Source organism: Leuciscus leuciscus (genome assembly GCF_965113295.1).
Source record: "Leuciscus leuciscus genome assembly, chromosome: 21".
Classification (NCBI taxonomy): domain Eukaryota; kingdom Metazoa; phylum Chordata; class Actinopteri; order Cypriniformes; family Leuciscidae; genus Leuciscus; species Leuciscus leuciscus.
Genome location: NC_138745.1, coordinates 8566071 through 8854428, shown reverse-complemented (window position 1 = coordinate 8854428; position 288358 = coordinate 8566071). Strand labels below are relative to the sequence as shown.

At 36.9% G+C, this 288358-nt stretch overlaps 9 protein-coding genes and 3 long non-coding RNA genes across 17 annotated transcripts in view; 5 read left to right on the top strand and 7 right to left on the bottom strand.

Annotated features, from left to right (window-relative positions):
• Positions 1 to 10395, top strand: part of jmjd1cb (jumonji domain containing 1Cb) — a 128831-nt gene extending 118436 nt beyond the window's left edge. For all 4 annotated transcript variants that reach the window (XM_082151468.1, XM_082151470.1, XM_082151469.1 and 1 more), the window contains 11 exons: positions 593 to 806; positions 1635 to 1834; positions 2121 to 2399; positions 4812 to 4980; positions 5066 to 5156; positions 5329 to 5459; positions 5914 to 6036; positions 7375 to 7514; positions 7704 to 7880; positions 9071 to 9202; positions 9501 to 10395. In XM_082151468.1, the coding sequence (XP_082007594.1) occupies positions 593 to 806; positions 1635 to 1834; positions 2121 to 2399; positions 4812 to 4980; positions 5066 to 5156; positions 5329 to 5459; positions 5914 to 6036; positions 7375 to 7514; positions 7704 to 7880; positions 9071 to 9202; positions 9501 to 9596 (1752 nt within the window). In that variant the 3' untranslated portion in view covers positions 9597 to 10395. The remainder of the gene's footprint in view (positions 1 to 592; positions 807 to 1634; positions 1835 to 2120; positions 2400 to 4811; positions 4981 to 5065; positions 5157 to 5328; positions 5460 to 5913; positions 6037 to 7374; positions 7515 to 7703; positions 7881 to 9070; positions 9203 to 9500) is intronic.
• Positions 6043 to 6638, top strand: LOC309485005. The gene is made up of 2 exons (XR_014201017.1): positions 6043 to 6390; positions 6467 to 6638. It is a non-coding gene; the product is annotated as an uncharacterized lncRNA (long non-coding RNA).
• Positions 10396 to 11545: 1150 nt separating the features above from the next.
• On the bottom strand, positions 11546 to 17590 carry nrbf2b (nuclear receptor binding factor 2b). Its single transcript, XM_082151566.1, has 4 exons — positions 17390 to 17590; positions 15809 to 15893; positions 13630 to 13670; positions 11546 to 13519 (listed from the first exon to the last, which is right to left on the bottom strand). The coding sequence occupies exons 1-4, from the start codon at positions 17417 to 17419 to the stop codon at positions 12917 to 12919; spliced, it is 759 nt and encodes a 252-aa protein (XP_082007692.1). The 5' UTR covers positions 17420 to 17590; the 3' UTR covers positions 11546 to 12916.
• Positions 17591 to 56617: 39027 nt separating this feature from the next.
• egr2b (early growth response 2b) lies at positions 56618 to 59077 on the top strand. Its single transcript, XM_082151550.1, has 2 exons — positions 56618 to 56964; positions 57326 to 59077. The coding sequence occupies exons 1-2, from the start codon at positions 56793 to 56795 to the stop codon at positions 58396 to 58398; spliced, it is 1245 nt and encodes a 414-aa protein (XP_082007676.1). The 5' UTR covers positions 56618 to 56792; the 3' UTR covers positions 58399 to 59077.
• Positions 59078 to 60716: 1639 nt separating this feature from the next.
• On the bottom strand, positions 60717 to 62058 carry adoa (2-aminoethanethiol (cysteamine) dioxygenase a). The gene has a single exon (XM_082151567.1). The coding sequence runs from the start codon at positions 61812 to 61814 to the stop codon at positions 61068 to 61070; it is 747 nt and encodes a 248-aa protein (XP_082007693.1). The 5' UTR covers positions 61815 to 62058; the 3' UTR covers positions 60717 to 61067.
• A 7551-nt stretch (positions 62059 to 69609) lies between these two features.
• LOC309485069 lies at positions 69610 to 81613 on the top strand. Its single transcript, XR_014201041.1, has 3 exons — positions 69610 to 69765; positions 80864 to 80993; positions 81569 to 81613. It is a non-coding gene; the product is annotated as an uncharacterized lncRNA (long non-coding RNA).
• Positions 81614 to 83120: 1507 nt separating this feature from the next.
• Positions 83121 to 84847, bottom strand: LOC309485663 (uncharacterized protein; the record flags this gene model as incomplete). Its single annotated transcript, XM_082152595.1, has 3 exons — positions 83794 to 84847; positions 83551 to 83711; positions 83121 to 83200 (listed from the first exon to the last, which is right to left on the bottom strand). Exons 1-3 carry the CDS (start codon positions 84351 to 84353, stop codon positions 83121 to 83123), a joined length of 801 nt encoding a protein of 266 aa, XP_082008721.1. The 5' UTR covers positions 84354 to 84847.
• A 21468-nt stretch (positions 84848 to 106315) lies between these two features.
• Positions 106316 to 217879, bottom strand: arid5b (AT-rich interaction domain 5B). Its single transcript, XM_082151483.1, has 10 exons — positions 217795 to 217879; positions 217292 to 217546; positions 203875 to 204109; positions 180203 to 180433; positions 141068 to 141189; positions 137668 to 137878; positions 134009 to 134061; positions 132279 to 132376; positions 114410 to 114605; positions 106316 to 109626 (listed from the first exon to the last, which is right to left on the bottom strand). The coding sequence occupies exons 1-10, from the start codon at positions 217813 to 217815 to the stop codon at positions 107557 to 107559; spliced, it is 3492 nt and encodes a 1163-aa protein (XP_082007609.1). The 5' UTR covers positions 217816 to 217879; the 3' UTR covers positions 106316 to 107556.
• Positions 198469 to 203866, bottom strand: LOC309485010. The gene is made up of 2 exons (XR_014201022.1): positions 203708 to 203866; positions 198469 to 203446 (listed from the first exon to the last, which is right to left on the bottom strand). It is a non-coding gene; the product is annotated as an uncharacterized lncRNA (long non-coding RNA).
• A 16826-nt stretch (positions 217880 to 234705) lies between the features above and the next one.
• cabcoco1 (ciliary associated calcium binding coiled-coil 1) lies at positions 234706 to 248691 on the bottom strand. Of its 2 annotated transcripts, none has more exons than XM_082151585.1 (8): positions 248573 to 248691; positions 247765 to 247853; positions 247384 to 247553; positions 247028 to 247172; positions 246232 to 246304; positions 239900 to 240013; positions 237493 to 237639; positions 234706 to 234996 (listed from the first exon to the last, which is right to left on the bottom strand). In XM_082151585.1, exons 1-8 carry the CDS (start codon positions 248672 to 248674, stop codon positions 234973 to 234975), a joined length of 864 nt encoding a protein of 287 aa, XP_082007711.1. In that variant the 5' UTR covers positions 248675 to 248691; the 3' UTR covers positions 234706 to 234972. The 2 variants fall into 2 exon arrangements, with proteins under 2 accessions (XP_082007711.1, XP_082007710.1); XM_082151584.1 differs by lacking the exon at positions 234706 to 234996 and adding an exon at positions 235978 to 236371.
• Positions 248692 to 249533: 842 nt separating this feature from the next.
• Positions 249534 to 252905, top strand: tmem26b (transmembrane protein 26b). 2 transcript variants are annotated; one of them, XM_082151354.1, is made up of 6 exons: positions 249534 to 249803; positions 249970 to 250066; positions 250270 to 250353; positions 250729 to 250937; positions 251909 to 251988; positions 252141 to 252905. In XM_082151354.1, exons 1-6 carry the CDS (start codon positions 249616 to 249618, stop codon positions 252392 to 252394), a joined length of 912 nt encoding a protein of 303 aa, XP_082007480.1. In that variant the 5' UTR covers positions 249534 to 249615; the 3' UTR covers positions 252395 to 252905. The 2 variants fall into 2 exon arrangements, with proteins under 2 accessions (XP_082007480.1, XP_082007479.1); XM_082151353.1 differs by having other exon boundaries at positions 250729 to 250941; positions 251913 to 251988.
• A 13156-nt stretch (positions 252906 to 266061) lies between these two features.
• rhobtb1 (Rho related BTB domain containing 1) lies at positions 266062 to 284921 on the bottom strand. The gene is made up of 10 exons (XM_082151507.1): positions 284648 to 284921; positions 282493 to 282688; positions 282155 to 282258; positions 276598 to 276783; positions 275487 to 276445; positions 274747 to 274865; positions 272302 to 272452; positions 271719 to 271807; positions 269382 to 269487; positions 266062 to 268625 (listed from the first exon to the last, which is right to left on the bottom strand). The coding sequence occupies exons 2-10, from the start codon at positions 282670 to 282672 to the stop codon at positions 268456 to 268458; spliced, it is 2064 nt and encodes a 687-aa protein (XP_082007633.1). The 5' UTR covers positions 282673 to 282688; positions 284648 to 284921; the 3' UTR covers positions 266062 to 268455.
• Positions 284922 to 288358: the final 3437 nt, after the last annotated feature.

Sequence of the window (288358 nt, the reverse complement as noted above, 5' to 3'; positions counted from 1 at the left end):
TCCTTTCACTATTATAATCATTTAAATCTGTTAATTTCAAGGAATGGTATCGGACATACAAATGGAAATCTGCCTCAGCAATTTCTGTAAAATGATTCAGTTAAATGCCAAATCCAGTAATCACATGATAGGTTCATTCTGACCAGCGTGAGAAAAGTAATGGACACCATGTTACAACACTGTATGTTTGCTACTTCAGCAGTGACCTGGTGTGACTCAACTCAATTCTGTTCAATAGATTGCACTGTTGATTGTTCAGCCAGTAAAACATTAATACATTTGGACAAAACGATCAGATGTGATTTAAGGCCATACATCCCATTGAGCAAACCATACATCTATCCCTCTCAGCCACATTTCCGTTCACATGAAATGAAATTGGGCATCAAGCCTGGAGTACGCCTCATGAAAGTGCGTGCTCTCAGTGTAAACACAAACTCTCACACTCTCTCAATCACGCACATATTTTCACATTCTGTTCTGCGTTGGAATGTTGAATTCAGTCCTGGTTCATCTCTCAACCACTAAAAGTATTTCCCCTCACTCTCCTCGAACTGCTGAGCTGTCTCTGACACACTCTTTCTTTTCACAGGTGTTACAGAACGTGCTAAATCACAGCAACAAAATCTCTCTGTGTAAGCCTGAGGGCGGCCAGCAGAACTCCTCTCTGAAGGTGGAGGCCAATGGAGGGAGCAGTCCCGTCAGTGACACCAGCACCGACAGCAAGTTCACCCCGCCCGAGTCCCAATCGCCTCTGCACTTCCTGGCCGATCTGGCCGAGCAGAAGTCCCGCGAAGAAAAGAAGGGTGGGTACAAAACAATAAAACTACAATAAAAAAAAGGTACGATTGAAGTTATTGGTAGCCAGGTGCCGGAGGTCTGCCAGCTGCCCCGTGTTTTTCCTTTCTCTGCAAGCGTGTGCGTGCTTGACAGGCCGCCAACATTCCACAATCCTCACATTTAGTGGTGTACGTTACAGGCCTTCTCAGTTGTGAGCTCCCACAGTCTAAAGAGCTCACTTAACCACATGTTTATCCAGTTCTTCAGCTGCTCTCACATGCCGAACACGCTGCTCTCTCCAAATGAACTGCACTTAAAAGACCATCAGCCCTGTGGTCGTTGGCACACGTTCAGTTCAGTTTGTTGCCCAGTGCAGCATATAGAAGTTTCTTCATTTAGCAGCTGTGCTTAAGTTAAATTTTTTGATAAGTCTACATTTTTTGCGTTTTATGTCAGCTCTTAAAATATAGTCATATATTTTGCTTTGCTAGTTTTTTGAGCAGTATATTGTTCTCGGTACTTAAAAAAGAGCCTACCCTCAAGTCTGTGATATTCTCTGCTGTTCTCTAGATATGTCTCATATCTCTTTTCCACCAGCAGCATGATTTGAGGCATTTGATCTGGTAAATCTAATACAAAAGGTTATGGGTTTCGCTACTTAGATTTCATTGCAGCTTTAAATCATAGTAAAAAGTCCCACTAAATCAGTTTCCTTACAAAATATTTTGGAAATGTTTTGGTGAAATGTTTTACCAAAAGTCTTACTATTTCTTTTGCTTTTGACTTTCATGTGATGTGAAAGAGATTGAAATCTGAGGTTTGAACAGTTGTGCACCTGTGCTTCTCTCCTGCAGAAAATAAGGAGTCACTTGTTGGGAAGATAAAAGAGGAGAAGGATCAGTCAGATCCTTTGGAGTCTCTGCACAGTAAAGCATCATCCCTGGAGCAGGGATCAACCCTACGAGACCTCCTCACCACCACCGCAGGCAAGCTTCGCCTGGGCTCCACTGATGCTGGCATCGCATTCGCTCCTGTGTATTCCACTGCCTCGCAGGTCAGAAAAGAAACATCTACTGATCTCACTCAAACAGAGACTGTATTAGCATACAGATATGGCAACATGTACACACCCAATCAAAAGTATGCACATGCTTGACTTTAAAAAGCTTTTTATCTATAGGTTTATGATTAAAATGAGTTTTTTAATAATTATTAGTAGTAGTTATAATAAGGAATGACTTGGCGTTTCCATACTTTTGACTGGTGGACAATATAAATATACAAAAACTAATGTTCATTGTCCTAAAATAGCTTATAGTTTCTTTTGTTGTCTTCCACAGATTGTCAAGAGTGGTCGCAGCATGCCCAACATCCTGGATGACATCATCGCCTCTGTGGTGGAGAACAAGATCCCGGCGGGCCGTGGCACCAAGCTGAACCTGAAGCACGAGCCTCTGGAGGAGCCCAAAGCAGAGAAAAAGAAAGCAGTGGAAGAAACGCCCAAACTGTACACTGACATCTCTCACTGCTGGCTCTACGAACGCAGGCTGCTCTGGCTCAAAGACCACCGCAATAGCAGCAACTGGAAACTTTTCAGGGAGTGCTGGAGACAAGGACAGGTCTGTGAAACAAACCCACAAAAATACAGAATCTTACATTACGTTCTGTTCTGCTGGAGCGGTGGTTCTTTTGAAGCCAAAAAATTGGCAAAACTGCAAACAAATCCCAATTCTCATGTAGTGTTTTGGGTCACTCCTCTTGAGGCTTTTCCACTGATATTCTTGCTGCCAGGATAATCCTAATAATTTTGTGTACCTCTCAGTGTTACAGAGAATCATTATCCATCTATACTTGATTTTGTTTCCTTGATTATAAACATGGATGACCGTGTTCCAGTGAATTTCCATATTTTGTGTCCTGAGGACTATATGGAAAATGAACCAAGCATCAAATATAAATTGGCACTGGCGAGTATATGAAACTGTTGAGGTGCGGTCACATCAGTTTCAGTGACATTTGGCATGAAAAAAGCGTTGATGTATTAAGCACTGCTCACACAGAAGTCACTTTCAAACCAAGCAGCTTTCTGTTGTTCAGTGCCGTGAACTGTGTGGGGTATTCCAAAATTTGTAATGAGGAATCTGTTATAGACAAGTTTTAAGGTCTCCCTGTCGAAATTTTCACCAAAATAAAAGTTCTGTGGTTTAACATTTGAAATCAAAGAAAGTACTTTTTGCTTTTGTTTGGAAAAATAATAATAATTATTATTATTATATTAAATATACAATAAGAAAAAATGATAATATCACTATTTATGTAAAATTTGGTAAATGATGCAAAATTTTGGTTAACCCAATCTCTGTTACCGCTGGCTAGTTTCTCTTTAGCTCAGCAGACAGTTGTTGTCTGGTTTGTCTTACTTCAGTCTGCACTATATGTGCAGTGTGTGTCCAGAGAGAAAGGCGGCATACATTAGAGACCATTTATTCAGTGTCTACTTCACAAAGGCAATTATAGACATTAAGTGCTTTGATGCTTTTATAAGATGTAATGCCTCTTCACATGTGCTGCTCTAATGCAGAACATTTCAAGTGGGCATATAGGTACTTTACAATGAAATCTGTTTTTCTCTAATGGACAGAAGGATACAGAAGAGGTGTGAGGTTGAAATCTTGAGGCATACATCCTTTTTCTCTTGTCACACGCAAACCGAGGTCTCTGGCTGCATCCTGAAATCATCCCCTATAGCCATTACTCCACTTTTTGCACCAAAAGTGCTGTGGATGCCATCTTATGGCGAGATTCAGTAATTAATTTGGCACAGCACTTACAGTGCATGGACATTAGTGTGCATTACATGTGCATTGGCTGTACACTCATTATTGGGGTGCATTAAAGGATTGAATGAATGCACTCAATATTGCCCACTACGGTGTTGTACATCACTTCAAATGACTGTATAGTACACTAGGTAAGGGTATAGAGGGAGATTTTGGACACAGCCTCTGTCTCTGCCCCTCTGGGTTTGAGCTGCACTTCCTTTTCCAAGATGACATTTATTGACTTCTGCTCAGTGGACCATGACTTTACAGCTCTGCAGGAAGTAAACTGACATTATGAAATGTTGGTCTCCCAACACATAGGCTTTCTTGGAAAACCTAGTAAGCTGCCTATGTTTCTTTCTAAAAATTTCTGAAATAGTCAGACAGTATTGCAAATATTCATCCCAGAGAAGGCAGTTCTAGAATAAATAGCACTGATCTCAGTAGACAAATCCAAGATAAGAGAAGGCATGAAAAAAGTCAGTTTTATGTTACTGTAGATTCGTATAAGACTCTTTGTCTGTGTATATTTAGCTGCCTATGTAGTGCACGCATTTTTGAGGATGTGCACTACTTAGCCTTGCATGTGGATGTGTTTAGGCTGATCTGTTGTCGGTTTTTAGAATTTTCAGGACTTTTGAGAAAAAACTAATAATATTAAATGCTTTTTCAGTTTGCACAGTCAGGCCAGCAGTTTCAGTTTTACCTACTTTACCACAAATGACTGATACATTTTTATTTTAACCGATATAACTTCTTTCTTCACAAAATATTTTTACAAAAAAAATATTTGGAAATAGAGAAAAAAAATGAAAAGATAGAAATAAAGCCGCTATAATGTACAATCATATTTATACTGTAAATTCATATTTATGAAACACAAAGCTCGCCCAAAAGGGAAGGTGACTGATCCATCGACTCGCCCGAAACACTCACACTGGCCTCAGGCCTCAGGCCAGTGTGCCATGCTTATTATTGAGCTCCGCAATTTTGCAGATGCTTGTTTGGCACTCAGTTTATAATAAACTCACAGATTAAGGCTTTTCAACAAATGTAAATAGCAACTTTAGTCTTTAGAGTAATCCATCTTGCAATGTCCCTTTTTAACCAGACCTCATATTTTTTTCCACTGTTCAAAAAGTAAGTCTTGGTAGTGTTTGTGATCTCAGCTGTCATTAAAAGGCCATTTCCTGTGTGCTGTTTTTGCAGCCTGTGCTGGTCTCTGGGGTGCACAAGAAACTCAACGCCAGCTTGTGGAAGGCAGAATCCTTCAACCAAGAGTTTGCGGATCACCAGGGAGACCTCATGAACTGCAAGGATGGAGTAATGTCCAACTCAGGAGTCAAAGAGTTCTGGGACGGGTTTGAAGATCTCACGAGTGAGTGCCACCTGAAGTAGACAAATAAGCATTTATCAAATTAATCGGTCTGTTTCTATTTATGCTGATCACGCTCTCTCTACAGAACGTCCCAAGTCTAAAGATGGAGAAAGCGTGGTGTATCGACTGAAAGACTGGCCCTCAGGCGAGGAGTTTATGGCTTTGATGCCCTCCAGGTAACTCATTAACTTAGGAACACAAGAAGTAGATTTGCCAAGTAGCCATTTAAAAATTGGTTTAGGGGTTGTGAATGCTGTTTCACGACACTAAACATTTCATTCGTACATTCTGATCGGATATAGCTCTGTTTTAGTCTTGTTTTAGCATGTGCGTCATCTCATTGTGTAGGTATGATGATCTCATGAAGAACCTCCCCATGCCTGAGTATTCAGACCCCGAGGGAAACCTCAACCTGGCCTCCCATCTGCCCTCCTTCTTTGTGCGGCCGGACCTTGGCCCACGCCTCTGCTGCGCTTACGGTACTGTCTCTCTCACATTCTCACAGGCAGATTTATTAGTAGCATGCTATGTTTACTGCATTGTTTTACTGTGGAAAAACTAATAATTTCATCAAAAACTATATTAAATTACTGGAAGGATCTCATCAAACCTGTTATATTTCACCCCAAAAGAAAATAAAGAACTTTTGCAAAAAGAAAATGGGGCCTATTTTAGGACTGTTTAGATTGTTTGAATTGTGGCATGATAATTAAGAATATTTTCCTCTAAATTGTGACATGAAAAAAATCTGCCGTTACTGTAATGCAAAAATGCTGTACTATTTACAAAGTATTTGTATATCATGGTAGTAATTGTTGTATTGCCTAATTATACTTAGTTTAAATGGGATTGAAATTAAATGAAATGGGAATGAAAAACTGAAGCCTGTTTTGAAAACATGCTGACTTGAATGATGTATGATCCATGTCACAGGTGTAGCGGCATCTCAGGAGCAGGACTTTGGCACAGCTAGCCTGCACATGGAGGTGTCTGACATCGTCAGCGTGCTGGTTTATGTTGGAGTGGCTAAAGGGAATGGTGTCCTTTCCAAAACGGGTAAGCCTGAGACCAGCTCGCCACGCAACTGTCAACAGCCTGTCCGTTAACTTGGTCAGCCGTGTTAGAGAAAGAGACGGCGGGGGAAAAGCCTCTGCTAGAGCTGAATTGTTCCATAAACCCCTGAGCTCAGAGGAAAAAAACCAAAACACAGAACATGGTTTCCACCCTGGAAACAATGAAATGTGAGAGATGCATCTGGAATGAGTTTTCCCTGCCTGTACATGGCCATAGCAGCATTGCAAAGCTTTTCTCTGCACTCATCAGATTAAATCAGTAAAAACTCAATCCAAACCATGGAGAAGTTTCACATTAAAAGGGCCGTATTACTATGGTATCAACTGAAAACCATTTGTAGTTTTACATGACATCATCTGCGCTCTCTCTGATCGTCTACAGTTAATTATCCGATGGGTGTCCACTACAGTAGACAGTTCTCTAAAAGCCATTTTAACTATTCAGGGTATGATGTTACATCTGAAGCACCATAGGTCAGTGGTTCTCAACCTTTTTGACTCCAAGGCCCATGTTCAAAGGCCCCATGACTATTCCATTTGTTCTTGATTTATTGGATAAGCATTTAGGATAAGGATTTAATGAAACCGAAGGGGTGACCTGAGTTCAGGGACCGGCTCCTGGTCCACTTTGATCACTTTCCTCACTGTCCTGCTCCGCTTTCTGTCTAATCTAACTAATTTTAGTCGTTTTTAGCTATTTTAATGCTTGTTTTGTCTTAAATAATTTAAGTCACCTTGAATGTTTGCTGAGGTCACGGCCCACAGATTGAGAACCACTGCCATTGATGATCACCTTTGACCCTAAGCAAAAAATGTCTTCATAAATCATGACAACAAGCATTTATCAAAGAGATGCAGCAAGACCTTATCGTCTGTTGTGTAAAAAAGCAAGCAGTTTTCCCCCCCGTCATTCCATGGTGTGTAAATGACTTATTTTATGATTGTACTGGCATAGTTCACACAGACGTTCATCGGTGTGATCGTGGTTGTGATTTCTAAACGACTCATTTTTTTGTCTTACTTTCCGGTCATAAGTTTTAAGTAATTGTGCAATTCTTGCTTTGTGTCTCATGCCAACAGCTGCTCCCTCTCCCTTCTCTCTTTCCTTCTGCGATGGCCGTTCTATTTTTAGACCACTGTCTCAGACACGAGGAGTATATATATAAGCCAGATGCGCACACACACACACTTCTCCATTAATTTTTAAACATCGCTCCATCTTCAAAGGGGGAAGGCGCTCCCTGCCTTTGTAAAAAATTAAGCTGACTGTGTGATGTGTTTGCTGTGTAACCGCATGAATGTGTTTGTGCCAAACACACAGGAGTGCTGAAGAGGCTGGAGGAGGAAGATCTGGATGACAACGTAAAGAAAAGATTAAAGGACTCGAGCGAGACTCCCGGAGCCTTGTGGCACATCTACACGAGCAAAGACGGCGAGAAGATTAAAGAGTTCCTGCACAAGGTTATTTTGATTTGATTTTGAAATAATACAGTGGATCACTGAGGCGACGCTCACTCCCTCTCTCTGAGCGAGAGTCCTCGTAAAACCTTGCGTCCTTCTAGCACTAGGGAGTTTATAGGATTCATTTCATATGTTTGCAGGTATGTTGTGCGTGTGCTTTTGGTTTGACTCAAAGTTTGTGCGTGACAGGTGGCGAAAGAGCAGGGCGTGGAGATCCCAGCGGATCACGACCCCATCCGTGAGCCGGGCTGGTACTTGAGCCGGAAGCTGCGTCAGCGTCTGCTAGATGAACACGCCGTTCAGGGCTGGACTGTGGTGCAGTTTCTGGGTGATTCAGTCCTGATCCCTGCCGGAGCTCTGCACCAGGTCTCGTTGCACTCCTTCCTCTTCTGCAATGAGCAGATCATGATATGTTCTTGATTCTGAACTATATATTGTGTTATTGATTATTCAGACCAAAAAAAGCCCACTTGATTGACATGGAAAGCAACAAAGCTTAAAGATGTCTTGTTTACAGAGTTGCTAACAAGTGTTCAGACACTTAATTATTTAAAACAAAATAATACAAATCTTTACTCTACTCCTGTAAAGCCTGAGACATGAAATCATATCTATAATTTGTTTTAAATGGAACCGTTTATTGAACCTTTAGACAAAAGGTATATATATGTTGCATATATGTTTTTTTGTTGAGTATCATATTTGATAGATCTGGCTTTTATGGCTCATATAGAATGATGTAGGAGAATATGGAGCTCATACAGGGAAAAATACACTATTTAATGCAGTTGCTGATATTTATATGGCCAAAAAGGAAGATAGCTGATAGCTGTAATGTAAATCAATGAGATTAGAAGACCACTTGCATAAAATACATACAAATATCAGTTGTCATGCTATATCCCCCAATAATATGTCTTCAGTAAGATGATATTTTAAATGCTTAGTTTAATGATCAATATCCTGTAGTTTTTATTGTGGAGGCAAAACATTTAATGCAATGCAATGTAATATAATGATGATAGAGAGATGAACAAATAAATGTTCCTCTAAAGCCTAATGTATCATTTGATACTCACATTTTAACATGATTTTTCTGAAAATAATGTATGGATCATCAAGCAAACCTAAGTCGCTTCACTCCAGTATGTGCTCATCTTAAAATATTATGCACAATATAGAAGTTATTCTTACGTCTACTTTATAAAAATGAGTAAATAAAAAAGTCACGTGTAACATTACCTGGAGGACAGTTTTAGAATTATAATAAAAATGCCTTTGACTTGCTAAAAATGTATGATCTATCAGTCAAACAACAGAAGGCATGTAGGTTTGATTGTAGATTGCTAGTAGGTTGTGTACAACAAAATGTAGTTATTATTTACATTTTATTTATTTACAATTACACATACTGTATGTTATTAAGGGAAGATGAGCATATATAATGAACCAATCACAGGCACACTTCCTCTTTCTGTACTAGCTAAAGTTCCCGAGTCTTTATGATATAGTCCCATCAGCGCACACTCACGTTTGTGTGTGTCTCATCCGTACAGGTGCAGAACCTTCACAGCTGTGTCCAGGTGATCAATGACTTCGTCTCTCCGGAGCATGTGGTGCATTCGTTCCACTTAACCCAGGAACTCAGATCCTCCAAAGAGGAAATCAACTATGAAGATAAGCTACAGGTAGAGTTCAAACGCACTGGAAAAATCTTCAGATGCATTTTACGACATGAGTTGCAAATATCGACGTTCCTCGGGTCCTTAAAAAGTGTTAAAAATGTGTTGAACTTCATTTTGATCAAATTTAAGGTCATAAATATCTTTTTAAGGTCTTATATTTGTGGGGCCAAAAAAACAGGAATAGCATTTCAAAATAAGAGTCCCAGTGGGCTTTTTCATTCATCAGTCTCCACTCTCTCGGCTCTCGTCTTTAGCCGTGCGAGTCAGTCGCGTGATTCTAACAGCCTGCCGTTTCTCTCAGGTCAAGAACATCTTTTACCACTGCGTGAAGAATGCCGTGGGAACATTAAAGAGGTGCTGCGCAGAGGAGGAGGAGGAAGAGGAGACCAACTCATGACACCCGTCGACACGTTCCCCCAAATATGCACACTAACGCTCACACCGCAAACCTCCAGTGCCAAGCAGAGAAAAAACACACACCAGGAAACTGTATTTATTTGTTACCGACACCATAGCAGTATAGCCCATCAGGATGACTGTGATTGACACGCCACACATCTGAAGATAATCCGGCGGCGCCGCTGTCACAACTAGTGTTTGTTCGTCTGTTTGCTTTCGTTCCCCTTTTGTTCTTTCCTACTGTATAGTTTCAGTGGAGAATCGTATTTATTTTCAGGAGTTCTGCTCTGTTCTCGATCAAATGTAAATGTGACTTGTACAGTTTGCTAATGGATTTCTGATGCCGCTCACTACTTTGGAGACTTGGAGTTACTGTGAGAGAGATCCGCTGTCTCGTGTCCTCATGCCATATCTTTTGAGAAAAAGAACTGCCAAACAATTGTAAACATTGTAAAGTTCTATTATGTAAAGAAAGACTTAATAAATAACACTTCAGCATTTTATTAAGAAGTATTCACTGTAAAATGGAGACATTTACAAAAAAAAAAGTTGTAATTTATTTAAGAAAACTCTCATTTCTCCTTTTTATGTTCAGATTTACTATGGTGAACTTTTGAAGTTCAATGGAAAAAGGAAATCGTACTATGCTGTGTAAATATATACATATATACATTCACTGATGTATTTTTTTAAACATGGCTTGCTTCAATTTCAAATTTTAAAGTGCAAGTGTTACATGCTTTGTACATTGAAGTTCAAAAGGGTTTTACATTTTCCATTAAAATGGATTTATCAAATATATGCCTGCCTTTTGCCTTATTGACAAGCTGAAAGAGAAATTCACACACACGCGCACACACACTCACACAGAGTAGTGTCCGAAAGTCCAGAGGGGATGTTGGTTTTTAATGACCCTACAAGTTCCATTAATCCATCAAAATGAGGAATATATATATATTTTAAATATAAGGGAAGAACAAAATAAACTTGGTTATGGTATTTATCTAATAAAAGTATATGACAAAAAAGGCTAAATACAGCTACAGGTTTTATTTCACTGTGGAAAAAAATGCATAGAAAAACAAAAGCATGCATTGGAAAAAGCATACATTGACCACAACATAAGTTATAAAAAATGTATTGATTCTCTCTTGTTTTGCATGTGTTCATAATTTCTGTGTATGACAGCTTGGCCAAAAATTGTCTGCACTATTTGGCAAGTTTCATTGCGTCATGACAAAGAAAAGAATTGACTCCAAGCATATGATTACAAAATCTTAAACAAGTTTTTAATTATATTTAAATAGAGGGCGAAGTCACTTTTGGCCACTACTGTATATTTGTGTTTATTTACAGTATGTATCTAATGTATCACACTCAGCAATGTAATCGTGCTGCATACATTACTGTAGCTTATTTCATCTAAAACGAGCCTCGCTGCGCAGTTCACACGAGTTTGTTCCCACGTTGTTTCTTCAGATTCACATAATCTTTCATCGGAATGAAACAAATTGCTCCATAAATTGCTGATGTCTCCAAAAGCGAGAGAAAATAATGTTAACCACTGGCCAAATTTTGCCCGCTTTTAAACACGTGCTGTCATTCACGGATTGGGCACAAGAGGACGCTATTGAGCAGTTGTGGAAATTTAGAAATGATGACCTCATATTTAATAGAGACAGCCTGGAATATTTGAACTATTAATTAAACATGAAGAATTTATGTTGAAGTTAAACAATTCAATATCCTCCAACTGTGTACAGTTGCCAGTCAGCATAGAAAGGAGTGCATTAACACAGAATTCATCAGATGTGCAGTCACAAATGTGTACCACTTTGTTGTTTTACAATAGCTTTGAATGTTACTCATCTAATAGACCTTTGTTACTTGACTGTATTGAGTATAAGAGTATAACAGCAAAACTAGCAGGTGGACAAACAACTCAGATTAATGCTTCCACTTGTTAAAATCTTTAATGCTTGTCAGAACAAGTAAACTCACAAAAGAATTATACATAAATTCTTGTTTTCAATATCTTAATCATGTACGTACAGCTACTGTAGAACAGCCATTCATGCATCAAAACACTTTCGTCGTATGATTTTCATTGATTTTTACATCATAAAACAAAATGTAAAATAACAAAACAATCTGACGCACCCTGATTACTGTGGTAAACCAGTAATTAAACATTGAATTAAAAATAATAATAATAATAATAAAAAGAGCAAAATGTGGATTTGGTTCCCTCTTCATGACACAAATATGAGCCATACATTCATCTCTTCCCAGGCGCGTCTGGCACATGTTGGTACGCTTTTGATTAGTGTGAGGAGTGAACCTGGTTTATTGTTAGACAATGTATGATTGTGCAATCAGTAACCTGAAAATATTAGCATCGTGATCCAGACGATCCTTGATTGATGAGTACAATGCAAAATGAAGCTTCAAAAGAACCAATAACAACGTCAGTTCATCCAGAGTTCCTGATGTGGACAAAGAGTGAAGGTTTCGGGACAACTCCATTCCTATGCTGAAGAATGACACAGCTGAGCGGGAAACAGCAGAGATGAGAAACAAAGAAGTGATACTGGAGCACATGACATGATTATTGCTTATAGTTCTGAATGCAATCGTTTCACATTCATGTTCAGTCCCAAAGTCCCTTCTCCTATAGAAATAATCCACGGTTATTAGCACGGCTGTTGGCGATCTGGCGGAGACGATTCGTTCTAGTCTACAGGACTTCTGCAATAAGGCGAAACAAGAGCTGCTGCCGCAAAGCTGCTTATCTGTGTGTGGAAACAGAATGCAGAACTAATTGCATTGATGCCTCTTGGCTTCCTCTATGCCCTAAATCTGCGCTGTTGATAGACGACTGAAACTGCATGAACACAGGTACTGCACAAAACCCTCACACACACACACACACACACACTCACACACATTATAGATGTAATTCACAGTGTCTGTGTAGGAAATAGTTTTCAATTCCAAGTGGGATTTTGCTGATAAAAACTCTGATAGCATAGTGTCCGACAGAATCTGTTCGTCTCCAATGTCCCTTTTCACTTGTACTTCATAACAAAAAAAAAAATGCGTTAGAAATGTTCAAAAAGGCACACGTACTTCAAATAGAGTTGTTTTCTTTCTTCGTATATCCAATCGCTACGGGCGCCGCTGAGAAAAGTCGTGAACCAAACCTGCTGACGGCCGAGTGAACCATCGTTTAAGCCACCGAGCGCGTTTCCAGATCTTTCTAATGCGCTTCCTCTGGCACTCGATGGCGATGGAAGTCTCCCTTTGGTGCGTGAGTGTTCACAGCTTCTCTCCGTCCAGCAGCTCCTGCAGGATGTCCTCAGGAAGCTCCAGCCCGGGCAGGTCTTCCAGAGGGATCTCCTGAGTGGGCATCTCCAGTGGAGGGAGCTGTGGGATGGGAATGTCCTTGGCCTTGCGCTCCTCGGCCGTCTGCGGAAGCACCCAGAGCTCAGACTTCTCCACGAAGTCTGCATCAGCGTAGTGTTCCTTCTTCAGCCGCACGTTCTCCGCCAGTATCCGCTCGTTCTCCTGTTTCAGCCGCTCATTGTCAGACACCAGGCGGTCCACCAGCTTGCGTAGGTCATTGATGGTGGTCTGCTGCTCTTCCAGACGGGTTTTGTCGTCTTTCTGGGCTTTGCTGCCGGTGCAGGGCTCTGGGACGGTGCCTTTGTTCTTCAGGAGGTACAGCCAGGTGTCGTACTCGCGTTCGGAGGGTTGGGCCGTTCCTCCTGGCTGTAGGTAACGGCGTGGCGTCTGGTCTGAGGAGGAGACATGCTGGAGCGTTCTGGGCTTGTCCTCTCGCTTAGCTCGCTTCCATCGCTCCTCGATCAGTCTCTGCTGTTTGATGTGACTGTCCCTCTGAAGCTCCAGAGACAAGCGTGCCTGCGGAGGGAAAAACATCTGAACATCTCAAGAACTGATCTATCCGCTATCCACACAGCAAAATAATCATAAAAAAACAATACCGGACTTTGATGAGCATCTAGGCGTACCTGTTCACACTCCGTGAGCTTCATAGCCTCCTTGAGAAGTTCTGTGGAGAAACGACAGGTTATTTAAGCACATGCTTCCAGAGCTGGTTTCTCAATCACAGATCGAGCCCAATGATAGATTTAAGCATTTGTGAGACAACCTCAAGGAGACTGAAGCACTATTCGTTTTTTTGACGGTAATCGTTTCTCATGGGGATGTAAGGTCATTTCAACATTTACATGGGCTGGTCTCAGACTTCGGTACCAAGTCGGTACTAAAATTAAAAAAATGTGACGATACCAGCATTTCGAGTGCTGTTGAACGGATTCTCAACCACCTCTGATTGGCCATTGTGTTGACGTGCTCAACATATACTGTATGTCTGTGATTGGCTACAATGTCTTCAAAAACATGTTGTCTTTGACGCTCTTCATCGAACGCTTACACAGATACACACGGGAGTATTTGAGAGCGCTGTCTATCAGCGGATATGGATCGCCTGCTTTTAAATGCTCACGTGTGCATCTGTGTAAAGCGCTTGGTGAAGAGCGTCAAAGATATAATTGTTGATCATCTTTGTTGATCATTGTAGCCAATCACAGACATATATGTTGAGCACGTCAACAAAATGGCCAATCAGAGGTGTTCAAGAATCCGTTCAACAGCGCTCAAAATGCTAGAGGGAAATGCTGGTATCGTCACATATTTACATTTCAGTACCGACTTCGTATTGCTGCATGAAGCTGCATTTTCACTGGCCACAATTTTGACGTCGATACCATGGGGAAAAACTGCCATATAGATATTTTTAATATTATCTCATAATTTGTCAGCAGGTATATTAGGCTGCTGTTACTTTAAGACCTGACACACGGAGCCATTATATTTTTACTTATGAATTTTCCTTCTCAACTGAATTTTATGTTACGTTCACTTAGAACATAACTGACTGTGTTTACGTGAATACTCACCAAGACCGGCATTTTGACATTATTTTGTGTGTATTTGACTGTTTAAGTGCAATAAGCAGCGGAAAATAACTAAATTTAGTACTGAATGAGTAAAATTATGCGTAATCCCACACCTAAATTCAAGCCCTGTAACAACAACATTGATCCGGAGTAAATGAAACGAGTGAGTGAGGAGAGGCGGGTTTGTGTGTAACTCGCTGTCGGAGAGAGGAGAGAGCGGGAAAGAGCAGCTGGTATTGTGTATCTTTTCTGTGGAAAATGAGCATTGGAAGTGTTTCAGATATTTCAGTATCGATATGTTATCGAAAAATCTATATTTTCCACAACACTACATTGGATGTGGTGACTTTTTAAAAGTCTACAATTGAAAAATTTATATTTATATTATATATAAAATTAAACCCACCAAAGTGGCTAGTAGGAGTGACTGTGTTACATGCCACTGCTGAAATAATTATTTTTAATGTCAAGCCCTGGCTAGTCTGTGAATATATTTCCATCCAAATCCAGAAAGTCGTGTTTTTCTGCCACCACACGAACAATGACTAACTGCTTTTTGAGAAACACCGAGGTTGTATGGTACTTTAATTACCATCCGCATTTACATCTGTAAATTTACAAGAAGGGATCAATCCAAAAATCTTTTTGCAAATCATTTTTCACCACTATGGATATAAACCACAAATATGGAGACTTTTATTACTGAAATGCTGGAAACTGTTTCCAAGAATAATATTCCGCTCCACTATAGCGAATGGGAGCTGTCAAGAAGGAAAAGAAAATCTAAATCATGTAAACTTTTTAAACAGGCCATTATTATAGTACGCAATCATTAAAAAAATATATTTATTATCTACATTTATGTAAATTACGGCTTGCAAAACTAAATGAGTCAAATGTATAGCCTACCTTGTAAAAAAAAGTACTTATTACTGCTAATTTCCATTTTTTTTTATTATATCCACCATTTTGAGAAATGAAATGTAAGACAGAAAACAATTCAAACTAAAGTGTGCCAATTTTCATATTTTAAATAGGATATTTAAATAATTAAATAATACATTTTATTATTTTCCTATTATTAAATTAATGTGAATTACAATACCAGACATTTTGTTTACCACTGTGAATAATCTGCTATCCGAAAGCACGAGTTGTTTCACTAAGGTGCCACGCAGATGTATTTTTATAGACGTCCCCATGAGAATCACTTAAAACAGAACCCCACCTGCAGCTTTTCTGTGGCAGGAGATGGCATCTTCAAATTTCCCAGCAGCCACCAAGCGATCTGCTTTCCTGCACTGTTGATGGGCCTGAAAGAGATGATATAACATATTACATTATTTCATCATGTGACTGATAACAGTACAGATAATCAATGACAGCTTTCCTGCTTCTAAACTCGGTCCTGGAGGGCCACTGTCCCGCAGAGTTTAGCAACACACCGGGCTGGAAGTTTCCAGTGCCTAGTAAGACCTTGATTAGCTGGTTCAGGTGTTTAATTGGGGTCGGAGCTGAACTTTGTTGAACTTTGCAGGACAGTTCCCTCCAGCAGCAGGATTGGACACCCCTGTTCTAGAGGATTTCCCCTGAAAAACTCTCAACCTACATGAAGTTTTAATGAAAGTTCATCTAAACCTTTCAATCACAGCAGAAGGGCATCCAAACTGATGTGACTGCTTCTGTCATCCCTCCATCACTCCAGGTCCAGCTTTATTTAGATCTGAATCTATTGTTCTGTAGTTCTCCAAGCAGTCTGGAGGAATTACTGGGAACTAGTCTTTTGCTCAAACTCTCCATCGTCAACCTCATTGCACAAGGACTATATGAAATATGAAGTCAAGTTTCTTATATAGCTTTAGGGTGTGTTCACACTTCTACTTCGGTTTGCTTGGTTCGGACCACAACAATTTTTTTTTGTCCTGGTATTAAAATCATGCTGGAGACTATGATTATCAGGTTTTCTTCATGGTCGTGTCATTGAAGCAGAAGGGGAGAATACCAAAGGCTTGGCTTGCGGTCTATGATGAAGGGCTCGTCCTCTACTACATACGCTCTGGACTTCTTAAACTAAATTAGTAATACAATAAAGGTGTAGATGATGTGATGATGGAGAGATGCCGGAAGAATTGTCACTGGAGCCATGTAATATATGTCTAGACCGCAAAACTTACTCAATACACTCTTCTATATATCATTATATATGTATTTATATAATATCTGCATTTTCTTAAGTAAATAACTTAACATTTATTAAGTTATTTAAATATCACAAAATAGCTAGCAGAGGGAGAAAGATGTGTTAAAAAAAACACAAAAAAACACAGATCCAATGATTTGCTTTTATCTTTTGTTATGTGGATAATATAATCTACAATGAAAAACTAATAATCTAACCAAGCTTTCAATAACGTACTGGCATAAACGTCAAAAGACTTTAAATAATAAACCACACATTTAGAGTCACATGTTAATAAAGTAGCCTACTTGTGTGTTTGTTTGTTCAAAGGTGATCAGCTGTCAGCAGTAAACAAACACACACACACACACACACACACACACACACACACACACACACACACACATTTAGAGGCTAACTCCGACAGACTAACTTACATAAAAACCTGAACACGGTTTATACGAAGCCTTCACATCACGTGTATCGTAATTAAAAACCCGGGTAAATGGCTGCACGTGTTTCCGGACAGGTGAAACTCTTCACAGCTGTATTTTTTTATTTGTTCAGTGATTAAATGCGGCTAAGCTAACACAGCTAGCATGCTAATGTGGCTTGTAAACAAACACTTACGACATTGAGAGGACTGTCCAGCACCTCCATTCCTTCATCGACTACAGCCTCAACTACACGAGGGACTCATTGGCACATTATTGTGTTTTTACCGGGACCAGAGACTCTGGTTTCACCGGTTACTCATCCACTGCTACAATAGACGAGCAAAAACACCAACTTCCCCCTCCGCGACGTCACCGCCGCGTCACATTACGACCTGCGTGTCGTGAGAACGCTATCCTCTCGTCATTTCTACTTCCACAATTGCTAAAAACACATTTCTAGAAACCTTCACCGATTTTCTCACAACATTAAACACAAAACTAAGTCTTCAAACTACATTCACAAAACCACCGAATCTTCAGGCAAAATCAAACAATCGCCTCAAAACCATTTCACCTGTTCTCAAAGTCGAACAATGCGTTCAGGTCATACATCAGGCTATACCTATTCCACCAGGGACTACAGGTGGAAATTAGCACAAGTGCTACAACCTGGTATAATGCATCTCTCCTTTTTTAAGGTTAATGTATATTTTACATTGTCCCTGTTCAAAAAAATTATAATATATATATATATATATATATATATATATATATATATATATATATATATATATATATATATATATATATATATATATAAACAATACAGAGCATTCATCAGACACTACATCAAAAACTGGAGAACACAGCTTCCAGAGCATGAGTTTACAGTAAAAAACAAAAAAGTAGGCCTATATTGCATGTACAGCAAACTCATTTACGTTAAGTAGGCCTACAGTAACCACAACTTAGTAAGGTTGTGTTGTATACTGTACTGAAAGTAGCTATATTGTATTGAATATTGCATGTACCCTATTATAGATAACTGTAAACACTAAAAGAAAACCGGATGTTTATATCATGTGAATAAACGTCTAAATAATGTTTTTTCATCCTATAAAGCGATCGAGTCAATTCATATCGATCCGTTTTCCGATCTCTTTATGAACTTTTTGTCAATGGAGGCACAGAAAGCTCTCAGATTTCATTAAAAATATCTTCATTTGTGTTCCGAAGATGAACGAAAGTCTTACGGGTTTGGAACGACATGGGTGAGTAAATTATGAACTATCATTTTGACTTTTTCTGCTTGTAATACCTTCTTGCAACACAAGTGCGTCACAGTGCAAAAATGTGTTTTAGTGAGTGAGAATGCTGTTAGAATTTTGCAAAAAGTTGCAAATGGTGTCTCACTGCCTGAAGGTGTTTAAGGTTTTGCAGAAAGAGTGATTTATTCGACAAATTTAGGCCTTTGGTATAGAGAATGGGGTTTAGCGTCTTAGCAATTGTGAAGGCTGTTAAAAAATCGAAATCATATCACAATAACATGTTTTATCCTCAAAACGCGTCTCGTTATATGATGGTCAAACTCTGTTCTGGAGTTCTGTGATGTTACTTCACCACTAGAGGACGCTTCTGTCCTACTAATTACTTTCTTTTTTTCTTCTTCTTCCTCTTCTTCTTCTTCTTCTTCTTCTTCTTCTTCTTTGTTTTTTTTTTGTTTTTTTTACATGTAGGCCTACCATGTTTCCTTTTTTGACCTGTACAAGCACTCTGAAATCCCAAAATATATATGATATATAAACGCAAAATATTTCTTTCTGATTTTTGTAGCTTACAGGATGGGTACTTTGAATCAACAACATAACAACAAAGCAACATAATATTATTTGGGTATAAATATTAAGATAATTAAACAAATATTCATAAATAAACATAAAATATAGGCCTAATACAAATTCACTATAAATGTATATAATATATAAAATGGTATATTTAGTAAATAATGCAGCACAATAGATTGCACCGCTCCAGTCACAATTATTCCGGTTTCCCTCATCAGCCCATCTTCACCTTTATGTCAACTTTATTACTAATTCATCTAAGTTCAGGGGTTATTCAAAGGTCAAGCCCTCCATCATAGACAGCAAGCAAAGTATGTTACATTTATCCAAATACAGTAGTGGCCAAAAGTGATGTCTGGAGGGGATGTTTGTTTTTAATGGTCCTACAAATGTAATTAAACCATCAAAATATAAGGAAAATATTTTAAATATGAGGGAAGAACAAAACACTAAACTTGTTTAAGGTATTTCTCTGACAAAATTATTTGGCAATAAAGAGCAAACTACAGATACAGGTTTTATTTCACTATGCAAAATAAAAATGCATATTAACACAAAAAGCCCACTGGAAAAAACATACATACAACATAATCAGTTATTAATATTTAATTGATTCTCTCTTGTTTTTTCATGTGTTCATAATTTATTTGTATGACAGCCTGGACAAAAAATGATGCGTAAGTCCGCACTTTCATTGCGTTATCACAAATAAAAGAATTGACTCCAAACACAACAAAGCAATATGCTTACAAAATCTTCAACGCATTTTCAACAGGCTATCATTTGAATAAATGGTGAAGATGTCGGTTTTCCTAGGCCGAACATCACTTTTGGCCACTACTGAATGTTTTCTTTTTTTCACTAAATAATCAGATTAATGTAGTAAATGTAAATGCAATATAAGGTTCCGCTTTATGTTATGTGTCTTAAGTATTTCAGGAAAAAAATTGTTAGGTAAAATGTAGTTAATGTGTTCATGTTGTATTGCAAAATACTTTTGCTTCTATTGAGGTGGAATACGGGTAATGTTAGGGACAGGTATCTCTTATCCCTGGATGTTGTGTGTCACTCGGACACTTTGGCCAATGTAACAATGTAGAAGCACTGAATCTATATATGATATATGTCCATCAAAGACACAGGCAGCATCACATGCTCTGTTTCTCTCTCCAGCGGTTGGAGATTCTTCCTTGCACAGCATATTTTGTTCATTCAAAGAGTGCACTTATTGGTCAGTGACATCATCAGCTCAAGTACTTTGTTTTTGTTGTCAATTGCCACTTGCTTTATCCAAATGCTCTTCAATTACTACTAATAGAGAGCAGAACGGGAACTGATACCGCCTCATGAATCACAGTCTAAACACGGTTCTCAGGGCCAATGTACATTTCATATAATAACCTTTGATCAGCCCTATATGCAGCTTTTGTTTGATTGAGTTCAAATGACATTCAAATGATATTACAATACCGGTACATTTCAAATATATTGCTCAGAAGGGACTCTTTCATGAGACCAAACAGTTGACGACATTTTTTCCTTCTATGCAAGTCAATGGCTGTCAACTGTTTGGTTCCTCTTCTGTATTTGGCAGAAGAATGAAATTCATACAGGTTTGAAACAACTAAATATAAAGAGTAAAGATGGCAGAAGTTTCATTGGTGGGTGAACTATCCCTTTAATAGACTTCTTAGTTGTGTTTAATTAAAGTGTCAGCTTAGTCAAGGTCATGTCACAGTTATTTATAGAGCGCTTTATACAATACAGATTGTTTCAAGGCAGCTTCACAGTAATAAACAGAAAAATATGAGTTAATGTTGCAAAATTAATCAGTTATGAAACAACTTCAATTTTAACTGTAAAGCAGCTCTACAGAAGACAATAGTACCATTATTGAGCTCAATTTAATTCAATGTTAATTCATTGTCTCACCTGGTTCTCAAAAAAATTAAAAATAATTATAATAATCCTCAGGAGAAATACAATAAAGACACAAATGAGTCAATTAATGCTGATAGCACAGCTTAGACCATTTGGTCTGGCATGAATTTGATGGAAAATGTTTGTCCATTTTGAAATCTTGTTGCAGATACAGTAGTGGCCAAAAGTGATGTCCGGCCTATAGGAAAAATTACCTCTTCACACTTTATTCAAATGATATCTAAAATTTGTTAAAGAGAATATTACGATGTTGTGCTTAGAGTCAATCATTTTATTTGTGATAACACAATGAACCATGCCAAATCTTTGGCTGGTTGTCATACAAATAAATTCTGAACACATGCATGCAAAAACAAGAGAACCAATGAAATATGTTTTATATTTATTTATAAATAAATAAAACCATTAAACCACACACAGACACACACACACACACACACACACACACACACACACACACACACACACACACACACACACACACACACACACACACACACACACACACACACACACACACACACACACACACACACACACACACACACACACACACACACACACACACACACACACACACACACACACACACACATATATAAAAACAAATATCCCCTCCGGCCACTATACTATATATATTCTGAATATAATATTTGTGATTCATAACTCAGTCATGTTGCTTATAAGTGTAAACAACCCATATTTAGCAGGGACACTGCAAAGCTCTCTGTGTTTTGTGTACTGTATCAGAAGGCCGTCGCTGGAACGCTGTGGGTGTCCATCGAGACAACGGACAAATGTGAATCGAGTCATAACTCATTGAAAAAAAGTCTGTCCGTTCATACGACAGGCCACTGGAACAGACTCTCCTTTGTTTCTGCCTCAGAGGTGCAAAGTTAGCCTGCTTTTCTCCTTCAAAGCCATCCTAACTGCTGTGCTTCAGTGTGGGCTTCATTGTAAACCTGTTTCATGCTGCTGTACATTTGTGTGACTGATCCTTTATTTAGCGCATGAATAATGTCTTCTGAGCTGTGATGTTCTGAAGTATCATAGGCTAGGTTTTTCATGTTCGGAAAAGCATTCAACCATTCTACTCTTATAAGTGCTGCAGGATACTATATATACACACGTATATTCTGTATGCACTTTTTCTGAATGTGTAGACCTATTACATTTTTCAAAAATATGTAACACCGTGCTTTCTCCCACAATGTAATGCGTTTACTTCACTTTCCATTTCCTGTGAGAAGTACAGTGTGAACCTGATATTACTGTTCAAAGGTTTGGGGTCAGGGTTTTTCTTTAAAGGAAATTATTACTGCATTTAATTGCTCTAAACAGTAACAGTAAAGACAGTTATCATGTTACACACACACAAAAAACACATTATATTTCAAATAAATGCTCTTTTAAACTTTCTATTCATCAACGAATCCTGAACACAAATTCAGAAATAAATAAAAATTAAGCAGCACAATTGTTTTCAACATTGATAATAAGAAATGTTTCTTGAGAAGAATGATTTCTGAAAGGTCCTTGTGACACTCAAGACGAGAGCAATGATGCGGAAAATTCACAAAAATAAACTACATTTTAAAATATATTAAACTATAAAACAATATATAATTATATGCTGTATTATATATTATATTCAAAACATAAAATCTTAGTAATAATATTGATAACACTTTACAATAAGGTTCATTAGTTAACATTAGTTAATGTGTTAACTAACATGAACTAACAATGAGCAATACATTTGTTACTGTATTTGTTCATCTTTCTTAACGTTAGTTAATAAAAATACAGCTGTTCATTGTTTGTCCATGTTAGTTCAGTGTATTAACTAATGTTAATAAGATTTTAACAAAGTATTAGTAAATGTTGAAATTAACAAAGATTAATAAATGCTGTATAAGTGCAGTTCAATATCACTTCATGTTAACTAATGTTAATTAATGAACCTTATTGTAAAGTGTTACCATAATATTTCAAAATATGACTTTTTACTGTATTTTTTTTATCAAATAAGTACAGCCTTGATGAGCATATAAGACTTCTTTCAAAAAAATCAAACAGATCTCAAACTCTTGAACTTGTGCTGCAATTTAAACATCCCTTTCCTAACATATTGTCTGATCACTGCCAAATGTTCAGACATTTTTGGATAAAAAAACAAACAAAATAACTACTTTCCTGGCAAGATAACTTATATCAGCATAACTTACTGTATGTGACAACACTGTTTAAAACATTTATTATGGAACAATGTCAAAAAATTGTAGACGATATACTATAGTGCAGTATGTACGCTACACTGTAAAAGTGATCAGTTGACTTCACTTAAAAAAAGTGAGGAAACCCGTTGCCTTAAAATTATTAAGTAAATAAGCCTCATGCGTAATGGAGTTCACATAACTTAATTTTTTCATCTACGCATGAAGTTTATTACTTAATAATTTTAAGGCAACGGGTTTCCTGACTTTTTTTCGAAGTGAAGTCAGCTGATCACTTTTACAGTGTGTGGCACTTCCTGTCGCTCTTCTTCTGTCAGCATGTCACCAGAGCTGACAGCTGTGAGAGAGCGTGCCCAGTGTCCACTGGAATCCGCGTGTAGGAGGACGGCCCGTCACCTCTTTCACCTGGCTGAAGTCTGGCCTGAAAAGTAATGATGAGCCAGCCAAGCTATAGAAGACCCCCGGCTACTCCGGAGCAGAATGTGTCAGCCCACACTCTGACTGCGCTCCTCAGCCGCTCTCTTTGTCCTCTGTCCCGTCACGAAGGATTCTGCTTAGAGCGGGTCTTCTGTCGACGAGCAGAGGCTGGTTCCTATGTGCTTTTTGGAGCTGTTTGTATGGGGAATCCCACATAGCCTCCTACACAGAGCGCCCTAAAAGACAGAAAGGGAATGTGATGGGGGTTTTGAAGGCCGCCCCCTTACACACAATGGGAACCCCACAGTGAGCTAATGTGCCTGACAAATATTCTTACACATGTTAAACTAGTAGACAGCTCTCACCACTGTCAGGTGTTCAGCTTTCTCACAAGTGTCTCAAAGGGTTATACACCGGATGAGGAGCACGTGTTGAAACGCCACTCGATTTAGACTTCGGTTTTAGGTTTCAGGGAAACGTTTTTCACACATTCATTGTTCATAATTCTAGTTATGGTCACGAAAATAGAGACAAAAGCCAACTAATGATGTCTGAACTAATCTATTTTTATCATAGTACTACATGTGACTGCTGTGTGATGGTGATGATGTCAGAGGTCACCGGGGTGATGACAGACAGACAGACAGTTATGAATGACCTGACAACTGAGCAGCAATTATTAAAGAATAAATGACGTGTTATGTTGTGGTTTTAGGCTGAAGGTTTAATTGATTTTATTACAAAAAAATAAATAAAAAATGAAGGACCCACATATTCATTACAACAGTATTTTATTAAAGGGATAGTTCACGGAAATATTAAAATTCTGCCGTCATTTACTCATCCTCATGTTGTTCCAAACCCAAAAGACTTTCGTTCATCTTCGGAACACAAATGAAGATCTTTTGAGTGAAATCTGAGAGCTTTCTGTCCCTCCATTGACAGCAACACAACTGACACTTTGACGCTTCTAAAAGTTCATAAAGAGATCGTTTAGATCGGTTAGTTTAGTCTAAATTTTCTGAAGACACTCAATGGCTTTATATGATGAACAGATTGAACTGAGGCTTTTAATCACATATAAGCATTGATCATCGAACAGAAGCTCAACCGAACCTGCTTGACAAGCGATAACAAACCTCATTGGTTTTTCAGATGGATTCGTTTTATGATCCCTTTATGAACTTTTTGAAGCATCAAAGTGTCAATGGAGGCACAGAAAGCTCTCAGATTTCATCAAAAAAGATCTTCATTTGTGTTCCGAAGATGAACGAAAGTCTCACAGGTTTGGAACGACATGAGGGTGAGTAATTAATGACAGAATTTTCATTTTGTGGTGAACTATCCCTTTAAAGGACAAGTTCGGTATTTTACACTTAAAGCCCTGTTTACAGATCGTATCTGATGAAATAGAACGGTTAAGATTAAAATTTGGACACATGCTGCTGTCCCGAGAATTTTAGGTTTATTTCGCTTCCCCCCCCCCCCCACCCCACCCCCACCCCCACAATGGTTGTCTATATGCACTGGAAGATTCCGTCCAAAAAACACATTAAACTTTCGTTTACAAAGACGTGAAACTCACCGAGTGGGCAGGGGTGTTCACTGATATGTTCCATCAAAAATCGCTGAAAAAGATGCATTCCAACAGGTTTTATCGTAGTTTTTGTCCAACTCCATTGACTTAATAGGACGTGCTGTGAGACCGCAGCACCTTTACGGTATTACTCCGCCGCTTCTTCTTCTGCTTCTTCTGTGTATTCAATGAAATGCCCGTGGTTTGCTTGCAATTGGCAAAGGTGCATTATCGCCACCAACTGGGCTGGAGTGTCTATTATTCAAGCTCTCAACGGAAGAATCACGGGTGTGACGCGTTTGGCAAAATAGGTCCACAAAAGCGAAATAAACCTAAAATTCTCGGGACAGGAGCATGTGTCCAAATTTTAATCTTAACCGTTCTATCAGATACGATCTGTAAACAGGGCTTTAAGTGTAAAATACCGAACTTGTCCTTTAAGCAAATTCATGCAATCATTTTTGATCAATATAATTCAATCATCACATTTTAGTCAGTGTTTAAGAATGTTAACAATGTTCTGAACGCTGCACCCCCATCAATGGCTTTTAAAAATGAAATATAGGATTCTTTCCACAGAACTGTTATTTCTTTCCAAACAAGGGCATAAAAAAAATGACGAAATCCAAACAATGGAAACATCTAGTGTTTGTCACAACCGCTCTGATTGGCTAACCTAACTGACTTGTGAGTTATTTGGCAATATGAGATAATCAACCAAGATGAATCATTTAGTTCTCCTCTGGGTCTGAGAGTCTGAAATCTGACAAATTGCGATTTTCACAAATCTCAACCCAGCAAATTAATAATATCATTATATTTAAAGTCTGTCAGTCTAAGTTATCGTTCTTCCTTTTTGTAGAGGGAAAAATCTTCCTGTACTTAATATCACTTATAAGGTTAATGACTCCATAAACAGCTTTTTCATATTGCACTTGAAAAAGATTCATTCACAGAGCTATTGGTATTATTGCAGTCATAACTCTACTGACTAGCGGTGATAATGAAATATTATGAATATGAAAATTTTCCCCAGGATCCAAAATAAATCTGATTGACTGAATAGATGGATGTGTTTCGTTTAAGCTTTGTCTTAGCATTAGGAAGAGTGAAGTAAAACGTGGCTTTGACTCTTGGATTGAGGATTTTCAGTGCTTTATAGAGCAGCTCATGTACTGTGTTTGTCCACACTGTAGCATCAACAATATTATGATCATGTGGACATTTACAATACAAGCCAAATGAAGTATCAAAGAAAGGCTTAGTTATTCTTAGAAATAAATTCATACAGCCAAGTCCACATTGGAACAATTTCAGGTTTTTTCTCCTTGCGTATCCTATCTGCAATTTAAAAGAGTAAAGATAATCATCATTTTACAGTTAGGTATCACTCTAAATTTTTATCCTTTGTGTTGTGGCCCTTGAATGGTTTGAACATAACCCATTGACTTCAAGACATTGTGTAACGTTTCTAATAATAGAGGCGGGCAAGTTTCTAAAATCAGTTTCCTGACACAGTTGACCTAATTTCAAGAAACGTGTCCATTTCTACGCCCGTGATAGCAATACAGTCGCAATCAGATGAAATAACAGGCGGAAAAAGCTTTGTTGTGGCTCACAGCGAGCAGGATGGGGAGAAGCAGGCCATATATATATATATAGAGAGAGAGAGAGAGAGAGAGAGAGAGACAGACAGACAGACAGAGCGAGGTGCTGGTCGAGTGGGAGACAGGAGGAAATCCCCACACTAGCCGGCCTCCCACAGTCACTGCTGAGAAGTCTGCCAGTGGACCATCAGCAAACACTACTGATGGGATTTTCCTGATTCTGCCATAGATTACTGAATAAAAGCTGCACTGCACAACATAGCTTTCGTTTTTCATTCATACTAATATAAAAAATAATAATAATTGTGAAATATCAGCGAACAACAGATACTTAATATACAACCTGTAAAATGTTTGGAATAATTAAGATTTATTATTATAAATGTTGGAAACAGTTTTTGCTTCTTAATACTGTTCTGGAAACTGTCTGTCTAACACGATCATTCCAAAGTTTGTGGTAAGTAAAATAAAAAAATTAGTAAAGTGAATGAATGCTTTTATTCAGCAAGGAATTCAGCAAGGATGCATTCTGTTGAAAAGACATTTATAATGTTTCAAAAGATTTCTATTTCATATAAACTTTTTAAATTTCTGCTTAGAATCCTAAAGAATCCTTAAAGGGATAGTTCACTTTGAAATTAAATTTTGGTATGTTTTAGCTTACCTCAAGGGCATCCAAGATCTAGGTGTCTTTTTTTCCGCAGTAGTTTCAATTTTGATATTTTTAGGTCAAACCGTTCTTGTCTGTCAGTCATATAATGCAGGTCGATGGTCACTGTCTCAAAGAGCATGCACAGAGTCCAAATTAAAACAATTCCCCATCGTCCAAATTAAACAATTCCAAGTTCAAACAATGCAGTTCATTGGAACGAAACCGTAGCCAATGCGACATCTAGTGTATATATCTATACCTGCCCGCGCTCTCAGATCACTTGGACGTGGCTGTGTACAAGAGGTAAAAACGATATAAATACTGTTCGTTTTCACACACAAACCGCTCGTTTCGTGTCTTAGGCCATCAATGTGTACTTACGATGGGGAATTGTTTAATTTGGACGATGGGGAATTGTTTTAATTTGGACTCTGTGCATGCTCTTTGAGACAGTGACCATCGACCTGCATTATATGACTGACAGACAAGAACGGTTTGACCTAAAAATATCAAAATTGAAACTACTGCGGAAAAAAAGACACCTACATCTTGGATGCCCTTGAGGTAAGCTAAAACATACCAAAATTTAATTTCAAAGTGAACTATCCCTTTAAAAGAGTTAGTTCACTGATAAATGAATTACTCGCCCCCTAGTCCTTCCAAATCCTTAAGACTTTCGTTCATCTTTGGAACACAAACTGACACTTTCAAGCCCCAGAAAGGTAATAAAGACATCATTAAAGTAATCTATGTGACTCCAGTGGTTTAACCTCAATTTTATGAAGTGATGCAAGTGTTTTTTTTGCGCCAAAAACATAATTTACCACTTTATTAAAGGGCCCCTATTATGGATTTTTGAAAATGACCTTTCATGTAGTGTGTAACATAGCTCTAAGTGAATGAAAACATCCTGCAAAGTTTTAAATCTGAAAGTTCACCGTATATAAAGTTATTGTCTTTCAAAAGTAAGAGTCGACTCTGAGTCCAAAAAATTCATCGTTTTTTGGCGCAGATGGCCCCGTGCTCAGTGCGCCGACATGTAGCGCCGTTGCGCTTGTGCGGCCCGAGTTCGAGTCCCGGCTCATGGACCTTTCCCGATCCCAACCCCGGGTTTTTTTAGCCTGGCAAGCCAGACCTACATCAAGATGTTAGGTCTGGCAACTCACCATTGGCACGGCTCAATCCGATGGGCGGGATAAACGGTTGTCTCTCAAAATCCCTCTGCAAGCAACAGGATAGCGCTACAACCAATCAGAGCAACGAAGAAGGCTAGTTGGTATATTAAACTTTTGCCATATCCAGTCGGCAAAACTCCAGACACATCTTCCTTTTTTTAAAATGACTTAAAAAGTTATTCACAGAGTATATGAAGTATGTGAAGAACTTCACAGTTCTTTGCTCTTTTCTCAAAGAAAAGCTTAACTCCAAGTCCTCCAGAGTCGCGGCCAAAGCCGATTCGAAAGACCGCTGTTCGCCAGCAGCAGCAGCCATTCTTTGTTTTCAAGTAGCAGGGAACCGTCGCAACTCTGTCGTCATTATGTTAAGCCCGCCCCGCCTACTCTATACATGATGTGATTGGCCTGACCTGAGTTTGGTTTTTCCAGCTCGAAAGTCAACGGAGAGTTGCTAGACCACACTGGCTGCAAAATAAAAATTTCTGCCACTAGGGTGCATCTAGATTTCTAAGCTAAGTTTTTTTTTCACTGCCCAAGGACGAGCATGTGAAGAATCAGTGGTTAAAATTAATCTTTACCATGATACCACAGCAGTATAATCCTAAACTTTTGCTGTGTTCCCTTTATTTCACTGACGACTGCTTCTCAAATCTCGGAGTTCAATGCAGGATTCGCCAACCTCTTGCTCTTGATGGTGTTCAAAATACTTCGTTTTTAGTTTTATAATGTGTAGGTCTCCTGCTAACTGGTTAACTCACATTATTACTGTCTTACTGAAATGCTTCTGCTTGTGGGCCACTATTACCTATAACTGTGTCTATTAATGCAGACTGTCTGTCATTCTCACTACTTTGAGGAAAGATTAAGCATGGAGCAAAATTTGTTTTTACCGACGTTTATGTTACATCATTCATTCATACATCTCGCCTCATGTATGCACTGTTATTGATACAGTTTCCACATGTTCACTGCAATAAATTCGAAAAATACTTGGTAAATAAATAAGTAGGTCTATAAGTAAAATAATCGGTTTGTTGATGGACCTGCACTTGTTAATGCTGATGGTGAGGAATTAGAGTTGCAACATCTCATACAATCAGAGGTGGAAAGAGTACTAAAATATTCTACTCAAGTAAAAGTACTATTACTTCAATGAAATTTTACTTACCGGTAAGTACAAGTCAAATTACAGGTCTAAATATCTACTCAAGTAAAAGTAAAAAGTAGCTCATTTAAAATTTACTCCGAGTAAAAGTTACTGAGTTACTTTTAAACCGCGGGGGCGGGGCGGGGGTAGGGGACTCTCCCAGGTTATAGATTTTCACAGTATGATAACCATCTCAGAAATGATCACGGTTTACAGTATTAATCAATTATTAAATAAATAAATAAACGGTATTATTAAATTATGGTTATTATTATTATCATCAGATAAAATGACAGTTAAATGAATGAAAACAGGTTTTTTTTTTTGGTTGAACAAATGCTTTTATTATAACAAACTCGAAAACCATTTGTTTTGTTTATTAAAATTTCAATAAAACTTGTCTAATCAACTAAATTCAATAATTGTTAATGAATCAGATTGTTGTTGTTATTATTCTGAGAAGTGCTTTCTATTTTAGGTCTACAATAATATATTTCTTTCATAATTTCTCCTATTTAAACAGAACTTTTATTTTGACGGGTTGTAGTGAAGACCTGTTCCAGAGTGTATTTGACAATGGTTTTTCTCAAATAAAATGATGAAAATGGTCATTAGGCGTTCTCTCAGAGCAGCTCTGGAAATGTCCATGTATTCATGTCCTCGTATTGTTTGTGAGACATTGAAAACACCTTGAGCTTGAAGCGGCGCAGCTCATTCCCACAGAGACACGCAGATCAAGCGAGTATATAGCAGTCTTTTTGTGCTTTAATATTCACAGACCATGTCGCGATGTGATTTAATGCACAGTTCTACTTTCGATTTATTTATCCATCCATCAGTTTGCGTCTTTTACGTGACATCTGCGTAAGGTCCTTGGAAACTGAGTCCGAAATTCGCGTTCGAAATTTTCGCATGTTAAAAAATAAATACGACCTCACGTCTTGATTTTCTGCGTTTTTCGCATCCGTAGCAAGCATTTTCAATGGTGTTTTGACAATTCATAGCCGTAAAAAAGCATAATTTTTTTTCCCGAGATTCCCTCGTGACGTTTTCGTTTTGGTTTTCGACGCGCGCGCTGGTACGCGGTAAACCAATCACAACAGACTGAGCTGTCTGGCCAATCAGAGCAGAGTAGCTCGAGGAAAGGAGGGATTTAGAGAGATTGATTCATCTGATGTTGAATCAATGAATCAATGAGTCGTTTGAGAATCATTGAAAATGTGGTGATGTGCAAATGTATATTCTGAGAAAATGAAACAGTTTTTTGACCTTTGATGCATGTAAACCTGTCGTAGGATACTCCAAAACAACAATTTAAAATAGGATAATAGGGGCATTTTAACAAAATATGAATCACCAACAAAAATATTAAGCAGTTTTCAGCATTGATAACAATAAGAACCATTATTAATAATTGAGCACCAATAATGACTAATAATTAAGCACCAATTAGCATATTAGAATGATTTCTGAAGGATCATGTGAAACTGAAGACTGGAGTAATGATGCTGATAATTCAGCTTTGCATCACAGGAATGAATGACTTAATAAATAAAAAAATATACTAACATAGAATACTGTTATTTTAGATTGTAAGAATACAATATTATTGTTTTTACTGTATTTTTGATCAAATAAATGCAGCCTTTGTGAGCATAAGAGACTTCTTTCAAAAACGTAATAATAAACGTAATAATAAAATAATTCCATGACTGGAATTTCATGAAATTTTGACTGGTTGTGTATGTAGGCTAATTATTTGATGGAGCTGCCTTCAAAATGCACTTCATTATTATTATTTATTAGATATAATTCGGTATTAGGTGTCATTACTTAAATATGCATGTCATATGTGTAGTATGAACACTGTAGTATCAAATAGCATGAAAATATTGAGAAAAACTCGATTTTGGACAAAAGGTTGTGCAAAACATGTGACCACTATGGATGGTTGTCAGGGCGTTCTGGGTGGTTTCTATGGTGTTGCTAAGCGGTTACTCTGGTGTTCAGGGTTGTTGCTGGGGTGTTGTTTACTGGCCCAAATCAATGATGGTTTCTAGATATGACTGGGGTCCCTCCTTCAGTATGTCTATGGGATTTTAAAAAAAAATCTGTTTTAATGTTGCCAGGTAAAAGTTCACTTCAAGTCTGATGACTTAGAAAAGTAAAAGTACAACCTCTTCAACAGTCAGAGGTTGATTCATATCTGCAGTACAGATGTGTGAGATACGTTAAGTTTCAAAGTTTAATGGGTAAAGGGATCCGAATGAGCATTAATAATAGTGATACTGGCCTTAATAAACACCAATAATGAAACTCAAGATTTATCCCAATGTTCTTAAAAAATATTCCAGCATTTTAGGTCATATGAGCATGTTACGTTTAAAACACCCCATAGCTATAATGTAAAAAATAAATAATTTTGTGTTCATTGGCATGTTTGCTTTGCAAATTGCATTAGCGCTCCATTTCCATAAGCATGCAAGCAAAGCTGTGACCTTTGACCCGTCTGCTCAGCGACTGTCATCTGATTCACCGGTGACAGAAGCTACGGTGTCGGTCCTGCTCGGAAAGCCTCTAGGCAAGTTCACTTTTAATAAGCTGCACGATTACCCTTTCCTGAGAATCCTGCATACATAAACACCTTGTATGATTTTATTAGCTGCCTCATAACGATGCTTGTGAGCTCGCGTTTCGTTTGAATAGAATTGATAGGAAACAATATCTGCCCTAAAGTACATCTAATGATGTTAGACTTGAGTGGGAGGAACTTGGGGGAAATTTAGCCACAGAAGCCTTTCATTTAGCTGTACAGGAGTGGGAGGTGAAGACATTACCAGGTCCAATCTAAAAAAAGAGAAGAGTTGCTAATGTTTGTACATCAGAGTAGGAGTAAATTAGTCAACTCTGGTCCCTGGCTGCTAATATCGGTTAAATTGAATGCCGATCAGTTGTTTTGGTTAAAAACAAGCCCTGCTCAGCAGTGAGGTGTGTTTGTCGCAGAAGTTTACTGAGAAATGCTAACTGTCGCTGGCTCGCGTAGACTTTGAGTAATCTTGTGAGAGTCAAAACAAATCATTGCACTTTGTCAGGGAAATAAGGCAGTTTGATTTTTCCATGATCTGACAGGCTACAAAAATGACATCAAACCTGAAAAATAATAATGTGAACGGTGGTGTTTAACTTGGCACCACAATGCTAAGGAATTGCTACTAGTGATTGATAGGCTGTTCTGGATAGGGTGTTCTGGATGGTTGCTAGGGCATTGCTTGGTGGTTATTTGCTGTCCAAATTTAAAAGAGCCCACACTCAAGTCTTTATGATATTCTGGTCTCTAGATTTGACTCAGGTTCCTCCTTCAGTGTAAGGGTGCGTCTCAATCTGCTCCCTAGCTTCTTAGGTTGTGAATATGTATATCGTATACACAGATTCGGTCACTGGTAAGGACCCTGGCTCACTATACATTGGGACACTGATGACCTTATTTCCGGCGACATAACATGCTCATTGTACAACATCACTCCTGATATTTGTGAAAAACAGCAGAACTGATATCTTTCTGACCATTTAAATTTTTTTTTTTTTAAAGTACATTATGATAAATAATTTGCTTGTTACATATGCATGCAACATGTCAGCCGTAAATAAATTATACATGTTAGCGAGATTGTTCGTTACCTGTCTAGCGATGTATGTTTATGCTGAAATATAATGAAATAATGGTTTGTATTTTGACTATAAGTAACTTTGCAACTACATGTCAACTAACTCTGATTAGAGTATTAGTAGACTGTCTAATATCATCTCTTTATTGTGATGCTCCAACAGACATTCTACTGACTAAGTAACTTTGTTTGCAACTTTGTTGCAATGTCAACTTATTCTAACCCTACCAGTCTACTACTCGACTAACACTCTAATGAGAGGTAGACATGTAGGTGTAATGTTACTTATAGTCAACAGAATGTGTTAAAGGGACCATCAAAATAAAGTGAAACCATATCTTTCACTTCTTTGTGTATAGTGAGTAAGCTCACGCGATTTATGTTTCCCGCTTCAGAACTTCTGTTAAAGGAACATAGTGAGCACTGATGCTCCCTGTTTTTCACGGTGCATTGTGGGATTCATATGTTTCAGTGCACAGGAAGGATTTTTTCAATTGAAAAAAAGATGTCCGACTCCCTGATTAGTGGCCTGGCTACTGAAGGGAGCTGATTGAGACGCACCATATGCTTCTTTTTTTCCAACCCATTTTATCATTTACCATGTGAAACCCGCAAGTCTGATGTCTTAGAAAAGTCACAGAACATTTCTCCTCAACTAACCACATGGTTTAAGGTTATGTGTATAGCACGATGTGAGATCGTACATTAGGGTTCATTTAGGTTTAAATCTGAGTTTTAGGTGCTGTTTATATTGTAAAACAATACAATATAACAATACAATACGTTTTTTTTCCGGTGGATATAAGGTGCACTATATATACAATACACTACCATTTAAAAGTTTAGGGTCAGACTCAGAAATATATATATTTTTTAAAGAAAGTAATTTTAATTAGTTTTAATCTGGACTCGACAGGATGCATTAAATCAAAAGTCACAAAGACATTTAAAATGTGTATTTCAAATAAGTGCTGTTCTTTTGAACTTTCTATTCATCAAAATCCTGAAATCCTGAAAACAAATGTATCACAGTTCTACCAGAAAGACTCGGGAGAATAAATACTGTGACAATTATCCATTTATTAGCAACCCAGCAAGCAATAAAGTTCTTTGGCGTAGGCCCCGTCCGTAGCTCGCAATCTGAGGGTCCGGACTCTGCATATCCTGCCTGAAGATCAAGGCAGGGGCGCAGCCGACCCCCGTGAGGTATGGAAGGGACCATCCTGGTGGTGGTGGTGAGGAGGATGGAGGGAAGGATTCAATTTGGAGGAGGTGGGGAGGATGGTGGTGAATTGAAGCGTCAGCATCTGCGAACTCAAACATGAGTAAGTACCGAACTTTTATACCACAAGTGTTGGAATGTGATTGGATAGATGAAAAGGTAGAGTGACGTAACAATTAAGTCTTCCTGGCAGAACTTAATGCTAAAGCTTTCATTTTCCACAAAAACAAAAACTTACTTAACCCAAAACATTTGAATGATAGTGTAATTATTTGATAATAAATATTTACAATTAAAGAACGAAAATGTGACGTGAACTTATTACTATTCTACCTCATGCAACCCTTAAAGGGATAGTTCACCCAAAAATGAAAATGATGTCTTGAATTACATACCCTCATGTCGTTCCAAACCCGTAAGACCTTCGTTCCTATTCGGAACACAAATTCACAAACTTTGATTTCACTAATTCACTAATTTTTTTGAGCTTTTAATATGAATATGTTAGCCTTCAGGTTATTAATAAGCTGATGTGTTCTAAAACAATGACAAAATTCGCATTTTGGAGATGTAAGAATTAAAATGTACAGTTTCTCACTTCCGCTGAAATGGATCACATATTTTTATGACATCACCGCAGACTTCAGCTTCTCATCACATCTTCTGTCCAATCAAATGCTCTCTATAATCTAAAGCCTCCCACCCCTATGCTATAGATCCCACCTGGCCAAAGCAACCATTGACACGTCACGTAACTATATGGGTTGGAGATTTGTGTTCTGTTGCTCAAACACACAAACGCTCGAGTTTTATTCCGTTTTCCAACTGTACGTTGGTTAAGAATGAAATGGCTAGAATTTATTCACACCTCTACTATTGAATCCAACGTATCATCAGCGCTCGGATTCGCTTCCATGGTGCTGTCAAGTACCACTTGCAGTCTGTGAGGTAAACTAAACGCTATTGGCTATTTGAAAAGGGGGAGGAGCCATTCAACATGTCCCACCTTAGCGTCCTGTTTCAGTGGAAATTACAAAGCTGCGCTTTCCAAGGCACTTCAGTGGGCCTTTAAGTTATCTTTCTGATCCATAAACAGCAACATTATTGCAACTTTCAAGGCCCAGAAAGGTAAAGGCATCGTTAAAATAGTCCATGTGACTACAATGGTTCAAATGTAATGTTATGAAGCGATGAGAATTCTTTTTGTGCGCAAAAAACAAACAAAAATAACGACTTTATTCAACAATTTCTTCTCTTCTGTGTCAGATCTCCTATGCTATTCGCATAGTAAACAGAGTACAGCGCTTCCTGGCTCTATGTCAGAATGCCGGCTCACCATTGGCCAGCTCCTGCATCAGCATCACACGCATGTGTCGTGCTGCTCATGTGAACAGCGTCGGCCGGCATTCTGGCGTAGAACCCGGAAGCGCTGTGCTGTGTTTACTACGCGAATAGTGTAGGAGATCTGACACAGAAGAGAAGAAAGTTGGGCCTCGAAAGTTGCAATGATGTTGCTGTCTATGGAGGGATCAAAAAGCTCTCGGATTTCTTCAAAAATATCTTAATTTGTGTTCCGAAGATGAACAAAGGTCTTACAGGTTTGGATCGACATGAGGGTGAGTAATTAATGACAGTACTGCTGGTGGTCAGACAAATTACAGCCGCTCAGGCTGTAAAAAAAACCAACAACAAAAAACATAACATGCTTAAAAATCCAACTTTAACAAGTTAACTTAAACTAAACCAAAGCAATAAGTACTATATGTAACAGGAGACACTCTATCGGTCTAGAAAAGGTTGAAGACACTAATAGCCTGGTTAATATTTTTTGCCTTAAATAAATAAAACCAGTTAATATAGATGTTACCATAGGCGGAGGGTGAACCAACTCCAGAGTAAGGCTTGATGCACTTCCTCCTTAAAAACACATTTAACAACCTACACATCCCAATATATAAACACTACAGATCAATTATTTGTTATTAGAGCGACTATGTTCGCAAACCAATATGAACAGAAAAGCAAGCATGCTGTATGCGTGATTTGTCATGGCAGCAAATTTGAATAATAAGTAACCATTGCCTTACCTAATGCAGCAAACAGGTTTTATTCAAATTTTGTCTATATATGCAAAGAGCGCTCCCTTTATAATCACTCAAAAGCTGTCACTCATCTCAATTCATAGCGATCTCACAAAGTTCTGCTATAATCAATGAAGCTGACTGCACAATGAATCTCTTATTTAGCCTACATAATGTCTACAGTTTGTTTGTTATAAGTTAACTCATAACGAGAGGATTTGTGAGCGTGCAGAACTCCGCACTGGACAAAAACAGCCGTTTTGAGTGGTGATCGGATTCTAACTTAAACACGTCTGATTGGCCACTGCGTTCAAGAAATCAACTGATATGTTTGTGATTGGCTACAGTGCTCAACGCTGCAAAACACATTGTAAATAGAAACCTTTGACGTGCTCAAATGCGCAAACACCTCTTTCATCTTTGAACAATATACTATTCTTATGGAGAAAACTGATCCTAGACCAGCAGTTATGGGCAACTCTTCTCTATAAAATCAGAAGCAGCAGTCTTTTCTCAAGTCCATGGCAATGGCAAGGCTAAAGCTGTGTCCGAAATTGCATACTATATAGTAGTTACTACATTTGGTTTAAAACTTACTTTGCGGTCCCTTGGCCTTCAGAATCCGCCAGAAGTAGAAGGTCATCCGGGTATTCTCTACTGTTTTTCAAATGCTATGACTGCGCCTGAAATATTACACTCTCTTGAGTAGGTACTTACTTCACGACCACTGATAAAATAATTTGAATATAGTATGAATGTAATCCGGACGTACTACATTCGTCATGTTGTCATTATCATGTGACCTACCAGCAGTTGCGTCGCTTCACTTCCATTCATAAATTCTCTCCCGTGGCCTAATGGGATTGTAAAGTGTCCATCGTATGAACACTTAAGAATCTCGCAAGAAGAAGTTGGTCATCCGGGTACTTTTTGACTATACTCTTTTATGAGTACTGTGAATTCGGACATACTACTTTTGTCACATACTGTTTTTCGCCTACAATATAGTAGGGGAGTGTTTGATTTCGGACGCAGGGTTAGCCTTGCCAAGCCTTACACACACTCAGCCTATGGTTGTTACAGTGTTGACAAAAACAGTGTACTTGTGCTTCATTCACACCCTCAGAATAGTTCTGCAGTTAAGGCACCCTTAAAATAGTAGTTCTCAATCTCATCCTTTTTGATTTTAAGACCCCCCCTATTGTCCACAACAATATTCAAAGGCCCCATGACTTTGCTAGTTGGTTTACTGGATAAGGATTAAGGACAAAGATTTTTAAAAGAAAGATTTTACGTTACTTTTCCTTGTCTGGAAGGTCTACTTATCCAGGTTTTTGTAGACAATGGGAATCTTGGTTCTTCTATAATTTTGTTATAGACATTTTTGATTTTTAGTTGTTTTAGCGTATTTAAAAGCTTGTTTTTGTAATTTCTTTATTCTGTCCAATCTGCTGATCGCACAACAATTATTTCACAAAATTAGACAAACTAGATTTCACCACATCCAAAATTTCACATGGATTCTTTCCAGCGAGTCGATCTATACATCTCACATATCAGGCCGTCTCTGATCACCAGGTTTCATCAGCCTTATTTCCTTCACTCCGTCTCTCTCTCTCTTCAGACATATCACTTCCTCAAGGATAAATACACCAATTACTCCGCACCTGCATTTCATCATTTAGGAAAAAAGAGAGAGAATCGTGGTATTTATTAGATTTTCTGTCACTGGAGAACAAACCAAATTCCCATCATTTGCATGGAGAAATATGATGCAGCTGGGTGAGCTCATTTGAACTGTTTTAATTGGTGAGAAACGGAAGATTGAGAGACAAAAACATCATTACAGGCTATGTTTCCACATCAGGGCATTACTGATTTTATTACCTCTTTTATTGCCTCGTTGTTCTTGAGAGAAGGAGAATTCGCAGGTTTTTGGCATGTTCTTCTCAGGCAGAAGTTCACCTTAACTAGAGATAAGAAAGACTGCGAAAACAGCGAAGGCAAAAAAAAATAAAAAAATAACTGTGGTTAAATCAAATTGTGCATCTTAGACAAAGCAACTTGTGTCTTCGCAAAATGTGAAATTCCTGAGTTTCATCTTGGGCTTCTTCACACATGTCACCTTCGGTTTTCATTACAGACCTTGATCTTAATGCTTCCATCCACTTAGCAAACGTAAAGAATTTAACCTCGTCTAGAGCAGGATTAATGCTTTCTCACAAGCAAAGCAAGCACAGTTCAATCACGCCACAGGAGGACTGTGGGTAATATATGAGCCAGTGCCTATTCTCATATCCCTGCCAGACAATTTAAGGTTGTAATGATCTTTCCAAATCACTGACATCTTTATAGATGTTGCAATACTGACAAAAGCAGTAATTCTATTTCGACTCAATCCAATAATCACTTTTGAACGTTAATCTATTCTGCATTTTTTTCCCTCTCTAATAGCTCAGCTGTGGTAAATGTATTCGATTTCCACACGGCTGATGTCAGATTCATTCTCTTGTTCTTTTTTTTTTTTAACCTTTATAAGCTGGTTGAGATTGTGCTTGGTTCAGGGTGGGTATATTTTCGAGCTGACGGAATGCTACACTCAAATACAAAGGTTTTCGCAGCAAAATAACCTTTAATTGCATCTATTATAAGCTTTCGAGATATATTGTTGAGCCTAAGAAGATATTTCATGACAAACTAATTTTGTCCTTTGACATTTGTTAGTCACACTGAAAGGCGTGTAAACACGTATGTGGGGAAGTTTCATATGAAAATGAAACCAGGCAATGTTTTTTAAAACTGCCTTATGACAAAATACCTCCAGGCTTCAAGTTATATAAGGTGACACTGACATTCCTGACAGAAGCGGATCAGTAAAATACTCATGCCTGAGAATATTTGGCTGTCACTTGGTTTTTTGGTTTTGTGGACTGAAAAATAGTCGAAATTGGTGATCACGGTGGAAATGACACCTCAGAAATGACAGATCTAATTTGTGTTAAACTTTTAGGAATAGTTCACCTTAAAATGAAAATTCTGTTATCACTTACTCAAACTCATACATGTTTGAAACAACTTGAGTTTCTTTCTTCTGCTGAACACAAAAATAGATATTTTGAAGAATGTCAGAAACAGTTGATGGACCCCATTGACTTCAATAGTAGGAAAAAAAAAATACTATGGAAGTCAATGGGGTCCATCCATCAACTGTTTCTGACATTCTTCAAAATATCTATTTTTGTGTTCAGTAGAAGAAAGAAACTCGTACAGGTTTAAAACAACTTGAGGGTGAGTAAATGATAACATCATTTCCATTTTTAAGTTAACTATTCCTTTAATAAAAATTATTTTTACACAAATAAATATTTCAATAGTTTGTTTATTTCAGAGTTTGTTTAGATTACAATAGTTTTAAGACAGACTTTTTTGTTAAGATTGAAAGTTTGGGACAATAAAATAAAACAATCTATAAATTTACACAATTAAATCATATTTTTACATTTTTCACAGAAATTACATCTTGATTGAAAATGATGCACAATAAAAAACATTCATCTAAAAGGTGATTTTTTTTCTTACATTTTTTCTTACACATTTCAAATCTCATATTTCATCTAAAGCTCTTCCCTGACACATTTGTCTCATTGTAAGTAAACTTAGTAAAGTAATAATTTTTTTTTTTTTTTCAGGAGCAATATTTTGATTTCATGATGGAAATGACACCTCGGAAATGTAAAATTTCATACAAATGATTTTCACACAAATAAACATTTAAATAGTTCATGTTTATTTCACACTTTGTTTATGCAGATTAAAAGTTCATGAGAGTAAAAAAAAATGCATTACAATGAAAATAAAATACAGTACTTACATTACACATGATTAAATAATATTTTCACAAGCTTGATTGAAAATTATGCACAATAAAACCATTTAAATGGAAAGTGATATATTTTTTCTTCTTTTGTTTTCATCTAAAGATTCTTATCTGACACTGTTGTCACTATATGCAGCAAAATTGGTGATAACGGCAACAATTTATTTCCACACAAATAAATATTTAAATAGTTTGTTTATTTCATACTTTGTTTAGATTATCATAGTTTTTTAGACAGAATTTGTAATGTTAGGATTGAAAGTCAGGGACCAATAAAATAGAATATAAGTGCTGTTGTGTGACCAGGCCTCCTGATGAAGGGCTCTCATGCACCTTTTAGTGAAAGCTCAACATCTACATTTCCTGCTGTAACACAGTCAATGTCTTCATCAGCAGAAATTCACCGACAAGGCGTTGGAGACAATAGCAGCGTCTCTCAACACCTCCACGGCCTGGCACTGAGGGCCCAGTTTGAGACTTCCTGTCCAGGCCACAGACTTTCACTTCTACCGGTGCACACTAAGTTGATGATTAGCTGACTCAGTCTGGACTGTGGCTGCAGGACATCTTGTTGTCCAATCAAGGCCTTCTCCATCATGGTCGATGTGAGCAGTCGCTGCTTTCTCCAGTCTTTAGGGATGAAGACGGAGCACCCCGAGAGCTAATTGGACATGGCGCGTTACAAGCTGAGAACAAGCTAAGTGGAGCTAGCTGTCAGGAGAGACTGATTATCCCGAGCGAGGGGGGGACACACTTCCACTACGTAAGCACAACGTCAGTTCCTGTACCTGGTTGAACATTAACCCACAGGCTAAAGCATGGCTGTGGCGCTATCCTGAGCCATGCAGAGGAACAGGAAGAAGATGCTTTGAATATGGAGCTCGCTTGTCAAGGGCTTGTCTGGCCTAACAAAGCCATCAGTCGGCCCCTCTTTGTCTCGCTGAGCAAAACAAGATGGCAGTGCATGTCAGGGAAAATTGCCCTGTCTGTACTTTCACTGTATTGGGGACATTCATGCACTCAGAAGATGAGGGAGTCAAAGGAAGAGCCAGGATGTTGTGGGATAAAGGAAAAATCTACAGTGTAAGTACATACACCGTCCTGCTGACGCCTAAAGAAATTACCAAATGAAAACGCTGGGAACCCTTTGCCGTTGGATGTGGGTCAATGACGTGATGCTTAAAAAAAAAAATCAAGTCATACAGGCGACTACTCAAATGCACCTCTTCTATGATGAATACATTTTCAGTTTGGGAATGACCTATTGATTTATGTACAAAAATATAATTGTAATAAAAAATGTTAACACTTTATTTCACAGTGTCCTTGTTACATATGTTACATAGTAATAACAGTAAATTATGCATAATTACATGCAACTAAGCCTCAACCAAACCCTAACCCTGTAGTAAGTGCATGTAGTTGCTTAATATTACTCAGTAATTAAAAATATAATTGCACTGTAACAATGACACCTTAAAATAAAGTATAACCAAAAATATTAATGTTTTATTACATGTTATATAAATATTAAATATTAGGACCAACTTTATATTTATAAGTGTATTTAAATTAATTATCTGATACAATGCACTTATTGTGTACATACACCTGTTTTTACATTATATTACAAAATAGCTGTATGTAATTATCATTTCTGTAATTCCACTGTTGACCGACCCTTTAACCTAACCATAGCACTAATCCCATCCCTAACCTTACCCGTATCCCACCTCAATAGCAGCAAAAATGTTTTACAATATAATTACATTGTACCTATATCAATATTTTTTTGCGTGAGCACATAGTAGTTAAAGGGATAGTTCACTTTGAAATTAATTTTTGGTATGTTTTAGCTTACCTCAAGGGCATCCAAGATGTAGGTGTCTTTTTTTCCACAGTAGTTTCAATTTTGATATTTTTAGGTCAAACCGTTCTTGTCTGTCAGTCATATAATGCAGGTCGATGGTCACTGTCTCAAAGAGCATGCACAGAGTCCAAATTAAAACAATTCCCCATCGTCCAAATTAAACAATTCCCCATCGTAAGTACACATTGATGGCCTAAGACACGAAACGAGCGGTTTGTGTGAGAAAACGAACAGTATTTATATCGTTTTTACCTCTTATACGCAGCCATGTCGAAGTGATCTGATCTGACGTGTGCGCAGACTGGTGCATAGATATATACACACTAGATGTCGCCTTGTCTACGGCAGTTCATTGGAACGAATGTCTTAAAGGCGACATCTAGTGTGTATATATCTATGCACCAGTCTGCGTACACGTCAGATCAGATCACTTCGACATGGCTGTGTATAAAAGGTAAAAACGATATAAATACTGTTCGTTTTCTCACACAAACCGCTCGTTTCGTGTCTAAGGCCATCAATGTGTACTTACGATGGGGAATTGTTTTAATTTGGACTCTGTGCATGCTCTTTGAGACAGTGACCATAGACCTGCATTATATGACTGACAGACAAGAACGGTTTGACCTAAAAATATCAAAATTGAAACTACTGCGGAAAAAAAGACACCTACATCTTGGATGCCCTTGAGGTAAGCTAAAACATACCAAAAATTTATTTCAAAGTGAACTATCCCTTTAAATATTATTCATATTTGGTGAACATGGAGTCAACAGGAAGAGTTTTGGTGTCGTGACAAGAGAACCATATGGAAAGGAAAATGGAAATGAGCTAGAAATGATATCAACCAAAGAACCCTTGTGTGGCCTTTTTGTCATAATAAAATTGGCTAACACTTTATTTTAGTGTCATTGTTACACATGTTACATGTAGTTACTGTACTAATAACTATAAATTATGCATAATTACATGCGATTAACCCTAAACCAAACACCCTAACCTTATAGTAAGTACATGTAGTATACTATTATTACTTAAATTTATAATTACACTGTAAAAATGACAGCTTAAAATAAAGTGTAACCTAAAGTTGTTACTACATAATAAATGTATTAAACATTCATTAAGTGTCATTCTTCCATTAAAATATAATCCTTTAACGTTTATAAGCGTTTATAAGCGTTTCAACCAATCAGTACCCAGGACCATAACCAGGACTATCCGTTTTATAAATGCAGGGGAACAACATGAATACAAAAATTATACATGCATTTAGACTAGATTTTTCTCCTACTTCCAGATCTTTGATCCACACCCACTGAAATCCTATGCTGAGTTTCTAAAATGGACTGCAGGCCTACAGGTAACCAGTTTGCTCTTTTGTTCCCTCTTCCCACTAATGTTAATAACTACTACTATATGCTAAGTGTAAAATGCACCTCTTATGGCTGTATCTGTTCCACCAAAAGCTGTTCAGTTTTCACATGGTCTCCTGTTAACATATTCTGACCCATGCCCAAAGAAATACCTTGTTTAATCACAGCTCCAAAAATCACACATTTCCAAGAAAATTCAATTCACATTTATTTGTTCACAATGCTAATCGTTTCAAAGCAGCTTTACAAATGCATGTCTTCATTACAAATAAGAGTGATCTGGGTTACACTTTATTTTAAGGTGTCATTGTTACAGTGTAATTCAATATTTAAGTACTGAGTAATATAACATGTACTTACTATAGGGTTAGGATTTGGTTTAGGGTTAGTTGCATGTAATTATGGATAATTTACTGTTAAGGACACTGTAAAATCTGTTATCAGCAGTGACTGTGTCCAAGTAATGTTCATATTTCAGAAATGTACAATTCTAAGATAATTCAAATCATGCAGTTAGCTAACATCATGTATTAATTTAAGGAAGAAACAATGCAACAAAATGCAGCATAGACACTTTTTCTTTCACATTTTTGCAGAAGAATCTCATTTTTATTGATAGCTGAAAACAAAATTAAATATTAGAATTTGGTCTGCTCAAATGATGCTGTAATAAAGTATTTGGCGTCTATTGTTTGCACATTTTCAGAAAAAAAAAGTCATTATAGATATTCAAACCGGTCTTAAATGAATGCATAAAAGTGACTCTTAATGTATACAAAGTGCATGTTTTTTATTTGTTATATAATATGTTTTTCACAGCACTGTATATGAATAAATGTATTTTTTTTTATTTAAAGGTCAAAAGATCATTAATTTGTTGATATTGGGCTGTTTAACATGTATAACCATGTAATAGATGCTATATAGCATGGCTATGACCTAATCTGTCCTTAATTTCAGACAGACAACAGGCACTCGTGTCAATTTGACAACAAAGGAGAAACGTGTCTTTTCCTGCATCTGCTCCCCCTCCTCCCCCCCATCCTCGTCTGCTTAATTAACAAAGATGGGTCATTAGGGGGATTGTGAATGAGGTAACCAGACCCCGGATTAAAACGAACACAAGCTGCAAAAACGCGAGAACACCATCATTTATACAGCTAAACTTTCCACATTATTAGCGTCATTTAAGAATAGGATAGTGGAAGCAATAAGAGTTTATAGAATTACACAAACGGGGGGAATATTCCGCTATGCTAATGAGCTGGTCTTTGGAGACTAGGCTTAATGGGGTTTCAGTAGGAGCCTTTATTACCCGCTCCGCTCCACACCGGATCCGTCCACGAGGAGTAGAGGGGAGTCCGATAGCCTCGCTGATGTGATTGTCAGTGCTGCGTCTGGGCTAAAGTGCCTTGATTCATCTCCATCCAAATGGGCAGTGACGCCACGGCTGCATCTCCATCTTCGTCTGCAGAAGACCGAATTCCCTGGAAAATAATGAATCGCGGCTTCATTTGTAACTGTCAGAGAAAATCTCGGCTCGCCGCGGCTCTTCTTTCCGCTGATGAGAGCAAACGATCACAAAACTTCCAGAAGTTCACGGCTGTCATGTAGTGTCAGGGCTCGGACTACTTTGCGTTTGGGAAAGTTGAGTGTCTTAAACGTTTGCTAATGTCAAAACTCTCATTTATTCCCACACAAACCGAGTCTCCCTCACACCGAGCTGCCTTTCTTTTTGTTGTCTGTTTTTGTTTTCTTTTGTTAATGACAGGAGTCCGAGCCCTCGCCGAGGTCATCCATCTTCCGTAGACATCCACCCACTGATCTCCGCTGGCCAATCCAGACTCTGGTGACCAGCATTATGGCCGTGTCAGGGTCCGAGCCCCCCCTCGGCCCCCCGTGATTAATCATCATTTGGAGAGCGGTGCTGGGACGCTCAGGAGAGGGGCCGGCCCCTGCAGGTGGTATCGGCTTTGGGGGAGAATGGACCTGCCGCTGGGCCTTTGTGTGTTCTCCCCTGGACAACAGCGCTGCTGCTCTGACTTTACCTTACTCCCAGAGCGCCCCGAGAGACTCACTGGGGGACGGTGGGACGCTGTTGGTTCATAGGTAGATAGTGTCGAGTTTCATGCCAAGTCCAGAAATATTCCATATGCTCTCCAACATTCCAAACACTGACTCAAATTAGACAACAAGAGAGAGCTGTATGTGAAATGTTCTAAAATAATACAGTTCATATCAAAGTAAGTGATAGTAAACCTGAAATCACCAAGGAAAAAATGGATTAGCAATGCAACAAAATAATGTTTTGCTTCAAATCTAAAAACGGCAAGAGGGGCCTGTAAGTGTTCCCTTGTGAAAAATTGTTTTGAATGTACACTTGTAGAAGTATATTTGTAAAAGAATGTACTTGCCGATAATATAATATTAATGAAATAGTGCAGAAATAAAAGAATGTTTATATACCCCTGGTTTCACAGACAAAGCTTTAGCCCTGGACTAAAATGCATGTTTGAGCTGTTTTGACATAATTATCTTAAAATATGTCTGTGCCATTGTTTTGTCTCAAGATACAAAGTACTTGATTATAATTTTAACTGTAGTGTGTTTTACTTTACCATAAATGCTTGTCGGTACATTCAGCAGTACACTTTAAAAATATTACAAAGACAATAGAAGTTATTATGAAATTACATATAAAGATGTACTTAAGTCCTACTGAAGTGGCACTCTTAAGTTCAACTAATTACACTTAATATAAATTTAAACTATAATACATTTTGGTAGTGTCCAAAAACATTACATTATATTCTTTTAGAGTATATTATTTCCATGACAAGCACTTTTTTTAAATGCATGTTAAATTGGACCTCTCTTTCACAAGGGTTCGGTATAGAGATAGTGTGTTATCTTAATATGAAAGTCACAAGGTACCCTATTTATTTTGCACACCATCGCTATTTTCACTGACAACTTCTGTCTAAGTAATGGCTTATATACAATCTAAAGATGCCAAAGAGTTTCTGTAAGAGGAGGTGAAGAACTTAGGATTTTTCATTTTCTTTAGAGAACGTGACTGCCACTTGCATATGCAAAACTTTCACCAACATCGGTGGCCTGACAAGTTTCCCAGTAATTACTGAAGCCATTTGCTAAAATATTCTTAGTGGTTTCCAGGGTGTTGCTAAGCAGTTACTAAAGTGTTCAGAGTAAACCCTTGAAAGGTATTAGGTGGTTGCTCATTGGCCAAAGTAAAAAATCTATAAGATATTCTGGTCTCTAGACATTTAATACTATAATAAACCTAAGCATGAACAATTGTAATAGAGATACTTACTAATACTGTATAATATATAAACAATAGAAATCAATTAGGTCACCAGTATACAGCCTTCCACATTATTAGGAACATTTATGAATAGGACACAATGACAGCTAATAGATTAATGCTAAATACACTTTTATTTAAATCTAAAAAAGGCCAAAAGTTTCTGTAAGAGTTAGATTTAAGGTTAAGGAAAAGCAATACAAAAACAAGCATGCATGTACTGGTGTGTGTATCAGAGAAGACACACACACACACTCAAATGAATTATGCCTTTTATGTTCACGAATATGGATTGATCAATGTCAAGCATTCTTTTATTTTGAATTTGTGCAAGACGGTCGGTCCCCTGTGAAATCTCACAAACAAGTTCATATCTTAAATAAGATGATTTTCATGATGAAGACATTATGTCCTTTTGTTGTTTTGATGGGAAACAGTATATTAGAAAGCAATCACTCAGGATCACATAAATGAGTGTACATCTAATGAATCAAAATCAACTAATTTTCCTCCCATGACTGCTTTAGTCTATTTCTCACCATTAAACAGGGTGAACATTAAGAAGGTCTTTAATAGCTCCATTTAATAGGTGGAAGCTTTTGGTTCATAAACCTCTAATGATGCTGATGCACACAATTCATTACTGACCACATCTAGAAATGATGGATCTGCAGCATAATGGCTAAACTTTGACTGTGTCGACAAAAGGCTAAGACTCTAACAAGACTCTCCATTAGCAAAAGGCTGGCATCAAATTAAAGATTGATTTAGCAGAACCATTTGTTACCAGCGGCTGACATGCAGCTCTGTCTGTTGAGACCGCTGAAGACACAGACACCCCATCATCACCCCTCGCAAGCCAAGATGAACGCTTATAATGATGCCATTTGCTTAATTTTCTGTGCTGTATACGTTCACGCTGCTCCCCACACACACCTAAAATGTTGTGCAGCTTTGTATTGCCTCACATTTTAAGTTTCAATTGCATGGATTTGTTTTAGTTACGATGCTTTTACGATATGTTATGCAGTGTTGTTAATAATGTTTTTTTTTTTATTATAATTTTTTTTATCCAATGCATTAGACTGAGAAGAAAGATACAAAAACAGATTTTTTTATTTGAATTTATGGTTACACTTTATTTTAAGGTGTCCTTGTTACAGTGCAATTATACATTTAATATTAAATATACATGTACTTACCGTTGGTTTGGATTAGGGTTTGGTTTAGGGTTAGTTGAATGTAATTATGCATAATTTACTGTTATTACCAGAGTAAGTACATGTAACGTGTAGCAAGGACACTAAAATAAAGTGTTACCAAATCTTTCATGGATTCATTATGGATAACATCTAAGTGAAGATCCTTCAGAATTTGATGATGGTTAATGTGAGCATGCATTTACTCATCTCACTTGCACAAAACAGATTCCGTATTCCTAAAAATGAATAAAAACATTCAAATGCAAACTCAGAATATTGCGCAAATCTGCAATAATTAAATGTTAAATTACACAAATATACTTTATGTATTTAATACCACTTTATTATTAACCAATGTCTTTGTACAGGCATGCATTTGTATTTCCTTCCACCTGAGTATTATTCATTTCACTTTTGGTGTAAAAGGGCCTTTACGTTTTTTCTTTTCTTTTTAAAAAACAAACAAACTAACAAGCCCAGTCCAAGTGAGAAAAAGTAACGCAAAAGTAACACAACGCATTCCTTTGCTTAAAAAAGTAACGCAATTAGTTACTTTTTTAGGGAGTAACACAACATTGTAATGCATTAAGAGTCTCTTTCCCCAACACTGATATGTATGTTCCATGTATGTTAAGCTTCAAAATGACAAAAAAGCACCATGATGGTATTTTTGATGTAGTCCATAGAATGTGTGCACTATTATCCAATTCTTATTTGTTTTGTGTGAGGAACAGGAGGGGTAACACTTCATTTTACTCATCCCCTTTAGACATTCTCTTGGCTATAAGTAACGTTGCATCTAAATGTCAACTACCAGTCATTAAAGTATTAGTAGACTGTCTATATACGAATATATGTCTATATATGAATATCTGCGAACACTTTATCGTGACCAACAGACATTCTACTGACTATAATTAACTTTGTCAACTTATTCTACTAACTCAGCCATACCAGTCTACTAATACTCTGAGCATTAATTGACGTGTAGGTTCAACGTTAATTACAGTCAACAGAATATTTTAAGAGGATCATCAAGGTTGCTATATTCACTGATAATACTCTTCAATGTAGTTCTGTTCAAATGTCATGCCAGGCTTGATGTCATTGATGCCAAACACCATTGTATTCTGTGTGTTGCTATTGAATGAGCAGAACAGAGAATGTCTTATTTAATTAAATTTGAATACTAAGAATAATTTACTCAATTTGATAACTTACCTGATATCTACAGTCTTTTTACATTCTATAAACACGCCATTCACAGTCATTTTCACCATAAAGCTTGTGAAGTTTATCAGAAACTTTCTAAATGAATGGGATACCATGGATATCTGTAATGCATGAGTTTAAGAGTAAAGAGGCTCAGATTGTTCACCCATTAGGCTACAGTCAGTCCCAGGGAACAGAAAAAAGTCTCGCATCTTTAGTGTTAAACAGAACATTAGTGTTAATGGCTGATGTTGCTAATAGGGAAGGCAAAAGTCAATGATGGACCGGGTGTAATTAGTAATAATGAAGCTTGTGTTGGGACATGACCTGCCGCCCCAGTAGGACGGTGCTCTGAGAACAGAACCAGTGTCAGTGTGAGACTGTCGCAGACAACATTTTGACTATGATTATTACCTTGCGGTACAACAAGACAAGCCTAATTTTAAACTCTTTTTATTCAAACTTATCAATGCACTTATCAAGTTAACAATGGCAGCATAAAGGCAACATTTTTATATATAAAGTTGTGTACTGGCCCAAGTTAAAATAATCCAACTCCCATCACAGTGACATTAGCTATTTTACTTTTTGCTGAATTGTTGCCAAAATTTGTAAAATCTCGTTTGTTTCCATACAATCTGCTTACATCATACAAACATGCATTTTCGTACGAATCGCATCATACAAATTCATCCAAAATATTTACGTTTTCTCATGAGATTCTGGTCCCTGAAAATGACTCTGGTCCCTCTTTCAATAGGTCAACAAACAGTGAGTTCCTAAGTTTAATACTTGGCGTTAGGGGGGTGTTCAAATCGTAATGGAATAACAAAAGTAATTTAGCTAATAATTCAATGTGCTTTGTAATTAAATAGGAAGATAATCATTGTTTTGTGGCTTATCCGATTCACTGCATGAGAACAGTTAATGAACACGTGCATTGCATGCATGACTGCGTTGTCCTCCCTCTAAGCAAGATGTCTGAATGACACCAGAACCCACGACTCTGTCCGTCAAAGCATTTCAGCTTTTGCACCTCTGACTTAATTATCATGATAATTTCAATGTCAAAGATGTAGGATACAGATGAAGTCCAAGCATTGTCTTGAGTTTCCTTCTTCCACATCACATTGTTACACCCCCATAAACCAGCGCGAGAGTAAGACAGCACCTCATATAGCCACATGGTAGAATATAGGCAATCAGTTTGAAACCAGATCAGTTTGCATGAGGAGCACCAGCTATCCCAGGAGTGTGTGAGTGTGTGTGGAGCGCTGAGTTGCTATTGGAGCCGCGTGAAGCTCTTGGAGGAGCCCACTCATATGATGGGAAGTCACAAAGAGCCACTCTCCATGCTGCACTGATAATGTGAGTATAGCGTTCACCATCACCAATGTTTCTTCATGTGTTTGAGCATGTGTGTGTGCACTTTAATGCACTGTAATGCTGCATGATGTTGAACCTGTGGGTGTACAGTACTTGTACTGAGAGCAGAGACCTTCATTTAGATAATGTGGATAATGGGATATTATCAAATACCAGGGCGCAACTTTTTTTTTACGGAAAGGTATTATTGCTCTCGACCGTTTCTGTGAGCAATTATGTCATCTGAGTTGACTTAATGGTGTGTTGTCCTTCAAAAAAATGTCAAATTAAAATAAAATGCATGTAATTAGACTCAAGATCGAAAATTATTTAACTGTTTCAAATATTATTAAGTAAAAACTTTTTTTTTGTTGCTACAATCAAAAATATTATGATAATACATTTTACGAATTAGGGGATATTTTCATATAAAATATTTAAAGACATTCACATCTTCTTAGCACAATGCTGATATGGCGACAATGACTTTCTCTATAAAGGCAGTGGAATATCATCTCATTAATCCTCAGTCAGGCTCTTGTACATAAATAGGAAATGCAAACAGATTATTATTACCAAAATAAACAGATACAATAATCACCGAGCTCGCCAATACCAACAGCACAAACGGAAAAGTCCTTTGAAGGTGAGCATCTATAGAAAAGTAACACCTACACAAATTCACTAAGAAAAACGGCCTCCTACTCGGTAAAAAGAACAATTGATGTTGTGCGGAGTCTCCCACGGTTAGTCTTTAGATCTCAGCTGGCTCTAGAGCAGGTTTGTGTCCATTCACCCCTCTTCGACAAACCTCATCTGAATTTTGTGGGCGTAACTTGACAGCTTGCTTTATGGTGTATTGTCATATGCCTGACCAGTTTGGAGAGACATTCCTTTCCTAGAGCAGATTTGTAAATTGTCCTGTTTTCCCAATTCTTTCTTTTTCTTTCTTTCTTTCTTTCTAGATAGATACTGTAGATAGATAGATGTTTTCAAATATGCCTAGAAAGTAAACTGCAAAACTAGCGAGGTATAATAAAGGAAACTATTTACTCAATTAGTGAGTACAGTTATATCATAAAGCCTTTTGTTGGGTGTGCTGATCTCATGGACAACTTGATGAGTAATAGAGAACAATGAAACTATCATGACAAACAATGCAAAGGCTGATGCAGAAGGATGTCAATCTATGTCTCCTCAATGTGCAGGAGTCATTTGACCCCAGGAGACCCCGAGCACATGCAAGAAAGAAAGCTCTTGAATTCAGTGGCTGCCATGTGTGGGTGTCCATTACATTGAGACCATCATTCCCAGCAGGGACAGCCAGATCCCAGCTGCCAATGGGCATTCGGCGGGCCCGGCACGCTCTGCCAAAGCGGGCCACTTCTGCACAGTGTGCAAACATTTTTGCATCTGTAGGCGTACAACAAAAGACACATGCATCTGAAGAAGTTTCCTTCTTTCGTTTGTGGGGGAGGACACAAGAATCCCTGAAAATGTGAAGCATTCAGATGTGGCAATCAGTGGCAAAGATTGTCGCTGTTCTGTGAAGACTTGAGCGCTTTTGTGTCTTGCCTGGCTTCTTTCTCGAGCTGTCATACGGCCACAATTACAGTGAAGTTTATATCATAGCAGTTGCTGATGGGGTATAGTAGGGTGGATTTATTCCCCATGCATTATGCACGTGCATATCCACCAGTGATCTACAAGATCTTGATCTCAAAAGCAAATTCGTATTGCCTTGTCGAAGGAAGCTGATTCCCCTCGCAATTAATACAGCCTGAAACAGGAGCAGGTTCATTACCTCCTCATTATGGATGTTCAGGCTCAGAACCAAGACATTGTTTAAAGGGCTTCCCCCATTAACAGCGACTGACACGTCCCTGTAATCAGTCTGGCCACGGTCTGTCACATTACTCGCTGTAGTCTTAATTCACGGGGCAAGAAAAGCACCGGCGCGCCTGACAAACACGCAAAGCTGTCCGGCACTAAACGTCTGCGGGTGATAATGTAACTGTGGCGTGTTGCTGGCCCTGCCTCGCTATTGAGCGTTTGGGGTGATTTGCGGTGACGCACTCCAGTCAATATCTACTGAGATGTCATTATGACGACACGACCTCTTTACTAATTGCCTGCTTGAGCGACAGCGGCGATAAAAGATTCAGAGCGGACCGTGTGGACTAGAGGGGACCTCAGACAGGTTACGGATGCATGGGGCCCTTATTAAATCATTAGCCACAAAGCCCATTAACAGCCCTAAAAGTGTCCGCTCAGTTTAGGCCCGTGACAAGCATGGGGGCAGTATAAAAATAAAAAGTTTGACTAATAAGACTTGGCTTTCTATGTATTTTTGAATTTATAAAAGGCTTCTGAAGCTCTGGTTTATACACCATATCATCTCAGTAATAGTATACTTCCATCATAGAGTCAGTGACAAGTGTATGCAGTGGCAACAGATGGCTCCATTTCTAATTCATTCAGTAAATATGACACTCTGATGGTGTTTTGAGATCACAAACTGATCTCAAGCCATGCTTATGATGACAGCAACACCTTCTCAAAAATAACCAGAGCTTGCAAGGGTGGCGCTAAAAATATATACGTGATTGATGGACAACAGGAAGCTTTGGGGATTTTTATTGTACTATCAAATCTGGGGGTGTGAACTGAGGTTTCCTGTGTGCGGGGCGATTCAGACGCCCGTTTTAGCTCCTGGCATGTTTGAAGAACAAAAAAACAAACAAACAAAAAAAATGCTGAACTCATTTCTGAATTGCTAATGAGCTGATCTTCAAAAATGACCCTAAATAACACTCCTCTCTGTTTATTTTATTATTATTATATATATATATATATATATATATATATATATATATATATATATATATTAAATGTAATTATTACAATTGTCATTGGTATTAAACACACTCTCTGACAATAAGTATTTCTTAGAGGATTCTAACAGTTTTGCATTTGAAAGTTTCTCATAATAATGATCTCAACGCTGATTTTACAACAGTGAAAGTTGCAATTGGAGGTAAACGAATTACATATTTGAGATTGCCATCTGAGTATGGGGTTGTCAAGGTAGAAAATATATATATGATTTTTTTATATTTAATGTTATATTTGGATACAATTTTAACTATATGATTTTGAAATGAGATGAATCCGACAAAAAACATTCCTTCTGCAATTTTAGCATGACTGAAAATGGTAAATGTAAAGAATATGATATAAAGTGTGAAGAGTAAAGGCTGGTTTGATTTGGATCTTTTTTTCTACTTCAGAAATAATAAACAATAGAAATTGTGCTAGTTAATTTTTTTGGTTGTAACTGTTTACAGAGCCCATTATGTTCTTTTTATGACTTGAAGAGATACTTATGCTAATGAGGTTATTTAGCCAACATCTATCCGTTATTCATCAAACAGAGTAACAGTATAAAAAGGAGAGCTAGGGCCTATTTCTAAAGTGTCAGTGAAGTGTCAGTCCGCGGTAAAGGGACATATACTGCCCCCTGTCCATATGATAGGCTATGACATAACCCACGCAGGTCGCGTAAAACTGTTTATTTATATATTTACAGTTACAAGTAGCCAATAATATATTATATATTATTTTAACAATATTTTAAATTAATAGGCAGCTATATGATAGCCTAGCTGTTTACACACACTCAAATAAAAACACCCTCTTTACGCATAGGCTATAGGCCTGTTCAAAATGTCAAATCTCGCTCAGTTCCATTGTTATATCATTTGTAATCCCACCAGACTTTTCATGTTCGGGTTTATGCCTAAATGTTCACAAAACCTTAAAAGGTTTAAGGAAATTTAAACGGAGAGATATGTTGACATTTGCTTCTAAAATCCGTTTATCTCGGAAAAATGATGTTTGCTAGATAATAAGCATTTCACAGCCTATTAAAATAGTAGCCTACTGTAAATTGTGTCAAAAAAGTTTAGACGTGCGACCATACAGTCATAGCGGCCGTCTGCATGCTGTGTGGGATGTCGGAAGTTCAATGGAAGAGTTTTTCCAGAGATGAACAGCTATGCCCTGAAAACGCACATACACACACACACACATACACACGAGCGATCATTCCAACAGTCATAACTCAGACAGAAGTCGAGTAGTGACTTGACTATTATTAACCACGTCATGTGTGATAGCTAATTGAGACGCAGACACTGACTCCGCGCGAGGACTTCAATCCACTGCGCGCGCACGGCAAAAATCTTTTTTTAATTATCTTTGGCTAATTTTCTCTGCTTTGGTGTTATGTGGTTTTCTTCAAGGCAAATATAAACGTATAATATTAGTTATAATTAGGTGATATTATGTGACATTTTTGGCCATCTACGTGATGCACATACGTAATTCTAAAGGTAATTTTAGGCGAAAGGCTGTTAATACAGATCATTTATCCATTAGCTGCATAAGGCCCTATATTTCCACATAGGCCTACATGAAGCTCAAATTACTCAAAAAGTCAGCTGTAATTTTTGTGCATGTTAATATGAATTGATTCTGTAATAGAGTAGCCTAAAATCATTGGCTGAAATTCCGACCTCAGCTCCCTCCTCCCCCGTATATCTTAGTAACAGCAGTTTCTAAACCCACGGGGGGAATTCACTTCTATCATCTTTTTTATTTGGTCGCATCTTTAAACCTCACAGCGGAAAGCATTTCTATTTACGTATACAGGCCATTTACATTTGGAAAGTTTTAGTTTCTTGCGTTTAAGTGTTGGAGCAAGAGTTGGATTAATTGAAGTATAGGCATATAGCCTACCCTATTCAATGTTTAGGTCTAGCCTATAATACGAAAAACAAAGCAGTGAACAAAACTGTGTGAGCCAGGGATTCTCATGCGGTTATAAGTGTGCGGTTTTTATCAAATGCACCATGAACGCTCCAACACCAGCAGTAGAGAGCAAAACAAAAATACATCAACTTTTGTTTAACTATTATAATAAATTTACTTTCCGGTAGCACTCTAATTATAGAACACCATTACTAAAAACGTTTCCCTCTTTCCAAAAACATGGGGTCTATTTAAATAGCGCACTTTCCGACCGTGCCATTGAAGCAAAGGTAGAAATTCCGTGATTGTGTCTCATTTGATTGTGGTTTTCTGCCGCTATGAGCCGCGTCTCTTTGCTCGGCAACACTCGCGAGTTTCCGATACTCAATTTCCGGAATATGCTCCATAAATGGACGAAGGGGTGTAGCCGGATAAAACCATTTATGGTGTGAAATGAACCGGAATTCCTGATTGAGAATGATGCGTTGTATCAAAACGGAATATTTTTTTTCCACTTAGGATTCATTTTCTTTCAGCGAGCGTATGCCTTTAGCTTATTTATGTTATTTTCTTTTATCTAAAAATATTTTCAAACAATATGCAATATAGTTTGTTATTTTTCTTCTCCTAGCACATTGCTTTTTATGCATGAGCGGCTGTACAGAGAAGATTCTCCATTGACAAGTATTACCTCAACGCGTCACGCAGTCTATAACCAATCAGATCGCGCAGCGCTACTTTAGATTTGCCATTCAGTCCTTAAATGGTCAGTGACGTAGTGACACATTGATAGGCTCACCATAAATACATACTACCACTAGAAGCTCCGCAAGGATCTGTCATTCAACAACACAGAGCCGTCAGATGGCACCACAGTGAACGCTAAATAACCCGTTTACTGACAGCTTTCCACATGTAACGTTTTGAGCGAGCGTTCGCACAGGCACACAACACTTTGTGAACATCAGAACGAGTGCTTCTTAGGACTTCATGATGACAGCTAAAACTTTGGAGAAAGCCCCCGTAACTCTGGGTGGCTTTGTGCACCCGCTTGCCGAAAGCATCTACTCAGTGGACGAGCTTGCCACATCACTGCCAGCATCTGTGACTATATTTCCAAACGGTGATTTAGGAGGACATTACGAGCAGATGCACTCTGGAGGTAAGAATGATGTGCGCATCTCAACTGCTTCCATCCTCACGTGCTCTCTGTGTTGATATATCGTTCGCATCTAGGGTATTCAATGGGAATGAAAACGTGGTTATTTTGTATGGGAAATCCAACTTGCTTAAACTGGAAACATGCAATGTGCTTATGTTTGACTAGTTCAAAAAAGAAAACAGGGATAGAAATTATTGCAAACAACGATGCTATATGCCTAATGATGATTTTACAGTGAGCAGCTTTTTACTGATGTGTGCGTAAAAGCTACGCGCTTTGCATCTGATGGTTGCATGATCCATTAAGACAGCCTTCTTTCACATGTCTCTAAACCTTGCTTTTATGTGCATTTTTTTTGCAGATGGCTTGCTTAGCGGGGATATGAGCACGGATAAGCGCTCCCTCGACTTATCCTATTCCAGCTTCGCGCAACCAGCTGGCCCTCGCAACCAAACTTTCACCTACATGGGAAAGTTTTCCATCGACTCCCAGTACCCAGGAAACTGGAACCCAGAGGGCGTGATAAACATAGTGAGCGCGGGGATCCTGGGCATGACCCAGCCATCCTCAGCATCCTCGTCACCAGCATCCTCAGTGTCCCCCGGCCACTTCTCCAGCACTCTCAGCTGCACCATGGCGCAGAACCAGGCAGACATGGAGCACATATACTCTCCCCCGCCACCCTACTCTGGATGCGGAGAGATGTATCAAGACCCATCCGCATTCCTCTCCACCTCCACCTGTCCGATCTCCTATCCTCCGCCATCCTACTCATCCCCAAAGCCAAACACAGACTCCGGGCTGTTCCCCATCATCCCGGACTACGCCGGCTTTTTCCAACCCCCGTGCCAGAGGGACATGCAGTCGATGCCCGACCGCAAACCGTTCTCATGCCCGCTGGACTCTTTCAGAGTCCCGCCCCCTTTAACCCCCCTGAACACTATCAGGAACTTCACACTGGCGGGGCCGGTATCTGATGGACCCCGGCTACCCACTGCCTACAGCCCGCAGAATTTGCCGCTCAGGCCCATCCTGCGCCCGAGGAAGTACCCCAACAGACCCAGCAAGACACCCGTGCACGAGCGTCCCTACCCCTGCCCGGCGGAGGGCTGCGACAGGCGCTTCTCCCGGTCCGACGAGCTCACTAGACACATCCGCATCCACACCGGCCACAAACCCTTCCAGTGTCGGATATGCATGAGGAACTTTAGTCGCAGCGACCACCTGACGACCCACATCCGCACGCACACCGGAGAGAAACCGTTCGCATGCGACTTTTGCGGGAGAAAGTTCGCGCGGAGCGACGAGAGAAAGAGACACACCAAAATCCACCTGCGACAGAAGGAGAGAAAATCCTCCTCTTCGTCCACTGGTGTGTCCAGCACAGAGCGCGGCGTCGCCACGGGCATCTGCTCGTCCGCTTCAAGCCAGTAAACTTTCAACTGGACTGTGCAATATCCAACACTATGTAGGCAATATAATGACAATAATAATGCACCATTCGTAATATATTAAAACTGGGTGAAGTGATGTTGTGAAATCAAGTGCCAAATCGATATGGACACATTTATTGTGCGCACTTTTAAAGGTGGTGCGATGTTCGTCTTCTTTTTGCCTCAGTCGCATGCTGACTGACCAAACGCACTTTGTTTGAATATATTTAGGCCAATTAATTTAATAATAATAAAATAACCTTAGATAGCACGTGGGAGAATTGTGTCTTAGATGGAAAGTTGAGAGGTTGCATTTAAAAAAAAAAAAAAAGTACATTTAAACTAAACTTTCAGAGGTGTCAAAAGGTGTCTAACATCACTATTTTCTCCCATTGTCGTGCCTTTTGTCCGTTCATCTTGTACATACACCAGAAGGCTTGAATTAAATTGTACATTATCCTTTAATATGAAAGTTTTTGAAGATATATTTTTGTACACACTGTTTCGTGTTGCATTTGTGCTTAAACAAGAATTGTGTATAGCTGAACTCATAGCGATTTGACGTTTGTTCTGTTGTTGTTCTGACTGATATAAATGTATTTGTTATGAAGTGACTAACGCAGGTCAACAATGTCCTACTTTGTCAACATGAAAATAATAAACAACACCTGGATTGTGAACTTTTGTTTAACTGATTGATTTTTATTAGAGATAAAGGGGTGTAAAAGGAAAAAGTGAAGTAGACTTGTAGGGACATTCCCGTTTTGCCACCATTGAGCTCTGACTCATGGTCCCATAAGGGTCAGCACCCACACACACACTGTGTTGTTTACAAGTGCACAAAGGGTGTGAATATTCACAATCCTTAATTTTCAATACAAGGTAATGTTTAAGGTGGACAAAATGACTCACTCTGTGATCTTACTGATTTGACAGAAAACACAATGTTATGACCACTCTTTACAGAGTAATTGAGAAACGACAATGAAAAATGACAAATAATTGTTGCCACTGTAAGAACCTCTGTGGTTTTATGTGGTTGAAGGTGTACCAACCCCCAGATTCAGGACTGGGACAACCCCATATTTACATCACAGCAACATGATGCCAATATTTACAATGTTATAACTAAGAGGATGAGAGGCTAAGTAAAACTAAAGAGCTGCATTTATATAAGTGAATATTATATAAGCATCAACGATACACTGAAAATTTTACTTTAGTTGTATTCAGGTCAGTCTAGAAAAACAGCGATAGTTCACTTCAAAATGAAAATTCTGTCAAAATTTACTCGCCCTCAAGTTGTTTCAAACCTGTATGACTTTCTTTCTTCTGTTGAACACAAAAGAAGATATTTAGAAGAAATTCAGTAATAGTTGATGGACCCCGGCCCATTGACTTCCATATAGTAGGGAAAAAAATACTATGAAAGTCAATGGGGTCCATCAACTATTACTGACTTTCTTCAAAATATCTTCTTTTGTGTTCAGCAGAAGAAAGAAACTCATTCAGGTTTAAAACAACTTGAGGGTGAGTAAATGATGACAGAATTTTCATTGTGAAGTGAACAATTCCTTTAAGGGATGCAGGAAAGGACAACACTGTAAAAAATGTGGCTGCGATTTAGTTATAACAACTTAAAATTTGTTGAGATAACTTAAATATCCACCCTAACTAAAGTTAACTAAACTTAATATTTTAAGTCAAGCATGAACACATACTTTTTAAAGTTGAAACAATGTTGGATTTTAAGTTGTGATAAATAATCGCAGCAATTTTTTTTACAGTGAATGTCTAACATAATGATTTCAGTATTATGAAAACAAATGATTACTTTTAGGCTCTTTTAGGCTTGTGTCTCGTACGTTAATGTGACAGACAATGTGTGGGAAACATGACGCCACAATAGACATTAATATGTCAGCTAACATTCACACTGAAAGTCTGCCTTTAAAACAGATTTCTCTCAAGTACGCAACACAACCTATTCCAATTTACAGAATCATTACCATTAGTGATAACAAAACTAAACAAAGCAAATTGTCCACGCATATAGATGAGAAGATAAGAATGTTTTAGTCACCTAATTAATGTTTCTCGTATGCAGTGGGAAACTGCTATGAAGGGTCAAGTTAATTATTATGTTTAATCAAACTTAGATATGCAAATGGCCAATAACAGCGCACATTTTATAGCACCACTTTCAAGTATGAGTGCAACAGTGGCAACTTTTTAATGCCACAAATAATTAAGTCAATAATAATAATAATATAGAATAACCTTGCACATGATGCACACGAAATGCTGACAAAGCCAAAATGAAAATGATTTGCAATCATTTTAATAGTACTTCAACAGTAAAAATATAAACAGTACATTAGAATTAGTGTTTGTGTACAGTCTTTTAAAATAAATTAAACAAGTATTTCATGTAGATATATAGTGTGCACTTATACAAGAGTAAATGCTTTTCAATGTATACATTCATTATTCACAAGCAAGGCCACAAAGAGTTGATTTAGCCTATGGGGCGCATAGGCTTGGACTGGACATTTAAAATCATGTAGTGATGTTTCCAGTCCCAAGAAAAAAAACTAAATTTGTACACATCTGAGTTAGAGCGAAGACGGATCATGTGCAGAGGCTACTAGTCCATTCCAGTGTTCATCTCTACACTGAAACTTTAGGACCGGGGTAAGGCTCCCCCCCGCACCAGAAATCATCTGGTTGGGGGATCTCTAAAACCCAAGTTTCATCTTCACCGCTCTGCTCTGACTTTTTGCCAGCAGTTTGTAAAACTTTGTAGTAGTGACAATCTCTCCCATCATCAGGGTCATACGGTGGTGCCAATATATCGAGAAACGCAGCTGGTCCATCCACTGCATCAATCTCATGAAGGTTGTCTTTGAGAGGGCTCAAGATGCAAGGGCCGCTCTGCTCAGAAAACAGTCCGGAAGACCTCAGCACGGCTCTCCTCACATCATCCCCCTGGAAAGGTGGCTCAAACTGCCTCTCAGTTTCACTCTCAGCACCCACGGCTTTATCCAACTTGTCATAACACCTTATATTGACGTTGCCATATAGGACCTTCAGCATGCCATTCATCCCAGGATGGTCATGCAGAGGGATGGAAGTCCCAGACTTCAGCAGAAACACTCCCATGCTGAAGACATCATTCTCACAGATGTGCATGTATGTGACCGGAGGGACTGCTGAGGACTGTGGGGGAGATATGGAGGCTTGCTTCGGTGGCGCAATATTCAGATCCGCAGCCCTTATGTCGGAGAGCAGAGAAACCAACCCTGCCTGCTGCTCTAAAAACACTTTATTGTCCCCAATGGCAGAGGAAGAGTTTGTAAAGGTCACACAAGCCTGGCTCGCTATCTTCTGGATCAGCGACGACTTGTTCCCGGGCATGTTTAATAGAAAACAATCGAAACCGTGATTTGTTTCGAGCCACGCGATGAAAACAAAAGAGCTTTTACGCCGGACGAGATTGACTCACGTGAAGCATTTAAAGCAGTCGAGTGTATTCGTGTTGAAAGTTACGATAAAAATAACTCCATTGAGGTACAAACATTAATTTTTGCATCTGGATAAAATCCACAGACCCTCTTCTCCACCGCCCCATTCATGGCTATTAGATCCACACGTCCTCAACTACTCCGCATGCGCAGAACACCCGGGAAGAATAATGGATCTTGCAGTTCTTTTGCGCTTATGGATTGAAAATAAATAATTAGAATAGCGGATAAACACGCAGACAGATTCAGATAGGCCATGTCAATATTCTCTGACACTGCAGTAAATATGTTTATTTTTGTAAACATGCCGTCAGTTTTAATAATTGCACAATTTAGCTCAGTGATAGAACTACAACACCCAACAACCTCCACATTGTTGACCCTCTCTTGTGAGTATGAGGGGTGGGGAGGCCCGTTGGGCCATTCAACTCTGTCCCTTCCCCCACAGCCACCCTGGACTACAACAACACATCACCACCCTACCAACATCATCATGTCATTTATTAACCACACAGGCTTGATCTCTAGAGTAAATTCTTAGTGAAACAAATGCAACAGTGTACATGCAAGCCATATTTATTTATCCAAATAAATGTTTTAAAGTGAATAATGTTTAAACAATACAATGTTGACTAAATAAACAATAGTTTAAAAAAAGAAATGTTTCCATCATTGAGTGTTAAATCTCATACACAGCACCTTTGTGAAAAAGAAGTGAGCTTAATTGTATTGAATGTGCACTGGTAGTGTTCCTCAAATCTTAAAATTACATTTTAAAAATAGGCTATACTTGCTGATAACATAATATTAACGAAAAAGAAAGTCACTTAAGTGTACTTAAAGAGAGTACACTTTCAAGATTTGGAGTCTTAACACACTTATAAATCAAATTAAATGTTTCAAAGTTCATTTTTAAAAGCATTATTTTATAATAATCTTTTGTTTAAAGAACTTAAAAAAGTAAACTTATTTTGATGTGTTGAGTAACATACTAAAATATATGTAAAGATTATAATTTTAACTCTAGTGTGTTTCCATTTGCATCACCACAGACAATAAGACCATTTGTGTTTGCAACTGATAGTAACACCAGTAATGTATCATCACGTGGTGCATCCAGCTTAGATGATCAGATCACAAATTCAAATTAAATTAACACCACTGTCCCCTCACTAAGCAACAACACCTAACCATATAGGCTACACATTTAATATAATAATATAGTCTGACTATTACTCTCAGGGTCCAGTTTCTCTCAAACCTCTACACCTTATAATTGAAGTCATTCATGATCTTTTGTCAGGTTGGTGTTGATAGCAAGAGGACCGGAAGTGTGCATGGATGGAGCAAAGCACTGAGTAAGTGAAGTGCGTCCTCTGCTCAGGACATGATGTACCTTTGTGCATACTCACCACAAAGACCATCCTCTTGAGAAATAATGAGGCCTGCTCATTTACTCAAAGAGCAAGCGCATCCAAATACCACTTCCGTTTGGGTAATTCAATTAGATCCTCTCTCAGCGGCCAGGATATGGAGATCAGACACATATGGAAGATCCTTCCATACAGTCTTGAAGCCATGGTCTTTTTTTTAAAGCAAAGAGAGGATGGTATGGTGAACCCTTGTGAAAAAGAAGTACGCTTCAGCACTTATTGCAGAAATAAAATACTTGAAAAGAAAATGCATTAGTACGAACTGTATGTAATGTTTTTGGACCCTTAATTGCATAATAAAATGAAAATGTATTATAGATTCAGTTGATATTAACCCTCTGGTGCTCCTCTTGTGGTGGTCACAAATGACATGAAATGAATGTATATTTTAGTTTTATAATGTTTTTTTATTTTTTACATATAGGGGATGTTATGGTACTAAATTATATTTAGGCCTATGCAGTAGTTATAATCCATTTATTCACCTTTTGAGCATATAGGCTATCTGAAAAATAAATGTCCAACTTAAACTGTCATAAATCTTAAATGCTTTGTAGCACAGATTAAGTTTGGTGTCTTTTTAAAGACGACACTTGGCAGATTATTGCTGAAGAGAAAAAAAAAAGGTAAAAAAAAGTGAGCTTAAAAAAGTTATAGAATTTTACATTTATTGTTATAAAAAATACACAAACATACAATTTTCAATTTTTAAATGAGACATATTTATATTTCCGCTCTAAAACTGCGAGAAAATCAAAGCAAATAAATCAGAACAAGTTGTGTTCCAAATTTGAGCTTCATATGTAAAAAAAAAGAGCTTTCAGTAAAATTTGGCGGGGCGCAGTCCCAAAAGTTTCCACTAGGCCTACTACTAGATGAAATTCCTTTCCCATTGATTTCCAATTTTTGACCGTGAGTGACAAGTGTGATTTTTTTTGTTTTTGTCTATACACATAGCAAGTGCCAAAACCTTTACCAAGTGTCGTACCATTCCAGTGAAGTATACAATTTTAAAACAAAAAGGGCATCAGAGGGTTAAATGCAATTAGTTCAACTTAAGAGAGTTTTTTTGGACCCACCTAAGTAGGACTTAAGAACATCTTCCTATATCATTTTATAATTATTTCTATTTTCTTTGAAATATGGTACAGTGTATTACCAAATGTACTAACAAGCAGTTATGATCAACTAAAATATACTTTATTTATATATTTGTATTGAAACGTGTACTGTATGTCATGTATTTGAATATATATTTGTGATTAAATATATTTTCTTTACTGTGTTAGTCCAGACATCAAAATAAATGTACTTCTTTAAAGCATGACAAAAGATTATTAAAACATGATCATTTAAAATGTACTTTAAAGTCAACTTTAAATTTGACATTATTACAAAGTTACTAGTCATGAAAGTGTTCTCTCTTTAAGTTATTTTTTTCTCTTATGTAGTCCCATATATCTCTTTTAACAAATCAAAATGAGCATTTAATATTAATACTAATATTATGAAAATGTGCATAATTTAATGATTCGCTTTAAAAACCAGGAAGAATTATGAAGCGCATTCCTTTTGTGAAATCTGAGCTTATTTGTCCCATTTGTTAATGTGGTGCTATACGTATTTTTTTTTTACTGCTGACTTGTTTTATTTAACAAAATAAATATTTAGGATAACACTTTACAATAAGATACATTAGTTAACTACCTTAGTTAACATGAACTAAGAATGAACAAAACTTCTACAGTATTTATTAATCTTAGTTAATATTAATTTCAACATTTACTAATACATTATTAAAATCAAAAGTTGTATTTTGTTAACATTAGTTAATGCAATGTGAAGTAACATGAACAAACAATGAACAGCTGTATTTGTATTAACTAATCTCAACAAAGATTAACTAATACAGTTACAAATGTATTGCTAGTTAGTTCATGTTAGTTAATACAGTAACTAATGTTAACTAATGAACCTTATTGTAAAGTGTTACCATATTTAGTATATAGTATATAAAGTATTAGTATAAAGTATATAAATATTTAGTTAATGGTTATGTGGTTTGGACTTTTGTGATTTGGGTCAAAATGTCAAAACATTGAATCTCACTCCAAGAAGAATGAATCAACAAAGGCTTCAGATATTAATTTCAGCTCTTAAATTGTCAATTTCTCTCTGTACAGAGAAACTGATATCATGGAAGGCTTACAGTTCTCTTACAATCCCTTTACTGTTATAAATAATTCAGCCGACTTGTATATGTACGTTAGCTCAGAATAAGCACGTTTTTCCAAGCGAGATGCAATCGTTCTCAGCGGCTAAAGTCCGGGGCAGATAAAGGCAACATTATTCGCCGATGCTTAAAATGTGCATGACTAACATTGCATAGAGGTCAGACAGAATGGAGTTCATGCATCTCTGGTAATTCCAGCCAAGAATCCTGAATGAGCAGAGCAGAGGACAATAAGACTTTCTAATTGCTCCGACATCTTGTGGTGAACGTCCCCATTGTTGTGCTCAATCTGCCGTCTGTTCTGTTATGATTGGTGGTACATGCATGCCTTTGTCAGTGAAGAGTCTTTTATGCCTTCACAAATGAGACTCCATTGATTTCTTGAGGAAACTGAAGCAGTTACTGTTTTTAGATATGCCAGCTATTCCCTCGGATCATAAAAATTCATGTTTTGGCTGTTCGGAAAAATATCTGCATGGTTAAGAGGCAAAGGGCAAAGAAAATGTTGTTGTTCTTTATGTGAAGAAGGATCACTCCACTTTAATGCACTGCTTTGATTATGTGTGTATTCCGTGAATGAGGGGCTGTCATTCACGCAGCACATGCGTAAGCTTTCTTCGTCATCGCTTTATTAAATCAAATTCCAGCTACACAGCTGATTCACGAGATCAAAAGCAGTGGCACATTTATGCAGTGCAACATGGAATAGTCATGTTGAAATGATTTCCCATGCGTATACTTAGTTGATTAGCAAATGGGTAATAGACAAAAATTGTGTCAATTTGATGCTATCCACAGTATCATTCTAAAAATAAGTATTCCAGAAGGAGGTTTTCACAGTGATAGAAGAACCATTTGGGGATTCCCAAACAACTTTTCAGAGAACAGTTCTTATAAGATCAATTTTTTTCTTAGTGCTAAGAACATTTAATAAAAAAACTTTTTCCACAGTGAAGAACCTTTTGTGGAATGGAAAGGTTCCATGGATGTAGGAACGTTCTATCAATGCAATAAGGATCCTTTATTTTTAAGAGTGTATCAAACTTCACGTACAATTTGCATATCCGGATATTTGTCTGCCAAAAAGAAAAAGAGATGCATTTTATTTGATCTCAATGGCAAAGAATTCCCCCAATGACAAGGGTCAGTAACAGTGCTCACTGTGTCTGATGAGCAGGGGTCATTGACTGATGCTGGCTGGATAATGAGAAAAACAGTTTTAGTGCTATTAAGCTTAAAAAAGCTCAACATTTGAATATTATATTTGTTTTTCCAAAGCTCTATTTGTGACCTGTGGTCCTTCCAAACACTAGAATCTTCTAGTCTTGATGCATAGACTTAAAATTGTTTCTTTTATAGTCAAAAAACACATACACACTTGAAGAAAAAACAGACATCAACTATAACCAATACTGTCAGTGTCTAAAATGACACTATTCGCAGAAGCTGTGGGTTTTGAGCAACAGGTCCTGATAATAACAGTAACACTATATATCACTAAAGTCATTCGCTGTCTTTCATGCTTGGTCTATGATTTGAAACAGTCCTCCAATGCAATCTGAAGTAGAAAGGATGAGGGCTGATGAGCTCTCCGCGAGACAAGACATGAAAGAAGACTTGCTGGATCATTGAGCTGACACTTGTCAGCCGCTGGGTAAGTCTTGCTCAAAGAGAGACAGAGGGCATTACACGAGAGGTTAATACAGAACCACAGCAAGAAGAGTTGCCTGTACACAGTCTGATTATAGAAAGACTGATAGCAGATATTTCACTCTCACAAGTGGGGTGAGCAGAGCCATCTTGAAATTAATACTTTTATTCAGGAAGGAAGCATCATATTTATCAAAAGTGAAAGTAAGACATTTCAAATTTCTAAACCGATTTCAATGCTGTTCTTTTGAAATCCTGAAAACATTTCCACAAAGTAAAATATTAAGCGGCAAAACGGTTTTCAACATTGATATTAATAAGATATTATTCTTGAGCAGCAAAGCAGCATATTAGAATGATTTCTGAAGGATCATGCGACACTGAATACTGTTGTAATGATGTCAAACATTCAGCTGTACCGTCCCAGTGTAACGCTGTGGTGTATCAGGAACAGGCTGAAGACTCAGAAGATGAAATCCAAATGACTTTTACTTTAAAAGTAACACTCTAGAATCATGTAACAATCATGGGAACTCACGTTAACACAGTGAAGGTATACAGTGACCAGACAAAGGAGTGTAGGAGAAGGAACAACTTAGAAGTGAACGTAACAAGGATAATTACTAAACACAGCTGACGCACATGAACTAATAATGACGGTAACCAAGGAGACGGATGAGTAGCGAACAAAGAATCATGTGACAGATGAAAACACACTCAAAGTCCATGAACAAAACTAAACTGAACGTGACACACAGGAATACATTACAATTTAAAATGTTTTAAAATAGAAAAGTTATTTTAATTGCTTCAAATACTGACCTTCATGAGCACAAGACACTTCATTCAATAACATTAAAAAGAAACTGTTGGAATATATATGATTGTTAGGTTTTTCTTTTTGTAAGTTTGTTGATTTACTTTTGTGTGTTTTCTGTATTTTTCCACAAATATGTACTTATTTTAATGTATGTTTTTTTGTGGTATTTTCCATGTCTATATTATATAGAATATTTTGTATTCAACTCAAATGAATTGTCAGTTTCAACTGCCTTTGTTGTTGAACAAAACTTTAATTAGACTTAATAAAAAATGACGTGCTATACTTATGTCAGTAGAAAATCAGGAAGGAATGCATTTTTCAATTTGAGCACCGGCAATTTCAATTTTGAGCAATTTCAAGTATATTGCTTTGTCCCAAAAATAACATGACATTATTCATATGAGATCATTCATCTGACTATGATAAAATGATCTCCTTATTATAGATGCACTGAAGTGCTGTTCTTGGTGGGTGAGTGAAAAGTGGAGCTATTGAGATGGAGGTAGACAAAATATAAACAGACTGAATCCATGCACCTGCTTGAGGAGGTTTTCGGATACGTGTTGATCCATCTGCATCAGTTACGTCAAAGTGACGCTGCAGATTCGCTCTGGTCTGTGTTTGTTTTTACTGAGAAACGGGGAAATGCACAGTCTCCAAACACTATGGAGGCGGTCATCTGATACTTCACCTGCTCTTTGTGTGTCAGCACGAAAGGAGGGCTCCAGGTGGGTCTTTAAGGTGAGACGGCTGTCCCGCTCTCATCCGGGACTTGTTAAGCAGGTCTCAGATGTTGTTGTGGAAGGAATGAGGCTGGGGGGGTGGGGGGTGGGCAGCCGTAGAGTCACTTACAATGTCCGCCCCTGTCAGCCCTGAGAGGGTCTCCATTGCTATGCTAATTTTCCCCCTTGTCGGCAGAGACTGTCCCTGTCAAGGTGGACGGACATGCGAGGAGGGGCCAGCGGGGCAGGAAGGAGCTCTCTCTCCCCTCCAGGGGGCTTTCAAGCTTTGTGAGCGAAATGATGCACGAGACAGCCGCTCCTATAGATGCTGCGGAGAACACGACAGAGAGGGTAATTTGAGAGAAAACAGTGTCTCCGTAATGGAGACTGATGGCCTTGTCCTGTCCCCCTGTTATTGTTGAGGATCAAGATTGAAGCGGGCCCTTCGTATGAGGTACCTCATCCAGTTGGCGGTTCACGTCTGCTGGGCACGCTGCCCTCGCCACTGGCCTTCCATCCCGAGCTCCTGGAGGTGACAGCCGCTCAGAGCCGCTGATTCCTCCATGACATTGAGAGGCATTCCTTGCATTTCCCTGCATTGGAAAACTCTCGGGATGGAATGGAGGATGTACGGTGACATGTCAGCTTGTGAGATTTGACTTCCTCCTTCTGACAAAGCTGTCGATCCTGTGAGTGTGTGAGCGTGTGAGTGTGTGGAAAGGAATAATGGATGTTTACCAGGGAGCCGAGAATGTAATAGGCCATGCTTCGTGACTTTAATCAAACCGCTGAGGGTTTATACACTAAATATTAGTAATAATAGTGGCACTAATACCTAAGGAAGAAAAGGTTGAAGTGATGAATCATTTCCTGCCTTCGCCAAAGAGACTTCATACCAACCTAAAAACAAGGACTTGAACAGGACTGAAATTCAAAAGCAGGTTTCCTCATGGGACTGGTTTGAATTCTTTTCCAACATTTGAGTAAGTACTTTATAATGCAACATCCATCAGTCAATCTCTCTACAAAATGATCATTATAAAACACACTCCAGTGGTGATTGATGTATATCACTGCATATTCACAATATTGCACGATCACATTGCTTAATGATTATAGGCTACTAATATGATTTTCTGTATGTTGACATAATTCTTATTCATATTGCATATCCTGTGTTGCAAGTGACGAATCCACCCAGCATGGGTATAATTTTTCTGTAAATGTTGGTAAATCATAGAATATGACAAAGTTCAGGAGGAACATGTTCATATGATCCATCCAATCAGCTCGAGAGGAGGCCTATACATATACATAGCTGACTCACCTATTCCTCGACAGTTTTCTCCTGACTCCTCACTCTTGGCTGGTTCCTATCCCAGCCAGGGATCCGGGGGAGTACTCTGTGTTCGGGCCAAAATACAAAGTTCGGACAGCACGCCAAATACACTTAATCTTTACTTTATCTGATTATTTGAAAGTGTGAACTCGTGAAACAATAATAGCAATCAGTTGACTGTAAGTCTTGTAGGTCTTCATAAAACTCATCATTGTTAATGCTAAGTAAGGCATAATGAACAGTCTGCCAATAATTATTGAAAGATAAACTCACAGCATTTATGGCCCTCTCATTATGCCGCTTCTTAAAAGATTAAAAGACTAATAGACCTGAAATGTTGATTTACATTTAGAATATTGAAACGCTAGATAAAACATTGACATGAATGCCTCTGCTTTTTGTGTGTGCAAAACTGTTACATTCAGTCATGAGGTATGAAAGGGCAGCTCACATGAATAGAGAGAGAAGGGAACTAGCCTTTTAAAGTAATTTCTTTATGCCAACTGCGATGGTGTGTTCTGTCCATTAGGTAGACAATTTTAAGGTTGTGAAGCCAGACTGTATCTGTTCCACGTTTATTTATGCTGTGTTTTCACTTCTTTCATTTGATGTCTAACAATGCAGAAGCTCTCCACACAAGCAGCTGCAAAAATAGTATTGTGGAACAAATACATTCTTCCCCCCAGAAGACTCAAATGGAGAGAAAGTGAGATTAATGCACTCTAGAGGTTAGCGCAGGGGTAAAGATCTCAGTACAAGGCTCAGGGCTATTAGGGGAATCCACAGACCTCAAAATAAGGATATGAAACGTGTCTGCCAAAACCCTTTCTACGAAAGGTCACACTTTGACCTTTTCTACGCTTGCTTATTTACCTAACATTCAAGGGGTTTTTGTATGAAAGTTGAAGAGCAACTTAAACAAACAGGAAATCAAACAACAAAAGATTTATATTATGGATATGGGACACATAAAGTCATAGTTTTACCAGTGAGAGAAGTGAATGATTAAGCTTTTGCCCTATTCTCCAAAGAGGAACTATAAAACTCAACCACATTTTTCAGGTTCCTGAAGATTTAAGTTGTATTTGAGTGTGCGAAACTCATTATTGCTAGAGTGTTCAGCACGGTTGCTAGGTATTTGCAATGTGGTTGTTAGAGTTTTCTGAGCAGTTGCTAGGTTGTTTTAGGGAAGTCTATGGGATGTTTCACCGGTTCTTTGTATGAATTATCAAAGGTAAAAAACATAATGGTAATTCTTCACCTTGTCAGGATAATTGTCAGGGGTTGCGTGTATAGTGAAATCCAAGGATGATGCGTGATGCATAATGAACGATTAGAACACATTTTAATGAACAGGAACCAGAAAGCACAACACACAGGAACGTAACTTTAACAAAAGACAATGAACTTGAGGAAGACTGAAGGCTTAAATACACAGAGGATGATGATTATAAAAACAGGGTACAGGTGTAAACTAATTAGAAACCATGACAACTAATGAATGACTAAAACTAAGACTAAGATAAAGTGCATAATAAAGTGTTTTTAGTCATTTATTGGATTTGTGTGAAAGGGGATCGCTATATTTAATGCCAGGCCAGTATTTGGCGGTATTTCACTTTGTAAAAAAAATACTACGCCCCCAAAACGTCATTGTCATATAAATGACCAATGTTTAAAAAGTTTTCAGTTTTTAGTTGTAAATGGTGTCGTGTAAACTGCCTCTAAACTAAACAAGACAGAGAAACTAAGATGACAATGATACATTTCATTGCTATGTGCAAACATTTTGTTTAATATGCATTATTAAGTAAGATGAAGGCTTAATTTAGATTTTTAATCACTGGTGCTTATGCTTGAAAACACTGGCGCTAACCACTTAGCCTATGTCTGTGGTGTTACAACTAGTTCTACCAAGGGAAACAGTAACACCTGTCACAAATTTGGTTTAGTTATATTCAAAGATTCTTATTTTGCTGCTTTTCCTCTTCTTTTTGTCTTCACCATTCATGTGTGTTTATGTCAGTGACTATAGTAACTCATTTGTTTATCACCTGTGTCTTATTTTTGGGCATAATGATCATTTCAAGATCACAGGCATTTCAGAAATATTAATAAGACAATATTTATCAAATATAGATAAAACAATTTAAAATGTGTAAGCTATCAGTATAACATAGTGTAAAAAGTGCAACACGCGAAATTGTAAAATGAAAGATTGAACTCAACATTCAGTCCTTTCACCAACCATCACCATGACCTTTACAGAAATTAGTCAAACTGAATCCCCCCTTTTCTTAAAAAGCCCACCGGTAACTATAGTTGCCGCAGTGTATAGTTGTCATTTTCCTTTTGTAAGTATTTTTCTAGATGTTACCCATGTTTTATGTCTCAATGACATGAAAGCTAACAACCAAATAAAGGATTTCAAGAAAAAAAAAAGGTATTCACTTCCTTCCTGTCACATGAGACTGTCAACTTCCTACCCCTACTTCCAGGAAGCATGGCGAAGGCAAACCCTCCCACGTACATATATCATGGGGAAATGGGGTATACTGTGTTAATTGGTTAATAAATCAAGGTTATTGGTCTTGTTTAGTGCATAAACATAACTTAACCCTTTAAATTACATCTCTACTGTTCATAAATTGTCCTTTATGCACTGTTATTTTTGTTATTAGTTTTTTTTTTTGTTATATAGATATATTTTTTCTTCATTCTATTTATTTGTATTTATTTATTTTCATTTAACTTTCTGATAGACAATGCCCTGTTATGGCTGCACTTTGTTCTGCACTATGTTCCACCACTTTAACCCTTGTACGCTGTTCTTTTGCGGTTTACAGTCGGACTGTTTGGCGTCTCAGAGACCCCAGGCAACAAAATGTATATATATATATATATATATATATATATATATATATATATATATATATTAAACAAATGTAATTTCATTCAGTTTATTAATGTTTTTACTCCACATTTGGACATTTTTACTCCACAAAATGTATATACATAAATGAATTTTTTTTTTTTTTTTATAGGTTTTTATAAAAACAAATTAATGTAAAATTCACCTTATAAAAGACCCACATTTCTAAATTTCATTCATGGGTATAACATGAATAACTGACATGGTTTAGTGTAAGATTTTTGCCCATCTTTTGGAAAAAGCAGTTTTAAAATTAAAAGAAATATCACTTTAACCAGTAGATGGCTGCAGAGCTCTAAAAGTACTAAAAGTTTAAAACTAAAAGACATCTTTTCACAAGTTTTTCCAGTTAGATTCATATCTACATATTATGAAATCACAATTATACAAATAAAAGTTACTTTTTGTCAAAGTTTAGCAGTTTTTGTACAAAAAAAAAAAAACAAAAAAAAATCAGTTTTCAATAATGTTACATTATGATTAGAATCAAACCTGATCAGAATGTTACAAAGAGAAAAGTCTTTAGAGTTTAAAATTTATTTCAAACATTTGTTTTTCAGATAACTTCGCTAGTGAGAAATGTCATGTAGCTTTTAAGTTGCTAAACTATTTCACTGATAAAATCATTAGAGCAGCACTGACAACAGGTTTCTGTGCGATATGTCCGTATGTGTTATGCGTTTGAGGGGGAGAGACAGCGGGAGAAGTACAGTATGTGCTTCCCACAAGAATAAAACATAATTTTGTGGGGGAAAAAAACATGGAAATAATTTGTCATTTGTGTCCTATTGTTGACTATCTTTGTTTGCTTCATTTTGTGAAGTGATATGGAACTGTAATGCGTCAAGACCTGCCTGGAACTACTTTAGCCGTGCATGTGCGTTTCCCTGAAAATAATTGCACACCTTAGAATGTTCGTCAACCAATCAGATTAAAGCATTTTACAGCCCCGTAGTATAAATACACTGTACCACTCTATTTTTGTTCACATTATGTATTGCAATTACATCCCAGGATGTCTCTTTGATATATGGTGGGATCATGCAAATGTTGTTACACATGAAATCTCTCAAACTCCATTATGGAGGGCTCCATTAAATATGTATTTTAAAACAAAAATGTAACTTTTAACAGTGCACAAATTGTTGTCACCCTAGGCCTACACAATAAAAATATGCAAACATTTTAATATTTATTGGTATTTAAAGTTTATTTCAACTGTTACACCACTTGCCACCACAAATGATGAATGACCATTAAGCCTGATTTAGTCTCCTAAAAATGCTGCATTATTTGAGATCAATCGTGTCTATAGGACAAACAGAGTAAGATGAGTTATGCACGTTTATATGAACAACAGTAATAGCGGTGATCACATAGACTTAACAAGCATCCCTTCACCTTCATTTGTGTGCTCAGTTGTTCATTTAGAAATTATTACTCTATCGATATTTTATAAGATAACTGTTTAAAAGCTTAAAAAAGTAGATTTTTGTCAATTTACATCGGGATTGTGCAAAAACTGGTTAATTTATGTGAATTTGAATTGAATTGGCCACACCCTACAGGAAGTTGAATTGGAATAACAGGAAAAGTAATTTACACAACCCTGATTTACACAACCAAACTAACATTAAGCTAGAGAAAATGCTCTCCTCTGCCCTGTTTACACCTGCACATCACAACTGGACGACGCTATATACAGGTGTAAAGAGGGTCTAAAACGTTTTGGAGCACTTTCGAACACTTCCAGAGGTGGTCTTGCGGCTATCAGAGCAGAAACGAAAGCTCTGTCCTCCGTATTTAAAACTTATTTTGTCCATAAGATAGAAAGATCTGAAAGAAAAAGCATTCATTTACTGTTTACTGTACTAAATACTGTTTAAATAGTTTAAATAGACCCTCCCCTCGAAGAAATCAGGACAGAAGGTGGTTGAAAGTGGACAAAAGAGACGGATTAAAACACCAGGTGTAAACGGGAATGTGTTTCCCTCTTCTCCTTGTGATTTGTGATCCGATCGACCAAAACACGTCCAAAATCCAGGTGTAAACAGGGCCTTCGATACCCCTGTAAATAGCTGAAGTTTGAACTGTCTTCACATTCATCAGGCCTGAGCACAAAGTCAGTGAGGTGGAAACCGCATATAGCAAGACTAACTGTCGCATCCATCTCAGGCAAAATGACTTTCTGTGTTTCTGATGGGGTTTGGCCATTGTACTAAGATGAGTGTTCATTCCACCTTAGACCGCTACAGTAGTGAAAGTAGGCCCATTCATCAGGTCACAGTTACCTCAGTGTGGAGGTGGGCGCGCAGGCCAGTGGAGGCAGACTGACTTTTTTTTCCATGACAAAATGGTTTGATCCTCCCCCAAATGGGAGTTTGATAAATGAGTGTTGTTTTCTCAAGTCTTCTGAGACCGTTTGTAAGCCTATTTGCTCTGTCATTGGGGATACTAAATCACAATGTTGTGTTACCCTGTGGCGAAAGCAAGAAAATAAAAACTCTTAATTCATTTTTCAAACAGGATGCAATTGACTTGCTTGACAACATTAGTCTATAAAACATACTTACACTGCATCCTATAAACTACTTTCTGTATCAGTTTTATATTTACTAGGGCAGAATTACCAGCATGAAAAAACCCTTAAACTCTACCTAAAACCTTTAGAGCATAACATTTCAAGAAATCTTCATAGGGAAATATTTAGAAAAATTTAATACTTTGAATTAGCTAAAGTGATGCTTCACTTAACAATCACAACCATTAAAGCAGTGTGTGTGCTGTTAAGAACGAGAGAAGCAGGACAGTGGAACGGAAAAAGCGCAAAGTGTAGAAACGTGTTTTTTAAACATTGAACTTATTGTAACTTGAGTGCCTCGTTTTTAGAATGCCGTGTCATGTGCTAGACGCTGCAAAAGACGCGAGCGAAACGGTTAATGATGTCCGTCTAGCGCGTGTTTACATTGAAAAACAATGGAATAGTGGAGTGGAGTGGAATGGAAAAAACGCGTTCTGTGTGAACGGGCCCTAAAAGCATTTTAAGAGTCTTATTGGCCTATGCAAGGTCATAAAAATATGTAAACAATGATTTACCCAGAAATTCAGTGCAGGCTTAATGCCCAACGCTTTAGCGTGACAGCTATGTTAAGCAACAGTGTGAGAGGATATGTTACCCCAGACATGTCATCTTAGTCCATTGGGTATTTGCAGGAAGCGGGGCTGTTTCTTGAACGGCTGACTGCTGTCCCTGAGGTGATTCCTTTCCAGTGAGTTCTCTGTTTGTTCTTTCTCAAACACATTCATTTGACATTCACATATCATTTGTCTTCCGTGCTTTTACTATCGGTTTTGAGGAAGACAAGCATAGGCGGCGTTCTTTCTAATTTTCCTCAGAAATCTCATCAGATCTCTTGCATAACAATTGAGCTGCAATGCTAACGGTACGTAATGGCATAGTTGGCTCATTATGAAACTTTTGAAAAAGATTTTTTATCTGTAAGAAAGAAGGAAATTGACATGGTATGAGATGCAAACCTCTTCAACAGTGTGATGTGGTTACATGCTCAACATTATGACTAACATTAGCTTAGCACAGTGTCATAGAGTCTCCACTAAGTATGCATCATGTGTCGAGCAGGCCTGATGGTTGAAGCTGGTTTTATTTTAAGACTCAAAATCAACATACTATTAAAACTATTTATCATTTAAAAATAGGAAAAGCAAGGCAAGTTTATTTATACAGCACATTTCATACACAATGGAAATTAGAACTGCTTTACATAGAAAAATAATTGAAATAATCGTAAAATTATCACAACAGATGCATAAGAAATAAAAATATCAAAGTAGAGAATCCTGAATCACTAAATTTGGGGCGCCCCTTCTTTAGACTGTTTATTTTGCTATCCGTGATGGATTTATTTTTTTTGTTCAGGATTGTGGTAAAACACAGTTTAGTGAATAATTCAATCAAGGCTCATTGGGAAAATGATATGTTGCTTCTTGCAGGTTTTGCAACACTTTCAAACGTTAAATGTCCAGTGGCAATAAAACACAGTTTTATTCAATAAAGTTCAGTTTTATTCGAAACAGAAGAAAATAAATCTGACAATGTTTATTACTTCGCTTGTTGTACGTTTTCCAGTAGTTGGGAAATGAAATGTCCTATGAGTGGCGCTAAAAGTTTAATGCTATGTCACGTTTGGAAATAACAAAACCAAACGTGAGAAAACGCATTTGCTGAAATAATCATGCCATTTTAGTTTGCTTTTACTCTTTGGGGTCTTTTATCGTGACTTGAGTTTCACGTGACTTTTCTCCACATCAGTGCTGGATATCAGGAGAGCTACCAAGCAAGTTTATTGCGGTACTTCAGAAAAAACATACATATGGAGCTGGTTGTGTGAGGAAAACGTCAAAATGTATATGACATATTCACTATGGTAACAGTGTTTTGAGATCATGCTGTGCAAGAATCTGTGAGAAAATAAGTTTTTATCAATCAACAATCTGCTTCTAATCATATTTTGAGTGCAAAGGAATAAACCGTGTTGATGTTTTATTGCCACTAGTGTTTATCAGCCGGAAACTTGTAAGCATAGTTACGTTTTCAGAGTTTAGCAAAAAGGTATGAGGCATTTCCAATGAGCCTATGATGGTAAACCTATCTTCACAATACCACAAGCTTTATGCGCACATTCTGAAATTTTCTATTAAAATTTAATCAATTCAAATGCCTTTAATACTAATTTCAATGCCTTCACTCAAAAATATGACTAATACTTGCTCATACACAACATTCACTGTGAGATCATACAACTGCAAAAGGTAGCCTAAATCAACTTATTCACTTAATAAATGACTAACTCATGACACATTTGATAAAAAATGTGCACGTCTAAGGATCAGCCTGGTCTCGCATGCACGGTTTCTCTAAGGCGAGGGGCAGATTAGACCTTTCTGTCAGAAAGCACGCCACATCTCAGGACATTTATTTACCCTGGCACAGTGCCTTTGTGTCAGTCCCTGTTCTGAGAGCCATCCTCTGTTATGCTTGTCTGTTTACACGGCTGTTTATTGTGGATCAGCGAGAGGAAAACAGGAAAACTGCTGCTCAAATAAAGCAAAAGCAATAGATCACACAGTGTATTCAATGACAGTGTGCTTATTTGAAAAGCTGCCAGTGTGGTGCAGATATGTATGAGAACCAGAAATGAAGACGCTAATCACACCGGGATAAATAGAAAGTCATATTTGGATAAATGACATTACCTGCTGCACCAGATATGAACATTTATCCAGCAGTTGTATCACTCCAAATTCATAAAAGGTTCTTGAATCAGAACGTTTACAGCTTAAGTAACATTAATAATGTCAAGAAGAGGCTCCACATATTAGCTCCACAGGATGCTGCTTATTGTAAAACAGTCACAACATCTGTCTGTTTTTGCTTAGTGACATATTTACTACTGTTTAGGCGAAGTCAGAGCAGACACGTAGCTGGTTCTCATTGCTGAAAGACTATGTAAATGAAAAGCAGAAAAGTGGATGTTTTCAAATAAAAATAATTTGCTCTATTTTTATTTTTTTTCTCTAACTGGACATAGAGCAAATAAACGGATGTAACACATACAGTATATTCAAGTGAATCTTATGTAGCTGTGACATTTTTCCTTTTAAAGATTATGCCTTGATGGTTTAGTCATATGTGGATAATAGTCTTGCACCTCCATATCTGTCTGATCTACTTTACTCTTCCCGCCCTGCCCGGTCCCTTAGATCAGCTGAACTCGGTTTATTGTCCATCCCTCGTTTCCGGTTGTCTACTTTAGGTGGAAGGTCAATTAGTGTTAATGCTCCTAAATTATGGAATTCACTACCCCTTACACTTCGTAATATCTCATCTGTGGCTACATTCAAGACTCAGCTAAAAAAAATGATGTGGCTATATGTGTCCTTATGTGATTGTAATGTGTGTGCGGGTGTGTAAATGTATTGTAATGTACAATGTAAAGCGACCTTGAGCTACGGAAAGGCGCTATATAAATAAAACCTCTTCTTCTTCTTCTATTTCATTTGACCACATGGAGATGTGTTTACAGTCTTTATCAGTATTTCATCGTTTACACATATTATTCTCATCAAGTTCAATAGTTCAGCTCTGAAAAATACAGTTCTTGACACACAATACATTATTTGTGCTTTGCAAGGCTGTAACCGTATAGATTACAGGGCACAGAAAAACTCATAATTGTTGACTAATCTGAAAACTCCTTCTGCATTCAGCTCTAGAATCTTGGCCTATATGAGGACAGTTAAGAAGTTAACAAAACCTTTGACTAACTGTCCCTGCATGACACAAGCTGAAATACTGAGGCTTGTTCAAACATTGCAGCGTATAAGAGGAGAATTTTGCTTCTTCAGCTGCGTTGTATAATACTGTATCATTTGATGTTAGTTTACATGCCCATCAAGTATGTGTCAATAAAACAGTGATATGGAAACACTGCCAGGCCACTTATCTCACAGGGTTCAGTGAGTACTTGGAACATTTTTGCAGAACTGATGCTAATTACCCATGGTCCTCTTCAGAGATGAGATGGGCTCTCTCCACGTCCTGGCGAAAACTTCTGAGTATGGGACACAGTTGGAGTGTCCACTTGGCATGAAGCACTAACAATACGGCAATGACGCATGTGAGAATGGTGCCAGTTCAGAAGATACTTGTAAATGCAACCGTTAGGTCTTCATGCACCTGACACCCTCATGGGAATATTATGAGAGAATCGTTATCTATTAGTGCATCGGATATAAGATAATTATTATGTCAAGTAGCATATCATTTAACTCTCTGACCATATTTGTGAATTTTCATTCTGGTTTGAAACTCTGATAGACCCAACTAACAGGGAACATTCTCAGAACTTTAGCTAATACAAACATTCTTCCAGTAATGTTAACAAAACGTAATAATGTTCTCAAAAAGTTAGCACGTTATATTTATACAAGGTTCATGGAATGTTTTTACCTGAAACATTTAGTTAGATGTTCACCTAACATTTTTAAATGTTACTGCTTGTTTCAAAATGTTCAGAGAACATTCAAAAGTAACATTCCCATTATGGTTGCAAAAAGTTCAAATTTAATGTTCCTTTAACATTCACATAACTAAGAAAAACGTTTTTGGATGTTTTGAATGTTCAGAGAACATTCATAAATAATGTTTTTATAACTTAATGGGAACATTAGCAAAACGATATTTTTATTAGCTGGGGAACCATATTCAGAGAATTAATAGTGCCTGTAAGAAATTTATTTTCGAACCAAACGCTGCAAAAAGCAAGCCAAGCAATTGCATCATCAATGATGCCCATAAGAAATGTTCCATGGCCTTGTTACAGAAATAAAAGAAAAAAGAGAGCACACTTTATACAAGGACAAAATCCTACAACATTATTATTATTTTTTTGTATGTGTGTGAGTCCTTTTTTAATATTTTATTTAATTGCTTTCAACCTCATAATTAACCAATTTCTTTTGTGGAATATTGCAGTATTTATCATAAATGAACTATCCATGCACATTTTTTCATTATTATTATTATTTTTTTTATAACTTCCCTTCCCTAAAATGAAAGTGAATGGGGAATGGGTCTTGTCAAGAACTAAAAATACAAAAAAGAACAGAAAAGTGGTCCATATGATTCATACTCTATGTTTCAAATCTTATGTTATAATATAGCCTTGTATGACAAACAGTCTGAAATTTAAGTCATTAACCTTGATACGTTGTTTTTGTGTCATTTTAGAACTTGAAAAATATAGCTGGAACACAAGCAACTAAGATGACCACAGCTGACGACGGCATCTAGTTTGCGATAAACACCGGCGCATCTCTTTTGACGTAGGAGCTAACAAGGACGTATGATGACGTGCAAGGTTGTAGTAGTGGTGTCCCATTTCTTAAGGGAATATTTTCACCCCTACCTCTTGCCACTCTGTTTCAAGGGGTAGGGGTAGGGGTAGGCAAAAAAGTATAAAATAGAACTGGGATTGGGCCTAAATCAAGACCGGTCCAACATTTTTCATTTCACTTGGAAATACATCACAATATTCAATTCATTTCAATACACATTTATTTGTATAGTGCTTTTCACAAAACAGCTTTACAGAAAATGCACGTGTCTAAATTACAATTTAGAATGATCTGTTAGCAGGTGACTGTGTCCAAGTTATGTATTTCCGAAATGTACATAAACAAATCATAAAGTTAGCTAACAGTGTATTAATTTAAACAATGTATTAATTTAAGGCAGAAACAATGAGCTCATTGAAGTAAAGAATACATGTTGTTAACAAATTATAGGATATATAGAAAATTTAGCATTGGTGCATGTTGATTCAGAGTTTGCTTCATTTAAAGTCCTTGCAGGAGTTGGAGTCCTTTCGAGTCATCTCTTCACAGGTGTTGGGTCATCTGAAGTCTTCACAGGAGTTGGGTCATCTCTTCACAGGTGTTGGGTCATCTGAAGTCTTCGCAGGAGTTGGGTCATCTCTTCACAGGTGTTGGGTCATCTGAAGTCTTCGCAAGAGTTGGGTCATCTGAAGTCTTCCCAGCAGTTGGGGCATCTCTTCACAGGTGTTGGGTCATCTGAAGTCTTCGCAAGAGTTGGGTCATCTGAAGTCTTCGCAGGAGCTGGGTCATCTGAAGTCTTCCCAGGAGTTGGGTCATCTCTTCACAGGTGTTGGGTCATCTGAAGTCTTCGCAGGAGCTGGGTCATCTCTTCACAGGTGTTGGGTCATCTGAAGTCTTCGCAGGAGTTGGGTCATCTCTTCACAGGTGTTGGGTCATCTGAAGTCTTCACAAGAGTTGGGTCATCTGAAGTCTTCCCAGGAGTTGGGGCATCTCTTCACAGGTGTTGGGTCATCTGAAGTCTTCGCAGGAGCTGGGTCATCTCTTCACAGGTGTTGGGTCATCTGAAGTCTTCACAGGAGTTGGGTCATCTCTTCACAGGTGTTGGGTCATCTGAAGTCTTCACAGGAGTTGGGTCATCTCTTCACAGGTGTTGGGTCATCTGAAGTCTTCGCAGGAGTTGGGACATCTGAAGTCTTTGCAGGAGTTGGGTCATGTGAAGTCTTCGCAGGAGTTGGGACATCTGAAGTCTTTGCAGGAGTTGGGTCATCTGAAGTCGTCGCAGGAGTTGGGGCATCTCTTCAAATGTGTTGGGTCATCTGAAGTCTTCGCAGGAGCTGGGTCATCTCTTCACAGGTGTTGGGTCATCTGAAGTCTTCACAGGAGTTGGGTCATCTCTTCACAGGTGTTGGGTCATCTGAAGTCTTCACAGGAGTTGGGTCATCTCTTCACAGGTGTTGGGTCATCTGAAGTCTTCGCAGGAGTTGGGACATCTGAAGTCTTTGCAGGAGTTGGGTCATCTGAAGTCTTCGCAGGAGTTGGGACATCTGAAGTCTTTGCAGGAGTTGGGTCATCTGAAGTCGTCGCAGGAGTTGGGGCATCTCTTCAAATGTGTTGGGTCATCTGAAGTCTTCGCAGGAGCTGGGTCATCTCTTCACAGGTGTTGGGTCATCTGAAGTCTTCGCAGGAGTTGGGTCATCTCTTCACACAGGTGTTGGGACATCTGAAGTCTTCAGAGGCTGGATCCAAACTGGAGCTGATATACTCTCTAGTTACCTCAAGATGGGCATCCCAAGATAAAACCAAAAAGAAAATGGAAAATAATTAGCGTAAATTGGTGTCATATGATCATATTTTCTCGACCTAGAACTCTAGCAGCTGATTTTTTGACTAATTTCAGCTTGTTTATTGAGGATGCACGACAACCTGATATAGTAATGCATTACAGTAATCTAGAGGTCATGAATGCATGAACTAACTTTTCTAACTTGCTGTGCAAGTGGCCGGGCGGACCAGACAGTTCAGGGGGCCAGGGCGGACCAGACAGTTCAGGGGGCCAGGGTGGACCAGACAATTCAGGGGTAGATGCGGCCATCATGACCGGAGATACAGGCGTAGAGTCAGCCATCTTGTCTAAAGACAGAGGCATAGAGTCAGCCATCTTGTCCGAAGACACAAGACGTGGAGTCGACCATCTTGGCCAAAGACACAGGCGTGGATTCGGCCATCTTGTCTGAAGACACAGGTATGGAGACAACCAATTTGTCTGAAGACAAAGGCACGGTTGACCTGGCAGGAACAGTCTCTGGCTCGGCCAGCCTGATGTGAAGAAGCTCTGGCTCGGCTGACCTGACGTGAAGCTCAGGCTTGGCAGGCCTGACGTGAACAGTCTCTGGCTGGGCAGGCATGACGTGCACAGTCCCTGGATGGGCAGGCATGACGTGCACAGTCCCTAACTCAGCAGGTCTGACGTGAAGAAGCTCTGGCTCGGCCGACCTGACGTGAAGCTCAGGCTTGGCAGGCCTGACGTGAACAGTCTCTGGCTGGGCAGCCATGATGTGCACAGTCTCTGGCTGGGCAGACATGCAAGCACAGTCTCTAACTCAGCAGGTCTGACGTGAAGAAGCTCTGGCTCAACAGACCTGACATGAATACAATCCGGCATGACGTGAAAAAACTCAGGCTTGACAGGCATGACGTGAAGGATCTCAGTTCTGACGTGAAGAAACTCTGGCTCAGCAGACCTGACGTGAAAAAAACTCTAGCATGACGTGAAGAAACTCAGGCTTGACAGGAATGACGTGAAGGAACTCTGGCTCAGCAGACCTGACGTGAAGAAACTCTGGCATGACGTGAAGAAACTCAGGCTTGACAGGCTTGACATGAAGAAACCCAGGCTTGACAGGCATGACATGAAGATTCTCTGGTTTGTCAGGCATGACGTGAAGAGTCTCTGGCTTGACGGGCATCAAGGGCGGCGCAGGAAGGGCAAGGAGCGCGGGCAGAGCCGACAGGGCAAAGAGCGCGGGTGGAGCCAGGACGGACTCTGGGACTGCCTCCGGTCCTGCAGCAGGCTCTGGGATGACAACAGGCTCAGGGCCTTGAGGGACGGAGGAACCCTTCCTCCTCTTCTTCCTCCATTTAGAAGGGTGAGGCGGTGGCCTGGCGGCTGGAAGCTCTGGTATGGAGGCCATCTTGTCTGAAGATTCTGCCTCGGTGGCCATCTTGGGACGAGGCTCTGGAATGGTGGCGGCCATCTTGGGAATAGGCTTTACCGGACCAGGAATAAAAACTTGACTTCGATACTGAAGGTAGTCAATGAAGCCCCAAAACCTTTTTAAGTTCCTCCGTCTCCCATGGAGGCAATGGGTAGTCCAGGCATCCATTAAAAACAACTATTAGTGCAATATCATTATACTCCAGCCCCACAGCCAGGGACCAAAACAGCTGAGCAAATCAACCTACGCAGGGCAGACAATGCTTGACGTCGTGCCCTCCACTCCTTCTTAGTGGCTGGAGGAAGAATCCGAATTCCCATGCTGCTGGATCTGAGTTGATCAAGGTTTTTGTCACGGATAGCTCTGAGACTAGGTGAGATCCAAGCACAGCTTTATTGGAAAATACAGAATCGTAGTCATGCCAGGCAAAGAGTCAAAAACACTTGCAAACAATCCACAGAAGAACCCAAGACAAGGGAGAGTGTTCAATAATGCCGTGTGACAATTACAAAACCTCGATGAGAAATGTAACGACACACAGGTGAATTCAATAATTATAGATAAATCCAGGCAAAGGATTATAGGAACTGAAGTTCATGGCTGAGTGGCAAAGGTCAGAGAAGAAGTGCCCTCTGGTGGTCAACCTGAGCACACCAGCTGGTAACTGTCTGGTAACTGGTAACTGTCACACCAGCTGGTAACACCAGACTGTAAGTCATTTGTATTTTTAACGACCGAAATTTCTGTGCTATGAGGCCTGAAACCGGACTGACATTTTTTATAGATATCTTTTTTTTTTTCTTTTTTTTTTAAGGAGCACAATTTAGCTGACACAACTTTTTCTATTATTTTAAACATAAATGTAAGATTTTAAATGGGTCTGTATTTTGTTAATTCATTTGGATCTAATTGTTGTTTCTTAAAGGAACACGCCGACTCTTTGGGACTTTAGCATTTTCACCGTATCCCCCAGAGTTAGATAAGTCCATACATACCCTTTTCAGCTGTGTTTCATATGACCTTGTTATTTGTACAAGCTGTGACTATACAAATCACAACATGTAAATAGGAAAATGTTGGCGTTATTTTGTCACTTATTGGGAACAATTATGCTAGCTGGAGCCGTTTACCTCCAGTCTTTGTGCTAAGCTAGGCTAGCGGTGGGTGAGTCAGACAGACATGCACGGAGATGAAAAGGGTATGTATGGACTTATCTAACTCTGAGGGATACAGGGAATAAGCTAAAGTCCTAAAAAGTTGGCGTGTTCCTTTAGTAAGAGGCTTAATAACTGCCAGCTTGAACTGTCTTGGGACATGACCTAGAGACAGAGATGAGTTAATAATATTGAGAGGAGGGTCTTCTGCTACTCTTTCAGTAGTTTTGTGGGTATGGATCTAATAAACATGCTGTTGGTTTAGATGCAATGATAAGGATATTTAGCTCTTCCTGTCCTATAGTTGTAAAGCACTGCAATTGTTATTGAGGGGCAATAATTGAGGCTGAATCATAAAACGCTGTCAAAGGTTGTACATTTACCATTGTACTCCTGACGCTTTCAATTTTCTCAGTGAAGAAATTCATAAAGTCATTGCTACTAAACTGTAATGGAATATTCAGTTGAGGTGATGTCTGCTTATTTGTTAATCCTGCCATTGTACTCAACAAGAACCTTGGATTATTTTGGCTGCTTTTAGACCCTTTTTATAACAGGAATTTCTATCTTTCCACGCAATTTGTGCATTTGTGAGTTTGTCTCCATTTGCGCTCTAAATTACTAGTTTCTTTCTTGATAGTGAGAGTATTACTATTATATCATGGTGCAGTGCATTTCTCTCTGACCTTTTTTAATCTGATCGGTTCAACAGTTTCCAATGTACTAGAGAAAATGGTGCCCATACTGCTAGTCATTTCCTCAAGTTCATTTGTGTTTGGGTACACAATAGTGAAGAAAAGACTATCCCAACTTCCATTTCATGCCAACTTTAATGTGACTCAGACGTCTCAGCTTTCATGCTTAAATAACATGTATGGACATGATATGAAGGGAAATAAAGGTTATTTGTAACATGACAAGAAAAGATAATAATAATGTTAATGGATAAATGTCTGTTCAAATTACATTTATTTAACACACAGAGAACATAGAACACATTGTAAAGTGAATGTGATTTTACAGGACAATCATTCATTTTGCTGCTTCTTCCTTTCTTGATCATTAATGCTATTGCAATTGCCAACTTCACCCTTTGACGACTTTAGCTGGGTGAAAAGGGACAGACAATACAGACAGGACACACGTGTGTTGTTCCCTTTTTTGTGAAGGGGAGATGAGGAAAAATAGGCCTGCATGCTTTGTGAGTAAGAATCACTCTGTTTGAAATTCCTTACCTCACTTTTGGCATAAAGAATTAAGCCTGCAATGAAAGAAGAGCTCATAATGTAAGATCAGCTAAATACTGAGTTTAAGTCACTTACCCCTGGTTTCACTGATGAGGCTTAAGCCTAGTCCCAGAATAAAATGCATGTTTGAGCTGTTTTAACTGTTTTAACTGAAAGCAACTTGCACTGATTTATCTTAAAATATGTCAGTGCCGTTGTTTTGTCTCAAGATGTCCATCAGTAATGTTTTTTTCTAAGGCACGTTTATAAAAGCTACTTAAATGTCCTAATTGAACTAAGGCCTGATTTTGGCTTAATCTAAGCCCTGTCTGTAAAACAGGACCTTAGTGTATTTTAAACCTTTACATTGATTTGCCATTTTCTTTTTGGAGTTTTGTGATGTTTAGTTTGTCATGATTCTGCCATCTAGTCCTTGTCATTCTTTAATTCTTGAGGCAGGATCATGACAGACCCATGTTTTGTGTACAAGCACATGGCCATTTGTTTGGGCCATGTGTTTGTGTTGTCCGCCCCCTTGTTATCCTCGTTTTGTCATTATTGCTTTACCTGTGTCACCTGTTGTGTTATCATTAGTCTCCCTATTTAATCCCCTTGTGTTTGCTGTCTTGTGCCGGTTCATTGTTGCATGTTACATGCTATCATGCCTCTCTGTGAGTACCCTGTCAAGAGTGTTGTCAAGAGAAAGTTCTGTTTCTGTATTTGCTGTTTGTTTGTAGTCTAGTTATGTCAAGTCATAGTCTAGTTTAGTCACTTTTTGTCCTGTCTGTGTTTTGCCCCCTTGTGGGTTTTGTTTTCCCCATTCTTTGTCATCAATAAACCTTGTGTGTAGTGCATACTGTCTGCGCTTGGGTTCATCTCTGTATCCACATAACATAGTTCAAGTCTATTAGCTTTGATGCTAACATCTGTATACTAGTGTACGCCTAAAAATGATGTTTTATTAACTTTTAAAAATGTACAGTTTTCTCATCCAGGAGGAATGGACCAAATACAATGTTCACAGTCAAAGTGCAAACACTTCAAAGTGCAGTTTTGTTCACTGAAATGTTCTCCACAATGACTTTTAATACCGCATATGAATAGCAATAGCAGCAAGAAAGAAAGAAAACTACACTTGTCCAACCATTTCATGCAGAATGTACAAAAAGATTTGGCACATTTTCACCTTTCAAGTGAATTATGAACCACACAACGGTGATCATTCAGACCAAAAATAGTGTGTGAGCATGAAAACTGCCCTCACATTAAACTAAATAAGCTTCAGCCTCATTATAAACAAATACACCAAATGTATTATCGGCATGGGTCTTTCAACGGGGAACTGTGCTTTGACAGACACAATGTGGTGTGGATCGACCACACAACTTCATAAAAGACAAATTGAGGAGGCTCACACAGAATCTGTGTCCATAGGATGACACCTAGTGGCTATTTAACAGCATTTCAAGAGGAGATGAATTAGTCCCCAAAGCATTATGGGGAAGTGCTGCATATGTACAAGAGTCTACCTACTGTGGATTTTTCCCTGAGAATCAGAAATGATGTCACAGCTGATTTGTTTGGTCTGTTTGTGGTCACTGAGCTCATGTGTTATAGAACACATTTGATTCACACTGTGGTCTTACATCATTGGGTGACTCTTACATGCAGTCATATTTCACACCAAGAAGCCAGAAGAATAAATTACGGAATAATATTTTAGGTAAATGGAGCCTATTTCTGGAGACTATGGAAACTATTACAAATAATTTTCATGGCACATTTTCATACAAAATTTTATGATAGGTCCTGGTGGGCATAAAAAAAAAGAAATTATAGATACAAAATGAAAATAAATTTGAATGTTGCACAGGCAAATTTAAAATATGTAAATACTGATGCAAATAGCCTTGAGCGCGGAGGCATACCTGGTGCCAGAAACTGATATTGACTTTATTACTGTATACTGTTTACAATTCTGTATATATATTTTTTCCATTTTTCCTATGTGAGTGGTGTTTGCCTGTGCAAAACTCGCCACCATGAGAAGCTAGGATGTTGTGGGTGATGCTGCTAAGTGGTTAAGGTGTTCTGTGTGGTTGCTAAGTGATTTCTTTCTGATCCACTTCAAGTGTCTATATGAACCCTTTTCATATTTCCGGGGTTCAGAAGCGGAAGTCGTCATAGTTGGGTAAATTGAAGAGTGGTGAAAGGGAGATTTAATTTTTGTATTTCCGTTTGCCTCCAAATGAGGGAAAAATATTGAATGATTGATTACGTTGTCCAGAAGAGATGAAAGATGTATTAACTCACTTCAATTTTCAATTCATATTTATTTGTTAAGCGCTTTTCACAATACATATTGTTTCAAAGCAGCTTCACAGAAAATGCATGTCTTTACAGAGTGATCTGTTAGTTATCAGGTGACTATCAAAGTTATGTATTTCAGAAATGTACATAATACAAATCACACTGTTATAGCTAATAATGTATTAATTTAAACAATGTATTAATTTATTTAACAATAAAATAATTAAAATAATTGTAACTGTATTATTAGTATTAGAAACACATTTATTTCAAGTGTTAATTCATTTTTGTAATTTACTGCCAAGGTAAAATAAAACAAATAGGATACTGTTATAAATGTATATTAATTTATGCTATTGAAATATGAAATTATGAAAAACTTAATTTGCGATGTTGATAACTGGTCTAGGGCTCTAGGCTACATGCATCAAATCAAAAATGGACAATTCTTATTTTTATGGAACATTGCCGAGTTTATTATAGAAAGATTTATCTGTGCACATTATTATTATTTCATGTGTAGCCTAGACATAATCTTTAGCTAATAAAAATAACTTCCTCTCCCTCTTGCTCCGATCCCTCCTTAGAAATAGCTAACACTGGGTCATACTAAACCCCGGGTAAATGGTAACCTGGTTATCCAGCTTCACGTTTCACACTGCTCATAATTAACCCGGGATTAACAATAATAATCCCTGGGTATTCATAAAATTACGTTTCACACTGTACATTCCTAAACCCTGAGTTAACATTATTTGCATATTTGTGGCAGTGTCATTGATTGGATGAACGCAGCTCGCGACCTGTTTACGTAAAAGCTTGAGCACTGCGCATCCTTGTAAAAAATGAAAATGTCTCTTCTTCACTCAAATTGTTGTTTTCTGTCAGAATGTGACATTTTTCTTATCAAACGCTGAATTTACTCTTTATATACAATGTGTAGTGTTTCCGTGACTTTCCAAAGCATGCAAATTTGAGTAGGCCTATACGCAATTGGTTGTCTGTTGCTAAGCTTTTAGTTGTAACATTCTAACACCGCATCGTTTCACTTTCACACTATACAAGTTTGGCAATGCAGTAGCCCACTAACCCTGCTCTGGAACAGGGTTTCATAACCTCGGGTAAATAGCGGTGACTAACCCCGCTTCTAAAGTGTGAAACGTTCCTTTACCCGGGGTTAAAAGCGGTGTTTAGAATGATAATAACCCGTGGTTAAAAGCACGTTTTTTCCCGATGGACAAAATCAAGTCTCGCCCTACATATTTTCTTGTTCGAGAAGCCGTTTCACTCGAATATACATCATAGGGAAGAAAAACGACTTTAAGACACGACGGCAAGAAATGCCGACTTTAAGTCTAATTTCTTCAATTAAAGCCTATACTCAATGAATATAATTTGAGGTGGGTTTCTATGGACCAAAATAATAGTGATGCTTGGCAAATATCACTAGAAACCACTGGAATATCCTTTCTGGGATGCTCTGATAAAACAACACACACTGGACAGTTCTGCATGTGTGTTAGCACAGCACAGTGTCAGCTGTCAGAATCAGAATCAGCTGCCTTCAGCTTTTAGCTTTAGGTCTATCTATGCTTAGTGGTTCATTTATCCTCAATTGACCTTATTCGCAGCAGCGCCATCTTTGATTTTTAATGGGAATTAAAACGTTAATTCGTTTTTAAAAAAGCGAGGCTGGGAGGGACAGACATGCATCTTTTCAATGGGCTGTGCTGTTATTTAATGTGTTTTTGGATTGTTCTGCTCATGAAACACTGGAAAAAATATATTTCCAAGAAATTTCAGTTGACAAAAAACTCCTGACAATATAAGCTGTGGAAAATTCTAAGTAATCTAGGAGCTTTATACAGCTTTTTACAGTGGATGCCATTGGAAACATGGCAAGTCTATCCCTCACAGCCTCACTTTCATACCTGTCATGGCGTTGCTCTGAATAAGGTCTATAGGAAGTATATCGATTCCACAAGGAGCCACAGAAAGCATGCCAAGGCAAATGTTATCCAAAATGGTTCCAACGCCATCCACAAACCCAAATGCAAGGGTTATTGTGGCCACAAGCCACACTAGTTTACCACATATGGGTCTTTCTGAATAAGAACAGGTATACACTATAAGAAAAATATATATATCAATGGAAAAACTGATTAATTTCTGGCAGAAAATTACCACATTAACTCTAAAACACAACATATGCAATTCAATCAATGTGTAATTCAAAATGCATGTACAACACCTTTGACAAATCAATACAGAAAGTTCCTTCATATCAACAGTGCATTGAGCTGTACTTTTACAGACTTTTGCATAGAATAATAATGTAAGTAAGTGCACATTTTGAAATGCTAGACATACAGTCTGACAACTAACCTCTGAGGAAACAATGAACAGTGACAGAGACTTTGGGGTATAAAAGGCAGACACTGCACTGAAGAGGGCCATTACTGCAAGAAGCTCAGATCTAGATGTTTTCCAAGGTTCCCTCAGATGTGCTGCCAAGCCTGTATGAAATGACCACAAATAACAAACACTCTTATTACATTGTGACATTTCCAGGCAGTCTTACTCAATGGCATTTCTGTTAAGACTTCCCTATTTATTCCCCAGCTCTACTGAGGCACAGTCATGGCCTCTTTTGTTGCCAGCGTTTGGAAATCTGGATCTTTGAGAGTGACCCTTTGTGAGAGGTACGCAACCTTTAGGGACAGACAGCAGTGTACCTTAACATCTGCAAAACTCTGTGTCCTTCTCATCTCCAATCAAAGAGAGGCGCAATAAAAGCTGACATTGTGGTGTACAGTGTGGGAAAGCACTTCATGTTCTGTGGTGAACTGAGAAGCCTTGTAAAAGAGCCATGTGGTGAGTAAGTTCTTTCGCTGACTACCAGTGCTTCACACAGGCCTGTTCATACATCCAAACCCACCTGGAAACACTACACCATCAACACCAAGAAATGCATTGTAAACGTGTCGTTTTCAGGAAAGTATGTGAGATTAAACTTGAATTCCACATGATCCAATGTCTACTGAAAAAGCAGCGCTCTTAACTGTATTGAAAGCGCACTGTACTTGCAGATAATACAATATTAATTAAATAAAATCACTTAATTTTATTAATCTTACTTTAAAGTACATTTTAAATTATTGTTTAATCACTTTTTGTAGTGGTTTAAAGAAGTACATTTATTTTGATGTGTGGTCTAGCATAGCACATGTAAAGTAATTGATTGTAATTTACCGTAGTGTGTTATTTAATATTAAAGTTAATATATTTTAAATATATATACAACGTCCGCTCTCATGTCAACACAACATGCATGAGTCGTTGTGCTCTCTTGAATGTGGATTGGAGATTAATATTTTGTAAATAAAGCTGTAAATTGTAATGTAAGTAAGCGTCACTTCATAAAATTGAGGTTAAACCACTGGAGTCGCATAATGCCCCGCCCATGACTGGCAACTGAATCTGCCCTATTAGCTTAGCTCCTCCCCTCAGTGAGCTGTACACTGCCAGGGCATTTAACAGCAGCATTATACAAATGTATTCTTAAGCCCTATTCGGACGGGACTAGTTTAACATGGAGAGGTGGGGTAAAGTCATTATTACCAGAGCTTCTCAGTGATTTTAGTCCCGTCCGAATGTGCCATCTCAGTAATCATTACGAACAATGTAAGTTAAGATTACAGTGACTTTTACCTTCTGTAAAAAAGGTCCAGAAAAATTACCTCAGGTAATACTAATCCCGTGCGAATAGACCAGCTATAAAAATGTACGTAAATATTCCGTCATTCCTGTTTAAAAGTCGTTTTCTGCAGTTTTTCAAGTATGGAGTCGCTTGAAAAAGCGTTCAGTTGCGTTCTAGACGCTGGGACAAGTCTGTGGCAAACCTCAAGTGTTTTCCACATAACATTCAGATCAAAAAGAAGACCGAAAGCACTTGTTAGAGGCACATCAAATTTTTTTGTTGGGTAAGTGCCTTGCCTATTACCAACACAGTCCAATCTGAAGTTAATTAATACATTGTTCGACCAGACAATAACTGTTTTATAAAAATATAGGTGACGACAGGAGGGTGACAGACAGCGGTGCATAAATCGAGTTACCCCTCCCACTTCTGCTAGTTTTACTGAGATATCTTATCCCGTGTGAATTGGCCATTACATTGGTAAAATTACATTACTCCATCTACCCTTGTAAAGTTAATCCCGTCCGAATTGGGCTTTATTAAAGCTACTAAAGTTATTCAATCAAGAGTGATTTTTTTTTTCGTTTGTTAATTGATTCATATTAATAGCATTTATAGCAGTACATATATTGCATTACGCTGCTGTCACTTGTCACAGATTTTATATACACATGCAAATTCTTTACTTGCTGTTTACGTTCACACACATAACTGACTGCGTTTATGTGAACTTTGTGTTTTTGACATAACCTTGTGTGTTTTTGACAGTTTAAGTGCAAAAAGACGTGAAAGAGAACTTAGTTTACTCACAGGACATGCCATCTGACAGCCAGCTTTCTGTGCGCATGCTTCGGATGTGTGTGCTAAAAAAAAACAAAAAAACATATAGCCTAAGCCTATCAGAAATTTAAACTGATATAGCTTTAAAACACATGCAAATAATAAACTTTAATGATGATGAACTACAGTGTCACCTGAGCTTGACTGCGATAGAGATGATAATCCAAACCAAACAGATGTTTTATTCGTTTTTTCGCACGAGGCTCCACCCTCTTCTGGAATGCAGGGTGGGGAGAAGCAACTCATTTGCATTTAAAGATACATGCTCAAAAACAGCCTATTTTTCCTTCCTCTCAAAAATGGTATGGTATAAAAAATTATCTGTGAGGTATTTTGAGCTGAAACTTCACAGACACATTCTGGGGACACCTGAGACTTATATTACATCTTGTAAAAAGGGGTATAATAGGTCCCCATTAGGTCTGTCAAAAAATGCTCTAAAGTTCTACTAATTACATTTAATATAAATTTAAACTAGAATACATTTTCATTCAATTGTAAATAACATGAAATTAGGTGTCCGAAAACATTACATTCAGTTCACACTTAAGTAAATTATTTTAAATATATTATTTCCATAATAAGTACTCATTTTAAAAGTATGCTAAAGTTTCTTTCTTGATGATCCAAAAAAGTATCTCAAAAACGAAATAAAAAAAAGATGGCATTTTAATATTGTAAATCTATCTGTTTTTAATATAAAACACAGAGTTTATGGCCAATAAGAGGCCCAGATGAAAGGTAGAGTTAGAACGAGAAATAAATGTGTTTGGTTTTTGGCCGTCTCATATTTTCCAAAGTCCAAAGGAATGAACAAAGGCGGTTCTCCAAAACACATGTTAGATCCAAGACACCAAATCCCAAACCCTTGAGAGGAATTACAAAAATAACTGTAATTACACTCTGTTATTATTTAACAGATTCGGAGATTTTTCCTTATGTTTGTGTGGAACGTGAGATCTTGTTTGTGGCTGGATGGGATGTTGATTGTTGACTGAGTGAAAGCCACAGCTGCACAGAGGAGCTGTTTTAAACAGGTAAATAACACCACCTAGTGGTGCAAAACAAACCCACTGGTTGAAAACTTGATAGATGCGATACAGGGCTATTTATCAGAAATCTCAGTGATTTTATTTTGCAGATCAAAAATGACATTCAAAAATGCCATTTGGCTGAATTGAAAAAAATATATAGCTACAGTAACCAGACAGTGCTGTGGACTATAATCAACTCCCTAACCAGCTCTCCAATGGGCTTAACCCAAATGATGAAAACCTTCAATTGAGGATTGTGGGTAATATTTCCATTTCAAAGAAGGGTGGGGTGTGACGTTATTTATGCTTAGAGAGAAGCATAATCCATTCCTACACATTTCACAGTCTCAGATTTCCTACGTCCCATTTCAAACATGTGGGACAGTGCCTTTGTTGCAGCGGTTCGGGGCATGCGCGGACCCCCAAGGGACCTCTCTCCTGATTGGATCCATATGTCTTCCCACGTTACCCCTCTGTGAGCATGCAGAATTATTCTCATGGAAAAATTTACACCGGCAGAAAATTTTTCCTGTACAGATCATCAGATATTGCAATAGTGCCTTGTAAGAGGAACATAACTTTCTCCGATTTTATTGACATGATATGTTCTGTAAAAACATTTCAAAGGACATTTTGGAGGGTTTGACTTACACTTTCCATATTTAAATATTCTAAAGTAGAAACAACAACATAAGTTTAATTTGCCATTTTCTGTGTTTTGCTTTTTATGATGAATTCGAGAAGGTCAATCATGAGTTTCACTGTGTGAGTCAAACAATGTATACATCCATTCTGACCTATCACGCTTTGGTATTTCCTGTAAGTGTGTGTGTGTGTTCTGTGGGAAGAATGTTTACAATGATTAAATTTAATTCAAGGTTTGATTTACAACAGATTTCCAGGAGACACCAACAATGATTTAGAAATAAAATTGTTTATCAGTTTGGCAGACAGCCTTGACATGATTATCCCATATCACTGGATGTATCTCAGAACAGAACACACATACACATAAAGATCTTAACAACACAAATCATTATGCTTTATTTATCTTGAGCTTGTTTGTTAAAAGCTTGTGAAACCATTTGTCTACTTTTTGTGTATGTAGAGATCACTTAAACTGGATGAAAAGAATGCCAGAATGAGAAAGGGCTAGTATGATTTTTCAACTGAATGTTTTTGAATGATTATGGAGTAAACATTATGGAGACCTAGGTCCTGTCCTAAACTACAGGTTATGATTCGGTTAGTTATTGTCCAGTTAGTCCCAACACCATCTTGTTCCTCTCCATTGATTTCCATTCAAAAGTATCCATGATATACAGTATACATGTATTACATAGATATTTTAACCATGACCACATCCTTCTGAGATAACAGTAGAAGAGTTCTTCTTACACACTTCTTTACGTGGGGGATGTTTTTTTTATGCCTGCTAAATGACAGACATGTGATCTTTAGATTACAATTTAATTTTAAATAGGCTGTTAAAAACGGGGGTAGGTTGTAACAACAGCACTCTTCTTACTTATTAATTTACACAGTTTAGTTTAGATATAAAACAACTTTAATTTATAGCATGTGGGAAAATGTACAATTAAACCACTGAGTTACAGTCCTTCCTATTGCATGATATGAAAAATATTATTAAGTATAATTTACTCATTACCATAATGCAAACAAATCTCCTTCTCATAATTGTACAAATACAAGTAAATCACGACTGCACAACAGTCCAGTATTCTGGAGGTGGCAAAATTCACATACAATGTAAATTTGCACATTTACTCAAAAAGTTATTAAATAAATAGATAAATAAATAAATGGAAATCATAAAAAGGAGCCTTTTCCCCCACTACTGGTCATCAGATTTTTGCCGAGTATATATATAACATATTGTCACAGTTCCCCGTCTGCATTTCACTGCACTCCATTCACACATACAGTCCAGCAATATCACTCAAAACTACAATTCCCAGCATTCCTCCTGCTCATCACCTGCACTTACTCAGCCATCACCTGTCCTGCACCTGATCAGCACGCTCATCATCAGTATTTAAGCACACACACCCCAATCACAGTCACTGTCTGGTCTAATACTTATGAGTTACTTACCTTTCAACAAACTGAGATATTTCCTCTCTAAGATTAAGGAAATCTTATTAAAGCCAAATTATTTAGCATCCATTTCGTTGACAATAACCATATAAACAGGAATTTTGGTCAAATGCAGGCTATTTTTTGCTGTGTATAAAACATACAATATGCTTGGTTATTCATTCAAATATGCACTACTTTCATGCTCATGTCCAATTGACCAATTTTAAGGTCTAAAATGTGAATTAGTGAGTTTATTTCAGCTGTGTTTCTTTTTTGTTCATTAATTTTTCCCATTTGAGAAAAAAAAATAATAAATTAAAGCATTATAAGCCAAAAACCAAACCAACCATGCCACAAGTTGAATCACAACATCACAAACTTTTATTTGAAGCAAAAAATGTTTTGAAAATCGGAGAGAAAGACAAAGGTTGTCCAAGACTGTGTACTTAATGGCTTCAGTAAAGGAAAGAACTACAATCCCATGATGCATTGCGAATGAAATAAACAGACTATTAATTTAAAGTTGTTGATTATATATAGAAATTAAGTTTTTGGAGAAAAAAAATGCACACACACACACACACATATATATATATATATATATATATATATATATATATATATATATATATATATATATATATATATACACTCACCTAAAGGATTATTAGGAACACCTGTTCAATTTCTCATTAATGCAATTATCTAATCAACCAATCACATGGCAGTTGCTTCAATGCATTTAGGGGTGTGGTCCTGGTCAAGACAATCTCCTGAACTCCAAACTGAATGTCAGAATGGGAAAGAAAGGTGATTTAAGCAATTTTGAGCGTGGCATGGTTGTTGGTGCCAGACGGGCCGGTCTGAGTATTTCACAATCTGCTCAGTTACTGGGATTTTCATGCACAACCATTTCTAGGGTTTACAAAGAATGGTGTGAAAAGGGAAAAACATCCAGTATGCGGCAGTCCTGTAGGCGAAAATGCCTTGTTGATGCTAGAGGTCAGAGGAGAATGGGCCGACTGATTCAAGCTGATAGAAGGGCAACTTTGACTGAAATAACCACTCGTTACAACCGAGGTATGCAGCAAAGCATTTGTGAAGCCACAACACGCACAACCTTGAGGCGGATGGGCTACAACAGCAGAAGACCCCACCGGGTACCACTCATCTCCACTACAAATAGGAAAAAGAGGCTACAATTTGCACGAGCTCACCAAAATTGGATAGTTGAAGACTGGAAAAATGTTGCCTGGTCTGATGAGTCTCGATTTCTGTTGAGACATTCAGATGGTAGAGTCAGAATTTGGCGCAAACAGAATGAGAACATGGATCCATCATGCCTTGTTACCACTGTGCAGGCTGGTGGTGGTGGTGTAATGGTGTGGGGGATGTTTTCTTGGCACACTTTAGGCCCCTTAGTGCCAATTGGGCATCGTTTAAATGCCACGGCCTACCTGAGCATTGTTTCTGACCATGTCCATCCCTTTATGACCACCTACTTCCAGCAGGATAATGCTCCATGTCACAAAGCTCGAATCATTTCAAATTGGTTTCTTGAACATGACAATGAGTTCACTGTACTAAAATGGCCCCCACAGTCACCAGATCTCAACCCAATAGAGCATCTTTGGGATGTGGTGGAACGGGAGCTTCGTGCCCTGGATGTGCATCCCACAAATCTCCATCAACTGCAAGATGCTATCCTATCAATATGGGCCAACATTTCTAAAGAATGCTTTCAGCACCTTGTTGAATCAATGCCACGTAGAATTAAGGCAGTTCTGAAGGCGAAAGGGAGTCAAACACAGTATTAGTATGGTGTTCCTAATAATCCTTTAGGTGAGTGTATATACATACACAAATATTATTATTTATTTTCACATGCTTGTATAGACTTTTCCCTGTTAGGACACCTGTACCAATCCAGTTTATACCAATCTATAGTTGGAGCATGGTCAGTACAGCGTGTGAAAGTACGCTTAGACGGCAGAATGGATTCAGCCGCTGCACAGGACAGGACAGGACAGGACAGAGCATGCTGTACTTTCTGATGGTCAGCTTTTCAATACGTCTAAGACCGCAGTTCAATCTTGGCCTTTGTGTTTTCTGTGCTCTTGTTGCTGGGGGAGGCACTCGAATGTGTGGCAAAATATCTTCAACTAATGAAAAAAACTAATAAATACACACACACACACACACACACACACACACACACACACACACACACACACACACACACACACACACACACCGCAGAACTAGAATGTTCTGAAAACCATAAACATCAAAAGCTGGAGTCCTAATTATGAATTATTCATGTGAATAATGGCATTTTGAGATTTAATTAAGGAGGTACCACAAGTGAATAATGCATAATACATATATAAATAATTATTTAAATGAATAAGTTGCTTTGAAATGATGTGCATTATGAAAAGTGCTATATACATACATTTTTCTTGATTCAATACTTTACAAATAAGCCTAAGCAGGTCATTATATTGTGAAAATGGCTTTGCCTTATATTCTGGACTAAATATACTAACCCCAAATTTGTTATTTGATAGACTAGTGTTTAGGTAGTGCTCTTTATGAGAAAAAATGATTATGTGTGTAGAAGAATCATTTTCAGCATCTTAAAATACAGTGGGAGATAATGGGGCTATTTAAGGCAGAGAAAGACAGGATGTGAGGATGCAGGGTTAACGGATGTCAAGGGAATCATGATCAAAAACCAAAGTCCATGTCTTCTGATCTCTTTGACAGAACAGCGCTGTTTAAAAATCAATGGCAGAGTCAGGAGAGGAAGTCAGACGGCGCTCAATGCTCTTTTGATCTGTGCATTGCACTGCGCTTTCACAAATAAAGAATAACACTATGAAATCTGTCTTATTTTCTACCAAATTTTTCGTCAGAACTTCTTTAATTCCGTTTTATTTGAATTATCTTTAAATTAATTATCAAAAAGGAATTGAATTCATAAAACTTTAACAATATAACTTTTTATTTTATTTTATTTTAACAATAATATGAATTATGTTTTCATGCGGGTTTTTATTTTTTTCATGTTTACTTATTCTGTGTTGTCTGTTTTATGTTCTGGATTCTGAACTGTAAAAAAAAAAGATATATATATATATTGTAATTTTAATTCCAAAAGAATACAAAGAAAAGTTTGACTTTGTTCAAAGCTACTATTGCTACAATTTCAAAATAGCTTCAACCTTTGTGTAAATGTGTCTAAATATTTGCAGGTTGTTCAGGTTATTATAAAGAATGTGATTATGCCTCTATTACATTGTTGTTTTTTAAATAAGAGAGTGATGGGGGTGATGGGTTTACTCTTTCGTCTGACAAATCTCACTGTATCTTGTGTTTATATGCATCAATCTTCTTTCCCTTCAGGCAGCAAGTCGTGGCTCCTGGTGTCATTTCTCTTATCAGGTAGAGTGGTGAAGGATCCTGAATCAGCAGGTAAGACTCTCGCTGACTGATAAATGCATCTCCTAAAGCTTGTTTAATTACTCCTCACTGTTCCCGAGCCTCCTCCGAGGCAGAGCCATCAATCCAGCTCTCCCTCTTTGTCCTCTTTTCCTAATGATTCAAAAACAGCTCTGTAGTCAGGCTGCTCCCGTGTCCATGTCCCACTGTGGGCTGATGCACATTCAGGACTTGCATAAAGCTATTACCCACTATAAAGTCCATTTTGCATAGTTAAACTGAAAGTCAAAATGTTTGACACAATGTTCAAAAGTAAGATTTTAAGCTCATCAAGGCTGCATTCATTTGCTTAAAAATACAGTAAAATCTCTGTATACAGTAAAATCGCAATTATGTGAAATATTATTACAATATAAAATAAGTATATTCTAATCTAATATATTTTAAAATGTAAGGTTAATGTAAAAGGAGTAAATCATGTGGTGGCAAAGCTGGATTTTCAGCAGTCCCAGTATTCAGTGTCACATGATCCTTCAGAAATCTAATTCTAATATGATGATTTGGTGCTTAAGAAACTTTTCTTATTATTATCAATGTTGAAAACAGTTGTGCCGCTTTAATATTTTTGTGATAAAACCGTTATACTGTTTTAATTTTTTTTCTGGATTCTTTGATGAATAGAAAGTTCAAAAGAACAGCATTTATTTGAAATAGAAATATTGAATGTAAATGTATTTACTGTCACTTTTGATCAATTGAACGTGTTCTGGTGGAATAAAATTATTACTTTCCTCAAATAATAAATCTTTCTGATCCCAAACTTTTGAATGGTAGCGTAAATAAATTAGTACTTTAGAAAAATATGTTTTTCAAACATACCAGTCAACAATGTAAAACTATTTCCATTCAATTTCCGGTAAAAAAAAAATACAGTAGCAACATTTTAGGTTTTACAGACTTAAATTTACAGTAAAAAAAAAGTCTGATATAATGTAAATTCACCAACAAGAACTAATATCTGTTTTGTGCCATTGTAATACACTGACAACCACCAATCACAGTGGTGTTTAGAGTAACATAATGAATTAAAGCTCATAACAAGCAGCTTTTTTACATGCTTGTAAATGCTTGTAAATACAAAAGCTTGTCTAATACTAATGTATAGAAGCTGCACAGTGTGATTCACACAAACACTAAACACCATCATGGTAATACACATGAAATAAAAAAAATGCAATAAACATTAATTTAACAACAATAAATGTAACAAAACCCTAATGTACATAACTGATTAGAAAAAAATACAAAATACAACAAAAATACATCAAATGTGAAGAGTCATGATGGGGAATTGTGGGAATGTCAATTTCCGTTTTTTTCACTGTAAATTATACAATGATTGTTTTTTTCACGTCCAAAAACTTTACAACTTTTAAACGGTATTTTACTGTAAAATGTACGGTTAGATCTATCACAGTTATTCACTGTATATAGTATGGAAACTTTCTGTCAACCAATGAACAGTTTTTCACCGTAGCATCTTTTACCGTTAAAATCACGATCATTTTTAAAGCCGTCTTCTGTCAAAGAAAGAAGAGTATTGGTAGATCTGGCAGTGGCTTATAAAGATTACGCTTTTTAAAGTAGCAGAATAAAGTGAAACATCCTACACATATCCTCCAACAGAGCAACATTTCAGCTGGACAGAGAAGTGAATGTTCTGACTTTGACCCAAGGTTGAAACCGCTGGCTCAGTACCATGCCCAACTGTGCGGAATTGTTTCTTTATGGGATAAATATTTTACCAGCATCAATCATGCAGCATTGGTTAGATTCAAAACTGTGTTAAAATGAATCACACTGCTTCATTTTGCCTTCTTTCTCCTTTTTTTTCCTAAATAATGTTTTAAAATTGAATGAATGTCATAAAATATGAATTTTAGTGATTTTGCCAGAGGGCTAATACATTTTCACTGCTAAGACTGACGCTCAGCTCAATGGCATCAATAATGCCGATGATTAACAACTGTTGCATTAACATTACACGTCCTTAAGAATTAAAGGAAATTGAGAGCAATCATGAATCACTAATCTAATCAGATTATAATCAAAATTTGTCAAGATAATCCCTTGAAGAACAAAAGATCATGGATGGTGGGAAATTAATGTTTTTATGAGTTTGTATTCAAATAGGCCTATTCATATTTCAAAAACAAATCGCAGTAAGTATATGAAAATAGGAAAATCTGTGTTTCCCATTGTCCCCCATCCTCCATTATAAGAATAATATGCCTTTTAGCATTTTGTGCAAAATACATGAGCGTTTACTAAAAGGTTATTCTTTTTTCTTTTCTTTTCTTTTCTTTATTTACCAGGACAGTGCATATTGACAACAGTACACCTGTAACATGCCAGAATTAGCCAAGGGCTAGTTTTCATCTGTAGTCCTGTTGGCCAGTTGTAACTGGAGGGAAAGCATAAAACCTTATAATCCTTGGTGACTTTTTGACTGGTGGTTTTCCTGTGGTTGATATGAGTCAATATTTGGATAACTCAAACAGATTCATAAGTAGTTTCTTTTACAAGCCAAACAAATGGTGTTTCAGAAGCAGCCCCAACATAAAGATGTTTTTACTCTCTTACTTTTCAATTTAACATAACTGTTTGCCACTCCGTAAGTGTAGAGTGATATATTATTATTGTAATTTTATTGGTAGTTCTACCATTGTACTTTTGCCAAGTCAAAGAGACTGCTTTTTACATGCTTATAAGGCTATTTTCCTGGAATGTATAAAGCAATGCATTGATAATGTTTATGCCCAATCTTAAAACTGGTCTAATGGGAACTTCTGCCTATAGGCCCCAATCACCGATATGAGGTTACCCAAGGTTCTGTTTTAGGCCCTTTTATATTTCCCTGATATAAACTTCCGATGGTGTTCTTTTTCCCATAAACACATTATTTCACTATTTCACTATAACACACCACATTTTCCATTGATCTATATGGGTTGCTTTGAGAAGTTTAGATATTGGGTAGCCAATAATTCTGTCTAATTAATTAATCTGTCAATATAGTATACCTAACCATACTTATCTCCAACTGTATAAGCTACATTCATCCTTATGAGTTGTGTGCAGCTAAACAAAGCTTTTAAAGCCATATATTATGGATCTATGATTTACAGGGTTAGGAAAAAGACAACCGCGAAGTGAAGCATTGTTTAGAAGTGGGCAGAACAAATGAATAGTTGGCTCTATAGTGCACAGGCCAGCAGATTACCCGAGCACAGCTGCTGAGGGTAGAGCTGGAGAGGACAGCACAGGCAAACAATAAACTGCCTCCATTCTGTAGTTATTGCCCATTGGGCTGGTTAAATAATGATAAAAGCATAAATTTAAGTCTTGTATCACTGCAATCACAGTGAATTGTGACAAATTAACTCATGCCCTCTATTTCAGAGGATCAACTTTTGTACAATAAACAATTTTTCAGTACTGCTTTGGCTCAACACTTGATGGCTTCTTAGGCTAAATCATTAAAACCACTGATCTATATACTTTTTCAAATATAATGAATTTCAATTTTTTTTTAAATGGTTTCAAATTGTTGTCATTCAGCAGACGCACTGTGCTTATTTTGTATGTAAAAAAATGGCACACAAAAAAAAAAAAAAAAAGAAAAAAAATCTAGAATAGCCCAGTTTTAGCTACTGTAGCAAGTGTGTACTTAGGCTTATAGTATGCCTTCTGCCTGTAGTGTCGTGTTCTCGTCTGACTGGCAGGGGGCGCTCTGCTCAAGCTCAGCATTGCTGCAGGGTGCTGCAGAAGATATGCAGCAAACTGATGATTCTTTGTTTATTGGATTCTTATTTGATATTCTACTGTACACATTCCACAAGTCTATGCACTTTCCTTTCATTTTTTACTGGTGAGTTTGAACATGCACTAGTCATTTGTCTTTATGTGCATTTTCTTTATGTATACAGAGGTTTATGTACACATTTGTTTTTTATGATTATTTCTGTTTTAATGTTTTGATGGAGTAGACTATAATGTTTCAGTAGCATAGACTGAAGCCTCTTGGATCGGCACTTGTGGAGGACAGGAAACCAGCATATTTCGGATTATGAACACACACTCTGATTTGATTTAATGAAGCATTTCAGATTCAATAGATTTTTATAGATTTAACAAGGCGTCTGGAGTAAATTGTAAGGACAATTATTTGTTGTAACACTTACTATAAACTGAAACATCAATGTAATTGGTTACAATTACAAGTGTCAGCTTTTTAGGTTGGATACAAATAGACAATCAAAAATAAATGTATCAAGTTATTTGTGGTTCAATAAGACGCGTGTATAAATGTAAATGTTCCAGTGTGGAAACAATTTGTGGTACAGCCAACGCTTTCCACATTTTGAACCAATTGTGTATTTTAATCACAGAAATATTCAAAGGCAGGATACAGAGATGGCGTCAGATGCCCTTTCCTTCTGAGTCAACAGCCGATTGTGTCTGAGCGAGTTTGAGAAACACTTAATGTGGAGGTTTGGGGTTGTCGGGACCAGCGCTGTTCTTATAATCACATGTCCCGAAGTTGGCCACAGCATCATCAAACAATATCTTTACATGTTACCAGCAAGATGTACTCACTGGTAATATAGTTTAGATTTAAAATGGTGTCGAGGAGTTTCTCTGGGCTCCACAAAGCCAAAGTTACAGCAGTCTGTAATTATGTTGTTGCTTCTCTCACCATACATTTAATTCAACCACTAGATGAGGTATTAAAAACTTGGAAAACACTTGGAGTGTATTTTATATCTTAATGAAGAGCAGTTGTTTCATGGTGAGCTTGAACTCCTTAAAATATTTATTAGTAAGTGTTTTAAACGGTACAAAAACTTTTGCTGTGCCACAGTCAACTTGATGGTATTTAATCATACGACTCTTTTGTAAGCAAAGCCCAGCTGTGAGACAAGTAAACTATTATAGTGCCATCTATTAAAAAGCCTCATGAAATATAAAGTTGTTAACTATACAGTCTAATTTAGTCCACTGCTGCTATTTTAATCATAGCATGCTATATATATATATAAATCTCATGCGGTAAAACACGGTGGCAAAGGCTTTAAGTGGACCAGTGTTTAACCTTACAGCAAGAAGGCAAAAATGCATTCCTGTTGCAGCTAAAAGATTTAGGCCAGATTTTTGAAGTCTGAACAGTCAAGTTTGAACTCTAACCTCCAACACGCAGCTGGCTGTGACAATCTTACACTGAAAGAGACACTTTAAGTGCTCTTGACAAACAGTCTAATTATGGGGCCACAAAATTCCCAGTGCTCATTACATTTATAATGAACAGGGTAAACTAGAGCAGATGTGTCCTAGTGCCTTTTCAATGTGTGTTTGAGCACTGTACCAAGGCAGTGTGAGATTTCTACATGGTCACTCGATATATAAACTTTATCTGCATATACATATAACAAAATATTTGTCTAAAACATTGTTTAATCCATAGTAGTATCCAGTAATCTACTCTTTAGTTCTAGCCAACGGTTATGGTATAAAGTTTGAAAGTAGGGCAGAGAAATAGGTTTAGTGCATTCATTTAAAGGAGTAGTTCACTTTAAAATTACAATTTTATCATTTAAGCCCCAAGGTGAATAATGTCAACGACTGACTTTCTTCTGTGAAACACAAAATTAGATTTTTTTTGAAGAATGTGCACAATGTTCTTTCCCATATAATGTAAGTTATAAGGGATGGTTCACCCAAAAAAAGTGAATTCTGTCATTTATGCAACTGTTTTGTCCATACAGTAAAACAAGATATTTTGAAAACATTTTTCAAAATATCTTCTAAGTATTTTGAGAAAAATACGTATACTGGTTGGAACAACATGAGGGTGATTAAATGGTGACACAATTTTCATTTTTGGGTGAATTATCCATTTAAGTTGGCTAGTATTTGTGTTCAAAATATACAATATCTTTGCAAATAGTGCGAAAACATACGTAGATGAACCGTTTTCTTCTATTAAGTTATAAAACTGTTTATTACTCATTACAAAATGTTACATAGCAACCTTGAGCGTTACTCCAATCATTGTTGGAGTAAATACATTTCTTGAAGTTTAGTTTCTACTACTAATACATCAAAAAATAAAAAACAAAACAAACAAACAAAACAAAAAAACAAAACAATATAATTGATTACCCCTAGGAGTACTGTGTTGCTTTTCAAAATGTCTCTGTACTTTCCCAAAATCTTCTGTGCAAAGAAATCATGCTTATTTTAATTAAAATTATTTTCTGGCAAGTGTTACACTTCATTTAATACAGATGCAAATTTGACTGCTGTCAGCACTTACAGACCTAAAATTCAATAACAATAACTAAAACAAATTTTAACTGTTAACGATCCTTAAACAGAAAATGATGGAAAAGCCTGTGTGTGCTTAACTAAGTGCTCGTAAAATGTTTTTCCCCAAATGCAGTTTTAAATTTCAGTTGTATCTCCTGATAAAAAGTCCTCTGAGTAAACGATCACAAGTGTACACCAGCAAATACAAAACTCACTTTCTGACACTTAAGTAGTCCTGCATTTTATCCTTTCACCATCCCGAAATCGCTCTTTAGCCCCGCAGTTCAGAGCAGTCAGAAATTACAGTAGCGAGTGAACATGATACAAAATGTGTTCAGTCTGTGAAGGTTATGTACAAGCACCTCAGTCCTACATTTGACAAACACATTCCACATTGCTCTGTTGAACAGGAGCGAGTTTGGCTGGGTATGAGAGGAGCTGAAAGGGAGGTCAGCAGACAGTGGTCAAAGAAGCTTGTGAAGCCTATCTCACAATGTATCACTGACATTTAAGATTCCTTCAAGGAAAGCTTAGTTAGTTTTATTTACATGTAACTGTGTAACACACCGAACTGCAATACTCTGGTCTCTTTTTGCGTCTTTATCAAATGTGATATCTCATTGCTTAACCCTTGTAGGATTGAAAAATAAACATAAAACTACCACACTGTTGCATTTTTAGAAAATAACAACAACAGCAACAAAAAAAACGTACAGTCAAGAGTAATGTGAAAAGGTCCAATAGCTACCCAGGCAGCTCTTGCATTATCGTATCGATAGTGTTTCAGACAAAAGAGCTCTCAGATTGGACTGAAATAGCACTGTTGCATTGCACTGATTTGTCACTCGACTTTCCTTTGGATGCCTCTGTGGACATCATACCCACCTCCACTTGGGCACCTGTGCCAAGGCAACATGTTTTCGAACAAGACAACTGACACTTTCAAACAGTGCGGTGAGAACAAGCCACAATCAGCCCAGTTGGCCCCTGTTCAAAGAAATGTGCAAATCATAAACTTGAGTGGCAAGAAGGTAATTAATAGAAATAACTGCTCCCGTGTTAAAGCGTTTATAAAACACTGCTATTCGTTGGATACATAGTGTGACCATGCTTGATGGGATTTTAAGGGGAGCATCAAGTCTGAGTTAAGTATGGGCTGGGCACATCCAGCCAGGGAATATAAGACTGCATCACCTAGGAAAGTTTAGTGCTGGGGTGCACTGAAGAGAGTTGAGGGGGACTGAAAGCTGGCTGGGGGTGAAGGGCCGACATGGGGTAGAGGCCAGGGTGCAGAATGTCCCCGTATGAGGTGTCCACTTGGTGCCTGTACATGTGGGCGGGATTGGCGGCCAGGAACTGTCTTTGCATCATTAAGGAATGAATGGCGAAGGGGGGCATGAGTGGTGACAGAACAGCCTGGTTCTTCAAGTACTGCAGTGGATGGGAGTAACTTGGGGTGATGTGGGAGCCCAAGCTATCACACATGTCCTGGACCTGAGATACAAATGTCCCTGGATACAGCCCTTGGAATAGGTGGGAGTGCAAGGGGATCTTGTGGCCCTCTGAAATGTAACTGTTGATGTGCACTGCGTGAGCAGGTTCTGGTGGCTTCATGGACTCACTGTCAGCTTCCGGCGTCCTTGGTTTCCCCGGGCCGTCTCTTTGTGTCGAGCAGTGCAAGGGTGTCACAGCCCGGATCTTCTTCTCCGATGGTCCGTTCTCCAAATCCTCAACGCTCCTTTTCAGTGGCCGTGCTGTGCAAATATTCTGTGGGCTGCTTTTTGCACTCAGAATGGGCCGAGCCATCTCATCGATCTTGTAGCTCAAGGTCTCTTCTCCTCTGCCATTGTGTGATTTCTCCAGAACCTTTGAGTGAAATTCAGTTACTTTTTTAGATGCGGACACGGTCATGGGAGGAACACGACAGGCCCTGGGATGGTAATCTATGCTTGAGCTCTGACTGTTGCCTGCTTGAAAGAGAGGAGAGTTTTTAATGTCCTGTTGCATTGTGGGATGTGGTATGCCAGTGAGTGAGGATGAGGAAAGAGGCAGTTTGTGAGGAGAGGATTTTGGGAGACTCAAATCAGTTGGTTGCTCCTCTGTTACCCTTTCTGCAGGAGGTCCCTTTTCTTTCTGACTAAGCCGGGCACAGAAATTCAAACCCACATTTTCGGGATGCTGACTTGGGGGGAAACCTTGGGCGGTCTCACAGTCTCGAGGGTAAATGTCTCTGCTAAGATACTTGCTTATCTGCTCCTTGCTCAGGTGGTGCTCAGTTTGTCGGCAGAGATTGTGTAGGTGTGGTGATGAGTAAAAGTCACTCAGGAAGCTGGGAGCCTGGCCAGGACGAGGCATCTCAGCAGATTTCTCCATGCTGGAAATGGGGTCGGCCCTCATAATGTACGGCTCTCTTATCGGGCTAGGCTGTGGCTGGGGTATTGGTTCTCCCTCACTACACCCTTCTTTCTGAGAGCCCTCTGTTGAGGACCTCCTGTCCTCACTTCCCCTGGATTTGAAGCTCTGAGCATGCTGAATAACTGATGGTCGTTTGATCACCATGTTGGTCTCTGCAGTGGAAGGAGCATGGGAGCTCTGCTGTCCAGCAGATAAGTATTCTGTACTACTGCTGGATAACCTCCTACTGACCAATGGAGGTGGCGGTCCATATGGGTAATTATTAAGCAGTCCTGTTCCACTGACTTGGGACAGCATCTTCTTCTTAGCTAATGGGGACATGATGCCAGGATTACCCCTAGGGTAGAGGAGAGGATTAAAATTGAAGCATGCTTCTTCCTTTTTAGTGGGCTCGGCCCTTTCAGGTGAGATTTCAGGAGATGTGACAGGTTTCTGCTTAATGGTCGGCAGCACCATTCCCACTTGGTTTTGGCCATCTTTTGGCCTAGACTGTTCAATGTTTGCAAGGGCACCTGGAGGTACCTTATATTCCAGAATCCCATGCTGCCATTGGTCCGGTGTGTGAGAGTTGGGGAGAGGATGACTGTGGTGCAGCGGCATGGCAGCAACAGGAAACACGTCACAATCCTCTGACTTGAGTGGTGCATCATCTTGTGGAAGTGAGGGCAAAACATTCCCATTTGCATGCTCATATGCGTTGTGGAGCACCGGTTGATCTTCATCCTTGATTACTAGCTGCACACCTTCATCTTCAGTAAGAGGACTCTTTGCTTCTCTGTCCATCGGGGTTAGAGCCAGGGACTGTTGGCTATCCTGCTTCTCCTGGAGCTGTTCCGTGTCCTCCATCCCCTACAGACACATAGAAACAATACTTAATGGCACGATAAAACTACGAATATTGACAAGCATACATTTCTAACACCGTTACACCCACACATAAGTTAAGCCATATGATGTGCCCCCAGGTGATACAACTCTGAAAATTTACTAAAAGATGTAGACATTTTGAATTTGTATTTTATTTCAAATTTTTTGACCTATAATACATTTTAATATAGCTTACATTCATAGCTATATCAAGTCTACATTCTCGCTTCTGCAGTATTTGGAACGTGAATAGGTAAAAAGAGATGGGTGAAAAATTTACGTGCATGTTATTATTCTGTTATACCTCAAAGTAAGCTTCAAGGTCCTTTTGAAAGCTCTAAGAGTAGTCTGCTTGTGACTGGGTTCAGCATTCAGTTTCGAGCATGGTATCGATATTATAACCAGTCAGAGAGAGGAGTTCTAACAGCTTTTAGACAGATGGGAGAGGTTGTAAGATAAAATTACAAAATCAAATTATTATCCATGTGTTTGAACTGGACTGTAAAATCGTGTATTTTTAACTTTTGTGTTACTGCTGTAGTGTATCAAAACATGGGATTATGTAGCTCACTCACAGACAGTCCTTAAACTTGCATCCAATGATATGTCAGTCGGCCCAATGCCGGGATAATTTTGACCAGGTGGTTCTGGATGTTCTGATTTGATTTTGAGTGGGAGTAAAACAAACCAAGTCATATAGCTTTCTAAGTGCAGCAGAAACCATATAAACAAACTTGCTGAACAACGCTGTGAGTTAAGCATCTACATGCTAATGGCCGACGTCAAAGTATTTCGCAAGACACGCAGAAGTTGTGTGCATCCACAGATGACCTTACGCTTAATGCGTACCAGGAGCTGAGGTGCAGGTTTAAAGCTGATACCTCAATGCTTTCCCCATGCAAATATCTCTTCTGTCCCTTTTTAACACAAATGAGATAAAAGATGAGGCTGTGTAAGCTTTGCATCATTTCAGAGCTGAACAAATCAATTCCAAAATCCTCTAAACGCAGTCTGCTTAAATGAGAGTAGAAAACAAAGTCAGCATGATTGCATAAAAGAGACAACCGACACCTGCTGCCATCCCCGTGATCCAGAGCACGATGCAAGTTTTGCACTTTGGACAAACTTCACATGTCTCTAATGAGCAGATGCTTTCCGGAACTTCAGAGTGGTGACAGCGGTGCAGAAGAGAGGCGTGCACCCGCCCATCCATTCATTATCAGTGTTGGAGGAAGAGATGCACAGATGTTTGACATCAGCTGGTGTCAAATAAAAGGCTGCCTCATCCCTTTCACTCCACTTCCTCACTCAACCCAGATGAATGTGTAACTACATGTGAAAAATCACATGTTCATACAAATAACTTGTCCCAGCTTGTTTTTGTAGACTTGAAAATAGAATGATTGCCTTGATCTAATATCTGACAGCTTTTGAGCACAATTTCATGGTAATTCATACAGTAGGTCCTAATTTTAGTATTGTACCAATTATAGTTTGTTTTTATGTTCTGTTTGCATTTTAATTCTAGTTATACTACAGGGCCGTTGAATGCTTGAATCTGATTGGTTGACGAACGTTCTAAGGTGTGCATTATTTTCAGGGAAACGCACGGCTAAAGTAGTTCCAGGCAGGTCTTGACCGCATTACAGTTCCATATCACTTCGCGTAGTCAACTGTAATAATGGAAAATAGGATACAATTCATAACAAGAAAAAGCATTTCGCCCCATGCGCTTGATCTGCAATTTTCAATGTCTAGCTTCACAATCAATAGAAACATGCAGTTTAATTTGAATAAATAAACTATAAAGTCCTATCTATAATCAATAGAAAATTAAACTGAATATATGCTAAATAAATGGATAGTCCTGCAGCACGGATTTTTATTGCAGATAATAACAAATAAATAATTATTGATAGGCCTACTTGTTAAAAGGGCTTTGGGTTTCATTTATTTGGCTAGTCTACTGTCATCTGTCAATAATAGAAAAAAAAAGAATGAACGAATTAATTAAAACGATTGAATTAATTAATAAATAATAATATTGACGCACATGCTTTTCTGTCTCATTATTGCAACATCTCTCTCTAATAACTGCTTTAATAACTGCATAAAGCCGGGAACACACTTTAAGGCCGGTTATGAATGTAATTTGATACTTATGACTGATCATGCCCAAACAAGTGTTCAGCGCGTTCAGTCTGTGTTCAAAGTCGGTGTTTAAAATCTGCTGCAGTCGATGAAACAGTCAGAGAATGTGTCAGCGAGTCGTGTGTCCCCAGCATTAGTCTGCTATCAGCGGCTCAAACCTCCGTTACTAACTCTGAAATGACGTTTTGGAATTAGCAACGGAGGCATGGGATTAGATGCGTAAGAAATTAGTCCTACATACAAGAGCGTTTTAATGACAAAAACTTTACAAACGTCTTGAAATACATAATCTGAACAATGTTTCGAGGTGTGGTAACTGTAGTATAAGCGGAATAATTGACTTCAGGCCGTTGAATTATTAGAAAAATAATGCACACCCGAGGTGTAACGGCGCTTCGCGTCGTGACCGCATTACCACCTCGGGTGTGCATTATTTTTCTAATAATTCAACGGCCTGTCGTCAATTATTCCTTACTTAAAGTTTGAATGGTTTTATTGTTTTGTCATTTTTATTAGTTATTGTTTTTTGAACTTTTTTTATTTTTATTTTTACTAATTTTGGTAGCACTTCATTTTACAGTCCTGTTCCACATGTATATACTATGTACTTATAGCAATTACAATAACTGAGTTCTAACTAGGTACTAACCCTGAATCTACACCTAAACCTAACCTTAACCCATGTTGCTCTACCTTATTACATGTATTTCATGGGTAAATACACATACTGTAAAATAATGTGGTACCCTGTTTAAGTAAAAAAAAAATATTACTATATAATTTCATATAAATACATTTAACTTTTAGATACTAAGGGAATGTGCTCTATAGGCCATGGGTATAGAGTAATGATATTTCGGTTGTGATAGCTGAAATGTGTGGTGACAACACTAGGGGCTCTATTTTAATGATCTAAGCGCATTGTCTAAAGCGCATGGCGTAAGTTCACTTAAGGCGTGTCCGAATCCACTTTTGCTAGTTTAATGACGGGAAAAATGGTCTAAAAGGGTTGTCCGCAATGCAGCCCCACACGTGAGTGTCGCTGCATTGCGCCGGGTGCATGATATGGCCCTAGCTCAAAATTCACATATTCACTGTGGAGCTCAAATGAGAATGAGTCGCTTTCCAAGTAACTATTTGAGAAGGACACCTCTTAAACCTTTGACCCTAGGGGTCGCTCTGTCTATCGCCCATTAGACACTTGTACAAGTTAGCAGGAATGTCTTTGGGGCCACAAGCAGCCAGTGACTAGCAGGCAAAATTACCCAGCTGTAATGCGGCGTGACCGCCCGTTGGCTCAGCGTGTGTCATTCAATAGCCTTGATTGTATTTGGTGCCTGAGGAAGGACTGATTTAACAGTGCTTACAATGCTCTGATTCTTACCAGAGCAGCGCGCCTATATTTGTACATGCCCTGATTATACTCCACTGACATGCAGGCCCCCGAGACAACTCCCAGCATCTCTCTCTCCAAATATCCTCCCTGAGATCTATAACTCTACTTTAAGTGTTTTTTTCCTCCTTTCTGCGCTCCAGTCTTGTCATATCGGCTCTGCCTCAAACAGAGAATTCCATTTTCATTTTCTGCCTTGTACAATGTTCAATCAATTATCTGGAGAGGCCTTTCAAATTACACAACATACCAGACAGATGAGCTAGGCATGCAGCTGGAAAAGAACCTACAACAGCCCTTTTTGTTTCCACACTATAACCTATTACTCATTTCATGTGAGGTAGAAATGAATACGGACTGCGTAACGGCTTTGAAATGTGTCTAAATTTGACAATTCGAGAGAATTTTTCAAGCAGCCCTTTCATCTTTGTAATCATTTGCTTATTCATGTGAAAATAATAACTCAATTTTCATTCCCTTCCACAGCCGTGCTCTCCTATTTTCATATTTATGCTTAACTGGAGAGACATTTGCAAATCACCATGGATTTATTGGCTTTCAAGGATAAAAATAAGCCCACGGTTTCTATAAGAACACAAATGTGGCATGCAGTGCATATTGGATTCAAAGATATGATAGGAAATCATTTCTACCACAGCTGCTCTGTGCACAAAAAGGTCTTGTCGATTAAAAAATAAAAAAAGGGAGCACTGTCATGATTTCCCCCACAATTCATCTTCAAATTGATTTGTGGACAAAACTCAGAAGGAGCTTATGGAAAAAGGAACTGTAAGGGAAACCTTATGCTCTGCAGTCCAGAGATTCACCGAAAATAACAGAATCGGGCACAGCGTATAAATCAACCAGAGTTAGTCAGGCAGACAAATAGCATTTGATTTCCATGCTGTTGTGCAGCGGTCAGAGCTTCCAAATCAGCCCAAATAATTATGTTAAAAGCAGCTGCTCCTGACAGTATTATTCTCACACGCTTGTGACAGCTTTTTTATTGAGGAGAGGAAAGGCAGCCAGCTTGAAGTGGTCTGTCATGGTTTTTTAGCATGTATTGTATCTGTATTATTATTCCGCGTTTACGGCATTCTATGACAGCCCTTAGAAACCTATGGTAGACATTTGGCATGCTGGCCTGGAAGAGTGTTCATATGCCAGAACGTAGATTCTCTATATGTTGCTTTTAAACAGATTAAACACTCAAAGACTGACCAGCTCTGGGACTTTAGCTGAGATGTCCATTTCATTCCGAGGCACCGGTTTCTGTTCATCCTTAGGGCGCTTGATGGCCATCATCTTTGTCTTGACAATGGCCTCCTGGACACTGCCCTCCTGTTTGCGGGGTTTGACCGGCGGAAGGGGTTTGTCCTCCTCTCCTTTAGTAAACCTCTCATAGGGTAGGATGAGCCTGAGGAAAAGTAGGAAGTGATATAGGTTTAGTGGAATCAGACAGATTCATCATCTGTTTGCACTTCTATTACGTTACACATTCCTGTCTTCTTCCTCAAATGATACAAAATAATAACTGATAGCATTGTTTCCTGTTGGCTTTGTTATCCTAGACCTAGACAAACTGTGGAATTGACTCATGCATGACATAAAACAAAAAGAAATGTGACTCCTTCCTATGAACCGATGTTACTGAAAATGTTTTTGGTTACAATAGATGGCTGTTTCTTCATTTGGGCACTTTTGGCCCTGTGGACTTGTAGGAATGATATTCCCTTAAAACACCTTTTATTTTATTTTATTTGTTTACTAAACTTTTTTTTAACCAACATTAACAAATGTAATTTCCACAACATCTCAAATCCCCATTCAATATGTGGAAGAAATTACATTATAAACGTACTGCTATGGCTAATTTCATAGCTAGCATTTTAATATAAATATTCCTAATTAAATAGTTTCAAATTTTTTGCATACTTTTACAAAAATAGTGTTTTGTGAAATGGCACACATTTACTAAAAAGTAATTTATAATATTTTATTGCTAAAAATAAAATACGTTTTAGAGTGTAAGGTTTTAAAGTCTGCATGAAATGAAAATTTTGCCCTATTTTTTAAATGCATGTTATTGATCTTGTAAACGATGCGTTGATTTTTTTTTTTTTTTTTTTTTTTTACCATGATTCTTTTTTTTTTATGGTCTGTTACACTCGGATGTACACCACAATATCAAAGAAAAGATCAGTTGCTACTTTCGTTTCATTGCACTTGAAACTCTTGTTAGTAGAAAAATCAGCAAATGGGACATAAAAGTGCCTGTAGTTGAAGGAACACCCAGCTATGAACACTTGAATGAATGATTACACAAGCAAATGCCTAACCACAATGAGGCAAATAGGGGACAGATTGTGGATAATGGGCTTGATCCTAATGAAAATGTACCTTTTTTTTTGTATTTCACCACATCATGTCAGATCAGCACCATCCAGAAAACTAAGACAGAAGACTAATGAAATCAAAGCCAAGATGACAGCAGATATGAAATTATGATTTACTTGAGAATGTTATTGAGAATGGAGGTACACAGAAACATGATCTGCCTTTCTACTCTTGTAGCTTGGAAGTTTTCATAATGTGTCTGATGTGATAAATGAGTCTGACTGGGAACTGTTGAAGGCATGCGGAATTATAAATATCTACTGTAATACACCAGCTGTAATCCAGTACATTTCACATCTTGTGCATCACGATACACGAATGCAAAAAAAGAAGAAGAAAGAAGCGGAATCCATCAACATGATGGAGACCGCTAAATGCAAAAGACTGCTCTATTACAATTTTATTATTATAGTTGGGGTTTTTTTGCTACATTTTCCCTCTCAATTCTCTTTATCATTCTCTCCATTCCCGTTTAATAAGTTCCGGTGGTATCTCAATAGGGATTTATCTGTAGTTTGTAGCCGTGTGTTTACTCAACGGCGGGATGTTCGGGGCTCTCGGAGGCGGGACGCACTGAGCACGCTCAGACAGGGGCTGTACGGGAAAACTATGCCGGCTGAGGTTTGGCGGCCGGCCAGCGGCAAAGCTAAGCAGGAGCCCAGAGGGAACATTCATCTTCAGATCCCATTACCAAAAGAGTTTAAACATGTTACAGCTGCTAAAAGTGGAAAACGGCTCGGTCCGCGCAGTCAAATCAAAATAGCAGGCAGCTGCCAAATACCTGATTCCCACTGTAATGTTTCACTTCATGTTTACATAATGGAGGTATAATAATGCACACAATGACTTATCTTGTTCACAGCTAATCCTCAAAAATCTCCCTCGTCTGGAACTAAAGGAGTTTTTTTTTAAACCCCCATAGATTCCTTAGTGAGCTTTAAGCTGGTCTTATGACAGCCTGATTTCAAAGTGCAAAAAACAATGTTATATTTACCTAATATTCTCTTCCGATTGGTGGAGAGATAATTGGTATCAGATGTGACTGTTTAAACTTGCCTATTTATGTCTGAGTACTTTTCTTATGTGAGAGAGAGAGTTGAGATAAGAATGGAAATAGCCCTCTGTCACAAGGTGAGAAGTCAGGGAATAAATCATGACGAATATCCCCACTCATTCTTGCCACATGGCCATTTATGGGAATAACAAGTCACCGTTCCCTTCCCATTTCAGTTCACAGAGAAAAAAAAAAAAAAACTGTAGAAAATCTTTCCTTACAAGTTAGGCTGTGGAGTGTTTCCTCAGAGGAAAATGTTTTTAAGAGGTTGAGGGCGTCTGTGAGATTTGAAATCTTTGTTATTTTCATTGAGCTCCGCAGCTGGCAGATAGACAGCAGTAAAACTCTATTTCATACAGCCGGTGAAGGGCACAATGCCAAGAACAGGAAATATGCAATTAAACATCCTTTTATATGAGAGAGAGAGAGAGATAGAGCAAAGTAAACACGAAGATTTTGTTTTAACACTGGTAGGGATAAAGATACACACACACACACACACACACAGCTAATTCTGTATTCAAGGTTTTCCTTGCCAATCTTTAGGGTATTATGGCTGGATCGATACAAAAATGTTGGCTTGGGTACAACACCAGCCCTCTGGTTCCTCTGCACTGATACTAAATTGATACCTTAGGCAATGAATACAAATTTAGTGGTGACAGGTAAAATAAAACAATGTCAATAATGTCATCAATCTAAATTTTTTTGCCGTTTGTGAACAGATCAGAACAATCAGTTCTTTTTAAAGTAAAGAAAACAAAACAATATGAAAGTGTTCTGTAATTAATTTTGAAGACACATGTAATGTTAATATTTCATGCATTTTGAGTTTTAATGCTAACCAAATACCCCATAGAAAGAGTGCAAAAGTTTTGGCCCTCTAGCGGTTAAAAAACAAAACATCATGCATTTTGTAGAAGGACACTGTTTTGGTTGTGCTTCAGCTCTGCGTGACTGAGCGGATAAATATGGCAATTTATCTGTTCAATAAAATACCATACCAACCTTTTGAGTCATAAAAACGCCATCTCCATGTCATTTTAACAACATTTCAAATCGCTCAGCTCTCGCCATCTACGAAAAGCAAAGCCAATGTTGATTCTTGTTTTATTACGAGCTCTTTCGCGTTCTCTCTTTGCCAGCAGACTCTCCTCTGTTCTCCGTTTTAAAAAAAGTGATTCCCCTGAGCAGGCATGTGATCAGATAAAGACAAAAATGAATGAAAACCTGATTACGCTCACCCCCCCCCATCCGGAATTATTATTAAAAAACATTATCAAATTAAAAAAGATATACCTTGTATTGCAATAATACAGGCTATTACTGCAAAAAAGACTATTTAATAATCATCATAATAATATATTATATTATAATACAATATACAGTATGATTTAATAGAAGTATTAATAGTTATTAGTATTACAATATTAATAATAATAATAATAATAAATTTATTTTACAGAACAACAGTAAAATTACAATACTTAATTTCGTTGTTAAACCTGAAACTGAAAACGCGGTGCTATTACAGTACTCTGAAACGTGCAGCGTGTCAGTCAATATATTTATATAATTACAACACACAACCGTTGCGATTTGATGATTTGCACTAAGCCATCTCACATTCTCACCACCGTGCATTGTCAAAATTCATAAAGTACAGCTTGCATTTGGCACTTTGAACCCTGGCTAATATCGTACAGCGCTGTTAGATGTACTAGTGTACTAAATGTACTAGAAAACATAACATTTTGCAGTTTACTGAGTAATTGTTTAAGGCCATTTCACAATTTCAATCATCATACAGTAACCAGCACACACTCCCACACCATACACGTGTCAAAGTAGCCAAGCAACTTTTTTTTCAACTTTGATTTCATAAAATAATGTTAAATGTAAAACATTATACTTATTTTTTTTATACTGATACTTATTGCTGTTTTTTTGCTTGTTGGTTTATATTTTTTCTGCATTGTTGCCTAAAACTTTGTGTGCAATGAAGTATAAAATAACACCATTTGACAGTGAATGAAAACATGATACACAATAGTTATATTAGATTCAGTATTACATGCAATCCTAAAAAGCTGCCAGACAGAAAGCACATCAAGGACAGGAAGTAGGTGTTGCGAGAAAAGACCAAGACCACTGACAGGGCCGGCCTTCAAAATAAAAATAAACAAATGGAAAAAGGAAAATGCACCATTTTGTCACAAATGGTGTGGTGGAATACATTTCCCTGGGAAATGAACCAAGAACCTCTTTGATGGTCTGAACGTGTACTCACTCTGGGAGTACAAAGAATAACTTGAAGTGCCACAAGAGCGATCCATTTACAGGACTATTTCCCCTCATGTGGCTGGAAACGAGGCTCATCCCCCTTCCTGTCCCCATTCCAAACATCTCTACAAAGAATGAATACATCCGTGAACCCGAGTTTAACCGAAAAGGACTGCTGCCAGTAATGTGCGAGTGTCATGCTGAGTTTTCTTCCCCATCAGATTTCACTTGTCAGTCCATTACAACAGTCTAAAGCTTCATTGAAGACAGACCACTTCTGAGACCATGGGATTCCACTTTACATATTTTTTCTTTTCTCTTGCTTCTATATATATATTTTTGACTATATAATTATATTTTGCCTCAATAAAAACCTAATATCAGGCATATTTGCAAATGCAGGTGTACATTTTTCAGCAAACAGATAGATTTAAACACTCACAAAAACATTTGCATCCCCTTTTAGAGCAGCCGCAAAGTCATGAAAACGAATCAGGCAACATTTTGAGAGCTGTCTGTAATCATAAGCTCTGCTGAAGTTATTTTAGTTCCTCTATTCAGCGCACTGACTGCAATGGTTCATTTTTAGGCCAGATCAACATGTTTTGCAGCCTCTGGCTGGGCTCAGGTGTTCTCAAAGCCTCTGTCTAAGAGCAGCCCGCTACTGTGATACTGCTTATTTATATAAGGGCTCTGCATTTACCCATCACCACCTGCAGATTGAGTTGTGCATACACTCACATACGTGTGCCACTCTTACGGCTCAATCAGAGAAAGCAGATCAGGGATGGAATATTAACAGGGTTTATATTAGAAAATGATAATTGATGTGCTGCAAAGGTACTGCAGCCACATATTTTCTCCATCTGGCTAAAATAAAAATATTTTATTCATGAAAATTATATGTGTTGCATTGACTGCTATTCATTTTATCTGTTAAATAAGCATGACAATGTTGAATATAATTATTTTGGAAATGCACTACTGGTCAAAATTGTTTTATAAAAAATAAAATAAAAAATCTTTTGTAGCATTACACGTCTTTACTCTCACTTTTGATCAATTAATGGATCCTTGCCGAATAAAAGTCTTAATTTTATGTTTACCACAAAAATACTAAGCAGCAAAAACTGTTTAGAGTGATTAATTATTAAGCAATGTTTCTTGAGCACCAAATCAGCATATTAGAATGATTTCTGAAGGGTCATGTGACACTGAAGACTGGAGTAATGATGCTGAAAATTCAGCTTTGCATCACAGGAATAAATTACATTTTATAACGTATTAAAGTAGTTCTTTTAAATTTGAATAATATTTCACAATATTACTGTTTTTATTGCCTTGGTGAGCATAAGACTAAAATTCTTTCAAAAACATCTTAATGATTCTAAACTCTGACTAGTGTATGTCCTCAAATTAAGAATAGGAATGAAAAGGAAAGTCCATCAGTATATGTATGTTCTAAAGTGGTCCGAAATCTAACTTTTAAAGTGCATGTAAACAAACAATGCAACATGCTGTTTGTTTGTTGCAGATCCTCTGCCATGATGGCGATAAAGAGCTGTTAGATAACTTTTGTGTCCTTGAGCAAAGTGCTTACCCCAGATAGCACAACCAAGTTGTACAAAAAAAAAAAATTGCCTGAACAAATGAATCATTTAGTTTAGAAAACTAGACCTGGGTTATGTGTCACCTTGAGCCTGTTCAAAAGAATCTTATAGACCACAAAGGCAGCAAAAACATCATTTCTAGGGACAAACACTTTTTTTTATAGCCCTTTATAGTGCTGCAATTAATATGAACACCTGAATTTGTCCACAAAAAAATTCAGTCACAATGTGACTTTGCTGTGCTGTCATTAATTCAGATGCATAATTGCTTTACGAATCGTGAGGAGAATAAGCTTGCTTTATAATGTGGGCAGATGAGGGCATCATCAGAGAGATAGCAGCCTGCTGGAAACTGCGTCGGTATATGCCTGTGTGCTTTTGTCTCTCTGTTGGGAAGACTGCTGAGTGGGTAATATGATTGTGTTGCAGCATCCCCCCCCTCCCCCCCATCTTTATATAACACTAATTTCCATAATAAGAAACTCAGAGAACGCCGGACCATTAAAATTAATCATACTTAAAGAACGCAACAATTATACAAAGACCAGCATTTATGCTCCGCCGAGGTGCTGTTTTTCCTGCCACCCTTGCCCGGGGATGTGTTCCACATAAGAGACGTGGGCCACTGGAAAGTGGTGCTTATAAAAATCAAGTGGGGCAAAGAGTAAATGCAGATGTGATGGTGGTAACGGAGGCCCGGCTTACGTAACTGTTACTGGAAGTTGATGTAAACGACGAGTGGTGTGTTATTTTCTAGCAGGGTGCTGTAGGAGACACATTAGAAGATGGTAATCTACAGTTTTGTGTTTTGCAATTTCCTGAGCAGCGGTGGCTGGTGGGATTATGGAGGAAGAAGCTGTGCTGAGGTCAGTGGGGCTTTCCTGCATGGAGAACTGGCATTTCTGCATGTAATAGGGGAACCGTAAAGGACCAGCGCTTGCCAGCCTTACAACTTCATTTGCTGAAACCTTAACCGCAACCACATGACCAGGGCGGAACCGAAAACCCTGGAGGCTTGCGGATGAGGACAGAAAACTTGGTCAATATTAGACACTGACTAGTATTGAGGCTGTGCGCAGCTGAATGCAATTGCACAGATGGATGGTATTGAAAAGACACCTTTCTAAATTTGTTCGACAGACCTCATTACAACAACCAGCTGAATTGCTCAGAATATAACGGCTGTAGCTGTGGTGTGAATTGAAACTACTTAGACGTTGAATTGAAACTTCTTGAGACATTTAAGGAGTAACTATGTTTCTAGAAGTCCTTAGGAGAAATAAAAATAGACACATATGAGTCAACTGTCGACATACAGCAAGAGTATAGAGCTATGAAAAGAATAAACTCAAATCATTAAATTTTTTTAAATTTTTTATTTCACTGTAATTATTTCAATATTTTACTCAACACAGGCTCATTGGAAAAAGGTGCCTCTACCTTTATTTTAGCAAAAACGTATACCTATACATTCAATTCACTGCAGTTTCCAGCTAAAATGACCACTAGTGGCTTTAAAACACCTACAACTTCTATTCATTTTCACACAAATTATGATTACGGGGCAGATTATTGATTAATAAGCTCGTATTTTTGCACAAATACTATGCAACTGTATGACTTCAAAACACTTTTACCATAGTGCAGTTGCAAACTAACCAAGTTTGACATTATCACATAACCAGCACCATATGAATGGCTTTTCTAAAGTAGTAAACTTGCTCGCGAAAGAGCAGTAACCTTTTAGCGGCACTCATTGGACATTTAATTTACGATTTGCTGCGATTTGTACAACCACCAATGCAATAAAACATTACCAGATTCACGTTCATCTGTTTATCGCCACTCACTCACTTGGCATTTCACAGCAAAATGAGAAAGAGTCAACGAAATATGTCCCGACAGGCACATTTTTCCAATGAGCTTGGGTTAAAATAACTAGAGGTCGACCGATTGATCGGTTTTGCTGAATAATCGGCACAGATTTTCCAGGTCGAGTCCCTTGCTGGAGCAGGCTGAGAGAGGTGAGCTGTCATTATACAGTACAAGAGCGGCCTCTAGAGGCGAACTAAAAACTGTCACAGACGCCTCGTGGAGTTTGTTTTGACACGCGAGGGACACTGCTGTATAAGTGGAGAACAGCAGTATGTTTGCTGTCGAGGCTGAGAGAATGCTAACATTAGTAGTACCTCAAGTCACAATGTGACAAAAATACACGCAAGCCCGACCGAAATGTTTAATGTCACGATTGTTACCATCTATTTGCATTAATTTATATCCAGCTGGTCGCTTTTATGCATTCGTTATGCAGCAAAGTTGCATATTTCCAGCTGTAATACATACTTAATTTTTTTGATAAGATAATCAAGTGTTCTAAAATAGGATCAAATAAAGTGTGAGAGGATATATAAAATATACATATGTGTCAATTTAAATGCTATGGCTTTTGTGTAGATATTTAAAGATGGCCATCTGTAAGCACGACTGTTTTAATTTATATGAAATTGTAACACTTTTTAATAAGAGACATTAATAAAAGTATTGTTCATTGTTAATTTCATCATTCACTAATACTTTTTTTTACATTTTAAAGTTGTTTCTCTTAACATTAGTTAATGCACTATGAACTAACATAAATGATCAAGGTAAAATTAATAAATTAGTATTTAAAAAGTAACGTACATTTTCATGGTTCAATACTGTTTTTAATTAATTTTTTTATAAATTCAGCACAATTTAATGTGTTATGTTTGCTTTCATTCAGTATCTATTTTAAAAATGATCGGTTGATTAATCGGTTATCGGTCAGCGTGGTCCAACCTAGTTATCGTTAAAATCCACTATCAGTCGAACTCTACAAATAACAGAATTTTTCAAATAAGGAAAGTTCATATTGAAATCTCTAACTTTTGATAGCAGACTTTGGAAAATGGCCAATCTAAGAACAGTTTGAGACTTTGAGATACAAGTGCGCTATTATTGAGTTACTATAATGGAACCAAAAGTGTAATTTAATTTCTGCCAAATGTATCGCTGGTATATATAAAGATGTTCTGTGAAGAGTGAGTCATTCGGGCTGGGAGATATTTTTCCCTTTTCTTTCTAACTCACAGAGCAGATGACTAATATTTAACATGGCACTCCTGTGAGCGCGGATGCCGCTATTAGAACAACATCCCGCAATCAATACTCCGGTTTCCTCTGCCCACTGAAAGAGCTCATGCACAAATAGATCTGTTGATTTACATAAGCATTACATAATCCAATAGAATTGCATTTGAAGAATAACATTTGGACATTCAGTGTTGCCATAGCAATGAAAAAATATACAAGTACCAATGCATCAGAAATACAGTGCGAGTACAAAAATACCATTGTATCATATTATGTAAACTGACGCTTGATAGACGTGGGTGGCTTCAAGTTTTAAACAAGTATTAAATCATTATTAATGTGATTTGATTCCAGTTAATTTCAGTGCATAAAGTCTCTCAGCACAAAAATAAATATGACAGCGGCAGTATTTGGGGGAATCTCATGAAACATGTCAAGAATGTTCAGAATGTCATATTTTTATTGTTCCATGCCGTGCACACAGTTAAAGAAAACCTATTTTAGGACCTTTTGGAACATTTTCATTACAGTTTCAGCACATTTCTCCCCACAATTTTCATTATTAGTAATGGAAAAAGAGATTTTATTTATTGAGCATTAATTATTTGATTGATTCATTTATTTTTTTATTACGTATTATTTGTGTCATAGTAGCATTTGTTGTGCTGCCTTTCATTTATACAGATTAAAAAAAATACTAATAAAAATGCTCATAAATATATTGACTTTATTTTAAATTAAAATATTACCTGTTAACATTACTAATTAAAGCACCAAAATAGATCAATTTGTGCAAACTGCAAAATATCTTAAGAGTGCTATTTGTTTCTTTTTGATTTTGGGACAAAATGTGACCTTGACTGATTTTTTTTCCCTCCATTGTGGTGGCATTATTTTCTTCAGATCAATTTTTCTATAGGCTCAGCACTGTTCATGATGCACTTCCGCTTCTTGGTCACAAGATGGCGTAATACCCAGCTGTGACAGGCCCACAAAACAGGAAGTAAAACATTACAAAGAATCACAACCTCAACTGTTTCAAGTCTATTTTTAGCCCGTTTGTCTTTGAGTGCTCTCGCTCACAGAGAGACGCTCTCATCTCGCTCGGCACCCTTCAGGCCACATACCGAAATAACTAAGACAAATGGTTGTTGACATCAACAATTTCATTTTCTCATTCATCTCATTCCACCGCTTTGGTGTTGGGGAGACGTGCCCGGGATCCGACATTACTGCTTATTAAACAAGCCGTCTGATGGAGCCTTAAGTTTACTTCCACAAAAGTGGCCCTAATGAGTGCTTGTCGAAATGCCACCAACCGTAAATTCTGACCACAGCCGCAGTAGACGACACACACAGCTAGATGGCAGTTCAGCAGGTTTCCAATGACAAACGGACGTTAAACAAACAACCGGAGGCCTGTTACTGGACATAATAGAGGTTATGGCCGAGAAAACCAACCTAAAACCAGCACGTTCATTATCACATCTGTACGAGCTGGGATTGAAGGGGGAATAATATGAACTTTTTCTGCTTTTCTCCAGAGGGTAAAACTGTGAATTAATCATAGAAGCAGACTGGGAGAGAGAATGTAAGCTGTGTGTGTGTGAGAGAAAAAGACATTGTTCCCCAAGCTACGCAGGACGCCTGAAAGGTTTTGTTGAGAAGTCGACCCTTGAACTAATCCAGATTCACACAGTTAAACAGCGAGAAGGAACGCCAAAGCAGGCCTTTTGTCATTCCTGGCCTTTAGACCTTAAATTACCTCACTCACTCCCTTCAGGCTAAAACCCATTAACTTTCAAAAGCCAGCTTTAATTATTAAACGTTCTAAATAATGCGCAATGAGAGCCCGTGTTTTTGTAGTGTATGTGGTTTGTACAGAGACATCCTCCCTGCAAAACATTTGATTGTTGGAATTGGTTCTGTGATGCGGCTGAAATGAAAGCCACATTCCTGGGTAGTGATTTAAAGACATTAAATTAGAGGCCTGAGCTTGAACGCCGCTCAATCTTTAGCCCAAGATAAACACAGCACTTATTCTCTCAGTACAATGTGAAGTGATAAAGCATAAATAAGCCATACATGGAGAAAGAAACTACATCAACATGGTGGTTGTTCCAAAACAAAGCATTAGAAAAAGCTTTTAAACTCCACATTATAAATACTCTGGGAAACGGAGCGTGCAGAAGTACAGGACAAACCTTAAGACATGTCTGATATGGGTCAGTGACACAGTGCAGACTTTCCAAACTTTGCAAACACTTTGTTGTCAATGTCTTTAAGAGAAATTTCAGCTGACAATAAAGTGACAAGCAATAAAAGCCATCTTTTTGTGTGTGTCCTAGCCAGCCACGGCCATGACAAGCAACAAGTTTGATAACAGTATGGTTTCTATTTCTGCTGTGTTGTGATGGGAAAGCACCTTTTCATTTTTTCTTTATATACATTTGACCAATTCTAATACAACAGCAAAACCGATAAGCTATCGAACACACTTCATTTAAAATGTTAGATTAAAATGCATTTATATTCATATTAATAACTTCATTTCTATTAATATTTAACTTTTTATTTAACTTTTAATATATAACGATTGCAATTTACCCGTGTTGATTAACTGGCAAAATACCGCGGACGAGAATCTATGAACTGCATTATTAGTCTGTTTTCTGAAGCTGCTCGATATATTAAAACCATTTATTATTATTATTATTATTATGATTTAAAAATCATAATAGTGCTATATATGCTTAGATTCAGTTAAATGAATATATGCGCTGCAGGTTTCAGAGTGAAGCGCGGCCGTTTACACGTTTCTTCCAGCGTCTCAGAGCGGCTCCATTCACAGTAAATTATACTATACTAGTTTTGTTAGAACTACACCACTGGTCCACATGTTCTTTTTCAAGAAATTAAAGTGGCTGTAACATTTCTATTGTAAAGATGTGGCCAAATATTAAAGATTAATTGGACATTTGAATTATATGCTGTTTGGCCAATATTTTGATCTGCTGTAAAGTGTAACAACAACAATCACAAGGCCATTGGTGTCCTCTGCAGACATTTGTACTTTATTTTAGACATTGTTTATTTGATTATGTTTATATTATGCATATTACATTATGTATTTTAACAGTGTTTCTTAATAAAACCAAATGATTACTTGCTTTTGAAACTTTATTTGAACCATTATTATTGCCTTATTGTTATTAAGTATTTTAAGTTGTCTTAACTTAAAAAAGTGAAGACACCAGTTGCCTTAAAAATATTAAGAAATAAACTTCATGCGTAATTGAAAAAATGAAGTTATGTGAACTCCATTAAGCATGAAGCTTATTTACTTAATAATGTAAAGGAAACGGGTTTCCTCACTTTTTTTAAGTTAAGTCAACTGATCACTTTTTATAGTGTATAATATACCTTGCCAAGACAGCCAATTTTGAATCACAGCCACATTATTATGTACTATAAAAGTCAGACAGCCCTCCTGTATTGAATCATCGAATAATATTTTAAAATGCAATTTTTGTAATAAAGTACCTAAGAGTATTATCTTCATTGAGAAACATTTTTGTTGACAACGGACTGGTGCTGATTGAAACTGTCACATGTCTTGTTAAAGAAAGAACACGATGGAATCTTAGCAGGGCAAATGAGCCTGTAAATCGACATGCAAATTGCGATGATAAACTAATTAGATCAATCAGAGATTTAATTAGGTTTTGTCAGCTTTCACAACCACAATGTCACACCAACACTCCTTTCCACTTGGTAAATACGGGCAAATGGTGTAAATACAGATAAACGGCTAATCATAAATAGATGTGGATCAATGATTGGCATTTCTAAGAACCCAAATCATTATCGTCTGACATTCAAGAGAACTCGAAGCAGAGATATCGTTGGATAATGCAGTGCATTTGCTAATGATTTGAGGGATAATAAATGCATACTGCTATTGTTTACTACAGCTGCAGTCTCAAATGAAGCGCCGATCTCTCAGGGGACAAAAACAGCTGATGCAATACTCCCTGGGAAAAAGCCTTCCTTCAAAGCCAGATCATTAAACTTCACTTAAAGGGCTTGCATTAAAATCTGTCATACTGGGTAGAGGTTCAAGGATGAGGTCTGTGAAGCGTGACTTGGTTGAATTTAGAGCAAACATTAATTCTAGGGGGGATACAGAAATCAATAATCAAGAACTGCGAGGTTCTTGCATTGTACTATAAATCCCACAATGCAATGGCTATGTTAGGAATAGCATACTAACATACAGATACTACTTAGTATTTCTACCATATGGAGATTACAAAATGTGCACATTTTCTCTATGCATGGAATTTGACCAAATTTGCAATGCTGTAAAATGTAACAAATGTTACACAAAATGTAATTTCCATTATAATAATAATAATAGATAATTTAATTTCCAATATAACCATTAGATGACATTAGTTATGTTAAATATATGCAACATGATATGCTGTTTAAAACTTTACAATAAGGTTAATTATACATTCATGTATTTACTAACATGAGCTAACAATGAGCAATACATTTGTTACAGTATTTAATAATCTTTGTTAATGTTAGTTAATAAAAATACAGCTGTTCGTTGTTTGTTCATATTAGTTCACAGTGCATTAACTAATGTTAACAAATACAACATTTGATTTTAATAACATATTAGTAAATGTTGAAATTAATATTAACTACGATTAATAAATGCTGAAGAAGTATTGTTCATTCGTAGTTCAGGTTAACTAAGGTAGTTAACTAATGCATCTTATTGTAAAGTGTTACCAAACATTCTTTGTTGCATAATGCATTCACATTGTATGCAGTATACAGCATTTCCTGAAAGGTATTCAGTAACTAGTAGGTTAGCATTCCATTTCGAGGCAATGAATGCACCTATCAGTCGTTTTTTATATTGTAAGATAATATTTGTACATGGTACTGCAAATATTTTTCAAACATTATGCAAATCTGCATGAATCCTGAATTGGTTAGTTCTGCAGAGCCGAGTGCATCGAGAAATATCTGTAGAGCTTTTTTTTTAAAAGGGACAGTAGAAATTCACACGACAACAAAATGAACCTCAGCGATAGAGGGACTAAAGTTGCATGACAAGGTTTATGGAATGCTGTTATCTGCAGAGGCATTCATAATCAGAACATTTTTGGAACAAAGATCTCTCTCTCTCTGGGAAGAGGAGGATTAAATAAATAAGCATGGGCCAGATTGATCAGTGCCACTGACCTATATAATTAAAAGGCAGAGAGGAGGGGGGGGTGGAATGCTGCAGTCTCTCTCAAGGTTATTGATGTCATATTTTATGACCTAATTTGTAATCTACATTTGATTCTCTTCCCCCACAACAAATATAGTATCCAAAAACTAATCAGATAATACAGTAAATATCATTAGCAACAGTTGGAGAACACTCACCCTTAAGCCGTTTCAAACTCGTACAACTTTATTTCTTCTGAAGAACACAAAAGGTACATTTTTGAAGAATATCCTGGCTGCTCTTCTTCATACAATAAAAGTGAATGACAAAATTGCCAAAAACGCATCATAAAAGTCAACCATAAAACACATGTTCTATATTTCAAGTCTTCTGAGGAATAGGCAGAAATGATGTTGTAATTCTTTGATAACTTGTTAACGTCAATGGAATCTTTTTTAGCCCGCAAAGCTGTCATATGATTTTGTAATTCTAATTTTCTGGAGCATAACATCTCGTTTCCATTCACTTTCATTACATGGAAAAGCCAGTACATTCTTCAACATTTCTCCTTCTGTGTACCATCGAAAGAAAAAAAGTCATACAGGCTTGGAATGACATGATTTTTGGGTGAGCTATTCCTTTAAATATTGATTTTCATTTGAGTTACAGCCATGCACCACATGATCGAAATCCATCTTCATGCCTCATTCATGACTTTGCAAGCTTTCTTTAGAGTGCCTTCTTTCTAAGATGAGTAATTCCACACAAAGTCAGTTCAGTCGGCTGCCCTTCAAAAGGAGGGGAAGTGCTTAACAGAAATCTTTTAAGAACTTATCATTTACCCTGAGTAGGGAGGGAGGAAAAGAAAAACACACACACACACACACAAGATCAAGGTATGTTCGGCTTGTTTTGCAGGAGTGAGGTCACTCATAAAAAAACAAAAAAAAAACGTAATCTCCGACATCTTTATTCCCATCTGTGGCAGGGCTGCACTTGGCATCGGCCCTGCAAAAGGACTCCTATGAAAAGCCACTTGAGCTGGGCTCCAATGAGCAGAGCTTGTAGCCGAACAATAGGTAGCTCGTCCCAAAACCGAAGACGAGCCGGTGAAGCGGCCGCAGATAATGCCGTGCGTCACTGCGGCTTGATCGGCCTTTCACTCGCAAACCACGTACAGAATGGCTTCATTTGCTGGGCAAATTAATTCAATTAATTACTCTTGGTAGCAGCTGCACAAGCAGACACATCAGCACATCCCTGACTGTTTGATCAAGGTTATAACATCGAATTTTGGCAGCCTATTATTCATTGAACAGATACATTATTGGTGGCTATTGACTCAGCACTAAGTTTGAAGGTTGAACGCTGCCAGGAACACAATCCCTGCCAACTCCACCTGCCCGGGCCCCACTAAAGCCCTCGATGAGCCAGACGGAAGAAAGAGACATGTCACACAAACCTTAAAGGTCAAACTGGATAGCTTTCAGAGCAAATACAATAACAGTGTCTCCTCCTGCCTCCGAACCTTTAAGAATAAGCACAAACCCATGCCAAAACCTGCCCTACATGCAGCATTTCAAACAGTAGTTCACAAACACAAGCATGACCACTGTCTTATATCACCTTTATCTGTTTAATTTTATTTATTTATAGTAATAATCATACTAATTTCATTGTATATAGAAAGTGTATATATATATATATATATATATATATTGGAGTGCAGTGATGTTTTAAAATGAGGAGGCAAAGTCATCACAGTTTTTTAAAACATATTTTTATATAATCAAATATTTATGTTGTCACTTTTTCCTGATTAAATAAACATAAAAAAGAGGGACCAGATACAATTATATTTTGTATATTTACACTATGTAATTAATGTTCTATTTAATACTAAGTATAAATCTCAAGTTAGTGTTTTTATGCATTTTAACATTTAACATGACATCCAAAAACTAAAGGCAGTAACAATTTAAACAATATATTTCATATATTTTATTATATAAACACTGGTCAGAGACACGAATATGTACCTTTAATTTCCCCAAGCTGAATGCTCACAAAAAAAAACCTACAGTCATCATCTTTTCAGGCCATTTCAAGTTTGGTTCTGACGTGACACAAAGCAGTGATATCTAAGTGGGTGAGTTGTTTACTTTTTAATTAGTCTTCCCATTAACACCATCATTTTCTTCATTCAGACCAATTCGCGAACGCACACGAAAACAAGAGGTGATATTTATCGCACGAACCAATCATAAACGATCATATCCAATCATAGTACGATGGAGGCATTGCTTCCGCTCATGTGACTTTTCCCCATTCTTTCTTAATTACTCCCCATCAAACCCAGTGCACGCGTCTGTTAAAAGTCAATGGGCTCAGGGGAGGCAAGAATGACGCAGACTCCCGCTGTAACTTTACTTGCGAGTGTCGCTGTTGGACAGTGTTAAAAATTATTTATTTTGTAAAATTTGTGATGTTTAATTAGAACTTTTCCAAAGGCGCATTCAGTCTCTATTTAGTGCACACAGCGTAGATAAGCTACATCAGGAAAACATGTCACCATAGGGCTGGGCTGATTTCTTGTTTTTAATCAATCCTCATTTTGATGAACCGAGAGTCTGTGCTGTTTTAATAATACTGATACAAATAATACTGAACATTATTTGTAGCACCATCCAATAATCGCAATAAGATTTGTTACTTTTCATATGAAAATATATATATATAAACTGCATTATGTGCAATTTAAATGTTTATACATACAACAAAAACTTTCAGCTAAAACTTTATTTTTGGTTTCAGTGTTTCTTTAAAAAAATTATTTCAGAACATCATTAGTTTGGTGTAATATACTGCTGGGTAATTATATTATGCTGGATTTGTGGTAATATATTGTACCAAATCAATGCCTTAAACGAATCATTTGTTACTCATTGTCTCATTGTTCTGGATCCTTAAGTCAAGGGAACCAGAGATTTAAAAAAAAGTTAAGTAGGACAAAGTGATTAATCTTATAAAAAATGATAATTTGGGTGTTCCAAATCTGCTGAGCTAATTCTGCAGGCACAGCTTTCATGCAGGGCTGCAAATAATATGGGGTGTAAATAATAAAATCAACGGTGTCAGTGCATGTTTTTTAATGGGCACATCCTATCATGAATAAGCATACTAAAGAGCAGACCCACACAGAATTTCACAGAAAAGTCAGCAGATTTCTGCAGAATTGCCACACATGCCTCCTTGCCTCCCTAATTTTATTGTTTTGTATAATCATTCTTTCAGCTACCAATAGAACTGTAATACTCTCAGCATTGTTTAACACATATTACCATATTTAAATCAATTCCACCCAATTCCGCAGATTCCGCCCAAAATCGGACATACCTCTCGTAGTGTCTTCGTGTGCACGTGGCGGCGCTAGTGCTTCCCGGGTTGCCGCCCAGTTCATCATATACATTTTTCCACTGGCGTCGCGCTGTGATCTGCAATGGGAAGGGGGAGTCCATTATGAGAGACAAAGACGTTCATGTAATGGATGTACATGGAGCAGAAATGAAATAAACACAGACATTAGCATTCCACTATTCATGCATTCAACATGTATGCTGGGCTTTCTTTCTTGTTGAGTGATGAAAATAAGAAGGCCACTTGATGCATATTAAACAGATCCCGTAAGCTTTATATAATAAATGACACTGAGCGCATGATGTCCCATGCAAGGTCATTAGATATTGAGTTTTTGAAATGAAATTGATGTATGCGTACTCTTAACTAAAGAGAAAAAAAGAAAACGCGCACCAGATTAACATAATTCACATACACAGCGATTAATATTCATGAGAGACCTTTAGTGCATTCAGTGTACGAGGGTTAAAAGATTTTTAATGGCCGTTTCCCTCAGCTAATGGCTGACTCTCTCAATAAAATGCATTCCGTGGAAAACCACATGCATCAAGTGCTGGGGAATTAATGCATGTGTGATTTAGTCGCCCGGGCCAATATATTCACCACAGACTAGTTACAACACAAATAAGAACAATATTCTCAGAGTGTTCCAGAATACAGTGTGACCCAATGTCCACGGAGACCTAATCACTACAATCCATTCGATTGCAGAAACACTTCAATTAAAATATCGTTGACCATGAGCTGTACTTTCCTTGGGTAACTTGACTCGCTGAGTAGGGCATCTGCTGTCTCCTACGGCGTTTAATGAAGCGCTTGCAGTTTTGACAGCATGTGAACAGAATCGCCCCTATGGCCTCTACTGCCTTCTCTAAACTCCCTCAGTCATAATAGCCCTTGACTGCTGTTTGTTTTCACATCGCCGTTGTGTACGAGGCAGGTTTTAGGTCTGAGTACAGTTGCGGTATTAAAACTATATTAAAGTACAGTTCAACCCCAGGAGAAGATCTTTTTGTGCAAAATAAATGTTTCCAATGACATCATGACTCCTCCTGCACAATGATTTTTATTACAGATGTCAGTTGCATTTAAAGCCAAGCATTCTGTGGCAAAGAGAATCCAGGCAGCCAAAGGACAAAAAAATGACGGTTCGCTTAAAAAAAACTAAAAAAAACGGGAAGCCGTATCAATACATCGGATAAAAAGAGCAAAGGAGCGAGAAGTGACTTCCTGTTTGATTTTAATCTAAATAAACTTCAGAGTTGATGAATGAGTACAGAGCTGCTGAAAATATTGAATAGCTGGTCACAAAGAAGGGACTTTAATGTTTTCACCATATTTAAGCAGAGCAGATGTCAGATAAGCTGCCAAGCGAATTCCCTTTATTGTGCAGTTCGCTTGTTGCACAATAATGGTCCCTTAAGAGCCTCAACATGGGTAGTGAACAGGCCCCAACCAATTTCCTCCACCGCAAAAGGGTTACACGTGTTTTCCACTTGTAGATTTTATAACAACTGCGAGCGCTCTGGCCAAATTTGGATGTGAGAGAGTTCCGCATCCAGGCCAGAGTTTAGTAAACACACATTACATGGCAGGCTGGAAAAAAACTAAACTCGTTTTTTTTTTTTTTTTTGGGAATCTTTCAGAGCCAAAGGAAAAAGCGTGCTGCCAAAGGCACTGGATTTCAAACAAATTGTGTAAACACTCACCACCTCGTATCCTCCCAGTTTCTGAGCCGCTTGAAACATAGTCCAAAGGTTTACTGTAAGAAGGATAACAAGGATGACGATTAGTTCCACAGGAGAGCAGAAGGAAATGTTCGTATAGGCCGTATTCGGAATAACATACTACTATACTATTCTTAGTATAGTGCATCAGCAGAGTACAGTGCGCATGGTATGAGAATTTCCCCATACACGGAACACCCGGGTGTTCTACTATATGCAAAAATGTGCAGTATTCAGCACTGATGTATCCCACAATGCATTTCCAGTGTGGTCGTTGGACTGGAAGTAATTATACATCCCATTTGACTCATTATTTGATCAGACAGCCCAAAATTTTACACTAAATTTAATTAAAAAGGGCAAAATATTGTTTAATTTGGTAGATGATAATTGGATGCCACTCACAGGCAAAAATAATGAGGTCATGTGGCGTCTATGTAACATTCCTGCATAATAGGCAGTTCAAGTCAAGTCAATTTTATTTATGCTTTTCACAATACACAGTTTCAAAGCAGCTTTACAGAAAATCCTGATGTTAATGTTTGTAATATCTTAATATCTTCATGCCTTATATAGTCTCATTTAGCAGATTAGAGCTGGGCAATAACGTTTATATTTTGCAATGATATAATTAAGCATTTGAGATTTGCTATATAGTAGGCTACATATAAAAATGTTATGTCGTATATATAATAATGGCTACTTTTCCAATATCAACTTTTAAATAATAATAGATTGCATATATAGTGTATACTGTGCAGTATAAAGTACGCTAGCATTCCATTCTGACTTTTTACACCCTCTTCAAATCAATCGAACATCAAATAAAAAACTTGAAATGCTTGTCGACAATCCATTCCCTGTCATTTAATTTTCATCACATGAATGCTAATGCTAAGCAGGGGCCCTCTTAGAGAGTGAGCGAGAATGAAAACTAAATAAATTTGTGTCAGTTTAATGAAGCAGAGCTGTGCCACATTTATGAATAAGGCACAGCAGAAATTAATGAGAGACTTTGCTGCTGGCGGACTAATCAATCAAGATTCAATCGCCGCGAACACAAAGCCACGGCATTCGTCAGAGTGAGAGCGGTGTTTTTCTGTCCTCATATCAGGCCATATTGATTTTTGCCTCCTCCCAATAGCTACTTCTGATGGACTGTCGTGTTACGGGGTGAGTTGTTTTTAAGTCAGCTGAATGACAGTAAACTTACAGCCGAGAGCTGCTCTCTGGCACTTTGATACATCAGCAAAAGTACAAATTCTGCTGGGAATTTTTTTGGGGAAAAAAAGAGCTTGTCACTGGGGCAATTCCCCTTAAAGGGATAACTTTGTATCGTTTATACCCCTAAATTCCAAATATTAGTATCTAAAAACAACTTTAGTTTTTCTTACCACTGGTATTTTCTTTCTTTATGCGATTTTTGTCTTTGTTATGTCTCTCTATATATGTTTAGATTTTGCACAGTATATAGTAACCCTGTTACCATATTTTTTTTGTGTAGAGCTGTCAACCTTGTTAAAATCAACTCTTGTTACCTTTCTGAAGGCATAATTATCTCCCAACATCTCTTAAAGTGTATTAAAGGGTTAGCAAATTTTCAAAAAATTGCAATTCTGTCATCATTTCCTCATCCTCATTCCAAACCAAAAGATGTTCGTTCATCTTTGAAACATAAATGAAGATTTTTTTTATGAAACCTGAGAGACTTCAGTACATCAAGAACTTGCACACATTAAAAATTTCATAAAGAGATAACTGCATATGAATCAAGCAGTTTAAAGTCTTATAAAGAGATTGTGAGTCTTTGGACAATTTAGGCTATTATTCATTTATAAGCATTGATCAACACATACATAGAGCACATCAAATATGGTATGCGGAAGCTTAAAAGTGCTTGCTTGATGTGCGAAAACCAATTAACTTGTTTTTATATTTCATGTACTCTGTGTTTGTGCGATTGTGCATTGATCAGTGTTTGTTAATGACAGATTTAACAGAAGAATAAGAGGTTTTTGGGGAGAACTATTCCTTTAATTCAGCTTGAGATGACACAAAGCTATTTATTAACACTTCAACACATTATTTGTCGGATAGAATGTTTAATTTGTCTCAAACACTAAATTGATGCCTGATTCACTGCTTTCATAGAAGTATGAATCACGCTCCACAAAAAGTATGTGTCACAATATATGAGGGTAAAAAAAGGTTTATAGCCTAATGACGAGCATCTGTAGTGTGAGTAAGAACATGGCAGAGTATGTCTCTTCTGCTCTCCGGCTCACGCAGAGACTCCTACACTCGTGTGCATCTTGACGTAGGTCAAATATGTCCCTATTTGATCATGGATAACAGCAAATGATCCTTCTATATAAAACTCAAATAATAGGCTTTCAGTCAGTCAACAGATTTATTCCATAACGTAATAAGGTGCCTTGCTGGCACCAAGATAATTGAAATGAAACCCCACAAATAGCGCTTGAAGTTTATTCCAATGGAGATTGGTGTTAGCATGTCGCTAAGCTAATGAGGCAACACTCAAGCAGAGATAATATATAATACATCATGCATCATCCTGAGCTATTTTTAATTAATATTTGCAGTATTCATTGATACTAAGTGATATTTCTCTTGACTCTATCTGCTACCTTACATTTTCTTTTGTTATTTTTCATTGAATGCACAATGCATTCTGGGATTGGCTATTTTAGAAGTCAGGATAATTGTGTGTTTTAGGCAGCTGACTAGGTTTTTGAACAGCGATATTATTTAGTGATATGCGTATCATGAATACTTCGAGATTCAGGCTGGATGTGGCATGTGCATATTTCTATGCGGAAATGTAATGTTTTTGACTGACAACAGTGTAGAAAGTCAAGGGGAAAGATTATGAATAATAAAGCCTCTGCTGTCTGCATTTAAATAGTAACAGATTGCTTGCATTCTTTATTCGAGTTGAGCGTTAAGCTACTTGTTTATTCACACTGTGTACTAGAGGTCAGAGCTGGATATGTTACATTAAAGCGATCCGCAGAGCTGCCTGGGAATAATTGTATTTATATGTTTTTTTAAGTTGTGTTGACCTACTTTGCAACTTTGAAATATAAATTACACCGTTTTTTTTCTGTTTTGGGCCACTGCGAACTGTGTTTAGTGTGAACTGGAAGGACACATAATCTCAAAGACATTTTCTCACACCCTAAAGTCTTTCCAAACCATATAGTTTTTTTCTTCTATAACATAAAATTAGCATTATAAACAGCAAATGCCATCAGTTCTCGCATGCCACATGACTGCAAATGAGATCTGAAAGCTTCAGTAAACTGTATAAATCTGTATAAATCACCATCCATCTTGTATGCAAAAACAAAAGTTCAGACATTCTACCTAAGATATCCTTTTGTGTTTCACGAAAGAAAGAAGATCAGGTTTGGAATGACCCTTATGAGGGTAAGATGACAGAATGAGCTTTTTCTTTTGGAAACAGATTCTTCAAGCATTCTTGACTTTTTGAAATAGCATCAATTTCCCCTTGAACTAGTGACCGTAAATGGCACACACATTTTTTTCAATTTGGCTCTGAGGTTGATGATAAAACTAGCACTTGAGATCTTCAGAGCTGGTTAAGAATCTGTACTCACTCTGTTTGAAGCCCAGGTACGGTATCCTCTCAATGGGAGTTTTCCTCTCTTTCATGTACTTATACAGCGCCACCAGGAAGGCCTGCTCATCTGTACGGCACTCCTCACCTCCTTCAACCTTCGGTTTGTCCTCGGACGCCGCTTTTTTCCAACTGCTGCCACTATTGTTGTTTCTGGGCTTGGGCAGTCCTGATTTTGAGTCCACCTTCATCTGAACGTCACATAGCAAAAATAAATATTTAAGAATATTGAAAAGCAAGCTTGGTCTGTCTAGGTGGATAACATCAGATCTACTGCATCAAATAAATATCAAAATATCAAAAGATAATGCATCTATTAATGTACAGAGTTTTGTTACAGATTGAATCAGTGGTTTTGAATTAATCTTTTTTTTTTTTTTGCTTCATCACTAGAAAAAATTATACTTTTTTAAATCAGTATTACTGTCTTGTTTTCCAGTAACATTATGAAAAATTATTAAAACAAGATAAGTTGTCATCACTTACTGTTTTTGCTTTTTGCGAACACCACTAATTATTGTTAGATTTATGCTTAAAATCTCGGAGATAGAAAATGTATGTATGTATGTATGTATGTGTGTGTGTGTGCGTGTGTGATTTATTCCTTTGATAACGAAGATGAATATTCAGCTTCATTACTCCAGTATTCATTCAGTGTCACATGATCCTTTAAAAATCATTCTAATAATATAATTTGGTGCTCAAGAATAATTTCTTCTTATGACTCGTGATGCTGAAAACAATTGTGCTGATAAATATTTTTGTGGAATACGTGATAAAGAAATTTCAGGACTCATTTTGATTTATTTGATAGAGAAATATTTTGTAACAGTGTAAGTCTTTACTGTAACCTTTGATCAATGCAATGGATTCTTCCTGAATAAAAGTATTATTTTCTAAAAACAAAACAAAACAAAAACCACGTTCCGATCCCAAACCTTCGAATGGCACTAAAAACAAGCCAAAATACAGATCAAAGTGATTTTTTCCCCCCTCCCCAAATTGTTTTAAAGAAAAAATCAGAACCTGTGACCAACTGAGAACCACTGGTTTACACACTGATTGTTTTCAGTTCTGTAAGAAAAATCCTGTGCATTTTCTAAATACCACAACGAACTTTCAAACTCTTGAAATAGCTGTTCTGACCCAGGAGTGAGTGTCTGAGAACTGTTCTGGAGTCAGTTTTACAGTGTCAGGCCTCACCATGCTGTCACATACTACAGTCATCGCTGGCCCACACACGTCTGTTTAACCATCTGTTCCCGGTAATCAAGAGCATTTATTTTCCAAAAGGAGTTATCAAGGCCAGTGGAATATGTGAACAAATACAAAAAAAAAAAGTCAAAGAATGAAACGCTGAAGCATTAGGTTACGTTGACATGGATTAAACACTCCCTGGAAGCAGGATAACATGGGGTTTTGAAGTATATGTGTGCATGTTCTCTATCATATGAGGGCTATTACGGAACAAAACCCTTTGTTTTTAATTACTATTTATTTATATTACTGAGACCAAATTACTCTGCTTGAAATATATATATATATATATATATATATATATATATATATATATATATATATATATAAACAAATTTTTTTCAAGTCAAGTCAAATTTATTTGTATAGCATTTTTTCACAATACATATTGTTTCAAAGCAGCTTTACAGAAAATCATGGTGTTAATGTTTATAATATCTTCATGCCTTAATATCTTCATTTATAATATCTTAATATCTTCATGCCATTTAGCAGCTTAGAGCTGGGCAATAATATGGTTTACATTTTGCCACGATAAAAGCGATCAAGCAGTTGAGATATGCTATGTGAATTATATATCTATATCTATATATATATATGGAGATAAAGTTGGACATACTTATATATCCAACTTTATATAAAGAGCTGGGCGATAATATAGTAACATTTTGTGAAAAAACACAGTTTTTGCACCGTTGCTGTATGTGAGCGTACTGCATGTATGCGCATAAAGTTGGATATTATATATATCCATTTATATATAGAGCTGTGCGATTACACAGTTTACATTTTGCAATGATATAAACAATCATGCAGATGAGCTATAGAGCCACATTAGTCAGGGCCGGTTTAGATCACTGCATGTTTTTAAGGTTTTCAACAAAGCTGGAGTGAATTAGCTGCTGTTTTGCTAACAAATATTCATCCAGATGAGGAAGACCATAAAACACTGCCCTCATGCTGGCAGGAGAATGGACAGGAAATGACATGCAAGGGCAAAGGTTGATAAAATAACAAGAAGAAAAACAATTGTAGCCCATTAGTCAAACATGGGAATCTGAAGCAACACAAACACTAAATGCCGAACAACAGGAAAAGGAGGGAAGTACTTCAGATTGATGGATTGAAACTGAGACTGAGCTAATCATATCTAAAAATGAACTAACTAAAAAAAAGCAAAGAAAGAAAGACTGAACTAAAAAACAAAACAAAAAAAAGTTGGGGTTTTTTGCATTGGAAGACAATGAAAATGAAGAAAATGAAGGATGCCCTATATTTCTGTGCCCAGTGTACTGAACAATACCACTGCTCATGTGTTGAAATTAACTGCATCTGCACTGAAATTATCTTTATTATTATTTTATTTTTCATTTTCAAAATTATCCAGCTTTTTATGGTATTACGTATATTACTTTAATTTTGTATTCATTTTACTTTATTTTCTACTTGATTTAATACGTATTATATACTATCAATTTAATATAAATGAAAATACATTTGTTACTGTATAATTTATCTAAAACTGGATTAGGGTTTAGGACTTCCTTTTTTTAAATATTTGGATCACAATAAATAAATAAATAAATAAATACATTTGGGATTTAATGGATTCAAAGATAAATATTTGGGAACAATTAGAAACTATTTGTAAGTCAATACCAACAGAGACTGTGGAAACATACTGTACAAAATATTAAGTTTTTTTGGTTTTTATGTGTGAATAAAGACTATTTAGTTGTTTCAGTTTGTTATTTGCCTAATAAATGACAAGTTTTTTTTTTTTTTTTAACAAGTTTTTGAAAGATTCCTAAAATATTTGTGTTTTCTCTTTATTATGACAGGTAGTCTAATAAATTTGTTAAGCACTGTATATACATTTAAAATACTAGCCATTGTATGATTTTCTGAAATGGCCCAGTGTCTACTGATTTCTTTAATATTTTCTGCACAAACTTTCCCAGAAACCGCTGTGCATGATGCTCAGACAGTCTCTTCTTGTCTAAATGGGGATTACTTCTTCTGCAAAGTGGACCAGACCTTATGCTGATAGTTGAAAGTTTGGCACTCGGGGAGCCTAGATATTAGTCATAATATGAAAATCATTATCTTCACAATTTCAATACCTTGAAAAGAGACTTGCTCTCCACGCCATTTGGCTCCTTGGCAGTGCCGCTCTGCCCCTGAGAATCTCGCCGCTGGGAGATGGAGAGCTTCTTCTTCCGGGGCCGGCCCTTCAGGTTGGGAGCTGTGGACAGCAGAAGACCAGTTAGAGCCGCCAATGTCAGCCATAAGCACCCACAGCCCATAAAGACCCCTGACATCTGCTCACTGCACTATAGCACAAATAGGGAAACATGACAATGTCTGTGGCGGACACACATAAACTACATCCAACATTGTTCCACCAATTGGTTGCTTGACAACTGATCCCTGGAGCCATTCCAGTGACTTACATTGCTTTAAATTATATTTCATCCTTCTTCATTCTGGATATTTTTTTACATTGAATGGCACTCAGGACTTAATTATCCTGAGACAAGGTCAAAATGCTGTCCATCACTGTTACAGGCATTCTTGGTCATCAGTTCCAAATCATTTTCATTATTATATCGGCCTCCAAGCAGGAAGGTTAGATAATACACATGCTAATGGTAAAGCAATTCACGGAATGACAGGATGTGTCAACAAGAGGAAAACTCAAACAAAGCCTGAAGGGCAAATGAATAAAATCCATAATACGTCGTCATCACAGCTCAAAATAACAGCGAAAATTGAGGTGGGTGCAACCGGGTCAGCCTTAAAAGACTAGAATGAATATTCTGTCATTATTTGAAAAAATTCATTCACTAATCTTGTTTCACATATTCCCTAATAATTCAACTTTCTGTTTGACATGGCACAACTTACCCCTATGGGGCATGTGCCACTTCACTTCCCTTCATCCCCAGGAACAGGGGGGAATTCCAAATTCCAAAAGACGCCATTTGTAGGGACGTTCCAAACAAAAGTGAACAACTGAATCCCTTCACAAAAGGGCCCTTCCACAAGTCCGTTAGTGAAGGGAACATGCGATGGTCACTGCAAGGAAGTAATTTAATCGTTTATGGTCATGTGACCCAGGATGGCGAATCCTCACGATGACGCCCTGCTCCCTACTTCAAGAGCTCTGCCCTTCGGAGTGAGAAGGGCATAGGGATGCTCACTTCCGATAGGAATTTGCCCAGGATTTGAGCCAAGACATAACCAACTCTGTTTACGTGAATACTCACCAAAACGGTCCTTTATACATAATTTTGTGCGCATTTGACCATTTAAGAGCATCCGTTTAACCATATATGCACAGAAAAACGTCTGACTAATTGCGTTTCTTTCGCAACTTCACTCTTAAAAATAAACGTTCAAAAATTGGGTTTTTCGCAGAGACGCCATAGAAGACCCATTTTGGTTCCCCAAAGAACCTTTTAGTGAATAGTCCTTCAAAGAACCATTTTTTCTTAGTGTGAAGAACATTTTAATAATCAGAATAACCTTTTTTTTTTCACTATAAAGAACCTTTTGTGCAATGGAAAGGTTCCATGGATGTTAAAGTTTCTTCATTCTTCAATAAACAACCTTTATTTAAAAAAATGTATTGAGCTTGAATGGTTTAAATCGCTTGAATGTTTAAACTGGCAAGGCTGAAAAATGCTTGCAAAAACAGTCACATATGATATGCATAACCATGTGTAACTCTACCGGGTTGACACATTTCTACCTGCTGATCAAGTCATCTGTTATATCGCCCACCCCTAGTGATGACCGAGTGAACAGTCTTTCTTTCGGGCCAGAGAAGAATCAAATGTTTCACATTTCCAGACGTTTCTAAAAGCCCATTGTGCACCTGATGAACGGCATCGAAGCATCACCAGCATCCAGCTGGAAAATGACAACCACAAGCAAGAGTTCAAACTCCGAGCAACGAGAGGCAGGAGGAGCTTCAGACACCAGGACAGGTGCTCTCGAGCGCAGGTTCAGTGCGGTCAGCTGGCACTGCATTCCATGTGCGCTGATGATTAAATCATCGTCAAGGTTACACAAGGCCCAACGCTGCGGCCACAACGCCACACTTGATCTTCCAACAAAGCTCAGACTGGCAACATGATCTGTTCTGGGAAAAGAAAAGAAAGCATTACCTAATCAGCTGGAGAAGAGCTTATTTTATTTTATTTTTGGGTTCTTTTCTCAACACGCCGCCTTTTTTCATCAAATTTGGCGCGCGCAGCATTGGGGTCAGAGAAACGGCGCATCAAATGAGTCCATTTGTTCATAAATAAACATTTATGTAAGAAGCCTTTTTTGTCACCTTGGCAACAGGCAGGTTGTTTACTTGGCTGCTGTGGCCATGACAAACACATTTGCGCAGGCATCCGTGGGCTAGGCAGAGGAAAGGCTTACGTTTATTGAGGAAATGAGGCCGCTTCTCTCTTAAATGTCACTTTTCCTTTGTTCCTTAGACTAATTCACTCTGCATTCGTATTTGCCAATTCTTTCCCTTTTAGCTTCCACCCCACATCACAATCATTTGAATTCCAGCCATGTGAGTAATGTATTACTCATGATTGCTGGAGTACATTAGCTCCTTTACTTCACGCTTGCTATCCCGTGTTGAGCTCTCCAATATGAGCACTCCATTCTCATTTTTAAGACTTCCATAATATAAATAACAATTTATTGGTTAATTTAATGTTTAATATAAACACTACGGTTAAAAAATGAGGGGTCATTAAGATTTTTTTTATGTTTTTGATGCTCACCAAGGTTGCATTTATGTGAAAAAAAAAAAAAAGCAAAAACAGTAATGTTGTCAAATATTATTACACATTTTATATAACCGTTTTCTATTTTAATATGTTTTTAAATGTAATTTATTTCTGTGATAAAGCAGAATTTATCACATGATCCAAATTGAAAATCAATAAATTACACAAATTATTTATTGTATCAGCTACAAAATGATCTGATCGCTATATTTTTACATTAATCCATCAAAATAATTTAAGCAAATTTCAACTTTTTTTAATAAGATATACAAGATTCAACTACATTTTTTAAAGTTAGTTTAATATGATTTAAGTTTAAATGACTTGCACAACCAAGTTGATAGTACTTAAAGGTGCATTGCGCAACTTTTCATGTTAAAAATACCCGTTTTCTAACCCATACATGCTTAAACAATTGCCTGATGGGCTGAATGAGCCCTTCTCTGATCACTGCGATTGTCTCTATAATCCTGTACAGTAAAATAAATAAGAGGGATTCGGGTCGGAATTTGAGACTGGGCGTGACGTCATGCGCGTTCACGGCACGCTCACCTGGCTATGTCTGGCAGGTTTGTGTATTCACCGCCATTCTCCGTAGCAGATGGATTCTAAGAGACCGGCTTGTAGTTCATTTCAAACACCAACGCAAACTCCACGTAAGATAAAAAAATGAAAACTTTTGTCTAGTGCAAAAGACAACCTCTGGTTGCAGTTTCGCTTGCCGCCAGAGGGGGCATAGTTCTGCAAAAACTCAGAGACTTGCGCAATGCACCTTTAAAGGGATAGTTCAGGATTTTGGACATGAATCTCTATAGCTTCCCCATAAGCAGTGTGGTGCATTGACCATGACTTACCCCCGACAGCGTCCTGTGAGCCGAGCTCCGGTCCAGTTTTGGTCAAGATGAAATTAGTCCGGCAAGATTGCCGGGGTCACGGCAATAAAGCTTTTTTCTTCTCAAATCAATATGTGTTCAAAAGAGTGATATATTTGCGTCACTAAAACGTTGTCTATGGAGAGGTCAGACCTCGTAATGGCTTGGCACTATTTTCTCCCCTGTCATATCACTGCGCGCTGCCGCTACCTACAGCCAGCTGCGAGCTGCGCAGGCGCACACCACTTTTTCAGTTGTTCGGCAGTGTTTACAGCAGTGTTTACGTGCTCAGAACAGCTACACGAACGAGCTAACATAGCTACTCACCAAGAGCGACACCACCATTTGTCGGCCACTCGATGTCTCACTGCAGCAGCTGTGGCTCCAGCTTCAACTTGTTCAACTTCTCTGTCCATCCTCTCTCTTTCTGTCCTTTCTAACTCCATCTGGCGTAACTCGTCATCTGTGTATTCAGGTTCGTAAAGATATCCTTTTGGCTGTGTGTCGAAGTCAATGTTGTCATCGTCGCTGCTGTAGTCAGACATGTTATCGTTCTCTTTACGAGCTGTAAACAAAGTGACACGTGCGCGGCTCCCAGCTGGCTGTAGGTAGCGGCAGCGCGCAGTGATATGACGGGGAAGAAAATAGTGCCAAGCCATTACGAGGTCTGACCTCTCCATAGACAGCGGTTTTGTGCTGCAAATATATCACTCTTTTGAACACATATTGATTTGAGAAGAAAAAAACGTTATTGCCGTGACCCCAGCAAACTTGCCGGACTAATTTCATCTTGACCAAAACTGGACCGGAGCTCGGCTCACAGGACGCTGTCGGGGGTAAGTCATGGTCAATGCACCACACTGCTTATGGGGAAGCTATAGAGATTCATGTCTAAAATCCTGAACTATCCCTTTAACTTAAATTAGGTGGATTTTTTTACAGTGTACTACAGTAATAAAGCCGCGTTTCCACCGAAATTACTGGGAACAATTTGTCCCAGGAACTTTTTTCCCCAGACCTGTTTCTGTCTGCGTTTCCATCGCAGTCTAAAGTACCTGAAGATTAGGCAAATTAGTCCAGTAACGCAGGACTGCACGCCACTTTCCAGTTCTCATCGTAGTCGGTCCATCGGTTGTATTTTTTTAAATCCATTGTTGATTCAAATAGCAAACAACTCTTACGGCACGCACTGCAACAGACTTTTAAAAATGGTGGTTGAAATAAAATACTGTGTGGAGTCAACCAATCAAAATGCTGCATGAACTCAATCAATCAGCATGTTCAGCGCCCAAGTCCCTGAACTTTTGAAAAAGTACTACCTTGCGAGCAGGGACTTTCTGAGAGGAAATTTTTTACCCAGAACTTCATTTAGAAACTTTGAACAGTCAAGTGTATTCTCTGACAAAGATTGTTTTAGTAGGCTAACTCAGTAGCCTATGCATTTTCAATGTTTAAATTGGTGTAATATTTGTGAATTTGATTATGTTGCCTACTTATCCATTTTCTTGCGAGTGCCGTCAAGATTACTGTGCAGTGTGCACTTGGCGCGAGACTCCGCCCACACGCTGTTCTGATTGGCTGTGGATTTTGATTGATTTTGACGCATCTCGTAGTAGTGTCGTGTCTAGTGTGGACAGACAAATTATTTGTCGCTGGAATCTTATCGCATCTCGCTGGTTAGGACATGGTGTTACTCGAGTGCAATAGTGAGTGAGCGTTGAAACTGTTTCCTAGCCAATCATAAAAGTGGCCGTTTACTGACAAGGAGCCGCCCCTTTAAAAACGGATAATTTCAGACAGAGAATCTGTCCCTCTGAATGAGGGTTGAAAATAATCATTTTTTTAATTAACATTATAACTGAACTTCAAGGAACATATTAAAATAAAATAATAAAATAAAAAATCCATGTCATGACCACTTTAAATCCATTCCACAGAATTCCATGGATTTCCCTATCAAATTCCTGATTCCTGAGTCTGCTGATGAGACAAAACAACTGTGGTCTCTCTCTCTCCCTTATTCTAGCACACAATATAGGGACAAGATTGCAGATACATCAGCCTGGCCTTAGAATCTGCCAATATTTGGCCAGTGTGAGATAATTGGCTGTTAAGTGTTCCTACTTAGCCAGAAGAGGAATGTTAGAATTTGTAGTTAGAATATATATATATATATATATATATATATATATAAAACTCAAAAACATAATAATATGAAATTATATTATTGCATTGTTTATTTATATATATATATATATATATATATATATATATAAACAATGCAATAATATAATTTCATATTATTATGTTTTTGAGTTTTATATATATATATATATACAACAGTCATATATATGTCAATGAGTATTTAACATGTGACCGTACACCATTTACATTAAATAAGCCAATGTGTAATATTATCCAAATGCTTTTAAATACACCCATAATGCATAAGTTGTGTCACTGTCCTGCAAACCAAAGCTCCAATTATCCAAAGGAACAGCAGACCTCTACTTAATATGTCTTCTTTTCTTGTTTCCCCCCAAACTGATGGCTCCCATTGTCACAAACATCAAAAGCTCATTACAGCAACTCAGTTGCTTTTGTTTCCAGTAATCTCTGCACTTTCCCTCTGTGGATTTTAACAGGTCATTTACCCTGGTGCTGGGGGCTGAAGGGTGGCCAGAGCTTTGAAGCCGAGCTGGGCTTCTCTACCTTCTTCCAAAGTCATTACAGAGCACTATGGGGTCTCTCGCAGATCAAATATCTGCTTGTGCATTCCTGTGGTCATGCTTTTTCCTTTGAGCAAATACGTTTGAAGCATATCTGCGGATTCTCCAGAGTTTTGACCTGAAACATTTGCGGTGGATGGAAGTTACAGAGGAAGCCAAATTAAATGAACTGAATCTGAGTCTCAATCAAAATCAGACCCACACCCCTGCACACACACACACACACACACACACACACACACACAACAGTGTGGGAAAATATTCACCCTCACATTCCATGGCTCAAATCATTGTACAGTACATTTACAACTACCATAAATAAATAAATAAACTCAAAAACATAATAATATGAAATTATATCATTGCATTGTTTACAATATTATTTTATGTTAGGATTAGATTTAATTTAATTTTGCCTGCTGTTTTCAAGCATTTTATTGGATGGAAAAATGTTTAACTGTTTTATTGGTTAATATTATATTTACTTGCTCACATGGCCGTGGTTACATCAATAATTAATAAACTAATTACATTGATTCATCGTGAATAAACTAATGAAGTTTTGATTCAGAAAATTAATATTTACAGGAGATTAAAAAAAATACATATATCTTTGGATCATTTACAATAAAACACATTAAAGAAAGTAAATAGGGTCAATTTTGATATGTTATCTTTACAAATACAAAACAGCAAGGATTATGCAGTCACATGGCTAATTAGTATTTTACAGTTTTGAATTGACTTGTGTTCATCAGGGTTATTAGTTAACTAAAACTAGTCAAATAAATGTATTTTATTTTATTTTAGCTAGTTGACAAGGCAATATTTACAAACAACAAAAAAATAATAAAAAACTATTTAGACGTAGAAGATAAAAATGAATAAAAATGACAAAACAACAAAATTACTAAACTTTAACTAAAAATAAGCTGAAAATGGGTGAATGGGTGAAAAAGCTGGGAAATATATGAATGAAAACTATAATATTATCTCAATGGTACCTGACTGCTAGAACAGCTAGAGTGATGATGTTGCATCCTGCTGAAAGGTCACGCTCATCACATGACCAGTGTGTTCTGGCACACGTCCACCTGATCAACTCTGCTGCTAGGAAACTCACTGGTTTAATTATGCAGGAAGACTGGCTGTACGCCTAATCCCACCCATGTTTTCATCATCAGCGGCAGTTCCCATTCATTACACCAGCGAGGTAAATGGATTATATGAGCGCATACACGATAGACACATTCATATCAATAATCCAGAGCTTGGGTCCAGAGATAAAATTCTATACTATTTAGAGCTTGACTGATATGGATTTTTTGGATAGCCAAAACAATATTTTAGAGAGCAAGATTACCGATGGCCGATATAATGCTGATATATATGATATTACATTATTTAAATTAAATAACGTGCATAACAATTGCTGGAATTAAATTTTGATTGATTAAATTAGAAATAACTAATTGTAAAATCAATCAATATGTAAATAAACGTATTTATTGATTGGTTTATTGATGCTTTAGCAACTTCTTGATTTTGTAATCATATTACAGTATTTTTCACAAATAAAGAAATAGTTACATAAATGAGAAGGAAGTAAACACTGTAACCAACAGTGCATTCAGTAATCTGGTAAATATGTGCGCATTGGGAATTATAAAAAAAAAAAAGATCACGTAACGCTGATTTTACATACAGTACACATTGACATGTGACATTAATATAACATAGCAGCAAACTGGATATAACATAGCATAGTCCGATATCAAAGACTTCAAGATTACGCTCGCATCTGCATTCAGGTGATGGCATTTTTAGTGCTGTCAAAATAAAAGTCCTGTTGCTGTCAAAATAAATGCTGGTTTTGACATTTCTCGGCCAATGCTGATAATATAAAACTGCCAAATATCAGTAAAAACAAATGCTACAAATGGATTCAGGCATATCCAATATTATATCCAATATATATAGACTGATAACTATGACAAAAAAGAAAAAAAACTCTACAATCTTAGCCAATAGGCAGTTTTTGGGCCAATCACTTGAGTCTTAAATGCCATGTGACATGGCAGATGGGTTGCATTTTTTGGAAACCTGTTTGAAACAATTATTCGTATTTTTAATCTTGAACATTTGAGCTTTAAACTGCTCTCAAAAAGAAAATGAATGACTTGTGATCATTTTGTCGCAGTAAACCACTCTATATGTGAAGACCTTTTATTTTTCCTCTCTCACGGCCTGATAGAATTCCTCTGCTCGGTGTGATTTAATACAGCGCTATACAGCAGATGGCACTGTGAGGTGCAGAAGGAGCAAAACATACACGATGAATAAATGATATCGCCCTCATTAAATAATGCTGCGCGCTCCCAAATCCCCCACCGAAGCAGCAACACTTCTATCTTTTAATCGCTGATAGTGTTGAGCACAAGTCTCTGAATCAGCAGCAGCAGTGCGACTTCTGCGAGGCCTTTTTTTTTACAGTGCAAACAGATTGGACCAAACAATGAGTCAATGTCACCGCGCGTCCCCTCACGGGGGGGAATGCGGCGTGAGCGCGTGCGTACATGACGCACACACACCAAGGTCAGATGCTAATTCAAGAGAGAGCAAGTGGCACAGTCACAGCACATCACTGAAAGCTGCGCATATGCCGGAGGAGGCTGCATACAGTGTGTGTGTTTGTTATTTATTTATCTGGCCGTTTGTGCTGGAGTGTGTGGTGTTATGTCATGTGCGGTTGTGGGAGAATGCTGCATCAGCTTGATCCCTCGACACACACTCCAGATCCAAATCCCCCTCATGTGTTATTCATCTCACAATCCTCCCAACTTCACAATGAACTTCGAACTGCCAAAGTCGCTATATGATATTCTATGACACTCCCTATGTATATATGGCTTGGGTCCCTTCTTTCATTTTTTTTTGAAGGTGACAATCTAACCCAACTTTGATTCGTTAGAAAAGCCACTGCTCAACATGTTGCATGATTTGAGGTATTATTCATGTTCATACAACAAATGGTGTTGGACAAGTTACACATTACAGTTAAAGCCTACAATTAGGTAACACTTTACAATAAGGTATCATTTGTTCAAATTAGTTAATGCATCAGTTAACATATACTATGAGCAATATATTCAGTAACACTTTATTTCACAGTGTCCTATTACACGTTACATGTAGTTCCTAGTAATAACTGTAAATTATGCATAATTACATGCGACTAACCCTAAACCAAATTCGGTAACATTTTATTTTAAGGTGACATAGTTACACGTTACTATACTAAACATAGTAATAAAAGTGAATTATATTAAAATATACATTTTAAATATTAAATATTTAAAAATTCTTTACTATTTTGTCTAAATATAAAATAAACACTACAAATTAAAATAATCCATTTTAAATGCCAGAAGTGAATTTATGCATCACAACATTATAATGTACAGTATGAAAAAGGATATTCATTTTGAGATAACCTTAAGATTACATTCAACAGTGTTATTAAATTATTAGTGTTATTAAATATCACAAGTGAGCGTTAGATGAGGGCAAAGTCAATCTAAATATTAAAACATGCAATTAAATACTGCCCAATACTGATAAAAAACAACAACTTTAATATCACCCACTAATCAATATGGTATTGATATGTTGTGCAACACTATTTAATAGAGTTGTAGCACATAGTAATGGCGATTGGATAGCGATGTAACCACAATGATCAAATAAAACAAGACTAATCTAATATAACTTAATCAAGCTCTTTTGCTCTGCTTCTGTACAGTAACAGCATTAATCTTCTCTTCTGCTTTTATTCTGCTCTCAATATGCTAATATGCTGCCTCAGCTTCTGTTCTGAACGCCTGACTAACAGCCATTTGATCTCTGCCTAAAAATAATCCAACGTCATTTTGCTTCCCTCTCTCTCTTACATTTTGTCTACACATTCCTGTCAATCCTTTCTGTCAGCCTGACTTTTTTATATAAGTAAAATCACAATGTGGCGTAATTAAATGATAAAAACTCTTTTGAGAGCAGACTGTGTTATTAAAACGATTAGATGTAAGAATATGGCCAGCACTGGAGATTTGTGATGATACATATATATTTATATACATCAGGCAGGAGTCATCTCAGTGACAGCCAGTTGCCCTCTAGTGTTACTGTGAGGTATTACTCATACCAGGACAATAGTCACACACACACACACCAAACCTACCCATCACAGAAAACCTTCCGCATTTTTACATTTTCAAAAAACATAATTCTGTATGATTTATAAGCTGTATTCTTCATGGGGATCAGAAAATGTCCCCACAAGAACAAGGATTATGGATATTGCCATCTTTTGTCCCCATTATGTAGGGTTTAACTGAACCACAAACACACACATGCAGCAATATACAAACAGCCAATACAACCAGTCCAGCAGAATCACTTAACCCCTTCCTGTCATGACATCATATTAGATAATGTAATATCTTAATGGATATACCCCCAATATCTTTCCCTAAAGGGCAAGAGGAAAATGCCATTACTACAGATATTATAAATCAAATATCAAACTATACAATGTGCAACACACCAAAAAGAGACACAATGACGTGTCTGATACAACTGGCTGAATGCTAAGCTTATATTCTATTGTTCCATTTTTTTATTAATTTCTTTTTTACATGATTTTCACAACAATAAAGACCACCCTCCCCCAATTCTCATGAAATACAGTGATTGCAAAATAGTAGATTAAAATGAATACAACAAATACAAATATTAGTACTTTACATGTGGACTAGAAATGTAAATTATAAATAAATATTATTATTATTATTAATAATAATACATTAGTGAGAATATTTTACATCAATCTAAACATAAAATGTCATTGCAAATAATAATATTGAGAATTTTTTATTATAAAATGTCACAAGCAAATAATAATAATATTTTTTAACATTATTAAATTATTACAAATGGTAAAATATTTGTTTAATACATTTAATAAAAATTCTATGCAAAACATATTTTTCATAAATTAACTTGATTTATTGAAACTTTTCATTTACATTTAAAAAAAAACATTAGCACTTAAAAGGCCTCACTTTGTTCTACTAGACCTGCTGCCATGTGCTAGCTTAAACTTAACTTCATCATTGTCCTACTTCAGCATGAAAGCCTTTGTAACACCCTCCTGAAAATAAATCAGACAGTGAAGGATGGAAAAAGTGCGTGGTTCAATAAAATAACGACCCCCTGCACTTACTAAGATGAGCACCCCGGGTCACCGTCACCCCAACCTGCTCACTTTTGACTGCCCTGTGAACAAAAATATAAAAAGCTGAGACTACAGCCTATCCAAGAGTCTATTAATCTAGCCAGCATCCGTCAGCAGTGTACCGCTCCTCCTGAAAGCTGCTGGCACAGGCGCTCGTGTGTGTGTGTGTGTGTGTGTGTGTGTGTGTGGGGTGTGGGGGTCAGTCTTGGCACAAGCTCCTGGGACAGGGGGTGTGGAACGGGACACTACGAGTGGGATTTATAGACATCCAAATTAACAGTCGCTGCTGAACAACAGATGCGTCGTCATCCGATCCGGCCCCTCAACGTTTACTTAGTGTGTCTTCCCTGTGCTGGATTTCATCCTCATTTAGACATGCCATAGTCCGGGGCAAGAAGAAGGGGGGGAGGTTATGACTGAGAGTGGATCCACTCATACTGACGCAGGAATGTGTAATAACCATCATGCCAATTGCTCATAAATCTCATTTATTTTTGTAACTCTCTTGCTCTCCACTGCTCCCCCCAATGAAGATGCTAATATGCCCTGTGGTTTGACCGAGAACCGGCCATCTGTGTTCACGTTTAATGCATAGGATAGTTAGCACTTTACGTTGCAATGGATTTTAATGCGATCTGGGAATAAATTCACGAGGGGTGAGCAATGTTGCTCAAGAATAGATCTGTGCGGTCCATAAATCGCTATTAAATGAATAGCTAGTCATCTGTATATAACTGTATATATTATATATATCAATTTATGCTAGCAAAATATATTCCTAATATATATTGGGCCATCAGAATATATATATTCTGAATTCAGAATTAGTAATATATATTTTTCAGAGCTACATTTTGAGCAACTTCCTATTTTTGAACAACAGTGCATTAGAATGTGAAAGGATGACAAAAGGCACACCATCCTGTGGCAGATTCATCAAGCTAAATTGCATGATATCCGCGGGGAGGGCAGAGCGCACAGTGCAAATTTGCATCAGAATTGCTGATGCAACCGCATTACCGCCAGCACAGCGCAAGTGCGGCCCGACTGACAGATGCATCCTGGGGGACGAAATAAAAGGCCAGCATGACAGTTCTCTTAAGCTGGAAGCTTGTGTTTCACCTAGCATTTGTGTGTGTGTGTGTGTGTGTGTGTGTGTGTGTGTGTGTGTGTGTGTGTGTGTGTGTGTTTGAGAAAGACACAAAGAGAAGCACAGATTCATCAACTTATGTGAGCTTGAAGGGCCTGGGCATCATCTTGCCAGTGTGTTGATTGTGGGTTAGTTGAGGTGGTCCTGCAGCAGGTTACAGATGGCACTTCATATGTTGTGGTATCAGTTCCCCTGTCCTGCAGCACAGTCACATGATAGCTATGATATAGTGTGTGCCAGATGCTAAATATTCACTAGTTAGCATGGATGGATTGGTTTGTTAGTTATGCAATTCTTGGGGGTAATAGGGCAAAAAATAATGAAATAAATTATTTATAGACTGTCAGACAGAGAGACCAATGATAGATAGATAGATAGATAGATAGATATGACAGACAGACAGACAGATATGGCGCTTTTCCACTACACAGTACCAGCTCGCCTCGGCTCGGCTCGACTCGACTCGACTCGGCTCTGTTTGGTTTTCCACTGTGTAAAAGTTGTACCTGTACCTGCTTCCAGGTACTTTTTTTCGTACCACCTCCGGCGAGGTTCTGAGCGAGCTGAGGCGAGCTGAGGCGATACTAAAATGTGACGTGAAAACACAGCAGACTGCTGATTGGTCAGAGAGAATCGTCACTATTCACTGCGTCATCATTGCACGCGCCAGACGGAGTATCCTGAATAAAAACCAGCAAAAACAAAAACATCCAAAAACAGCATACACTCGATTTCCTCCATTGTCCTGTGTGTTTGGTAGCGGGTGTGTCTCGCGCGCCTCGCGTAAAAGATTAAGTCACGGCAGTTTCCTGCGGCGTCGCTATGACGGCCAGGTACTATTGAGGAGGTACTATCTGCAATGGAAAACGGAGCGAAAAGCGAGCCGAGCCGAGCCGAGCCGAGTCGAGTCGAGTCGAGTCGACCTGAGTCGAGTCGACCTGGTACTGGTAATGGAAAAGCGCCAATAGATAGATAGCCAAACGGTAGACAGACAAACGAAATAAACAAACGATAGACAGACAGACACATAGATAGATGGGTAGATATCATAGACTGTAAAAAAATATGGACGTAGTGTCTGTGACGTCACCCGTAGGTTTCTGAAGAGCATTTTTGAAGCCTAAAGTAGGCGGAGCCGGCCGTCGCCATCTTGGCCTTGCGTCACTCCCGGATAACAGAAAATAGAACTTTGCAGAAAAATGCAGAACTTTAAATATTAATCAACTAAACGGATGAGTTATAAAAAAAATCACCCCCCTCACAGTTGTTATGAAGGGCAAAATTAGCTGTATAGACCAAAGCCACATAGAGATCCAGGCTGTAAACATGTTTTTTTCTGCTGTAAAGTTGGTAATTTTAACATGGGGGAGATACAGATTTGACTCACTTCTGCAGCCAGCCCAAGCGGCCAGTCAATGAATTGCAGTTTAACTCACTTCCGTGTTGGTTTCAAGAGAGAGACGGGGAGGTTGCCGCTTGGTAGATATATAGATAGATAGACAGACAGACAGACAGAGAGACAGATAGACAAACAATAGACAGACGGATAGATAGATAGATAGATAGATAGACAAACAATAGACAAACAGACAGATAGATAGACAGATAGATAGACAAACGACAGACAGACAGACAGATAGATAGAGACAAACAGACAGACAGACAGACAGATAGATAAACGATAGACAGATAGATAGAGAGATAGATAAACGATAGACAGATAGATAGATAGATAGATAGATAGATAGATAGATAGATAGATAGATAGATAGATAGATATAGACGGACGGACGGACGGATGGACAGATAGATAGATAGATAGATAGATAGATAGATAGATATAGACGGACGGACGGACGGATGGACAGATAGATAGATAGATAGATAGATTTCTGCTGATATAATGGACTCAACAGCGGCTCTGATTTCCAGGGAGACGAGCGGCATGTAAAGGATCTTCTGCTGCCACAGAAACTTTGATTTCCACTGAATATAATTACACAGAACAGCGTGTGCTTTTTGTCAAAGTCAACACAAAAGGGGGTTATTTCATGAGCTCTCATTGTGTTTCCAGCACTAATGATTTTCATTAGCGCATAAGTAAGGGTAAACGTCTATGAAACGCTTTCGCTCGGTCTGAAATTTGCACGTGATGTCTAGCTGCGACCTTTATTTTAAAATAAACAGCCCTGTTCACATAAAACGCATGGATTAATCCTTAAGTCTAAACCTATTAAGAACATCAAAGGTTGAAGATGGAGGGAGACCTTTAATGGGAACGAGATGTTGTTATCTGCATGTACGATTGAAGAACTCTGGCCCAAAGCCAGCCGCTAATCATCGTTATACATCCGACCCCGTACCACAACGTTGCCATGACAACCGCGATACCGACGGAGCATGTATATTTGCCAGAAACTTAAGGCAACTTTGAAGTCTGCGCCCCCTGCTATAGATGAGCCGTTTGAATTGGCTTGATGTAATCGATTCAGTTCTCACACATGGAATATTACAGCCTCATTTAGGAACTAGCAGTGTGCCAGTATGCAGCTGCTTTGAGATTATCATTTTTTAAATTAAGAGATAACTTACAGACATCTAGTCACATTCAAGGTTCACCTTGTATTCAAAGAAATGCTTTCAATCCAGTTCTCTTTTAAGTGTTTCTTTGTTATCCATCTGATGTTTTTTAAAGACAGCTGTGGTTCACTTTTTCAGGCTTTCAACATGTACATCATCAGTTAGAAGCAAAATATTTTTATTATCACTGTTTTTGACCTGCACTATTTTTAAAAGTGTACATTCTTTTTACCTTGCTTGAGTCAGAGGAACAGTATTTGAACACAAGAACACATTCTGTGTGACTGAAAGTCCACACATAGGGTTAAAAATAGTCTGAAAAAAAATACAGGAACCGATCAATGAAATGAGGTACATAACCTTCAGAAAGATGATCATCAACCTCCCATATAATAAATACTACATGAACTGTTTTATTTTATATTTATGTGAGGTTTACCATTTTTGCAACCCTGTTACACTGATTTTCTTTGCACTTTAATTTTCCAGCAATAAACATTAAATAAATTCAAAATTAAATAAAAGTGATCACTACAGCAAAATGGGTAACATGGTTGCAAATTTAAGGGAACAAATTTAGGGTAATCAGGGTTATTATAGTTAGCTAAAACCATTAATATATATATATATATATATATATATATATATATATATATATATTTTTTTTTTTTTTTTTTTTTTTTCTTGAAATAAAATAAAATAAAATAAAATAAAATAAAATAAAATATCTAAAATTCCAAACATACTTTATTTCAGCTATTTGGCAAAGAAACATTTCTCATTTCAACACCTCATTTTCACTTGATGTACTAAAATAACTAAAATGGATAAAAAAGAAAGAAAATTTATTAAATTTAAACTTTAAAATAAATATTGGAAAATATAAAAATAAAAACGTATTTAAAAAAAATATTAATAAAAACTACAATACTATCTCAATTAAACTAAAATAACACTGGTAGTATCTAATAAATTTCACAAGAATTACAAATACATATTTTTTTCCCTCTTAGATAACTTGGGTTACAAGGCTAAACTGTTAAAACAGCTTGTAAACAGTATGTCACGTAATGTTACATTTACCACAGAAAAGCTATTCAATGTCCTTAACTCGATAGTTAGTTAGAAAAAATAACTCTAGATAATAACATTTTGCTAAATACAGTAGTTATCATTTGAAGTGGATCAAAAAAAGTTAATCAAAGTTGTCCTAAGACAAGAACGGGTATTGTTCAAAATTCATGTATAACTGATGAAAGGTTTTGATCCACTTCACATTAAATGTTAACTACTGTATATGCACTATATGAAATATTCATTATATTTTAACTTAACCTTCAATATTTAATGCATGTTTGAATAAATCGTTATGAAAACCGGTGTTTATGGCAACTATCATATAAATGCCATTAAAAATTATTATTCTAACATCATTACAATAAAAAGCCTTTTCTGCAATTTAAATGTTTGTATTCAAATCAGTTCATTTTAACCTTCAATATTATAGTAATGTAACAAACTGACAGGGTTGCCTCTATCGTTAACAGCATTGATTCAGAGAGATTATTTTTTTTGTTCAGATATATATCCAAAATGAATCAATATTGAATCAAATCGAGTTGCAAGCTTGTGAATCAAAATCGAATCGAATCGTGAAATGTGTGTCATTGCCCAGCCCTACTATGAGCACTTCTCAATTAAAGACAAACTATCTACCATAAAAACCGAGTATATATTCAAGGCCCCGTGGCATCCAGGCTGTCCCATTGCCTCCACTAGGGGATCCAGCCCGGCTCGCCCACAGCACAGGAGGACACATGCCCACACATGACATGAGATCTGCTCTGCTCTGGCTCCTCCTCTTCTGCTGAACAGTGCTCAGGTCCTTGGCCCCTCCCTCCCACTGCAAGCGTTCACAATGAGCTCATTTGCATATCACTGTCAAAATCTGAATCAGCAAGTTCCTCGCTCTTGGCAGGACGGGTCTACAGAGTTAACCTGCTGCGGCCCTGTAGGCTGGGCGGGCCCTGTGGGACCAGAGCCTGGAATCTCATCGCCAGACAACCGCCGTTTGTCTTATAGGCAAACCTTTGCCCGGGAATGGATCCGCTCCATTGGCCAATGGTGGTGTTTGCATAATTTTGTATTCATTTCCATATTTATATAAATAATACATTTCTAATGTCACTCTGAGAATATTAAGCAGGACATCGGGTCAATGCTTGACTTCCTCTTTAAGACATTACTTTGTTTAAAGGGGAATTAATTAGGGTCAGTGAAGAGGTATAATAAATAGTGAGCAATTAAAAGAAACAGTTCACCCAAAAATGAAAACTCCATACAGTGTTGCTCAACGGGTCAATGACAAATAATAGTGCCTACAAAAAAAAACCCCAAAAAAAACCTTTTGCCAAGTTTTTAGAAACACGCTCTTTGTATTTATGTTGGTTATATGTTTAAAAAAAAAAAAAAAAAAAAAAAAAAAAAAATTTTCTTTAGACCTAGATGCATGACTGTACACCTATTACACAATTTTAAAAAAAAGTTTTTATATATATATATATATATATATATATATATATATATATATATATATATATATATATATATATATATATATATATATATATATATATATACACACAGTATATATATTTTTTTTTTTACAAATATCATAATTTAAATGTTCTGTTTTATTTCTGCATGTTGTTCGCACCAAATGATGTTGATTTCAAAGATTTTTTTTTACGTTTATACAAGCAGTTTCATTAAAATATTATTTTTCTTTTTAAGATTTTTTTCTTTTCATTATGCAGGACAAGTATCACCCAGACATTTTGACTTTAAAATACCAAAATGAATTTTATTCAGAAATTAAAAACATGCTCATAATAGAAGGGTTGTATTCAAGTCACTGCATGTACAAATTGCATTTTAATGGATTTTTTTAATAAATGAATAGCGTTGAACAAAGAAATGAGTCCAAAACGATCAGTTTGCACATTTTAAAGAAAAAAAACATAATACAGGAAAGCAAGTAAAATATATAGATTTTAGGGTGAACTATACCTTTAAGAAGAGAAATAAAAGAAGTGATTATGCAGACGGGGTAAGGCTTTATCTTTCAGTAATCTCAACAATGAGGGGAAAAGTTCCAGGAAGTAGTAATTAAACAACTCAAAGAACTATTGTTTGCTGTCCGCTCAATGACTCCAGAGAAAAAAAACTGTTCTCACAACAAAACAAGCTGCACGGCGGGTAGCAACCTTTACCATATTAAAGCAATACATCAGAATGCACATTTCCTAATCTTAAACTTACATAATGGCCATATAACAGTATGCATCATTAATCTGATAGTGTCAATAGACCATCAGCAACCTGCAGTTTAGTTCAACACATGAAGTCGTCTTGTACGCTCTGAGGATCACAAACTCAAGGCAAAACAATCTATAACAATACGGCATTGTAAACTAGCAGTATATTTCACTCCACAAGGCTTCACGGTCTGCTGTGCTCAACAATACACAAACTGTCCTCTTGAAGACAGCAGAAATTGAGAGGAAATTCTAAATGGTTAAAGCATTTAATGACAGTAGGATGAGTGAGAGTCCACTGGCATTCAGAACATGCCATAATGTAGTAATAATATACTTCCATACCATTAAAGCTCAGTAAAATGTGCTCCAGCAGAACCTTTGTGAACTGAAATGAATAAGAATATGTTTTGCCTTGACACTGACCTTAAGAAATATGTAATAATCTGTGAAATCGGTCAGGCAAAGCCACACATGCAACTGCTCTACAATAGTGTAGGGAAGGAAAAATCCCATTATTTTTTCCCCTAGAAAAACTGATTCTTAAGACTGACCATGAGACTTTCAACCATATCCTAATAGGTTGGAAGTCAATGTGATTTCAAGTCCATTTGAAAAATTTTTTATTAATATATTTCAACAGTGCCTATATTTTTTCAGCAGCCTTGGTTCTGAAAGTTTCTTTATAATTTTTTTTTTTTTTTTAAGTCTACTTTTATAAGAGTTAAAGCCATGAACAAACCAACCAGCTGCAAGGTGAATCACAACATTACAAACTTTGATTTGAAGCAAAAAAGTATTTGAAAATCGGACAAAAAAACATCAAATCGTGTATAAGACTGTGTAGACAATGGCTTTAATCAGGGAAAGAACTATAATTAAAGCATTCCAAAAGAAATAATCAAAACAATATATTATAAATATAATTTGATGGGGAAATATAAAACTATTGACTTAAATTTGCTATATATATATATATATATATATATATATATATATAGCCACATTGCCAAATATGCATATTATGCATACAAATATTTAAGTAGCTTGAGAGCATAGGAAACTGACTCTATGACATTCGCAGAGCTTCCTGGGAGTGGGTGGGCACTAAAAATGTCTTTTGGCGCAATTTGCTTGTTTCTATTCTATGATTGGTGGAGATTTCTTTGCAGATTCAACTGTAATATTCACCACTGAACATGAATTTTTTAAAATATAAGTAGAAATAATGCAGGCTGATGGCTCAAAAGCATATACCATCAATCAACATTGAAAAAGCTCACAGTAGGCATGTCTTTAAACCTTTGTAAGCTGTCAATCAAATGTCAATCAGTTGGAGAATTTTTATTTATTTTTTTACTTCCAAAACCCTGCTGTTGCAGAACTATGCTACCCATAATCCTGAGGAGATATCCACCAATCAGAGAAGTCCTTCAATTCCAGTAGCCACACCCATGAAGCAATGCAAATTACATACTTGAGTCGATCTCCCTACACACTCAAACTACATATTTGAATATTTTGCACTAAACTTTTTTTTTGTTTAGTGATCACAAATCAATACTAATATATTGTACCATTGTTTTGATTTCTGATTAGTATTTACAATGCTTCATAGGATGAGTACTACCTTTATCATTTTCTAACTTTCAATTTCAAAGTTTGTAATATTTCTTATTGGAGCTGGTTGGATTGATTCCTTAACCAAGCCTGCTGAAAAAGTGGGGACTCACTGTTGCACTTTATCGCTCTTTAAGTTCATTTGCACTTTAATGAAGTGCTACAAGGCAGTGCTGCTAAATGAAATTAGGGGGAAAAGGAAGGAGCATATAGACTTTCCCTCTGTTATAATGAATAAAAAACATGCAGACACTTGCAAACACATTCATTTTTACACTCATCTTCATCTTGTTATTGTTAGCGGTTTAGCCATAATGAACAATGTTTTAACAGAAGCCATCTGTGTACTGTCCTAGAAGTTCACTATAATACTGAATAGTTTTGAACCAGTTAGCATTCTACAAAGGCAGCAACTTTTCAAGGCAGCATCTTAAATTAAAAGGCGTCAAAACACAGGTTGAACCACATAGCACCCCTCACACGTTAGCATGTTGCTAAGCTAAAACTGTGAAATTGTATTAGAGTGCTGCAGAAAGACCATATGTTTGGAGGCCAAAACCAGAAAAACATTTAGCACTTCCGGTTCTATCATCCTGAAGTCAATGTTTTATTGTACAACATAAAATACATCAGTAATACCCCCATGTGATATTTTTTTAATTGTCTTGTAAAGGCAGTTGCTAAGAAGTTGCTAAATGGGACTACAGAGTTTGTTAGAGACATTAAACATCAGGCCAAACAGGTAAACTCATCTAGTCCGCTTTCACAGCCTCATTGTATTTATAATCAGGCTTTTGCAAACTATTATAACTCAAACTTTCAGGGAAAATGTTTTTAAATAAAGACTGAAAGAGTTGTCGGAAGCTTAATGATGGTGACGTGGAAGAAACATGATTAGGGTGTAAGTTTGTTTAGAGCCTATGTTTAGCTTTTTACTTCTGGTAATTGTATTTGGGCTTCAAAATTAATTCAAGTTGTGTTCATTTGTGAACATTATCATGATAAACAAAACGTGTAAGAATCATAAACTTTTGTTGGCCATAGAGCATATTTTCCGCAATAATTAAATAAAGCCAATAGAAAAAGCCCATTGGGTTTTTGCCGTGGACACCAGGGTGATGCGAACTTCAACAAAAATACATCACTGCACATTACATTACTGTCATTAAGAATAAACACATACAGTATTAATATTATTATATGAATATGATATTGATAGTATTATAATAACACATTCTAATTAACATTAAAATGCACACATACTGTATTTAGTAAAAGTATAAATTTAATCAGAGTTTGCAAGACGACCAGAGAAAAATGAGGAAAGGATGCAGATCAAACACAAACTGGCCGCTCATATCAACACCATCCAATTTAGGCCACGTTTTTTTTTTTCTTTCACAAGAGCTTTTTGTGTTGTAATTATTCCTCACATGATTCCCAATGACCTTGTTGAAACAGCATGTTCACCCCTCGCATTTACATCCTTGGAATGATGTATGATTTGCCTAGCGATTCTGTGCTCCAAATGGCAAGGGAGGCGCAATGCGCTAACTAATTGTTTAAGCATAGCGGAGGGCTATTAAAGAAGCTCTTCACAATGGTACTCCATTATTTCTGCATGAATGCTACTGCACTATGCAAACCCAACCGGGGCCCAAGCCATTTGCTCCATCAATGTTAACGCTCCACTCTGTATATAATACTGACTGTATATGATCAAATAGACAGAAAGCACTTTGAGAACAAATACACTGGTTATTATCTTGTTTATTCACAACTAAACCCCCTTTTTTAATTTCCCAAGTAGCCAAAACCACTCAGCGTAATGACAGTTAATTACAGTGAAATACAAAACGGGGCAAATTTGTCCCCTGGGTCATTGATATGTCAGTGTGGTATGCAAAGCAAATCGCGTTTGTGCCCTAAAGCCCCGAGGACGCAGAGCTTTGACAAGCATATCTTCGCTTCAAAGTTTAAAAGCAGCCGAGACACCTCATGGCTGGGTTATTGCTTCCTCACATCTCTCGAGAGCCGTAGCTGAGGTGTGTACAGGCATGACAAAAGGTAGCATTGCTTATGGGCAATCTTGTTTATTTGCTTCCATTGCTGCCACATGGAATTCAAACCAAATCACCTCAGGGAGAGCCAAATATTTCAGTTACACTGAAAAGAATTTCAGGTTGAATTTCTAGTATATTCCTGCCTACTAGCAGTCATCACAGTCATTTTTACAGAAGTGGTTGTATAATATATTTCAGTATATGTATAGGGCCCTATAATTTCCATGATGTGGAAAACGCGGATGGATTCACAGAATCCAGTCAATCAAATTTACTATATAATGTGGAATGGCAAAATCTGGATGAATAAATCAAAAGTAGGACTCACATCGCGTATATTGTGAATAGCAAACCGTAAAAAGACTTTTCGTCTACTACACATACTCAAGCTCGTAATGTTTTCAGCGTCTGCCGTCTTACTACAATATATATGACCCATGTGACTGGTTTTGTGGTCCAGGGTCACATATGAGGACATAAACACATACCTTTCCAGAGCTGCTCTGAAAAAAATGTACTCCATTTTTTAATTTAAACAAACTGTTTTGCAGAACTTTATTTGCTGAAAAAAGGAATTGTACAAGTTTAACTTGATCACATTTTAAAATATTAATTCAATTTAAAGTTTTTATGCATTCATTTTATTACCACTGTTTTTGATAATTATTTAATAACTATTGTTAGAATTTTATATAAAAAACAATTAAAACAGATTCCAGAAAAATTAAACAGAAAATATGGAATTTGGCAAAAAAAAAAAAAAAAAATGAATTTGGGAAAAAACCCAGATTTTATAAGGCTCTATATTTCACGTTTATTTTGCTGTTATTTTTTGTTTGTTACACTTTTAGCAAGTTATTTTGTAATCAAGCTAAGTGACTGTGCATGGTTAACTAGTTATTAATTAGTCAGCTCACCACAATATAATTGCAATCCACTTAATTGTTTATACAATATTATTATGACTGTAATATTTAAAGCCTGGCTTATCATTTTCCATGTAACACAGTGCAAACCAATGTGGCTGGGAGAAAATTAATTAAAAGAAAATAAGATCCAAAGGAACACTAATCACTATAATGATGACTACAAAAGAAAATTTTTTTTACTCTATTATCCCAAAGCAGCGCAATATGTTTTACAGTAACTTGTTATGACAGAAAATGACCTAACCGTATTGATTAAAGTAACATTCTTAATACAATATTTTTGTAAGAAATGACTGATAATCTGGCTATTTTTGACAGTTTACTAATAGCTAAGTAGGAACGAACATCATGCGTCACTGAAAACTGCTATGATGCTGTCAAATGTGCCTCTCACAGTGATAAGAACTGATGAGAAGCCTCTTATCTGAGATTGCATTGATGTTTGAAGCCCTTATATCTAATCAGTTGAAAAAGTCAAATGAAAGAGAAAAAGTGTGGAAACACAGACATCCTCTGCATGTAGCAGAAATGAATATGGATGGATCCGAGCTCAGAGAACACCTGCAGGGAATCTGGCTCTTTACCTGGAACTGCTCACAGCGGGGGATTTACTTTCAGCACGGCCGGGGCCATGCAGGGCACGCGGATGCAAAACGTAACGCAATTAAATGTGTATTTGTCTACGCATAAGCAAGCAGGGTATTATTCATGTATGACTATCGAACAGCAGTCAGTAGATTAAAATAATGGTTTTATGTTGTTCAGGATGCTTCTGAAGAGCGCTGAATGCCACGTCACTCAAATATACAGTATCTGACGTAAATCAGCTCAGGTCAGCCAAACAAGGAACAGACCAATGACATGTGATCCTCCTCAGCCAGTCAGATTGCGCCCGGAGAGCTCGTGCATCATCAATCACTCAGTGATATCAATCCGCTCCATTTGTCCACACGAGGTCATAAAGGAAAACCCAGAGTCGTCCAAAATTTCATGTCAGCCTCTCAGAGACATAATCAATCACATGCTGTATGTTTACAGCTGGTTATAAGTCACTGTAATACAGTACAATAGTCCTGACCCACAACGTGAGCCATAAATGTAAAATACATGATAACTTTACTGCATAAACTACTATATAGATTTTTCAATCATACGCACACGCACGCACACAAACAGTGGAGCAAAAAGTCTACAAAAAATGATATTCAATTCTAAATACGATTGTAAATATTTGTAATATTATGATATAAATAATATATATAATAATATTACAAATATTAATACTATATATTTTTATTTTTATTTATATATATATATATATATATATATATATATATACATACACGTGTGTGTGTGTGTGTGTGTGTGTGTGTGTTCAGTTTTGAAAGAAATGAATACTGTTATTTAGCAAGGATGCATTGAATTGATCAAAAGTGACAGTAAAGATATTTAATGTAATAAAGATTTATATTTCTTTTCATTTGAACTTTCTATTCATCAAAGTGTTTCTCACGGTTTCCACAGAAATATCAAGCAGCACAACTGTTTTCAACACGGATAAAAATAAGAAATGTTTCTTGAGCTTTGCCATCACAAGAATAAAACCCATTTTAAAACATATAAACTTTTCAAATTGTGATAATATTTCAAATATTACCGTTTCTTACTGTATTTTCAGCTCAATGTTTTAGTGTGTGAGGAGTCCCCACTCTTCATTACAGCACATTCTGTTCCAAGGGGCCATTATCAGAGATTTCATTTGAACCCACGCCTCTAATATCACCTCTGCACACCACAGTCACCCCTGTGGTTTAGGGACCCTGTTTCTGAGTGAATTAACCATACGTCCCATTCTCACTTAAAACGTATGCTGCTTATTCAGCCTGAAGTGTGAAATACGTTAAATATGCATCAATTCTACAGCATGTCTGTTGCTCATCCCAACGTCTGGTCAACCCTGTGACAAAAGAGCACAGATGGCAAAAGACAAGTCTGAATCTATAATATGTCAACTGCTAACGGCTATGCTGCAAACTAGGATCTGATTAAAGTTTAATACGTGAAGAACAGTTAGTGCCCTACTTCCTGTGATAATAACATTCAGGCAAGAAATCGAGACCACTGGCTGAAAGAGAACAGAGATTAAGCAGTATGTGACTATAAATAACCATCTGAGTAATGAGCATGTTATTGAAGTTCCTCTCTGAGCTGCTTATTCGTGGTTGCCGTGTTTATTGGTCATTGTTTAGACAGGAGGAAAAGCCTTTTATGGATTAATTTGATGTAAAAAGCTCAAGCGCTTCAAATAGAAAGCTCTGTGTGGCATTTAGGAACATTGCATAACCTCCGCCATAAAAAAAAATGCATTCATTCATGATGTATTTTACAGAAAATTAAAGTAGACAAACAAAGCGCTTTCACTGTAATTCACCGTTAAAGTGTGCAGTCGAAATTTATTTGACAATCTGCGATTGTTCACAGGGTAATGCTGTGGGAAAACAGAGCATGTCTTCCATTTTGCGATTCCATAAAGGGGCTATAAACGGAAAAAGCCTCTTTAAACATGTCTTAACATTCTCAAATGCCCATATCAGAGAAACAGCATTTGCTGTTGCTTTCATCCGCATCCACATTGAGCTCTATTTAACAGCGGCGGTTTTTAATTGCAAAGCTAAAAAATTATAAGGAGAGACATTACTCAGAGCAAAAATGCAACAAGAAAATCAAGCGCGCTCATTCCACGGGAAACTATTTACTCAAGATAGATGAGATAAAGTGTAGTCAAGGGGCCCCGAAAAGCCTTGCGTTATCGAATTACAAATTGCATCCGTTATATGGCTCTCAAATAATAACTAGGAACATTTCTGACTGGCAAGAAAGAGGAAAAGATGCATAAAACAAAAAAAAAGGAAGTAATGTTTTCCTAATGCTCTTGCCACATGCTCCTTGAAGCAAAGCTATTATCAGACAGATTGCATGTGCATTTCTTTCAGGTCCATGTATTCAGTCTCATTAAATGTGTATAGGGGAAATGCACAGAGCATGGCAATAAATCATAGGATGCACAAAAATCTGCATCCAAACGTCACACAGAAAACCAGGCCACAATATGAAAAATGTGAATTAAACCCCCAATGTGGCTTCAAGTGACATTTCACCTGTCTAAAAAACTGATTTCCTGCCAGCATGTGCACACAAAAAATAAATAAATATATCATTCTTGGCCCCAAAAGGGTGAGCTCAATTGTTTTGGCATGAATTATTAAACTTGCCTCTAAGTAGTCTAGTGGGGATACATGCAACTAAAAATCAAGCTCAATATTTACTTTCTCAGCAGAGCATTCCGAATCAATGCACGTCATGGCTGTTTCTCTCCGGTTACTTTACAACACTACACAAGCTATTCAAGTGTTGACACGCATACTCCTTTTCCAGAAAGCTGAAAGGGGAGGGGGAACAAAGTTGATTCATTTGAGCGAGAAACCTCAACGCTTCTCCTGAGGATTTATTGCAGAGAATGAGCTTTTAAAACTTAAGGGAGTCAGTGGAGCAATTAGTCCAAATCACAGCGGAGGACACTAAAAATATCAGCGCAGCCTCAAATGTCAATCCTGACAATCCATACGGCCAAAACCGGATTTGTCTTCTAGGATTTGCTGAGGGGACGAGGAAAAAAAATACACAGTGACACTATGTTCTTAAAGAATAGGTGTGTGGAAAACTAATCCGCCGAAGTGATTTGTCCATTTACGCTGGAATCAGTTAATCCTGTTGGCCTTTGGGGGGTTATGTGACGCTCTGCTGGGTCTATGCTAGACAATTGTTGGGATACTTTGACAACATCATTTTAACAGTGTGTTTAAAGACACAAGGGATGTATTGTGAGTTGGTGGGAAATGTGAAAGCAGGCGCTCAGCACTTAATAAGTAGTCGGTTGCTCTCTCAGCTGTCAGAACAACAAACCTCCAAATGCCCCGGGGAACATTAGGTGGAAATAATGGGAATTCGGTTTTAATTTGATGTGACGTGTTACAAAACACTTTCTGGAAAATTATGTGGAGGAGGACTATGCATCTCTCTCTCTTTTCTTCTTTGAGAAGTTCTCTTTGCAAAGGGATGCTGTCCAGACACATTTTATGATTCATAAAAGAATACAGGGCAGCTGTTGAGCTCGAACCCAGGGCAATACAGGAACTAAAGTCCTCATTTCAAAAGCCTTTCATGGAAAAGCCAAAATGTGCTGGCATGGTGGTCCAAACATGACGTAGACACCTGAGAGACCTTGACTAATGAGCCAAGCCTGATCTCTTTGAAAACCTTTTACTTCTAGCCTTAATTTCTGGGATTAGTGTCGACTGTACATCACAATAATAATAAAAACAAATGGACGCAATTAATGCAGCACTCATTTATTTCCCCCAGTTTCTACGACTAGCATTATACGCTCAGGCTAATTACTCATTCTGTCGCTCTCCCCCGTACTTGGATAATTGTGGCAATTCCAGAGCTGGTGAATGCAAACGAGTGCATACATAAAAAAGAATGCCTGGATCAAGTTAAAAGTAATATATAATACATCATTTATATTTATTTTTTTATGATTACAATTGTACAATTATTTATTATAATTCCTATATAATAATAGTACATTAATTTGAGGATCCAATGTATAAATAAATTGTTATACAAAAGATTGGGGTCAGTTACATTTTTGTAACAATATAAACATATTTACTGTGACTTCTGATCAATTTAATGCATTATTACAGAATAAAAGTAAATTTCATTTGACATTTGACATTTGATTCGATAAAATTTGGCAGTTTTGATTTATATGCTAATTTAACACTTGATGATCGTGTTAGCTTACATTAGCTTACAATGCTTCTAATCACTTGCTTCTGCTGCTTCTTCGCTTGGTTTTTGATCCGGAGATTCTGCACTATTTCAGAAGATGTGTAATACCGCCCCCTACCATTTAACAGTGAAAAGCGTTGAGAAGCGTTGTGTCATAAACCCTATGGTCATAAATGACGGAACATTGTCAATGGTGGGGAAAAGAATAGGTGTGGGGAAAACTGATCTGCCGAAGTGATTTGTCCATTTAAAATACATTTATTTCTCTTTAAAAAAAACTTTACTGACCCTGGCAGTGTATATTTGTGATTACAAGTTTTAAATGTGCAATAAATTGCGATTAATCACAGCAAACTGTGTACAACACGACTCCACCCTTGCACTGTGTTGGTCATGCATTTGGATTGCATTTGTGTTCTAGTGTAGGACTATGTTTCTGGTCTGATCCTCATTACAGCAGGGGGTGGAATGTCTTAAAAATGTCCAACATGAAGCTGTTAACTTCACAAAACATCTCCACTGGCAACTGAGGGTTCCTGGAGGTACAACCGAATACCCTTCACCGATCTGCCAAGTGGGAAATCTAAGCACGCCATTGTAGAATTAATTTGAACTGATAAATAGTGACCCTGCAGTCACAGTGGCGTAAACCACAAATTACATGTGCCCCTTCCCACACAGCCAGCACTTATCCAATGAAGGATATCTCTCAAGGCTGTGAGCTGGCAAGACTGCATCTGGATCTGCATGTTATTCATTATGGAATGGGAGGGATATCATACCTCACCAGACAATTATGTAAATTCCACTCAGAGGTAAAACATTTTCTGATTTTAAGAGGCCATTTGTTGCTAGTGGAGTAAGAATCAGAGGAGTATATGGAATGTGCAAACTAGTATAACTCGTATTAATTGAAAAAGATGAAAAAAAAGGGAATTGGCCCTTCAGTTTCTCCTTGAATTCTTAATAAGACACATGGATGAGGCATATGGGCTTTTAAAAATGCATGACCTTTAGTAATCCAACCCAGATTGTGAAACAAGTGAAAAAAAATGGAATCAAACAGAACAGAGGGAAAGAAAAAGAACATTTCAGAATTTACAGTGTGACCTCATACACATCAAAGTGATCAAACAATTGTAAGTGTTGCACAACTGTTAGAAAGAAAACCAGTCAGAGCTAATAAGCACCCTTTTCTCGCTCAATGCAAATAATGACTATAAATTCCCGTATCTCTGAATGGCTGCGGTTTAAAGAAATAGTTCAGCCAATAATAAAAATGCTGTCACCACCAAGCCTGTATGATTTTCTAACCTGGACATTTTTTTTCCCACATAATTAAAATGAACAGTCAAGCTCCAAAATGACGCAAACCCTTTTTTGGTCTTAAAAAACTACTGTCAGGATTTACTAAAGACATGCAGTGAAAAATTTGCTCTGAAAAGGCGTGGACACAGTTGTTTTTGTGGCTAACATTATTGCATTATGTATTTGTAGGAGTTTCCCTTTCAGACGCATGGGAGGAGAGTATATAAATGAATCATGCAAGGTGATTTACTAAGGTTTGCGCAAGTCAATTTACTGGTATTTGTGCCATTATTTACTGGCCAAAAATTAGCATGTCTTAAACCAGACGCTAATTAGCGCTGCTCTTGGTAGATTGTGTTGGTCATTGTGGAAATGATCCGCCTGCGTCTGTGTTCTTGTGAATCTGGCCCTTATTTTGCATAGAGTACCATACGTATGTATTAACATGCTTTGTTATATGATGCTCAGATTGCAAAGCCATTAATCATTATTACACAGCAGCTAATTTGGTTGTCAATTCACTTTTTAGTGCTTAATCCTAAATTCGCAACTCTGGATGGAAACATGGCAAATGATGACAGAATTAAAAATGTTGGGTGAACTAACTTAGTGCAGGGAAATATGAGAAATAGAAATAGTTTTTCTAAACAATGTGTGATATGTTCGCATCTTAGCAAAAGTTTCTTTTTTGGTGAACAGAAAGTGCATGCTGTCTGTCAAGCGAACAAACTACCAAATATTTAATTCTAACATTCAGAGTAGCTCATATCCTATCTTGTTAAACAAGAAACTGCTGCCGTAAATAGAAAAGAGAAGTGCAGTGAATTCGCTGGAAAGTCTTTAAATGCTGAACCAATTTGGAGACAGCTTTGTTTACTTAAGTATTATGCCTGAGGACAGGCTCTGATTGCAAAATCAACTGGGTAATACGTAATTCTGCCTGGAGTTCCATCTTTTTTTCTTCCTGATGGGTAAGAAAAAGGGAGTGCCTGATGTTTCTCAATTTTCAAAAAAGTCACTTCCGTGCTCACACAATGATAAATCCTTTCCCAGCATCCAATTATTCAAAGCTTCCAAAAGCCACATGTACTAACCAGAAACCATATTCCGTTCCCTCCCAGAACTACTCCCAGATTTAACATTGGACAGCAAGCATTTAAAAGTATTAATATTGTAACAAACAACATAGGCCCAACAATATGCTAAATGGTCAATGGCATGTAAGATTGTCCACAAAAAAGAAAAATCGAGTTTAAAACACATTGTCACATTCTTATGAAATTAACTATTTGTATTCATGATGGTTTTGGGAATTTTATATATATATATATATATATATATATATATATATATATATATATATATATATATAGTATGAATGTATGTATTTGTGTATATATACAGTATATATACTGTACACACACACATGTATATGTATATGTATGTATGTATGTATGTATGTATGTATGTATGTATGTATGTATGTATGTATGTATATATATATATATATATATATATATGGGTCTTTTTACTAACAGTGTATCATACTATTGTTGTCTTGGTGTATTTTCCCCCACTTGGAATTGATTCCCTCTTCTGTTTAGGAATATGCAAAAGGAACGATTATGAACAACCCACTTCTTTATTAGCCTGAATGGATTTGATGGGCAGACAGACTGGATGCTGGGTAATCCAGCAGGGGCTGAGCTATGTGACGAGAATGCTGTGTGTACGATTACAGCGTGATTGATGCCCACTGCTGGGGGGATTATTAATGATAGCATGTTGTTTAGTGAAAAGATAGACCCATTTATATTTCTCATCAAGACGCCACTCAGTTTAGATGATTCAATATTAATAATTTGCTCTTAAAGAAAATGGATTTCTTGCGATGACGTGTTTTTCTCCTTTATCGAGATATTGAATTGCAGAGGACATTCGAGTGCGTTCCGGTTTCGTCTGCGCCTTCATTTAGATGGCAAGTTTACCACATGCACTGCAATAAAAATGGGTCATTTATTTTCTTTCCCTGCAGATCTCAGCACTGCTATCGATGCAGCCTAGGAGAAAACTTAAACAGCCTGACAGTAACGCGAGCGCTCTTAATAAAATATTTGAAGTATTTCATAAGGATTGTGGGGTAGTGGTGGGAAATTTATGGAGGGGTCAGAATAATATTAGTATTTTGCAGGCTGTGGCAGGAGCGTTTTCCTGAGAAGGAGGTTCTTGATCAGTGGATTTCAACTTGTGGGTCAAAAGCCAAAAACAAATTGTGGGTTGTTTTGGAAAGGGTCACAGACAGCAGGGAAAACAATGATTCATGAAAATAGCATTATCAAGAGCATCAAAATTCAGTTGACATTTAGTTGTTTATAAATTTGGGTCAATGACATGACGGTTATTTGTTTGTCTTTAGTCATTTATTCTGAAATAATACATCCAAATTTGTATTAATTGAATTAGTATTGTAACTGAGTGTAACTGTTCTGATATTATAAAGGAGAAAAAAAAATTCTTACAAATAATATTTTAATATTATTTCTTGTGAATTACAATACCTGAATGCTTACTGATATTTGAAAAACTTGTCCACCAACTCAAATTTATGTGTCACAACCAACATGCAGAAAATCAACAGGAAATGAGATCATAGGTTCAGCAGAAGTGTCTTAAAATATCAGATACATTGACCTTTTTATTACAAAGTGAGATTAGTTCAGGTTGTAAAATATCATATCATGTGGTGTGACTCTCCTAAAAATGTAATGATATTTATGAATGAATAATTCATTATATTTGGGAAAAATTATTCATAAGTGTACAGTGTACTTCAAGGCTGTTATCTTGACATTTTTACAATCTTTAAATTGAAACTTTTCTTTTCATTATTAAAATTTTGTATATATTATTTGGTATTTTTATTAATTTGTGTGCATATATATATATATTTATACATATGCACACAAATTAATACAAATACCAAATAATATATAAAAAATACATAAAAAATGTAAATGTAAATAATGTGCACACAAGATATAATAATTAAATATATATATATATATTATCCATGCGTTAACGCTTTACCATTGACAGCCCTACTTTTAATATTATATTAAGCGTATACTGAATATTGACAAAATACTATGTATTGATGTTTTAATATAGTTCGGATCAATTATTTGGTTAATGAAATAGTTATGAAAGCAGAATCATTAAGTGGAATCAGAACCAGAATCATTAAATTCCTGCCGATTCCCATCACTAATCCCAATTCTGCCTGGAGGAGCAATAAACCCCTGCAAGGAACAAAGAGATGAGATCACTTGCCACACAGCACATGTCACAATGATGAGAACAACTTGAGAACATTAGCTGCTCCTCTGAAGCGCCAGTGAAAATGTGTGTAACTCCTTCCATAAAGAAGCTATTATGCAGTAAGATCATAAGTATATGCTCACATAATAACACTGACCTCCTAAAAATAACCTCGTGAGAGGCAGGAAATGAATCAAGAGAGAGAAATAATAGTGTGGCCATTACATGGCATCAACCTACAAACTCTCTTCAATAATTCACCACTACAACTCTCTCACCCTCGCCAAACTCCCTTACATCCTTCAGATAAAAAAAGATTTTTCCTCTTATTTCTCTCTGGCTTTTCTTCTCCCTTGTTTATGCATTTTGTATGAGCGGGTTTGGCAATATCTTTCTAATAAAGGGGTCATATCATAAGGAATTGAGTTTTGCTTGATCTGTTGAGATAAAAGAGTTCATTGGACCATGAAAACATACAGTAACTTTCATAACTCAAAACGCATCCATCCCCATCCAAAAAGAGCATCTATTGAAACTGAGCTGCAAAAATTACTTGTTCTGAAACTCTGAACTTCCTGCTATTAGCTAGATAAATACATATGACCTCCCACATTTTCCAAACCAACAAGACTTATTTGGCGTCCAAATAATGAGGAGGAAGTAGAACAGATACGTTTGTTCCTAAACAGCAGAGGAGCTAATGGTACAATGTAGTCAGGTCCCTGGTTATTTCAGTTCAATATCAACTGTTTGAGCAACACTTTAGTGTTTTTTTGTGAATCTGTTGCATTGTGGCGTTCCTAAAAGGATGGGGCGGGTAAAAGTTGCTTATTTACATGTGAAGAGAACACTGACGTAGAAGTTTTAAAAGAAACTGTAGCAAAAATGGCCCATTTATTTGTAAGGGTCAGAATATTATTATAATCATTCTTAAAATAAAATGCAGGGTTCCAACACATTTTTTATTTCAAACTTCCATAATTTTCCAGACTCAAATTTTCAAACCTCAGAAGATTTTTAAGACCGTATTTAACATGAATGGTTCATACCGCATTACATTTGGTATGAAGTACAATTATCTAGAAATATTTTCTCAGGTTTTTTTTTCATTGGTTTTTTCGAAAGTGATAACATGCGCTTACATAAAGAGAAGAAGAAACCTGGACATCGGGATGCAAGAATTGATCGTTTCATCTCGTATAGTGTGTCATAGTGGACGACATCAGACACTGTCTGCGACGCTTCACACCGTCATGACAGAAAGCATGTTTAATGTTCGACAATCACTAATATTTTCACTCTACTTTTTAGAAATGATTTAGTAATAAGGGAAATACTCTGGAAACACAATGTTTTTCCATACTTTTCAAAACTGCGTAGGAACCCTGAAAATAATTGTCGAAGGTGAAGCTTAAAAAAAAACGTAATCTTATTTTATTTCAGCTAGTTGCCAAGGTAAAATTTCTCATTTTCATTTAGTTTAAGTTGAAGTACATAACTAAAACTAAAACCTAATAAAAATGATATATACATAGCCTACTTAAAAAGTAAACACACAAAAATACAACAAAATTACTAAAACCTTAACTAGAATTAAAATGGAAATAAAAAAATAAAGTCCACTTCAAAATATGAACAAAAACTCTAGCAGTAGTATATCAGTAATACTAATAGTTCTACTTTTCTGTACAAATCTCTACCGTCCTGTATATTAAAGGCAAAAAGCCAATAAATAAAAATAAAATATTATATTAAATGTTTGACCAATCAATGAGAATATACCTCGCTCTAATATAATGTAGTGCCCTTCATAATGCCCTGTTTCAATAGAACAGATGTTAATGGCATTGTGCCAAAAACACTATGGTGGAGAGGATGTCATTATAACCATGTGACAAGCAGGGGTCCAAATCAGCTGATGCCTGAACAAAATTCCCCAGTATCACTTATTGAATTCCATATTCTCAATACTCACCCACCCTCTTAAAGCCCACTCGAGTGAGAATAAAACTTGAGCTAATTTAACATCCTGTTGTCTCCTAACATGTGACCAAAGAGTCATGAGAGCGAGCCAAACCCTGCAGTTATTTCCATTAGCAGAGGAACAGATGACTAAAAATATTCAATATCACGTCTATACCATTCCAGCTGTATTTTTCCTTAAATAGCGCTGCTTTCCATTTTCATCTTCTATAAAGCACTGGACGTCTCTCAGTTGTGTAGAACTCCCCTCTTCATCGCCAAGCACTGTTATTCGCTTCAAAAAGTTAATGACAAGGCTAAACGCAGAAGATTTTCCGCCAAGTAGCCGTCACTTCGAGCATAAAAAGCACTAGAAGTCCCCCCCCCCACACACTTTCTCTCGGATTTTCTCAGCTTCAGAAATGGCCAACACTAGATCTACCCCTCTGTAACAAATCCAGCGTATGGGAGCCTTTACATGAACAATGACTTCATATGTTGAGCTAAAGCCTTAATAAATAACACACCCAACAAAGTTAAACAGAATGACATCTTTGGATTTCTATACAGCGTGCCGTAGTTGTGTTTAAAGCCCTGGCGAGAACAAAGACATTTTAATCACGGTATGCAAATCCCTGCAGGCCGCCCGATTCAAGCAGAATCCCTTATGTTACACTTTCCAAGACAAGAATATGTTTTTTGAGGAGAATACAGTGTTTTCGAGCAATCTCCATTAAAGTCATTGGGAGCCATTTACTCAATTGTATCACTCACTGTCAGTTCATTCATCCATCTTGTCAAAAGCTGTTATGTAAACAGCTCTATCGCCTTTTACAAAACAGCATTCAACAACCTAGCATTTTTCCAACGGGAAGTCGGGCATGTAAACTGGAGCCTTTCTTTCTAACTGGCAGCATCTATGGAAAAGCTATGGAAACTGCTGTGTTTGAATATGCCGTTCAAGGCAATAAGAAACGCAAACACTGAAGTACAGACCATTTAAAGACTGGAAGCGCTGCTTAGAGAGTCCAAAACTGAACTTTTTGTTTTGTCATGTATGTTCTATGATAAAAAAATGTATGTTAGTGAAGTATTTATGAGAAGGCATTTGTGTGTTACTTATCACACTAACATTATTCAGTTTCATTTCACATACTGGTCACTTTATAAACTTTAGAGTAAATGGCATTGAGGGTTTAGTTCTATAAAGTCCTGAGGGCTTCTGTACTGGAACACCCATTTTCCAAAAAGTTCTACAGGCATTCTTGTAAGTCCGCGATTATCAAATTGATTATATCAGGTATCGATAAAAACATAGTACTCTTAGCTCAATTTAACACTTTTCATAATATTTAAATCCAATCGCACAGACCGTAGTTGAGTAGCCAATTAGTGAGGTCAACTATGATCTGTCAATTTTCTTTTTAGTAAATTTACAATCTTTTTCAATATTTATTTTAGTAGCTGTATACAACTATATACACATCACTGTTTTTTAGCATCTCGCTCCATGAGCACCACATTTTTAGGACAGCGTGTCAAGTTAAAAATAGTTTAGATAGTTTAAAATAGAGTATATTAAAATAGTGTTGTCAAAAGACCCGGTACTTCGGTACCAAGTCGGTACTAATTTTTTTTTAAACGTTACGGTACCAGGTTTTCTCAAACCCGGTACTTGATGCGCGTGCATGCCCGAAGCGCGTGCAGTTGCGTCCTCTTCATAAAAGCGCTGATGGCGATCGGCGGTGCTGCTGCTGATGTGGTGCTGATGTTTTTGCGCTTGCAGACCGATACGTTATTTCAAATGGCGCGCGGCAAGCGCGCTCATAATAGAAGCGGCGCGCTCGCTTTTCCATGTGCGTTCACGGATGCATAGCAACGACAGACGCCACGGGAGTACAAACGCTTGTGCGAACTGCGCTCTCCATGACGACGAGGAAGTGTGACATAGGCCTATTAATTGATTTCTAGCCCTTGCATTAGCTTTACTACTAGATATATTTATGGAGATGAGAAATAAAAAGCCGTCATTAATATCAGTCCGTCAGAAAAGCAGTTCTAGTCTTATTCTTGGCTGGATAACTCTTAGCAGGTTTAAAAAGCCCTTTTAAAGTTAAATATGAATACAGTTTTGGATTAAATAAAAGTATAGTCAAGTCAAATAAAACATATTTTATCTCCTGTATAGTTTGGTAATGCTACAATAAGATACCTTTCATTAACATCACTTAATGCGTTATCTAACATAACACATTGAGTGAACAATATATTTTTACAACATTAATTCATGTTTGTGAATGTTATTTAATACAAAACACTTGATTGGTCATGTTTGTTCACTTCATTCATTGTGCATTAAATAATGTTAACAGAAATAATGTTAACTTTTGATTTAAAAAATTTATTTTTAAATTAACCCCTAAAAGAGAATAATTGTGACAGTATATAACTATTGTTTTTTTTTTTGTTAGGTCATTTTATCTAATGTTATCTAACAAATGGAATCTTATTGTAAAGTGTTTTTAATACTACAGTTTCCATCTTTGTGATATACACTTTAATATAATTATGTAAATTTAAGCTAAATTAAGCTTTGGTACCGAAATTGGTACCGAGAACCGTGGATTTTCACTGGTATCGGTACCGAATACTGAAATTTTGGTACCGTGACAACACTATATTAAAACCTAAACTAAAAAAATCTTTCAAAACCGATCTGATGCACCCAAAATCAGCATATTTATACAGTGCTTCTTTAAAACCTAGTCGATTTTGAAAACATGTATTTTGCGCATTGTGTAAACACAATACGACAGATAATGTCAAATCAAACACTGTTATTCACATAGTAATACCATCAGTGTACACTGCAAACATAAAATGATCAAAGATCAGAGAAAGACTGCCATTTACAGACAGTAATTACTTGCACAGTTGATGTTCTCTAACCATAAGCCAAAAGTGGGACGAATCGGTGTCTTTGAAATCACAGCGGATCTTTTTGAAAAAATATGTTACTCACACAAGCAGACGGACTGTGACGGACCGAGACCTCAGTGTAAAAGCAGGCTTTCAGTTCATCTGAGAGTTCTACTCTATCATACAACAAGCTCTCGACTCTCAACTCGACAGGCTAAAAGCCACGAGTGTCTGTTTCAATCATCAGCTGAAAGTCACTCATTTCTGTTTGTGCGCCAACAGTGATAAAACAGCCGGTTCCAATACGGCAGCGCAGCCCATCGTCAGTCAGGTAATGAAGATAAGGGTCTTGTTTTGCTGATTTGACTAGTTAGACCACAGACTCAATTACTGAATCATTTGGCATCAATCCTCCAATCATTCATTCTTTCTTCACTCAATTATACATTGCAAACAGTCTTTATATGAACTAATAAGCCGTAATTAGCCTCTGAACAGTGAGGCCAGAAACATACTCCATGCATGTACGCAAACACAAATGTTTGGTCAATGCATTGCAAGAAAGTGGTAGTGTTGTAAGTAATGCTTAACATGATTTCTTTTATTATTATGGCAGTAAAAAAACACAAGTTACGATTTTCCACCGATTTCCACACTTCTTAACTTAAAAACACTTTTTACACACTTTTTAACTCAGTTATTGGTTATTTATTAATATCTACATCTACAGATAAATAGCACCATTTAATGAGACTGTAAGGGAGTGGGTAAATGTTTTAAATAACAGGCTATTATTTTCAAGTTCAAATGTGGAGCCTATTATGTAAACTTTGCCAATTTTCAAACCACTTTGTATTGTTAAAGTGTCAGTAGTATATGTAAATGAACAACGTTACCTGGCACAAGAAATTCCCATTTATTTTCCAGCTTATGCAAAACGCAACATTGGCTTTTTAATTAACTGTTGGAATGGCAGTTTCTTTCAGTTTATCCCCTCCGTTCGGCCTAAAACACTATGTTTTTCAGGTTTTTTTTGCAGCCTTTATCAACAGCCAACAACGCTCTGGATCCTTTGATGGAAACTGAAGATAACGCACGTCCGCTAAACGTTTACTCTTTGAATACTTTCAATACAAGTCAACACCATTATGACTAAAACTTTGCTAAGAAGTATTTCATACTAAAGCAAGGTGGTATTTGATATTGGTCAAGCCTATACAATAGGAGCAGACCTTGAACGGCAACATGCCCAGTGCATTATGGGTGTTGTAGTTTTCCTACCTATTTGGCAAAAGGGAAGACAACAGCCCTTTTTCTGTAGTCAGGAAGCACAGATTTCAATAGGCAGCCAAGTTTAATTAAAAGCCCATTTTCTAGCGGCAAATAACCCCTTTAAAAATTCGACATCCCAAAACAAAAATGGAAACAAATTTGCAACCATTTAGATCACCAAACAGCTTTGCTTAAATATGACAAATCACAATAGTAATCATAATAATTATTAATAAAGTTTGTTTCACAGTTTATAAAAATTCCACTAACCAAATTCATCACAGACACTCTCGTTCTCAACCAGCGTAGGGTGCTCGAAAGTGTCCCTGCAGTACAGGATCTGAGTGTTGTTGGTGAGGGAGGCGATTCCTCCCAGGGCCAGCACCACATGGTCCGTCAGGAGGGAGTTTGGCCTCTCCCGAAGCCGCGCGATGATGGAGCGGTACCGACAGTACTGGGGGTAACTCAATACCAGAACCTTCTTTCCCTCTGCATCATCACCTAAAGACAAGAAAGAATAATACATTTTTAAAAGAGAGCATTGGCATTTCTGACACACAAAAAGTAACTTGAAATTGATCAAATTGACTTTGAACAAATTAAACTTTAAACCTTTAAATAAAATTGTTAGTAAATTTCACAAAAAGTAACACATTGAATTAAACGTTAAAATATGAAGTAGAAAGTAGAAAATATTTTTTTTATAGTGTAAGATAATGAAGGACTTAAAAGTAAAGGGATTCAAACCCGGATCCCTATGTGCGCAAAACAGCAATATTGTGTGCCAAAAAAATGGCTTTCAAACAATACCGCATCTGCTACTGGTCAGACCAACAAATAGTCCCGCCCCATTGTTACGCCATTGGTTGAACCAATGTAGATACGTCAGGCTACTCTGGATATTCTGTTGTGATTGGTCTACTGCTTACAGAGTGTGTTGGAAACAAGACATCCAATACCATATTTGAATTTCAGCTTTAACACAATCCAACTTGTGTATTCATTGCAAAAACAATGTTTGACATCACTTGATGAGTCATAATGCTACAATGGCATACAGCTCAAAGATCATTGATGAATCCAGTTGTCTCCAATATTAGCTTGGCAGTAATGATAATTCAATCCAAATCAAAGCGCTGTGACTTCATTTAGCTAATCTTATTCTATAATGGAGGATTGTGGAGGAAAGTTGCTCCCAGGGGTGCGGATATAGATTTGTAGGCTTTTATGTTTTACTATAGCCTGAGCTGCTGGTTTAACATGACAGCTCTCTGTTAGGATTGGCAATATAAAAGATTCTGGGCAGGAAGCCACGTCACTCAGTTCTTGGAGATCAGAGATCTGAGCAATAGCATTTGCCTGTTAGTCTTCCCATCAGAACTCGAAAAAAACACCCCTCTTGGCTGAATCAAAGAATCATCGCATCTCTAGACCTCAAACCTGACATCTCAGAATTAAATTTGCAATATGACACGCAAGTCGCAAACCTCAAACGATGGCATCCCTGGAGAGAACAATCTATTTTGCTTTATTCACACACAATGGCCGCAAACATTCTGCTGTATTGAGCTATAAAGCAACTTTTTAAACGTATTGAGCTATATAAAGCCCCTTTTTTTTTCTTTTTTTTTTTTTTTTTTTGCACCACTAGTATCACCAAACGGAACTGCAAAAATAATGGCTGTTTTCAAAAAGGTTTCCCGAACACTCCCCCCATCTGCCATTGGTCACACAAACAGATTCCACACCAAATCTGCTCATGAGAGAAAGATGAGCAAACACAAACCATCTAAAAACTTCACAGAACAGATGACAGATGCACGATCATTTGATCAAAAATAATTTAGTTGACCTCGTATTATTATTGCTCAACATATTTGATCACATTTGATGGTGCATGACTACAGCGGCCTGTTTCAAATGAAATATAGAGACTGCAGTCTCAAATGGACGGCTGTAGAGAAGAGAACATGAAATATTTTGATTTATACTGCTTATTCTTTTATTGGACTTTTACTGCATCCATTACATTTTCTTCTTGGTAGAGCACATTTCCTCTCATTCTTTTTTATCTGTCTCGTCCATTTTAAAAAGCCTGGGCATTCTAGACAATCCGTATCAGACAATTAAAATCAATAGTGTCATAATGGTGACATTATCTGTTTAACTGATATTTAAAACATGGAAGACTTTAATTCCCAAAACATAATATTTAACTCTGTCACACATTGTGTGTACAACACTGTTAGCACATGATTTCCCCCAGTAAAAAAAATAATAAAATGTTTTGGAAAGTCTCATGCTCACCATTTGATCAAAAATACAGAACAATAATATTGTGAAATATTTAAAATAACAGTTTTGTCTCTGAATATTTTTAATTGTCATTTATTCCTGTGATACTCCATGTCAGTGTCACATGATCCTACAGAAATCATTCTAATATGCTGATTTACTGCTCAAGAAACATTTCTTATTATTATCATCAGTGTTAAAACCAGTTCTGTTGCTTAATATTTTATGGTTATATATAACCATGATAATGTTGTAGGATTCTTTGATGAATAGAATGTTTAAAAGAACTTGGAATTGTTCAAAATAGTCATTTGTAACATTATAAATGTCTTTACTGACACTTTTGATCAATTTAATGTGCCCTTGGTGAATAAAAAGTATATATATATTTTTTAATCATACAGACCCCAAACGTTTAAATTATATTGTTTATGTAGATATACTATATGTGTTTGCTTTTATATATATATATATATATATATATATATATATATATATTATTCTTTTTTTTTTAAATAGTATTCATTTTGTATGTTTATTTTATATATTTTGAACATTGATATTTAAGTTTAAAATGACACAAATAAGGGCTTTGGACTGTATTAAAACATTTCCAATTTTGGTAACAGGGTTTTATTTTATTAGAAAAGAAAACAAGTCTCATAATATTTAGGTGGACAAATAAAATTTTCTTAAGGTTCCATTCACTGGCCATTTGTCGAATAAAAAAAACAATTTGACCTAATTTGAACAGTTTGAAGACCCATTTAAGACCCACAGTATTCTCCTCATTTACTTGCAATTAGCACCACTGAGGTTGGTCTCAAAATATCCTTTAAGGGCCGCACTGTGCCATGCGAATCACGCAGGGATCCTACATACACTTCCTTGATTAGATTTGGCTTTGGACTGAAGAGGTCAGGAACATGCTCTACTGTCACACTGTTAATAAATTCTAACCTTTTCTAAAGAAAGGATTTCTCATGCTTAGCAATTCAATTGGCTAGGACGACACTATGATTAGAGAGCACTGAAAATCACATTATGCAACATGAAGCTAGAGCTGCACGATTAATCGTTAAAAGATCGCGATCTCGATTCAAACAACCACACGATCTCATTCCAAAATGACAGCGATTCGGCTATGTCTATTAAACGTTTGACAAGTACGATCACAGCGAACATTCAAATCAGTGTTAACGCTGTCGCTGAACCAGAGAGAGCAGTTATCATGAAACAGCTTCATAAATCTTTTCAGCCACACAGTATCATTATTTCTGGGTAACAAATGTTCAGATTATCACAGAAGTACTGGGATAGACGTTTTTATTTCGGATAAAAACACTGATGTCTACTAGCCTGGTTGACACCAGACCCTTCACAGTTGTAACTGAGAGTGGGTCTGGGGAATGTTCATTCACAGCCCATTTCCAAAGGGGCGTCACCAACGGACGTCGCTCAAATGCCTCTGGGCGCAATTGGATAGACCTAAAACCAATCAGAGCGATCGTCATCATGTAAAGCCCGCCTCAACGTTTGTGATTGGTGCCTCGATTTGGAAAAATTGGAAATGGGCTTGAATGGGCTCTTGTAGAGCAAATCTCAAATTTGCCGGAAGTTCGTCAGGGTTTTCCCAGGCTAGATGTCTACGGTAACGATCAAAATAGAGCAAATCACCTTTTGAAAGTAAATTGATATATATAAAGATTGTATACATCGTTGTATAAATTACATCGTTATGCCACTAGGTGGCGACAAGTGACTGTTTAAAAATGTATTTGTCATTGAATCATTCATTCAAGGTTTGTTCGAGAACGCTGACTTATCCAATTAAACAAGTGAAGTATTTATAAGTGAGTCATTGAATCATTCATCAAACTATTTCCGTCGCACTTTAGATTAGGGTCCAATTCTCACTATTAACCAACTATTAACTATGACTTTTGCCTCAATAAACTCCTTATTAATAGTTAATAAGGTAATGTTAGGTTTAGGAATTGGATAGGATTAATAGATGTAAAATATGATCATGCAGAATAAGGCATTAATATGTGCTTTATAAGTACTGCACATAGGCGCTGACTGGTCATAAAATCAACAGACTTAAATCTGCATGAGCAATCCTAACAAGTCTCATCAGATCAGAATGAATGGACATTTTCCCTATGTCAGTTTGCTCTCCGTATACTGCTCAAGTGCTCCACAAAATGTCAAATGGGCCTCTGTGGGAATATATTTACATAACACCTCTCCAGCACTCGCCGCTGCCAAAGAGGACCAATTAAACATAAAACACAGGCGTATGTGGTAAAACGCCCCTGAGTTTTAATAATTCATGATATTTTTGTTCTATAAAACTTGGTTTGAGCATCTGTGACATCAATCAAAACGAATGAAGCCATTTTTGAACAGAACCTTTGTTTTGATGAGACGGAACGGAATTCAGGAGCTCGACTTTTTCATTATTTCGCAAAAGGACAGAATGTCAAGTTACGAGACAGAACAAAAAGCCCAAGGAGACAGATAAAGTGAGAACAGTATATAAATACTAATTGAAACCCAAGGTATTTTCAATAACAAAAAAAAAAGGAGTGTACTTTATATTGCAATTATGGTGCATAAATTCAGATAAACATCTCATAATGTTTGTTTAAAGTTCATTCTCGAACGTGCCCAAGCTTGTGATGGGAGTTTACAGGGCCATTTATCCAAATTACCTGTCACTCGTCTTCCGTGAGGTTTTTCGCCAAACAAACATTTACAAATAAGTCCATAACCCCAGATTACGACATGAAAAGCCCCTTTGATTAGAACACAATGAAACCTGAGCTCTCAGTACCACATTGTTTGCTATCAGCCAAACATCTTCTGCAGACACCAGGGAACTCTGACTAAGCCTCAATAAAAACAACCGCCGCTAATGTACATTACGCATATTCTTCAAACGTTTCGCCAAGTAGGCCGGTGAATTCCCAGAAAGTCAAACACAGACCTTAAGATACATTCCTCTACATCTCCACCCTCCAAAACAACCCTTACCCAACATATTCTCCCTGCCAATGAGTCAGCTTCAACAAACACGCTTTAATAGCTACCTGTCTCTTTAAAATATGCAGGTCAAAATATAAATTCAAGCGTGAGGACAGAGATAGAAAGGTAAAAAAATAAATAAAAAAAAAAGAGCCATTCCTGGAATCCTGACAGCAGCTGCTTGTTAGTTATCCTGGATATTGTATTAAAATAAGCATGCGTTGATGCTCAAGTTATTGGCGTGTGTTAGTATTTTAGTGCTCTCTGCACCACAGAACACAATAATGAAAGGAAAATGTGTCATCGCCACGGCAACTGTTTTAATGCAAGACTCCCCGTCAATAATTGTTAACAAAATTGCACTTCAGCCATAAACCCACAAATCAATTTCCTGTGTGTGTGCTTTATGTTGGAGTGATGAGTGTGTGTGTGCAGAGATTGTAGAGACATTTTAAATGCATGTCTTATTATAGTTGGGTTCAGCATAATCAGTCTTTCCCTAATTATTATTCACAGCCGCGACCTCTAATGAGTCAAAAACATCCATCTATTAATGTTGCGGGCTGCTGAGATTCTGCGCCCCTGTTGGGTCATTAAATGGGTTCTGATACTTCAATATGTCTGATGTGAGAGCCAGAAAAGATTCTAACATACACTACCCGAGCAATATCGATCGTGATGATACAGAATAACAATGTACAGGTTTAGCTGGAGGTGTAAAGGACAAAAGAAGGGCTGTAAGATAGTGCTCAGAGCAATCATATTGCAATTATTTTGATATGAAAAGCGATCTGTTAACAACATTTAACATCTCATAGCTGCTGTTTAGATATCAAAGCTACAAGAATAAAAGGCATGAAATCGCACTCAAACAGGAGCTCTTTGTGCCAACAGAAATGTCTGTGCCACTAGCATCACTAGCAAAAATAATGACAAACAAAAAATATAATATCATATATTGTATAATATATTTAATAATATTTAATATTTTTATATTTATAATATATTATAATATTTATAATATTAAGTCGACAAACAGCCCCGCCTCAGTATTTATAAAAAATGCTGCTTGTATTTTTATATTTTTAATTTAAATTTTAATTTTAGTATGTTTTATATATTGTGTTGTGTACTTGTCATTTCTATTTTTTTATTTTTTTATTTAGTTGAATTTTTTTTGTTGTTCTTTTAAGTTTACTAGTTTTAATTTTAGTTTACTTTTAAATTTATTTTATTTATGTTAGCTTCAAAAGACAAAACTTAACATTTTCATGTAAATTTCTAATATATTGTTTTATTTTTATTATTCTATATTTCAATTAACGGAAAAAAAAGAAAAAATAATTAGTTAATAACAACACTTAAAGCGAATTCAGATCTCTTTTTGGTTCACCCAGGCTACGTTTACATGACAATAATGTACTAAAAATGAAAGAGTTTCCTTTGCTTTTTTCGCAAACACACGACAAAGTTGTCAAAACGATCCCTGTTCAACACGGATCCGCGAAAAACGACTAAAAACGCTGTATTATTCATGTCAGGCCAGTAGTTGGCGATGTCATTTTGTAAAGAAAAACTATGCGCTTACAGACTGAACACGTAATATGCATGCACATGACATCACCGTTTTCACAAATTCACCTTTTTGTAGTTTATGGTGCCTTCACGTGCTATGGAAAAGATGATATTTTCCACTCGTGAACTGGTATTTACCAGTGTGTTGTGTTCAAGTGCTTTTGTTGTCGTAATGTAGGTAAAAAAAAATTGGACTCACAGATCCAGACCTGTTATTTGGCTAAAACAATTTTAGATTGCTTAAGTCAGTAAATCATGGTGTCGCTGGCGTACACTACAGACAAAATACATTCACGTGAGTAAATTGCCTGACCGCTCATTACTAGGAGGCTCCTATTGACTGCTAGCTAGCATCTGCTCTGGGTAGGTAACACCAAACCATAACGGTATTTTTAAAACTGACACTGAGTGTTAACGCATTATATTACAATTGTTAATGACACAACATTGTATAGGCTACAAAAACTATCCGCTAACAGTTGCAAAAAACGTTTAGTTGTGTGCAATGCTTATTCACGACTCTTGCGTTGCTCTCCGCCATTTTGAAAAGGTCAAAGGTTATCTCATCTCGGCAACTCGTGCATCAAAATATTCTACGAGTTGCCCAGTGGAAAATACCACATGAGGGGGTGTTCATGTGCATTTTCCACGTCGGCTTTTGGTATTTACCATAATTACCATAGCACGTGAAGGCACCATTACACGGCGACAATCACTGTATCGTTTTCAAAAACGTGCACTTCTAAACCGTTTTCAGGTCCCCAAAACGCCATTGTCGTGTAAATAAATGGCCAAAACGCACAAAAAGTTTTCCGTTTTTAGTTGAAACCTGTGTCATGTAAACGGCCCCTTAAACTCAATCCATTTTTTTCACACTCATAAATAGTCTCATAAATACTACATTACTGTAGCCTGGTTAAAACCAGACCCTTCTCAGTTGAAACTGAGTGTAGGGTCTGGCGAAGCTATGTAGACAAATCATTTCCAAAGGGGCGTCACCAACCGACGTAGCTCAAATTCCTCTGGGCGCAATTGGATAGTCATAAAATCAATCAGATCGATGAAAGAGATGACGTATGCTTCGAGTGTTGTTCTTTGCTCCGGTTTTAACGAAAACGGTAAGTTTAAATCGCTCAAAACAGACGCGATAACTGATTTGTTTATATACTGTCTATGATTCGAACGAGTGATGTTCCACGGCGGCATCCATCTTTGTAATGAAATCTCCTTCAGCGTCGCTGCGCTGTCGTCATCATGTAAATCCCTCCCCAAACGTTTCTGATTGGTGCCGCGATTTCGGCGGCACAGAAATGAGTTTGAATGGGCTCTTCTCCAGACTATCCTGGAGAGAGAATTAAAATTCGCCAGGAAGTAGTCTGGGTTTTCCCAGGCTAACATTACTGTAGTATACACTACTTATTTAATTTATATTATACTGAAATTTTAAATTGTAATACTATACATTATAATTAAATGTCTAGCCCAATCACAATTAAGATTTTACCATAATTAAATACCATAATTGGTACAGTCACAAGTTGTCTTTACATGTTAACTATAAGTTGAAAGTGTTTTGATGGTACTGTAACAGTTTAAAACTTTAAAACAAGACCTGCTAGGCTGCTATTTACGATGACTGTGTCCTCTGTAAGACGCCGGGACACAGTAAACAGCAGTACTTTAACTTTAGTCGTTCAGGCTATTTGCATTCTCCTCCACAAGGTATGTATGGGGTCGTCAGCAAGATAATATGAACGGATTCCCCAGATAACCAATCACTTGCCACCGTTTCACTTAAATATATAAAGTGTTTTATATTCAAATGTCCCTATTACGCCTTCTTGTTCTTCTCCAAGGACTTGGCTGTCTTAAAATCCCGAGAAGCATTCAAGATTCAACTATTACCCTTCAAACAAGCCTTTTATTTACTCAGTGATGGACACCGTATACGGTATTTTCACCAAACTGAGAGGAAACATTCAACTGAGAAAAACACAATGTTTCAACACTCAACACTTTTAGTGAGTTTGTATGATTGTGCCACAAGAATCACTTGACGATTAAACCCAATATATTGTGATATGGCCAGGACAACGTGGCACAAATCTACCCATAATTCTATGATATTACTCTTTATTTGATTCCAGCTTGTCCGAGCTTAAATTACCCTGAGCTCATTTTTCCAGGATATCCCCTGATGTCGACACGAAAGCGTTGGTTGATGATTTATGGCACCTGTCGATACTTTACAGCAGTGGGCATTCGTCCGCTACAGTTCCAGCACAATTCGTGTTGCTTCCTAGCAACAAGCCTAAAGCTCTAATATTCCTAAAGGGGGACCGGCTCCAAATATAACTGTCTGTATTATTGATTACCACGCAGCAAACTTTGCATTTAAAGGCTCTTGTAAAAACATGACAGGGTAGAACAAATTTATGTCAAAATGTTCTGTTTTGTTAAGAGACACATTGAGCCTATTATTCTAATGATGCCTCTATATAGAGAACTGAATAACAAGGTGCAGCCACTGAGCCACATACAAAAGACACAGATATTGTTTCTGGGAAAGAAAGATCACTTTCCATGATGAACTCAAGAAAAAGGAATTATTCATATAGCATTGAGCAATCTAAAGGAATACATTTGTGATTATTCAGCTTGCTAGCATACATAAATTAAGCAACATTGTGAATGTTGCAATCATTTAAATATTTGGCCTTTAGGTTTCCTAAACTGTGTCCTTAGACTAGTTTTGCAATGCCTCCCTAACACGAGTATGCGAGCATGGTGAGATATTTTAATGGCGTCTCTGACTTATGTTAGAATGTTTGATTCATTGATTTCTTTGAATCAGTTCAAACTAAGTGAATCGGTTGGATATTTGTTTTCATCTTCAAATACATTGTGTGTTCTTAGAAGTCTCAGCATGGCATATTTCATACATTAAAATGCTTTTTGTAACAATATACACTACCATTCAAAGAAACACTTTTTGAAAGAAATAAAAACTTTTATTAGAACACATAAATTGATCTAAAGTGGCATTAAAGAAATTAAATAAGGTTAAAAAGATTTCTATTTCAAATATATGCTGAATTTTCCATTAATCCAAGAATCCGGTAAAAAATGTAATCACAAAAGTATTAAGCAACACAACCAAATTCAACACTGACAATAAAAAAATGTTTCTTGAGCACCAAATCAGCATTTTAGAATGATGTTTGAAGGATCATGTGACACTGCCTGAAGACTGGAGTAATGATGCTGAAAATTCAGTTTAATAGATTAAAATAGAAAACAGTTTTAAATTATAATTATAATAATTTCTCAAAAACAATTACTGTTAACAATTACTGTTTTTATATATAAATATATATAAATATATATATATATATATATATGCGTGTGTGTGTGTGTGTGTGTGTGTGTGTGTGTGTGTAAAGAGTAAACAATGTAATTGTACTTTTAATAAAAGTATACAATCTGCAGTCAGACTGTCATAGCATTACCATATGGCTGAAAATAAATAGCTTCCTTCGTAAGTGCTAGTACACCGGGGTGATTAAGCCTCAGACACCCACCGTATACTAAGAATACACACTTATGATGTTATTACGCAAAACACAATTTAAAGCTAAACCTTTCTAACGTGCGTCCAATGTCTTTGTGTTCACTAGCTCTGAATGAATAAAACAGATTACTTGTTTTCTAGAGATATATCTTTCATGCGACAGAACAAGCATATTTGTGTGCGACATTCAGCACAATGACGGAGCGAGCCGTTCACGGACTTGTGAACGTGAGGCGTGGGAATTGTATGTGTACTGCACAAATTCTCATGAATTGTTCATATAATGGAACATCTCTCGTACATACTACAAAAGCTGCCTCTTTGAGCGGCACCCCAGAATTTATCTCCAGTCGAGTCCAAAACAAAGGAAATAAAGGCACTTTCATCTCTGAAACTCTTAAGCACAACAGGGACGCATTAAACATTGCCAGTCTTTGAAAAACAGGAGAAACAGCTGAACATATATAGCTAATTTTGATGAAATGGTAAATGCACAACAATATTTAATTATTTGTGTAATGTTCAGTGTTGGGTACATAGTCCATTACAAATTGCATGATAAAAATTGAGTTAGTAACGTGATGAATTATTGTTTGTATAAATTACTAAATTGTATTTACAGATTACATTTTAGGTAATGTAATCTGATTACTTTTTGATTACTTTCAGATTACTTTCGACCTAACTTGTTTATAACATTGATTTGAATCATTTAATCTTGTACCATACTAATAAAAAAATACAAAGAGAAAGAAATATTATTACATTTGTTGTTATCAACAAGACAAAGTGCAATAAGCATTACATTAAAGGAACTGAAGAGGGTTTATACATTTATGAAAAGCTTCATTAATTAAATCATAAAAACAATCAAAATAAAAAACTAACTGAAAAAACTACTAAATATTTCATTTGTTTATGCTATGCGACCTTTCAATTTCCCATGTGATTATAGTCGCCTGACTAGTGTCCGATCTGTGTGTGCAATGCCATAAAACTTTTGAGAAAGGGAAATTTAAAAGAGAATCAATGAATTCTGAATTATTTATTTCCATTTTTTGTGTGAATATTAAGTCATCATGTAATCAATGAAAAAATAACTGTATTCTGATTATGAGTATTTAAAAAAGTAATAAAATCTAATTTTTAATTTAGGAAATCTGATTACATAATTCAGATTACATTTAATCAGTTACTACCCAGCACTGATTATGTTATTACATAATAAACCTTAAGTCATTAAATAATTTATATACTTATGCTACTCTTTCTGATGTTTTAATCAACTAATGCATTGAATACCATAAAATCCCTGACAAAACATCTAGAGTGTAGCTCCCAAGTTTCCATGTACATTCTTTTATTTTAATAACAAATTTCAATATATTAACAGTCAAACACTAGAGACGAAAGACATGTATGTCAAAGCGATTAACTTGCGCTTGTTCACGGGAAACAGCAAATGTCTTCTGGGGAGCCCCGCTGGAAACAATGGTGGCACTCATGTGACTCAACATGATGACAATAGCCACAGACAGAGGAAAAGAAGCGCATTACCCAATGAAACTAATTAAAACGCATTTTGAGTGTGACACAAAGGAGGGATTAGATGACAGAGGATAAGAAGATAGTATGCTATCAATGCACTATTGTGCTGATTTCTTCATCTGCAGTCAGCGGTAGACAAGGCCTTTTCAATTACTGTCCAAAGAATTAATCATTCATAATTCTAGGAGCTGTCACAATGAGCATGCATATTAAGGGATCACAGTCCGTCTTGAACTGCTATGAAGGAATAAAAGCACACTGATATTACAGGCACACGCTCTCATTTATAGGCAGATGTAAAATGATTAAATGAGGTGGGCAGTTTGAACAAAATGTAGGCCTGTCGCGATTGATTAATCACATGATCTTGGATATTCGTTTTAATCGTGATTATTTGAGATAACGGCAATAATTGTGCAGTTTAAATTTCAATTAAATAAAAAATTAAGCACTTAAAGAAATGTGTGGTAGGGAGAAGCAGGGGAAAACACTGTTATAATGTAGTCAAAGGTCTTCCTACATACGTAATCATGTTATATTATATTATATTATATTATATTATATTATATTATATTATATTATATTATATTATATATTATATTATATTATATTATATTATATTATATTATATTATATTATATTATATTATATTATATTATATTATATTTAGGGCTGTCACGATTCCTCGATTAAATTCAGAGTACTCGATTTAAAAAAAATCCTTGATTGCAATTTAGTCATGTCGAGTAACCGGAAAAATACTGGAAGTGGCGCATTCCATGGACAAGAATCCATGTACCGCATTATTAGACAGTCAAGGCTGCACGATATATTAAAACCATTTAAAAAACATAGCATAGTGCTACTGTGAATTCACAAAGGCATATAATGCCTCAATCATCTGTGTTTTGATTATTGTTCTGAATCCGATCCAGACGCGATTTTCTCAGCTTTTTGCTCAAAATGTTGCTTTTTTTAATGAAACTTACCCACATTCAAGTGTTGAGTTTGTTGTTTAAAAGCAGAGGGTTCTTTCTTTTGATATATTGCATGTTCAGATACTCATACGACAAAATATTTTGGGGGCCATGAAACTTTTGTGAAAATTATCAAAAATGCTGACGCTGGCTGGCAACTTTTTTCAAAAATTCTGGCAGAGAAAGAGTTCAAATATAAATTTCAAACAAAAAGCATAATCGTTATTCATCTGACTGATGCGTCGATCCATATCAATGCATCATTACACCCCTATTAAACATATATGTTATTATTCAAGTACAGGAAGGATTCTAATCAAACAGTTTTTGGTCTTGAAATAGAAAACTGACAATAAGACTTTATGAAAAAGTTTATGCTAACGCTATATTGCCCCTTGTAAAAATACTGAGAACACAACGTGCACTACTATGTATAATTAAAAGGGTTCTTACAGTACCAAAACCTTTTCCATTTGAAATAACTCTACCACCATTCTACCCAGCTACACTTTAAGGGAAATCGGTTCATGACTTCTGAAGACTCGAAAGGGTTTAGCTTGATGGATGTTAGACACCACGTCTAAGAAGTGCCATGTCGACATGTTTAAACTCAAGAACCACAGTTCGTGCGACGACAAGAAAGAAAACACTAGAGTTCACTAATGGCTGTTATTCAGCAGCACCGACACTCACTGGAGGTTAAAGGTCAAACTGACAACTGCCCTGGGGCAGACGGGGCGAGAGGTGGCTGCTGATTGGCTGTATAAGAAATGTTTTAATGTCCTAAGTGGTCTCAGATCAGCAGTAAAGGGCATCTTTGTTCTACTGTCTCGAAGGGCTTACAGCTAACTTGATAAATCAGTCCAAGAGAGTTTTTCAGTCACTGAAATATCAGTTGACAAGAACACAGTTCTCTCTGCTTTGAACGCATGCTGCTGTCTTCCTTTTCTGCAAGCTTGTGCAAATCACCTGGGGGTTTGAGAGCAGCCCCCCGAGAGCAATACCACATCCTCTAAAAAAACATCAATGAGGTCAAACTCAACAGTGCAAAGAAAGAAACCCACTTCATCCAAACATTCTGTCATTGTGTGCTCATCCTCATGTCAAAGCTGTATTATTTATATATTTTTTCATGGGACATAAATATAGCCGATATATAGTGACTGTTTACATGACAAAAACTTCAGAAAAGTCCCATAAAATTCCCATATGATTTGTACATCATATCTCAAGTGTTTTGAAGTCATACGACAGCTTTGTGTGAGGAACAGACACAAATTTAAGTTCTCCATTTGTGTTCCACAGATGAAAAAAAACAAGAACATGTAAATGTAAAACCTTAAGTGTAGTCTATAATGCAACCCGGATATTGACCAAGCATGAAAAGCCTGACATATGAAATATTTCATTATTTTCAAATGAAACGGTTTATTGTACCTTTAGGCAAAATATTAAATATATATAAAGTTTGCATGTGTTTTTTGTTGAGTATCACACGTGATACGTTAGGGTTTTGTGGCTCATTCAGGAGAATATGGAGCATTTACTCAAGATGGAAAAAACATATACAAAAACAAAATTTGGTGCAGATGTTGTTACTTGTATGGCCAAAAATAAGATGAAATGTAATGTAAATCAATGAGATTACAACAGTCTAGCAGACTATTTAAATAAAACGCATATAAATATCAGTTGTCCCTCTATATTCCCAATAATCCGTCTTGATGATATTTAAATGCTTAGTTTTATGATCAAAGTTTTTATTGTGGGAGCAAAACATATAATCCAATTTAATATCATGATGATTGAAAGACGTACAGATAAACGTTCTTTAAAATCCTGATTATATTTGATACTTTTTCTATTTTAACATAAAAAAATTAATTAAAAAAAGATGTATGGATATCAGTCAAGTAAGTGTTCACGCTGATATATAAGTTATTCTTATATATAGGCCTACTTTATAAAAATCAGTAAAGATGTGTACCACGACCTGAAGGGGAACATTATTAGTATGATACTATAAGGCCTTCGACTTGATAAAAAAGTATATACTAGACGACAGAACTAGTATAAACTAGATGACAGACGGCATGCATTATATGTAAAACAGGTTTTTCAGTAAAGTTTAATACGTTTCAGATTTAAAGGCCTTAGAAGTTGTGTATCAAATATGATACAGTAGGCTTTATATAAGGTTAAGATAAAATTGAGCGGAATAAATTTGATTAGCAAATAATTAAACCCCTCATGCACACAATATTCAAAGCCATATGACTAAGCAAAATGAATTATCTCTCAAAGGCAAGAGGACACTGCAGCCAAATAGAGCATTAATTAGCCTATGAGATGCAAACCGCACAATGTCTGAGACGTTTAATATTTAAGGAAGGCCTTCTTGAATTTCGCAGCTCCCCCAAGCTTGCTCAACATGAAATGATTGGTTGACGATAATAACAGATTAGTCATCGTGGCTTGGCACCAGACACCACAATAAGCCACATTGTGTTTCCTGACAAACGCAGCCGGCCCCCTCGCTTTAAAATATAAGAATCCACAATAGCTGCCCGGAGGGAGTTACGTACTTCAGAAAAGATCACCACACTGCATTAACATTTATTTGAATTTCCTTCTCCAGGAACAAATGCAGCTGTTTGAGAACATATAATGCAATACTCCTAAAAGACAAATGAACGCTTATTTTCCATCTGTTGTTGGCAACTTTTGTTACGTTTTTCCTCTTTCCGTTGAGCTTCAGGTTGTTGGGGGGGGGGGAGATTTGCTGTTATAGGAGAAGTAATGTTAATAACTTGACTGTTGTTTCAGCCTCTGTAATGGACAGACAATAAAACTATTCATTTCCTCAAAGGTCAGGCCTGGGAGACGTGCGCATTGTTGGACTGTCTGCTGGCAAGGACGCTATCTCACCTCGCATACTTCAGCTCAGGGAGTCTTGCCTTGTGGAAATGACGAATATTGGGCAAAGTTACAAAAACAAATACATATGGACATGATGATTACAGCTCCATTCCCTGTTTTGTGTTTAAAAAAAACGACTCTGCCATTATTAGCAAAGCAACAGGCTTTTTCCATTTCAATTCCCACCTCACAGTTTTGGAAACTTTGGCTCCGGTGCCTGGATTCAGTCAGAGAACAGCGATATAAGAAGATCAGAGAGCTCTAATGGACAATAAGCCCTGTAAACTTCCAGCAGGCTTGCCAGTAAGAAAAACATGATGTTTCGAAAAAACGAAGAAAGAAATAATCGCTGGATTGAGAGCAGAATAAACAGAGCAATCTAATTCAGTTTAAAGAGAGTGAAGCACAGACATTCCTTTCTGTAATGAGGATTATTCAAATATCAAAGCGTCTTTTCATTTGCTTTGGCAAGATGGTGAAGCTGTCTTTAGAAATAACGTCTAAATTCTTCTGCAAAAATGTATAGCAAATGCTGAGGCAAGTCTCTTTTTCGGCGCTCCATGTAAAATATTACAACAATGTACACAGCAATATGCTCTACATACATAATAATGCATTTTGTTATGTGCGCCTAAAATATAGGACACAATTTCCTGCCCACAATCTCCATGTAGCAACATCATTTGTATTTAGTCCGGAATATATTACCCTGGCTGTGAAAGCTAACGGGTCATCTGTTTTACTCTCCTTCGCATTAGCCTCGCTCTCCCTGCCAGTGTCAGCACAATGTGGATTGCCTTTTTCAGGACATGAAAATGAAAGTCTCATAGATTCTTGTCACAAATCAACTGTAGAATTAATGTTTTTGACATGAATGTCATTTAGCAGAAAGATTCACGCCAATAACCCCAGCGTGCAACGAGCCAAAAGCTGTCTTTAACAGAGATCCACAGAGAAAGAGGCTCCACATACAAATACAGGCAGAAAAGATGCAAAAACATGCCCCTTTTAGGGAGGGAGGGAGTGCCCCTTTTAGGGAGGGAGGGAGGGAGGGATGGATGGATGGATGGATGGATGGATGGATGGATGGATGGATGGATGGATGGATGGATGGATGGATGGATGGATGGATGGATGGATGGATGGATGGATGGATGGATGGATGGATGGATGGATGGATGGATGGATGGATGGATGGATGGATGGATGGATGGATGGATGGATGGATGGATGGATGGATGGATGGATGGATGGATGGATGGATGGATGGATGGATGGATGGATGGATGGATGGATGGATGGATGGATGGATGGATGGATGGATGGATGGATGGATGGATGGATGGATGGATGGATGGATGGATGGATGGATGGATGGATGGATGGATGGATGGATGGATGGATGGATGGATGGATGGATGGATGGATGGATGGATGGATGGATGGATGGATGGATGGATGGATGGATGGATGGATGGATGGATGGATGGATGGATGGATGGATGGATGGATGGATGGATGGATGGATGGATGGATGGATGGATGGATGGATGGATGGATGGATGGATGGATGGATGGATGGATGGATGGATGGATGGATGGATGGATGGATGGATGGATGGATGGATGGATGGATGGATGGATGGATGGATGGATGGATGTCAAAGTGGGATGGATGGATGGATGGATGGATGTCAAAGTGGGATGGATGGATGGATGGATGGATATCAAAGTGGGATGGATGGATGGATGGATGGATGGATGGATGGATGGATGGATGGATGGACAAATGACTCAAAGTGAGATAGATACATACACAAAGACAAACGGACAGGCCAATACATAAATAAATCTTCATTTTATATTGGATACAGCATTCTGTCACGTTGTTCAGCTCTATTGTTCATTTACGGGGACTGTAATTGAGCAGGTACTTCACATTAAGTTAATGCAACTTAAGTTTACATTAAGGTAACTCAAACTCAAACTCATCCACCATGATTGAGTAGTCACTTGAATCACCACCCTCCAGGTGCAGCACAAATGATCTCTCAAACAGCACCGAAAATACAAGACATTTCCACTTCTCACGCTCCGTGCAAATCAACACCTGATCATCGTAAAGACTCCTCATCCGGTGTTGAGTTACAGTATACTCATTATGCCCCATATCATACACAGATAGCACAACAGGGTGGAGTTCTGATCACACGGTGCATCTGATAACACCCAACCATTGTTCAAAGACAACGACTCGCTCTTCAGCGGCCTTCTTATATATCATATATATATCGTATTAGTCCGAGAACCTAAATTGAACCCAGTAACACAAGCGCAGGCTTCTGTGATAGACAGAGTAAACAGACAGATAGCCAGCACCATCCTTCCTGTGACCTGAATGCTTTTGATGTCGGCAGCCAAAGCAGAAATTAGATTAGATATCGCTACCATCCTGAGAATTAATTTGAGAAATATATCCTAAAGTCAAACTTCATCACTCTGCATAACAAGGCCAGAGGGGAGATATGTTAATTTACGAGATTAAGAATGCATCTAGTCAATTTCAAGTTGTTTTTCCTTTTTTTTTTTTGGGTTCAGCTTCAGTGAGAGCCATTAAACCCTTTTCCTTCCATCTAAGACAAATCTGCTTTGAGTTTGTTACTGGGGAAATGAAATGTGACTTAAAAACTAATTGCTGTCACTCGACGCTTGTTTTGCAACCTAAATGAGCACTTGCTACAAGACCGATATATTACAAGATATTAGGCGCTTATTGGGTCTATCTGCAAACTTATTCCAAAATATCTCCTCCGTTAACTGGAAACACGGCCGTGATCCCTTGCAAACTCTTGAAATGTGTAGCTGCAGTGAAAGTGATATTTTTGAAAGCCACAAAAAGCATTTAGCTGGAGAGGGCGGAACCAAAACGGAACATCATTAAATCTACAGCACTTTCAAGGGCAGTCCAAAGATCTGCATTATTATTATGCAGCGTCCCAGAGCGCTCTGACAGGAGCCTAATATGGCAGAATCCTTATAGCTATCCTCCCGTTTCCCTCGGGACGCGGCTAAAATTATTGCAGTCCCTCTATCGAAAGCACAGAGCAAAGCAGGACCTTTTAAAACCTAATTATTGCAGGCATCACAAATCAGAACTCAAAGTATATGCCAGATTTCTAGAGCCGTTCACGGATGGCAAAATACATTTGCAATAGAGGTGCTAAACAATGTTTCAATTCATTACAAACATTAAAAATTTTTACATCCCCTCACAATCACAGCCAGTCTTTTGCTGGCTGTCGTCCACATACCAGACTGTGAAAAACCCTGTTTTAATTATTAATACACTCCCTATTTGTACAGTTGAACAATCTGCTTTTTATTTGATATCAATTACAGCCAAACGGCTTTTTTATTTTACACCAGGAGCGCGGTGCTGTTTCAAGAGTGACTGACACAATTTTCATATCACCTGAAGACAGCTTTCCTTCTTAACTTGAGAAAGGGTACGTTAAACCGCTCCAGGTCAAAGATTAAAACGCACAACATGTCGGTGAATCATTCTCCTCCTCAGCCCAAATTCATTAACCACCTCTGATCTCATATTAAAAATCAAATGAGTTTACTCTGTGACCCCATCATTTATGAAAATGTATTTCAGCTTTCACTAATAACGGACGGTAATGCACAAAGGTCAGTTGATGGGATAGTTCACTCAAAAATTATTCTGTGATCATTTACTCACCCTTATGTTGTTCTGAACCTGTGGGACATGCAATTGCAATGAAAGGGGGCTGAAGCTTCAACAGATTTGTCTGATTCAATTCACAAGTTAAATTCCGCCAAAGCGCTAAAAGTCGGCATGAGACAGATGTTGTCTTTTCTTCGCTACTGTGACGTATATCCAAGTGAAACGGCTTCTTGAGCAATACATTTTTTTTACGTATGGCGGGATGTTATTTTGTCCATCGTGAATTGATTGGATGGTAGGATCGTTCTGATTTGCTATTGGTCGATCTCATGTGAGTGACAGATGCCATGCCCTGATGCCAGTAAACACATCATCAGAAAATTATGTGCACGGATAATTTAACTATAATAAATAATGTAAGCTACCATAAAAAATAAGAATTGCTCATTTTTATTTCATGGTGACTAATAACACATTGGAGGATATTATCAGTAAATAATGGCTTAATTTCTGTTTGTCACACAAAGCTATTATATGACTTCATCATAAGACTGAATATAGCTCCAGTCCCTATTCATTGTGATTTCATGGAATAGAATAGGCAGTACAGTTCTCAAATTTCACTTTTTGTGTTCTATGGAAGGAAGAAATTCATATGGGTTTGTAACAATAGAGTGAGTAAGGGTGTGTTCACACTTGTAGTTCGGTTCGCTCTTGGTTCGTTTGGTCCGGACCTAAAAAACAAAACATTTAGGCCTAGTCCTGGTCCTCTTAGCGTTCACATTGGCATTTTAACACCGAACCGAAAGATACCGAACCTAAGGCATAGGGATATGTTCACAACCTGATTGGTCGGCTTTTATTGCGTGCATTTCGTGACGGAACTTACTGAACATCCAAAACAATATTGTGTGCTGGGATAAATGCGCTCGTTGTATGTGCATAGCCTACATATGATGGTATATTGACCAGATGAGAATTCGTGAAGAGCTTATAAAATGTGCAAAGGAGTCAACACAGCGGCAGGAATCCCTCCATCACACACACAAACGAAAATCTGCTGCGAGGAGACGCAGTTCTGATGCCTGTACCGAACTGTGATGGGCAACATCACGACTATGACGAGAAAAAAAAGGTATACTTCAGCATTCTGTCCTTTTAAGGGTTTAAGGGTCGCATCTTGTGACATCATGTCCTGTTTTTGGTTCGTTTACATGTCTTTGGTCTGCGTTGCGTTCATATTTCACTCCAACCAGACCAGAGTTAGTTTGGAACCGGACCGAGACCCATCTTTTTCTCGCTCCGCTTGTTTGTTGCGCATCAGGGTTCAGATGGCAGCGTTCACACTTATTCAAATGAACCGCACTAACAGAGCAATCACACCAGAGTTCGTTTTAATCAAACCAAACATGCCAAGTGTGAACACCCTAAATGACAACAAAAACTCTTTATTTTTAATTGAGAGAGTAAGTCCGATACTGAAAAAGCTGCAGTTTCGAAAGTAGTTCTGTGCCAGAATATTCCGCTTACCAAGTGGATCTCGAGGTACTCTTGAGTAAATCCATTTACCATCCTGACAACACAAACACTCTCATATCTACTCATTAAAAAGCGACTTATTAACATTACAAAAATGCGCACACTCAGAATACAGCAAGAAATAATAAGGTTGCAGGACTGACAGCGAATAAATCACAGATCTTTTTGTGCAGCTATTGATTGTCATTCACAGCTGTAGCCTGCACATAAGCAACAGTGACAAAGCATCCATTATTGATTCTTCTATCTCATAGGAACCTCATACATCAGCCCACTTGAGAGCACGTTTGCCTCCACGCTTCCAAACAAAGCAGTATGCAAATTCCAGTAACTGGCAAAGTAAAAAAGATCCATCCACTAGTGCTGCATAATTATTATATACACCAAATTGAAGGGGGGTGATATGTATATTTAGCCCTTCAATGGCTTTTAACCTGCTTGAGAACTGATTCAAATGTTATGCACTGAAAATGGATTCTGCAATATGATTCTGGCTGATACAAAGACAGAGTCTTCAGAATCGTGGAAATCCCTGGTTGGCCTTTCTGACTGCTTGATATAGCTAAAACAATTATCTTGATATTTCCTGCCTTAACGTGATTTTTTATAGTTCTATATGACCTTGATTTTTATGGATTTGTTATTTCAGTCATGAGAATCCTTTCAACCAAACAACCAATGTAGCCAAGCAGATTCAGAAAATCTAGTTTGGAATAATAAAGACATATTTTTCACACACTATTTTTCACTAAATTAACAATTACATTTTTATAATTTCCGTTTATACTGACCAATATAATAATACTATTGTAATAACTATAACCAACACCTACATACATTGTTAACTGAAACCTTCTTAATAAAAGTAAGTAAAATGCCACTTTAGTGAAGATTTTTGAATAATGACAAACAAATAACTATAAATCACATAACTAATAACTGTGGCTTTTTGTCTGTTAGCTTTAAAGCTAAAAATTGTGTTTAAATTTTACTCCTCAACATTGACGGAATAAACTGCAATAGAAAAACATTCAAAATTTACGCTTTTTCTCTTCTGGGAAAACAGCCCAAAAATATTGATGACTCATCCTGCACTCAGGGGCGTAACCAAATGTTTGTCCAATCAAATGCCCTCTAGAATGAGATCACATGTTTACAACTTAAATTAAACTAAAGCCTATTGGCTATTTAAAAAGTCTTTAAATACTGTATGTCCTGCCCAAATTTCCTGTTTCACATCAAGCTATTTTCTTAACACTTCATTAACACTGAACAAAATAAAACATGTTTTGTCAAATAACACTTAATAAAAATCGCATTAAAATCTTTATGATATTCACAGCGAGGCTGAATTTTAAATCACTAGCAAAACCACTGTGAATCACCGAGCCAAAGCCAAAATGACATATTTATATGGCACACAACTATATACACACACTAGTAAAGAACTCTTAGATTACAAAGGTTGCAAATATAACAAATCATGTGATATCACTATGTCAACAGCTAATAAAAGAAACATATGCTATTTTTTATTGTATCTCCTTCATAACACAAAATGGAGTTTGACCCCGTTTTGTTAAGCTATCAAGCACACACGATCATTGCTGTTTATAATACATAAAATATACAAAGTATGAGCAAATGTTTTGTTTTTATAAGGGTTTTTATATTGGCAAAATTGAGCTGAAACGAAACGTATAATGCTTTGATAAATCAGATCCTTCAGAGCAATCATGCAGGAAGCGTAATCACACTGGGTGTGATCCGTCTGCACATTAATGAGCATTTATACACCATATTGTTCCCAGTTAATGAGAGACACAAACAACCAAAGAAGGAAAAAGCACAGAGGGAGATGAATACAGGGGCGACACCCTGCCTGTTTAAACAAGTGTCATTCTCAAACACTTTCTTGTTGTGTCTTGTACAATCGCTTAAGTTTCTACTCACTGTAAAAAATAGTTTTGACGCTCATAAAAAGAAACATTCAAGCCGTGTTATTATCAAAGCCTGCAGGCAGTTGGTCACGACAAACAACACATTATTTTATCAAATGTTACTTGAACACATACACTTTTGGGATGTTTTTGAAAGAAATATTTGATGCTCTCCAAGCTTGCATTTATTATTGGTGCTAAATTATTAATAATGGTTCTTATTATCAGTGTTGAACAGTTTTTGCTGGTTAATATTTTTGTATTTACTGTCACTTTTGATCAATACAATGTGTCCTTGCAGAGTAAAAATATAATTTTTTACTTCCCCCAAACTTTTGAATGATAGAGTATCACAGTTTTCACACAAAAAAACATTGATAATAAAAAGAAAAGTTTCTTGAGCACACAATCAGCATATCAGAATGATTTCTGAAGGATCATGTGAAGTAATAATGCTGAAAATTCAGGATTACTGCCGCAGGAATACATTTTATTATAAAATATATTTAAATAGAAAACTTTTATTTTAAACTGTAATAATATTTCACAATATTATTGTTTTTACTAATCAAATAAATGAAGTCTTGGTGAACATAAAAGACTTCTTACAAAAACATAAAAAAGAATCTTCTTTATTACAATCTTAAATGAGAGTTTGAGATTTGTGCAATTTGTGCAATAAAGATGTACGTGAATCTCTCTCCGCATGTTCTTTCAAGAGGAAATGACAGCAATAAAGAAACCAGCCATAATTAAAACATTAAGCCTACGGAATCAGAATCAGTGATCAGAAACACCAGAACCACTAACCGGTACATGTGTGTGAACTGTGAGGTATGAGAAATCATGCTGTATACCGAGTTCAGCCTTCTCTTTGAGGACGTCCTTGAAGTTGAGGCCGCTGTTGAGCGTGGACTCTCTGTATTTGTGCAGCGCTTCTCTCTGGCCGTTCTTGCCGAGCTCCTTCAGCACGGTGGGTTTCAGGGGTATGGCCCGCAGACCCTTCTTCCAACTCCACAAATCCGCCACTGTCCATTTCACCAGATCCTCCAACTTCACAATGACTTTCTCTGAGACGGCGATAACTTCATCCTGTCAAGACACAAATGCAAAATGAGGACGATCACAGGTGTGGTAAAAGTGGCTGAAAGAGGAACCAGTAAAAACATAGAAAAATTCCTAATAAAATGAAAACATTCACCAAATTGTGGCCACCAAACTAAACTACATGATTATACTAAACAACCAATATAAAAAAAGGTGTGGGAAATAAAACAGGGTATAATATCATTGAAAGGAACCTCATTACTGTGTGTCAAGATTGTAGTTTCTTAAAAAATCTGATTTGACCTTGTGGTTTCCCCCAAATTTTTAAATGTATCAATTAATGATTGATGATATTTGCACCGTAACCCTAACTTTCTACTTAAAAATATTTTAAAGTGTAACTTTATTCAGCATCTTTACTCCAGTCTTCAGTCACATGATCCTTCAGAAATCATTCTAATATGCTGATTTGGTGCTCAAGAAACATTTCTTATTATAACCGATGTTTTTGCTGCTAATATTTTTTTGTTTAAAACCATGATACACTACCATTCAAAAGTTTGGGGCAAGTACGTTTTTTTAATAATTTTTTTTAAAAGAAATTAATAATTTTATTCAGCAAGGATATATTAAATTAATCAAAAGTGGCATGATTAAATACATTAACAATGTTATAAAAGACTTTGATTTAAACTAAATAAATGATCATTTGAACTCTCTATTCTTTAAAAAATTTTTTTTTAGTTTTTCACAATAATATTAAGCAGCAAAACTATTCTCAACACTAATATTGTTATTATTATTTAATTGAGCATCAATAATAACTGATAAAAAAAAAGATGATTTGAGTGCCAAATCATCATATTAGAATGATGCTGAAAATCCAGCTTCGCCATCACAGGAATAAATTACATCTTACAATATATTAAAATATCTTTTTTTATTATTATTATTGTAATAATATTACAAAATATTAATGTTTTACTGTGTGTTTGATCAAATAAATGCAGTCCTGTTGAACATAAGGAGTTCTTTCAACATCTTCAAAATTCTTACTCCAAACTTTTGACCAGTAGTGTATATTTAAAAACTGTTTTTAATCAAAATTGGTACTGAGAACCGAAAATGTTTTACTGGTATTGGTACCGACTACTGAAATTGACAACCCTAGTGTACAGTCCTAAAGACTGGATTTGAAAAATTGGGATAAGAGAGCACAGCCTAGGATAAAAGACAAAAAGCACAGCCCTAACTGCAGTCATTTCTTCCTTTTAATATACATTTTGTGCAAGTTGCAATTCAAAATGTTGTAATTTAGATTGCAATTCCATTTTAATGCGTCACAACATCATTACAATGTCTTTGCCAAGCAGACTTGTTTGCATTATTCGCTTATAAAAGTAAAGTAAGAGCTTTGCTTGTGACCTGGCATGGGATAACAGACCAGTCCCAGTTATACAGGGAATCTGGGGAACAGATGCGTTTGTATTTGGCAGAGCCCTGGATCATGCACTTCTGACTGACTGTACAGCATGCTGAGAAAATTCACTGAATGCTTCCTTCGCATTGTTTGGCTTCGTTTCCCCAAGCTTGACCCAATAAAGGCGAGCATAGATCAGAGGGAATACCTGCTCTGCGACACTGGAATATAGTTCATATCTGCTGGATCTGCAGGCAGCAACAACTTTCTGCTGAACAGACCATGTCTAATTACGTCCTCTTTAAGTAGGGCTGTTTCTTTTTAGGTTTCAGATTTTTTTTTTCTTGGTTCCAAAGAATAGGTCCCATTGTCATAGGCAAACAATTTATCTCTCGCACAGACAGCGTAATGGGATGAAAATGGAACTTTACTTGAGTGTACTTAACCGTAACATATGAAAAGGTTTATAAAGTTACCAAGAGGGGGGTTTGGCCTTAATAAAAGAAGCTAATGGAAGGATATGAACGCGTTATCTGAGATTTCCTTGCAACAGGGCATACATGCATTCCTCTAGGTTTACATACCATTCCACTGCAATGAATATTGCAGTCAAAACCAGTTGATCTCAACTGGTGGGTTGTGATCCAAAAAATGGAAAAGCAAGAAGGATAAACATACCAAGGAAAAAAAAACAAAACATACTAAATCCAAACAATAAAATGCAACTAACTATAAAATTGTGCATAGTAAGGATGGCATACATTTTTTTTAAATAAAATAAAATAAAATAAAATAAAATAAAATAAAATAAAATAAAATAAAATAAAATAAAATAAAATAAAATAAAATAAAATAAAATAAAATAAAATAAAATAAAATAAAATAAAATATTTACATGTCAAGAGTACTTGTTTACTTTTAATTTTGGTACTATGTTAGACTGCAGCTTCAATTTAAAATCAGGGTCCTGAAGCAAAACTATGAGAACCACTAGTTTAAGTTTAAATGACCTTTTCTTAACCACTACGGGTGTAAATGGAAAACATGCGGCCCTCAAAATTGCACACCTCCAAATGTTTGCAGCAGAAAAATGAATCTAGCCTCTTCATAATGACCATCTGAGCGCAGAGGTATTTGTTTTCACGCACCTATAAAACTAAGTGGGTCAAACACTGTTAATCCTGATGGCGACACAGCAAAACTTTACTATAAGATCATGTGCCCTGCTCCGCCGCTTTGAAGCTCTGACTGCGCCCTGCTGCTTTGATCGAAATATTGCTTCATTGTGTAAATTCATTTAGGAGGAAACAAATAAAACAATAAAAAGATGAACAGATTGCATTCTATTATTAAGTGATGTTAAGAGAAAAATCAATCAAAGCCTTTGGCAGATTTCCTTGCATTACTTTTGGACATACACTCGCCTCCTTTTAATTACACTTTAAGAGTATTTAAGAAGCAGAGCTTAGGGTTGTAGACGGCGAAGGCCCTCAACCAGAGTCACGCTGAGCCCGTCTCACTCCGGTGATTCAGGGGTCAGCTCAAGAATTCCCAGGTCACCGCAGATTTGTACACCTGCTTGCATGTCCATTTAATTATTGACCTGCTAACGTGAAAAAAGGGCCTTGCAGATCCTTAGGAAGTCTTTTTAAGTCTAGTTAAAAGTTAAATCAAGTATTCAGCTTGAATAATTACTCTGAGCTCAAACTAGAACTGGGCAATATAGCACAGAAAAATTTGACAAAAAAAACAACCTTTTGTACTTTTCACTTTAACAGACAGACAGACAGATAGACAGATAGACAGATAGATAGATAGATAGATAGATAGATAGATAGATAGATAGATAGATAGATAGATAGATAGATAGATAGATAGATAGATAGATAGATAGATAGATAGATAGATAGATAGACAGATAGATAGACGCTATTAAATCTTCCCCAAAGTTTAAATTGCAGACTGCAACTATCTTACACCCGGTGCAATGCAGCGCCAAGCGCGACCCAAGTATTTTTTGCTAGTTTAAGCCCGACGCAGTTATCATTTTCAGGTCCTGCGCCACGTTGTTACAAATAAGGACTATTCTAATGACACAATCGTTGGGAAACTTAATAACCAAATAAAATATCATTTTAAACATTATACTATATATATTATTTGTCAAATATTCAAAATATATCACCTAGCCAAGCTAATTTTTGTCAAACCTAACATAGAAAACTCTAAGAAAATGGCACCAGGCTGCAGATTTAAATGAATATATCAAAATAGAAAGGCAGGAAAGGCACAAGCTTATGTTCAGTCTAATTCATGTTCAATTTAATTTATGTTAATCATTTATTTTGTTTATGAAAACACCCAGAGATTCTCTTAATACCTGTTAATATTGGATGTCCCTAATATAAACAACAGACGCTAAGACGACAGCTAAAGCGTAATTGTACATAGTTAACATTTACTAATATTCCTATCACAATTGAAGCACTCTTGATGCTTAATGCTACAAACACAATTTTATATCATGGCAAAATAATATAGATCACAATAAAGCTATTTTATCTGTAAATTCAATTCAAACTGCTTATATATTACCATATGCTAAGGCCTATGGATAGTCTAGTGAAATAAATCTGTTACAAATGAAAGCTACTTTATCTCATTTGATCATTTTCTTTATTTGTAGAGTAAATAAACCAAACTCAGCTGGCAAAGATCACTTAAAAATAAATTTGATATCCCCCTTTAGGTAAACCTTTACAGACCTTAATCCTTAACTTAACCACATCACTGGCATCCAGCTAAAAGAACCTAGGTTTAGACACAAATTGTCACTGTTTATCTTCTCATCTCAAAACTCCAGTGTTGCATTAAAACGTCTGTTTTGCACATTCATACCGAAGACGAGACCCGTGGCTCCATCCTGCTGCAATTAGCGCAGTCGCTGTCAAAGAGGCATGAACTGATTCAGAAATATCTTGCAGATGTGCAACTGAAATCTCTCCTGAATCTAATTCAGTTCCTTTTACAACATGCCAACAAAAGCCGTTTGTTTGAATGTGTCGAGCGGCGTGCTGATTGGACGTGGAAGAGCAGCGCTGCTTCAGAATGGGCCGATCTGAAATATGATGACACCGCCTTACAAAATTAAACCCATTTGTCAAGAAACGCGAGAGCTTTGAAAGACAATGCAAATGTTTGCTCATAATGCTCAGATGAAGGTTTAAGAAAACAAGAAATATCAATGTCAACCCCACTAAAAAGTTCAAATAATCATGTTTTAACAAACGAGTGTCACTATTCAGATTTAGTGCCTAAAATGACTAGTCGTTTATCAACTAAGGTGGAGTATTTTAGCTCAATTTCTTTCTCCCTACTTAATATTTTTGGCAGTGGTTCTTTGAATGGAATAAATTCAGAGACGAAAAGAGGCTTTGTGAAGCATGTTGTGCTTTGGCACACCGTTATACTGCCAGCACGGTAAAGTCTCCAAATCTACCGTATTCTACAGTACAATACATTTCAAGACATTTCCAATAACCCACCATGAGCAATTAACTTATTATGCATAATCCAAAGTTACTTATTATGCATAATATAAACTGAATAGGGAAAGTGAATGGTGACAAAGATTGTCCCTGTTCCCCACTTTCACTGTAAAAGTGCGGCCACATTAGCAACATTTTGGAAAAACTACGAGAGCAAAAAGATCCACTATTGTCAATAGTGCAGTGATGTATGAAGCACAGCTCACACAGAAGTCACTTTCAAACCAAGCGACTTTCTGTAGGTCAATGTTTCGAATCTGCATGTCCAACTTGAACCCATCAAGAAATCTGCATAGGGAAATCTTTCACTCTCACTAGGACTGAAATCATGATTGACGAAAACCATGATAAAAATTCCCAGCGGTTAGTATTTCCATTTCATATTTCAATTATCATTAAATCTGTAAATACTTTTAAAGAATGCATTAATTAATTAATTATATTAGCGTATAAGGGGGAAACCCGCCTACGGAAAAGTTTAGATGGCATTTGCTTTTCATCTTCCCTCCGTGTATTGTGTAATGCCTTATAAAGTAGTGTTACCGTGGAAACGGCTCTACTTCTGCTGTTCCTTAAGCGCCATCTACTGGCAGAGAGTGGATTTACATTTTCATTCAGCCTGTCTGTGGTATTTGTTCAGACCGATGCAAAAATCGGACCAAAAATATCAACACTTTGGAAATTAAGGTATCTTATGCCGAATTGGGTAGATAAAATACCAATAAAAATCAAATAAAAAAAACGCCGGTGGGGAAACTTTGGAATAATTAAGATAAAAAGTATTTTATGTTCACCAAGGCTAATTTATTTGATAAAAAATACAGTAAAAAAAAAAAAAAACATTATTAGTGAAATATTATTATTGAAATTTAAAAGAACTGTTTTTAATTTTGATATATTTATATTTGATCTATTTTAAAATGTAATATATTTCTGTGATGGCAAAGCCGAATTTTCAGCAGCCATTAACGTGTTATTTTGAATTATAATTAGCTATCTCACAGCATTACTGTTTTACAGTTTTTTTTTTTATAAACAAAAAAGCATTCTTAATGAGAATAACATATATATACACACAGAAAACATTTAAAAAATCTTAATTATTCCAAACTTTTGACGAACAGTGCATGTTCCACACAACAAATAACGTCACACAGGTGAATACATAAAACAGAGGGAATACGGTAATAAAATATGGGATATGTATGCACTATCCCTTTAACTCCGCCAACCAGTCACCACACAGTCAATTATGAAAATATGTACTTTAGCACATCCCTAACTGCCACGGGAAAGTAAATAACATGTTACGGAATGTTACCTACAAAAGGAGTGCTGATTTCATTTGAACTGTAAATTTGTCTTAGGGATTCAAACACAAACATGGACTGATGCCAGGCAACAGAGATGTGTCTGGATCATTGCCACGTGCTTCCTGCACAACTCCCAATCTCCAGGTTTGTAATTCACATAACAGCTGAAAGAAGCAACTAATAAGACATTAGCGCCCTTCCCTGGATCCTTTGATGTCACTGGCACTCAAAAACAGGATATTTGCAAGCGTATTTGCACACGCAGCCATTTACACATGGTCTATAAATGCACAGCACTGGAGGTTTCATATGGATATGTAAACTATGCCTGTTAGACAAAGTGCACAGTGCTTGCTGGAATCTGATCTGGAATCTATTTATAAACCACCAACCCCATTTAGTTCTGCTCTTATGTCACATAAATGCTATTCAAGAGTATTGCCAGTGCGGAGTCTGTCGACACAGCGTTAAAACCCCTCTTTCTCTCTCTCTCTCTCTCACACACACACACACACACACACACTAAAACAATGATATTACGAGCTAAGGGACGGACTCTAGAACAACTGGGTCCAATTAAACCCTGAAAAACTGTGAGAGCAGTGCCGAGCTTTTGCCAAAACAATTCCTCCCTATAAAATGACACATATTTTCTGTGAAATACAGTCACAGATGAAATATTGGCTGAGCTAGGGAGTAGTTCTGCATCTTTATTTCTGAGAAGAGGAAAAAAGTTTTACGCTTTAGGATAGATTAAACAAGATGAAAGAGGAAATATAATTAGAAACAAACAGATCTGTGTGAAGTCGAGCAGAACGGCAGTGCTAGAGAGAGAGAGAGAGAGAGAGAGAGAGTACAGTGAGACTGTACGCCTAAGAATTTGTTGGCCCAGGAGGGTTCGATTCAAAAAAATCTAAAACTGCACGTCTTCACATGCAGGAGTGTTATGTTGCCCTCTCTAGGCACAAACTCTAAGTGTTAAATTTTATCGGCCGGCTGCCAGAAAGAGATCACTCCAGGCCTGTTGCTGTTTCAGCCACTGTTATCCTTCTAATGAATGACTAACCCCGGCCAGAAGGGAAATTACATCACCTGGGTGTAGAAACAAAAAGGCAAAAGCAGAGTGGCCCTGTTTTATCACACAACTGTACTCGCATACCTTCCTGTTTGCATTCATGCATGCTAAACATTAGCACATTGCAGAGTCTTTGCAGTTGAGCATTCAAATAAGACAGAATGCTGATCAAGTGTTCAAACAGTATAGATTCAGAGGAACCCAGATCAGTGGCTCTCCAACTCGCTTCAGGCTTTTACAAGAAACATCAAGCAGCGGTTCAACACAGTATCATGTTTAGCATACATAAATGTCAGACTGAAATTAAAAATGAAAGATTTACATTTATTAATATAATATTTGATGATTATTAATAAAAATAGCAAACATATATATATATATGAAAGTAAAATAGGCGATATAAGAACATTAAATAAAATAATACACACATTTTTAGATTGTTAAATTACAAATTAAATAAATTAATATATAATTACAAATTAAATGATGATTGTCTTAATTATTGTAATTTATTATAAATATTATAACAAGTCTTATAATATTATAATTGCACAATATAATGATTATAATAATTATAATTAAAAAACATTAAAAAAAAACTAAAGTAACAGCACACATCATTGTAGTCTATAATGTTTGTTTTCCTTTTTCAGGTATGCAATATAAAAGTAGCTTATTTTGTTATAATAATAATAATAATAATAATAATATTTATATATATACACACACATTTTATATATATATAAAGAGTCAAAAGATCCAATGCAAACTTTTCCTCACAATATAAATCAAACTGGTACATAGAAGACGGGCAGAGAGTTCACACACACTTAATACCACGTAGATCGGACAAAGACTGACTGAACAGATGGAACTTAAATACAAACACAGATGAACACTGATTAACAGAACACAGGTGATACAAATAACGATGATGGCTAAACAGGTGACAAGACTGAACTGATGATGACAGTAACCATGGATACAAAGGAGTGGCAGGAAAACAGAACAAAGGAAGACATGTGACTAATGAAAACAAATTATATTATTTTACATTATAATATATATAATATTATATTACAATAATCATACATTATTAACTTATATTACATATGCATAAAGTTAATCATGTATAATTAAATTAATAAGTGTAATAATATCAAACTAACCAATAATAACACACCAATGTAGTCTGGGTCATATTTTCTTTTGTAGCTTCCGTGGATGCAACCTCAGCATCTATCTAATTTGGCTAGTATTTTAAATTTGCATAAAAATACTGCATTTCCTCTGACATTTTAAAAGATGTTCCACCCTACTTCTCCACAATTAAATTCTAAGTTGCACTATTATTTGCATTTAGCACAGTTTTTCTGCATGCTCTTTGTGACCCTATAAGAAAAAATCTGTGACCCATTTCTGGGTCGTGACCCATCCACTGACTTTGTTCTCGTAAATAGGAAACGTGTCTGTTATTGTACTATTAACAGCACAGCGCAGCCTCTGCAAATGCACGGTAGTTTCTATGATAGCTGATTAACTTTATCAGCGGTCGCTAGGGTTATTCGCTGCAAATGCAAATGTAATTTAATTGGACAATCTGCTGAGTGCATCTGAGGCTGGCGAGTTGTGAAGCTCACATTACTGCAGGTGCTTTGGCTGACACTTAATCACATTGTTATTTAAATTCACCATGTCTCATTTAGCAACTACACTGGGAATGCACAAAAGAGTGGCGAATATGCTTCACAGTTTTTAGGACATGTGTAAAACAAGTACACTCCATACTCAATATTACAACAAATAAGATACGCACAACATTGCAGAATTTCAATGAACACTTTTACACAACACTAACTTCTAGCTATAATGCAACTGAAAACAGAAAATGAACACCGTTCTGAACAAAGCTGAGGGTGTATTTTGGAACTGACATACTTCTGTTAATCGGCCAATCAGACAGTTTAATGGCCAAATATTGTCTGATTAGTAGCCTACTCAGTACGCTCTTAGAAAAAAGGCTCAATGGGGTTCAATACAGAACCCTAGGGTTCTTGATGCTTTATGAACGCTTTAAGCCAAAAAGGTTCAAAATAAGGATGTCTTAAAGGTGCTCTAAGTAACTTTTTTTACCTTAACTGAACAGCTTCGGAGTCATTGGAATGGTTATATTACTTATTTCGGGTTGAATGGTGGTCGTTTCGCACCCCCCTGGTGCCCGTGAGCGGAAAATACGCACTTGCAACTTTGAGCCGGCGGGCCGCCGGCCGCCGCGTCAGGAAGTATCGCGTGATATCAGGTCTCGCGATGTAAACAATTGCTTTACGGCCAAAAGAAATCTGCTAAAATGCTGTCATTATTGCGCTCCCTCACGCTGTTCGAACCCGAATGAAGAAGACGTTTTAAAGAATGTCCCGTCTGCTTTGATGTCGTTGATCTACTAGCCTCTGGTGTCTGAGAATCAACAACGAGTTTTTACAACAGTGTTGTCAAGTATCTATTCCGAAGCTGTGGGGGGAGCTCTAGAGAGAAACCTGCGAGCAAAAAGCGAGAATACAGCGAAGAAATCCCGAAACTACTGAGCCCTGCTTTAAAAGAGCACTGTGTAATTTTTAGCGGCATCTAGTGGTGAGGTTGTGAATTGCAACCAACAGAAGTTACGGTGGCCGAAAGGAAAAGATGTCGTCGTCTGAGACAGCAGAGAGTAGCCAGGTAAGCAATGAGGAGAAATTAGGTTTACTTGATCATTTAGTAAAAAACGAGATGTTATTGCGAATATTATTGTTACTTGTTCATCATTGTGTCAGTGTTTTATTCGCTGACTTTAGCTAGCTTCTTTGCACGAAGAACAACATAGTGACGAAACGCGTTTGTCCGTTTAAGGCTACTGTAGAAACATGTTGGCGCATTTCAATGTAAGGGGACCCGCGGTGTATGTAGATATAAATGGCTCATTCAAAGGTAATAAAAACATAACGGTTCATTATGTAAGGTCTTTATACACCACTGAAAACATAGTTATGTATATGATATTGCATTTCTGTCAACAGATCCTAAATATTACACAATGCACCTTTAAATGATTGCATAATACTTTCGTGTTTAACAGGTTATTTAAAATGTTTCTACTGATAAAGTATGTTTACGAGCTGTTTAATTCATAACATTTTACTATAATTAAAAATGAATTAAAACAAAATTAAAGCTAGGGTAGGCAATGTGTTTCATAAACACTATTTATTATACTGCTTGAAACTCTCTTTACATCCTGATAACCATCAATAATAGACGTGGTCAAAAAAACACAAAAAAAAAACACAGTATATATATACCTTGTGGATGTCAAAAAAGTTTGTCCAATCATTGTATTCGGTCCAAATGCATTGATAGGATGCCCTACCTGCCTGTCAACATGTATTTCCATACCTCCGCTTTTTAAAGCTAGCTTGCTATTGCTAGTCTCTGAAATTGCATACCCTGCCTTTAATTAATTAAAACTAAACTAAATCCATAAAATGATCCCATGATTGGAACCCTTAAAAGCTTGAAGCGCTTTAAGGTTTTATATAGAACAGAACCTTATATGTGTGTTAACAATAAGCATATGCTATCACTTCTAAAACTAGTTATTGTTCCCAAAATGGACTAAAAGCTAATGGAATGCACCATATTCTCAAAACTGGAAAGTGTACCTAAGAGTGGAGCATTGTCCTTGGCTCCCAGGCCGTTTCAAGATCAGCAGTCATGAATGCGTAATAAATTTGAAAAGCAAATAATTGGCATTGCTGCTGAGTGGGGGAAGGGAGGGAGGCCGGTGGCAAGTTGGAAAGAGGACAGAGCTCTGATCAACTGAACAAACAGTGCATTAAGACTAATGCTTTTCCTCAATAACACCTCGTTACATTGTGTAAACACCATGTTTTCAAGGTCGATCCCGGCAACAGTTTATGTTTCCACCTAATATTGATAATAATTCAGCAAAGCAACCTTGACATTTCGACAGGGCTTCACACAAAACCTGTTGATTATTTTGAAAAGGCTATTTGATCCTCCACTCCACGGGGGAGGACAGTAGAACGGTAGAGGTTCACACACAGCAGAATCTCTTTTTGTATTCGGGATCGGTGATTACATGAGCAGTGCAAGATAAAACAGGTACAGACCTTGTTACATTACCCATGTAAGAACGCAGCTGGGCTGCTTTGTTAAAATAGCAATTGCAACACAATCGATAAACCACAATGAATGGGAAAGCTTTACATTACAGTTTTTACACTCTCAAAAATACTGCTTTTGACAAAAATGTGTTTTATGTGTAGTCAAAAATAACATCGGTTATACAATAAAAATAATAAATAATATATAAGAAATAAAATTATGATTGGTTTGACTGATCTTTTTCACCAATATTTACAATCTGCTACTTTGGTAATCTGGTTAAACGGTTATCAGATATAGTTATATTGTAATCAGTTATCTTAAATTAAATGATTATCAGCTATTTATCTGTGAGTGTGTGTGTGTGTGTGTAGTCTATCAACTTCAGCTAAATACATAAAGAGTTATTAATATACAGCAATATAACAGAAAAATCTGTTCTTGCCCATCAAAGGGTTCTCTGTAGATGTAATGTGAAAATCATTATTAATAATTATTGTTTATAATAAAAATAATAATCATAATAATATATATTTTACTGTTGTAGTATAATAATTATTTAGTTATCTTTGTATTAAAAGTAATCTCAATAAAACCATTAAAATTGGTTTGGAATGTTAGCCACTGGACACATGAAAACAATAATTGTTATCAGTTAACAATCTCTAATATTAATGACTGACTCAACCTGACTACATTAGCTTGCACAAACAAAACTCGTGTTTAATGATCAGATCAGGTAGAAACGCCTTAACAAATGCAGTTGTACCTACTTTTTCACAGTGTACCCTACAGATATCACACGAATAATTTGCACACGAAATGATATATTACATTAATATAATAATCTATTACAAAGTAATTACAAGCAACTCCACAACACAATAACATGAATTAGTTATTGTTAATAGCATTTAAACCATACTTAAGTAAATGCACAGCAGCATAAACAAACACAGTATTGTGAAAGAACAATGTTTCAGTACATCAAAGGGTTAAATCCCCAGAAATATTTTTTTTTTCTTTTCGGGCAAACACATCTCAGCTAATATGTAATGTGAAATGAGGCTGCAGCACTTTGACATAATAACCTTCATAAATGTCACTCGCTCACTTTAAGGCACAGCAGCTGCTTGATCAGCGTGCCGTTATTAATCAATTCATTGATATTAGTTCACATTAAAACATCTGCCTGAGATATTATACAGCATAACCCATATAGCATTAGCGACGATCAGCAACAGTATACTTTACATCGATCGCCCGTGCATTTATTTATTTATTTATGATTTGCCTTGATCTCATCAGAAGCAACACTATTTTATCAACAATCAGCAGATCGCAACGCCACAACGAGACGCTTCAGTCGTCAGTTTCCGCACTATTGTAGCCCTATATCAGATGAAACAAGCAAACACTGATGTGACAACTTCACACAATGGCATCATTCTCATCATCACACGCTGTTTGAAATGCATGCGCTAAACGCTCGTATGCAAATGAGCCGAGGCGAAATGAACACAAGGGTCCACTATGACTGCGTGTCTATTATTAAACGCGATGCATTAGATGTCTTGTGATCACACAGCGGAATAGATGCGATGCAAAGCCACACACTGCTCATATTTCATCCCTACCACAATAAACACATCGCGAAGGGACGGAGCCCTTCATAGAAAGCAGCAAAAGCAAAAGAAATGTGCCATAAATTACCTCTCCGTGAGTGACATTTCTGCCCTGGGGAGTATCTTCTGGGAGAAAATAAAGTTTGGAGCTGGATAGAAGTTGCTTGGTTGTCCTTTCCTCCCATAAGAGCTGTAGTTCTGCTATGCAGATGGGGTCCCCTGCTTTACATCTGACCAGGAAAAAATCACCCAGGGACAAAATTCTCGCTTTGCCTTCAAGGTGAAATCTAAACGCCTTGTAGAAAATGTAAGGTCCGTGCAAACCACAAGGTGAGCCTACCCACTGCGGAAACACAAATAGACATGCCATATTTATATTCAGCAACATTTTATATAACACGGGATCAGAGGCGAGCAAAGCATTCCAGCTGATCACATGATAAATCACATTCTATATAAATATGAATAATAAAATATTAACTTTTGTCGTAAAGTTTCTTCCATTGATTCCCTATCATAGCATTATGACTAGATGCGTGCGCGCAATAAATTCATTAGACGCAGAAATGAAAGCGGAGTGGATGATATTACCAGGAGTGAGTTGGGCTCCATCTCGTCGCTCTGAATTGATTAAACTCAAACATTCTCTCCAAACTTGTTGGCTTGAATGGATCACCGAAGGTCCTGGAAGGGCAAAATATCAACGCGCGCATCAGCGCGACGACCTTCAATATGAAACCCACACACTGCGAAATTAACTCACCTAAAATGTCCGCAATTGATGTCTAATATTTTTTCAACCTATATTATTTCACTTACGGTCATTTTGGTACATTTTTTGCCACCGCGTGTTCATATTAAATTCGTGAATGCGAATGGAGGCACGTGCATGTGCGGTCTCTCAGACTCCCGAAGTCGTTTTACAAATTCTAAACTCCACTTTCGCCAAAACCGGCTACTAATTACGAAACGTCTTCGAGTATACGCATGAGTTATAAATAAAGTGATTTTTCAGATACAAAACGAACGGCTGTATGTGATAATATGCGCGATGATGGCTGTATGTGTCTGTCAGGACCTGTGTAAAGAAGGTTTGTATGAGTATACCGAAACATTTCCTGCAGAGATTCTTCATTTTATTTCTCGAATGCATTAACTGTACATTTAATATAATCATTATACTAATGCGGCAACATTAACGCGTGTGAAGGAGCCCGGATGTGGCAAGATGTAATTGGAATTCTAACCATCGAGAAGTGCCGTTTATGACCGCAAACGCTGTTGAAATGTATCAAGCGCGTGTAAACGCGACTAATGGAAACATTGTAATAACGTCCTTTGAATTGTTGCCATTATGGCCGCTGTGATTTGAACATGGTGCTTAGCAGTGATAGAAAACTAATATTGCGCCCCTCTTGTGTGCAATAGGCGAATAAATGTCATAGTGAGAAATGCGTGTGTTTGATAAAAGAAATCAAACGTCTTTCAAAGCGACCAGACTCCTAGTCACGCTTTTGTTGTTGTTGTTATGTTTTGTTTTTTTAATCGAAATGTTATTTAGTCGCGGGATTGGTTTTAATGAACAATTTGATATTGCCATCGAGCTTTCATACAATGAAGACGAATATAGCCTAAACTAGATCTGTCTATATAAAGAACAACCCGATAATATTAATACATATTAATTGGCTATATGCGTGCTGCATATTTCACGCATAGCCTATATCGACGCCAGAGAGGTTTTGCTTTTATAGTTATTTGCTGTATTTCGTAATGTATGTCTGTGCCCTTAAAAGTTGTAGCATATGGCCTAAATTACAGGATGTAACATTTACGTCAGCTATTTTTATGTCTTATGCAATGTTTTATCTCCAGTCACGAGGGGCAGCTGGTGATTGTGATCACATTCATGCTTCATATAGCTAACAGCTTAACCCAAATGAACTGAACAGACTTAAATGTGATTTAGTAAATTTGAATAATAAGACATTATTTTGTTTTATGGGGGCAGGGCTATTCTTCAGAAGAACTGGAGGAAACAATGAATAGAAAATGTTTTGGTGCCAAGAATTTAGATGAAAATGTACTGTATGGCTATGCAAAATAAACATTATTAAATACATACCATGTAACATCATAACTTTCATTATGAATTAATTATTGTATATAATGATTAACATAGTGGGTCATGTTTACATTCAATATATGTTCATATGAGTCAATGTTTAATGACATTTAATAATGATTAATCATTATTTTAATGAAAACTTGTAAAATTACCAATAGCCTAAATCATGAATTTTATAATTTTATAAGAGGGTAATAAATTCATAACTTGCAATATTTTCAATCTAAATCATTTTACAGATATATAATGCTGAACATATTAGTTAATGTATGTATATATATATATATATATATATATACATATTAGTTAATGTATGTATATATATATATATATATATATATTACTAATGTACTAGTTTATTAGTGTTGTCATGTTATCTTATGTAGTAATCTTAAGCATATCAGTAGTTCATGTACATTAAAATTTGTTTTACATCAATTTATATATATATATTTCATAATAATATATTAATGATTAATATAATTAATTAATTTTAAAATCTTATGTAATCTTATACACATTTATTTAAAAAAAGAATTGATACTGACATGAATCAAAGTTTAATGAAAATACCTTTGTTATCCAAAGATCTGTTAAGCATTATGTAATATAATCTTTTCTAATTTTAGCAAATTAAAGCTATTTTAAATGCTGCCAACAGCTTAAATCTTGTAGATTATCTAGATATTGGTCGTCGGCCAGCATTTAAGTCATTTTACTCTGCAGATTTTATTGCAGCAGTGTGATAGTATGTGACCGTCCTTGTGATTGGAAGAGGGCGGTGCTGTAAACGTCATGTCAGCCTATGATTAAACTCCTTTATTTGAGACAGTGAGCGGTAATAGCAAGTGCATTCAAGCAAGCCATCAATCATCTCACTGCACTGTGACACACACTGACATGAGAGGTGCAGACTGCCTCTGTACAAACAGAGATCCCAATCAGATTAATGAACATGGACAAGGGCCGTAACAGACAACAAACTTAATGCAGATTTTGTTTTTGGTGATATGGATTGAATATGAAATGTTTCACCAAGTTCCTGTTAAGCCCAAACATCATTTTTATGCTGCCTGCATGTGCCCTATTTGTTATTTTTGTCCAGTCTCTGCTTTTCTTGTCTGTTTACCATCACAGATAGTCGTTTCACTATCTCCATAAGCAGTTTAAAACACTGTTCTCCTTCCTTATTGCTCCACCAGTAATAAATGATGATGACAATGTTAAGAATAATTCGCCTCACAGATTGTGTGTTTTAGTATCTGCTTTGCAGCATAGATTTCATGTGCTTGCTGACAGTATGAGTAGAGCAGATTGATAGCCTAATCTTTCTCTCAGAGCTGCAAGGAACATTTGCAGTTTGAAAGCTTGTGGAAAAATTGAATTCTCTTTCTCTCCCTCCCTCTCGCACCGTGAGACTCAATGTGCTGTTTTGCCTGTCAATGGATTTTTGCATGACTATGCGCTCTTCACCACTCCATTAATCCTCATATTTGTTTTCAGAACAATGCAACATAAAATGTACTTCATTTCCAGTTCTTCCGAGCTACATTTAAATACAACTGACAAGTTAGACGCCTTGCCATTCATTCACTCCAAAATGCAGTAGTGTTCTTCTTAGTAAATTGGCTGTAATTATATGTTATCCTCTTTGGTTTCAGAACCTGTTTTGAATTAGAAGTGGAGTAATTTCCGAGGATCGCTCCAGGGCATTGAAATGCTGTTCACCTTACCGTCAGTAATTTGCAGGGCGGGCAGCAAAAACAGCATCAGCACTTTTTTCTCTCCCTTTAGAGATAACATATAAATTAATGACAAATTTCTACAAACTCAACACTGCTACCAGTGGCAGAAATCTCACACTGCACCCTATCCCAAAATACTGATAAATTAACTTTTGTTTACTTTTTATTTTCTATATATATATAATGTGTGTGTGTGTGTGTGTGTGTGTGTGTGTGTGTGTGTGTGTGTGTGTGTGTATATATTATATTTATATTTTATATAGTTTATAATAAATATATATTTATATATAAAAATGTATATATGTATTATATATATTACATTAGAGTATTTGTAAAAAAAATATAGATTTTTTATTTATATTTGTTATAATGTAATATATAGCCTATATATATATATATATATATATATATATATGTATGTATGTATCACATGTTTGTATATATTAGATTATTATAGAGGTATTAAAGATATACAGATTTGATTTAAAATGTATATACAGTATATATTTATATTTTAGTTTATATTTAATTATATAGATAGATAGATAGATAGAAAGATAAGTATATCATTTTTATATTTTAGTTTATATTTTCAATTAGAATTTTCAATAAAAGTTTAAAAGTGATTTTTCTATATTGTGTAGCAGAGCTTTTCTGTTACTTTTAAAGTATACAAAGCAACACATATTTGTATGTTAATAATATGTAATATAATAAATGAAATACACACATCCACAAAACATGCTGAGACATTAAAGATGATCCACATAGAGTCCACATAAATGCTGGCATTGGATTTTGAAATGATCCCACTCATATGTTTTCCTCAACAACAGCGTACTATCATAGAAAGACGCTAAAACATTCCGCTTGAAAAAACAGATGAGCATATGTTTAAAGCATATGTGTTGAGTGACGCGCAGGAATATCAAATACTTATATTATCACCAAACTACCAGTTCGGATTTGCCATGCTGTGTGTTTGTTTGTTTGTTTGTTTATTCAGAAAATCTCATTGCACCAATTTTGTGTGTTTGGTGTGTTTATCAATCATCTCTACAGGTCCATCTGCTCTCTCTTGTTCCGATGCATAGACACAGAGCAGTAAATAGGATGATATATGAAACTGGCAGACATGATGACACCAGCCAGACAAAGCAACATACGAGTTCCAACCTTAAAATATTGCTACTCGCTTCCAGCACCGCTCACTCGTATTTAAAAACGATGATTTATTTCTTTCTAAATTACACTCCAAATAATATTCCAAACCACTGGAAAGGCTCCTTTTACCAACCAACATTTTTAACATTTGCCGTACTCTGAATCTACTACTGTAAGTTAAGGAGCCCCTAAAGGGACATGGTAAATAAAAAATATGAGATGGGAGGAAAAATTATTTATCAATGCTTTTGTGTTCTCTCACATATGTTTTGCGTACCTCCGCAAAACTTTGCCATCACTCTCAAAATGTTTGCGTTCCCCCGAGAAACACAAAAGTTTGAATGCAAGATTTGCAAGGGAACGCAAAGGTTTTGTGAGCGAAACCTTTTAAATATTTTTCCTCCCATCTCATATTTTTTTCCATCCCCGTCATGTCCCTTTAGGGGCTCCGTAGTGCGTCTACTTTTAGTTATGCTTTGGTTTAATTATGGTTTTTCAAACTATTTCTTGTTTGTTAAAGGTGAAGTTTGTCATTCCTGCACCACTAAAGTCACCAAACAGAAATGTTTTCAGACAGGTTTCCTAACACTCTGCCATTGGTCAAACAAACAGAAAGCCCCGCCCTAAAGTCCTGCCATTGGTTGAGCCACTGTGTTGCTATGTTGCACTGTGTTGCTCAAACAGAACAATGTTTTAATAGCACCACAGTTTTTACACTTTTCAGGGGAACCTTGAATCTGTATAAAAATTATATATATATTTATATATATACAATATATATTTTTTGCTACTGTGCTGAGGAAACATACGACATAAGGAACAGCGCTGATGATGTTTGAATAATGTGATCTCATGCTTAATACAGCGCAGTGATTGGGTTAAAATATTCACTCTCATGAATAATGCTCTGAACTGGATGACGTAGAATCGTTCTCTCCAGCCCCGGCAGCCAATCACACACTCCGGATGCACGCTTCTACCTCAGATTTCGCGACGTTGCTTTTCAACCCGAAAGAACGAAATCGCTCTGAAAAACGCAAAAATAACCAATTTCCATTTATTGATCAAATGTATGAGTGCTTTTAGTCTTTTCAGTGATGTGCAGCCTGTACATATCTGTTCACATCTCAAAACATGTGTTTTGGGGTTTCATGACCCTTTAAGTGAACAGGATACAAGAAAGTATTTTAATGCAGAAAACATTAGACATCACCTTTAAGTAGAACTGTATTGTTTGAGCACATAAAACCCTTGCCTAATTTCACATGATACTCACAACATGACTTTTTGATGGATTGTGTATTGTGCTTCGCTAGATGAAAGCGCATTATAGCTTTTTACAGTAAAAATGGAAAACACATGCTCCCTTTCCACTGTGTCTTTTGTCAGAGAAACAAAGCGATATCTCCCATAGGATGTCACACACACTGATTGTGGATGCGCTCGGAAACCATTTGATTTGCATGTTTCTTAAAAACCATCACTGGTTACTCGTGCTTGGGAAAAGCACCTTTGTTGAAGAGCAAATGTGTGAACCTGACTGGCAAATCCAAACATACATAAGTGCAGCATAAATATCTTCTTTTTATTGGGGCAAGGCTGTGGAAACTAATAGTCATCAGCTCAGCTTGACAGAGGGCTATCATTAACATGAGAATGAATGGCTTTAATTTGCAGAACAACAAGGGGGATTCTCAGAAAAAGCTCTGTGGCCTTTTCATTTCTTAGATGTTTATGTCTGTTATTTGATTTGAGTCATTGCCAAATCCTTGTCCGCTTTCGGATGATGCCTTTCTCCATGACAACAAATTAAAACAGTTACTATATGAGTCATTTAATCATTCAATTGGGAATTTGGGAATTGTGCAAGAGAAGTGTAGAACCAAGCGGCAAGCAAACTGAACTGACAACACACTGATATGCTCTTGAGGTTTCACCTTTCAGGTCTTTGAAATAGTACAATGCACTGTTGTTTAATGGCACTAATATTAGCATGCTGTGATTGTTTTTTGGAAAGAAATGATTTGGAACCAAATATACAAATTCTATCACTTAGTCACCCTTATGTTGTTCCAAACCGTCACTCTAAAAAATGCTGGGTTGTTTTAACCCATGTTTGGGTCAAATATGGACAAACGCTAACCTAACCTTGGTTCATTTAAACCAGTGTTTGGGTTTGTCCGTGTTTGACCCAGACATGGATTGAAACCCAGCATTTTTTTTCATGTAGTGTATACAGTATATAACTCTTTTTCCCCCCATGGTGCACAAAAGGAGAGATTTAGGAGAATGTTAATGCTGCCCTTTTCCACACAATAAAAGTCAATTGGGGACTGGAGCTGTCAAAGCCCCAAAATTTGGTCCAAAGAGGTATGGTCGCATTGCCTTTGATAAGCGAAGTTTCCTGGGTGAAATCCAGTCATTTCAATAGGAATCGACACGATCTGGAATTTCATGTGAGAATGAAAGATTTCCAGATGAAAAATTGTCTTATCTAGCAAAACAATAGGTCATAAAAAAAACATTAAAAAAAAAACGTTTTAATCACAAATGCTCTTCTTGCACTAGCACTGCGATGCGCCACGCATTATGTAATCATGTTGAAAGGTCACGTGTGTTCAGGTTTAAAAAGGTAGGGTAGGGCGAAAAACTCATTTTCTCAAAATCGTCCGACATCGTTGTTTTACCTTTTATTTTTGTATTTTTTTGTAAATGGCGTTTGAATTAGTCTTTGCACATTCGCTTTGTAAACACTATGTCACGCGTGACCTTTCAACGTGATTACGTAATGCGTGGCGCATCACAGAGCTAGTGCAAGACGAGCATTTGGGGTTAAACAGTATATAAATGTTTTTTAGTTTTTTTGAAAATGACAGATTGTTTAGCTAGAGAAGACCCTTATTCCTCGACTGGGATCGTGTAGAGCCTTTTAAGCAGCATTTAAACTGCAATTTGGACCTTCAACTCGTTGGTTCCCGTTGAAGTCCACTCTATGGAAAAAAATCCTGGAATGTTTTCCTCAAAAACCTTTATTTCTTTCCGACTGAAGAAACAAAGACATGAACATCTTGGGTGACGTGGGGGTGAGTAAATAATCAGGACATTTTAATTCTGAAGCGAACTAATCCTTTAAAGACAAAACCATGTCTTGAACATGGAGGGAGGGAGGGAGGGAGAGAGGGAGGAAGGGAGGGGGGGGGGGGGGGGGGGGTAATATTTAAAGGATTTAAATAATTAAAGGGAATTGTTTTGTCTCAAGATGCACACCTACAGTTTATTTCAAATACATGTTTATAAAAGCTACTTAAATGTTCTAATTGAACTAAGGTTTAATCCTGGCTTAATCTAAGCCCTGTCTGTGAAACCAGGCCATAGTCTATATTTTCAATTCAAAGTGCCAAACAAAAAGTCTTATAGTTTGCATCACTAGATATTGCTGTCTGTCATTTAACATTTCAGGGACAACCTGTCACTCACATGAGATCACAGCAATAGCAAACCACAACCATCCAATCAATTCCCGATGGACAAAATCAAGTCCCGCCCTACTTTTTTTTTTCTGGTTCGAAAAGATATTCGTCACAATGAGAAAAGAAGCAATGCTGACTTTACGAGCCGTCCAGCAAAGAACAAATAGTTCCAGAAGACTAGCGCCCCCTGCGTTCATCTCACTTCACTGCATGAAAATAAAATCTGTTTGCTGGCAAGCATCAATTTGTGCCTTGGGGAATATGACACTGGGCTGATAATATTAGATCAATATCCATGTCTGTTCCTCCAGCAGCACTTGCTTTCTATCATCTAGGCACATAATGGCTTTTACTGCATTACTGCATAAAGGCCCAGGCTTTGAAAGGCAACTAATTGGAGACGTTGTTTTATTTTTTAAGATATGGCTGCGAATGATCGAACGCTATCATGTTCTGAGCGCGGTGAGAATACGTTAATGTCGAGGCCACTGGATACAGCCATTACCATACAGTTCAAATAATACTGAAGGTTCTGCATAATTCACACTCCTGCATATAATAATGCAACTCATTACAATGGAGCTCCTATGCTTTAAGGAGTGATATTAAAAATGCATTATTCAGCCTGTTATACAACACGTTTCATCTGTCACTGAAGCAAAATGCTGTTTTGCATTATATGAACCTTAACGTTTTCACTCCCAGAATGGATTAAACAAAATGTGGGAGCCTTGAAACAGCAGAGGAACCAGCAGTGCTGGGACTTGTTAACAAAGGCGGTGTAAAATTTCACATTCAATTATATTGCATGTACTTATCGTGTTTCATGTCAGTCTCTCCTAACCCGTTTGAGATGCTGCTAATACCAGTTTGTATAAAGGCAAATATTTCTCATTATCGTCGCTGGTTGTGACATGAATAAACACCCACTCATATACAAAGTCAGTGGTTGCAACATGCATAAAGGCCTGAGTCCCTGCCGACAGCCGACGGTGTCATTCTGGGACTGATCCTAATGCTGATTAGAACATGAGCACTACATTTGCAACACATGAATACAGGCCGAGACTAGTTGTTTAATGTCCTGTAACTCAACAACTAGGTTTTGAGCCAAAAGCCAAACTGCACAAATGTGACCCTGGATCACAAAACCAGTCTTATGTTGCACAGGTATATTTGTGGCAATAGCCAACAAAACATTGTATGGAGCAAAATGATAGATTTTTCTTTTATGCCAAAAATCATTAGGATTTTAAGTAAAGATCATGTTCCATGAAGATATTTTGTAAATTTCCCACCTTAAATATATAAAACATTTATTTTTGTGAATGGATGCAGCACTATCGCCAATAGAAATGGACAACTTTAAAGGCGATTTTCTCAATATTTCGATTTTTCTGTACCATCAAATAGTTGTATCTCGGCCAAATATTTTCCTATCCTAACAAACCATACATCAATGGAAAGATCATGTATTCAGCTTTCAGATGATGTATAAAACTCAATTTAAAAAAAATTACCCATAAGACTGGTTTTGTGGTCCAGGGTCACAAATGTGGTTTCAAACACCTTTCTCATAAAAATTATATATTTTTATTTTTGTGAATTCTGTGGTGCGAACTAAAATGATATTTTCATAATCATCCTGCATATATACAGTATATATATATATATATAAATTTATTTTATTTATTTATTTAAATATTTTTTTATTATTATTCATTAATTTTATTGATATTATATTTCTAGTTATTTATTTATTTCATTGTTATATATAAATATGAATGATATTTTTTTATATTTTGTATTTATTAATTTGCTATAGCCTATACTTACATTTTATCTTACATTACGAACAATTTATTCTCCTAATCTCTTTCTCTCTCTCACTCTGGTGTGTGTGTATAATATGTGTGCATAAATGAGCGTCATTGATTTACTATTCGTTTTTGTTAATATTTTTGAATCACATTTTGTTTTTATATTTTCTGTTTTCACTTTAAATCTAGTTATATTAAGTATTTTTTTTAGTTTTTGTCATTTTAATTCGTTTTTATTTTTAAATACGTTTTACAACCTTTTTATGTCAACATTAAACAACACTAAAATGAGAAATGTTGCCTTACAAACTAGCTTCAAGTACACAAACAAATATTACATAAAGACATATCATTTTCATAATACAGTTTTTTCCAATTGCTAACACACAATTTTGCAAACTAGGCTGGTTTTATCAAAATACTCAACAGAATTCACAAAACCACACACCCAAACTGCAAAATACCTAATATATCCTGCAAAATGAAGCACTGCAACCAAAACTACATATAGCATTATCAAAATCAAACTTTTGCACGAAATGGCACACTCTTCATTCATATTACCAGATTTTTCTTCAGATTGTTCACATGCACAGAAATATTTGCAGATACACACACATGCTGTTGAAACATTTATTTTTTTATTTTTCACCGAACAAGTCAGAGCAACATATGCACAGCAGATTACATTGGACTGAACAACAAAAACCAGTAAACTGAAAAAGATTGAAGTGTTAACAATTAAGCATTGAGGTGTTTGGCCAGGTGGCTCATGCTCATGTACTGGCCAATTAGCTCATGTAGTGTCATTCTGAATGGCAGTGTTTTGAAATGGCAAACATGTGACTATGTCAGATAGTTGAGTTTTATGCAGAGAACCGTGTTCAGTGCATTTAAAAAGTGCCATTTTGAATTGCAAAATGTGTGTAAAGCAGAAAATATGTTTAGACTTTTGGAGACTTGAGAAGAGGTTTTTCTCTCTGTGTGTCAGTTTAAATAACTGTGCTGTGCATGTCATTTTACTGTGTTAGCAATTGGATTTGTTTTTTAATAACAATACAATCAATTATATAATTAAATAATATAATAACATTATAAATAATATAATAAATCATTTCAAATTCATTTCATATTTCAGTTTTTCATTATTTAATAATGAAAATTATTTTCATTATTTGTATACATTTTCCAACAAGGCTGTTCACTGTGACAACTTACCTTATCATTTATGTTGTTTGCTTTGCTTTGCTTTGCTTTGTGTGTGTGTGTGTGTGTGTGTGTGTGTGTGTGTGTGTGTGTGTGTGTGTGTGTGTGTGTGTGTGTGTGTGTGTGTGTGTGTGTGTGTGTGTGTGTGTGTGTGTGTGTGTGTGTGTGTGTGTGTGTGTGTGTGTGTGTGTGTGTGTGTGTGTGTGTGTGTGTGTGTGTGTGTGTGTGTACTTGTACAACTATCTTTGTGAGGATGCAGTTTGAGTTTTAGACCATTGGAGTGAGGACAAAGAGAGTAAAGTGAGGACATTTTGGCCGGTCCTCACTTTCTGAGACCCCTTTAAAGGCCTGTTTGAGGGTCAAGACTTGGTTTTAGGGATAAGGTTATAATTAGGTTAAGGGTAGGTTTAGGGTAAGGGTTCGGGTTAGGCACTTAGTTGTGATGGGTAAGGTTAGGGTAAGCGGCTAGAGATTGCATTGTGTCAATGAATGTCCTCATAAAGATAGATTTACAAGAAAGTGTGTGTGTGTGTGTGTGTGTGTGTGTGTGTGTGTGTGTGTGTGTGTGTGTGTGTGTGTGTGTGTGTGTGCGTGCGTGCGTGCGTGCGTGCGTGCGTGTGTGTGTGTATATTTATAGAGCTGTATATTTATTATAAAAATGACCAAATACTAGGAAATATCTTGATTTTTAGTTATTCCAGCTTATTTTAATGCTTGTTTTGTCTTATTTGAAATAATTTTGACATCTTAAGTCCTCCTTGGAAGTTTGTTGTTTCCCCCTGGTTGAGAACCACTGCTTTAACATATTTGCCAAGTGCAGTCATAGTACAAATGATGTGTTACACAAACTATGGCCGTGACGCTGCTCTCATAAAGCCACAGAATCGTTCTGCAGTGACCTTTTTTATAGGTCCCGGCTTTATTGACAGGAAACATAAAGTATTAAGTGTACAACCTAGCCTTAGATAAAGGTATCACACCTATTGGACACATTCAAACACAATGGAGTTAGTTTATCTTATCTATGAGACTAAGTGCTGCTCGCAGGATCCTGACCTTCCATTCGATACCCCGTAGATTAAGTTGAATCAAATAATTACACAGCAGAAATTCAAGAACAACAGCCAGGAACTATAGGATATGGCATTTTATATGTGGACCGCCGGTTCATTTCACATGGTGTGTGACACCGAACATTCCTTTGATAGTGGTTGAAAGTGTTCTGTCAATAAAACCTGACCTTTGCAACTATTCTCTTTCTTTTTCTTATTTCAGTTGAAACTAGTGCAGGTAGACATACAGTATCTCTCCAGATAAGACGACTCTAAAGCAACAGAATGATTCTTTTCATATGAAACAAGAGGGTGGGGTTGATTTACTTGCGCTGTAGCGAGAGATGAATGATTTATACAATGAGCCCAAAAGACTCGATGAATTTCATTATGTAAGCAACATTAATGGCGCCCACCAGGACTCCGAATGAATATAAACTACACTTGAAGATAATGGGCTGCTGTTATTATTGAGTTCTGTTGAAACAAAGAGGAACCATATTGTCCATGTTTAAGTCTCAGGTTTCTAAAGAGGAACGATTCTTATGTAAATGATACGAGGAAAAGCGGTTGAAATGTCATGAGCTTATGCAAACAAGGCTGAGCGCTCTTAAACATTTGCATGGGTGTAGGGCTGACAAAACAATCTAGGCAAAGCACTAAACCTGTTGGCTTTAAAAGAATTTTACTGCACAACAGAGCTATTCGCCACATTTATCATCAGCGCACAGCAATTGCGCCTGGTTTCCTCGAACAATGCAAACATTATTTTTGAGTTCTGTAACACGACTGTAACCGCACCGAATTGAACGTGTCGCGCTATTTTGCAATGAAAACAAGGTCTTAAATTACATGGCAATTTAGGAATGTGCGGAAAGCCAAGAGGCTACCAGTCAAGCATTCTGGATAACCCCCATAACTTTCTTTCACTGGAGGAAAATCCAACATCTGGTCCCAGGACTAAGACCAAATGTTGCCTCTTAAATCATTTCCATCCTAATTTATCCTTTTAACTTGTAAAAATGTTTTACTTTGTCTCTTTTCTCTGTAATGCAGCAAAATTGCTATGTATATTACATCGCCTGAAGGGTTTTATGCCAAAACTAGGCAGCCCTGACAGCAGAGCAAAAAAAAAGGATAATGACAGCTGCCTTCAACACACAGCTTGGCTTTTTTCACATCTCATATAATTTCTGTGGCGAAGGAAAAGAGGAAAAAAAATTCAATTTAGTTCTCAGGGCTGTTATATTAAGATTGGCAGATAATTGAAATCATCAAAAAGAGAAAAGAAAAGTCTCAAAATGGGAACTACATTATCTTTATGCTTATTTTAAGACACTTCCTTTCTGCATGTGTAAGAAAGTGTTCACCCAAAAATAACAGTTCTGTCATTATTTACTCACCATCATGTCACACCTGTAATCTAATTTTTTCATCAGGTTTCATAGCAATGATGCAACACCATAAATGTGCCGTGACCAAACCTGAATGAATAAATGTAGATGAATAGCAACAGAGCTTAGACGACTTGAAATAGAATAATTATAAATTGCCTTATGGAAAAGTGCAGCATGAAGATTCTTAAAAATTTCTGCTAGACATTTCATGCCTGAAACGACATGACCAGGGCCTAAAATTAACACAGCCAAATGCGAGTAAGATGCAAAAGAGAGCACCTTCCGCTACTCACGTGTTGTGTGCACGTCTAGTAAGCGCGTCTCAGACGGTGCGCGAATACTAAACTGAGCTCTCTTTCATGGCTTCTTGCACTTGAGCGGACAAATTCACACAAAACGATGTCATAAAATAGCGAGTATCCAAGTAAACATAGTCGGTTATGTCTTAAGTGAATGTAAACATTTGAGGAAGTAAACGCATTTGGATCAGTCATCTGTGAATTAGGTCTTAAAGTGACAGCAGCCTAATATTCATGCTGCTGTTTTAAGGGTAATTCAAACAACAAAGGACAAAGAAAAAATCACTCACTGCTCTTGACTGAATAACTTTTGCAACTTTAATAAGGATTCATTAAAAAGAGTGTTTAATTTATACAGTGAAGACTATGCAGAGTTATATTACATTTGCTTACTTTATTACATTTCTGTCCATAAAAACGACTGCTGAAAAACCTGAAAAGCACTGTTTATTTAATTTGTATCTTTGTTATATTGTATTTATTTCTGCTATTGCTTCTAATTTGATTGTTTGTTCTTATTTAATTGCTGACTGTTTACTTGTCTTAAATTCCAAAATATTAGTTAGTAGTTTTAGCTGGGATTTAGCTTGAATTAAACATACAATTATTGTGAATTAAAAAGGGTGAAACAGTATTTTCTTATACAATGTACTCCAATAATCTTTTTTTTATGTTTCAAAAAAACGTTGAAACATAATTTTTTGCATTTGCATTTTTCCTTATGACATTTTATTAAATTATTTTTCTCAAAAGATCCGACTGATACAAAACAATCAGTGTTTTACTCTTTACTCTTAAAATCAAAGGTTCCAAAAGGTGGTTTTCACAGTGATACCATGAAGAACTTAGTTTTTTTTTTACTTAGTGTGAAGAACATTTTAATATTCTAAAGAACCTTTTGTGCAATAGAAAGGTTCCATGGATGTTAAAGGTTCTTTATGGAAACATAGATGTCAATAAATAACTTTTCTGTTTAAGAGTGAACATGTGGCACATTGTACACACAGAAATGGCCAATCCATCAGATTTTTTACAAAGCCTTCTTCAGTAGGCAAACCTGAGACTGCCATTCATCTGATCGCTCGAGAAACGGGCCGATTAGGTTTCACAGGCACCACAGCTATGTGGACTTGTGCAAAGAGAGTGTTCGGAAAAGCATTTGATCTCAATTAATAGCACTCCCAATGAGATCAGCCTGGAAAAGTGAAGGATTTTGGCAGATGTAGGAAAAGAGTTTCGGTGCTGCCACGGAACGACAAATTCAATAGTGAGCAAGATGAATAACTGGAAGCCCAGAGCCCATCTGCCCTTGTTATTGTCCTCCATTTATGTACTGCTTAATTTAATAAAGACCAAAGCATGATGGGCTGCATTACAATGTGTCAACAGGAAAGCTTTCTTATGCTTGAAGTGGGCTTGTTGTGAAATAAGTGGAAAAAAATCTGCTGCCAGCACATGGGCTTCCAGCTATTTTGGGGATGATTAAAGCTATAAATCATATAAGTCATCAAATGTTCAGGAATGTTTTTAATCACTCAGCGAGAGACACAATAGTTTGTTTGCAACTGTTGCCTCGTTTCTAATTAGCTTGATTTTGTATTTGGACCTTGCAAATGAAAACGTAACTGTTGCCGGCATATGCTGGAGACAAAAATTGCATTTAGAAAAGTAACACATCTTGTAACACAATCGTAAGCATTATATATTCTTGCTTAAAGTGACATCATCCTCTAGAATAAAAGGACCAAGGAACGCAGTCATGCATGTCTCGTTAAAAGTCCTGTAAAACATCACATTCCCAAAAATATCCTATTATTAATATTGTCTTTAACCATCAGTAAATGATTATAATTTTTTCACAGTAAATTATTATTATATTATTAATAATAGTTAATTATTACTAATTAAAACATAAAAATGCATGACAACTGACAAGAATACAAGAATTATCCTATTTTTACATATTTAAAGGTATAGTAAGTACCCCCCCCCCCCCCCCCCCCCCCCCCCCCCAAAAAAAAAAAAAAATAAAATTCTGACATTTACTCACTCTCAAGTTGCTCTAAACCTGCCTAAAGTTCTCTCTTCTGTTGAATATAAATGAAGGTATTATAAAGAATGTTGGAAACCATACAGTTGCTGGTCACCATTGACTTCCATAGTATAAAAAAAAACACGTTGAGCAAGTTTATATGCACAACAGTACGCTGATAACTCACAGAAATCAGCTTATTAAAAATAACCTGTTGTCCCAGTTTAGATGCAAACCAATAACCCGACAACTAAATGTTGGTTGGCAGCATTTGTTAACTTTTAGGTGTACATTAACGTATAGATGACCTTATAAACATGAGTTATGAGTTTAACCAGTTTCAAAGTAAACCTTACACCATTTTTTTTCGACAGCAAGTAGGAAGTCATTTTTGTACTCGATTGGACAGAAGAGAGGACTGTTGTTGTCTATGAGCCGAAAGGTCATCCAGCTCTTGGCTCAGGAATTACTCTATCAATCAGTTTGAAAAAAACCCGGCTCCAAAGCAACACCTCCAACTGTTTGAACATGTTCTCAAGGCATCCTGTGTAAGCAGCTAACTTTACCGCAACATGTCATCATGGGGGCTGAAAGGCTAATGAAGAGCTAAATCAACATAGCGTAAAAAACACACAGGCATGGAGGAATATTGCTGTAATTTGATAATGCTCTGATTAAATGAACCAGATTTTTTCCATCAGTCACAATCTGTTTGAGTATAAGAATCGTAAGACCTTTAATAACAGGACTGACATGAACCAAATTAATAATTCATCTTTATAATAATAACAATAATAATCCTTGATGGCATTGCATATGCAGAATGTCTTTGTGATGTGAAATAATTGTGCTCGGCAAATAAGAGCAGAGAGATAGAAAATGATCAGCATTCTTTCATACTGCCGGTTATATTTATAGTTGTATGTGGGTTTTCTCAAATGCAGTGGAAAAGTCACTATTCAGCTTTAATAATACATCACTTTATATGGCAACTCAGCTATTTAGGCTGAGTTACACAGCGTTGCCATAGCGCTGGGCTACTTTCAGACAGCTAATGACTTGTGGGAAAGGTGCCACAAAAACCTTCTACAAACAACTTAATTAGATATTCTGTTCCCTTTTTGACTTCCATGAATATGATCCTGCATTTCATATTCATCGTTTTATCTTGCTGAATAAATCAAGAATGTCACCATAAAGTCATTTATTTAATCTATTATCAACATCGTACAAACTGATGAAGCAATTTTGCTGGACATAAGCGAAACCAAAGTGAATACATTTTACTGTAAATTAAGAGTATTTGGCTGTATAATCGCGAGTGCCATGTTCTGTTTTATTTTAGGATTTGAATGAATAAATACTGGTGGGAATTCCTCTTGGCGTCTCATCAGTGTTATTTGGAAGAGCGTTTTTGAAGTGGTTCTAACCTCGAGATGTAGGTCTCCTCGTGAACTCACAGCTTCTCTGTGAAGTCGGCCTGTTGAACACACAAGAATTTGTACATCCTTAAAAATGCCAAACTGATCCAGGGTGGAGATTACAGTAAGATGAGTGAATCATGGGGTGGAGGTCATATTTCAGCCCAAAAGCAAAAAAACTAAACTATTTTGCTTCAGATAAGTGAAGCCTTTTGGACGACTATATTTTTGCATTGTGAAATTATTTTCATGACTTTTCAGTACATCTGCTTCCCATGATTCTCATTAGTACTGGAAAAACATCGCATTATTATATATTTTTAACGATTTAATGCCCTTTAATTGGTGCCGATTTTACAAATAATATAATTTATATTTTATAATGATAGTATTATTGTATAATATATTATTATATTACAGTAATTATAATGAAAATATAATGAAGATTGAAAATAAATAAATAAATCCTCATGAATACAATGCACAGGAAATATTATACAGAAATGAGAATACATTATGTCACATTTAAAAAAATCACACACACACAATTAATAAAACAAAAACAAAAAAAAAACATTGTTTTTATACTAAATTCCACTCATTATAGTAGTACTTTTTTTTGGCCTTCAATTGGTGCTGATTTTACAAAAAAAATGTATTGTATAGATTTTTATCATAATATTATTATTGTATTATATATTATATTATTGTATTACAGTAATGATAATCACTTATGAGAAGAATGAAAGTCAATTAATAAATAAACCCTCATGAATAAAATGCCAAGAAAATATTACAGAAATGATAATACATCATGTCACAATGTAAAATAAATGAATATAAAGAAATAAACAAAAATAATGGTCCTAAAATTGGCATGATTGTTTTTATACTAAATTCCACTTTTTATAGTAGTATATATTTTATTTTATTGGTGCTGATTTCAGAGAATATATATATATATATATATGTTATTGTATAGATTATTATCATAGTATTATTGTATTCCATTATTGTATTAAAGAAATAATAATCACCTTTGAGTATAATGTATATTACAATATAAAATAAATAAACCCTCATAGAATAAACAGAAATTATAATGGAAATACATAACAGTCCTGAAAATAGGCTTGACTGTTTTTTATTTTTCCTTGATCTTATGTTGAAAGATTCGTGACATCCATTGACGATCTATTGTACTTATGCATATTTGTACGCACTGTTCCAGCTTTAAATGAAAACGCACAACACATTTTGTGCAGTGAAGTTCCCCGTACAGCACAAAGGCATATTGAATGCCTCTGGTCCACATCTGGAATGGTAATGTTATTGGTAAGGAAGTCATTCTCAGTAATTCCAGCATTTGTAATTTTCAGTGTTTCTACCATATTAGGTATGATGAGATCCACAGAGTCGTGGCATTCCTGGGAACTTTTGAAACAAGAATAATATTCAAGGGAGGGGGAAAAAAAAGCAAACGGAAAAGAATAAATATGGATGGAGCAAACACTTCAAACTGAACGTGTATGGCTGTGATATTAAGCACGCTTCACAGTGATTTCATACGCTCCCCTGAGCCATACTGGTTACAATTAGCATAGAAAAAAAACAACAACGCAATAGAATCTATTGAAGCAGCAAGATTTTTACCAATCAATTTGCATGAGGTTATATTTAGCAAAGTGATATATGTAATTGACCTTCCTCTGACATTAAACGGAGAGGAAAAGCCCAGGAGAATTGATGGAAATAGCGGCGGCTCTAAAGCGTATCACTCAGATGTAAGATGCACACACAAGCCACTACAAATGGGCTCTCAAATTACAGAGCGTTTGCCATTTGAAATAAAGGCTCGTCGCACAGACGACAGAGGTCTTCATGGAACATGGCAGGAGAATTGAATGACCCCTATAATCATTAATCCCATCAAAGTGAAAAATGACTTGTGTCTTTCTAGCCCCTTCTGTTCGGGTCTTGAGCACGGCCCACGGCGACCTTTTCCTTCTCAAACCTCCAAAACATTATGGCGTGTAAAAACTTGTGATGGAGATGACACAATTTAGCGATCTCCCTGGTTGTTTTGTGCAATCGTTGCAGTCACGGTAATTCAATTCCACCTTAAGTCTAGCGTAAAATGAATCACGATATCTGCCAGCGGCTGTCACATGTACTTTACGTTATGCAGAGAATACAAATGATATTAAGCAGGAGAGCGTTATTCAGGTTTTAATTTTGGATTCTCTTTTTTCTTGGCGTAATCACACTGTGGGTGGAGGTTTGTGGGAGAATATGAGCGGAACCATGATATTTTCAGAAATGCTGTTCCGATACATAGTCTGGTTTTCATTATTTGCCTTTTAAGATGTTTTATTAATGCTATCTGTGATATTCCTGCCCTCAAGCTATGAATGTAATTCTTGTTGAAACTGACTAATGCGAATGAAAAACGCTCTCTCTCTCTCTCTCTCTCTCTCGGTAGTAATCAGTATATTATTTCTTATAAACAGGCTGTTGTCGTAGAAGGCTACTGTTGTTTGCTCAAGGGTGTATACCTGCAGTTTTGCTAACATCTCCTGGGTCATTTCCCCCAACACCTCTTGAACATCTTCCACACTGAAGCCCACGTGATTCCCGGGACTTTCTTCCAGCTCAGCTTTTCCAGCTTCTTCCATATTCGCCTCGTGAGATTCCTCCATGCCCTAGGGTCATTTAAAGAAATAGTTCAGCCATGAATGAGAATTCTGTCATGATTTATTCACCTTCAAGTAATTTCAAACACAAAATATTTCATCCGTGGAAATGAAACAGATTTTATAAAGCATTATCAAAGCATTATATTTAATTGAATTTTGTGCTGATGTTTAACTGCCATATTAATAATTGTGATTAACGATTTAATAGTTTTGTTCAAGTCATGTACAAAAGCCTAATGTAAACCCAATAATAGGCCAAAAAAAAAAAAAAAAAAAGATAATATGATATGATTTAATATGATAATAAAAATTATAATAGGCCCAGATTATTTACTGCAATGCTGTGAAAATTCATATAATATAATATAATAATTTAATATAATATAATAAATATAATATAATATAATGCAGTCTGATTAAACTAAACTAAACTATAATTAGTGCTGTCAAATCGTGATTAATAGCATCTAACATAAAAGTTTGTGTTTATATAATATAATATGTGTACACACACACACACACACACACATATATGTATGTATATAATATATATGTAAATAAATATAATAAAATATGTACACACATATTATAGAGACAAACTTTTGTTAGATGCAATTAATTGCCATTCATTTATTTGACAGCACTTATAATATAAAATAATATAATATAATATAATATAATATAATATAATATAATATAATATAATATAATATAATATAATATAATATAATGCAGTCTGATTAAACCCGCAATCCTTCATTTCGTATGATGGACAACTGTGTCTATTTATGTTCTTTGGCAAAATGTGATTAAAAATTTAAACTACACAATTATTGTTATATCAAATAATTGTGATTAGATTGAATAACCACGATCAGATGATAAATCAATAATTGCAACAGGCCTACAAACATAGTGTAATCTTTGTATAGAAAAGAGAGCAGCATGAAGATTCTCATTTTGTGTCTCCATAAAAAACAGCATGTACTGTAGGTTTAGAAAGACATGAGGGAGAGTAAATAATAAATGACAGTTTTGCCTGACCTCTCCTTTTAAGCACATTCTCCACATGCCCATGCCTTTCTGCATGCAAATGGTGATGGCAAAACCAGGTTAATCATTATAAGACAAAATTAATGAGTAAAATCAAAATAGCTAAAATATCTTATTTTAAAATATATGGCATATGATTCATTAAATGCTAATCCTTTTAGTTATTGACATTAAAAGTCATTTATTTTTCTTAGCTTTTAATGTAACATAGCAGCAAGGAATAATGAGGAAATTTATTGAGCATTCGTGTGGAAAGGCAGAACTGAAGTATCTTGTGTGGGAAATAATAAAACCATAAGTAGAAGCACAGCACCTACATGTGGCCATTTTCTGAACAGCACACACTTCAGGATATGGAAAACACTGCATTCTAATGAGATTCTGCCGTTGAGTTCCCACGCCTTTTGAACAAAGCGTTTTCCTCCATAAGGATTTTTAAAAATTATGATTTAAATAAAAAAGATTTTTTTTGCAGAGATTGCAACTTTTAGCTCAAAATATTCAAAAATATGCAACCAATTTAATCCAGCAATCTGACATATGTCCAATAAAAACGGATATTCAACAAGATAACATGTTGGATGGAACTTAATTTTAAATAAATAAAAGTGGGCATTACATATTAGGGCTTAATTTGAGACGGCAAAGGAAAGCTGGGCAACTACAGAAAGGTAATATTGACATGAATTCCCATGCCTTTTATTATATTATTCATTTTCATAACTTCTTTCCAGTCCTGGAAATCCCTGATTTTCCATGCCTGTGGGAAAGGCGAAAAAAGAGGCGAGTGTAATTTGAATGGCGTTTTTATAATTTTCATGTTCTGTACTACAGTAAATCATTAAAAGTACATGAATACAGAAATAGTTGCAAAAGAAAATTCTCCGGGGGTCTGAAGAAAAATGTAAAGATTTGAGCTATGATGTAATCGTCCTGCTATAAAATACGATTCCCCCTGCTCAGTGCAGTCTATGTTCTCCAGCTGTACAGCGCAGTGTCTGTTAGGGAAAAAGGTTAGTCATACTTGGAAGCAGATTTTTGTTTCCTCTGAAAATGAGAAACATGTGAAACGCATCTTCCCTGAAAGGGTAATTCCAAGCAAAATCCGAACCACAAAAAGAATACAACATTTTACTGCGAGCCAAATACATTAGAGGAGTTTTTGATAGCGCATTATTACAGCATGATCCGGTCGGGAAAGACAGCATTTTACCTTCTCGGGCGTTTGGACACGTGGGGGATCCACATAATGGAAGTACAGATCAGTGGACATGCCTTCTTCCAATGGGGCGGCAAAGTCAGCTGGGTTGATCAACTCAATGCATTTCTGAAACAAAAGACACAACCTTTTAAAATCCATTAAAATCTCATTGAGGATTATTTCTTGCAACTTTAAATAGGAAATTGTAGTCGACTTTATTGCAAAATAAAACCAACCTTATTTGGTAATTAGTCTTTATAAGTGCCATAGTGTACAGTCGGCTTTATTTTGTGCGGTGTATCTGAAAAGCTTTAGGCCTGCATTAACAGCTGAGTTACATTTTCTCTTCATTTGGCTGGAACATTTTACTGTTCATTTGGCAGGAGGCCCTTCACCCAGAATCCAAAACTAGAACACTAACAAAAACAAAGAGCCTTGTGGTTTGTATACTGAACATAATTACAATTCCAAATTGAAGCAGGGGAGTAGAACAATGCTCTTTTATTACTGCATTGTTTCCCATTATTCCCAATGACATGATTCATGCATGTTCCATCCCAAGCAATAAACAAATTAACGTCAACAGTATCATATTAACCGGACTAAAAATAGAATGCCGACTGCAATTCATTGTCCTGTTTTGCTTTTGTTTTATTCGTAAAACATCTTGATCCGATAAACTGGTTCCAATTTGAAGGGAATAACAAGTATATTAATACTCAAAATGTGCTTTGAAGTCCCTTTCAAAACAAATAAAAATGGTTCTGTTACATGGTGTTCGGTGCCAGATATCAGTGACCTAGATTCTGTATTTGATGTTCACTGTAAGATGCTCAACCGCAGCTATCATTATTTGTATTCTACAGCATAAAGCAATTTCAGACACTAAACAAATCTGAGCCTTGAGTTTTGATGTAATCTCTTCCAGTATTACAGATCTCAGATATGAACCGTGCACATAGAAATATTGATGTAATTGGAATAAAACGATTGGTTATACTGCTCTGGCTTAACATTTTGAAAGTGTACTCAGAGCACGATCATTTCGTGTTAATTATGGATAAGCAAATCATTGGGCCAATGATTGGTCAAAAACATGGGTTGTCGTTTCTCTCTCTGAATTTCAGCTTGAGCAGAAAATCTGCCTCCCATCTGAAATTCAGAGAGAGAAACGACAACCCATGTTTTTGACCAATAGTCCAATGGCATGGGTGATGGTATACTTGCACTTAAAGTTCACTTAATTTAAAGAGGACCTATTATGCTTTTTTACATTTTCAACTTTCTTTAGTGTGTAATGTTGCTCTTTGAGTATGAAAAAGGTCTGCAAAGTTATAAAGCACAGAGTCACTCCAAATGGAGTTATTCTCTATATCAGTGCGCACTGTTTCTGAACTCCCTGAAACACCTTTAGTAAGTTGTGTGTTTTCTTCCAGAAACGAACAAGTGGCAATATTCCTCATTTAAATAATTCCCACCCAAGGCATATGCGAAAAAGGGGCAAGGCCTGGTTTGATTTGCATTAGTAGTGTGTTAAAACTTGTGGATATGCTAAGGGGCGTGACATTTCCAAAACATGTTTAAAGAGGTTGACCAATCACAACACACTGTTCCAGCGGACCAATCAGAACACATACGCTTTTTCGGAAGGAGGGGCTAGATACAGAAAATAAACTAGGCAAACAGACTGGGAAGAGACAGAGCAGATGGACTGGGAAGAGAGGTGCTGCAATAATGCAATCATGTAATGTACGTTGATCAGCGAACGTACATTTGATCTCAAGCATTCTTGCTTGATGTGCAAGAACCAATAAGGTTCATTCTCGCAGGTCAAGCAAGTATAATGGTTGAGCTTCTGTTTACCATATTTGATTTTGTATGTATTATGTATGTTAGGTGATCAATGTTTTTATATGAGTAAATACCCAAATTAAATCTGTTTGATCGTGTCTCTTCAGAAGACGATTAAACAGCTCGATTCATATGGATTATGAACAATTCAAAGCGTCTGAGTTTTGGGTGAATCGACTTTCAATGGACACAAATCTCTCAGATCTCATTAGAAATAATCATTTGTGTTTCAATGATGAGTGAAAGTCTTGGAGGTTTGGAAGGACACAAGAGTGAGTAATTGATGACAGAATGCTCTATTCGTTCATATAGAAAGTCTTAGTGAACTTTCAGTGACTTGAGCCAGGTGGAAAGAAGAGGGAGTAGGGGAGAGGGGGCTCGTAGGGGCAAGGAGTCAGTGTCTGCTTTCTTTAAGATCTTCTCTCCAGATTAATGGGTTTATTGTTTTGGTGCATGCATGCTGTCTTGTGAAAATTCTTTTGTTCAGTTATCAGGAAATTAAACACCACGTAAGTGACATGTATGGACATGAACAGTGCTCTGAGGAAATCATAAGGAAATTACTCTACAGAGTCAACAAATTGCCTTTCTGAGCAGACTGCTTTAAATATCATTACACAGGTGGCAGAATTGAAAACTTTATATGGGGGCCGGTCTAAATTGTGCAATGTGAATTTGGAGCTGAAGCAGATTTTAGTTTACAATGTAAAAACTAAAGTTACATAGAATTACATAAAAAGAAGTTGCATATTTGGGACAAATATTTGTACATACTAACTTAATTTTTTTTAAATAGATAAGAGGCTTCAATACACTGAAGAAGTACGCAGACTTTTGTGAGAAACAACTGATTACTTTATGAATAGATAAGAAGTGAGTCAATGCACAGTTAACTGATCATACAATGCAACATTTTATTCTGGGAAATGTGAAAACAATTTACCAAGCCCTGAACATGACTGAACAGGTGTTTGAGACCAAACAAAGCACTGTATGTTGCAATATGTTGATGTCGCATCACTGTTGTGTTGAAGCAAAGTTTTTTGTGGTCTAAAAAACTTTAAACCTGACAGCAATTTATATCGACTAAGTGACAAGAAGCCTTTTGTTTTCAATAAGAAATTGTGATTTTAGGCAACGAGTGACAAAATAATGCTGTGACTACTGGATGGTGATTCATCTGATTAGTTTGGATCAGTAGAAATGGCAATTAGCAACCAACAACACAGAGACTCGTCAAGCTCCTGTGATTTAATTGCTGTCATTATGAAGGAGGCTTCAGCTTCTGTTCTGTGAGCAGCTGTAATCCAGTGTGACTCTGATAACAATTTGATTTGCAATTTGATTATCAAATGGAAGAAACATGATGATGCATTTTATTTATATTGTGCTTTTCTCAAACCCAAAGCGCTTCACAAAGAATAAAGAAGACACAATACAATAAAAACAAAAATTTGAATAAAACAGAAATAACAATGGAAAGGTCAGCCTCTTTTCTATGGGTTACTCGCCTTCTGACACTCTCTAATAAGTCTCATATAACTACTTAATGACTTATGACAATCGACATTGAATTTTGGTCCGCTTTGCAGCAAATTTTGTTGGGATAAATGTATGAAAGCGGATAGGGAATACAGGATAGCTGAACAGAACATGACCGTTACAGTACATCCCCCTCCCGGAAGGCGCGTCCTTGTGCCACAAATTCCAACAGAGGAGGGAGGGAGGGAGGTGGGTTCAGGAGGAGGACGAGACCTTGGAGGAGCTTGCAGAGGGAAACCCCACAAAGGAGACGATGGAGGGAATAGCCAGGGAGGAGACGGTGAAAGGAGCCAGAGAGAGACCCATACAAGGGACTTCCAATGGAGGTTGAGGCATATGAAGTGAAGCACCAATGCGGAGCAGTGGAGACTAAGACCCAGGGCAACACTGCAGGATTGGAGAGCCCAGGCAGAACCACAGTCTCGCGGGACAAGGTTGGGGACGGGCGCTTGGCAGACCGGGGTGGAGCCAGTGGGTGCGAGGATAACAGTGGAGCAGGAGGAAAGGAAGAGCCCGGTGGAGCCAAAGGGATGGAGAGACAAGACATAGCCTAAGGTCCAGAAGTCCGAGGCGCAACCACAGTGATGACTGACCAAGGCGGAGCTGGAGGGAACGAAAGAGCGCCGCGGAGCCTGAGGGATGACTGACCATGGTGAAGCCAAGGGAGCGTGGAGCCAAGGTGAAGACAATGGGTCGACAAGCCGAGGTGGAGTCCAGAGCTCGGAGGCCTGAGGTGGAGCTAAGGGATCCTCACAGCAAGGAGGGGCTGGCAACTGGGAAGGCCAAGGCAGATCCAAGTAGCTGGGTGGGACCACTGAAGGAAGAGCCAATGAGCTGAAGGGAGCCAACAGCGACAGGGCCATAGAACTGGATGAACTCAGCAGAAGAGGAGGGAGTGGGAGGCTGGGCGGGACCAACAGCGACGAAGGAGACTTGAGGCTAGGCTCAACCAGCGGGGATTCCTTGTGTATATGGCACAGCTCACCCTCAGTGGAGTTAGTATGGACTCAACTCCATGCATACACTCCACTAACACTTCCTCTGTGGTGAACAGAGTTACCGGCTCACACAACTGGTTAGACTCTGCAGGCTTGGGCTCAGGGTCTGTAGTGGGCTGTGGTTTATTGTCCAAACATGTAGAAGGTGCAGGTTCAGGCTCCAGGATGAACATTGGCTCAGGCTCAAGCTCCTGGACGGATATAAGAGCTGACTCACACACCTGGTCACACTCGGCTATCCTTGGCTCTGGATCTGTGATGGACTCTGGCTTTGGGTTCTTGTCAGGCTCAGGGTGTACTCATACTAGGCGATATGAAATGTGCTAGAGCACGTTTGACCCTCAAAGTCTGGTTTGTTTTACTAGTGTGATCGCCCCGTACCGTGCACGGGCGCAGTTCCCTGAACTGCTCATGGCCCACTTGGGAGAGGCTACTACTTTTGTGTGTGCTACTGTCATCATTACGACAGCAAACATCTTCTATTACTACTTGGACAGTACACTTTTCAATTAATTTAATTAAATCTAGTACATTTAGGTTTATTACAGGTCTGATTCTCATCTTATTGATGAACGGGAATTGTAGTTTACGAGTAGTCTGCGAATTCCTCCATCAACGTCAGCTGCCTCTAATAATCTTCTGATACGTGCTGCACAATCAAGTAAAAATTGCTGCGCGGCTTAAATGATAAATCTATTAGGCAGTCTATTAGAAAAAAGTGTTTTTCTTACTGTTTTCTTCAAAACAAAAAGTTCCATCATAAATGATGTAAGCATGCACCGGCCCGGAATGTTATGTGCAATGTGAGTGAAGGCCAGCGGGGGGAGTGGGGAGGGGGAGCAATCGCCCCAGGACACGGTACAAGGCAATTGTGCCACGGAAGTAATCAACGAAATAAGGAAAAGGTGCCAAATTCAATCAGAAACCATAGCAACAAATAATTCAGATAGAGACAGGGAACACAGAATAGCTAAACAGAAAAACATACCCATTACAGTTATTTATTCAGATTTTTTTCAATAATTATTTTTTTTGAGGAATGTTCAAAACAATAAAAGTGAATAGCAACCAGGGACTGTCAATCTCCAAAAAATGACAGAAATTATCATAAAATTGTCATAAAAGTAGTCCATACAACTTGCGATATATATTCCAAGCTTTGTGCGAGGAACAGATGAAATTTAATTTAACATTTACATTTATACATGTAGCAAATGCTTTTATCCAAAGCGACTAGTTGGTATTTACTATTTACTTAAAATCCTACTGAACATTCCCTTCTTCCGTAGCTCTCAGGGAAATGGAGAGGGAGTAGGGAGAAGGGAGCTTATATGGGCAAGGAGATAAGTTTGGGCAAGTTTGCACAGAAGTTGAGGTGTCCTATGATCTTTTTTTTCTTTTTTTTTAGATCTTCCCTCCAGATTTAGTGTTTATTGTTTTAGAGTATGCATGATGTTTTTCAGGAAAAACCGCCTTACACTTAAGTGTTTCCCGCAAAGGAGGATAATGGGATGGAGAAGACATGTATGGACATGAACAGTACCCTATATCATAAAAGTAGTCCATACAACTTGTGTTATATATTCCAAGCTTTGTGCGAGGAACAGATGAAATTAAGTTTACATTTATGCATTTATACATTTAGCAGATGCTTTTATCCAAAGCGACATACAACAGAGGATTGGTTGGTATTGACTATTTACTGAAAATCCCACTGAATGTTCCATTCTGCAATAGGTATCAAATCTGACCTGTGCAATTTGAATATGCACACATTAAAATTTGGTGCATTGTGGTGCATGACGAAACACAACAGAACCATTGACATCACTAACATAAAACTTGGTGTAACACATTTTGACACATTTAGATTAGGAATGACATGAAAGTGAGTAAATAATGACATAATTAAATTTTTTAATTATGATTTTACATGTTTACATGTTTTCTCACCTCTATTTTCAGGAGTTGCTCCTCTCTTCTATGACTGAACAGTAATTCATATTGTCGGTAGTGTTGGAAAAGACTGTCCACATAGAGAAGCATACATGAAAAGACATATGCATACTGTCACAACTGTTGACAATATTCAAACCATTGATGTGCAAGCAGTTTATAATGGTGTAATTATAGTCAATGCTTAGGTGTTTGATAATAATCCCAACTCGTATTGCTATGATTATGTCTCAAATTGCAATGCTGCATTAAAATCCAGGTGATGTACTATGAATAATAACTCTTTTAAAAACAAAAAATCATTTATATTTTAAATGAACATGCTTAGTAAAGGAAATGGACCAGCACTAAAAAGCAGTCTGAATTTAGCTAGGTCTTGTAAATGGAGCGTTACTGATGCTTTCAGGTAAGCAGAGAAATCAATCGTGCTCTGCTATAATATACATATTGCATTTAATTTTCATCACTGTGCATCAGTGTTTCTTCCATTACACTTTTTGCTTTCTAAAAGACAGATGATTTCCTTGCAGTTTGTTATTCGCCACTGTAGTCTGCATGCTTCACAATCCGTTGCTGTATGAATTATGCATAAGATTAATTATGAAGGCCATAAAAGGAATCTAGTTTGCTTGTTGTCTAATGGCAAAGCAGCATCTTGCATTAATGAATAATGTGTGACGGGTTGAGAATGACCTAATCCATATTCAACAATTAAACACGTGCACTTAAACAAAATCACAGTGTATTTAGGAGGAGTGTAATTAAAGGATGGATGTGACATTGTGAGACAAACCTGGTCTTGAAGTAATCTGTGATGGCTTTGATTTGATCTGTGTTGAATAAAAAACTCTCTTTAGCTTCTGTTGATGGGGACTTTCTAGTGGCAAGCACTGTTTGGGTAAATGCCTTGAAATTATCAGCAAATGACGCCTGTTTGTCTGAAATAAAATGCAACATGCATTGTGTTTATTTGCAAACACTCGCTGTGCCTGAACTCTAAAATAATTATGTAAATGAGGTAAAAGATATGTACTTTGCTCACCATGTTCTCAATCAAAGCAGATTTGAAAAAAATATAGTAAACCTAAAGCAACAACCATGGTGGAATTTCAAACTAAACAAAACTTTATTTCAGAGAACGCCACTTACATTTTATGCTGTCAAGTAGTTGCTGCAAAAGTGCCATGATAAATGAGACTTGCTGAGAAGTGAAGTTCATCTCTTTGGCCCACCAAAATCCACTGACAAAATAGTCCAACTGTGCAGCTTCTTTTAAACATATTTGGTGCTTTTTGAAATTCAGTATTTCCTCAAACTGTCTGAAAATGCAAGACAATACAATATATCATAAAAGTCATATAATATATTGAAGTTAGATACAATATATATATATATATATATATATATATATATATATATAAGGAGATTTACTAACTATAGTAACTGACAAATTATGATACTGGTGTCGCTCAAAAGAGCTGCGACACGTTTGCATATGCTTCATTTTTGTAATGATTACTGTACACTTACAACTGTACTTGGTCCACAGGCAGGTTGAGGAGGATATTTATTTGGTCATGCTTTAGAGGTTCCCACTGAGGAAAAGATATCTTCGTGTCCTAGAATATGAGAAAATAGGTTACTATTTTCCAGAAAATACACTTTATTACAATTAAAAATAAAGCTAGCTTACCCTTATAATACATTTCACCAAGGTACGAAAATTTACCCCACCACAAGTTATCCGCAAGTTAATTTTCCATAATTTTCACATTTTCAGTGTAGCAGCTGCAGTTATGAATTTAGCCTACCTTTGCAGACACTGTCTCAGTACTAAAAATAAGCTGTAAAACATTGCATGAAAAGAAAAAGATCACAACAAACTTTCAATCTACTTTGACAGTGTTTGTTTCGTGATAGTAGCCTATCTTGTGCATTATTTACAGCTACTTTTGTATTTAATATTTGATGTGGTGTGAATTATAATGGTTGAGATTAGGATAAGAAACATACCAACATAAAATATTAGCATGTAAGGGGGAAATATTATTTTTTACACTGTCTTTCACGGTTGTTATGTAACGTTATATACAGCTATGACAATAGTTCAAAGTTTGATGAACTTTTTAAGCATTAGTTTACAATGTCAAATTTTGTGAATGTTATTAATAACGTTAACGTTACATATTTCAGTGTATTTGTTTTCTTTCTATTAAGATAAGAAGGGATCTTTAATCTGTAATCTAAAGATCTTCATTTTATCATAAGCCTATAGCAATCGTCTGAACACCAGTGAGTCACTAACTAAATCCAAACTCATGCAGCCTAGTTTACATACACTGATCCGAGTATCATCTTTGTCTGCTTGTTCTCCTCTCTTTATTTTCTCTGAGTTTTCAGCGGATTTGTCGCTCTCTCGTGTGATCTCTCTTCCAGACATGTTGCCGCTGTATAACGTTAGTGTTGCTTAGGAAACAGCAGTGGGCGGGGCATGTGAGGTCAGGCGCGCCGGAGCGAAGTGAAAGTAGCTTATGTAAATGAGTATGACATGCATTATAATTTATATAATATAGAACTGTGCTCATATTCATATATATATATATATATATATATATATATATATATATATATATATATATATATATATATATATATATATATACTTAATCTAGCATATTATATAGGCTACTAAGCATATATATGCTTAATTTTATATATATATATATATATATATATTTAATCTAGCATATTATATAGGCTACTAAGCATATATATGCTTAATTTTATAAATATATATATATATATATATATATATATATAGTGTGACTTCATATATTATTACGTGCACTTTTGGTTAAACATTTAAAGAGTAGGCTACACAATTTCTTATACTTCACTTTTTTTTTTATCTACTTTTTGAATACACTATATATATATATATATATATTGCCTAGGCCTATACTGGCATAGGGCATAGTTAGGCCTAAATTTTACTAGCCTTTGTTAATACCTAAAACCTTCCGTTCTAAAGTAGCCGAATTATAATCATATTTATAAAAAAATATATAAATTTTTTTTTAAAAACACTCTAGACACGAAACAAAGCATTAAATACATTATTTAAACAGTTACTGTGACACATATGATGACATGAAATTAGCTTATGGATAAATCCACACACTTTGTATTTTTCTTTCAGAATATAACATGGTTAAAAAGATTCAAAACAGAAGTCCCGCCCAAATGGTGTGAAACGTGGGAAGAAGGGAAGAAGGGGGGGGAAGATAAAATCGGCTTCTTTAAATCAAGGAGCTCAGAGTGAAAACCTCAGCTTTCCACGCATTACCTCGACCAGCCTCAAGCTGTATTCTGAAAGAAATCATGCTTGTCAAATTTACCTGCGTTGTAGTCACCAGGGCATTATTTATTTTAGTGTCTCTCATCGGTGTATGGAGAGTGACATGGGTGAAAAATAATAATTTATACTGGTTTCTAACTATCCTCTATCTGCCTCTCGTGGCTGAAATGATTTTAACTCTGAGAAGAAGAAAAGGGAAGGATTACAAATGGTAAGTACACACGTCAACATTTCTTTTTGCATGTGTAAGAATTTCGAGAGCCAAATCGAACCTTTTCTGGGGTCAACATCCTGAAATATCATCTAGTGTAACTTGGTTTAAACACTTGAGTGAATTTTGACAATATATATCTGAGTAACTCAAACTCTGATCTTAGGGTTTCTCCAGCAATATTGTTTTTCCTCATAAGTATTATACCAACCATATGGATCCTTGAATTGCACCATCAGCAAAACAGATCAGAAGACATAAAGGTATACTCAAGGGAAAGCAATGCACATATAATACTTCTATAAATACATTTTAGCTTTTGACTGCTTTGCAAACATATTTCATGCTGCCTTTAGAAAACTTTAGAAAAATAAAAACCCACGTGTATTTCAATGCCAGTGTCTGATACAATGACAAATGCATTATATTTCTTAATGTTTTATGCCTGAAATGTTGCTTATTGCAGTGCAATAAACTGGATTCACCTGAGAGCTTCCAATTCTTTTTTGATGAAAGGAGAAATTCTTCCAATGCAACCATGAATTTACAGGTACTGTCTCTGTCTTTTATAACATCATGACTTTCCACATTACAGACGTTTTCCATGGAAATGTAGACTACACTAATCTCTTAAATAAGTCTCTTGCAAGTCTTTCAGACATAGTTTATTTACTCAGTTTAAAGCACAACTACTAGCATGGGTGATTTGTAAATACAAATGTTGGTTCAGTCCTCAACACAAACAAGACCTGTGTTAATGCTTGCGCAAAACAAGGTTCTTATAGAAAAACTGTTGTTATTTGTTCAGAAGTCGCCACACCTTCACCTGTGAGATTTACAGGACATGCTTTATGTAAGTCTGACCTCAGTTCTTCCAGAAGGCAACACCTCTTAGCTGAATAGTAACTTTGTGGTGGTATTTTAGGACCATCTAAAATTCTTGTCATCGGTTTGTGCCAACAACTGGATCCTAGCCCTTCACCAAATCATCCTGATCCTGCTAATAGTGGGGAAGTGGCTGCTACCAATCGCTGGAGGGGTCACTAGAGATGAAATGTCCCAGTTGTTGCTCATCTTTGTGGGCACGGCTGCTGATATCCTCGAGTTCATCAGTGAGACGCTGTCTGATGTGAAGCAAGTATTGTTTAAGACTAAATAGTCCACATTTTCACATTTATTTCAATGTGTTTCTGTTAGGTAAGTGTAATTAAATCTTTCTGTTTACTTCCAGATTTAAATGAAAATAAAAATAGAATAAAATAAAACCCAACCTATTATTCAATGTGGTCTGTGTGGAAGCTTGTTTCCACTTCCATACAAAATTAGTTTGTTATAAAAAATAAAAAAGGTAATTTCAACTTTTATCTAACAATTCCTCACAATTCTTATATCTCACAATTCTGAGAGGAGAAAATATATAAACTCACACAACTCGGACTTTTATTTTGTTTGTTTATATCTCGCAATTCGTACTTTATAATGTAACTTGAAATTGCAGCTTATTTCACAATTCGGACTTTGTTCTAGCGATTGCGAGTTTGTGTCTTGCAATTCATAATAAATGAATAATATAACTCAAAATAACTCACAATTCTTACTTTTTTCTCACAGTTCTGTGTTTATATCTAAATTATATTATATCTAAAAAAAGTCAGAATTATGAGATATAAAGTCACAATTATGAGTTATAATGTATAAATCGCAAGATAGTATCTCACAATTGCAAGCACAAAATCAGAATTGTGATATTAAAAGTCACAATTAACTTTTTTTATTTTTTTATTTTGCAATTCTGACTTTTTTTCTCAGATTTATGAGATACACACTCTGAATTGTGAGTTATAAAGTATGAATTGCAAGATCTCACTCAGAATTGTGAGAAATTCACAATTCGCAATTTCAAGAAAAAAAGTAAGAATCGTGAGTTATTTTACATCTGAATTACATAATTTACATAAACTTGTAATCACTAGAAAAAAAGTCACAGAACACATTGAAAACGACGTACACGTGGAATATGGAAACAAGCTTCTATAGGAATGAGATAATAAGGTCTACATTTTCTTAGTCATTAATTTTTCATCATATGCTGTTCCTTGTTCTAGGGAGAACAGTCTAGTCTTTGTGTGCATTATTCTGGCAGTTTGGACATGGAGTATGCTACAATTTCCTTTGAATTTTTCAGGTTTGTACCATATTTGTCTGTTGTTTCATAATATGGCATATTAGCTATGACATTATATGCATAATAATAACTATAGGCAAGAAACTGCAATTTAATTTTAGTCATTGTTGTAATGTTCTTTCGTACTTCTGTTTTTTACTGGCATCTCTCAGTGGTGAACACCAAACCTGAGGATTTTTGTGAAGGCCAGGATGACTCTCTCATCTCCAAGTACAGGACAGATATATGGAACATTGTGGGATGTTTTTTACTTCAAGACGGCCCCTTCTTTGTTGTCCGACTTACAGTTATGATGTTTTTTTCTGTCTTTCATCAAATGCTGGTCTTCTTTACCATTAAGAACTTTCTAGTCGTGATGCTTAATATCTACAGGATGTGGGTCATTTACAAAGATTACACATCGTGAGAAGTGCAAAAGGGATCTTGTCTGGGTTAAAAAACATTCATTGGCATTATTTTGAGAACTGACACTGTGTCATCTGCGTCATTGTGGCATCATTTTGATAAACATTTTGACTCATTGTTATAGAACAGCTTATTGCTATATCAATAATACATGCATATACAACATGTTATATTATTAATAAGGCTGTCAAAATAAATGCTTCAGAAAATGTAAATATGTTTTTTTGTGTTTTTTATTTTTAAGGCAGTTAACACATCCATTCAATTTGACAACTGTTTCATTCTGTTATTTTGGTTTCTTAAGACTGAACCTAGCAAGTGCCAGTTCAAACAGCAGTCCCACAGTAGAGCATGTTTATAAGAAAATAAACAGTTTTACTTTTATTTAGTTTTACTTTAGTTTTACTTTGTAAGTAAATGGACTGCAGATGTCAATTAGCCTGTGGCTAACTCTGGTACAATGCATCAAATGGTAACATTTATGTTGGAAATTGTACATGGTCCTTAATAAATTTTTTTTTTTTTAAAAATACTTCTTAATTTACTTATAAATAAAGTTCAAATTAAACAATTTTCAATCTGTATGAAAAAAAAAAAACATTTTATTGAAGCTCAAGCATAAAATAGCACCTGCTGTAACTTATGTTACATTTTATGTTACAAATATTGATGATTATCAACAGTTGCAACAAGCAGTGGCAAAAGTTTACATGTGTCAGACCATAAAGTGTGGGTAAAGTTGTTGTATTATTTACTTGTACAATGGTTAGTCCTAATAGGACTGTCAGTCTGTGCATTTCATTAGTGGTTTCATCATTACGCCAGTAGGTGGCAGGATGAGTTTATGAGTGACTGATTTTGATTCATTCACTTAAAAGGATGGTTCACCCAAAAATGTTATTCTGTCATTAATTACTCACCCTCATGTTGTTCCAAACCTGTAAGACTTTCATTTATCTTTGGAACACAAATGAAGATCTTTTTGATGAAATCTGAGAGCTTTCTGTCCCTCCATTGACAGCTACACAAATGACACTTTGACACTTCAAAAAGTTCATAAAGAGATCAGAAATCCATGACATATGATGAACAGATTGAATTTAGGCCTTTAATCACATATAAACATTGATCAGTTAACATAAACAGAAGCTCAACCGAACCTGATTGACACGCGAGAATGAACCTCATTGGTTCTTGCAGAAGCTCAAACGTGTTGCGTAACACAAGAATGAACCTCATTGGTTCTTGCAGAAGCTCAAATGTGCTGCGTAACTCGAGAATGAACCTCATTGGTTCTTGCAGAAGCTCAAACGTGCTGCGTAACACGAGAATGAACCTCATTGGTTCTTGCAGAAGCTCAAACGTGCTGCGTAACACGAGAATGAACCTCATTGGTTCTTGCTGAAGCTCAAACGTGCTGCGTAACACGAGAATGAACCTCATTGGTTCTTGCGGAAGCTCAAACGTGCTGCGTAACACGAGAATGAACCTCATTGGTTCTTGCGGAAGCTCAAACGTGCTGCGTAACACGAGAATTAACCTCATTGGTTCTTGCTGAAGCTCAAACGTGCTGCGTAACACGAGAATGAACCTCATTGGTTCTTGCGGAAGCTCAAACATGCTTCGTAACACGTGAATGAACCTCATTGGTTCTTGCGGAAGCTCAAACATGCTTCGTAACACGAGAATGAACCTCATTGGTTCTTGCGGAAGCTCAAACGTGCTTCGTAACACGAGAATGAACCTCATTGGTTCTTGCGGAAGCTCAAACGTACTGTGTAACACGAGAATGAACCTCATTGGTTCTTGCGGAAGCTCAAACGTGCTTCGTAACACGAGAATGAACCTCATTGGTTCTTGCAGAAGCTCAAACGTGCTGCATAACACGAGAATGAACCTCATTGGTTCTTGCGGAAGCTCAAACGTGCTGCGTAACACGAGAATGAACCTCATTGGTTCTTGCGGAAGCTCAAACGTGCTGCGTAACACGAGAATGAACCTCATTGGTTCTTGCTGAAGCTCAAACGTGCTGCGTAACACGAGAATGAACCTCATTGGTTCTTGCGGAAGCTCATACATGCTTCGTAACACGAGAATGAACCTCATTGGTTCTTGCTGAAGCTCAAACGTGCTGCGTAACACGAGAATGAACCTCATTGGTTCTTGCGGAAGCTCAAACATGCTTCGTAACACGAGAATGAACCTCATTGGTTCTTGCGGAAGCTCAAACGTGCTTCGTAACACGAGAATTAACCTCATTGGTTCTTGCGGAAGCTCAAACGTGCTTCGTAACACGAGAATGAACCTCATTGGTTCTTGCGGAAGCTCAAACGTGCTTCGTAACACGAGAATGAACCTCATTGGTTCTTGCGGAAGCTCAAACATGCTGCGTAACACGAGAATGAACCTCATTGGTTCTCGCACGTCAAGTGAACATGCTTGAGCTTCCTTTTACCACAACTGATGTGTGAGTTGATGAATGTTTATACTGTATGTAAATAAAAACCGTAGTTCAATCTGTTCATCATATAATGAAGAGTCTCTTCAGAAAATGTTTGACTAAACCACTATTTATTTTACTATAACCACTTCGTATTTCTCGTATTTCCCATTCATTTCTTACGGTGGTCACTTTTGACTGTGAAAAATACACTGTTTTTGTTTTTTAGAATCATGTCTGCATTCACATAGTAAGTTGGACAAAAGTCACCAAGTTTAGTACCAATGAAGTAAAATTATTATTTATTTAAAAAATGCATGGCCAAAACAGTATCAGAGGGTTAATTATTACAGATTTCCACTGAGTCAAGGTTTGCCTTCACTAGTCATCCTGAAGTCACTACATGTTTGAGAACAATCCACAGATGTCCAAAAATACTTCAAAAGTTCGAAGACTGATTCATTACAGAACATCAATCCTTCATGGTTAAATTTGATGTATCTTTTGGATCATTATTTTTCTTGTAAAATTAATATTTATAATGTGAAATATTACAGAAATATTACAGAAATAACAGAAAATAAATACATTCTTCTCCAAAACCCCTCAGAATAACATGTGCTACTACAACACAACCTCAGAGCTTGAGTAGGCAATTCTGGAGAGACTAGCAATAGCCAGTGGTGGACGAAGTGCACATACCATGTAGCCTACTTGAGTTAAAGTAAAGATACTCAAGGTAAAATATTACTCATGTAAAAGTAGAAGTGCTGCCTTTAAACATTCACTTGAGTAAAAGTACAAAAGTATTTGCCTTCAAATGTACTTAAGTATCCAAGTTTTATTACTATAATGTCCTATTATAATTTTTGTCACAAGACTCTTGCTTAACTCAGTCTACGTGAAGACTCTGTCACTCTTGGCACATCAATCTGTTAATAAAATGACATTAATTACATAATTAGTCTATATATATATATATATATATATATTTGAATTGAATACATTTTTTGTGTGTTTAATTTTGGACGGAAGGGTACTGATCCCATAAGGTATAATACATTTACAGTATTTACTGTACATATTTTTCACAAGCGTCTATGGTCATAATTATAAACATCCTAATGTTATGATAAATTCATATAAACCTGCACAATGCCATTGAATATATATATATACACACTACATTATGGGAGCAGCCAATTTCCCTACAAAATTAAACACCAAAAAGTATTAATGCAGTGTTTCTGCTACTCCTCAGAAAAAAAAAATGCTATTATATGCAAGTAATTTTAGTGTCAAGGTAATAAGCAATGTTCATTATGCGTCAGTATTTACCTATAATTGCTGCAATAATAGCTGCTGCTCTCTGCCCCGCTTAAAATTATTGGCAACACAAATTGTTTGGAACTATTGAGAGCTACACGAATCACGTGACCGCGCGGAGGCGAGATCACAGTAGGCTTGTTCGACTTGAAACGGCACACTGCACAGACCAATCGGTGAATGACATTAAAATACCGCAAGAGCGATTAGAAAGTAGACGGCTCTGTATGCTTTTCAGTCGCCCTCGCGATTTCGCTCTATACTTTGATGTCATAAACTGATCGGTCTGTGTAGCACCGGTTCAAGTCGAACAAGCCGTGTGTGTCGCAACCTCTTATATACTGTCTATGGTCGCAACTCTCATATTTAACGGCTCTGGTTCGCGCTTAGTAGATACCACCAAGGCAAGTTCAAAACAAAGTGCGCACGTTGTAGGCTACTGTGATAGGTGGCTCGTTTGACCAGTTAAGTTTTTATCCACTCATACATAAAAAGGAACGACTGATTTTGAAAATGTAGTAGGCCTAGAGTAAAAAGTAAGATATTTGACTTTGAAATGTAGTGGAGTTAAAGTAAAAGTCTTCCCAAATTTAAATACTTCAGTAAAGTAGGCCTACAGATACGCAAAAAAGCTACTTAAGTACAGTAACGAATTACATTTACTTCGTTACTGTCCACCACTGGCAATAGCAAGCTAGCTTTGAAAGCATAAGATCCCACCCTCCCTTAAGCCACGCCTCCTTCAAAACACATGAACGCACACACCAGTCGACGCAGCATAAGCTCGTTGTTTTGGTTCAGGAGGAACTGTAAAAGGCGGCTGCTGTTTGTTTGTGGCGCTCGATGACTCTACAACACTGTATAACCATAACCTTTTGGTCCTTTTACTTCCACAGAAGATTTATGTACAAGTTTAATTTTTACACCACTTCTATTATTGATTGATATCAGGATGTGAAGAGAGTTCCAGTATAACAAAAAGTGTTTATAAAACAAGTTGCCTACCCTTCCTTTAATACATCCATCAGGCTTCATACTTCCTTTTCCCCATTGCTTTTCCTCATTCTTCAGACATACCTTTTGTGATTGTGGCCAAAGAGTTCAATTGACTCTTTATCAGACCAAACACGCGGCGGTGGCTTATCTAAGTGTGGTGTTGAATTGTTATTCTGACATTTATGTTGAGGTTACAGGTAAGGTTTCTTCCCTCTATTCTGATCATGTTTGTGCACACTGACCCCTGTATCGGCTCAAAACTCAATAATCCCTCAGGCCTTTTTTTTTTTTTTTTTTTTGCAGTCCTATGCTTTGTTTTGAATTCCTAACTACAATGAGCATATCCAGTCTTGCATTTACAGAGTTTTTTTCTTTTCTTTTTGGTGTGTTATCTTATCTTTATGCATACAGTCAAACCAAAAATTATTCAGACACCAGATATAATTTTTTGATATTTTTTTAGTGGGTGCAGGAGGACACTGTAGTTTATTTATGTAAGTGAGGATAGCAAAATAAAGTGGCAACACTTAACAATAAGGTTCATTAGATATATATATATATATATATGTATATATATATATATATATATATATTTGATATATGTGATATATATAGATATATACTGTATATCAGTTATCACATATATCATAAATAAAAAAATAAAATATATATATATATATATATATATATACTGTATATTTATGATCTATGTGATAACTGATATACAGTATATATCTATATATATCAGTTATATATATATATGCAAAAGTCTTAGGCAAGTTAGTATTTTCACCAAAACAATGGTTATAGGCCATGTTATTAATGGCCATTTATTATGACCGCCGCTAGCGTAGCTAGCGAAAGCGGTCATATAGGGATTGTCAAAGTTTTTTTTTTTTTTTTTTTTGTCACCTTACTGAATTTTTCGTCAACGATACCAGGGACACCGAAGCACCGGGGAACATGAAATTTGGTGGGCATGTAGCCCCACTAGACTTCTAAGGAAAAATTTCGTTTGGTCCCCGGGGGCCACTCCCCCCCTGCGCTGGGCCCCCCCAAACCCCCAAAAATGCAGTTTTTCCTAAATAACTACCTGAACCGTGGCACCGAGGATGAAGACATTTTTATGGTATGTTGGTCTACTAGACTTTTACGGAAAAATTTCGTTTGGTCCCCGGGGGCCACTTCCCCCCCCCGCGCTGGGGCCCCCTTAAATTTTTCGTCAACGATACCAGGGACACCGAAACACCGGGGAACATGAAATTTGGTGGGCATGTAGCCCCACTAGACTTCTAAGGAAAATTTTCGTTTGGTCCCCGGGGGCCACTCCCCCCCCGCGCTGGGCCCCCCCAAACCCAAAAAAATGCAGTTTTTCCTAAATAACTACCTGAACCGTGGCACCGAGGATGAAGACATTTTTATGGTATGTTGGTCTACTAGACTTTTACGGAAAAATTTCATTTGGTCCCCGGGGGCCACTTCCCCCCCCCGCGCTGGGGCCCCCGTAAATTTTTCGTCAACCATACCAGGGACACCGAAACACCGGGGAACATGAAATTTGGTGGGCATGTAGCCCCACTAGACTTCTACGGAAAAATTTCGTTTGGTCCCCGGGGGCCACTCCCCCCCCGCGCTGGGCCCCCCCAAAACCAAAAAAATGCAGTTTTTCCTAAATAACTACCTGAACCGTGGCACCGAGGATGAAGACATTTTTATGGTATGTTGGTCTACTAGACTTTTACGGAAAAATTTCGTTTGGTCCCCGGGGGCCACTTCCCCCCCCGCGCTGGGGCCCCCGTAAATTTTTCGTCAACGATACCAGGGACACCGAAGCACCGGGGAACATGAAATTTGGTGAGCATGTAGCCCCACTACACTTCTACGGAAAAATTTCGTTTGGTCCCCGGGGGCCACTCCCCCCCCGCGCTGGGCCCCCCCAAACCCAAAAAAATGCAGTTTTTCCTAAATAACTACCTGAACCGTGGCACCGAGGATGAAGAAATTTTTATGGTATGTTGGTCTACTAGACTTTTACGGAAAAATTTCGTTTGGTCCCCGGGGGCCACTTCCCCCCCCTGCGCTGGGGCCCCCGTAAATTTTTCGTCAACGATACCAGGGACACCGAAACACCGGGGAACATGAAATTTGGTGGGCATGTAGCCCCACTAGACTTCTACGGAAAAATTTCGTTTGGTCCCCGGGGGCCACCCCCCCCCCCCCCCCCCGCGCTGCCCCCCCCCCCCCCGCGCTGGGCCCCCCCAAACCCCAAAAAATGCAGTTTTTCCTAAATAACTACCTGAACCGTGGCACCGAGGATGAAGACATTTTTATGGTATGTTGCTCTTAAGGGCCCACATCAACCTAGCCCATAATCACTCATTTGTGATTTGCGCCCCTCCCATAAAAAATGAAAATGCAATATTATTCTGCTTTAATCGCCCCTATCTTCAGTGGAGATGTTCAGAACTGCACCATATTTCATGTGTATGATTAACTTGACATCCTCTGGGGGTATCCTCTGCTAAGTTTTGTAGAATTTCATCCATGGGGGGGTATAAAATAAATTCATTTATGTGCACATTTAGTGACTGTACACTCATCGGCCTGTAGATGGTGCTGTTGAGCGAAGGGTTGCTGGTTTAGGATGATACTGTCACACACACACATGCAGGAATACAAACAAACGCAAGCATGCACACTCACTGACATCCACACGCACAGACACACACCCATACACACACATACAAATCCACATGCACAGACACACACACACAAACACACACGCGCACACATGTACGCACACATACATACACGCACAGACACACACACACACACACACACACACACACACACACACACACACACACACACACACACAGACACACACATACACAAACACACACACATACACACACACACACACACACACACACACACATACACAGACAGACATGCACATACTATTACTTTTTTTAGGTATATACATAAACACGCAATACAGCCAAATTACTCCACGTCATTTATTTTTGTGGAAAGCCAGTGCAGGCCTGAGCGGCGGTCATATTTTGTACCGCGATGCGGTACATCTAGTTTATTTAGCTGTAGTGTGTCAGTATAGGAAATATCAGTTTACATTTCCAAACATTCCTTTTGCCATATGCATTACTTGTAATGATCCAGTGAGATTTTTGTATGCACAAGGAGTCTGACAACAGCCGATATGATCCACATGGAGATCTGATCTCACCATCATCAAGTCCGAGACAGACTAAATCCAGAAGAACTGTGGCAATGTCTCCAAGACGCTTGAAGAAACCTGAGCATAAGATAATTCATTAAATAATAATGTTTTTATTTACTGTAGGCCAAGCAATGGTTAAGCTCAAAGGACAAAGAGCATGAAACACTATGAAAACACATTATGGAAATACGTCAGTGTGCCCTTTGAGGGCAGAGCATGTTTAAACAGCCAACGTGTTTGTCAAACGATTATATTATTAATTTATTTGGCTTTGACTATTTGGATATCATAAGAAGGAAAGAAGTTTCCTTTTGTTGGGTTTTGGACCAGGAAGAAACTGAAATTGAGGGCTTTGTTGTGTTGACCTCATGCCGAGAAATGGCTGTAAATCTTGATTAACAGACACATGAGCTGCATGCTTTCCTCTTTAAACTAATGCTTATCTCAGACTAAATGAATTGGAAGAGGAATACAAGTCAGATAGAGATGGTTCGGTTACCATGATCTTGCCAAGTAAGACATATACTTGCCAAGTATATATACATATTTTGTTGATCCTGGAACAACATTCCAGTTCAAAAATGTAGTCCTAACTTTATCCTTACCACTAAACTTAACCCTAGTCCATAACTTATCTCTTACATCAGAGGGAAATGACAGAGGCATATATGTGTTCATATATGTTCTGTCTTCTCCTGCAAGGCTGGATGAGAGGAAGTTATGTGTGATAGCAACTTACTTTCCTTCCTTTTTTAATTTGTTCTCTTTTTTTTCTTATTTTGTTCTTTCTGACTGAATGAAACGTTTCCTGTTTTTAATTTGAACATACATAGCCTATAACACAAAAATTAAATGTGAAATACTTAGAACATTAGTTTTTATATATTTTTCTTGATTATCAAATAGGCGTTACATGTATATATCTATATTTAAAAGAATTTATATAAGCATTTGATCTCTTGGTATTTGTGCCGCTAACATAAGGTATCCACCAGAGGGCATCATTTGGTAAACAGAAAAGTGGAACGTTTGCATCAAACAAGATCACGTTTTTAGTTGAATTTTATTTTAAACACAAATTATTCATAGCCTAATTCCGAATTCAATTATTTGACAATGGTTCAAATGAATAATAATAATAATAACATTTTCAATACTCTTTCTGTTTTTAATTAACAGATTGGCAAAAATTCTGTAATTTTTTTATTTTTTTATTTTCAGATTGCAGGATAATCTAGGCTAATCCATCTTTTCTGCATATCATTAATATTAAAATAAATAAAATATGTCATGCAGCTATGGAAACATTCTAGTCGCACGACCGTTGAATTAATTAGGTAAACACACTTCAGTTAAAGCCACACCGTGGACTTTGTGACCTAAAGAGTTGACGCATACAAGTTATTTTAAATGATTCCTCAGGCCAATATACAGCGTTTGACACTATTAATGCTCCGAGCGGGGCTGCCCTCTTGAAATACCGCCTATGTAAGTTTGGAGAAGACGGACCGTCGTTGGCCAGGTCATGTGACCTGGAGAACGTATCGCTTTACGGCCATCACGTGACCATAGGCTCTGATATACTCATGGAGCAGACTTTTGCGACAGTGCTGCGGCGCTTGTGGCCTCTAGGGGCGCTAGACGTGAAAGTTACAGGTCTAGCGCCCCTAGCGCCCGCAAAAGTTCCGCGGTGTGGCTTTAAAGACTATCAAGCCACCAAAATATTCTGACTGGCTGAACTGTTATATGTATATCAAGTAGAAATTCTAAGGTTAAAGTCAACAAAACATGATCCATTCAATGAAGGGTAAAATTATTAATTGTATATTATTAGTCCCAAAAGAATAGCCTATAACTACATTACAAATATGCTTATTGTTTTACTGCAACAATATAATGAACCAGTAAAGGCAAGCTAAAAATGAAGTGTAACATCAATATTCTTGTGTTACAAAGCTTTTTATTTTAGTGATAAAGAAAAAAAAGATCAGATCACCAGAACATAACATTATCTATAAATAGCTAGCAGTATAAGAATCTATTGACTTTCCTGGTATGATAGTAACTAAATATTCCAGTATAACACGACTCTTGTAAATAGAGTATCTCAATCTCCTTCTTGTGTTCTCACTATGACACCAACAGCCCGGTCCGTTTGAGGATCATATGGAACTATTGAGAACAAAGTAAGAACAAAAGACATTAAAATGAAGGGTTCCTAAAACTTACTTGGCTTTTCATGTCAGTCATTCGTGAATCGTGAGTAATGCATGTGTTTTTTTTAAGGAATAATATTTTATATATTTTTGCACGGACAACGACCAACTTCCATAGAAAATTCCATGAAGATCATTAATGTAATACTTTAAGGTTCCTCACAAGTGCCAAATGGTGTGAAAATTATACCCTTAAAAAAAAAAAAAAAAAAAAAAAAATGTATCTCAGTGTCTTTGGGTTAGTGAAAAATGGAGTAAAATTGCAAGCATCGAAACTTGTCCAGTTAGCAGTTGAGTTCTGTGGTTCTATAAATCCTCCTGCGTCCTATATAATCCTGTGTCTGCTGTCAACAATTTACAAAATACTAGTCAAATACAATTTCGAAAGGCTAGCAATATAGCAAGCTAGCGTTGAAAGAACAAGCCAATGCACATTGGCGAGTGAGATTTGCATGGCACACGAAATGGAATCCCTATGGAAAGTGCCACAACCGCTTCCTCTTCCCAGCATCCCATAAGGCGCCTGAACCTCCGTACCTGGTGGGACAGAAGGACAGAATTTTTCAAAGTTCACCACCTGGTCCCTGAAAGGAGTGGTGGGAACTTTGGACACATATCCCGGCCCGGGGTCTCAGGATTACGTAAGAGTAAGGCGGCCCAAATTCCAGGCATGTTTCACGAATAAATCTCTCAATGAGTAAAAACGGCTGTGTCTATACTATGATACACTATATAACATTATTATACAAATTATTATTTTCCCTGGTTCAATAGGGTACTCTAGTAAGAAAGTAGCAGTGGCTGGAACAGACTTTATCACCTCCGCTTAAAGGAACACGCCGACTTTTTGGGACTTTAGCTTATTCACGGTATCCCCCAGAGTTAGATAAGTCCATACATACCCTTCTCATCTCCGTGCCTGCCGTAACTCTTTCTGACACACCCACCGCTAGCCTAGCTTAGCACAAAGACTGGAGGTAAACAGCTCCAGCTAGCATACTGCTCCCAATAAGTGACAAAATAACACCAACATTTTCCTATTTACATGTTGTGATTTGTATAGTCACAGCGTGTACAGATAACAAGGTCACATGAGACACAGCCATCTTCTAACTGTATACATACTGGGAACTATATTACTTATTGGGAGCAGTATATGCTAGCTGAAGCCGGTGAGAAAAAGTAACGCAAATGTAACAACACATTACTTTCCATGAAACATTACAAAGTAACACAATTAGTTACTTTTTTGTAAAAGACAATATTGTAATGCATTACTTTTAAAAGTAACTTTCCCCAACACTGCACGTAGTTCATTTTGATACGTTTTTGTAACATCAAAGTTCATGGTGAGGACTGTGGGAAAATGTCCACATTTTGCCTTAAGACAATTTAAACAGATATTTAAATTTCTAGACTAAATCTGTTCTTTGCTACCCAGCCAAATTATGAAAATATAAGGGAGTAAATAATCGTCCATAATATTTTGGGTCCCCTCCCCCTCCCCCAGCACTTATTTCCATATTTATTTTGTTATTGGAACACACAGTACTTGTACAGTTTCCCAGTCAACATTTTTAATGTGTGACTTCGCCAAGTGCTTTTACTCTTCCAGAAGCATGTCCTGACTTGTCACACGCTCCACCTGTAACCCGCTCTTGAGACCTGAGCTCAACCCCTCAGAGGAAACGTCTCGCAGTAGCATGCGATTACAGCTCTGTTGGCAGTTTAACTGAAGTCAATGACAGTCAGCAGCATTAGCCGAATCCTAAACTGACACAGCCTCACGCACGCCGTTTCCCTACAAGTCAAGTTATATAATCAGATTTTTCCCCTCTCGCCAGAACTCGCCCTGTGTGTCAGAGAAGGATTAGGTCGGGATCAAAGAGCCACATTATACAGGATGTCACTTTTTTTCAAATGAGTTATTGAAGCAACTCTAGGGCTTTATGTAATATTACTTTTACATATTATTTTATTTAGATGTTAAAATACCTGTGCAAATACCTAGGTTGATTTATTAATAACTTATAACTTATAAAACTGTATAATAAAAAATAAATGACCATTTTATGACCATATTAATTGATTAATAGTAACACGTAAAATAATTATAAAAAAAAATTACAAAAGGTTTTGATGAAGTATGAATATGTCATACTGCGGACACCAGTGCCACTGCTTGAAATTTCATGTCAACTACCCAATAACCATTTGCATTGGAAGATCACACTGAATTAGAAACATTTGATAGAATAAGAAAAAACAATGACTTGATACCAAGTAAAATCAATAATTTATTCAACAATATTCCATTTTTAAAAAATAAATTAATGAAATACATAAATAAACAAACAACCAACTTTAAAGATAATGACCAGCAAGATCAAAGGCATTTAGACAGCAAGAACCAAATGAACCAGCCATTTGGTTTTCAGCAGCTACCAATAGTTAACAACAATTTCGCCAATACCACTGAAAAAAACCAAACAAAAAAACAACAACAACAACGACAAAAAACAATCATGGTATCTTATGCATGTGATCATCTATATATTGCTTTGGTAAACTAAATAATATCTACAATATAATGACTAAACTTTATTATTTTTCTTCAAGTATGAACATTCCTCCTTTATTAGGCAGTTACATCGTTCGTCTGGTTTCGTTCAGGATACATCGGCACCGACCGGGTGTTTTGTCGAGCAAAAACTGTCATTGTCTTTGCGAGTGTAAAAAATACTAACACATAAAGCCGCAGTACATTCTTTACCTGTGAAAACAGCCAGTAATATCCTCCCATGAAACATCTACATTAATAATTATTTATTATAGGACACAGCAAATCGTTTTAGCTTTCACAACTATGACAATCTTTGATGTGTAAATAAAGTTACAATCCACTACAGTACATATGTAACTTCTAGCACAACAATGGTGGAATTCATGTATTATATTATGTTCTATATGTGAGTAGTGGTTACATTAGGCCTATTTATTTTTGTTAGATATGGTTTGCCCTGAACTAAGCGTGTTTCTAAGCCCTTCTAATTATAAGTGAATGTGTAGTTTGTCAGTAAAGATTAGCATTATGCTACAACACATGGAAGAGACTAGAAAAATAAAGTGTAAAGGCCCGTTCACACCAAGGACGATGACTATAACGATAAACATGAAGACATAGTTTGCAAATCCTTGTAAATGTAAAAGAATAGCAGAGTCCACACCACAACTATATCGATAGCGGTACAGAGAAACGGTCTCTTTCACAAAGATTTTTTCCAGCTGATGAACGATAAAATTGACAGCCAATCAGAATCCATCCTGCCTTCACGCTGCAAAAGACGCGAGACGCGAACGCGATGGTTAAAGACGTCCGTCTAGCGTGTGTTTAGCGCAGTACAATGAAAAAAACGCATTCTGTCTGAAAGATCTTGAGCATTTACGACATAACTGCAGCATGCTTATGATAAACAGAGCAATATCGTTTGTTGCTAATGTGAATATAAAGTGAATGCTAATATAGTTACTGCTATTTATCTTTATAGTTATTGTGGTGTGAACGGGCCTAACTGGTAGACTGTAGCTCCTGTAAAACCTTTTCCAACTGGACAGAGCTGGGTCATTCATATTATGCAGTATATATGAAGTCGCCATCATATTTAATATTGGATCAAATATTAAACTCACCATTAAAATAAACCCAATTAATTTGTTTTCTTTAATCACAGTAAAAATCTCAATTAAAACTTTACGTAATTTCATGTACTAAATTCTCAAATAAAAAAATTAATAAATTTCAGTTGCTTATTCTTTTTTTTAATCATAATGTTTTAATTTGAAATCAGTTTTAGGTTTTTGATGTTTCCTCATTATTCCTAGTTAAGGCCCGTTCTCACCATGGACGATAACTATAACAGAGATTTAGTTTTACAAATTTGTTCTGAATATAAAAGAATAGCAGTCCACACCACAACTAGAAGGATAACGTCACAGAAAATCGTTGGAATTACTTTCACAACGATTTTGTCCGGCTGATGAATGATAAAAACATTCACAGCCAATCAGAATCCATCTTGCTTTAAAGAGCTCGAGCATTTATAGCAGCAGATGACAAAACTGCAGCATGCGCTTATAATAAATAGTTTTTGTGTGTTGGTGTGGACGTGAACATAGTTATCGTTATCTTTATAGTTATCGTTCTTGGTGTAAACGGGCCATTCATCTTTAGTAAATTCCGTTTCATGTTGACATCATCGATATGTCAGTTTATATGACCTCTATATAAACTGACTCGACAATAAATTGTAAATGTATTCAGTATTCTGCACCAAAAAAAATTTCTAAACTCTTTTAAGTCATAAAGTGAGCTGGATATGGTAAAATTTAGGGCATGGCTTCAGCTAGCATGTATCATTATACTAAGCAGGGCAGCCGGTCTCGGAGCCCTTCTCAGCTCTACAGCGCCAATATAAATATATGGTAAAAAATGGAACTGCAACGCGTGCTAATTTAGAGCCATTGAGGCAGATTTCAGACTGTCCCACTTATTTTCACGTTACCCTATATAAACATTGCTCCAGACCAAGACAATATCAATCTGTAACTATTTGGCATGTCTGTTCTTCCTATGTGGAGTACCGTATCAAATTAAAGAAAGTATAAATCCTTTAGGTTAAACATACTCATATGAATAGCCTTTATATAGTTCTGTTGTGTTTGTTTTATGTTTGTTCTGAGAATAGACATCAATTTCTTTTCCTCGCCGGAATTTGTAATATTCTAAAACATCATTCGGAGGCAATAAAGTTCTAAGGTAACATTCTATGCGTGTGTCATGTGTACTTAAAGCCTGTCAAATGACAAAAATTTGTATAAAAAAGAAAAAATACGTTTAAAACTAACTGCTAATATCTCACTAAACGATGACTAACATTAAAATCCTGATAGGTTGGAAATAGTTTTGCATTCTTTGCAAGCCAATGCACCTATCTCATATTTTTGTCACCATGACCTTTTTGGGGCTCCATATCATCCTATCTTTCCTGTTTCTTGACATTTTGTAAATAATCAAGTTATAATTAATCATTTTAAGTGCCTGAGTTTTACCAAAACATATTTTTAAAAAAGACCAGCATATTATTTTCCAGAAATGCATCCATTTGTTTTGTTTTTGAAAAAGGAGTTCGAAATGTATTGCATAATAGGAATAACCCAGCTATTCATTCCTGTCCCTGCTATTTACATAGGGATGAATTCTGTTAGCTCTTACAATCACGATGATCAAACTACATCCATTATATTACAATCTACAGCAAGCCCAAATATCAAGTGCTCAAAGTTTTTGGTCATAATCCAAATCACAGGCCTCCCACATTACCCCAAATTTGCCTGAACACAGAATTGTACAATGCTAATTTGGTAAATCAATGTATGTGCTCGGAATTAGTGGCATAATGAGCATTTTCCACTTAGATGACTTGATTTAACAGTGTTAATGCAAATATACAGTATATAGCACCTAAGTGAAAAAAGGAAATACAAGATAAAACAGATTCCCTAATCCTCTTAGTGTTTAAAGATTCTTATGTGTGTAACACAGTCAGATCACTGCTGTGACACAAACATGTCCGACACAACAGCACGATTATTAAAACGAATATTACACCATAAGGAATAGGCTTACATCACCTTCACAGATTTGTTGGCCAGCATTGATTGGACATTGAGATTGTGCTTCAAACCGATTGCTCGTTTAGAGTGGCCTGTTTCATCTTAGCAAAATAGGAAAAGAAGGAACATAAGAGCTTTGAAAATAAAACGAGCTTTAGAATGGAACAGACTCAAGCAACAGCAGGGGACGTGCTCCAGAAACACCAGCGTCGCCTCGAGTGATGTTTATTCAAAACCACATCCTCTTTCTCTCTCTCCTTCTTCACCCGCTGATAGTGATCTTCCTCCTTAAGATACCAGACCGGAGGCCAGCGGTGCTTCTCAAGATATTCCTGGTTTTCTGCTCACATTACAACACAAACCCAGAAAGATGTCAAGGGTGAATAATAAACAACAAAGCTTAGGAAGCAGAAATGTATCCTCTTAAAGGGACAGTTCACCTAAAATTTTTAATTATTAAATGTTTTGCTTATTTACTTCAAGGGGACCTATTATGCCCTTTTACATAAAGTCTTGATTTTGGTTTTAGGGTCTGCTAGAATAGGTTTTCATGTTTAATTGTTAAAAAAACAACACTATTCGTCTAATATTTTGGAAAAATGTCTGTCTGTAACGCTCTGTTTGGTTCCGGCCTCTATGAAGCTCCTCCTTCCAAAAAGCACAGTGTGCTCTGATTGGTCGGCTGGACCAGTGTGTTGTTATTGGTCAACCGCTTTGAGCGTGTTTGGAAAATGTCTAATAGTTTCAACACACTACTAACGCAACTGAATTTTTCATGCTCAAACAGTAACTTTATACTAAAGATTTATACTAAGTAATGCAGTCACTATGAACTGTAGTGAAAAAGAGCAACGTAAGCATTTTTCTAAAAATCTCCTTTTGTGTTCCATAGGTATAAAAACTAACAGCATATGGATTTGAAACATAATTTTCATTTTTGGGTGAACTATCACTTTAAGAGGACACTCTTAAAGACTCATCATAGCTACTTCTATGTAATAAAGCAAAGTTAAATGTAATTACAGGTGCTTTAAATCATGCAGTTCCAATGATGGTGTTTGCATCTGTCTCATAATAGTTCAGGAAAGGTTTTTACCCAGCAATTTCGACTTTATCTCTTTGCGGTAATTGGCACATATCCTGTTGTAATGGGTGCAGATGTAGTGTAAACACCAGGCAGCGAGTTGATTAGCATTATGGAACTGTCATCAAAACAAAGAGAATGAAAAAACAAGACGTTAACATTGTTTGTTTGATAAACAGTCACACTGTTATTTAGTCTAAATATTGGAATACAGTATGATCACTGTAAACAAAGGGTGTCATCTTGTATTCTAAAATTATATTTTGTATTTTACTATGAGTTTTTGCTGCTACTGTCAAATCTTTGAAGGTTACTGCACAATTTAAGGTAGGCTAAAAGGAAAATTAAATGGTGCCAACAGTGCATGGGCTTATATAGCAACCTATTACAACTCTCAGGGTTGCTCCAAGCCAAGGCAATTATAACTGCAATACGTTTATTGTAGCTTTGGATAAATTACATATAGTAATTACAGTTCTACAGAATACCAGATATTTACAGATATATTTACTTCTGTAATTTGCACCTGTAAAATCACAGCTGATTTTATTGTAGAGACAAAGAGTGTTTACATAAAACATGTTTCTGAAAGCTGTTCAATTACAGTAAAAATATTAAAGCAATACTCTATTTTATACTAATGTTGCCAGTTGTTTACAGTAAATGTCTTTAGTGTATGTTTTAAAATTTTTTTTTTTTTATTAATTTAGTATATATTTACTAGGGCTGGGGAAAATAACACATTGATCTTGAGATAAATCTCTGATTAATATGAAATGTTTAATGTGAGACATTTTCTGAGAGAAAATTGTTTTGTGGAAAAGTGGTTTCCGCAAATTCAACTGAAAATGCAACTTTTAATGACTTCTGCGGTCTGAAAATGATTCAATTCCTTCATGGCAAGCCTTTTAGTAAATAGTAGAACACCCTTTTGTTGTTCTGACCTAATGCAAACGAGATGTATAACCAGACACCAGCTTCTGGCAGCGTTTCTGAGGAATCTTAGACCATTCCTCATGAGCAATGGCCACCAGTTCAGTAATATTCTTGGGTTTGCGTGCTGCAACCGCCTTCTTCAAATCCCACCAGAGATTTTCTATAGGGTTTAAGACAGGTGACTGTGATGGCTAATGTAGAATCTTCCAGGACTTCTTCTACAACCAAGCCTCGGTGGATTTTGAGGTATGCTTGGGATCATTGTCCTGTTGGAAGGTCCGATAATGCCCAAGCTTCAGCTTCTTCACTGACAGCATGACGTTTTCTCCTAGGATTTCCTGATACTTCAATGAATCCATCTTGCCTTCCACACGCTGCAGGTTTCCAGTGCCAGAGGATGTAAAGCAGCCGCAGAGCATCACCGAGCACCACCATGCTTAACTGTAGGGAATGTTCTTTTCAGCATATGCTTCATTTTCTTCTTCCTCGAGACATACTGCTGATCCATAGGGCCGAAATCACTGTGTCATCGCTCCACAGAACAGAATCCCAAAATCTCTGTGGCTTATTTATATTATTTTGAGCAAATTGGAGCCAACTTTTCTTGTGCTTTTGGGTCAGTAGTGGTGTACCTCTTGGAGTTCTGGCATGCATTTAGTACACGCCTTATTGTGCAAGCTGAAACATCAGTGTCTGTTGCAACCAAGTCTTGCTGCAGATCTTTTGCAGTCACTCAAGGGTTTTTCTGAAACTGCCTTCTCAGAAATCTGGTTGGAGCCGTTGATAGCTTCCTTTTTCTGCCCCGTCCAGGTAGTGTAACCACTGTTCCTTAAACTCTGAACTTGCAAAATATGCTTCCAACGGTCTCTCTAGGAACATTTAATGCCTTTGCAATCTTTTTGAATCCTGTTCCTTGTTTGTGAAGGGCAATGATACCTTCTCTTCACTTTTTGGACGATTCTTTTGACTTAGCCATATTTCTAACATGCAGTCAAATGTGACAAACCTAGCTAGTTCGGATATTTAATGTGTTCTGGCACAAGCACACCTGGTGCAACTAATGAAGCCCTTGATTAGTTGCATCAGGTGTATTTTTGTTTGAGATAACACCTGTTTTGCAGATTTGTGATGTTGTGAGGGATTCTATTCAAGGGGTTGAATAATTTGAAGATTGCAGAAGTCATTAAAAGTTACATTTACAGTTGAATTTGGGGAAATCACGATTATAGAACTGAATTTACAATTACAAGTTTTAATATTAGCAGCCGATTAATCGTGACTCACAACAACTATCCTATGTGATTAATTCGTGTTTTTTTAATGGTCCACCGTACTAATATTTACATTTATAAATTTAGCCGACACTTTTCTCTACTATTATTTATCAATTTTAATAACGAAGGATGGATTTACCTGAGCAAGCTCCAGATAGGTGAGTACCTCTCCATCAATATCCTGTCCATCTTTAGATGCTTTTAATAACTCGCTCACGGCGTATTGCTCTGAGGGGAGAAAATATCTGTTAAACAGAAGGTATATTCAGATGAGCTTTTCCCCAATGTCAAGTTTAAGCAAAGCAGCGTTATTTACACAACATAATATTTCATTTGATGCTTTGCTACTCTTGCAGACTGTAAATAATCTGACAGCGCACAAAAAAAGAAAATGTGTTTTCTCTGGGGCGGCGCAGGCTACGCAAAAACCTGAGGTAAATAGCTGCATCTGGAGTCACAGATACATTTCAGCCTGTCACCACCACGTCATTAGATAACGTCTGCCGGACAGATTGTAGTGTGTGCCACACAAAGCTCTGCGGAGACATTCTCTTTTATTTGGCACCTTGACATCACTCGTTGCTAAGCAACACAGACCGAAAGGGCTCAAAGACCTGTTCGCTTTGGATCTGAGGTGGTCAAATGGTTCTGTGCTTGAGGAATGCATGTGGTGTCTTGTGTGTCATTTAGAGCGTGTGGCGGGGCGTTGGCAGAAAGCTCACCTGTCAGGGCGATGAGCCGTGGAAGGCACAGTCTGTTGGCCAGGGCGATTAGCTCCATTGGGTCCAGGTCTGCCATGGGCGACAGCTGACTGGTGTAGAGATACTCGAGCACTGCCTGCATACATACCCTGCTGGTGTTGGGGAATGAGACCTGGCAACAGATATGAACGTACGTCATTATACATTTTTTTCAATTCCATTTGGTGCCACTAAGTCAGCGTGAAATAGCATTTACATCCCATTTACATCTGAAATATGACATAATTCTTGAGTGAAATAGGACATTGGTGGAAAAGATGTAGAATGAGACTTAAATTAAATTGCGTGGGCATCTTTATATGACAGGTATTTGGAGAGGTTGAAAAATAAAAGGACTTGTGACATCTACCAAAGAGGAAAGTCAGTTAAAAGGCGGACCAAGTTATAGAAATGCACAAAAAAAACCTGCAGTTGTTACCTACAATATTGTTTTCTGCTCGATCTAACCTAATTTGTGAGGTTGATTTATTCAGACGACATAAAATTTTGACCTCAATAAAATTTACATGAAGTTGTTACCAGATGAAGCACATTTTTTAGGTTCCTTGGTCAATGTAATAATATGTATTATTTTATATATTAAATATATTAATATATCTTTTTATATACTACTATAAATTGGTAAATATAATAATAATATTATTAATTATAATAATAATATGTATTATTTTATATATATATTTATTTTAATATATAATAAAAAATATTTTATATATAACTATTATTAGTAGTATTCTTGTTATTATTTATTTATGTATTTATTTATTTATTTTGTAATATAGTGTGTTGCTGAGTTTATTTCAGTAAGTTATTGTAGTTTTTGGGGGATTAATAATTATGCTGAATATTTTTGGAGACCAGTTAAATGTAAATAGGGCCAATTTTTATTTCCTGTGGACTTTCACAGGATTTATGGGTGATTACAAAAGAAATGTAATACTCACACTAGAGATTTGAATTCGACCATTGAAGAAATATGCTCAAGAGCACCAACAATTAAAAAGATAAAAAATATTTATATTTCAGAACAGAAACAATGTGTGTTTAGCAGTCTCTGGTCAGCTGATTGGAAACGGGACATTTCAGTCTTTAATCTCTATGAAACGGATGGTCGGCTCACCAGCAGCCTAGCATTACTAAGCACATTTGAGTAGAACATGCAGATAGATGCTGCTACGTAACCCATTACATAATACTCTTCAAGGGCAAGCACAGTCTGTGTTTCGCTGGGGTAGTCAACCACTCCAAAAGAGAGTGCAAGAAAAAGAGGCATGCTCTCTCGGATTTGAGCAAGCACTAGATAGACTTATGTCTGAAAGTAGGACGCTGCCTAAAATATAGCTGTCCCAATTGTTACAGTGGCATGAAATGTCAGAGCACTAAGGCAAATAAAAATGACTGGCCATCATGCATTAACTCCCTTGTGCAAAAATTATCCATAGAAGAAAACAGATCACTGTCTCTGAATGACGTCTGCTTTTCCTCCTCAGGGAGGAAACTTGGTTTTATTCCACCTTGGCTTTATTCCACCTATTAAGGAGGAAATTACTGAACAGTGCCACAGATGAAAGCGTCTATTTGGATAGTGGTAGCAGGATTAAGTGTGCATGTGGCATCCGTGGAACCAGCAAAAAGCATAATGTTTGCTTCAAACAGAAGGAAGTAGCTTACCTGTATCGATGGTGCATCTCAGCTCATTAATTATGAATTATGCATGTCAATGGCTAGGCAATTATAATGAATTATTAATTATGATGCTATCTATACTATAAGGTTATTATCATTAATAAAATACAAAGACAAATATATGTAATCTAAAGTAACTCTATAAACAATTTAAGTAAAATCTAAAGTAACACTATAAATGTGCATTAAAATATAGACAAGAACTCTACAAAACTCAATATAGAGAAATTGAGTTTCAGATAAAAGGAAAACAGTTGTTTTCTAAATAATAATAAAAAAAGAATGAACAATTACTACAGATAAACTTAAATTGAAAATCAATGTAAAACAAAATTCAAATGAATGACATTTTTCAAAATGTAATAACCCTGCTATATTATAAATGTCTTGTAAGACAAACATCACTCACTCCAAAGCTCATAAGAGCTGACAGATCATTCATCACTGCAAAAATAGATTTTCAAAACGTCACTTAGAGACACCAGACCAGACTATTTTAGTTATTCAAGAATTCGATGCAATTTGTTGACAAGCCAATGTCTGTAAAATGTGTCAGTGCGCATCTATTTGAGTATATATTCACATGTAAATGTCTGAGCGGTGTGACCTTGTACCATCTGTTTATGAACTGGCAGACTCATTACTGCTTAAGGATAAAGTAAAGATGTAAACTTGTCAGTGCCCTAACTGGAGCTCATTAAACATTGTTTTCACACTCACCTCGTCATTTGCACTCTCCATGAAAGAGCCCCCAAATAAGGCAGCCATCCAGTCACAGCTTGAGATCAGCAGTGGTTTGTGGGCGTTAATGGTGCCATCATCCAAACTGAACACCACATCTGCAAGACAGTCCAACACACCATGAGTAACTGCTCTTTACAAAGGAATCTTTTATAGAATCTTTGCTATCCCATTTTATACCACTAAAACTAATGCTTTATCACATCAACAACAGTGTTGGAAATTAAATAACTGAATGTAGTGACGCTATTAATAACTATGTTTTTTCAGTATGACAGTAGTTTCAGTAAAACATGCTGCTTTTAATGAAATACTTATCCAATAAGCAGCTGTATAGCATGACAAACTGCAACATCATCGCTCATAGCATGAATGTAGTTAGCAACTTTCTTATGGCTTGACAGTAGTTACATGTACATTTATCAATTTTTTAAAGCAACAAGGTATATCATTCAGTCCATGCATTCACTGGGAATCAAACCCATGACCTTGAAGCTGCTAGCACTGTTTGAGCTACATACCTGTAGTTGAAATACTTTTAATTATGAAAAGCTTGTGGCTTGGTATTCTATTAAAAAGTAATTTCCTCAACAATACATTTCAGGAGGCTTGCAGATGTTGTAGCAGATGTAGCAGATGTTGAAATAATCATTTTCAAGTGAGATGTTACTTTCTCAATCAATGTAAGATAAATTAAACACATCTGTGTTCATTAATACCTGTGAAATTATTCTTGGCGAGACACTCTTTGATTCGGTTTGCCTTTCTCACATGAAATGCTTTTGTGATCTCTTGATTCATGAAGCCCTCATTGTTCATGATATTCTCCACCATCATCCTGAGATCAAACACTTCTAGGATCTCTGCAATCTGGGCGATCTTCATCAGGTCCTTCTCCTTTTCATCCAGCTCACCAGTGTAGAGGAAGCGTAGGACGGCACTGAATGGTCCATTGTGGATGGAATGATCCATCTTCACAACAGTCATAAGAGCCGGCGTACCCGTGACTGGGTTGATCACGTTCTCCTTGTGGATGCTGTAGAAAGCCTTGCTCCAAGAGGCCAGGGACAGCCTGGTGCGCCGGTGCATCCCACTTAAACTCATCACTTTGAGGGTACCATCACTCTTGGATGCTCGGAGCGAGCAAGGCGAAAGGTTGGGGAGAACAGTGACGTCCTCTTCTGTGTCCAGGCTTAGTGTGCGCATCAGTTGATCCCGCCTGTGACGCTCTGTTACCACCAAGCACTGGGACTCATCTGAGAAATCCATTTGAAAGAGGTCGAAGAATTTGGATGACGAGGTAGACAGGTAGATCCTGTGGGCAAACAAGTGGACGTGTTCCTGAATGATGAACATAACATCAGCGCACAGGGGGCTTTCAAGAAGTTGCCTCGGGCCATCCCGGTTTTTGGCTGGGCACTCTGGGATCTTAATGAGTGGTGGAGGTGCTTTGGGTGGCAAAAATGGTGCCTGCAGCAGTGGCTTCTGGACCTTCCTCAGGTGGGACTTCCAGAACTGTAGGTGGCGTCTCGAGATGAGGGCTGCTCGGATTGCATTATCAAAGATATCCTTGATCCCAAACTGGTCGAAAACACTTGTCTCGTAGTATGGGATGCCAAGCTCTTTGGCTACCTCCCTTCCACTCTCTGGAGGCAAAATATCTCCAGGTTTAATAGGCCTGTGAGAGACAAATAAATACAGTCAGTTCTGGCATTAATATGACAGCGCAACTGGTTAAAGCGTATGCAACTTTGGGAATTTTCATAGGAATTGCAAAGGAATAGCTGTGAATTGCAAAGGAATAGGGACAAGGGCTTTAGTTACCAGTACCTTGATAATGGTCGCCTAGCTCGATTGACTGCCTCCAGGTCAGCATAGCGCAAGTCCAGCTGGCAACCGACCAAGATGACGGGTGTGCGTGGACAGAAGTGCTTGATCTCGAGGTACCACATGGTTTTAACATGATGTAGGGAGTTGGGATTGGCGATGGAAAAGCAGAGAACCACTACGTCAGACCTTCGAAAGTGAAAGGTAAAAAGGAAATCAGGTCATTTTCCAATGAAAACTTGTCTGTGCAACAACACAGGACAAGACACCACGTAACACGCATGGCATGCTAACAGGATTTTAAGCCAAGAGTGTCTTATGTGACAGGTGCCAAGCGGTATCCGTAGAAACATCACAGTCCTTCAGTGTTCGGTGGACATGCAAAACCTGCAATATTAATGCCAGCCTGACATTGACTTGTTGACAGCACGCAAAAAGATTGCCTTTAGTTTAGACACACCGGATGCCCAAGACTACAAACTCCTTTGGCAATGCTTTTTTGGCTGCATCTGTGAGGACTAGAACAAACATGGTCAACAAAACAGACAAAACAAAAGCACAAAGAGGATGACATGCAGACATTCTGGCGCACTGCTGGCATACCTTCCTGAAGCAAGATTAGTACAAAGTCTATCCTGGGGAGGGGAGCAACAACCGTCACCACACAAGTAGGTGAATAATGTATAATCACCCGTTTGCCATCGTCCACAAAAGGAATCGTGCATTTCTTGCTGACTGGGCAAGCAAAGGTCTCAGCTACCACACCACATACTTGGCAATGCAGAGAATTATGGAGATGCTAGCAGGCTTGACGACTTACAGTGTCTCTCTTATGTTTCACAGGCTTGCATAAAGATCATAGGAGCCCTACAAACAAAAAGAGGCACAGAACAATGCTACATAATAATTTGCCTTTGTAGTCAATGACAGTTCTGAAGTCTGTCTGAAGGAGAACAACATTACCTCCACAATCTTTAATGACAAGTCCAAAGATACAGTTGCCCAGAGTCTGATATCAGTCAGCTTTTAAGACGTGAGGTTGAAGATATCTGAACACTTTGATATGGCACAGCATGGTCCCAATAATTGCTAGGCTAAAGACTATCCTGCCTGCAGTAATTGTTTGCTGACATCTCGGGTCGAAATGGGGCTCTTGGCAGATCACCCTAGTGCTCTAGAGACAAGCCTGTTTTGATGTTAAGCCAAAATCAATGCACTTCTGGTAAAACATGTAGCACTTATTTGGACTTCATAATGTCTTGGAGGGCCAGCATGGATGCAGTTTGCCCTTTCAGCAACTCAACAATAAAACTCCCTCAACCTGAATAAATGAGAGTAAATCAGCCTATAAGCAGCGATTATCCTTATTTACCATACATCAATCCAGGAAGTAAAATCATCTTAATTATTAATAATACAAAACACACTAACAGAAGGAGTCATTTGTAAAATTGCTACATCCATGCAAAAGTGTCTTTGTCTCCTTTAGGTAAACTCATGTAGACTGATTGCGGTAAAGGTTGTATTTTCCCTCTGTCAACAATGTCAGTTAATCACCCAGATTTATGACTTCTCTTTCACTGAGTTGTTTCTTCTCGTTTATCACAAAACGAACCAGTCACTCAGCAAGAGATATGTAAGTATATACTGTGTGAGAGTGAAAATGTTTAAGTAATTGATATGTTGCAATTGTGTTTTTCTAAGATGAGGAAGAACTTGATATTCAGGAGCGTTTGTTACACCACTTCAAGTGGAGCTGTTGTATAATTTATATGAATATTTGACGGCAGGGTGAAAAATGCGTCTCTTCCAGTCAGATTTTGGGATCAGAACTATCTATTCTATAATATTTCTTTTTGTTTTTAACATGAAATGATAGTTCACTCATTTACTCACTCTCATATTGTTCCAAACCTTTCTTCTGTGAAAGTAAAATAGGATATTTTGAGAAATGCATCAGTTTTTTGTTTGTTTGATTGTCTATATCTTCTGCTCCACAGAAGAAAGAAAGCCATACAGATTTGCAATGTCATGAGGTTTAGTAAATGATGGCAGAATTTTCATTTTTGGTTGAGCCATCCCTTGAAATGTTACATAACGTGAGATTTATCATTTTTCATGAATAAATCATATCTTTTAGTCTGCGTCCATAAAATTCCAAAATGAGATGATGCAGCATTCATGTTTTTTTCCCATTATATAATATTATTGATACTGTGATATAAGCATTTATTCGTGCTGCCCTCCCCTACTATTATCCTGTGCTCATAAAGCAGGACACACATTTCTCACGCTTCTATTTGGTAATTACAGACAGGACATGGGGATTCTGAGAGGTGTAGGACTTTAGAATCTGGTTCCTAAATTATGGGCTACTGCTAAAGACAACAGAGTACACCACTAACACATTGAAGCCCTGAGTGGTGAGCATCTAGAGGTCATTCTTTAAGTCAGAGCCAAGCTTTATGACTCCAGACCTCAGTGTCTTGGTGTTATTTTAGGATGCAATAAAGCAAGTAAGACTAAAAATATAATTCCATTGAACATGACTGGGAGCAAGTTAGGGAGCAAGGCATGCTCTCCAGCCACAAGTCAGGTGTGTTTGATTGATGTAGTCTAGTGTATCTGGACTGAGATGGGTTTAGCACTAAATCATGTCATACTCTTTCTCTTGTAGGGTAAATATACAGACAACCTTTCTTTGGATTTCTAAAGTCTCTCTTCAGACTGTCAGAGGGAAGAATCGGGTCATACTCATCCTGTTGAACACCATCTGTTAAAAAACTCCAAAAGGACATAAGAACTGAACACTCCAGGAATATAATTTCTCTGAAACGGATTATTGGACTGCGTCTCATTCCCCTCTCTAGCTGGTTTGAATCAGTATATCATGAACATGAATTTGGGTGATAACAATCCACTAAGCACTGGGACACTGATGACTAAATTACTTTTGACATGACAAGGTCACTCAATAAAATGTAAATGATTTTTATCAAAAACATTGCTGTATAACAAGGCATGAGCTCCAGGTATTATATTCCAGCAAAATAAAGTAAATATAGGTATCAGATGATGCCCTTTTTTAATGGTGCATTCTGGGATTTCATAGGGACCGAACTTTATAGGAAATGACTTTGATTCCCTCTGCAGTCACTTACAGTACTATTGAACTAGGCCGTGGATTAACATACACCCGGTGGTCTAATATCGTTAAGATGTTTCTGCCATATTTTAATAAAAAAATTATTTAGTAAAAAAAAAAATCTTGCTGAATAATAAGTGAGGTTTACCATGAATATAACACCAACCATAATACCTTTCAGTAAAAACTGACCAGCTATCAGTAATATTTCCTAAATGTGTTTGTTTTATAAACAGTTAAACAAAAAAAAATGACCCTGAATGAAACAGCAATAATAAGAAAATGAATGTTGCATGCTAAATACATCTGTGAACATAACATAATTGATGCTAATTATGTTACCACCACTATACCAAAATGAGAACATTCTATGTTTATTCAGTTCTGAATATGCCATAAAAAGAAAGCATGAGAAGCAGTGAGCGTGTGATGAATGCAAAGAAACACCTCATTAAACAAGTGCTTGACACAAAATGGCCATGAGTTAACATAACAGTGCTCAGCTGTCATGTTCGGCACACATTCAGTTGCAAATAGCTCAGTGTCTGATGTCAGAGCAAATGATGAAAGCATATGATGGCAAGATGCTTCCTGTCTTTCTGTTCAGTAAAGTGGTGGCACTTGTGAACTGAAGAAGCAATTAAAAATTTTCTCTGGTAATTTGTTGAGATATTAACTAGAGAGCACTGTGACATTTTCTCATGCATACCCTCATATTTATTTTATTTAGTTTAATCTGAGTCACACTGATTGCAATAATAAATAAATACAATGCACCCTAATGAAATTAATTTAATTTAACAAGGAATTAAAAAGATAGTTCACCCAAAAATGAAAAACTTTTGTCATCATTCACATATTCTTTCATGTTCTTTCACACCAATATATGACTATATTTCTTCTGAGGAACACAAAAGACGATATTCAGCACTATTATACAATTAAAATGAATGGTGAACAACAAAAAACACCTAAAAAAGTAACACAAAAATCCATAAAAGTAAGTCTTCTGAGGTAATACAATAGCTAGGGTGTCAGAACTGAAATTTTAACTTTTATTCTTAGCTCTCAAATCTAATTTGGAACTGCACATATATAACATGGTAAGTGATTGGTTTAAGTGACAGACAAATAATGTTACGTGCATGTTGCAGGGTATAGTTCACCCAAAAATTAAAATTCTGTCTTCAATTACTCACCCTCATGTTGTTCCAAACCCATAAGACTTTTGTTCATCTTCGGAACACAAATTAAGATATTTTTAACTAAATTTGAAAACTAATCAATATGAATTAAGCAGATTAGTCCAACATTTTCTGAAGACACTCTATCGCTTTATATGATGAACAGATTGAATTTAGGCTTTTATTCAAAAATAAACATTCAACTCACACATCAGTTGTTGTAAATGGAAGCTCATGCATGCTTGCTTGACGTGTGAGAACCAATGAGGCTCGTTCTCATGTTACGCAGCACGTTTGAGCTTCAGCATGAACCAATGAGGTTTGTTCTTGTGCGTCAAGCAGGTTCGGTTGAGGTTTATTTATGTTCGCTGATCAATGTCTATATGTGATTAAAACACTAAATTAAATCTGTTCATCATATAAAGCGATCCTGTCTCTTCAGAAAATTTGGACTAAACCGCTCAATTCATATGGATTAGTTTTCTTGAACTAATAGATAGATCTCTTGAACTTTTTTAAGTGGTAGTTGCGTAGCTGTCAATGAAAGGCCAGAAATCTCTCAGATTTAAATAAAAGTATCTTCATTTGTGTTCCGAAGAGGAACAAAAGTCTTACGGGTTTGGAACAACATGAGGGTGAGCAAATTATGACAGAATTGTCATTTTTGGGTGAATTATACCTATTAAATTCAGCAACCTACGTGTTCCACAGAAATATTATTATATGTTGTATTATTATATGTTATTTCATAAATATTATATCACAGTAAACGCTTTATAAATCCATACAACTATAGCAACAGATGACTATTATTTGTTACACAGAAAAAGGTAATGGCATGGGTTGATCTTTGGTTTGCCAATAAGCGGAAAGGGCCGTTTCATGCCCCCCTACATGGAAGTTGAATACTCAAGCTGACCCTAAAAAATAAAGCTGAAATCTTTTTTCTTTTCTTTTCTTTTAATTTTTTTTTCTGCTTTCAGTATTTAAAAAACCAAATAAATGTACACGGACCAACACACACCAAGAAGCATTAACTTTGAATATAATTCAATATTTTAAAATAGAATATTTGAATGTTGATTATTCTGAGAGATTCATGGTGCATTTTGTTCATTTTAGCTTAGCTTAGCTTTAGTTTAGCTTAGCTTTTCATTTTTGGGTGAACAATTCTTTTAAGCTAGCCTCACTATTAAACAGGAAGTGCAAATCAAACAGAATGTATTTGTACCTCCCGTAGGCGAAGCGTCTGTCTTTGTGATGGTCTCCAAAGGTATCCCATAGCCGGAGGGACACACTTACGTCATCCACAACATCTCTGGAACGCTCTAAGACCTACAAGGAGTCATAGCGTTAATTCGGCTTTTAAAGTAGCACCCCTGCCCCGGAGCAAAGAAGACCACAGGCGTATTTGATCTTTTTCTGTAATCTGTTTCCCTTCTGCCAGCTGAAATTTAAATGAATCCTGACAGAAGCAAATCTGGGGATCATGCGCTCATTATCTCCAGCCATAGGCCTGACGTAATGCAATGATAATGGCAAGGTAAATTTAATTGAGACAAGATTTACCTCTTGACAGACTCTGTACTGGTCGATGGCCCAGACGGTGGGTACATGGGTGGCCAGCAGTTGGTACTGGGTCAGGGTAGTGTTGCAGGCCCGGGCACAAATAAGGCGAGTCTTCCCCACGGCATTGTCTCCTACAACAACACACTTGATGGTCTCTACGTTGGGTCTTTCGTAGTCCATGCTTAACTTTAGCACCCTATGACAAGAGGAATTATTGCACAACAATTCATAACGACGCACATTCATACTGGTATTTCATTTCAGAAAGCAGAAGCCGCAGAGAGCGTTGACCTTGCTGTGGGTCAATGAAACCTCAATATAATACAGGACTTCTTGTTTTCGCATTCCTAAAATAGTTGCCCTACATTATATCCACTTATTCCTGCTGAGTGGGACAAAACACAACCCATTTGACTTTCTTGACAGATGCAGTGTGCATGAGTGCAAATATAAAGATCATTTTAATTAAAAAATAAGTCGAAATATTTACTAACAATATAAGAGTGTGTTTAATGACAGCTTTGGTAATTATCGGCTGCTAACTCTTTGGCAGGTGCATCTAATGTAATCATTAAATAATAACATTAACAGTAAAGATAATCCATGTGGTATTATATTTAAATACTGAAAGCATACAATTATTTCTCATGTCTTAACTCCAAGGGGAAAAAACATGTCTGATTACATAATACAATATTAAATTACTGATGTGCCCTTTTATCACTCCAATTAGTGCTGATACATGATGCGGCATCACCTCTAATTTTCACCTTCACACCTTCAGTACATCTTCCACTGGATGTTTTGTTAAAGGTGAGGTGTAAAAAAGCATTCTCTGAAAAATCATCACTGACACTTTAATTCCTATACCTCAAAAATGTCTTAACAGTGATGTCAATCAGCATTAAAAATTAGATAAAGGCATGTGTATTCATTCAGCATGATGACAAAACTTCCATGCATGCACCTCTGTGCTCTCTATAACTACCACAGTGTTATCCACTCATCTTTTATGGTGAAATCTCTTTATATACAGTACGAATACAGAGTCATTGGCATTTTTTTCAGGGGCTGTTGCAATTTAACTTTGAACAAATAATGAGGTTTTTAGCAAGAATCAGTTCTGAGTTCTTGGAAAAAAATCCAACCCACTAAAATTGCTGTCTTAAATGTTTTATTAAAACCAAAGTGGTACCCAGGTTTACTGCATTTTTCCAACCACTTACAATTACAGATGAAGAAAGCCAAGTTGAATCGAGTAGAAATGGAAAAGTAAATGGGTAGTCAGAAACAAAAGTCGTGATTTTTATTAATAGCACATAAATCTGGAGTGACTATTGCATTCAAGTTTTAACTTGCAGAACAGTCATACAAAAACCTACTAACCCTAACTGCAGAATCAAGAGATATTGCAGTGTGTATGTCATATAAATTAAGGTAACACTTTATTTTAAGGTGACATATTTACACTTTACTATGTACCTACTATAGTAATAACAGTAAATTATGCATCATTACAAGTAACTAACCCTAAACCAAACCCTAACCCTATAGTACATTTAGTTAATTAATAGTACTCAGTATTTATTTGAGTAAGTACAATGTAACTACATCTTAAAATAAAGTGTAACCGAATGTAAACATACAACAACATTAGTGCACACCGTGAAACGTGGAAGTATGCAGGTACCCATATAAGGCGTTATTCATATCTCATCTGACCCTTAAAAATGATTACCCCCAAGTTGACATTTTATTATTATTAATGTGAATAAAATAAGTTAATTTAGATGCTACCACACAATGCAAATTTTTTCATTTATTTATTTATCGTTTATAGATGAAACATTTTCATTGCTGAAAATGCAAATAGTAATGTAGTAAACTTGCAAAGCATTTATGTTGTGCATTTTTACCATAGCTGTATGGAGAATACTGACATTACTCCACATTGTCCACGAAATGTAATTTTGGGAAATAATTCCATAACCAACAAAAATTATATTATAATAGACTTATAGCCTAGCATATAAACAATGCATCGTTGTCTCTATTTAAGAAGTTGATCAACTGTCCTACAAGGTGCATGATGAATTACATGAGGACACCACCCTGCAAACAAAAGCCACCACACGCTGGACACACGCATACGTACCGTGTCTTTGTGATGTGAGTGTTTATTGTTGTCAGAAGTCAAGAATTCTGAATACAGTGACTGCAGCTTGCTGATGTTATGAAAGAACAATCGCTCGTCGCTAGCTGGGGAAATGCTGCAAAACCATCTCCTAACCGCCACTACGTCCCCGTTTGTGCGCAAAAAAGTTAATTCCTATATACTTGCAAGCGTATAGACTGGTAAATACGCGGGGATATTGTGTCCTTCCCGGTCGCGAGGCTCTTTGAGAGAATCATCATCTGTCGCGAGTCAGATGCGGCTTCCATTGTGACGTCAGAGAGCCGGTGCTATTAATAGCGCGCGCGTACGATTTCATTCAGGAAAACAAGGTGCCTCATATGTGCTGTGAGACGAACAAGAGCATCAGCCAGCGTCTCGAAGCTCATTTTCAGTGAAACACAAAGCAAAACGTGTTCATTTAATATAAGAATCATCTTAAAGGTGTTCAAATTGAATTGCTTATTTGCTACAGACTTGACATATGACTGCATAAGTGCCAGTCACTATCAAGGCTGGTAGCCATTTAAGTCTAACTCTGTATAACAAGGCATTATGCTGTAAATCTACACTGGATATTACATTTATTCTGAATTTATTTTACAAGCACAGTCAGACACACACACACACACACACACACACACACACACACACACACACACACACACACACACACACACACACACACACACACACACACACACACACACACACACACACTTCTTTACACTCTGATTAGATGCTAAATGACAGAAGGGTCTGTTGTCTATCCTTTTAATCCAAATAAGTAGATCACTATTGTCGTGGAAATTCTTAATATGAATACAACCTACTTAATCTTTATTCACGGCCGGGAGATCACTGGCCACAACAACCTGTGTGGGTCTCCTGAATAGAAAGATACATGTAGCCTACATTTAAATCATACAGTTGAGTAAAAATCAATGTCACTCAAGTCAACTTCACTGTGATTTGTTCTGGTGATTGGTTTGTAATGATCTAAGCTAGTCATATGACTGTTAGTTCTTCTGTGTTAAGCACTTTTTGGGTAAGTATATATGGTCTTTGACCTGAGCATCCTTAGTCTGCATTTCTCTGTACATTTAATAATGTTGAAAATACCTATAACATAAAATATTTCTATCACACCATCAACTCATTTCCAATATTATCTTCTGCATGTATAGTGGATGAGCAAAAACCTGAATGGCCGATTAGTTCAGTTTCATAACACCATATACCCAGTGTACATCAAACTAGCCTGGACCTGTGAATCTAGTAAAAGAACAGACCTAATTCTAGCAATTTCCTCTGTGTTTTTTACTTGCTCAGAGAAACACAACTCAAATTATGAATGAAACCAGGGCGTCACCAGACCCACATCCAGAGATACTGCAGGGCCTGTCTCATTCCTATAAGCCCAGAGGATGTTTTTGAATCATGCATGAAGTGTGTGATGTAGATTTATTTATAACTGCTTGGAGCCTGATCCCTTGGTTTACTGGAGGCAGTAACTGAATGAAGGCAAAGTTGAGTGGGATTATTCAGCTTCAGTATTGTGATGTCTTAGGCAGCCTGCTTGTCAAATAGGTGATATCATGTGGTGCATAACATATAAGTAAACATTTCCAGTGTTTAATATTTAATCCTTCAAATTAATTCAAATAATTCATGTATAAATACCGTCTATGACCCAGTTGTCAGAGTCATTTGATATTTTGTGCATAACTAATGAGCGTCAGTGCACCACAGTTCATTGACAGTTTTAAAAATGCACAAAAAAGAAAACATTATTTCCATTCCATAACCAATGAGTTATCACGAATTAAGCACCGTGCATTTCCTCAATAATCCGCCGTCTCATTATGATTGCAAATACCAAAATTGTGATAATATACTTTGTGCTTCATAGGGCAAAAAACTATTTTACATTTGGATTTGCTAAGTGATATAGCGGGGCCCTTTTTCCAGATCCTGATCCTGTGGTTAATCAAGAAAACCAAGACTAGCGATGTGGGAATCCTTTTAATCTACTAAAGCCATTGATGTGCAGAGAGTTGGCAGGTGAGTGTGCTAATCAGCCTTTAGCCAGTGGCACAGTTAGATGTCTGGGTTTATAGCTTCAGGAACAAGGATAATTTTGGAAAATAATTGCTCCATGTCTGGTACTAACGTATACTCATGTTAGGTCTAAGAGGCGTCCAAAATGCCATCACTAGTGAAAATGCTTCTTTAATGTATTGTTTTTATTATATTTACTTAATAAGCAATTTGAGTGTACATTGAAATTGAACTGGATTATGTAGGCTACATGAATATAACATGTTTTTAGTATTTGGGATGTCCAACTTTTGCTTTAATGACAGAATGGACTCCTCCACAAGTTTGTGTAAAACCATTGCCCAAATGTTACAAATTTATGTATATTAGTATTCTTATTTATAATATATATTTTGTTGTAATATAGTGGTTACTTTATTTCAGTAAGTTATTGTAGCTTTTTTGTTGTTGTTTTTTTGGGAAGAAAAAATGCAGACACACTTTTTGGGAGACCAGTTAAAATGTAAATAGCATTTGCATTTTGCAGATGTGGATTTTATGCATACAATATATTTATTTTAGTTTTTTATGTATTTTCATTCATATTCTCATTTACATGCATTTATAGACATTTTCACTTTTTGTATATTCTTTATTTTAGATTTTATTTCATTTTACCTTTTTATTTATTTTATTCTGATTTTGTTTTTTTCAGATTTTTATTTTATTTAATAAATACAAATAAAATACATATCTTAGTTTAGCTGCTATCTTATTTCCATGCTGGGAAGAAAATAAAAAAAGTCATTATCTTATATTCATTTTAGTGGTTAATTAATGCCCTCAGACTGCCGACATCCTCATGATTATTCATTATCTTTGGTTAAAAATGCAGATTGCTTGCGGCTGCCCCCCAAATATCTAATGTTTCATAAATTTGTGCATTTCATCAGAACATCAAAACAGATCATAGAGGCAGATCCTGGCTGAAACTGAATTCAACCAAAGGAATTCAAAGACAGAAATAACTAACAGAGAGACTCTTTTATCCATTCTGCTCTAAACTGCAATGATCAATCTCAAACAGATGGCAAAAGCCAAGTCCTGTTTGATTGTGCCCCTGCAAAATCTGTCCAGAGACGTTACATAAGGCTGATGTGCAAGTAGCCGCATTTACAAACCTCCCTAGATTTATCCTGTATTCACACTCCATGCAATCCCATCTGGATACTGGACGCATAATTCCTTGACCAGGGCCGTGGCCAACGGTAGCCACGTGTCCCAAGACAGGCGTTTACTGGCAGCCTCAGGTACACTGAAAAAAAAAACAATAAGTAAAATTTACTTAATTTTTCTTTGGCAATTTTTTGCATGAATATTTTTTAAGTAAATTTCACACGCATATTTTTAAGTAAATTTCACGTATGAAATTAAGTAAACTCTACTTAATAAGTTAAGTGAAAGTAACAAAGGAAATAAGTAATTTCAACTTGGCTAGTAAAAGGTTGAGTTATATCTATACAAGTGCATAATGACATTTGCTTGAAATTTGCAATACAAGATGTTTTGTAGATTTTAGACAATCTGCTCTTTTTTTTAGACGGATATATCTCGTTCATGAAAATCTTGTCAAAAGAACTTCAGGAAATTGTG

Excerpts from the sequence above, each read along its gene's own strand:
- rhobtb1 (XM_082151507.1), bottom strand. The coding sequence starts at position 282,672 with ATGGACTACGAAAGACCCAACGTAGAGACCATCAAGTGTGTTGTTGTA. Across the intron at positions 271,808-272,301 it reads ACGGCTCATCGCCCTGACAG|AGCAATACGCCGTGAGCGAG; the intron begins GTGAGCTTTCTG and ends TTCTCCCCTCAG. Across the intron at positions 269,488-271,718 it reads CCTATCTGGAGCTTGCTCAG|TTCCATAATGCTAATCAACT; the intron begins GTAAATCCATCC and ends TTTTGATGACAG.
- egr2b (XM_082151550.1), top strand. The coding sequence starts at position 56,793 with ATGATGACAGCTAAAACTTTGGAGAAAGCCCCCGTAACTCTGGGTGGC. Across the intron at positions 56,965-57,325 it reads CGAGCAGATGCACTCTGGAG|ATGGCTTGCTTAGCGGGGAT; the intron begins GTAAGAATGATG and ends TTTTTTTTGCAG.
- adoa (XM_082151567.1), bottom strand. The coding sequence starts at position 61,814 with ATGCCCGGGAACAAGTCGTCGCTGATCCAGAAGATAGCGAGCCAGGCT.
- cabcoco1 (XM_082151584.1), bottom strand. The coding sequence starts at position 248,674 with ATGTCTGGAAGAGAGATCACACGAGAGAGCGACAAATCCGCTGAAAAC. Across the intron at positions 247,854-248,572 it reads AAGATGATACTCGGATCAGT|GACACGAAGATATCTTTTCC; the intron begins GTATGTAAACTA and ends CTCATATTCTAG. Across the intron at positions 246,305-247,027 it reads ACAGATTACTTCAAGACCAG|TCTTTTCCAACACTACCGAC; the intron begins GTTTGTCTCACA and ends CTATGTGGACAG.
- nrbf2b (XM_082151566.1), bottom strand. The coding sequence starts at position 17,419 with ATGGAGGTGCTGGACAGTCCTCTCAATGTC. Across the intron at positions 15,894-17,389 it reads TGGACAGTCCTCTCAATGTC|GCCCATCAACAGTGCAGGAA; the intron begins GTAAGTGTTTGT and ends CATCTCTTTCAG. Across the intron at positions 13,520-13,629 it reads AGCTCACGGAGTGTGAACAG|GCACGCTTGTCTCTGGAGCT; the intron begins GTACGCCTAGAT and ends TTCCCTCCGCAG.
- tmem26b (XM_082151354.1), top strand. The coding sequence starts at position 249,616 with ATGCTTGTCAAATTTACCTGCGTTGTAGTCACCAGGGCATTATTTATT. Across the intron at positions 250,067-250,269 it reads ACAGATCAGAAGACATAAAG|TGCAATAAACTGGATTCACC; the intron begins GTATACTCAAGG and ends TGCTTATTGCAG. Across the intron at positions 251,989-252,140 it reads ATTTCCTTTGAATTTTTCAG|TGGTGAACACCAAACCTGAG; the intron begins GTTTGTACCATA and ends GGCATCTCTCAG.
- arid5b (XM_082151483.1), bottom strand. The coding sequence starts at position 217,815 with ATGGAGCCCAACTCACTCCTG. Across the intron at positions 180,434-203,874 it reads CAAAGAGAAGGCTGAACTCG|GTGATGATGCAGAGGGAAAG; the intron begins GTATACAGCATG and ends TCTTGTCTTTAG. Across the intron at positions 141,190-180,202 it reads GAGTGTCTGTGATGAATTTG|CTCCCAACCTGAAGGGCCGG; the intron begins GTTAGTGGAATT and ends TGCTGTCCACAG.